Source organism: Capra hircus, chromosome 19, assembly GCF_001704415.2.
Source record: "Capra hircus breed San Clemente chromosome 19, ASM170441v1, whole genome shotgun sequence".
NCBI classification, from domain to species: domain Eukaryota; kingdom Metazoa; phylum Chordata; class Mammalia; order Artiodactyla; family Bovidae; genus Capra; species Capra hircus.
This window is the reverse complement of record NC_030826.1, coordinates 47,858,984-48,110,504: the sequence shown is the minus strand read 5'-3', so window position 1 is coordinate 48,110,504 and position 251,521 is coordinate 47,858,984. Positions and strand designations below refer to the sequence as shown.

The following is a 251,521-nucleotide window of genomic DNA, read 5'->3' as shown; positions in this document are numbered from 1 at the left end:
ACCATCTAAGCCACTTACTGGTAGCTAAAATAATTGTAATTAAATGGAAATATAATTAAATCATTGTAATAAGTGATTTAATCTTCCCTGTACAACAATCCAGTAAAGTAGATACTAACATTATCTTCTTCATCTCACAGGGGAAGAAACTGAAGCTTAGCAAGGTGAAAGGGCAGATGCAGGAGGAAGTCCACCTCCAGAGTCCTGCTCTTATCCATGAGGACATATGTGTCCCTTTTGGATGTTCTTGAAGCAATGCCACAGTCAGGAGGAAGTTTTCCAGACTCCTCAGGAAGAAGACAGAGACCGGCAATTCCGAAAGGAAGAGCATCTGAAGAGTCCCAGGTCCCCACACCTGCTGAGCTTTCGTCAGTTACAGATTCCCAGCCCTTCATCCCCCACAGACTGCCTGCATCAGAATTTCTGGGTGGACGCATGAAAATTCATTTAGTCAACACCTCCCCCCGAAGTGGTTCTGTTGCTGTTGATCCAGGTGCCGGGAACCCAGAAGCTCGGGTCTGCTCCTCCCACTTTACAGGAAGGGAACCGGGTTTGGTGGAGCTGGATGACTTTAACGAGGTCCTGCAGCTGGTTTCGCCCCTTACAAAACAGGGTTGACCCAGGGAGGATCTGAAGTGGGTGGAGCTATAACAAACTCAGGTGTGGCTCTTGGGTTCTCTCTCTCTGCTGATCTTCTGGTGGGCAGATGCTGGCTAGGTTTCTTCTGCACAGGCAGGAAGCCCTAGGGCAGGGGGTCTCCCCTCTGAAGGTTGGACACAGTGGAGACGAGTTTTCAGAATGGCTCATACAATAGTTCTGAGATGGGCGAGCTAGATTCATGGGGCGAGTATGATGAGTTCGTGAGTCATATGAAATCCTTGAGCCAGGTTTCTCACCTGAGGACAATCACACGATGTCCCCAAGCTGCCCCTGGCCCCATGATTCAGATAGAGCTTGGGTTGGAAGTCCCATGGCACAGGACCCAGCGTGACATTTCTGCTCGCTGTGGGGCGATACAATCATCTATTAATGCTTCATTGGATTTTTGTCTAAGAGTAGTTGCTTTGTTTGACCACAAGGGAGTGCTAATGGCCTTGGCGGCCACTGGTTGGGGCGTGGAAAACATTGAGGGCTTTAAAAGGGAAATCTCAAGATTGCTCCCTCCTTAATCCATCAAAACTTAATTTTTTTTTCTATTCTGCACTTAACAATTTTTCTGCAATGAACTTACTTTGCCTCTACAAAATAAGAATGATGGGAGATGAGGATCACCACTCTGATAAACTTGTTATTTTGGTATACTACCTTCGTATACTTTCTTAACATGGTTGTGGTTATATGGTGGGAAAATTGCTTACCGGCTTTTAAATTGGATACTGTAATAATTTTCTGTTACTACAAGTTCTTCAAAAACACGTTTATTGCTGCATATTATACAGTGATCATATATTGAGGGCTCACTTGGTACCAGGAAAACACTTTACTGAGTGTTTTATGTGTATTTTTACTTAGTCCTCATTCCATGAGGTAGATACTGTTATTACTCATATTTTATCTTTGAGCAAAGAGGATGCTTCAAGAAAACTTGATAATAAATGGTGGTGTGAAATGTATTATGTCTAACATCACTGTCTTTCTCTAATCACAATGCTTGTTCGTTGGGTATGACCCACACTCACTTAATCATTCACCTAGGGTGTCCATTGCACTTATTCCAACTTTCATTATTATAAATAAAGCTGCAGAAAACATCTTTTATGTATAAAGCTTTTTCTGGATTTAGGAAATTTTCTAGAAGTGAAGTTACCAAGTCTAAACATTTTAAGGCTCTTGACAAATACACGGCACCAAATATTTTTGTGTTTGTTTTTAAATTTCATCTGTTTCTTTTTGGCTGTGCTGGTCTTCGTTGTCCCGCGCGGGTTTTCTCCAGGTGTGGAGTGAGGGCTTCTCATCGCAGTGGCTTCTTGCTGCAAAGCAAGGGTTCTAGGGCACTCGGGCTCCAGTCCTTGCGGTGCGTGGGCTCAGTAGTTGCGGCCTGTGGGCCCCTGAGCCCTGGCTTCGGTAGCTGTGGTGCACGAGCTCAGTTGCCCCAAGGCATGAGGCGTCCTCCCAGATGAGGGGTCAAACCCATGCCCCCTGCATTACAAGGCAGATCCCTAACCACTGGACCATGAGGAAGGCCCCAGATATAAATTTTTTAATTTCAGGGAAACTTGAGCTCTGACCAGATGTTTTATTTTTTTAACTTTAAATTTTATATTGGCCTGTAGCCGGTTACCGATGTGACAGTTTCAGGTGGCCAGCAAAGGGGCTTAGCCGTGTATCCGCGTGTATTCATCCTCTCCCAAACTCCCCTCCCCAGTAGGCTGCTGGCTGGATATTTCACGGCACTAAGGAACTGTTGTTGCTATTTCTAGATGTGCTGATGGTACTGTGGTTATGTACTTTTAAAGAGCCTTTCCTGGTGATACGCAGTAAAGCATTTACAAATGAAACAATATTGTATAGAATGTAGTTTAAAATAAGTAAGGGAGGAGTGGGGATTGATTAAAAAAAAAAGATGAGGTGTGTGTTGATGGTTGATAAAGCTGGGTTATGAGTACGCAGGTGTCAGTGATGCTCTTCTCCCTACTTTGTGTTTGAAAATTCCTATGACAAAGAGTTTAAAACATAGCAATAAAAATATCTTGGAATCGACAAAGAGAAGACAGCCTTTTATCTCCTGTTGTACCCAATTAGTGAGAAAGGCAGAAAAAGGTGGCTTTCTACCAACAGAATAATTTTGCTCATATCCCTCTCTCCATCAAACAGAAGTTAAGTTCTCCCTAAAACCAAAACATATCAACTGATTTTGTTTTGCTAAGATTTTATTTTTAACAGGATTATAGAGCTGGAAAGAGTCTTAGAGATCTGGGCTTCATTTTTTTTAAAACTTCTGAGAATCGTCTTCTGAATTATAATCAATCCTCTTATGACAATTTCACACACTTCTTAGCCATCATTTGGTGCAGCCTTTGTTAAGTTTCTGGAATTGGCCAGCATTCCCTTTCATGGGGGAAAATTCACTCATTATTTTATTATTTTTGGCCACACTGTGTGGCATGACGGATCTCAGTTCCCCAATCAGGGGTAGAACCTATGCCCCCCTGCAGTGGAAGTACAGAGTCTTAACCAGTGGACCACCAGGGAAGTCCCTCACCCATCATTTTAAGTCTAAAAAGCCATATGTTTTGTTTTATGGACACAGGTGTTTTTGGAGACTGTCTTCTGGGGGAGGTCATGGCATCAAAAGGAAACAGTTATACTGCTTGGCACTTGGCATTCACACCCCACTGTGGTTTTATCCAAATCCCCTCCACCCTCCCGCCCTCCCTGCTCTTCCTCCTGTGGGTTGGCACCTTCTATCCACCCTCCTGTGTTCTTTCCGCAAGACACACAGGCCTCACCCAGACAATTCTGCCAGCAGTCAGGTCTGGGCTTGTCAACACAGCACTTACTCTGGGCAGCTGGTTCCCAGGGAGGTAAACTCGGAAGAGGATGTTGATGAAAGCCTGGGAACAGCATGGTGTCAAGACCAGAGGTCTTGGTTTTTTTCAGTCTTCAAGAGTCCTTAATATATGGAATCAAAAACAAACAAACAAAAAACAAACTCAAGAGGATACAGAGAAACTGGGGACTTCTCTGGTGGTCTAGTGGCTAAGAATCCACCTTCCAATGCTGGGGACATGGGTTCAATCCCTGGTTGGAGAACTAAGATCCCACATGCAGAGAGGCAACTAAGCCCATGTGTGTGTGAAAACACGTCTTCACATGTGTCTCAGTGAAGACTCAGCACAGGCAAAATAAATAAGAGATGCAGAGAACACACTTGTTGTTAAGTCATCACCAACTCTTTGCGACCCCATGTAGCACACCAGGCTCCTCTGTTTTCCACTATATCCCTGAGTTTGCTCAAATGCATGTCCATTGTGTTGGTGATGCTATCTAACCGTCTCATCCCCTGCTGCCCTCTTCTCCTTCTGTCGTCAATCTTTCCCAGCATCAGGGTCTTTTCCAATGAATTAGCTCTTTGCATCAGGTGGCCAAAGTATTCAGCTTCGGCATCTGTCCTTCCAATGAATATTCAGAGTCGATTTTCTTTAGGATTGACTGGTTTGAGCTCCTGGCAGTCCAAGGGACTCTCAAGAGACTTCTCCAGCACCACAGTTTGAACAGACTGGTGGTTGCCAAAGGCAAAATTGAGGGTGGGTGAAAGGGGTCAAAAGGTACAAACGTTCAGTTATAAAATACATAAGTCCTTAGGATACAATGTACAGCATTATGGTACTATACTGTGCTGGAGTTCATAATCCTGTAATGTACATTTGAAAGTTACTAAGAGAATGGATCTTAAAAGTTCTCATCACAAGAAGAAAAAAATTTGTAGTGATGTGTGGTGATGGATGTTACCTAGACTTGTGGGACTATTTTGCAATATATGCAAAACAAAAATATAGAATATAGAATCATTATGTTGTACACCTAAAACTAATATCATGCTATATGTCAATTATATCTCAACTTTAAATTGGGCAAGAAAGAATGAAATAGGTGCTTAGTAAATTTCAGGTGTCTTCAGCTTTTCCTATATGAGTAATTAGAAATGTAAATTTTATTATAAACCCTGGATATTCTTTCTTTAAGCCTTTAAGAAAAAGCAACTTAGCAACATTTAGCATGCCCTTTCCTGCTCTGTCCCTCCAACTTAACCACAGAAATGGGAATTTCTAGCTATTCTTATATATTGCATGTGATCTAGAAAATAAAGTATTTTAAGGCAGAGAGAGTCCACTCCCTTAAATACCACAACTGCAGAGTTTTTATTAAGTTCAGTGGATGTTAGATGTAGGCATTGGAGCCACCACCCTGCCCCACCATGGATAGGAAGGATTTTTGTACTTTCCCCCAGGCTTTGGAAACTCCATCCTAAGGATCAGACTAGAGGGTTTCTAACTCTCTCTTTTTCATCCTGGTGCTGTGCTATTATTTCTTCTTCTTCTCCTCTAACTCACTCTCTCTCTTTTTTTTTTTACTACTGGCGAGGGGATCTAAGTTCCCCAACCAGGGACTGAATCTGCACTCCCTGCAATGGAAGCGCAGAGTCTTAACCCCTGGACCACCAGGAAGTCCCTGCTCTCTCCCCACCCCCGATTTAAAATTTATTTGGCTGCGCCAGGTATAGTTGTGGCACGTGGGCTGTTAATTACGACATTCAGGGTCACGTTCCCAGACCGGGGATTGAACTTGTGTGCCACAACTGAGACCCAGCACAGTCAAATAAATAAAATATTAAAAAAAAATAAAAATATCCCAAGGCAGGAATAAAAGTTCCCAGGCAGGAATTTTCTTTCTTCTTTCCTTCTGGCAGACCAGGCTGGAGGCAGTTGAGATCTGTCCGAACTCTAGCTGGAAGCGTTTGTCTGTAAGAGCCAAGTGGAGAGGAGAGCTGAGATGTGCTTCCCCAGTCCAGGGAGGGCCCTTCACTGGCTCTTACTGGACATCACTCCTTCAGCCACGAGTGTTACTGAGGGCCTGTGATGGGCCTGGTCTTGCAGAAGGAGGGAGAGACAGATCTCATCCCAGCCCTCCTGGAACTCACCATCCAGGGGCAAAGATGCTAATAATTCTTGAATCACTCTTTGGATAAATGTCACAAAGGAAAGAGTCAAGACTAGAAAGATCTAGGCCAAGCCGATTTACAACCCCAGGCCAAAGGAAATGGGTTGCCAGGGTGACAGGGCTCAATTTAATCGTTAGAGAAGGAAGAGTCTGAGGAATTCCCTGGCAGTCCAGTGGTTAGGGTTCCACGCTTTCACTGTCAAGGACGCTGGTTAATCCCTGGTCAGGGAACTAAGATCCTGCGAGCTGGGTAGTGTGGTCAAAAAAAAAAGAAAAAGAAAGAAAGAAAAAGAAAAGCAAGAGTCTGATTGAAGAGGTTTGAAAAGAAGGTAGTAATGTTGATGAAAAAAGTTGCAATTTGATATGGATTAATCTCCAGAAAGGGGAAAAAAAGGCAAGGAATTTTCCAGGTTGTTCCCTGGGTGCTCTGTCAGCATAAACATGAACCAGAATTACAGCAGATATATGAAGGCTGCAGCCAAGCTCTTGAAAGGTCACTGAGATACCATCACAGCTGCAAGGGAGGTTTGAGCAGTGCCAGCCAGACCCCCAGCTGTCACTACATGGATTGCTGCCCACCGTTGGCACCTCCCCCCAGAACTCCATCCATGTATGAGAGCCAAATCTTCTTATCAGGCTTTTTATTTTTGGGCACCCAACTTTCCTCTATTGCGCAAACACCATTGTAACAGCAGTAATGGAAAGTGAGATAGGGGAAAAAAAAACACACAGCAAGGCTGTCACTTTCCTCTGCCAACATGTTAAGTTTTCCATTTCCAGCTCTGTGTAAGAGACAAAGAGAACAGGCTCGTGGGGATGTTGTTTGAGGACATCCCAGGGCCTGCCCTGACCAGCCTGGCCCCCAGGGACAGTTTGAGGTCCTGCCTGAAGACTGATCTGTTGGACCAGCAACAGACCCCTGGAAATGGCATGGAGGGAGTATGAGAGATGGACTAAGGGAATGAGGACTGGATGCGTACGGAGGTGGCCAGTAGATGTTGTGAAAGGATTAAGGGTCAGATAGGTCAAAGGAGTGATTCCTGGCTTGGCAGAGTGGAGGGCATCAATGATGTGACAAGAACAGTTTCTGGGGAGCAGCAGAGGTGGAAGCCGCTGGAGGAGCAGCTTTAAGAGGATGATGGGAGAGGAAGAGGGGAATTCTTTTGAGAACTTGTGCTATAAAGGACAGCAGGAGGGAGTCCTGGACAAAAAGGAGATTTTTCAGAAGAGAGATGCTAGAGCAAGTGTGTATATTGATGGACTGGATGTGAGCAGAAAAGGATGGAATCTCAGATAACTCATTGGTTTTTTTTTTTTTCAAAGCAGGCTTCCCTGGTGGCTTGGTGGTAAAGAATCTGCGTGCCAATGCAGGAGACTTGGGTTTGATCCCGGAGTTGGGAAGATCCCCTGGAGAAGAAAATGGCAACCCACTCCAGTATTCTGGCCTGGGAAATCCCATGGACAGAGGAGGCTAGCAGACTACAGTCCATGGGGTCGCAAAAGAGTCCGGCATGGCTTAGCAAGCAACATAGCTGATTAACAGATGCTAACAGATTAGCATCGGCCGTGCAGCAAAGTGAATCAGCTATATACATCCACTCTTTTTTAGATTCCTTTCCCCTATAGGTCAGGACAGAGTATTGAGTAGAGTTCCCTGAACCATAAACAGTACTATCACGTATAGCAGTGTGTATATGTCAATCCCAATCTCCCAGTTTATCCTTCCCCTCTGCCAACTCACTATTCTTGATGTTCTTGACTCCAGCAAGTTAGTGGGTGGGCAGTGGCGCTATTGACTACGATGGGGGTGGGCAGGGACCAAGGATTCCTTTTGAGGACTTTTAACATGAGATGATTATCAGACATCCAGGAGTGACCTAACAGGCAGTGAGGTAAGGATGGAGCATAGAGAGTGTTTTCTCCTGTGCTCTGAAAAGCATGAAAACTACAGCATGAGCTGGGCCTGGGATGAATGAACAGCATCATGGTTTCTCCCAGCCTCTGGAAACTGGGTGACCTTCTAAGGCTTGGGACAGATGCCTTCACAACTTAATGAGAGAAGTCTTCCTAATTATAACAATGATGACGATGACTAGGGGATGACTTATAGCCAGGAGAGACCAATTGCTCTTCTAAATGATCATTTAAGTGGGTCACACCGTGATTGCTCAGAGGGCCACGAGAGACCAAGGTAGGTGTAGGCGGGTAGGAAGGGTGATTAGCAAACCCATGCATGTGTCCTCAGTTGCTTGGTCGTGTCTGACTCTTTGTGACCTTTTGGACTGTAGCCTGCCAGGCTCATTTGTCCATGGAATTTTCCAGGCAAGAGTACTGAGGTGGGTTGCCATTTCCTCCTCCAGAGGATCTTCCTGAGCCAGGGTTCGAACCTGCATTTCCTGCGTCTCTTGCATTGGCAGGCAGGTTCTTTACCACTGCGCCACCTGGGAAGCCTGATGGGAAAATGGCAGGGAGGCAATTCCGATTCCACCAGTGAGCGGGGTTTGCTTTGAGCCTCAGGCTAACTACTCGATTTTTCCTTCCTTTTAATTTGTCTTTGGGTTTTTTATGGCTGTGATAATCTATCACCCCAAATGGTTGTAGGCACCACTAACAAAATTATAGAGCCTCTAGATAAAGCAAGAGTGTTCCAGAAAAACATCTATTTCTGCTTTATTGACTATGCCAAAGCCTTTGACTGTGTGGATCACAAAAAACTGTGGAAAATTCTGAAAGAGATGCCTGACCTGCCTCTTGAGAAATCTGTATGCAGGTCAGGAAGCAACAGGTAGAACTGGACATGGAACAACAGACTTTTTCCAATTTGGGGATTAGGGGATGACTTATAGCCAGAAGAGACCAACTGCTCTTCTGAATGATCATTTAAGTGGGTCACAATGTGATTGCTCAGAGGGCCACGAGAGACCAAGGTAGGTGTAGGCGGGTAGTCATCCCCTCAGTCATCCCCTCATCCCCAAATCGGAAAAGGAGTACGTCAAGGCTGTATATTGTCACCCTGCTTATTTAACTTATATGCAGAGTACATCATGAGAAACACTGGGCTGGATGAAGCACAAGCTGGAATCAAGATTGCCGGGAGAAATATCAATAACCTCAGATACGCAGATGACACCACCCTATGGCAGAAAGTGAAGAGGAGCTAAAAAGCCTCTTGATGAAAGTGAAAGAGGAGAGTGAAAAAGTTGGCTTAAAGCTCAACATTCAGAAAACGAAGATCATGGCATCTGGTCCCAGCATTTCATGGGACATAGATGGGGAAACAGTGGAAACAGTGTCAGACTTTATTTTGGGGGGCTCCAAAATCACTGCACATGGTGATTGCAGCCATGAAATTAAAAGATGCTTACTCCTTGGAAGAAAAGTTATGGCCAACCTAGATAGCATATTGAAAAGCAGAGACATTACTTTGCCAACAAATGTCCATCTAGTCAAGGCTATGGTTTTTCCTGTGGTCATGTATGGATGTGAGAGTTGGACTGTGAAGAAAGCTGAGCGCCGAAGAATTGGTGCTTTTGAACTGTGGTGTTGGAGAAGACTCTTGAGAGTCCCTTGGACTGCAAGGAGATCCAACCAGTCCATTCTGAAGGAGATCAGCCCTGGGATTTCTTTGGAAGGAATGATGCTAAGGCTGAAACTCCAGTACTTTGGCCACCTCATGCAAAGAGTTGACTCATTGGAAAAGACTCTGATGCTGGGAGGGATTGGGGGCAGGAGGAGAAGAGGACAACAGAGGATGAGATGGCTGGAATGGCATCACTGACTCGATGGACGTGAGTCTGAGTGAACTCCGGGAGAGGGTGATGGACAGGGAGGCCTGGTGTGCTGCGATTCATGGGGTCGCAAAGAGTCAGACACGACTGAGTGACTGAACTGAACTGAACTGATGGCTATCAAAGGCACCTAGTAAACCAGAAGTTGAGCACTAGTTCTCAGAAGCAGAGACTTGGTGTCCTCTCCAGGAGACTTAGCGGGGCCCTGGATACTGTGAAGGAGGCCAATCATTTTCTAGCCCAAAGATAATGCTAGGACTTAACTTTGAGGATGAGTGGGTAGGCAGTTCTGTCTGCATTTGCTCTATTCTTTGCCTGTACGCCCCAGGGACCTGATGAGAGTGTTTCCAGTTTCCTCTGGCTGAACTGAGCAGGCGCTCTCTGTAAGGGTGAAGGGCCTTCGCTAATCTCTTCTTGGCAGCTTACACATCCTCATGACTGAGATCACCAGGAGAGCATCGTAAGGGCCTGGGGTGTGTGTGTGTACCACAGAAAGAAGAAGGAGCTGGTGTGATGAGAGAAAGAGAGACTGAGGACACTGGAGTCTTCCTACAAGAGTAAAGGGAGGGCTTCCAGGTGGCTCTGTGCTGTGCTTAGTCGCTCAGTTGTGTCCAGCTCTTTGCAACCCCATGGACTGTAGCCCTCCAGGCTTCTCTGTCCTTGCAGATTCTCCAGGCAAGAATACTGGAGTGGGTTGCCATGTCCTCCTCCAGGGGATCTTCCCAACCTAGGGATTGAACCCAGGTGTCCCAAATTGCAGGTGGATTCTTTACCGTCTGAGCCACCAGGGAAACCCAGGTGGCTCAGTGGTAAATAATTCACCTGCCAATGCAAGAGAATGGGTTCAATCCCTGATATGAGCAGATCCCCCAAAGAAATAGATAAATAAACATTTTTTAAAAGAAGAGCTGTGTTTCCCACACTCCAGGGATTGGTAGAGCAAAAGAAACTGGAGGACTGATGATCCCCTTCCTAGTGGGATGTACACATAATGCTATTTTCTGATCCAAGGTCAAGGTGACTGCCCCTCAAACAGGCGTTTTTGTACTGGGGCAACACAAGAGAATAATTGATGCTTTCAAACTGTGGTGTTGGAGAAGACTTGAGAATCCCTTGGACAGCAAGGAGATCAAACTAGTCAGTCCTAAAGGAAATCAACCCGGAATATTCACTGGAAGGACTGATGCTGAAGCTCCAATACTTTGGCTATCTGATGTGAAGAGCTGACTTATTGGAAAGGACCCTGATGCTGGGAAAGATTCAGGGCAGGAGGAGAGATAGCATGGTTGGATAGCATCACCAACTCAACAGACGTGAGTTTGCCCAAACTCCGGGAGATGGTGAAGGACAGGGAAACCGGGCATGCTGCAGTCCATGGGGTCACACAGAGTTGGACACAACTGAACATCAACACAAGAGAACATTTGAAATTGAGCTTTCTTGGAAGCTCCAAGATAGTTAGCCACTGTAGATAAAAGCTGTTTGGTTATTTCATAGTATTAGACGTTTTTTCATTGCCTGCATCCATGTGATAGCTTCTTTCACTTCTATTTTTGAGGCTTAGGCATATCACCCCATTGTTTTCCTGTACATGATAAATTCCATGGCTGGGAATTTGCCCTAGAGTAAAAAGCAACAGCTTCCATTAATGGGGCACTTATTATGAAAAGATGCTACACTAAGGATTTATGCGTACTCTTAACCTTTAAAACAACATATGGTATGGATATCTCCAACTTATACATGAGGAAACAATTCAAGGAAGTTCAAGGAAGTTCAATATCTTTTCCAAAGTCACATGGCTCAGAAATGACAGATGCAAACCCTGAAACCAGTCCAAATGACCCCAAAGCCACCAGCCTAACGCTGCTTCCCTAAAGAGAATGTTATAATGACATTAAAAGACATTTGAAATCTTGTGTCCCTCCAGCCTAACTTCAGATGACAAGTTTTTTTGGAACAGTGGGATGTTCTTCTCTTTTTTAAAAAAATTGGTTTTGGCTGTGCTGGGTCTTCATGGCTATGCAGGCTTTTTTGTCTAGTTTTGGCGATCAGGGGCTACTCTCTAGCTTCAGTATGCAGGCTTCTCACTGAGGCAGTTTGTCTGGTTGCAGACTCTAGATCACACAGGGGCAACAGTTGTCCCATGGCATCTGGGATCTTCCTGGACCAGGAATGGAGCCTGTGTCTCCTCCACTGGAAGGTGGATTCTTTATCAGTGAGCCACAAGAGAAACCTTGTTTAAAAACTGGGCTTTGGATTGGAAACCTCTTATGTACCACTGGAGATCTTCCGCCACCACTCTAGTGGCCAGTTCTGTGTCTTCTCCTACAAGATTCCAGCAGGTACAATCTGAAAGTGTTTTGTCTCTGGATCACACCCAGAGCATCTCTGTTGATGCCCACCCACTCGATGCCAGGCCAGCACTCCCTGGAAGCAGGGCTCAGATCCCCGTGCATAGGTCTTTGCCAATGGGGACAGAAACCATTGGATAAATGCCTCCCCCGTCTCCCCTATCCTAGAAGGTGCATCCTAACATGTTTCTCTCAGGGCTTCTTAGTATATCCTAATCAAGCAGCCCGGACAGTGGCCACCCCAGTAATGCATGATCAAATGCCTCTGCCCCCATCCTTGCTTTGGTTCCTGAGCCCTGGGTATCTTCCCTGGGTTCGTGCTCCTGAGCAATGTGAGCTTTGTCTCAAGTTCTGCTTTTAGGGGAACCTTGTCCAAAACAGACTGAAACACTTCCTTTGCCTAAGCTCTTACCCAAATATAGACCACTCTTGTCTTCTGAATCACACAGATGCTGAGCAGAGCAGCCACATGGACATGGCAGAGGCTAGCAGTTTCCACCGCTTCTCATTTTGTTTAACCTGATTGGGAGTAGATATTTCTGACTGACTTCTAGCTACTCTATATCAGGGTATGTAAATCACGTTTTCAAAATGAAAACAACCTTCCCCTGTGTGTGGGTGGATGTGTACGTCATTAAGGGGTTCCCAGGGGGCGCTAGGGTAGGAACCCACCTTCAATGCAGGAAACATAAGAGACACCAGTTTGATCCCTGCATCGGGAAAGTCCCCTGGAGGAGGACATGGCAACCTACTCCAGTATTCTTGTCTGGAGAATCTGGATAGAGGAGCCTGGCGGGCTACAGTCCATAGGGTCGCAAAGAGTTGGACACGACGGAAGCGACTTAACACACACGCACATGTGTCATTAAAAGGCCAGCTGGGGGAGTTCACTGGGGGTCTAGTGGTTGGATTCTTGGCTTTCACTGCCATGGCCTGGGTCAGGGAACCGAGATCCCACAAACTACAAGCTGAGCATCCCCCACCCCACAAAAGCCAGCTGAGTCCTCCCACTTCTGCTACTTAAGGGGAAAAGAGATACAGAAGTGGAGGCCAGCACCTGTTGGCTGCAGGGCTGACCCTTCATTCTGGGAGTTAAAATTGTGCACCAGGGTGCTTCTGTACAAGCTAGAGATTGAATTTCCTGTGCTGGAGTGGAGTAGAAGATCCAGTCGTTGGAAGTCTTCGAGGATGGCGGGTTAGAGGGAAAGGGAGGGAGTAAATGCTGTGTGATGGATTTGTTCTCTGTGTGGAGCAGAGGGTGGGCAGAGAGTCAGCAGGGAAATGGAGGGAGGGGTCAGGATTTCTCCCTAGAAGTCCACTCTAGCTCCGTTCACAGCAATTAGAAGCCACCATTCCCCTACTGGTCCTCCCCTTAGAATGACAGAGCTTTGAGACATTTATATTTAATAACCTCGTGTCTCACATGCTAATTAGCAAATATATAATCAACATCAGCTGGCTGTTTGCCACTCCCTGATGACTGGGAATTATTCACAAGTACATCAACCCACCAGGTGAGGCACCTCTAAAGCCCCGGAAGACTTCCCACCAGCATCCCTTCCTGCAAATGCTCTTGTCTCCATGACGATGGTGGGAGTCCTTCTGTTCATTAACAGGTTTTTATTTTAGAAGGAAAAGCAGATGAGAGAGAAGGATGCTCTTCCACCTCCATCATCTCAGAGAGTGGTGCAGAGTGAACAGAAAGCACTGGAGGCCACACAGCCACAGATCATTCCCTTAAAGGAACCAGGGACAATCCAGGAGTCGAGTGCGTTTAGAAACTCCAACTCCGTGGCCAGACCTGACCTTGTCATCACTCAGAATTGCTCTTCTCTGAACATCTCACCTAATCCATCCCACTCCAAACTGACACCATGTCTGGTTCTTCCCATCTCTCTTGCCCCACATGTTTCTTCCAGTCCAGCCGCAGCCCCCCTACCTCCACCGCTGCAGATTTCCTTCTATCTCCATCCAACTTAGAACCCACGATCCATCACTGTGACCATCTGTTGTCTATACCTTGCACTGTTTGGAGTTTCTCCTGACCCTGTAAATTCTTCACTCTGGATTCTCCACACGAGACCCAGCCGCCGAGCCCCACGTAACCATCCCTGACATCTAACCCCTGTCATGGTGAAAGTCACTCAGTTGTGTCTGACTTTTTGCGCCCCCATGAACTCTACAGTCCATGGAATTTTCCAGGCCAGAACACTGGAGTGGGTAGCCTTTCCCTTCTGCAGGGGATCTTCCCAACCCAGGGATCAAACCTAAGTCTCCCGCATTGTGGGTGGATTCTTTACCAGCTGAGCCACAAGGGGAATGCCTCAAATGCATGGGCCCTGGGCTGTCAGGAATTTCCCCTCTCAATCTGGCAGCTCCCTCTTTCATTTCTCTTGGTGGCTTTTCCAGTTCTTCACTGTTTTCCTCAAGGCCCGGTTACCACCTCCCACCCACTCTCAAGAGAAGACTTCGTTTCTCACTTTAGAGTGAAAATAATAGAAACCAGCAGGCAGGAATTTCCTCAACTTCCTGCCCTCCATCTATGAATGAATCTGCACCCACACCCATTCTTATCTACATCCAGCTTAAGTGGAAGAACAGACCCTCTTCCTCCCCAAGGGCTTCTTCTCTGTCCCTGTGGGCTTCCTGGGACCCTGTCCCATCGGTCCTGTCCTGCCTGGCCTCTTCATTCTCTCTTCTTGGCTCTTCTTCTCAGTCTAGCTCTAGCGAGAGTCTGCATCTCTAGCCCCACCCACACGGCTTTTGTCAGTGGCCTCAGTAACCTTCTGAAGCAGTAGTTCCTGGGCTTGGGATGGTGGCACTTGTGGTAAAGAACCCAGCTGCCAGTGCAGGAGAATCAGGTTCGATCCCTGGGTCGGGAAGATCCCCTAGAGGAGGAAATGGGAACCCACTCCAGTATTCTTGCCTGGAGAATCCCATGGACAGAGGAGCCTGGAGGGCTACAGTCCATGGGGTCACAAACAGACGTGACTGAGCATCTGAGCACGGTCAGTAACCTTCTAATGTCCAAATCCCAAGGTATACGTTCAGATCTCTCCCCACTTGACCCCTGCAGACAACACTCTTCCTTAGGTTTTCATTACCTTTCTGGTTTCTCAATAGCCTTCATCTGGTCAACCTTAAAACATTGTCAAGGACTTCCCTGGTGGTCCACTGGTCAAGACTCTGCACTCTGAATGAAGAGGGTGCCGGTTCAATATCTGGTCGGGAAACAGATTCCACGTGTCCTGCAGCATGGCCACAAAAATAAATATATAAGCTAGCAACAATAGAAGTTTTTTTTAAAAAATGAAACATTATTGGGGTTCCCCAGGGGTTATAAATGTCCCTCCCATAGCTCTTGGGCTTAACTCTGTGGAGGCCAATAATGGTCTATCAATATATCAGTCTTTCTCTGCTAGATCTAGTGCTAAAAGCCCATCATTTTTGCACTTAAAACAAAAAGTACTGTCTTCACCCCCAGTGCTGAGCACACCAGTTGGTACTTACGGAGCTCTCAGTAACTGCTCATTAATGGTGCAGCTTGTGGCACAATGGGTCCCTAACCTTTTTTTTCCATGTATAAGTGGATCAACTTTTTTGTTTTTGTGTACTTCATAACCATTTCTCCTGCCAAGACAGAAGTGCAGTGTCAAAAAACTGCAGTAAAAATCTTGGAGCATTTTTTTTTTAAGTTTCATAAGAAAATCAGGATTGTCTTGAAATGTCACAATTGGGAATGATTCAAGTATACTGGAATCTGTAGGCTTAAACTGGAGCCTGGGTTGTAAGAGAGACTTGGGTGATGGTTGGGGGGCAGGGGTGAAGGGAGGCAGATGCCAGAGGGATAACTTAGATTTGAATTTCTGTGACTTCTATCTCTTCTGTAGGTAGAAAAAATTTAGTTCGCTTTGTACTAAACTGTTCCTATAGATACTTGGGGGACAAAGTAAGGAATCTTGTTTGGTATTTGAATTTAGCATCACAATCCCTGGCCTTTGTCATTGGTCACTTTACTGAGTCACAGATACCAAGGTCTAACATCACTCTTTTCATTTGTAAGCTCAAAGTACAAGTATATTCATATGTATTATTTACTGATTTGGTTTTCTTGCCAGTCCAAGCAGGCAGAATTTGTTATCATCATCCCCTTTTATAGATGAGCAGTCAGAGGCTCACAGGGATTTAATGGTATGTCTTGTTCAAGGTCAAACAGATGGTACATTAGAGCAATGGAACTGAAACTCCAAGGCAGTGCTGCTCTATTCAACACACTGTCTTTTGGAGAAGCGCAGTCATGTTTGCTTCTTTCGCCTTTTGAAGTTAGCTGTCCTGTTTCTGGCAAGAAGGAAGGGCACTTTGGCAGGCACTGGAGCAGGCAGTTAGGAGGCCATGAAGGCTGGCTCTTTCTCAAGCTAGTCTTGTGACCTTGGACACATTCCCAATCTTCTGTGAGCTTCTGTTTCTGCATCTGTAAAATGGAGAAAATAACAACCACACCTACCACACAGGGTTCTTACAAGGTTTCAAATGAATGAATGGGTACAAAGATCTTGACATAGTGTTGGCCCAGAGTAATCTTTTAAAGGTAGGAGAAAGTGTTAATATTATTACATTATTATACATTCGTTTATTTTTCAAAGCATCCAAATTCCTCACTTTTCAAAAGGAAGGGCTCCTTCTTCGTGTTCATGCTGGATCTTATGGGCCTCCAGCTTGAGGTCAGGTTGACACTATATAAATTAACCTAATATTTATGTAGGGTTTTGCCTGGGCAAGGAAGGTGGAGGCAGGCACTCTGAGATACACCATGCCAGCTTCCCTAGGACCCTTGCAGTGGTACAGCTCCAGGCCCCCTCACCTTCACTGCCCACTCCACCCTCACCAAATGGTGGAGGTTTTAAGGTGTGGCCAAGATGAACTTCGGGCTGTTTCTCTAGTACTAACTGCCTTTGTTGCACATTTCCAGATACCCAAGGCTGGAACCCTCTGTATTTAAAACAAGAATTCCTTTTCCTTTGCAAGGGCCAAGGGAAGCAAATAGTGTTCCCAGGCAGTGATGTCTGCAACCCAGAGACTTAATCTCCATGAGGCTGATGAATGTGTGTGTCGAGCTGTTCCTGGCAAACACAACACCCACGGAAATCACAGCAAAATCCAAAACAAACAACTAGCCAAAACACCATGACCACCACCACCACCTATATGGTTGTTCTTTAGAGGCAGTTTGCTTCTCTTAGAAGGGGTCTAGGCAGAAGAGGCTCACTTTCAGGCAGGGGCTTCTGGGTCAGATGGATGTCTGGGACACCGGGAGGAGAGGCATGTGTTTCGGAGAATGGGCAGGGCTGGATGGCGTTGGAACCCAGGCACCTTCCTGGGGTTATGACTGGGCCTGGTAATGGCAACAAGGAAGGGTGTGTTTTGCCATTTAAGTATTTAAGCATTGTCTAGAGAGTTAGAGAACAAGACTGCTTGTTGCTTCAGCCCAGCCCGGTGCCCTTCAGACTCAGTTCTTGGCATGACCCACTCAGGGAACTGTCCTGAGTTTCTCAGTAGGCGACCTCCACCCAAACTAGCAAATCTCCCAACCATATTACTGTTTTTGGGGATAAAGAATAGCTTATCTTTATTTATGGCAGTTGCACTTGAACTTCATTGCCACGAGGGACTTGAAATAATACGTGACTGCCTGTATGTGGCTCTTGTACCAACACTACCCACATCAGAATCACCTCGGGGGACGGGCGCTGAAAAATACATATTTTCCCCAGTCGCATTTCAGACACACGGAATGTGTGTTAAATGTTTTACAAAATTCTCCAGGGTGAAGCTGGATAATTTTTACGCCAATTTCTGGGACTGGACGGGAACACTTGTGTCGGACGGCCCTATGAAACTCAAATTCCAGTCATTGTGCCAAGCGAGGAGACCCTCAGGACCTCAGCTTCTCTTTCTGACAGAGGCAGGTTCTGTCCCCCACTTGTTGCTAGACTTCAGGAAGCGGAAATTAACAAATGCAAAGTGCTGGGAAGAGCGAAGCTGCCGGACTAGAGAGAGAACAGAAGGTCTCATCCCTTCCAACCCAGGCTCTCCTAGGTAACCCGGCTGCCGCCCCTCTCCCCAGCCCCGTGGGCGGCGGCTTCTTTAACAGACCCGACCAATCGCACACCCATTTCCGCGGCCGCTCTCGGCACGCTGGTAGGGGCTGGATTGGCCGGGCCTGGCGCGAGGCCGGCTCCGCCCCCGCCGCCCTCTGGTTGGCGGCGGCGGCCGCGGGCGCGGGGCGGGTCCGCCGGCGGGGCGGGGTGGCCGGTGCCCCGGGGGCGGGCGGGCGGCAGGACGGCGGCCCGAGCCCGAAACGGAGCGGGGTCTGCGGCGGCCGTGAAGCACGGGCGCCGGCGCAGTACAATGAGGCAGCCAGTGGATCCGGGGTGAGCGCTCCCGGGGCCGGGCGGAGCGGTGGAGGGAGCGCCCACCGAGAAGGCCGGGGCTGGGGGCGGCTCCGGCTCCTCAGGGTCCGGGGGCCGGCGGCCGTTGGCGCGGCTGGGCGCGGGGGTCCGGTCCCCCAGGGCCCCGCCCCGCTGTCACGGTCGCGGTTAAGTTGACATGGACGCCTACCAGCGAGGCCCCCGGGCGCACTCTTCTTTCCTCTGGGGGCGGTGTGGGGCGGTCTGGGCTTGACCCCGCCAGAGGTGCCCGCCGGCCAGCCCCCTAGCCTGCGGTCCACGAGCTCCGGGCTCGGCCCCGGTTGGGGAGCACCGTCCACACTCAAACTGAGGGAAAACAGCTTGTGATTTTATGAATGGGGCCCCGGGTTCTGGTCTCCCCCGGCGCTCACGTCGCGAAACGCCTGGAAGTCGAGAACCGCAGTTACTTTTAAGCGGATCTTTTAGAGGCTCTCAGCTCCTCGGGTTGTTTTTCGCCAGCTCTTGGAAATCGCGGGTGGCAGTGGGTGGTTCGCGTGCCTTAGGCTTGAGACGACGGCGTTCCGAACGCCGGGGGTTTTGGAAGGTTAACAAGTGACATTGGGCTGAGGCCTAACGCCAGGTGCCCTGCCCGGAGCGCGGGGTGTGACGGCGGAGGCTGTGCTGCTGGTGAGCGCAGGAACGAATCGGTGGGATCAGAGATGGGCTGAACAGCTCCCCAGAACGCTCGGCTGACGCGGGAGTCGGTGCAGGGGAGTTTTGCCCTCTTGAAAATGCCTTTTGGAAAACTTAGCCCCTCGGTGGGTTGATGGTTACTGAAACCATCGGTTGTTATGGTTGCAGGGCATCTAATGTAAGGGCAAAGCCTGTCTCCACCCTCGCTCTTCCTCCAAAGCCGTGAAGTACTTTGTCACTACCGTCTTTAAGAGACGCTGCCCATGGAGGGCATACTTTTTTATTTGGAGGAAAAGCTTGAGCTCCATGAAGGCAAGAGTGCTGCCATATTCATGTTTGAAGTTCTAGGTTGTGACACCTCGACTGCTCTGCGCAGACGTTGAAAAGAACCAGCCTTTCGCATTTTGATGGTTTTCATCAAAGGCTTTAAAGGAGTCCTTTCAGGAGCCTGATGTAAGCTGGGAGGAAAACAATGAGTAACTTTTATATGGAAGCCAATAAGGAAAAACGGAGACCCAAATGGTCCTTGAACTCTGGAATGGGGAGTGTTTGCAGAGTTTAGATTTTTTTTTTTTTTGACCACCCAGCTAATGAGATCTTAGTTCTGGGACCAGGGATCAAACCAGGGCCCTAGGCAGTGAGCACACAAAGTCTTTACCACTGGACTGCCAGGGAATTCCTGAAAGTATGGGTTTGTGGATTTAGAGCTAGGTGACACAGTGCAGCTGGTCTCCAGGGAGGTATTGAAAGAGCAAAAGTGCCATTTTTGTCAGCTCTGGTGGTGGTTGTTTAGTCACTAAGTCGGGTTCTACTCTTTGCGGCCCGGTGGACTGTAGCCTGCCAGGCTTCTCTGTCCATGGGGTTTCCCAGGCAAGAATACTGGAGTGGGTTGCTATTTCCTTCTCCAGGTGATCTTCCTGACTCAGGGATCAAACTGCCCGAGTCTCCTGAATTGGCAGGCAGATGCTTTACCATTGAGCCCCTAGGAAAGCCCTATTAGCTCTTACCCAACCCTTAAATCAATACAGCATTCTTTCAGATTCTTCTAAAAGTTGGTGATTGAGCTAAACTGTATGTAAAACAAACAGCCTCCTGAGATGATGAGGGTAGAGTGGGATTTTTGCCATATGGTTTCTTTTTTTCACATGGGCCTCAGGGTTGCGGGTGGTGGAGAGCTGTGGGTGAACTGGACTTGCCTGCTTTTATCCCCAGGAAAGGTGCTATGCCTGAGAGGAAGAAGATTAACAAACCGATTCAGATAATGGTGGTAATTGAGGCAACTGCCTAGTGGCCCAAGGGCTGGACAGAGGAAGGGGAAGAGAGAGTGCAGGGGTTTTGGTGGGACTAAGGGGACCAGGCCTTGTTGGAGGTTTGAAGAGCAAGTAGAAAGTCATCACGTGAGAGGATTGGAGAAACAGCATTACCGAGTGTATCGTTTGCATATTAGAGATTATGGTTTTGGGATGAGTCTGGAAAAGAAGCGGGAAAGACTGTTGTTAGTCTTTTAGGTCAGATAAATGTATAGGATGTTTGGGAGTTCTGGTCCCAGTGAAATGACATGTAGTCAAAAAATATTCACTCAACTAATTTTTGTTGAGAGTTGGCCGTGTGCCAGAAACTTTGAGGCATTCTGGGTACGATGGAGAGAAAAGGCAGGTCAGGAGTTTGTTTCTGCATCCATATGACTCACCTTCCCTCCCAAAGCTCATAACTTATGAGGATTTTCTGAAGCTCTTGAAGAAAGAAAGAGGTGAAATGCACAGAATATTACTTATCGTAAGAATGAATCAGGACAGTGGGGAAATCCCGCTGTAGGTCACTTTTGGTATCAAACTGGATCTTCCAAGACTGCTTTTCTGTGTCAGATTTGGTATCTCTTCATCCTCATATCTGTTGATCAGTGTCTTTTGATGGTGTTGCTGCTGCTGCTGCTAAGTTGATTCAGTCGTGTCCGACTCTGTGCGACCCCACAGACGGTAGCCCACCAGGCTCCCCCGTCCCTGGCATTCTCCAGGCAAGAACACTGGAGTGGGTTGCCACTTCCTTCTCCAATGTATGAAAGTGAAAAGTGAAAGTGAAGTCGCTCAGTCGTGTCTGACCCTTAGTGACCCCATGGACTGCAGCCTACCAGGCTTCTCCGTCCATGGGATTTTCCAGGCAAGAGTACTGGAGTGGGTTGCCATTGCCTTCTCTGTTTGATGGTGTTAAGTTCTTTTTAACCTTTTCCTCTGTCAGTGAGTTTACTCAGAAGTTTGGAAGTCAGGCAGCTGTCCCTGCCCTCCAGGTGCTTCCAGTTCATTTTCTTTGCCTGAATGGCCCTCAGGGTCAGCTTTCTTCTATCTGATCCTGATTCTCACCAGAGTGTCTCCCTGGGGAATTGCTGAGGTCACAAGAAATTGTTTGTTCTTTAATTCTGTCCCAAAGCGAAAGGTGGCTGGTATAGAAAGAGCATTTGCTGAATTTCAGCTCTGCCATTGCTGCTTTCTCTGTGTATATTGGGTTGGCCATAAATTTCATTTGGGTTTTCCCATAACATCTTATGGAGAAACTTGAACGCACATTTTGGCCAACCCAGTATATCGTTTTTTGTCCTTGAGCAGCCCTCTAAGGGAGACAGATGCTGGTAGCCTCAGTGTTGGACTTCCCAGGTGGTGCAGTGGTAAAGAATCCACCTGCCAACGCCAGAGAGATGAGAGATGCAGGTTCGACCCCTGATGGGAAGATCCCCTGGAGTAGAACGTGATAACCCGCTCTAGAATTACCTAGAAAATTCCATGGACAGAGGAGCGTGGCAGGACAGTACATGGGGTCGCAAACAGATACAACTGAGTGACTGAGCGGGCAGGCGTGTGCAGGCACACACACACACAGAGTCTCAATTTACAGGAGAGGAAAGTGAGAGCAGTTCAGTAGCTTGCCCAGGGCATAAGCTGCTTAGTTGGTGGAATAAGATCTTAGTTCTCTGACCAAGGATTGAACCTAGGCCCTTGGCAGTGAAAGCAGAGTCCTAACCACTGGGCAACCAGGGAATTCCCTGGAACAAGAACTTCAGTCTAGGACTTTGTGATTCCAGATGGATGTTTTCCATAGTATACCAGTTGCTTTCGCAGAAGAAGACAGGCAGGTTATCCTAGTCTAGCACAGTGCCTTCTTGGACGTGTGGATGGTCAGGTTCAGAGAATTGCCACAGTTGATGTGCTCATGGCGGGGCAGGTCTGAGAGCCCTGTGCCCTGCCTCTTTGTCAGGTATGTTTTTGGGTAATTCACATGACTCTTGGGAAATTTGAGTTTACTGCCATGAAAAGGTGGCCAGACTTACCAGGTCTATATCCCAGTACTTCTATTTACTAGCACTGTGACCTTGGGCAAACTTTCTCTGTGTACCTCAGTTTCTTTATCTGTAAAATGGAACAGTGTTTACATTTCCACAAACGTAAGACAATACACTTTGTCTCATCTTAACATTTCTGAAAAGAAAAGAGAGTGAAAGTGAAGTTGCTCAGTTGTGTCTGACTCTTTGTGACCCTGTGGACTGTAGCCTACCAGGCTCCTCCGTCCATGGGATTTTCCAGGCAAGAGTACTGGAGTGGGGTGCCATTTCTTTCTCCAAGGGATCTTCCTGACCCAGGGATCGAACCCCGGTCTCCTGCATTGTAGGCAGATGCTTTCACAGTCTGAGTCACCAGGGAAGCCAAAGTATCTTTTAAATCTTTGAGGTCTGACAGTTGCAGTTGGCAGGACTTCCTTTTTTCGTACATAAAATAACGGTGTCCTAGTGGGGTCCTAGGCCAGATGAACCACGCTAGTACATTCTCTGTTGGTGGTTGTGAGGATTACAACGTGAGCCAGGAACATGTACACGTGATGCTGTCGAATGACAGAACGTAAGGTTAACTGGTAGGTGGCTCTGGAAGAAAGCTAGGGAGCGTCTTGTAAGATTTGCCACTCGGAGCCCAGGCAGTAATCCACAATCTGTGGGCTGCAGGAACATTTTCCAGTTTGTGTGGAGCTCTGTCCTTTGGCTGACTCTTGTCCCCGTGAGAAGCATTAACTTCAGGAGCTAACCAGCCATGGACAGACAGCTCCCTGCCTATTCATTAAGTTCTTTGTCAACTTCAAATCCCAAGTTAAAAATAACTATCCTTATGAGAAGTTTGGAAACCTGGGCTGATGTGAATACTCTTATGTGTGAATTTGAAAGCACCTCAGGGTTTTGTGCAAGATTCCATGTTGCCTCTGGCCAGGCTCCTTGTGATGCTTAATTGCATCGTGTGATGTGTCTGTGCAGCCCCATTCATCAGAGGGGTGCACGGAGGCGAGTACGGAAACCCTGAATTTCTGAGTGAGGTGCATAGAGCACTGCAGTTGGTATTAAGAGGCCCACTGGCCGTCCTGGGGGTTCTCCAGCTATTATGTGTGTCTTGGGCACTTCATTCCCCTACTCTGGACCTTGAAGTTCTCTTCAAAGTGAGGACTTGATTTCTTAGTCTCCTCCTCCCGCTCCCTCCAATACAGTGTCATCGATTATGTGAGTTTATGAATTTCAGGATTTGTTTGAAGGGAAAGGACTCCTGAAGTCTCAGGTGGCTGTTTGTGCTAGTGCTTTTGTAATGAGAAACACGGGCAGGTGGTGAAACAATAAGAGTAACTGTCATGCATGGAGAACTGCTGTGTGCCAGGCACGGTCCCCACTCCTCAGCCTCACATCACCCTGTGAATGCTTATGCGCAGTCCTGTCTGACTCTTTGTGACCCTATGGACCGTGGCCCCCCAGGCTTCTCTGTCCATGGAATTTCCTAGGCAAGAATACTGGAATGAGTTGCCATTTCCCTACTGCAGGGGGTCTTCCTGACCCAGGGATCAAACCCCAGTCTCCACTGGCAGGCAGATTCTTTACCCCTGCACCATCTGGGAAGCCCTTACGAATAGTAGACCCTAGGCTCAATCTTTTTCTAAGATGAGAAAGCCGAAGTTCAGAGTTAAGTAACGTGTTCAGGATCATGCAGCGAGGACAAGGGCTTACGGCTGGGACTAGAGCTCAGGCTTATGTTGCTCCCCGTCGTGAGTTCTGTGGTTGTATCGGGTGGACCCTGCCTCATTTTGAAATCTTCTAAGCCATGTGCCCTGGAAGTTTTCTCAGTTCAAAAAGTGAGATTTCCATTTGCTTTGGGGTCATACATTCTCAGCCTCTTACTGTGTACTGACCCCAGTTTATATTGAGTTCTCCTTTAAAACATCTGCTGTGTGTTGGGAGAACTTTGTTAAATTTAAGGACGAACCCTATGGGAGCTGCAGAAGACTGAAGTCCTCTTTGGTTTTTCTTTGGTGAACAAAAGCCACAGGCCAGGCCCTGTGAGCATAGATAGGACTGTTGAGAGAAGAATCTGGCCTTTCTGTGAAGAAGCTGCTGGAGTGGCTGACGGGTGGGCTTTGAAACAACCTAGGGACCTTTGTTGGGTTAGCCCAGAAGATTGGTTCTAACGGCTTCCCCTAAAGAGATGATTGGACACACTGAGCCTCTCCCGGGCTTATCCTAACAGTTGAGACCAGGACAGGGCAAGAGGAGCCCGCTTCAACTTGTTTAGGTTTTGAGATTTAAACCCCCCCCGCCCCACCCCAATCCTTGCAGGATTATTCCTGCAAATAACCTTTGAGAATCCCAATATGCATTTCATAAGTTTCATTTCACATTTGTTATTTAAAGCTGACATAAGCTGGCCTGTTCTCTTTCTCAATTTTAAGTCCTTTCTTACACTTAACGTTGTCTTTTAAGCAGTGTTCCTCAAGATGTATGTATCATCTGGGGCTGGAAATACAAAATTAAAAAAATCTTACCACTGAAAGGACTGACTGAACAGCGATCATCATTCATTAAACAAGTATCTCTCTGAGTGTCTGCTGGAGCCAAGCATTGTGCTTAGCATTGGAAAGAAATCCAATGGGGAGTGAAACAGATGTGTTCCCTGCTGGCACACAGCACATTATGTAGTCTAGACAGTAAACAAGTCAACTGACGTGTGTGTGTCGTATACATTAAATTGTGAGAAGCTGGAAGTCTCCTTCCTCTGAGGGGGGAGAAAAACAGGCCCTGAGAAAGAATAAAGGGAGGGAGCCAGTGCTGGGAAGGCGCCTCAAGGGAGGGAGTGGCTTGTGGCCAGTGTGGCTGCGGTGAGGAGGGGCCGAGAACATTTCTTGCAAGCCCCTTATAGACTTGCCTATGAAAAGTAGGCACAAAATTAGATGGCCAAATAATCTGTGTATTTACTGAGAATATCAACTGCATTGAGCAATATATAAGATATATATGAAAGAAGCTTCCCAGGTGGTGCAGTGGTAAAGAATCTGCCTGCCAATGCAGGAGACACAAGAGACACGGGTTCAATCCCTGGGTCAGGAAGATCCCCTGAAGAAGGAATTGGCAACCCATTCCAGTATTCTTGTCTGGAAAATTCCATGGACAAAGGAGCCTGGGCAGGTTACAGCCCACGGGGGTAACAAAGAGTTGGACACAGCTGAGCGTGCGCGCTTGTGCACACACACAGAGTCACATACACACACGCACACATGAAAAGAATAAGACAGTCTTCACAGTGGCTTGTGAAATCTTGGTCCCTTTCTTCCTCACAAGGAATCACATGGTTATTTTCAACATCCCTGGCAAATAAAATATACACCAACCCCAAACTATGAGACTAACTAAAAAGCACTATTTTTTGGTGTATATTAAGTCCAGATTATAGCTGCTGCTGCTGCTAAGTTGATTCAGTCGTGTCCGACTCTGTGCGACCCCATAGACAGCAGCCCACCAGGCTCCCCCGTCCCTGGCATTCTCCAGGCAAGAACACTGGAGTGGGTTGCCATTTCCTTCTCCAATGCATGAAAGTGAAAAGTGAAAGTGAAGTCACTCAGTCGTGTCCGACTCTTAGTGACCCCATGGACTGCAGCCTACCAGGCTCCTCCGTCCATGGGATTTTCCAGGCAAGAGTACTGGAGTGGGGTGCCATCGCCTTCTCCAGATTGTGGCATTCACTTATAAAATCAAGGAGGACACAGCTATATATTGAAAGTCTCTGTCCGTTAAACTTTTGTGTGTGTTTTAAGGAGAGTTCAAACCTGCAGAGAACCTCGTAGCAGCACCTCTGTGGAACTCTTTCCGACAGACCCTTCTGCAGTGTTGAGAATGTGCTCCATCTGATATGGTGGCCTCTAGCTGCCTTAATTATCAAACACTTGTGAGGTGGCTAGTGCAACTGAGAAACCGATGTTTTAATCTTAATTTTCAGTTAAATAGCTCCATGTGGCCACCTTGATGGTGTCGTAAACCCTGGAGCTACACTGTTCAATCTCTGCGATAGGAAAAATCCTGCAGAAACTAATTTGAGAGAGAGCACAATACTTGTGTAGGTCCCGAACTCAGTATATTCTAGAGAAAAGGAGTTTGATTATGTAGAAGGAAGAATTGCCTCTTGGGGTTCATGGTCTTCCTCTGAGAGCACGGTTTTGGCAGCTCAGTAACCTGAGAGGTTAGATTTGATGCGGGATGTCTTCCAGGGCTCAGATCTTACGGGAGAAGGAGTGACTCTCTCCAGCGCAAAGCGCTTGTGCTGCTCTTGCATCACAGAAGCTTTCTAAGAGGTGGACGGGAATCTGTTGAGTGGCTCATGTGAAGGTTTCAGGTGGTCGAGTGACCTTACTCTTGGTAGCTGCATTCACTGCAGGGGGGTTTAGAGGTTCAGAGGAGACATGCCAAGGGCCTGGGCTCTCTTAGTCACCTTTTTCCTCCCCAGCACATAGTACATGCTCAATAAATATGTTTCAAAAACGGATGACAGCTTTTAAGAATGGATGTAAGAGCAAGTAAGGAGAAGAGCTTTAAATTTGTCTAGAAATTCTGAAAAATAGGTGCCAAAGGAAGTAAGTGTAATACCAGTGAGCTGGAGTGTGTACAGCCAATATTTGCTGCCGGAGGTAATTGACATTTCTCTTCACTACAAATGCAAGCTGGCTCTTATCTCGTCTGTTACCAGGTGCTGTTATTTTCATCTCTTAGATATCTCTTGAACGGTTCTCTTTCTCTTCAGCTTCACTGCCACCACTCTAGTCCACACAACTCTCTTGGTTCTGAAGGCGGCAGCAGCCATCCCCCCTGTTCTTCCTACAGCCACTTTCCCTCCGCTCTAATCTCTTCACCCCTCGGCAGCCGGAGTGGTCTCTTTCTCTTAAAAATTCCTTATATGATCACACCACATCCTTGTTCCCAATCCTAGGAAGGCTTCTTGTTGCTCCCAGGATAAGAGCCACACTCTGAACCTGGTCTGAAAGTCCTGTGTGATTCAGTGCCCCCTGCCCGCCTCTGCTGTGGCCTGGCCCCAGGCCTCCCGTCTCAGTTAATTACAGTCCGTGACCCTTCTGTTCCCAGCTGGAAGGGAGCTCAGCCTTTCAGGAACTGAACCACCGGGCATCTCCCTCTTCAGGAAGCAGCTCCGCCTCCTCACCTCGGTCCCTTTTTCTCTCTTGTTCTTTACACCACCTCTCGCTGTTGTTGTGACGTATTCTTTAGGAGACATCTGCTTTCCCACTTCTTCTGGGAGGGCAGGGACCTCATCCATTGTGCTCGCGATTATATACCAGTGCCTCGCTCAGCATCTGACCCACTGCATGAGCGTCTTAAATGTTTGCTGGGTGAGTGAATGAGTGAGTGAATGAATGTAAGCACATTAGGAACATGCGAGAATGCTCTCTAACACTTGGATTTATTGGAAGGATTGAATAGTTTTTAGAGCAGGATAACCTGAGAAGGGAGATGGCCAGGCTGGGGGCTGAGGTTGGAGGGATAGTCCATGGGAATCTGTGGTTGGAGCTGTCTGGTGGGTTTAGCGTTGCCTTACAGGAGAAACATGTCTTGACCCGTACTTGAAAAGCATTTGCCTGCCAAGTTAGGGGTGGCCCCCCTGTCTGACTTCCTATCCCTGCCCTCGGGAGGCATCACTCTCACTGAGTATATGCTTAGTTGCACTGGGCTCCGATTTAAGAACTGGTTGGAGTCTTCCGTACACAACCCGCAGACGGGGATGTGGTAATCCCCCTGTCTTTCTAGAGTCGGGATTCTGCCCTGTTATGTTTGTGTCTCTTTCCTCGCTTTCCACCATGGCTCTTACTCCCATCGGCACCCCTGGGCTGTGCCCCACAGGTGGTGGTGCTACTCCAAAGTCATGCCAGGTGGGTCCTCAAAAGAGTTCTTGGCAGTGTGGTCCTCAGTCACCTCTGACTCTGCGACCCCATGGACTGTATGTAGTCCGCCGGGCTCCTCTGTGAGATTTCCCAGGCAAGGATACTGGAGTGGGTTGGATGGGTTGCCATTTCCTCTTCCAGGGGGTCTTCCCGACCTGGGGATCGAACCCTCGTCTCCTGCATTGGCAGGCAGATTCTTTATCGCTGCGCCACCTGGGAAGCACTCTAGGCAGCAGTGGGAGGGGATTCTAGTTGTGCCTGGTCCGGAAGAGACTTGCAGCCGCTGGGAAGAACAGAGGCAGCTGCGTTCAGTCCTGCCCCTGCCGGTGAGGAGACGCCCCCTTCCTGGGCCACTTCTAGCTGAGGGGAGGAGCATCAGATGCTCTTGTCATGTTGGAGAGGCTCATAGGGGAAACCTGGATCTTCACCAGAAACTATGAATTTCTAGCTGGGAAATGGAAGGACTTGGCAGAGATGGTGGTTATATTTCTTCTATAACTTTTGTGATTCTGAAAGAGAACAGGGATGTTTTCTCAGTTTGATGGGATGTCACTAGCTGGTTTCCTAGGTAATGTGTGTTTTTGTTTTTATTTTTGGAAGGAAGGGACTGGTTCTCTGAACCAGAGCCTCCAATAACCAGAGAGGAGGTATTTCATGAAGACCAGAGTGATATGTCGTCCGGGAGTCTTGCAAGTCTGGTTAAGAAGGCTTTAAGCTGAATATTAAGGGGACAGAAAAGTGTCCAGGAAAATGGCAGAACCAGAGACTGTAGAGACCTGTGTGACTGGGTAGCAGTGTGGGTCCAGAAGTGGTGCCCAGGAACTCCCAAGTGGGAACTGGCATCAGCTGGTTGAGAACGCCATTGGTGGAGGGTGAACAGGTGATACCTCCATGCCCTGGAAGCCTGAATAGCTCAGCCGGGTAACTGTGATCTGGTGGGAGGGAGGATTAGAATAGAGCCAGGTAGTGTGGGTACACCTGGCTCTAAAAGGAAACCCTCTGCGAGCTTCACTGTGTGCCCTGATCATGGAAGGCTGGCGGGGAGCGTTTGAATGATGATAGAGCAGAGGCCAGGTTATGTCACTGTGGGACTCTGCCTGCCAGACTGAGGAGGCAATGATTTTTTTTTTTTTTTCCATAGACAGATTTTAAAACATGCCTCCTGACAGGTGTAGTGGACCAAGGAGATGTTTGTATAAGGTGAATTCCGTTCAGAGTGGGCCATGTGGTAGATTCTAACCCTATCTTGCTGATCATTTTACCTCTGAGAGCAGGTAAAGGGAAGTGTGTGTGTGTGGGTGTGTGTAGTCCTGCTGGGGCCTAACGGTGACAAATGCGGAAAAGCCGGTTGACAGCGAGGACAGGGGGAAGCCATGCAGACAGCAGGGGGGCCTGTGGCTGCAGCCAGCAGTAGGCAGAGAGCTCGGGGTAGGGGAGGCCGGCTCCACGGCGCCTGCTCTCCACCCTGCAGTCACTGGGCTGAGCATCTCCTACCTCATTTTGTTGCTTCCTTTGATCAAATTGAGGGACCTGCTCCTCACCTGAGCTGGAAGGGAGGCCATCCGTGTGTCCTCAGCATCCAGATGTCCATTAGAAATGACCTCTGGAACATTAGCCCAGGGCAGTGACTAGTCTGTGTGGCCTCTGGTCGGTTTCCCGTTCCCCCACCCAGGTTCAGGACAGAAATAGTGGGGTCTCCTAGTACCTGTGCTAGGAAGTCTGAAGGGAGCCGTCCTCAGGGAAGGTGGAGCTGCGGGCTTTGGCTAAGTTCACAGGCAAGATCGAAGTGGAAAATAAGTCAAGAGTAGTGGAAAGCCCAGGGGAAAGGAGTTGCTTTTGTTTTAATTTCCCAGGGTAGGCTAATGTCTGTGGGGAGGTGATGAGTGGTATTGGATCCTGATGGGGTAGGTTATAGTAAAGCAGGAACATTAATTTTTTTTTTTTTAAGGCTAAAACTCCCAACAGAAATGACTATTGATCATGCTCTGAGCCTGAAACCAAACTCATTTGGTCATTTGAGCTTTTGTCTTCAGGCTTGACTGTGATCGAGAGGGGTGTTGGCAGAGGCTTAATAGCCTGCAGTGAAATTTTGTTTCATGAGGTCTGATTTGTGGTACGAAAATCTCATAGAAGGAAAGAAGCACAATTTGAGTTTCTGAATTAGGTGATAAGAGTCACTTTTGGCAGCACAGGGAACAAGTACAGGGCCCAGGGTTTTCTGAGGCAGATGGTCAAGAGGTTCTTCCAACTATGTAAATTTATGATGCCAGAGTGTTAATCTCACAGATTAAAATGTAAGACATGTTTAAAGTATATACATTTTTGACCCACAGCTAAGAAGAAATCTTCCAGAAACTGCCAACTTAACTGTTTTCTGAAACCTCCCTCTACTGGGGCTTGATGAGAATTTTAATCTTTCTGTGTTATCTGTCAGAGTTGTTGACCTGTTATCTTCAGTTTCCCTTCCCAAAAACGCTGTCCTGCCTCCCCTGGGCTCCTCCCAAGTGTTGCAGTGGGGTCTCCTGGCCTCTCCCTCACCGCTGCGCTGAGTGAGCACAGAGCAGGTGAGCTCTGGTAATTGGTTAGTGTTGAGTGAGAGGGGTGCTCAAGCTCAGGAAGAAAGGAGTATTTTTTTGGCCACATTTTTCTGTTTTAGGAGTTCTTTTCTACAGGTGAGCAAATTGGTACTTCAGGCATGAATGAGAGGTTTTTGGTTTCTTGTTTTGGCAATAGTGCGACAGGGGCAGGTATGTGGTTCAGCCCTGCCGGCCCCTTTTCCTGCCTGTGGTTGTGGGCGTCACATCCGTATCTCTCAGTGGTGTGATGCTGTTGCTAAGGGAGTGGTCCGGCCAGACAAGTGGGAAGCCTGGAGACTGGCTTTAGAACCCCTCCTCCAACCACCGTGATGATTTCAGGCCAGATTCTCTGAGGCTTGAGAAAGGGCTTGTCAAATAGGTTATCCCCATATTGAGTCAGTGTGGGCTAACTCCAAGGATCCCTTGGGCATTCAGCAGATGACGCCGCTCAGAAGACAGAGGCTGTGCTTGGGGACTGTCACTGGGAGGCCTGGACTCTCTCAGTGAGTGTCAGTCTGCTGTGTATCTCCTAAAGGAAGTCCTTACCCACTTTGCCATTCTTTGTTTAAAGATGGCATTTCAAAAATCTTAAAGCCGGTATTTGAATAGCAGTTAAACCTGATAAATTCTTAATTATAAAGTGGTTGAAAGTGAAAGTCACTCAGTCCTGCCTGACTCTTTGTGACCCCATGGACTGTATAGTCCATGGAATTCTCCAGGCCAGAATACTGGAGTGGATAGCCTTTCCATTCTCCAGAGGATCCTCCCAACCCGGGGGTTGAACCCAGGTCTCCCGCATTGCAGGTGGAGCCTTTACCCGCTGAGCCACTGGTTAGATTCTTTTTTCCCAGGTTAGTAGTTTATAAGCCAACGTGCCAGTTTTTCTATTTCTCTTTTTTAACTAAAGTATGTTTTGGAATTTTCATTTGTTTTTCTATTTGTGGCCTATTTGTGGAGTGTCTAGAAAGTAAGTAACCAGCTGTTTTCCCAGTAAGGTCTTGGTTCCAGGAGTAAAAAGTCCTGGTGACGCTTTGGGAGGTGCTAGACCGGTGTTGTCTTCCTAGAGCAGAACCTCAGCCTTCTCGGACGGCCTACAGAGCATGCACCCACCAACCAGAGGGGTGTGGATCAAGACACTACCACCCCCCTTACTAAAAACAGTGCACTGAGTTGTTTGAGCCAAGTTCTTTTAACTTTGGGCTGGGGAAGGGAGAAGTCTTCGTCTTCTCACAAGTTGAATGTGAAATCTTGTGGGCATTTGTGCGTGTGCGTTTGGCTGCAGTGGCAGTGATGGTGGTGGTAGGCCTGGGTGGTGTTGTTTATCAGGTTAAGAAGAACTCCAGCTCTAAAGTTTCTTTATGTTTTGTCTAAAAAGCTCTGAAGCCAGGTTTTTAGAAAGGAGGGACCAATTCAGAGTAGAGGGAGAACCTGGAACAAAGGCTCCAGGGTCCCAGCGGGTGGGAGTCTGTGCGTGCAAGCCTGGCTTCTTCTCACCAGTCATGCCAGGCTAGCCTGGACCCCTGAGATTCTCTTTCCTTACTGCTGGCCTCTTTGCCCTCCTCAAATCCTTAAGATGTCCTTTGTGGGAGAGCACTGGATAAATTTGTCCTCTGAACCAGGTGTCTTATACCAAGATATCTTCTCCTTGGTTTTCCTTAGTCAGTGTCTTTTAATCAGTGCCCCAGTCTCTCCCCTCAACCCCCTAAATTCTCACGGGGCTTCTCTTTTCTTGGGTTCATCTCTTTTATACCACCTTTTCTTCCTTCTGTTTTTATCCTAATGCCTTCTAAGTTAATCTTTTCCCTCTCACGGGCTTTTCTGTTGGGTCTGGTGATTCTTGGTCTGCAGCCAGAAAGGGGGCCCTGAAGTAGAAAGAGCACTGAGACTCTGAGCCTTGCAGCCTTGTTCGACTCTGCCCCTTGGGTCTCAGCTTACCATTCCTAGCCTGAAGTCCAGCAATCTCCTCTTGCAGCCTCTAACTGGTCAGGAACCCCCACCTGCCCTCCCTGTCACCAGCTCCCTTCTTTCCTTGTGGACCTCCTGTGTGTCCTAGGATGTGAGCTCCGCTTCTGAAAGTATGATTCTGTTTTATATTCCTTATTCTAGTTTTGCTAGAGGCAGAAAAGACAGAAGAAATTGCTCTCAGAAGGACCGTTCTTGGGACTTGCTTGGTGGTCTAGCAGTTGAGACTCTGTGCTTCCACTGCCAAGGGCTTGGCTTGTGTTCGATCCTGGTTGGGGAACTAAGATTCCCCATGTCATGCGGTGCAGCCAAAAAATTAAAAAAAAACAAAAAACAAAAAAAAAAACCATCCTTGCAGGGGCGGACCAGTAGATGACAGCCCTGGTGACATGAGCGTTGTTACAGCAGAACCCTGTTACATTCACAGTCAGAGGTGATCATCAGCTACCTCTGGAAGGCTGAGTTTCTTCCCCTCTCTGAATTTCTCTCCCAGAGTTCTGGGGGGTCAGGGATCTGGCCTGGAAAGGGGTCTTGGAGGAAGGTCTTCTTCTCTTGCTGCTTCTGAGGATTCGGTAGCTCCCCGGCAGAACACACCTTCACGTGAAGGTGGGCATGTGATCCAGGAGCCTCTGCCTGGGAAACCGGATCTCTTAATTGATAGAACCAGCTCCTGGGCTAGTAATGCAAGCTGTTGGTAATTACAAAAAACCTACCGTGAAACTCATCTAAAATTAACGAAGAGTCAGCACTGTGGATTGTAAATACAGAGGAAGTTATGGCCCTGGCTCTGTTTCTCGAAGGTGAATTATTGCTCGCCAGCTCCTAAGTTTTCCTTCTCCCCATTGTACCTGGGACCCCGGTCAGTTTACCTCCCTCCGCCTCTGCCCCATTTTAATGGAAAGCTATCCAAAAAATGCAGTGCATTCCCAAGCCAGCTGTTTGGGATTCTCCGTTCCACCTTTCTATGAATGCAGAGAAGTGAAAGGTCTGTTTACTGTTTAAAGAAAACAGTCAAACACGTGGGAAACAAAAACTTGGGAGTGAAAACCACCTTGATGAACAGAACATGTCTGCTTTTCCTGACTTCGATTTTTTAAAAAGGAGGACTGTTCAATACTTCATTTCGTGTGTATGTCAGCATGTGAAGCTCTCTAGACCGCCGCTTACATATGCCATGGTAGATGGCTGAGGCATTTTGAGGTTAAAATCTTTACTCCTTTCGCAACATGTACTTTACAGGCATACCACCCCCCCCCCCTTGATTTAATAGGCAGGATCTCTGGTCTATATGACTTGAAAAGAAACTGACTAGTCCATTTAAATAGATTTCAGTTAGGATAATGGCTTTGAGACATCTCACAAAGGTACATTTTCTAGACTATTTAAGATAGAATTGTCAAATTATAGCAAATAGAATTAGAAATTATTTTACAATTTTCTCAGCAGATTGTAATTTCCCCTTTGGTGTATCTGAGTCATTCTGGAAATAATAGCATAAAGGTACCTTTTTCTAAAAACTTGATTATTTTCCAAATGCAGTGGTACCTTTTGGTTTAGAAGAAATGCTAGAGGGAGATGGTAGTCCAGGAGAACAAGCAGAAAACAGTAATTTTCAGCCTTTCATTTTACCTTTGGTCACATTTTTGGAATAAAGACCAAAAATTGCCATTTGTGTGAAAGAACATTGGTAACTGGGTACACGTGAAATTACGATGAGATTTTAGAGTAACAAAGTCACTTTGTTCCATGGCTTGTAGAAACAAAGGGTGTGTGATCAGCAGGTCCAGCATCTGGGATTGACGGAAGTGGAGAGTTTATGTAATCTGTAGTGTATTTAAATTTCCATGTTAGAAAAACCTCAGAGAGAGCAAGTTTATTAAAACAAAAATTAAAAAAAAATTTTTTTAATGGGAGGGCAAATGTACAAGTATTAATTCTTACAGAATGTTGAAAATTCTTTAATATCTAGGACACAGTATGTTGAGAGGGTCAGAGACCAGTGGAAACGATGACTTTAGGGTTACATTTTGATGTAGAAATGCTCAGTCGAAGATAAAACTTGCCTGGGAGGAAAGTTTCTATGGAGATGTGTCCTGTATCTTGAGTGATGTACTGAAGCATTGAAGATTCAACATTAATTTTGATATTGCTTAGGAAGGTGGATAAAATAATGTGTTTCTGAGTTAAAAAAAAAAAAAGAAGACACAAACCCCAGTAAGTTATTATGACGTGTCACCAGCTTGCAATGGAAAATGTCAACATCCAGGAGTCTAAAGCAAACTCAGGAATCAGCATCCTAAGTGCAGACCTCACTGACTCACCATCTTGATTTCAGGGGCTGTCATAGCTGTGAGGTCCGCTGGCCTGTCATTGGGATCCCCAGGAATGTGGGGGATCTGCACCACAAAAGTATGGTAGCTAGTACTGCCGATTCCTGGTATACTTCCTGGGAAAAAGTGTTTGACTCCAGGCAGGTCCTAACTTGTTAGAAACTGGCGGCGGCGTTAGAAACCGGCGGCGGCTCTGAGAAGCTTTGCATGCTTACTTAATTGTGTCTGACTCCTTGCAACCTCATGGACTGTAACCCAACAGGTTCCTCTGTCCATGGGATTTCCCAGGCAAGAATACTGGAGTGGGTTGCCATTTCCTTCTCCAGGGGATCTTCCCAGCCCAGGGATTGAACCTACATCTCTTGAGTCTCCTGCACTACAGGTAGATTCTATACAGCTGAGCCATCAGGGAAACTCATTCCCCAAAATAACCCAAAGGAAAAAGTTCTGCTGCCCTTTAAGTGGTACTTTAACTGTTTTTAGGCCATGCACTTTTGAGTCTCTGAACCCCATGAGATCTCTCTAGAAAACCACACATGTACACACAGATCAATTTTGCATGTAGACATAAAAACCCTTGATTTACAATAAGAGGCAAGTTTTTGGAGAGAATTTTAGAAGGGAGTTTGCTGCTGTTACACCGTTTTTCATTGGAGAGTTCAGGCTGTGGTTTGAAAATGTACCTTGTGGGTTGTTGGACAGTAAGTTTGAGCAGGGCTGGAAGCTGCAGCCAGGCCTCATTCTGAGAAAGCCATGTGACCCAAGAGTAGTGCTTCTGGAAGGTGCAGCTCCCCTACCCTGCAGAGCTGGGCCCAGTTCCCCATTAGGGACTTTGGGGAGAAGGTTCTTTTTGTCTAAGGGCAAATTATGTAGAAAAGCTGCACCGACTCTGCATTTATTTCCCTAGTTATCTATGTGTGTTTTCCCTTAGAGTGGAAAGACAGATACAGCCTTTGACCCAGTGGGTTTTTAATTTGCTAGGTAAATCGCTTGTTATATTAGTTTTAAAGGAGGCATTGCCTGTTTTATTATGGCATAACATGACTTCAGAGTTCTCCCATTTGAGAATATATGTGTTTAAGAAAGTACCTTGAGAAAACTGCATTTGTTGCATTTGTGTCCTGGCTTCAGATCATCTGTTGCGCATTCCATCCTGTATGAGGCAAGCTGGGGGTCAGGTGCTTCTGACCCAAGGGCAGACCCTGGAGCCTCAGGTCTGGAGTCCTGTTGTTAGCAGTACTTCTTTAATTTCCACTTCTGACCCTTCCTGCCACCTCAGTGGATGGTGACTTGCAGAGGAGCCTTTATTTATGCCATTGAGGTCTAAGAACTCAGCACCACTCAAGAATTTTCCCCCTTGTCCTGAAGGATCCTCAACTTTGACACAGCATCCAGGCCTGTATAGTCAACAGTATGGTTTTTCCAGTAGTTATGTACAGATGTGAGAGTTGGATCACAAAGAAGGCTGAGTGCCAAAGAATTGATGCTTTCAAACTGTGGTGCTAGAGAAAACTCTTGAGAGTCCCTTGGACGGCAAGGAGATCAAATCCGTCAATCCCAAAAGAAATCAGCCTTGAATATACATTGGAAGGACTGATGCTGAAGCTCCAATAGTTTGGCTACCTAATGCGAAGAGCTGAGTCATTGGAAAAGACCCTGACGCTGGGAAAGATTGAGGGCAGGGAGAAGGGGGCAGCAGAGGATGAGGTGGTTAGATAGTATCATCGACTCAATGGACATGAATTTGAGCAAACTCCAAGAGGTAGTGAGGGACAGAGGAGCTTGGCGTGCTGCAGTTCATGGGGTCATAAAGAGTTGGATCCAACTTAGTGGCTGAACAACCAGGTTTCCTAAAAGAAATGCATTTTCTGAGCAGAAACAATGTGCAGAGTGGTCCTGTGAGAGGGACCATGCCCACAGTCCTTAGTTAGGAAGGCTTGTGTTCCTGGGAAGGGTATCACTGAGTAAAGAGGATCTGGGTTTTCAGTTAGATCTCACTTGTTCATAACAACAGTTATGTTATATTCAGGAGCTAAAACCTGATGCCCAGTTTCTAAAAATATACTCAACTGTAAATGACAGGTTTGTCTTCTCTACGGTATGGAATTTTCTGAAAAGGACATAAACAAGTTACTTAGGTATTATATATAGTGTTCATGCGTTCATTCAACCAGTAAATATTTTAAGTGTCTGCTCTGCACAAAACTGGGGTCACAGCAGCAAAGAAACCACGTTTCTGCCTACATAGAGACGTATTCTGTGAGGGGAAGAAGTAAGTAGCTACATAGCATAGTGCTCTGAAAAATAAAGAGGATAAAGGGATGGGGAGACGTTCTTGGAGAGGCTAGTCAAGAAGGTCTTTCTGAGGAGGAAGCATTTGAGATGAGTCCTGCCATTATTTTTACTGCCACGAATTTGGGGGAGTAACAGTTGTCTTTGAGGCCGTGGAATTCAGTGAGGCTTCTCTGTAGAGACTGTGATTACTTTGAAGGACCTTTTGAAGAGTCAGGACTTTGGCGTCAGTGGCCTTTTGGAGGGAGTGATCTAGCCTTATCTGGGTTGGTGCCCTCTTTTCCTTACTGTCAGTTTTCTTGCGGCAGGAACAGGAGAGATGAAGTTGCTGCTGACGTCTTGGCCGAGGTTCAAAGCAGACTGAGCGTCTCCCTGCTTGCTGTCCAGTTGGCTTGGAGCTCTGCCCCTGTACCTGGCTTTCTGATGTTATCTGTGCCCAGCAGTCTTTAAAATGTGTGAACCCGTTTGTTAATTTTTGCTTTTGTTGCCGTTGTCTAAGGAGATGAATCTAAAAGAATAATATCAAAGAGTGTGTTGCCTGTGTTTTCTTCTAGAAGTTTTATGATTTTAGGTCTTACATTAAAGTCTTTAATCCATTTGAAGCATATTTTTATATTTGGTATAAGAAAATGGTCCAGTTTCATTCTTCTGCATGTAGCTGGCCAGATTTCCTAACATCGTTTGTTGAAGAGGTTATCTTTTTTCCCCATTGTGTATTCTTGCCTCCTTTGTTGTTCATTAATTGACCATGTAAGTGTTAGTTTCTTGCTGAGCTCTTGGTTCGGTTCCGTTGATTCGTGTGTGTGTGTGTTTGTGTCGGTGCCCTACCATTTTGGCTGTCACAGTTTGAAATCAGGGGATGCCGCACATCCCGCTTTGTTCTGCTTTCTCAAGATTGCTTCAATATTTGGGATCTTTTGTGTTTCCATATGAATTTTAGGATTTTTTTGTTCTAGTTCTGTGAAAAAATGTCATTGGTATTTTGATAGGGATTGCATGAAATCTATAGATTTTGCACAGTAAAGGAAACCATCAACAAAATGAAAAGGCAGCCTACTGAATGGGAGGACATATTTGTCATCGATACACACACACACACACACACACACACACACACACAGACACAGGAATATTACTCAACCATAAAAAAGAGTGAAACCTTGACATTTGCAACAGCATAAATGGATCTAGAGTGTTCTGTGCTGAGTGAGATGAGTCAGAGAAAGACGAATACCATATGATCTCACCTTTACGTGGAGTCTAACAAGTCAAACAAAACAAAACAAATAGATACAGAGAATAAACTAACTGGTGGTTGCCAGAGGAGAAAGGAGTATGTGATGGGCAAAACAGGAGACGAGGATTAAGTGGTACAGACTTTCAGTTAAAAAATAAATTAAGTCTTGGGGATGTAATACACAACATAAGGAATATAGTCAATAATATCATAATTATTTTTTATGGTGATAAAAGGTTACTAGACTTATCATGGCTGTCATCTCATAAAGTGCTTAAATGTCTAATCATTGCTATGTACCTGGAACTAACATAGTATTGTGTGTCAACTATGCTAAAAAAAAGAAAAATCAGGAAATTTTAAAAATAAATAAAGAGTAAAAATAAAATGTATGAGCTGACTTCTTCACCTGCCACTTCAGGAGGTCTGACCACCTGATTGCTTTCCTTAGGATGTTCACCACACCATATGACCTGAGCTGGCCCTTAGTCCCAGACACAGGGGGCTGGTTATAGGGTGAAATATGGCAGCTGTTGGCCTAAGGCTGTTTTCTCGTGATATCATTTTTAAGCATTGAATCACAAAATTATGAAACAATTTTTTAGGAAGCAGTGAACTATGGACGGAGGTTCATGACATTGTATGGGAGACAGGGATCAAGACCATCCCCATGGAAAAGAAATGCAAAAAAGCGAAATGGCTGTCTGGGGAGGACTTACAAATAACTGGGAAAAGAAGAGAGGTGAAAAGCAAAGGAGAAAAGGAAAGATATAAGCATCTGAATGCAGAGTTCCAAAGAATAGCAAGAAGAGATAAGAAAGCCTTCTTCAGTGATCAATGCAAAGAAATAGAGGAAAACAACAGAATAGGAAAGACTAGAGATCTCTTCAAGAAAATTAGAGCTACCAGGGGAATATTTCACGCAAAGATGGGCTCGATAAAGGACAGAAATGGTCTGGACCTAACAGAAGCAGAAGATATTAAGAAGAGGTGGCAAGAATACACAGAAGAACTGTACAAAAAAGATCTTCATGACCAAGATAATCACAATGGTGTAATCACTCACCTAGAGCCAGACATCCTGGAATGTGAAGTCAAGTGGGCCTTAGAAAGCATTACTACAAACAAAGCTAGTGGAGGTGATGGAATTCCAGTTTAGCTATTTCAAATCCTGAAAGATGATGCTATTAAAGTGCTGTACTCAATATGCCAGCAAATTTGGAAAACTCAGCAGTGGCCACCGGACTGGAAAAGGTCAGTTTTCATTCCAATCCCAAAGAAAGGCAATGCCAAAGAATGCTCAAACTACCGCATAATTGCACTCATCTCACGCGCTAGTAAAGTAATGCTCAAAATTCTCCAAGCCAGGCTTCAGCAATACGTGAACCATGAACTTCCAGATGTTCAAGCTGGTTTTAGAAAAGGCAGAGGAACCAGAGATCAAATTGCCAACATCTGCTGGATCATTGAAAAAGCAAGAGAGTTCCAGAAAAACATCTACTTCTGCTTTATTGACTATGCCAAAGCCTTTGGATGTGTGGATCACCACAAACTGTGGAAAATTCTGAAAGAGATGGGAATACTAGACCACCTGACCTGCCTCTTGAGAAATCTATATGCAGGTCAGGAAGCAACAGGTAGAACTGGACATGGAACAACAGACTGGTTCCAAATCGGAAAAGGAGTACGTCAAGGCTGTATATTGTCACCCTGCTTATTTAACTTCTATGCAGAGTACATCATGAGAAACACTGAGCTGGAAGAAGCACAAGCTGGAATCAAGATTGCCGGGAGAAATATCAATAACCTCAGATATGCAGATGACACCACCCTATGGCAGAAAGTGAAGAGGAACTAAAAAGCCTCTTGATGAAAGTGAAAGAGGAGAGTGAAAAAGTTGGCTTAAAGCTCAACATTCAGAAAATGAAGATCATGGCATCCGGTCCCATCACTCCACGGGAAATAGATGGGGAAACAGTGTCAGACTTTATTTTTTTGGGCTCCAAAATCACTGCACATGGTGATTGCAACCATGAAATTAAAAGACGCTTACTCCTTGGAAGGAAAGTTATGACCAACCTAGATAGCATATTTAAAAACAGAGATATTACTTTGCCAACAAAGATCCGTCTAGTCAAGGCTATGGTTTTTCCACTGGTCATGTATGGATGTGAGAGTTGGACTGTGAAGCAAGCTGAGCGCCGAAGAATTGATGCTTTTGAACTGTAGTGTTGGAGAAGACTCTTGAGAGTCCCTTGGACTGCAAGATCCAACCAGTCCATTCTGAAAGAGATCAGCCCTGGGAATTCCTTGGAAGGAATGACGCTAAAGCTGAAACTAATACTTTGGCCACCTCATGCGAAGAGTTGACTCATTGGAAAAGACTCTGATGCTGGGAGGGATTGGGGGCAGGAGGAGAAGGGGACGACAGAGGATGAGATGGCTGGATGGCATCACCGACTCGATGGACATGAGTTTGAGTGAACTCTGGGAGTTGGTGATGGACAGGGAGGCCTGGCGTGCTGCGATTCATGGGGTTGCACGGAGTCGGACACAACTGAGCGACTGAACTGAACTGATACTTCCACCAGGGCTTCCCAGGTGGCCCAGTGGAAAAGAATCTGCCTGCCAATGCAAGAGACGTGGGTTCAGTCCCTGGGTCGGGAGGATCACCTGGAGGAGGAAATGACAACCCCCTCCAGTGTGCTTGCCTGGAAAATGCCATGGACAGAGGAGCCTGGAAGGCTACATACAGTCATGGGGTCGAGAAAGAGTCGATCATGACTTAGCAGGTAAACAGCAACAACGCTTCTGCCAGTGATGCTGTGCTAAGATGCTTCAGTTGTGTCCGACTCTTTGTGACTGCATGGACTGTAGCCCGCCAGGATCATCTGTCTGTGAGGTTTTCCAGGGAAGAATAGTGGAGAGGGTTGCCATTTCCTACTCCAGGGGACCTTCCTGACCCAGAGATCGAACCTGTGTGTCTTATGTCTCCAGTATTGACAGGTGGGTTCTTTACCACTAGCACCATCTGGGAAGCCCCCCCAGTGATGCTGCCACCATTTGATACATTTTGTCTTATGTGACAGGTTAACGAAGCCCACAGTTGTTCCTGTTACCCCACATGCCCAGGGTACACTGACAACCAGTGTTTGTTTAGGGCCACCATGGACACAGATCCATTGCCAAAAGCTTTCCACTAGTCCTCAGACATCCTGTTGTTTCTGTCGTCCCTTGGCAGACAAGGAAACTGACTTTGGTTGGGAAGGAAGGGGTCTGGCCATGTGAAGAGAAGCCTGTACAGGAGCTAGTGTAGAACGCTTTTCTTCCCCACACAGATGCTCTGAGGTCGACTTTATTTTTCCCACTTCATAGATGAAAAACTGAAGCTCAGAACGATCGTGTACCCTGGCTGAGGTCATGTAGCTGATGAGGGGCCGAGCTAGGGTTTGCACACAGTCTGAACTGGAAACTCAGGTTCTTCCCACCCTACCCGGTGCCTGCCTCCCCTGCCAGAGGCCACCTGCCCCTTGCTCCCTTCTTCCCTTTGTAACTCCGCACCACCGTCCTCTTCTTCAGTATCGCCTCTGTCACTTTGCCCAGCATCTGAGCCAGTGGCCCAGCTGAGTCTATGCTGGGCTGGGTGTTGTGAGCTGGCCCGGGAGTGCCGCATTGAGAAGAGCTGCTGTTTCAGGTACCTGGAGGGTTAATAGACTTTAAAATATTTGTGACAAACTTTAAACACACAGTTACACACCCACATCTATGTACATATGTAATGTGTATGTATATGTATATGTGTGTGTGTGTATCTGTATTTTATCTCCATAGAAGAGAGTTAAACTCTATATCACTCTAGCATTTCAAATATACATTTTTTAAGCATTGCTTTTTCAGCGTGGGGCTTCCCTAGTGGCTCCAGCAGTAAAGAGTCTGCCTACAATGCAGGAGATCTGAGTTTGATCCCTGGGTAGGGAAGATCCCTCGGAGAAGGGAATGGCAACCCACTCCAGTATTCTTGCCTGAGAAACCCCATGGACAGAGGAGGCTGGCAGGCTACAGTCCCTGGGGTCACAAAGAGTCGGACATGACTGAGGCGACTGGCACACACACGGTGTCGTTACTAGTTTGCATCGCCCCCCTCATTTATCAGGATTCTATTTGCATATCGCCGCATGTCTCTATAGTCCTTACATGCTTGCCATTTGTAAGGACTGTGTTCCTGTTAGCACGCATAGAAGCCTTGGTTGCCCATGTGCGATAAGCTCTTGTGGCCTGCCTGGTTGTTTTCTGCTGTAAAGAGGTTTGTTATGCCATAGGAAAATCTGTCCACCCTGGAGCATATGTCCTTAATGAGTTAATTGTCATCCCAGACAGGCTTTGCGGAACCTAGAACAGTAGAATATTTTATAGCCCATTCTGTGCATTATTGCAGTGTTTTGTTTTTAAGCCCTTTTCAGCGCTTTCCTGAGTTGTCTTTAGACACAGCCTGGGGTGGATACTCCCTGGACAGATAGGGTGACGCTCTTGAGCTTGGTCTAGAGCCAGCGCTCAGTGAATATGGACCGGATGGAACTCTTTCTTGAAGCTCGGAGCACCTGTGGAAAGCTGCTGTTGACCCGGGATCAACTGGTCTCTGCAAAAAGCTGAGGGAGGCAGTATGGTACAGTGGTGAAGAACGTGGCCTTGGAGTCCTATCTCTGCTAATAAGTAGCTTTGTTATCTTGGAAACCACTTCTGGTCTTTTCCTTCACCTGTAAATCGTGGAAATAGTATCAGTACCTACCTCAGTGGGTCGTCAGACGTAAATGAGGTATTGTTGGTATGGTATTTAGAGCCATGTAAAAGGGAGCTGTTGGTATTGACTCAGGTTCGTGTCTCTCTTGGATCTCTGTAGCTCATGGCCCTCCTTTCCTCCCAGAAATAACTCTCCTGCTTTTTAGATGCCTGGGGCAAATACTGTTCTATGCATAAACGATACTCTTTATTATGGAAATGTAAATGACTGTCACAAAGCTTTTGGAGGGGAAAAAACCCTGAATTTTCTAGAGAGAAGAATAACCATGATACATCTTTAAGTAGAATATCAGCCAAACAGCTTATTTTGAGAACAAGTGGTGATATTACCTTGGTTGTATCCAGGGGGAGAGTGCAGTGTGGTTAATTAATTAATGTGCCCAAAGTTTGCAGTTTATGAAGGGCTAGCCTATTTATTCTTTCTCCCAACAATCTGAGGGGGAGGGTTTCTCCATCATGACCCTCATTTAATGGATCAGAAAACCCCGACCCAGTGAGGCTTCTCCTGAGTGGAGGTTCTTTCCAGGGAGCCTTAGCTGGCCCAGGCAGCGCACTTTTAGGTGTTGGGTTATCTGAGTGGGATTTGATGGGATCCTAGTCGCTCGAGGATGGCCAGAAAGTTCTGCTCCTGTTTTGGCATTTCTCTTTGGCCGAGAGGACTATCTGAGGACCCACATAAGCTAGAAGGAAAAACCCAACAACGAACTCAGCACTCATCATCTGGGAAAGGGCTGGACGCTGCTGTTAGGCAATTATTGGACCTGTGAAGAGGAAACTATCAAGATCACAACTTTACAGCGTTCAATTCTTTGAAACGTCAAATGGAGCCCCAGTACGGCCGTCAGGTTTAAAGTGCTCCAGAATTAGATTAGACTGTGATTCCATGTACTCATGTTTCTGGTTATGAAATGCTTCTTGCGCTTATTTTCCTTGATTGGCTGAGAAACAGCCTTGTTTCTCCTGTTACTTGGTGCATCCAAGTTTCTTTTTCATTCTGCTTGTCTTTTGTCTTCTGTCCTGTAGGCCTTTAGACAGCAACGACACAGATATTCAGGAATGCGCAGCTCCGGAGGCCCCGACTGTGGGGTCTGGGGTAGGGCTGGGGATGGGGGTTGGGGAGGTGGGGACCGGCCCCAGGAGATGTGGCCGCAACTCACGGGGCAAGCAGTGAAGGCAGGTGAGTTAAAGATCAGGAGCAGAACTCAGTCTGATCGTGTCCCGTGCCTGCGGAAGCGGTGGGCCCACCTGTGAGTCCTCATTGAAAATATCTGAAGTAATCTTGGTGGAGCTTGGCCTTTTTCTCTTTCATGTTGATACACAGCAGTAATCTCTTACAAAGCAACCTGCCCCTGTGGTGACGCGTTCTGTGTAGACTGGGTTAACAAGTTCCTGGTGCCCCGGAATAGCTGATACTGTGTCTCCCTCCAACTGTTTCTGGTGAATGTATGTACGTGTGTGTGTATTTAAGTATATGTAATGCATTCCTGATATTCTGAGTTGATTTAGACCAGTGAGTCTCAGTTCCATGGTAGATACTGGGATTGGGGCGGAGGCGCATGCATACTTAGGGGGATTTTTTCAAATTAAATGTCTTCCATTCCCTCCTCCATTGCGCTAGACCCCAAGATGGGGAGGAATGGCTGAGTCATCTGCGTGCTCATGTTTCTAGGATTCTCTGGCACAGCTCCCCTCTGCCCCACCCCAAGGTGCATCTGCCCTTTGAGAGCTGGGATTAAGAAGGTGGTTAGGGCTGGCTGGTTGGTTGTCCCACCACAGGCTGCTGCTCGGAGCTGGACTGACTGAGGCTGATGATTCCAGCCTGGATCTGCAAAGGAACCACAGGAGCCAGGGCACCATGTTCAGCATTTCAAAAGGCTTCACAGAATCTACACCTTTACCCAGGAAAAGGACACACAAACTACCCAAAACATCAAGTTTCCTTGCTGTTGTTGGGAATTGCAAGTCTGTATGGGTTCATGCCAATGCCAAGTTCTGATTGGCTGTGAATGACATAATAGGAATTTCTGAGACAGGATTGGTCTGACTTTAGACATTGTTACTAGAGCTGGCATCAGGCATCATTCCCCAAACTGAACATGCTCAATACCTTTAGAATGAGATTGACCTTGAATACGAGTGCCCTTACTATCCAAATTAAGCAACCGATTGTTTCTTGTTTACTTAGCTGTGCTTATCATTATCTCACCTGTAGCAATGATTTGATTTCATAATATTATTATGAACCCTTTGTAAATGTGGATTGTTGGGTAAAATTTGGATCCGTGTTGAAATGGAACAATAGTACATGGAATCGATCAATTACTGTTAAACATCATCTGTTAGAATCTTGTGGCCAGCCTGGGGAAGAGACAGAAAAAAAGGTTTATAAAACAGCAGGTCTCATTTAGTGCCCTCATTTTAAAAATGACCCTTTTAACCAGCTTTGCACTAAAAGCGAAGATAATTTACAGTGAAGCACTGACTATTAATACTTAGTCTCCGTAGCCTCCCGGGATCCTGTTGGTTGTATGTACTTTTTGCCTAGATGTGTTTGATGTATACACATCATACCAAATTCTGATTTTTCATTTTGCATTATGATGTATAGACCTTCCCAGTTTTCTGCTTTGCTCCTATGTTTGTCATTCTTAGTGGTCACAGCTGCCTGAAATAAAGCTGAGGTCAGACCAGACAGTCTAGCTCAAGTGATTGAGAAGTCTGTCTGTTTGATCTTTGGTACCATGGCTGGTGGGGTCAACTCCGGCCAAGTCTGTGTGGGTGAAAAAGATGTGCTCATGCTTGCTGGGATGCTGAGAATAATAACTTACATATGCTGAATGTTCTTTTCTTTTTGTGTATGTTTGTTTTTTTAATTTTTTAGTGGCACCTCATAAGGGATCTTAGTTCCCTGACCTGAAATCGAACCTACTCTGTGCATTGGAAGCACAGAGTCTTAACCACTGAATCACCAGGGAAGTCCCTTGAATGTTATTTCTTAATTTTCCCAGCAGCTCCTGTGAGGCAGGCACTATTATCACCATTTTATTTACATATGAGAAAAAAGAGGCTTTTTGCAGTGACTTGTCCACAGTCACATGCCGGCAGGAAGCAGTGGGCCAGAGATCCGAAGCTGGGTCTCTTCAGTGCCAGAGCTCTCAACTAGGTTTTCCTGTGCTCCACGGGGCTCATCCAGTTCTCAGCTCACTTCAGAAAACTAACCACCTTCCACCTTAATCCTCACAACAAATACTTCTGTTAATGTGTACTCGAGTCACAGAGGCTTGATATTAAAACAATACGAAGTGAACGCTGCCGGAAGCAGGAGCCCCGGAGATGCTCCCATCCATGTTGAGCATTTGCTTTCGGGGTGATTTTGGCTATAAATAGCTTTTTTCCCCCTGACCTTAAAACCTAGTCCCCCAGAGAGCGGCCACCAGATTCCTACACATGCTAAAATTAGACATTATCTGTGTGCCCTGCTCCAGTCTCCAGACACCATAACAAGTTTCCCACCTTCTCCCCGCTGCCGTTTCCTGTGGCAGTGCTTGGGAGTCCTTGCAGCGGTCCCTCCTGCCCGCAGCGGTCCCTCCTGCCCGCAGCGGTCCCTCCTGCCCGCAGCGGTCCCTCCTGCCTGCAGCGGTCCCTCCTGCCCGCAGCGGTCCCGGGAGGAGGCGTTCCTCTGTCACCTGGACTCCTGTGTGTCTGGGGCCCGCAGACCCAGTTCCTCTGTACTTTCCCAGGAGCTTGTTTCTGTTGAATGAGAAAACTTCACACATGAATTAAAGCACTCATGTCCTTGGGCGGGATTGGAAACTGGAGTTCAGACTCTAGAAGACTTCTTGGGGCAGAGAGGTGAAAAGTGTCTGGATTTACCCCCTGGGCCTTTGGCTTCCTAGTCTCTAAAATTGCCGTTTTCTGGAGCATGGCCCTCATTCTAGGGTCCTGACATTATCTGAGCTCAGAATGTGTTTTTCTTTTGTTCAGTTGCTAAGTCATATCTGACTCTTTGTGACCTCGTGAACTGCAGCACACCAGGCTCCTCTGTCCTCCACCACCTCCCAGAGCTTGCTCAAACTCATGTCCATTGAGTCGGTGATGCTATCTAACATCTCATTCTCTGCCACTCCCCTTCTCCTTTTGCCTTCAGCCTTTTAAGTGAATTATAAACAGTGGTTCTGCACAGTTTGGAAAACTTGTACCGTAGAGGTTGTATTGTGGACTGCATAAGTTTTGTGGGCCTATGAACCTGTTTCCCTTTTTTTTTCCTTCAGGATAAATGGATTTGGAATTTTAGACATTTGATTTACTGATGAACTTTTGGAACTCGGTCTCCTTTTGGTTGAGGATTCACTTTCTTTGGTTATTTTGGTGGTGTAAATGTTGTAGGAGGTCACCTGAGGGACTAGAGCTGTCCAGAAGGAAGTAGGGGTTCAGTTCAGGCGTCACTGCTTTCATGGACTATGCTAGGATTTGACAAGTCAGAGGGGAGAGGGGAAGGTGTGTCCAGTAAGGGGTGCTTCAGAAGTGGAGGTGGAAGGAGGATGGTTTGCATGTGAGCCAGTGCCTCCTACACCCAACCAGAGTACTGGGAACACTTTACAGTAACTGGAAATAAGGTTGAGTAGACAGAGGGCCGGAGAAGGCAATGGCACCCCACTCCAGTACTCCTGCCTGGAAAATCCCATGGATGGAGAAGCCTGGTGGGCTGCAGTCCATGGGGTCACTGAGGGTCGGACACAACTGAGCGACTTCACTTTCACTTTTCACTTTCATGCATTGGAGAAGGAAATGGCAATCCACTCCAGTGTTCTTGCCTGGAGAATCCCAGGGACGGTGGAGCCTGGTGGGCTGCCGTCTGTGGGGTCACACAGAGTCGGACACAACTGAAGTGACTTAGCAGCAGTAGCAGCAGCAGAGGGGCTGGGGCATATTGGGTCCTGAAAGCCAAGGAGATTAGATGAGACACAGAAACGTGATAGAATTTTGAGCAAAATGGTGACATGATGAGAGAGGTATTTTAAAGAAGACTAGTCTGGTAGCTGAATGCCATATAGGCTGGAGACTGCGGCAGGGGGTGAAGTCAGAAAGAAATGCTGAGGTGTGAGGTGGGACTCTTCAGGGCTTGGAGAACTGAAGAGAAGAGATTTGGAGGGTAAAGAAGAGAAGACTCTTGACTGGGGCCTCGGTTGGAAGAGCAGTGGTTCCTTGATGGATGGGAGGGACTTAGTGGGCGAGGGTGGGGTAGGCAGGAATGAGATGGGTCCCTTGGGTTTAGAATTAGACCTCTTTGGTCCCAGATAGAGTCTGTGTGTGGGTGGAGAAGAGATAAGAATGGGTAGAAGAAGAATCTCTCTCGAGGGAATGGGAATAGTGATTGGTGTGGATAGGTGGATATGGGAGACAAGATAGCAACTCATACTGCCTTCCTGGTGAGTTGGGGGCAAGGCCATGTGCCCAGACAGAGAAAGGAGGGAGACAAAATTGGAGGCCTGGATGGGAGACAAGGCCTGGAACGATAGCAGTGGGGGGTCTGACTAGGAAATCAGTGCGCTCATTCAGGAATTTCCTGGAAACAGCAAGGACACAGGGCAGGTCTGCATGCCACAGCCACCTCCTGGCTGGGGTCTGCAGCAGCCATGTCCGCACTGCCCCCAACCCTCCCAGCTCCATACCCTCCCTGGCTGGGGTTGAGATCTCTGGCAGCAGGAGCACCTCTGGCCCTGGTGTGGATGTCTCACAGGCAGAGAGAGCAGTGCTGATGATTTAAAGAGGGTGGTGCAGATGGTGGTTTGTTCTGAAAGTACAGATGGTAGTTTGGCCTTGAAAACGAGGCCAGCCCTTCTCTTACTTTGGTCTCCTCTCCATTGAGAAAAAAAGCCAGGCAGAATAGAAGGCGGATGGTGTTTTGTAAGAGAAGCAGGGAGTTGTGTCCCTGGGGGTCTCTGCAGGGCACTGTAGAAATGAGGACAGTGGGAACGTGGAGCTGGTGTGGGATGAATCCACAGGAGGGAGGAGCCAAGAGGTTGCGCTGGAAGGGATGTCTGTGCCAAGTAAGAACAGGAAGTGGTGGGGTAGAGAGCCTGATGGAAGTTGTCCTTAGCACAGCTGGCGCAGAGGCAGCCCTTTTGTGCAGTGTGGCATTGGGGATGCGGGGGTGGAGGGTGGGACGGATAAGGGATGCCTGAGGAAGCCAGACTGACACATGGCCTCTGTTGCCACAGCACACCCAAGTGCTGCTAATCTGCATCACATTCTTAGCGGACTCAGCCCACTCTCCACCTGTAACCAGAGATAAGGGATGTTTCTACAGCTGGGCTAAGCAAGACAAGTCCGGAAGGTCTAGAAGTGTTTGTTAATGTGAGATGAACTGTTGCAATATTATTAGAAAAGTATTTGGACTTAATTGCCTTGGGCACATTAGTCCAAGTGTACTTAGCTTGAGCACTGGCCAAGAATTTCTCTGGTGCCAAATGAAAAAGTAGGACTCTAAGGAGGTTCTTTTCCATGGAAATTGAATTATAGACTCATAGACTGATAAAATTTAGAGCTTTCTGGAAAATTCCTTAAACACAATGGAGGATACTCTCTCCCCTTGCCCCTGGTTCACAGCGAAAGAACCCAAGGTCCTAGGAGGTGAAGGGCGCGAGCCCTGTCACTGTCATTTGAAGGTTTTGGTCCTCCTCAGGGCTCCTAGCCTTACTGCCTCATGGCTTCCCTTGGTCTGCGTTTTCAGTGACTGATTCCACTACCAACTGAGCAGTTGTCAAAATCTCACACTGCGGGGTGGACTTCAGGGCCGGCTCGTATCACAGGGCTGCTGCTAAGTTGCTTCAGTCGTGTACGATTCTGTGTGACCCCATAGACGGCAGCCCACCAGGCTCCCCCGTCCCTGGGATTCCCCAGGTAGAGAACCCATCTGCCAACACAGGAGATGCAGGTTTGATCCCTGGGTAAGGAAGATCCCCTGGAGAAGGAAATGGCAACCCGCTGCAGTATTTTTGCCTGGAAAATTCCATGAGCAGAGAAGCCTGGCAGGCTACAGTCCATAGTGTAACAAAGAGTTGGGCATGTCTGAGCAAACACACACACAAGGAAATAATTGGAGAAGCTGTCAGAGGTAAGTATAGCATCATAATGTATTACAGCATGTATGTAATAGCAAAAAAAATTGTAGCCCGTGTTGAAATGGTTCCGTTATATTCATTTCATAAAACTTAAGTTGTGTGTGAAAGAATCTATTGCCTTGAGGAAATACTTACATACAAACAGTTAACATTTTAGAAATGCTTGCTCTGTACCAGGAACCATGTTCAGTACTTTATATAACTTGTTCTGTTTAATCTTCTGAATTGTCTTTTGTCATTCCCATTTTGCAAATGGAGAAATGGAGGCTTGGTTAGAGTAAATAAATTTGCTTGAGGGTCAGATTCCTACCAAGTTAGTAGAACTGAACACAAAGGTCTTGCAGATTCCCAGATTCTAGATTGCTTTCCAGATGCTAGGTTACTTCTTAAGTATAAAAACAGATTACATACATACATACGATGTGACTCATTTTATAAAAATGAGTCTTTCTGTGTCTTAGTTTTCTCATGGGTAAGGTGTAGGGGATGAGTGGCTAGTATTAATACAATTAGATATTCTGAAATTAATGTTTTATTATAAAAATTTACATACACTTAATACATGTAATCCCCCCCCCCGAGATTATGAAAGTATTTGGAATTACCTAATTAATAGGATTTGGAAATACCTAAAAAGTAGAAAATAAAAATTACTGATAAGCCTGTTACATGGAGAAAACTAGCATTAATCCCCCTCCAGTCCTTTTTTTGCCTGGTGTGTGTAGGTGTGAACATTATTGAGGTACTTAATAGTTACTGCAGAATTGGTTTCAGAGAACTTTTTGCTGATTATGTGCCAATATAATAGAGGGTTTGTCTCAACATGCCCTTGACATCATCCCATGTTATATTTTAATGATGAAATTTGGTGACCAAAATTGTTTCATTGATTTGTTTCTTGATTCTTTGTTGGCCTTTTGAACTTTCGGGTGAATTGGCTGTTCCTGTACTTGGGAAGTATCTATTGATGATGTCTTCCTAAAGTTGACCATTGAAGACCTTAAGCAAGACTATTAGAAAGTCCTTAAAAGCAGAAGTTTCACTCTGCCCATTGGAGTACGGTTTTCTTACAGGGATGAACTCGTGGTCTGTGGTTAAAACTTGACTTCCTGACCCTTTGAAATTTGCCTTTCAGGTTTGACCTGGTGGTCCAGTGGTTAAGACTCTGTGCTTCCGCTGCAGGGGGTGGAGGTTTGGTCCCTAGTGAGGAACCCAAGATCCTGCATGCCTCACGGCATGATCAAAAAATCACTTTAAAAAAAGTTTGATTTTAAAATATAAGGAATGATTGGTGAAATGTATACAGGACTTCTCTTATGCAGCTTCCTGAGAGTCTATAATTATTTCAAAATAAAGTTTTAAAAATTCAAAGAGTATTAAAACTTGGGCTCCCTCCTGTAACTGAGCTTGATAACTCTTATAGGAAGGGCCCATGGACAGAGGGAAGAAGCAATATATGACAACAGACCGAAAGCCAAACAGTAGTTAGGAAACTGCTTTTGTTGTTGTTTTTCATTTGGAAATAATCTCAGACTTTAAATGGTTGTGAGAGTTCCCTGGCAGTCCAGGGGTTAGAACTCTTGAACTTTCACTGCCGAGGGCCTGAGTTCAGTCCCTGGTCAGGGAACTAAGATCCCACAAGCCATACAGTGTGGCCATAAATAAATCAGTTCAGTTCAGTTCAGTCGCTCAGTTGTGTCTGACTCTTTGCGACCCCATGAATCACAGCACGCCAGGCCTCCCTGTCCATCACCAACTCCCGGAGTCCACCCAAACCCATGTCCGTTGAGTCGGTGATGCCATCCAGCCATCTCATCCTCTGTCGTCCCCTTCTCCTCCTGCCCCCAATCCCTCCCAGCATCAGGGTCTTTTCAGGTCAGTCAGCTCTTCGCATCAGGTGGCCAAAGTATTGGAGTTTCGGCTTCAACGTCAGTCCTTCCAGTGAACACCCGGGACTGATCTCCTTTAGGATGGACTGGTTGGATCTCCTGGTTGCACAGATGAAAACGGAATAAGGAACTCCATTTACTCTTTGTCAGATTCACCCCCTTAATAACCTTTGACCCGATGACCTCTTGAAAAATGTGCTCTTTTGTGACCACAGTCACTACCCTCTGCTCATCCTCCTGGATTTTCAGCACCACAGTCTTCCAGGTTCCACGCACTCACCTGAACAAAACTATTTACATCCAGGTTGCAGACTTCCCAAGAACCTACAGTGGATCTGTTTCCTAAGATTTAAATATAAATCCAAGCACTTAGGCTTCAGAGGCGTTGAGCAATTGATTCCCTGCCTCTGAAATCAAATATTAATCTTCCTGCCGTGCCTCTAGAACAGCCCTTCATCTGCAGCCGACCCAGTCGTTTAGCAACTGTCTCGTTCTATCTTGATTGACTTGTTTTCATCTCAGTGCCTTTCCATATGCTGCTGTTCCACATCCGGCAGATTATTTTGTTCACATCACTTCCTCCTAAGTCACATAACATGGTTTTTCTGCTGAAAAAAAATTCCCTCTTTATTCTATTTAGCACCATCTGATCTGGGCATATCTATCCTGAGTTTTCATTACTTCAGGGTGGTTTTGTTTTGAACTTTCATATAGATATAATCATATGACATCTGTTGTCTCCTTGCGATCTCCCCGCCCCCGCCCCCCATGGATGGCATCGGGATTATCTTTTATAAACCTCCGAAGGCCTCATGTAGTTGTGCCAAAGGTGTGACCTGGTTTTGAAAGAGTTGCTGCATTTGGATTTCATTACCAGAACCATCCAGCAATCTATAAAGCAAAATTCTCATCACATTGATGCTTCTGAACCCCTTTTTTCTTCAGGGATGTGGCCCCTCTTCCCAGGTGGGCCTTCCTCATAGTAGGTGTAAAAGTCTGTGCAGTGAGTGCAGAGGGTGAAGCTGTCGTGTGTTAATCGTATCAACCTTGGGCTGTCTTGTTCTACTAGGTTGGAAGAGACTTTGAGTCAGTCTGGGAACCTAATAACTGGTGGCATAGGAGTTCTGGGTTTCTCACAGTCAAGGTCTAAGTGCCTTGCGAGAATGCCTGTGCTGATAGTAGAGTACCATCTTTTCTCTTTCTTCTCTCTCTTTAAATGAAGCTAAGGCTAGCACTAGTTCATTATCTACAATGTCAATATTGATTTTTGTTTGTAAGGTGGAGTATTAACAGATTAGAATCTGCTGGCTGCTGGCAGTTCTCAGCTGCTTCATTGAATTCAAATGAATCAAGGGATGACTGTTAAGATGTACTTGAGATTTTTAGGCTAAATCAGACCTGCCTATACTTGTTGTTCTTGACCAGATTCACCACTTCCTCTGCAGCATCAAGGTGGGAAAAAATGAGTCCGGAGGCCCTTCTCTACTTTTCATAAAACCAAATCCTATTAAAAGCTTGCACAGATAAGAGATGTTAGGACATCCTCTGCAGTACAATGCAGCTTGACTCTCTTCCTCTGCCAAGAGATGCTTTGGAATTAAGACTGTGGACTGACACAACCCATGCTAGCAGATGGTGCCCATACATCATATGTCCAAGTGCAAGCTCATCCAGAGACAGCAAATGTCTTAATGGGCCAAATTTTACAAAATTTTCACAATGATCTTGAAGGATTAGGGATGCTCCTGAGAAACGAGGCATGTCCCAAACCAGGCTTGCCTCTCAAGATGCTGTGTAACTGTGCTCTCGACATCTGGAGACACGTTTAATTTTCAGTCACAGTTGCTCATTTCCCTCCTCCTTTTCCTTCCTCCAGCACTTCCTCTAACCTAGCATATGACTGAGAAATTAATAATAATGATGTGGATAATAATAATGGCTACACTACTGTTTGGCTGTTATAATGTGAGAGGACCGAGGAGATGAGTTGCTGATGAGTGGGTGGCCTGGAAGGAACTCTTCTCTTTTCATGGCTCTGTAAGATCCTGAGATTGAATTGTTTCAAATACAGCTAGAGGCAGGAAGGGCAGTTATTAATAGCAAACTAGTCCAGAAAACTCACAGAAAACAAACCTATCAGATTCAGAGAGGTTGTTATATCCAAGTTAATAAATGCCAACAGTGAGCCTTGAAAGAGTTCTTCATTTTTCATTGTACAATCTGATTTATTGTTGATTGGCTTTCCTGGACTAATTAATGATGATAAACTTTTTGAGTGACTAGAAATAATACAAATTTCATGGATGTTTGCTATTCTAACTGACTTCACTGAGGTTGATATCATGGAGCTCGTGAAATCCATGGGAGGGCATGTTTGGAGGGCAGTTGGCTACCAGCTTGTAGAGGCCTTTGTTTTTTCTGAATTCAGGTTAGATGGGAGCCACTGATTTGTTCCTTATTTTTAGACTGAATAGACTATGATCCTGCATCAGTGCTGGGGCGAGAAACCCTCATCAGAGGCTTTCTCAGTCTTAGAGCTATGAACATATTTACAAGGCATAATAACTTTACTGGAGACTTACAGTGAAGACTTTAATCAAGACCCATCCCCAGAATGGTTCAAGATACTCTGCTTCCTTGAAACAGACCTGACTAAGGTTCAGAGAGCATTTGGCTCTAAATAACTTCCCCACCCGCTGCAAGTATGAGAGCGTAAATGAATGCATCTGCATTTATTATCTTAGAAGATAACCACATGGCGGTATAAACACTAAAGAACAATGTGAGCTTTTTGAATTTTTTAGTCAGCATAAGTGGTTCAGAGTATTATATTATTTCACTCTAAAGTTGTGACTAGTGAAATTAAAGTTATTTTTTAATTATTGCTGTTCAGTTGCTCAGTGGAGTCTGACTCTGACCCCATGGACTGCAGCATGCCAGGCTTCCCTGTTCTTCACCATCTCCTGGAGTTTGCTCAAACTCATGTCCATTGAGTCAGTGATGCCATCCAACCATCTCGTCTTCTGTCATCCCCTTCTCTTCCTGCCTTCAACCTTTCCCAGCATCAGGGTCTTTTCTGATTAGTCAGCTCTTTGCATCAGGTGGCCAAAATATTGGAGCTTCAACTTGAGCGTCAGTCCTTCCAACGAATATTCAGGGTTGATTTCCTTTAGGATTGACTGGTTTGATCTCCTTGTAGTCTGAGGGACTCGAGTCTTACGGTAAAATAGGAATAACTTAAAATTTACCATCCTCTTTTTAAGTGTACAACTCAGTAGGGAAAGTACATTCGCATTGTTATGCAGCCGATCTATAGACTTCTTTCATCATACAAAGCTCTTTATCCATTACAAAACAACTCCCTGCTTCCTGCTCCCCCACCCCGGGTAACTGCCATCCTACTTTCTGTGTATTTGAATCTGAGTACTTCAGATAGCTCACAGAATGGAATCACACAGTATTCATCCTTCTGTGATTGGTTTCCTTCACTTAGCTTAATGGCCTCGGAGCTCTCAGATCTAAGTGAGGGCCATTTGCCTCTGGTTCACCTACTCCCAGGGAGATGTAGCCCTTTGACGTCCCAGCTCATTGGGGAACACTCTCCAGTTAGGGCTCCACCTCAGCCAGCCCCGGACTACGATTTCTGCTCAGAAGATGAATAAAATGAAGGTTCCAATTTGGCAGAATCATCCATTGTTTTGAGGGCAAGAGCAGCTTCTGTAGGCCTCATCTCTCTGAGGTTCTTTCTTCCTTCTGGCCTCGTGATTCCTTTACTCAGTTGTTGAAGCTTCAGTGCTTTTCAGTTTTTTTAAAAAAAATATTGATTTCACTGTTAGTTGTTTTCAGCAGAATGGTGGACCTGAAAAATAGAACCTGTTTTCCCAGACACCAGACCTCTGGCCTCTGGTGTTGATCAACATCACCTCACTCTTCCACCCCCATCCATTCTGGGGCTGGATGGGGTTCATATTTAGCATACTTTGCTCATGACCAAATCAGACTTTTGTTTAAACATACCTCTGGCAAGAAATCATCCTAATTGACAGTGGAAGCTTTAGGCCCTCCCCTCACAAGACTCAAAATCAGTGTTAAAACCCAAGGTCTTGTGCTGGTGGCTTTGGAAAAAGGAGACCTGGTGAGAGAGAAATGACCTTTATTGACATGTCAGTTCCTGAGAGCTTGAGAAAAGGTTGTCCTCATTTATTTATTTTGAGTCCGGTTATAATTGAGTTGAGATAGTAGAGGGCAGGAGGCTACTTTTTTACAATGCTAGATTATCAGATGGATAATGAATTCTTGTTTCCCAATCCTGCTGGTCACATGCTAGCTGTTGAGAACCATGCTCTCAGCTCCTGAGAGCACAGTTCATGCTGGTACATGGAGGGCCATACCAAGGCCAGGACAAGCAGGAATAACAGGCGTGCATGACATGCTTGAGGAGGCAGATCGCTGTGGTGGCAAATCAGGACATGAGTGTCAAAAGCCCAAGTCTGACCGGCTCCCCACCCACTCCTCGTTCAGTGCTGTGTCCTTGGCGCAGTCACGTAAAGTTCCGGACAGCAGTCAGGTGGTTTTTCCCTTGACCTTGGCTGTAGGAAGGTCAGTTTTACTGGCTCCAGCTGCTCACCGATGAAGGATGGAGGGGTGGGGGCGGGGCTTGGAGGACTCCCTAGGAGGAAGAGGGAGCAGCCACGTGGTGATCAGTTTTGTGTAGAACCCAATCCATGGCCTCTGGTTCCAGGACACAGAGTTATCCAGCAGTTTGGGTCCTTGAAGCAATCTTTGTTTATCTGACCTAGCCCCCTCATTTGCAGATGAGCAAAAAGGGCTGTAAGATTTTCTTATTTTTAAAAAGTTGTAGTGCTGCTTTAGCCTCATGTGGCTTGTTTTAGTAAAACCTAATTTGGGAGAGTTTATTCCAAACCTCTGAAGCCACTGCTTGAGCCTTAGAGAAAGACGTTAGCAGTGGTGAGCCACACTAGCACCTAGCCGTTGAGGAGGTGCTCAGGCCCATTTGGCTGACACAGGCCACTCAGGATGGCTGTTCTCTTGCTCTCCGTACATCCCCTGCTCTACCAGTGCCTGCTTCACATACGCCTACCCTCAGGACTGACCCACCTGCATATTTGCCCAGGCCCCAGCTAGTGACTATTCTTATCAAAATGGGCCGTAAGGGGCATGCCCCGCTGCTAGTTCCCCTGGTTACCAATGAGCAAACCTGATGTCAGTTCCGCCTATAACTAGCAATCTCCCCTTCCCTTTGGCAGCAAAGACTGCTGCCATGTCTTGCTCACCACCCACTGCACATGGTGGATATTGCTCCAGAACCTTGCTTCAGACATGTAAACTCCCCCATCCAGTAAACCATTGATGTTTCCGTCACTGAGTCTGGGCTGTTTCTTCTTCGGTCTTAAAGCTGAGCAAGTACAGCATTGTAGGCCTGCAGGGTGCAGCCCAACAAGTTTTTAAGACAGTCTAGTCAGAGATCAGCTGAGGTTCCTGTCAAGTCAGGAGGCCTGACTGTGTGTTGGAGGGTTGGGCAGATGGGCCCCTAATGGCCCTGTCTGGTTGCTGAGACCACAAGCTTCTGGAAGCACTATTGTTGGCCCTTCTGGACTGGGCCTCACTGGGCCTGTAGGGTGGCCCAAACCATCCTACCTCAGCTCCAGAAGAGCCTCTCCACTCTTGCTCCCCAGATGACTCCCTTACCCTGCTCAGCCCCCAGTCATGCTCTCTATTTGCACCTGTGCCCACTGTCACTTTCACTACCAGCCTTAGAGTAGCAGAGCCTTTCAGATCATCCTTTATGTTATTAAAGCTATTGAAATAGCTTATTTTTCAGCTTACTGAGAATTATCAAAAACCAAACTTTCTTTTTAAATTACCTCTATAATCTTATTTTAAAATTACCCTTGTAAAAGTGAAAGTGGCTCAGTCATGTCTTTGCCACGCCATGGACTGCAAGTCCATGGAGTTCTCCAGGCCAGAATACTGGAGTGGGTAGCCTTTCCCTTCTCCAGGGGATCTTCCCAACCCAGGTGTCAAACCCAGGTCTCCCGCATTGTGGGCGGATTCTTGACCAGCTGAGCCACAAAGGAAGCCCAAGGATACTGGAGTGGGTAGCCTATCCCTTCTCCAGCGGATCTTCCCGACCTAGGAATCGGACTGGGGTCTCCTGCACTGCTGGCGGATTCTTTACCAACTGAGCTATCAGGGAAGCCCCTATAAAAGTAGGTGACCGTTAAAATGAAAAATGTGTTTTGTACTTGGTATTTTTCTTCTTCCTAAACCAACAAACATGTTGGCTTTGAGATAACAGGGAAGGATTGTCCTGGACCTGAGGCTGTGTCTTTCTAGCTTACTGCCAGCTCCTGGATTTGACTGTTTTGTCTGATCAATAGAAATCATTATTTTTTCTTGGCTCCAGTGGAGACAGGAGAGCCTGAGGATCATGAAGGAGCTTGGACAAAACTCTGTTGAAAAAGTTTTTATGAAAGTAATTTCTCAATCAGTAGTTTGACATGTATCTTTGTTGTGACTGGGCTCTTGAACTGTAGTTCTTGTCATCACTGGATTATTTCCCGTTTCTAGGAAATAGTTTTTCCTGCCCTCCCTCTCCTCCCCAGCCTGATTTTTCTCCCCCATTACCTCCAAACAAACACAGGTTTACTTTTCCTCTTGTTTTATAGTCTTAGTTACTAGCATTTTGAACCTGAGTGTTTGGTAGAAGACTTAAATATAGGAGTGCTTCAGATTAAAGGAGCAGGCAGCATAATGTTGATTCTATGGCAGATTACCAGGGTAAGTATCAGATTGGGTTGTGTACTATCACCTGTAAACATAAACATAAGAGTTTGAGATTTGGAAAGTCTCAAAGTCATTGGTCGCTCATTTGACAGATGAAGATTCCGAGACCCAGAGAGGTCTTGGCTTGTTCAAGGTCCCACCAAGTCAGCTGGAGAAGGATCAGGTGTCAGAAGCCTTGTTTCCTGGCCGCTAGGCTGCCCTTTCCTCTCTTCCGTGATGCCGCGCTCATGCCGGCCCTCACCCCCAACACCCACCCTCCGCCCTGGACGTGGAGAATAGACCCCTGTGTGAGGACACACCATGCCCACGCTCATCTCCATGCCTTCGTCCCTTCTTTCTAATCAGGCCTGTCCTGCCACGGCCTGCCGCCAGTTTAAAGGAGCAGGCAGGTGTCCTGCCTCCCATGCTGCTCACCCTCCTCAGAAGGCCTGAGGTCACTCCTCAGGTGCATCGCAGCTACTCTGATAGTCATGCTTTCCAGATGGTGGCGTTCATTTCCTTCTGGTAGGACCTGTCATGATGCCTGGTTTCCTATAAGTGGGCCTCAAGTGAATGGGGAGTGGGGGGTGGTGCCATGCACTGGGTGTCACAGGTAGGCTTGGCTTCTTTTGCTTTGCTGCCCAGCTTTTTGGGTGTCTCTTATCTCTATAGCGACTAAGCAACGTCGCCTCCGTGTCTCTCACCCCAGCTCTTAGCAGAGTTCTCAGTTGGTGGTAGGTTTCAGCATTGAGACTTCATTTTCCTGCCCTTGGATTCAGCTGAAAATATAACTTTGCTTTATCTTGAAGTCTTAGAAATGGTCATGTCTTCATGGCTGCCTAAATACTCTGGCCTTAGGATACCTACCATTTGGGAAATAAGCCAGCCGGTCACAGCAGTGAGTTTTCAGATGTCCCTTGCCACCCTTGGTTACTCTGCTACTTATTTGCAGTGGCAGCCTATATGAGCATTGGTGGGAGACGCAAGCCAAATAATTGTTAGGATTGCTGTGAAAATTGCAGTGAAAGCCATAACCCTCCAGGATTCGCTTTTTATAGCCGGAAAGCCACTGGTGAAGTTTTTGTTCCGAGATCCTCAAAATCACCAGGATGCTGCATTTTATCCTGTGGGAGTTCTGAACTAATGCTGGTAACAACTGTCACGCAGGTCTTTCAAGCCTTGCAGTATAGAATTACTGATAGAAATGGGCCAGTTAACAGGGAGGAAACAATTACTTAGATGTTGTGAAGGAAGACAGGTTGTATGGCATTTATAACACGGGTGGGTAGTTTGCTTATAAAAGAGAATGCCTCGCTGGAATTTATCTGATGAAAATTAAACCATTAAACCTGCTCAAGTGAGAAAGGGTGGCCATCTGCCAGGTAAAAGCATAATCACCATTTAGAAGTGAGCCGTAGCTGCGCTCTGGTCCACACAGGACAGCGTCTCCCATGGAGAAAACACTTTCTGACTTCTGGTTTTTCTCGCTGTTTTCACAGAGCCTGAGCCCTTGTGAAGCCGGCAATGACAAGTCTGAATGGTCGCCATGCCGAGAAAACCCTTGACATGCCAAAACCATCAGCCCCCAGAGTGCACGTGCAGAGGTCCGTGTCCCGAGACACTATCGCCATCCACTTCTCGGTGTCTGGGGAGGAGGAGGAGGAAGAGGAGGAGGAGTTCCGGGAGCTCCTGGAGGAGGGGCTGGACGACCAGGGCGTTGTAACGGGGCTCGAAGCCAAGGAGGACCTCTACCTGGAACCCGGGGGTGGCCATGACCCCGCCGGCGCCCAGCTCATCCTGGCGGATGGCCTGTCGGTGTCCCCCGCCGTGGTGCCCGTCTCCGAGAACACCGTAAAGCTGCTGGAGCCCCCTGCTCCGGCCGCGCAAGTATTCGGTACAGTGCCACTGGCTCTGTCCCCGGGCTCGTCCTCGGCGGGGCCCTTAGCTAGCTCTCCCAGCGTGTCCTCCCTGTCCGAGCAGAAAACCAGTTCTTCCTCCCCGCTGTCCTCGCCTTCCCGGTCGCCCATCCTCTCATCCAGCGCCTCGTCCTCCACGCTTTCCAGCGCCAAACCCTTCCTGAGCCTCGTGAAGTCCCTGTCTACCGAGGTGGAGCCAAAAGAGTCCCCCCACCCGCCCCGGCACAGGCACTTGATGAAGACGTTAGTCAAGTCTCTGTCCACCGACACGTCCCGGCAGGAGTCCGACGCCGTGTCCTACAGGCCCCCCGACTCCAAGCTGAATTTACACCTGTTCAAGCAGTTCACGCAGCCGCGGAACACAGGTGGGGATTCCAAAACTGCACCCTCTTCCCCTCTGACGTCGCCTTCCGACACGCGCTCCTTTTTTAAAGTGCCCGAAATGGAGGCCAAGATCGAAGACACTAAGCGACGCCTCTCGGAAGTCATCTATGACCCTTTTCAGCTTTTCAGTAAAATTATAGGGGAAGAAAGTGGCAGCCACAGGCCCAAAGCCTTATCTTCAAGTGCTTCCGAGCTCTCCAATCTGTCCAGCCTGAACGGTCACTTGGAAAGTAATAACAACTACAGCATCAAGGAGGAGGAGTGTGACTCTGAGGGGGAGGGCGTGGGGAGCGACCCCGGCGTCCCCAGGGGCGACCACCCACAGTCCTCCGAGGAGCCTGCGAGAGAGGCTGAACTGAGGAGCTCCCAGGGGAGTGGGCTGAAGGAGGGAGGCCCGAAGACCGGCTCCCTGGTTCTTGAGAAATGCTCTCTGTCTGCCTTAGCGAGCAAAGAAGACGAAGAGTTTTGCGAACTGTACACCGAGGATTTTGACCTGGAACCGGAGGGGGAGAGTAAAGCTGAGAAGCTCCCAGAAGGTCCTCTCAAGCCAGAGGGGCTGGCAGACGATGGCCCAGCTCTGGAGAGTGACCACGAGGTGGACTCAGCTGCGCAGCAGCTGGAATTACCTGTCAAGACGCTGGGCTGCTTTGTCCTGTGCGTCTATGCGTACCTCATCCTCCCTCTCCCGCATTACGTGAGCGGACTCTTTCTGGGCATTGGCCTTGGATTCATGACTGCAGTCTGCCTGATTTGGTTTTTTACACCACCAAGTGCTCATAAACATCACAGATTACATAAACATCTACAACACTGGAACCCAAGGTCTCTGGATATCAAAGAACCTGAGATCCTAAAGGTAAGCCTCTCTGCAGCTGCTGGCTGGCAGCCAGCCTCATTGTAGATCTGACTGTATCCTTTCAGTTCACTGTCTCCGCAAGTGTTTGCTCAAGCAGTGTTTCTAAAACTTTGGAATCTCCAGGCACCCAAAAGACTTGTTTGGTAAACCTCATTCTAGCTCCCGCTTTGCCAGTTCACCAGGTAGCTTCTCAAGGATCTCGATGGCTCTGGAGCTTTTCTAGTAGCATTTCCATTCGTTTCTATTTCGATCTCTCTCTGAATTTGCCAGGCATTTGCTGCCTCCTGAGGATTCATGGTAGCTGAGTCTGTTAGGATTAAATATTCTTGAGGGTAGCGCTTCCCTGGTGGTCCAGCGGTTAAAACTATGCTCCCAATGCAGGGTGCTTGGGTTCGATTCCTGGTTGGGGAATTACATCTTGTATATTACAGTGAAGACTTGGCACAGCCAAATAAATAAATAAATAAATAAATAAATTTTTTTTGAGAACCTGGAGCAGGGTTAAAGACTCCCGAAATGCAAGAGAAGGGAAGGAGGAAGAGAAGACAGATTTTAATGTCAGGATTGGGCTGCTGCACGCTGCTCTGTGCACAGTGGGGCCTGGGCTTGAGAAGGAGGCATTACCTTTCTGTGCCTGTCAGATTTTAGGATTTGGACCTCCCAAGGGGTGCCTGAGGCAATTCATTGGAAAGAAAATATTAGAACTTCCATTTGTATTTATTTCCACGTATTTAAAAAGTTTCTGGTGCTTCTATATGTTTCATAATATACACAACTGAAACCATAGCTGTAGCTTATATAGGTCATAAGTTAAGCACATATACATTTTTTTTTGTATATATATTTTTTAATTTCAGTAAAATACACCTAACAAAATCTACCATCTTGACCATTTTTAAGTGTACAGGTCAGCAGTATTATGTTTAATATTCATTCACACTGTTGTACAACCATCATCACCATGCACCTCCATATCCTTTTCACCTTTTAAAACGGAAACTCTAAACCCATTAAACAGTAAAACCTCCTATTTTCCTGGCTATTGCCTAGCTCCTGGCAACCACCATTCTACTTCCTTGGTTGTTTTTTTTTTTTTTTAATATTCTAAATATGTCATATTAGTGGAATCACACAGTATTTGTCTTTTTGCGACTGGCTTGTTTCACTTAGAATAATGTCCACAAGGTTCTTCCATGTTGTAGCATATTGCAAAATTTTATTCTTTTTTAAGGCTGCTATTGTATGTATATGCTAACCACATTTTGCTTATTTCTTCATCTGTTGATGGGCACTTGGGTTGTTTCTACATTTTTGCTCTTGTGAGCAATGCTGCTATGAACGTAGGTGTACAAAGAGATGTTTGAGACCCTACTTTCGATTCCTTGGTTTATGTACCCAAAAGTGAAATCGCTGGATTGTATGGTAATTCTAGTTTTAATCTTTTGAGGAACTGCCGTACTATTTTCTACAGTGGCTGTACCATTTTACATTCTCACCAGTAGTCCTTGCTGACACTTGTTATTTTCTGATTTTTTGATAATTCAAAGCTTGTTTGGTTTCTCTCTTAACAGGTTTTTCCTCCTCTCTGTTTAAATGGGTGCTCCAAAAAAGAGCACCATGGTCTCTATTTACTGCAAAACAAAAACCCCGCAAAACAAGGGGAAGAACTCTCAGAGCGCAAAATACTGGTTGTTCTGCTGTATTTTTTAATTTAATAACCTTTTCCCCTTATTTAAAAAAATGCATGATCAATGTTTAAAGATACAAAGAAAACCCTAAGGAAAAAATTATTCTTTATCACAGTAGTGGGAGGGAATTATAGTTAATACAATATATAATATATACATATATTATGTGTACATATATATATTTTATACATATATATATACACATGTATATATATATATTTGGTATATATCCTTGTTTTTTTCTACATTTCTGCAAATATGAGTACATATATCACACACGAACTCTTTTGATTCAATGGGGTCATATACAGACATCTCACAGATATGGGTTCAGTTCTAGACCACCACAATAAAACAAAATATTGCAATAAAGGAGTCAGATGAATTTTCGGTTTTCCAGTGCATGTAAAAGTTCCATTTACACTATACTGTCGTCTGTAAAGTGTGCAATAGCATTCTGTCTAAAGAAACAGTGTATGCACCTTAATTTAAAAATACTTCAGGAGGCTTCCCTGGTGGTCCAGTGGCAAAGAAGACTCCCATGTTCCCAGTGCAGGAGGCCCAGGTTTGATCCCTGGTCAGGGAACTAGATCCTTCATGCTGCAACTAAGAGTTGGCACAACAACAAAAAAGATACTCGGTGCCGGAACTGAAGATCCCTCATGGTGCCACGAAGATTGAAGATCCCATGTGACTAAGACCCTGCGCAGCCAAATAAATAAAAATACGTCATTGCTCCCCACCTTTGTAAATCTACTGTACTTCCATAAAATATATATTTTTTTAAAAAGTTATTACTGAAAAAATGTCAGCCATCAGCTGACAGCGCATGGCTGCCACAAACCATCAATTTGTAAAACACACAACATCCGTGAAGCTCAGTTAAAGCAAAGCACGGTAAAATGAGGTATGCCTGTGTTCCGCAGTTCAACCTTTTTTTTCCCCCTTTCACATGGCAATATGTTATGAGAGTGTTTCTTTTTTAAGAGAAGCTGGTGCTCAGTCTTGAGGCTGTGACACACTGAAGTGTAGCATTCATGTAAGAAGTGGAGCAAAAGTGATCATTATGCTTGGTGGCTAAGCTTTTTCCATAAGGGTGGTGCCGCGTCTACCTGAATTACATGCCCTGTAAGTAAGTTAGTGCTAACTTTAGCAAAGAAAAATGCTGCTTACGTTGCTTCCAGTGCCTAATGACTGACTGCAGTATTCCGTTTAAACTGATTTGAGCTCTTAATTGTCTTGGGAAGATTTTAATTTTAATCCGTCGGTCTTTAGTGCTGAGACTACAATTTACCAAGTTTTCTACTAATTAGTCAAGAATTTACTAACTACACAGAAAATGCCAAAGTTATGGCACAGTGTGGTTGCTTTGATCTGATAATGAAACAGTAAAGGCAGCACTATGAAGCTGAGCACCGACAGGGGGCCTGGCTGAGTGTTGGGTATAGCATCTCATTTAATCCTCACCACAGCCCTCTTCAGTTAGGTAACGTGCTCATGAGGATGTGCACGCACAGAGAGGGTAAGTTACTCACCCAAAGTCACACAGGGGGCCCAGGCAGGACTGAATTTTTTTTTTTTTTTTTTTTTAAGGAAGGTGTTTTACCCTTGGTCCCTGTGATAAATATATTTGGATTTTCCTTTCAGAGAACAAATACTTCAGTGCTATCATGGATTGACACCTGTAATTCAAGAAAATTGTACGTTGTAGCTTGAGGTCTTTTGTTTGGTGCACAGGGCTGTTTTTAGACACCTGGCTAAATACATTCTCTATTTTTAAAGGGGCCACTACCAAGAATTGGAAGGGTAGGATGTATGTTGCAAGTTGAAGATTTCAAATGCAACTGCGCTTTGGGCTTGATTAGTTTTACTGAGTAGGAAATCACACTCTGGGGAAGCATTTTAAAAAGATGACGCTTTAGGGACATCCCTGGTGGTCCAGTGCTTAAGAATCCACCTTGCAAAGCAGAGGACAAGGGTTCAATCCCTGGTCTGAGAACTAAGGTCCCACATGCCAAGGAGGAACTAAACCTGCATGCCACAATGAAAGATCCTGCAGGAAGGAATTTCCTGTGTGTCACAACTGAGACCTGACGCAGCCAAATAGGAACAAAAGAGACACTTTAAAACATTCAGCCGTGTTGACATTAAATTTAGGGCACAATGTTGTGATAAGAAAAGGATAGTATAATAGAGCCTAACTTTGAGCAGCTGTCCTCTGTTCCATTTTCTCATTGGACATTGTGCTTTCTGTATGAGGTAGGATAACATTTGCTGTTGTAACAAATTAGAAGTCTGCTCCTTGCCTTCTTAACAGTCCAGTGTGGGTGTTCCTGGCAGTGAATGGGGGCCTATGTTGGTTAGGAGCCCAAGTTCCTTCCATCCTGTGGCTCGGCAAACTTCTTAAAGAGCTAAATAGTAGATATTTACCCCAACGCCAGGTGGCACAGTGGTTAAGAATCCACCTGCCAATCAAGTAGACCTGAGAGATCCTTGGGTTGGGAAGATCCACCAGAGGAGGAAATGGCAACCCACTCCAGTATTCTTGCCTGGAAAATCCCATTGACAGAGGAGCCTGGGAGGCCACGGTCCGTGGGGTTGCAAAGAGTTGGACGTGCCTGAGCACACACACAGAGTAAATATTTTAGACTTCTGGCTCTGTTTCTGTTGCAGCCCACTTAGCTCCTCACTGTAGCGGAAAAGGAGCTGTAGGCCATATGTAAGTGAATGAGTGTGGCTGTGTTCCAAGAAAACTTCTTAGAAACAGACCTTGGGCCCAGGTTGCGGACCCCCGCCCTAAGTTATTAGAGTTCCTTGCATCCAGCTGGCAGAAGGGGAAAGAGAAAGCAAAGAGAAGGTATACCTCCTTAAATGCCTGGACCCAGACATGACACACATCACTTCCATTCACGTTCCGCTGGGGCGAGCTAGTCCCACAGGCCCTCCACAATGCTAGAGGCCCTGGGAAATCTAGGACTCCATGGGGCAGCTGCCTCTCTGCAGTGGTTCTACACTATGGAAAGGGTGAAAGTGTTAGTCGCCGAGTCGTGTCCAGATCATTGTGACCCCGTGGACTACATGGACTGTAGCCCACCAAGCTTCTCTGTTCATGGAATTATCCAGGCAAGAATACTGGAGTTGGTTGCCATTTCTTTCTTCAGGGGATCTTCTCAACCGAGGAATGGAAACTGGGTCTCTTGTAGTACAGATTCTTTACATTCTGAGCCACCAGGGAAGCCCCTTCCCACTATGGAAAGAGATACCTAAATTTTGAAGTCACAGCTAGCCTTCTCTGCCTCACTTTCATAGAACTTATCAGAGCTATAGGTGTCTGTTTGCTGTCTGTCTTCCCTGGACAGCATAAGCTTCATGAACGCACAGGCCGTGGCCATCTTGTTCATCACTGTGTCCTCAGCCCCTGACATGTACTAGGCACATGTTAAGTAATTGTTGGGTGGATGGATGGATGGAAGGATGGATGGATGAATGAATGAGGTTTTAATCTGAAAATGTGGGCAGTAAGTTAATATTGACCCTGTCATCTCCCTAGGAAGTTGCTTTTTTAAAAATCCCTGACACTTGCATTTTTGGGGAAAAACGTTTAGTCAAGCTTTGAGGGGGCTGATTTATGTTGATATATGGCAGAAACCAGCACAATATTGTAAAGCAATTATCCTCCAATTAAAAATAAATTTAAAAGATTTGAGGGACTTACCTGATGGTCCAGTGGCTAAGAGTCCATGCTTCCAGTGCAGGGGACCCAGGTTTGATCCCTGGTCAGGGAGCTAGATCCTACATTCCCACATGTGGCAACTAAGACCTGGCATAGCCAAATACGTATTTTTTTTAAAGAGATTTGATAAGAGTGATCTTTCAAGAAGATAAAAAATAATTACAATAAAAAGTACAGCTTACGGAGAGTTTTTCTGTTTTTCCCCAGCAGTGGAAAAGCCAGGATGGTCCATCTTTGACAGGGCTTGAAACTTGATGTTTGCTGCTTAGAAATCGCCTGGCAGCAAGCCTGCTGTCCTCTTACCAGTGCTCATTCGGCGAGTGCAAGGGGAGTAAGGAATGAGGAATGCATGCCAAGTCGAGCGTTGGAGAGATGGGGATGGTGGCGTGCTCTCCGTTTCCACTCCGCCTCCAGATGTGTGGCTTTTAAAGTGGTGCAGAAGACGGGCCTTGGTTTCTTTATAAAGCAGTTCTGTGAACCTGTTTCTAGTGGGAGTTGAAAGAGTCACTTTTTGAAAAATGGCTAGTTTAGGGGATTCATCAGCGGGTTTGTTTCCTGTGCATCTGATGCTATTTAGTTAGTTTTTATAAAGGACATGATGCAGTTCTTAAGGGCAGGTATGGAACATTTTTTAAGCATTCGGTAAGACAGGAGACTATAAAACATCATTCTGTGATAGAATGTGCTAGTACAGAGGCCCAGCCCCTTGATCTGCAGACTGCCTGCTCTTCATCTGGAAGCCCCCAAACCCGTCAGGCAGGAAGCTTGGTGCTCGGGACTGTTTTAGGAACCAGTGTGGTTTTAAACCTCTGACCCACAGAAGTTCTCATCGATGGGCCCAGGAAGTCCTTGCAGCCTGGACTGAGAGCTTGGTTTCTCTATTGGCCTCATAAACAATTCAAGGAACACTGCAGTTTTTCTTTGATGTGCCATCACATGACAAGGAAAGGGAGGAGAAAAGTAAAGCTTTTCTGTACTTTATCCAGGTGGTTTTATTATTCCAGCCACACTGCAGGCATTTGTATTTAAAAACGACACTGCAGCAGTGATGAGTATGTGGGATGGTGAGCCAAAAAGACTGCTTTACAACCAAGCTGTAGCTGTTCTCAGAGACTGTTGTGGGGCTAGACCTCATGATGCTCTGCCACCACCCACCCCAAGCCCCGCCAGTCAGCAGCTTTGCTGTCTGGAACAGAAGCAGTGGCGAAAGAGCTGTCGCAATGTACACAGGATAATTCTCAGAACCTTCTCCAAGGCCTGCTTGTTCTTAATGATGGGAATTCATAGCTGATGCGAAGCAGAGAATAGGAAGAAAAAGTTGCTACCTGCATTCATAATAAAGCGACATGTGGGGGACCTCCCTGTTGGTCCAGTGGCTAGGAGTCCACGCTCCCAATGCAGGGGGCTTGGGTTCGATTCCTAGTCAGGTAACTAGGTCCCACATACCACAACTAAGAGTTCGCATGCTGCAGCTAAAAGATCTTGCATGCCGCAGCTAAAGATGCCACCTGCAACTAAGAGCCAGCACAGCCAAATAAAACAAAGTGACATGTGAGCACATGAAAGCCGGGGAAGACCCAAATGTTAGGAGAAGCTAATGGGACTTAAAAGCATGGAGGGCTGGGTAAGTTAGCTCCAGGTGGGGCCTTGTGCGTGCCACTGAGTCCAAGGGCATCATTGTGGGCGACACCCCTAGGCAGTAACCTTCCAGGAGTTTTACTTTGTGTGACTAGCTAGATACCCTGAACCAGGGGCCCTGGGAAAGAACGAGAGAATGAGGCATCTCATATTCGCACTTGGGATGTTTGCCTCGCTGAGCGTTCTTAAGCACGTTGGATGCTCTTTCTTCTCCAAGATTGTATGACCAACAGTGTAGAGTCAGACTCCATAGCCTCAGGTTCCCCATCTGCATACTCTACCAACTGTGGATCAAAACTATCTGAATACAATTCCAGAAAGTTTCAAAAAGCAAAGCTTGAATTTGCTGCATGCGGGCAACCCACATGCCAGCAACTATTTACACTGTATTTCCAACTATTGACGTAGCGTTAGCACTATTTTAGGTAAGATGATCCAGTGGCTAAGACTCCATGCTGCCAAGGCAGGGGGCCTGGGTTTGATCCCTGATCAGGGATCTAAATCCCACATACTGCAACTAAAAAAAAAAAAATCCTGCATGCTACAACTAAGACCCAGCTCAGCTAAATTAATTGATTAAGTTTTTAAAAAGTTTCTGAGGAGGATGTGCATACGTCACATGCAGATACGACACCATTTATATAAGGGGACTTGAGCATCTATGGATTTTGCTGTCCGCGGGGGTCTTAGAATCCTCGGTTGCTTAGGCACGATTATATTCAGTGACATTCTTGCACACAGAGTTTCCACATGTCCATAATGAGATGCTTCCTAAAGATTTTGAAAGGCTCTGGGTTTATGTCTGAGTGTATGACTCATGTAATTGTAAATTATATTCATGAGTAAAGTCTTTACCTCAGACTTATAAACCACCTGCAGAACCCAGCAATAGGGTGTTGCTTTCCATAGTGATGACCTGTTTTAGAAAGATATGGCCTATAGGTTGACTAATACTACATTTACACCATTGCCAAACTCACACATTAATTTTGGAGAACCTTTTTTCCTTGGGTCATGTCACATTTAGATATTGTCACATTTAGATATTTAATAAGAGGTATGTTGCTGTTCAGTCGTTAAGTTGTGTCTGACTCTTTGCAACTCTATGGATTGCACACACCAGGCATCCCTGTCTTTCACTGTCTCCCAGAGTCTGCTCAAACACATATCCGTTGAGTCAGTGATGCCATCCAACCATCTCATCCTCTGTTGTCCCCTTCTCCTTTTGCCTTCAATCTTTCCCAGTGTCAGGGTCTTTTCCAATGAGCTGCTGCTTCTCATCAGGTGGCCGAAGTGTTGGAGCTTCAGCATCAGTCCTTCCAGTGAATATGTAGGATTGATTTCTTTTAGGATTGACTGGTTTGATCTCCTTGCAGTCCAGGGGACTCTGCAGTCTTCTTCAATACCAGAGTTCAAAAGCTTCAATTCTATTAAGAGGGATAGGTTTTTATAATTGCGTTCCCTAAATACAGGCTGTGATTTTGACATAAAAAAGAATACTTTTGTAGGGAGAACATTATCAATTTTGAGAAGAAATTCTAACTTGTAACTTTAATCTCAATTTCATGCAATTCTTTCTTTTAAGAAATTAGAGTGAGCAAAGCTTACGGCAAAAACAACCTCATTACATTCAGCCGAAAGAGACTCACTCGTTGCATACAGCCAGAAAAGGTTGCTCTTGGTTGGTCTCTTCGAATTCTCAGTACAATGAGTATAAGAAATTAAAAAAAAAAATTTTTTTCCCACATTGTATCTAACTGAAAATACCCTGCCCCTGAAATATGTCACTTACATTTTTCTGTCTGGCTTTTATAATCACGGCTATTTCCCAGTGCCCTTGTTGCTAGGAGAGTTGGTCAGGTGAGGTCTCAGTGCAGACTGTCTCACTTACCCCGTGTTTTGAGTTGGTTGGAGAAGCTGTGTGGAAAATGCCTCTTGATTGCATAGGAACAGTGGCAAGGATGTCAGGCTACCCTGGAATGATTTTTTTTTTCATCTTCTTAATGTCTTATTGTAGGAAATTTCAAGTATACTCAAAAGTAGAGGGAAAAGTATAATGGATCCCCCTGAATCCAACACTCAGCGTCAATAATTATCAACATTCTGCCAGTTTTCCTTTTCACCTATTAACTTATGGCATGGCTAAACCATAATCCTGGTCCACCTACATGTAACTACAGTTTGTAGCATTACTTACTTGGGAAAATGCATCCTGAATTCCTGCTCGGTACTGGAGGACCAACCTTTATGGTTTTGTTCCAGGTGTCATCTAGGAATGAGCAGAGAGGCGTGGGCATTATGAGTCTGAGGTTTCTCAAATCATGCGTGTTTTTTTTTTTTTTTTTAAGAAGAGTAAGGTTGCAATGGTACCCCACTCCAGTACTCTTGCCTGGAGAATCCCATAGACGGAGGAGCCTGGTGGGCTACAGTCCATGGGGTCGCTAAGAGTCGGACACGACTGAGCGACTTCACTCTCACTTTTCACTTTCATGCATTGGAGAAGGAAATGGCACCCCACTCCAGTGTTCTTGCCTGGAGAATCCCAGGGACGGAGGAGCCTGGTGGGCTACAGTCCATGGGGTCGCTAAGAGGTGGACACAACTGAGCGAATTCACTTTCACCTTCATGCGTTGGAGAAGGAAATGGCAATCCACTCCAGTGTTCTTGCCTGGAGAATCCCAGGGACGGGGGAGCCTGGTGGGCTACAGTCCATGGGGTCGCTAAGAGGTGGACACGACTGACGCGGCTTAGCAACAGCAAAGATGTTAACCATGAAAAAATATCAATGCTAGACATATTTTCCTGTCCAAATTTTATGTGTCACGTAAAGGAAGATACAAAACCCATCGAAGATTGCTCTTACTGTGCAATAATTAGCCTTTAAGAACTAGCTTTTTGCCATTCCCCCAAAAGCAAGAGATTATAGGCAGGCTAGCCCCAGCATATGAGCATGCTGGCCTCTAGGTGCCCCAGTGGCCCCTGTGAACTCTGTTTCATTCTGTCTCTGCATTCAATAGTCTCCAAAATATGTTGCTGAAGACACAGTCCAAGAAGAAAATATTACAGTTTCTATTTGTGTATGTATTTTTATTCTTTATCTGTAATAAAGTAAATAAGCTTTCCTAATATTTAACATGCAAATGGCCATTTGTTGACCTTTGGTCAATATCCTTGGAAATTACCAAGAAGACTGTTTGAAATATGGATTTACATCCATTATCATTAACAGTGAGCCTCACCCTAAAGTGTATATATTGAGCCTTGATGTGTCAGCTGAAGATAGTACAAAGCTGTTAGAAAGTAATAATAACTAAGTTAGTAAAAAGGCTAATTATTAAATATTTCATTTTTTGCTCTTTATTGCTGTTTTTAATTTTTATAAAAGCTGTATTTTATAAAAGTTGTATTAGAACATGTATGTATTGATAGTTTACAAGTAAATGTATATACTGTGAGTATTCTCAAAAAAATTTAACTGATAGGATGTGTGAGCTAAAGCTGATTTACTAATTTATTTGCTTGCTAATCTGTTTTATAATTTCAACACTTGTTAATATGATTTAATGTTTATTGTGTATTGACATAAATCAGACCTTGATTATTTCATTGGTTCATCTGATATTCAGTGTTATTTTTCTAATGTACATGGTTGTTATCTCCTACCTGTATCCCTGTCTGCCAGTGCAGATACCTGAATTTGCAAGCTGCCCCAAAAGATAGGAAAAACTAGGGTGACAGCCATTCTCCCAGGCTGAGACTGTGGCTTTAACCCTGACTCCAGTGTGTCTGGTGACACTGCCTTGAAGGTGACCTTGAAGCCAGCAATCAGAGGATGCGGACAGTATTGATGCTGGTGCTTTCCTCCCTTAATGGACTTTTAATTTTTTTTAAGTTAGTGTCTTCAAGCAGCATTTATTTTGAATGTTTTTTTGCTTGAGCCTGTCATTCATAGTGTGAGTTCTGTGTCCATAGTAGGTCTATCCGTCTTTTGTGGGTAAAATCAGATTAGCATCTAAACTTTAGCAGACTGTTCCTGCCATATTCTCTAAGTCCGTGATCTATGATATTCCGTTTTAACTGATGACTCTGGTTCTAAACCATTAATACATCGAAAAGGGTTGGAGCCTGGCAAAGTGAAAATCCTGCTTATGTTTTAGTCTGGGGGACAAAAGAAAAATAGCCACATTTTTGTGTGCTTCAGAGATGATTTCAGCGGCAGGGGCCTCCGGTCCTGGCTCTGATCTTATGTTTAGGGTTTGCTCCTTCTCTGAAAGACAAGATGAAGGAATGACGCAGGGGCAGGCAGCCTTGCGGTCAGCACAGCTGTGTGAGAGCGGGATGTCGGCCCAGGCACTCCACACACTGAAGACAGAGATCCCCATTGCTTCTTCAGGCCAAAGCGCTGGTGCATTTCTCCAGTCAGCTCAACATCAAGCTGACGAAGAGAGCATTGGCCTTGACCTCCCGATTGGCGCTGTAACTGAAAGTAAGCACAGTAGTAGTTCTTCCAGAGTTTATTATTTTGCAAAAGGTTAATTGTAGCTTTTAATCTTCTCAAGTATTAAATGAGCCCCTTTATAGATTGTGGTTTGTACTTGCAGCCAGTCACAGCTTATGAATCCAGCAGAGAGTTGAAGAGAAACCCCTGACCTTTTACAGCTGGGATCACAGGACTAGTCTGTGGGCCATACAGTTGCAGACCAGCTGACTGCAGTCATTGTCCCCCCCAGCGGCCAGCCCTGTGTCTCCATGCTGACAGTGCCAGCGTCAGAAAAAAACAAGGCTTGTCTAAGACTCTCTAGTGTGGGTTGGGAGTGTCTCTGAGTTCTTTGCATGCATGCATGCTAAGTCGCTTCAGTCATGTCCGACTCCTTGTGACCCCACAGACAGCAGCCCACCAGGCTCTGCTGTCCACAGGATTCTCTAGGCAAGCATACTGGAGTGGGTTGCCATTTCCTTCTCCACTGAGAAGTTCTTTAGTTGAGCTGTTGAGATGGAATGAGTTACTAACTGTATCTGTTTCCCTTTATTCCCACCCCCATGTCCCATAACAAAACAAAGTTGGAGAAAGATCTTACTTGGTAAGCAGTTCAGGGTTCAGAACTTTAGAAGAGCTGAGCAGCAGACAGTTGGTCACTATATGGGGAACATGATAAAGGCCCTGGAATTGCTGTGCTGCTCACGAGATTGGATATTTGGCAGCTTTGGTCTGGAAAGTCTATGTATAGCTTTATCCAGGGAGTAGGTCAGGCCCCAGGAAAAAGTTAGCTGATTGCTGGCATCAGAAGGCAGTCTTGGGACTTCTGGTGGTGCAGTGGTTAAGACTCCATACGCCCATTACAGGGGATGCAGTTTCAATCCCTGGTCAGGGAACTAAGATCCCACATGCCACACGGTGAGGCCAAAAAAAATAAAAATTAAAAAAAAGAAAAAAATATCATATTTTGGGACTTTTCTGGTGGTCCAATGGTTAAGACTCTGAGCTTCCACTATAAGGGGGTGTAGGTTTAATCCCTGGTCAGGGAACTAAGATCCTATATGCCACACACACAAAAGCAGCAGTCGGAGTTTGTACTGGGTAACTGCTTTCTGCATGGGCAGCCTGGATTCAGGTTAGTAGGAGTGCGTTCAGGGGCAGAACGGGGAAGAGGAGAGTGATAGTGCCTGGCCACCAGTTGACCCAGGCCTCCCAACGGCCAGTCTGCATCCTGGATGCCTGACAGTGTGGATCAAGTAGCAGCTCATGTGATTCTCTTGGGGTTTCCTATCAAAGCTTGTGGTGTTCCAGAGAGCCCTCCATGGGAGTGGGGACATCTGGGCTCCAGTCACAGCACTGCTTTCTCTGATAAGTATTAGAAAGTGTTAGGTGCTCAGTCGTGTCCGACTCTTCGCAAGCCCATGGACTGTAGCCCTCCAGGCTCCTCTGTCTGTGGAATTCTCCACGCAAGAATGCTGGAGTGGGTTGCCATTCCCTTCTCCAGGGGATCTTCCCGACCCAGGGATCAAACCCGGGTCTCCTGTGTTGCAGGCAGAATCTTTACCATCTGAGCCACCAGGGAAGTGGCTAATTCAGTTTCCAGTCTGGAAAGCATTAACAGTGTTCACTCTTTGGTGTCTTTCTGAGTTGCTTCTTCTCTTATTCTGTGCTCTTTGATGCAATTACGGTTTGATTTTCCTCTTTGGGAACAGTGACCAAGTCTTCTACTTCAAAGTAAACCCTGCAGCCCCTGCGCTTAGTAGGATCTCAGCTCATTCCTTTGCTTCTCTCCACCTGAGCAGCCACAACTGTGCCTACAGGCTATGACGGGCACACCAACCTGTCCTGCTTGCTTGTGCTTTACAGATTTTATTCAGTGCTCATAGCCACCCTCTGAATTAGGCTGCATTTATGCAGTCAGTCGACAAACGTTTGTTAACAACTGTGATTGTCTTGTGGAGACTTTAGTTAAGTAAACCAGGCAGTAGTGAATGAAGGATAAAGGTAACAAAGAACAGCGTTTAGGGAATCTGGGAAGCTCTCTGGGAAAAGTGATATCTTTTCCATGACCCAGGGGTCGGGCAGATGTTAGCCAGGCTGAAGGTGGGGTTGTGCCGTGGAGATGGGTTAGGAGCCCAGACCTCAAAGGCAGACAGACTTGGTTTAAGTCCCAGATTTGCCGCTCCACAGACCGCTTTAAAAAAAAGAAAAGCCCACTGGCTAAGCAAATCACTTAACCTGCCTCACCACTTTCCTTACCTGCAAATTCTTAGGGAATTGGCAGAAGGAGATAATTCATGGGAAGGCCAGGATCATAATGTGAACTGAAATGCCAGCTTTTATAATGAATACTAATATTAGCCTTTTAAACATCATATGTGTATGATTTGTTCCTTTTCTACATGCAGACTGTACCTCAGTAAAGTACTGGTGGGACTTGGCTGGTGATCCATTGGCTCAAAGTCCAAGCTCCTAGTGCAGGGGGCCTGAGTTCCATTCCTGGTCGGGGAACTAGATCCCACATGCCCCAGCTCTAGATCTCGAATGCCATGACTAAGACCTGGCACAGCTAAATAAATAAATATTTTTAAAATGAATATATTTTTTTAAAAAATTAAGTACTGTTAGTGTGGAGAAAGTCATTCTGGCATGAGCCTAGTGGGAGGTGGGGACAAGGGAGGCATGAAGCCGGGAAGACATGCCAGACCCTTTTACAGGTGAGAAGCCGAGGGTCTGAGGCTAAGCATCCTCTAGCCAGGCGGTCAGTGATCAAGCCAGGATCAGAACCTAACTGTGTCACACTCTAGGTGGTTCTGCTGATGGATGTGCATTGGTTTCCATGCCTGTGTTTGGACCAGCAGCTTTCATAACATCAAGTAAAATCAAGGACCCAGACTCACTGAAGCTAACAAATGATCATTCACAGCAGACATGCAGTTCAAATCCTGATTTGTGGGTTGTATTTATTCGGTTTTGGCAGCTGTGGACCTTAACCTCCGATATATTTTTAACACAAAGAAGAGAATGGTAGTGCCGGAAGGAGGAAATATGAAGATAAAAGAGAAGGAGAAACCACAGGTGCCTTTGTACTTGGAGCACAGCCTCGGGTGATTGGGAAAGAATGGGGGTTGGGAGAAGGAGGGTCAGGCCCGCCCCAGTCCTAACTGGAAGAGGGAGTTGGCAGGCCCTCCGCTTTGGGTAAGCGTCTCCTGGACTCTCTCCCTGGGCCTCCCCCTGCCTCTCCCTGACATCCCTTCTAGTGGGGTGGACAGGGTCCTGTGGCTTTGGGGACTTGAAACTGCCCCACATTCCTCAGAATCAGGCTGTTCAGTGTTCCTGCAGCTTGGCGGGTGGCGGAGGGTGGTCTGTCCCTGTCAGAGCCATCAGCGAAGGACAACCACGTCTCTCCTCAGAGCTGTGGCCACATGGGCGGACACACCGTGGCCCAGGGGAACTCTGTAGAGGAGGGCTCAAGTGGAGGCTCAGGCGGCTGCATCGCAAGCCTGGCTTTGTGGCCAAAACCAGTCCCTGAAGCACCTGGAAACACAGTTGCTCTCATTAACCAAATAGAAGAAGAAGGAGCAGAGACTGAGCAGCTGTTTGTTAGGGTAGTGCAGAGTGGTGGCTCTTCGCCTGAGCAAGCCTGTGAGCATGGCTGTCTTATCTTTCCTACTAAAAGTCAGAGGAATAAGTTAAAAATGTTATGTAAGTTTCACAATGTTCACAAGTTGAGTATCTTTTAATGGTCTTATAGAACTTCATGAGCTTTTAAACACTTTAGCCTGTTAACTAGATTACTTTTGTTTTTATTACTGAGTTTTTAGTATTTGATGTTAGCTTTTTAAAGGGGTTTTGAATTTCTAAAATAGCTTGGTTCATCTGGAGATAACTTAAGAATATCTTCTCGTTTAATAATGTGAAGCACCTACTAACGTACAGCATAAACCTGCATGTATGGAAGTATCCATAAGAGGAAAGAGGAGGGTTTTGACCATTCTGGTTGAGCCCAGCGCCTAGGTTTAAAAAGCTGGAACCCCAGAATTGGGCCTGGGCTGTCTAATAGAGTAGCCACCAGCCATGTGTGGCCACTGAGCACTGAACTATAGCTATTCTGAACTGAGATGTTCTCGAAGTGTAAAATACACACTGGATTTTGAAGACTTAATACAAAACAAAGAATGTTTAGTGCAGTATTTACTACAGAGTTCTCTTAGTACAAACAAAAGCCTTTTAAAATAATTTTTAATATTTATTACATGTTGAAGTGATCATTTGGGGGCTTCCCTGATGATCCAGTGGCTAAGACTCCACACTCCCAATGCCAGGAGCCCCAGTTCGATCCCTGATCAGGGAGGGATCTCACGTGATGCAAGGAAGATACCATGTGACGAAACTGAGACCAAATAAATAAATATTTTAAAAAGAAATGATAATTGGTTATGTTGGGTTAATAAAATAGATTGTTAAAATTAATTTCACCTGCTTTTTTCTCTTTTGGTGTGCCTGCTAGCCACTTTAAAATTACATGTTTCCATGGTGCGCATTTATGGCTCACGTTGTATTTCCATTAGATGGTGCTTCCCTGGATAATTTTCTGACTTAGCAAAGAAGAAATGAAAGCAGTTGGAGAGAAAGTGAAAGTCGCTCAGTTGTGTCTGACCCTTTACAACACCATGGACTATATAGTCCGTGATATTCTCTAGGCCAGAATACTGGAATGGGTAGCCTTTCGCTTCTCCAGGGGATCTTCCCAACCCAGGGATCAAACCCAGGTCTCCTGCATTGCAGGCAGATTCTTTATCAGCTGAGCCACCAGGGAAGCCCAATTGGAGAAAAACAATCAAATCTTTTATTCTTAAATTTCTCTCACTCACAAATAGCCTGTCTAGACTTAAGAGTTTCAAAAAGGGAAAATTCTTTACACTCTTTCTCAGAGACTGTCCTATATTTGAGATAACTTCACAGTATAATGCTTGTCTTTTTTCCCTTCATACTTTTGGTCTGGTAACTAACTGGATGGTAACTATAAGGCTGGGGATTTTATTAAAAATTTCAGAACCATGTTCATGCTGTTGGCTTTTTATATGTGTAGTATAATCTTATATAACCAGAAACTAATAAAAAGTCTTTTATATGGAGATGGGTGTGTTAGTCACTCAGTTGTGTCTGAGTCTCTGTGACCCTATGGACTCTTCTGTCCACAGGATTCTCAAGGCAAGAATACTGGAGTGGGTTGCCATTTCCTTCTCTGTTTATATGGAGATATTATTGCAAAAATGTTTGTCATATCAAATTATGATGATCAGGGACTTCCCTGGCAGTCCAGTGGTTAAGACTCGCCTTCTAGTGCAGGGGGGTGCGGGTTTGATCCCTGGTCCGGGAGCTTAGATTCCTCATGCCTCATGGCCAAAAAAACCAAAACTTAAAACAGAAGCAATATTGTAATGAATTCAGTACTTAAGAAAAAGCAATCCCAGGTGAGGACCATGTGGCCAAATGGCTCATAAATGACACTGATAGCAAGTTGCCATTTTAGTTTCATAGTCCTTCCTTGACCATTAGACCTTCTTAAGCACCAGCCCATCCTTCCCTCCTTCCGTGGATTCTTCTTGGTTTTAGTAACATTACAAATAAACATAACCTGGCCTTGAGCATGGCTCTGAAGCAGCCCAGAAAAATCAGATCTGCTTCAACTTTTCTATTAATCTAGTTGCCTTTAGGAATTTAAGCGTAGTAAACCTGTTATATGTAAGAAAGTATTTTCTGCAACCAAATTGGATAAAAAAGAAAAGTATGGATCATATGTTAGGATATCTTTAGTGAAGAAGGTTTGTGTTTAAAAAGACAAATCAATACATTTATAGAAAACTCTACCCAACAATAGCAGAAAGCATATTTTTTATAGTGTCCATGAACCAGTCCCCAGATAGAAGATATTCTATCATAAAACAAACCATAAAACAAACCTTAACAAGTTTAAAAGAACTGAAATTACACAAAGCACATTCTCTGATTCTAATGGAAAAAAACTAGAAATCAATAATAGAAAAATATCTGAGAAATTCCCAGATATTTGGAAATTAACAACATACTTCTGATTAGCCATGAGTCCAAAGATAGTCACAAGGGAAAGGAGAAAATATTTTTAATTGAATGAAATTGAAAATATAGCAAATCAAGAATTAGAGCTGACAGTGCTTAGAGAGAAATTAATAGTATTAAATGATTATATTAGAAAGGAAGAAATATCTGTATCAGGACTGAAGGAGAGAGCATCACTTCAGACTCTATAGTAATTAAAAGAATAATAGAGAAATACTACAAATAACGTTATGCCCAGAAGCTGGATAACTTAATGAAGTAGACAAATTTCCTTATAAAGTATCAAAGCTCACTCAAGAAGAAATAGATAACCTGCATAGTCCAATAGTAACTAAAGAAATTGACTTCATATTTAAAACCTTTCTATAAAGAAAACTTGAGACCTACATGGCTTCCATAGCAAATTTACCAAACCTTTAAGGAAGAAATGTTATTTCTATACAAACTCTTCCAGAAAATAGAAGGAACACTTCTCAACTCATTTTATGAGGCTGCTGCTGCTGCTGCTAAGTCGCTTCAGTCGTGTCCAACTCTGTGCAACCCCATAGATGGCAGCCTACCAGGCCCCCCCATCCCCGGGATTCTCCAGGCAAGAACACTGGAGTGGGTTACCATTTCCTTCTCCAATGCATGAAAGTGAAAAGTGAAAGTGAAGTCGCTCAGTCGTGTCCGACTCTTAGCGACCCCATGGACTGCAGCCCACCAGGCTCCTCCATCCATAGGGTTTTCCAGGCAAGAGTACTGGAGTGGGGTGCCATTGCTAGATAATACCAAAAGATATTGCAAAAAAACCCCTTCCGTCATGCACTGGGACAAATGGACAAAAAAAACCCTTCCCTCATACACTGGGACAAATGGACCAGCAAACCGAATTCAACAGTGTTTGAACAGCATAGGAGTTGTGTTGTGCTGGTAAACTGGCTCCCCAGTTGGTGGGGGAAACCCTCTTTGTATGGATTTCCATGGTGTAAATCTCCCACCATGACCAGTTGGCAAGTTACCAGCATAAGGTCCCTGAACGTGGAGTTGGGAAAAGATGTGTGGAATCAGCTCTCATGAGCTGGTACAATCCAACTAAAGCACATCATGACCCATAGATAATTTTCCCAAGAATGCAGGCTGTTCAACATTCAAAAATCAGTGAATGGACTTCACCATAATAATAGACTGAAGAAAAAGACAAACTGTGAACCAAAAATTGCATCAAGTTCTGTCCTAAGCAAAATAAGCCCACCCAAGCTGATGCTCGGAGAGTCCACTGCACTTCAGACCTTCCAGTGCTGCTGTTTCGCCCTTTCTTTTCAAACACCTAGATTATACCCTCTTCCCACGGCCACTGCTTGCTTGCTCATCCAACATTTTCTAAATAGATGCAATGACTCATTGGGAGGATGGAGAAATAATCCTAGCTCATGCGAAAGATCTGAAGTGTATGAATCTATATAATTGGCTCTTAAATTTCATACACACACACCCAGTGACAAAGAAGTGTATCTGTCTGTTTTTATTTCCAATCATGTGCTCAGGATACTCTTTGTGAGGACTTCTTAAAATGGTTACTCTAGTGGGGTCGTGGAATGGTGAAATGACCGATTCTTCTCTCCTGTTTTGGGAGTACCTTTGTGTCGAGAATCCTGTTCTTTTAAAAAATCTGTGTATCAACTCCTGACACACTACTTGGCATGTAGGTTCAGTGAATATTTTGATGAATGGATGAAAGAATGAAACAGAATTTTGAGATTCCCTCACTTGCCAAGGATCTCAATTCAGGATTTTAGTGTGAGACTCAAATATTCACCATGGAAATGGCTATTCCTTGACTGACAACCCCAACTCCAGTGTAGTGATCTTCAGCATTTTTCTGTTTATTTCAAAGACATTTATGAAATGAGAGTGGGAACATAGTAATTAAAATTCCCTTAAGAACTTCATTTAAAGAGATCTGGGGCACCCATATCATCTGAAAAAGTACTGTGGGACTGGCAGTGTTAAGTGATGAATACTGACTACAGCTAAAACCAGCTTTAGCAGAATTTTATAACGGTGTAACGGTGTTGTGTATTGCCTGTACTGTTCAATATGTTTGCTCCTTTGGTCGTCCAGTGGTTAAGAATCTGCCCTCCATTGCAAGGGATGTGGGTTTGATCCCTGGTCAGGGAACTAAGATCCCACCTGCCCTGGGGCAGCTAAACCCTTGCACTGTGACTACTGAGCCCTTACTCTAGAGCCCATGCTGTGTAACACGAGAAACCCAAGCACCACAGTGAAGACCCAGCACAGCCTACACACACACACACACACACACACACACACACACACACACACACACACACACACACACACACACGTGTATACATGTGTTTGCTGTTTGTATTCATATGTGGATTTTTAAACTTATATTAATGGGTAGGGGAACCTGGAACACAACTTTAAAAGTTATTATATATCTTTAAACTTTGGTGTATTGTTGATCGTATCTGTGATTTATTTTCTGCCTCTTTCTTTTTTTGAAATAGCATATGCATAAGTGCAGTTTCTTTATTTGTACGCTCTATTTGTTTTGGTTGCGCCGTGTCTTCGTTGCTGCATGCGGGCTTTCTCTGACTGTGGCGAGTAGGGGCGTCTCTTGTTGCGGAGCACAGGCTCTAGAGTGAGAGCTTCAGTCGTTGTGGTGCACGGGCTTAGTTCTGCTAGGCATGTGGAATCTTCCCAGACCAGGAATCGAACCTGCATCCCCTATATTGGCAGGCAGATTCTTATCCACTGCGCCACCAGGAAAGTTCTATTTAATACCTAACTCTTGATCATCTGCTTTACTATGTGATTTCACTGAGATATAAATGGGGAGTGGTACTGTAACATGAGTTAATATGGTCTGTGAAATCTCAAAGATTGTTTTCAGGCGGGCTGAGAAATGGATGTGTTGGGTTAATTAAGAAGAACAGATTGTGTAGGATCACTGGTCCCCAGAGGAGGTCAGGGTGAGACACTTATATTTACATCAAAACAACTTTTAAGTTTCCTGATTTGCTTATCAGCTTCAAAAAGAGAAAGAAACCTTTAATTATTTAGGAAAATGGACATTATCTTTTCCCCACCTGAATCCAGGTTTTTAGTTATCAAAAACATATCAAATTACTCCTCAGCACTGATTATCCTTCAAGCTAAGCAACTTGTCTCAATAGTCTCTTGTTAAATAAGTTAGTACTTGCATCATTGTCAAGCTTGTGTCCTGAATACCAAAGTGGCCATCGTTTTCATACTGAGTCAGATGTCTGTTTATTCTCATTTTATTAATGGAAAATTTTCTCCATCAGGGATGGATGAATGAGATTTACAACTATGATCCAGAAACTTACCATGCGACTTTGACACATTCAGTCTTTGTTCGACTTGAGGGTGGGACCTTGAGACTTTCAAAGCCCAATAAAAATATATCCAGAAGGGCAAGCTACAATGAAACAAAACCAGAGGTCACCTACATCAGCCAGAAAATCTACGACCTCTCGGACAGCAAGGTGAGCCTGTCTAATTTTGGAAGCTTAGATGAATGAAAAGCATTTGGAATCTTGGATGCTTTACTGTATTTTTCTCCCTTAAAAAGGTTGTGCGTGTTTTTAAAGGATTAGTCTAATTTAGAGCAGTACCTGTCAGACGTTAATATGCATATGAATTACCCGAGTGTCTTTTAAATTGGAGAATCCGATTCAGCAATTATGAGGGGGCCCTGAGAGTCTGCAGTTTTGTGACTCCCAGGTCATATCCATGCTGCTAGTCCACGGACCACACTTTGAGAAGCAAAGGCATCATACACCCTTCTGACTTCGAGAGTTAATTTTTTTGGTCAAACAAAAAGTCACACATTACAGTGCTGGCTAATAACTAATGGAGGCCCTATAAATTGGAAATTATGGATATATATGCAAAATAGCCACATTTTGTTAAAAGTATTACATATTTCTGTTCTTGAGAAATGTAAATTATTTGTTATTCCAAAAAGCTGTAGGTTCTCTGTTCTTAAAACTCTCGTGCATGATCTTTGAGTTTCCCCAAAATTGCAGAAGTTAAAAAAATTTTTTTTTTGTTTATAAATTCTTTCTTAACTTGAGGTTGATTAACTTGAGCTTTTTGTCGAGATCTAGTTTGATAAATTCTTTTTTATCCCCTCCTCAGCTTAAGTTTGGCCTAGGGTCATTAAATTCAGTTCATATCCAGACTTAATTGATGATAATCCTCTAAATAGTTATTGTGCTACTGTTACCTGGAAATCATAGATATTTGTAACTGGCAGAAGTTCTTGAATATCTCCTTTCTGGACTTATTTTGAAGAAAAAGTCATTTCTATAAATTCTAGTTTCAAAGGTTCGCATGCCACAACTAAAGATCCCATGTGCTGTAACTAAGACCTGGCAGTCAAATAAATAATAAATAAATATTCTGAAAAGTTATAGTTTCTCTAGTCGTGTTATGGACAGATGGTAGCTCTTTTACGTTCATCACTGCAGTCAAAAGTGACGGTGACGTCTGCATCTGTGCCCTGCACAGTAGTAGTGTTCATCATAGCCAATTCTTAATTTAGCATGTAAATCATTTCCCTTTCTCTGTAGGTTTATCTTGTGCCGAAAAGTCTGGCTCGAAAAAGAATCTGGAATAAAAAGTACCCCATTTGTATTGAGCTTGGTCAACAAGATGACTTTATGTCTAAGGCCCAGACTGACAAAGAAACTTGTGAAGAGAAGCCACCAGCTGAGCGGGAGCTGGGAGGCGAGGACCCTAAGAAGCCACCCCACCCTCAGGAGGGAACACGATCTGGCCATCGAGATCAGATACTCTATCTCTTTGGGAGAACTGGCCGAGAAAAAGAGGAGTGGTTTAGGAGATTTATTCTGGCATCTAAGCTGAAGTCAGAAACCAAGAAGCCACCTGGTGTCTCTGGAAGTAGAGCAGGTAATGACATGTGTGCTGAGTGCTTATGTATTTTTAAAGGGCCTGTGAGCAGACTGAGAGTCCAGGTAGGAAGGAAGCCCACCCTGAACTGGTGACTGTGCCACCGAAGGTGTGTTCAGGGGTCCTTTCCCTTCTAGGCTGCTCACTGCAGTATTCTGAACCAAATTATTTAACCAGTGATAGAAACATTCATAGTTTTGTTTTGTTTTCTCTTTCCTGGTTCCTTAAGGACTATATTTATTTTTACATACTGAGGCTCCTCTGAGAGAAGCAGCAGCAGGAGAACCCTAGTTATAATAAGAAGGCCGGTGAGAAGGCGGCTCATGCTCTCAAGCTCCCGGCCTTCAGCATGGCCTCCATGCCCAAGACCACCATCCAAGTGCCAGAATCCTTGGGCTCCTGACTCGCTGCGTTTGCACCAGGCCCCTGTGCTCATTTCCTGTCCCTCTGTCCCATGTACTTTGCTTGGAACATCACTGACTCTCTCACTGTCCTCCAGACAGGGCCTGGAGGACACTGTCTTTGCTTTCTGCGCCATCTTTGCTTTTTGCATATGCAGTTCCCTCTACCTGGCATGCTCTTCCCCACCTGGGCCGGGAAAATTGCCAACTGTTTCTTCAAGGGGCAGTCCAGAGGTCACTGCCTGTGGAGGTCAGTGCTGCAGGAAGCGCCTCTCAGCTCTCTCGGGCAGAGGCACTCTCCCTCTGCTTCCCAGTCGTGCTTCAGTTACAGTGCTTATTACAGAAAACTGTGGTTTATTTGCCTGGGTGCCTGAGTTCAAGGGCAGTTATTGTGTATGTCTTAATCTTTTTCTTACTGTGAAACTGGCCCAGAGAAAGTGCTTGATTTAAACAATGTGTTGAATGAATGAATGAAAGATGGTGTATTTGTCCATCCACAGGCTTAAGGCAGTTCCAGTTAGCTTTCTGCCCCCTTTCCATGTGCCCCTGGGAGGTATATCAGTCCTGCATTTGACCCTAAGAGGTTACCAGGAAGAAAGAAAGGTACCTACCAGATATGTATCATGGCTCTCATTACTCCAAATCATCTTGAAGAAAAATGAAAACTCTTCTAAAAAAGTGATCTATCATTACGGTGGAAGGTGTCTTTCAGGGTGGGAAATAGTCTTATGTTTTTTGAACAGTGATTGATAGCATTTTAGCCACTTTTCAATTGAACCCAGTGGAGTACGCTTTGTGTTCCGTTTCCCTTGGTGTTACACTCTTCGTCTGTGTTAACAGCCATCTCTTCTTTGTCCCAGGGGTTTTGCCCTCACATAGCAGACACAGCAGCCCCTCGGGGCACCTGACCCACAGCCGCAGCAGCAGCAAAGGCAGCGTGGACGAGCTCGTGGCCCAGCCGAAGCAGAAGGAGCTGGTGGGCGGCGTGCGGCAAAAGATGCTTCTGGACTACAGTGTGTACATGGCTAGGTGTGTCCCCCAGGAAAACCGGAGCCCCCAGAGGAGCCCTGTGCAGAGCGCGGAGAGCAGCCCCACCGCGGGGAAAAAGGTAAAGCTGGCTGCCCTGGCCTGGCTGATCTACGTGTAAACTCAGGTCTTCGTACTTCAGCCCTTCGAGCAGCTCTTCTGTACCAGGCCCTGTTCCAGGCACTGGGGACACAGTGATGAACCAGACAGATGAGGGCCATGCTCTTAGGGAACTTGAACTCTAGTCTGAGAGACAGTGAGCAGTGAACATCAGGTGCTGATAAGGATTACAATAAAGCCAGACAAGGGAGAATGGAAAGTAGCCAGAATGGCTGCTTTAGATTGATCATCGCAGTGCTCTCAAGAGGAGGGCCTCTTTGAGGATGCGACACTTGGGCAGAGCCTTGGCCAGAGTGAGGAAGCAAGCCCTGTGGTCTGTGTCGGGGGAGTGTTCCAGGTGTGGGAACCAGAAGGTGCAGAGGCCCCAAAGCAGGGATGTGGCTGCAGTGTTCAGGGAACCGCCATGAGGTTGGCGTGGGTGACAGTGAGTGAGGGACAGAGGCACGGCCTCCTCAGGTCAGCTCCTTGGCAGTCAGATCGAGGCCCTGGGAGGGTTTTGAGCAGGACAAAATGTTGATCTGATTTGAATTTGAAAAAGATATGTGACTCTCATGGAGAAGAGGTGGAGGAGGAGGAGGGTGGATGGGAGGTGATGGTGGCAGCCAAGAGTGGGGCTGAGACTGAAGGGTCACAGCAGGGCTGAGACGCAGCTGCCTTTGGGAGACTCTTGGAGGGAGCTGGCTGGGTTTGCGGGTGAATTCCACGCATGATGGCGAGAACCAGAGCAGTCAGAGGTTACCCCTAGCATTTGATCTGAGCAGCTGGGTGACCAGTAGGGAAATTCACAAAATCATTAGCAACAGAAGTCTAATTCTTCAATAACCATTGTATTCTCAACTTCTCAGACTCCTCAGCTGTGTCCAGGGCTTTTGAAGGTTTACCATCAGCATTATTTGCACAGTATTTGTATAACAAGCTGGACATTGACTCGAGAGCATTTGTGATTAATATAAGCTGCCATCTGCCAGATTCTGCTAGATCCTTTAATAGAATTACTCTGATCCCTTGAACAGTCTTGCAAACCAGCTAGTACTGTTTCCATTTTGTAGGTGGAGAGACCCAACCTCACAGAAGTTAATTAGGTTAATTTTACAGTTGCTAAGTGATGGAGCACTCAAAACCTGATCTGAGATTCCAAGGCCCTTTGGCTGCCAGGACTGCCATCTTGGTGGGTCCTCTCAGACTGTGCTTTACCGCAGGCCTCCAGCCACTCAGGTTTAGAAGCACAGCATCCGCCTGTGGAGTAGGACGAAGCCATGTTCAGTTGCTAAAGTGTTTGACATCTGATCAGTTGACCGTGTTTCTGTTAACCGGAAGCATCTGGGGCCTTCCTCTTTGTGCCCTCAGCCTTTATTTCTTCTGTTGACCCTCTTCACTATGGAAGAGGCCCCAGAACCTACCCCCAGCCTACTCTGTCAGGGCCAGAAAAGACCATATGCCTTTGCTGGCCTCTGACCTACTGCCTGTACCTCTGACTTAATTTACCAGCTAGAGTGGGAAGTAAGCTTCCTGCTAAGCTAGGGTGGGATCATATACAACTGTTCTAGAAATGTCCTGTTTACCACTGACTCCTACTCCCCCCCCCCGGTTCCCTTTCTCCCTGGGCAGTCAGCTGTCTTGACCCTTTATCAGACTCTGGAGGAGAACTGTGTGATGTGAGAAAATGATCTGAGTAAATGCTTGCTTTTTAAAAAAGAGTTCTGAAAATTAACAGCTTTAGAGCATCATTCCCTCAGTATGTGTCTACATGTGCGTGTCTCGCCTCGTCTCTGGGGTCTGTGGGAGGCCCTGCTGGCACGCGGCCCAGCCCCCGGCCTAGCGCTGCTGTCGCCGACCTTTCTTCCAGGCACTTCAGCGCTACCCCTTTAGGCACCAGGATCTCTTTTCATCTTCTGCGCCTGATAAAAATCTCTAAAAACCACATGGCACTTCCTGGCCCCCTTAGGCAGAGCAGGCAGGGATGATTTCATCTTGCCTTGCTGATTTAAAGACTCAGTACAACACATGGAAATTCTGGCCTGTGGTCTGGCGAGGCCACTGAGTTCGGGCCTTTCATCCCGTCTGAGCCATCCCAGACCACAGACTCTGCAGCATTTTCTGTCAGTTGTCCGTTGGCTGGTGTTGCTGTGTGTCCTTCTAATTGCCCTCCCTTGAGTGCTTATCCTCATCTCCCACCCTTCTCCTTAATTTGCTGATTCTAATCTGCCCAAGCTAGGAAACCGCAGAGAACCAGAACTGTGTGAACAGACAGCTGTCTTTGGAAGAGGGGCTTTTGAAGAAAGTGCAAGAGCATTGGTGCTGGGTTTCCACATCTGCTTGGCCGGCCTGAAGCACATGTTGGCTACATGTTGGCTGCATCCTGGCTCTCGGGTGGTCTGAGAGTAGAGACGGTTGTGAATAAGGTATAGGCGTGTGTGTTGGTTATCTATTGCCATGTAACAAACAGCCTCAAATGGGGTAGCTTAAAACAATAGCAATGATTTATTTTGCTCACAAATTTATAATTTCACCAGGCCTAGCAGTAAAGCTTTCTTCCTGCTCCACATAGTGTCAGATGGGGAGGCTGGACCTGGGGCTGGAGGACCTGCTTCGAAGATGGTGCTCACACGGCTTGCATGTAGACACTGAGTGCTGGCTGGGAGTTCAGGCTGAGGGCCTTGGTTCTTCTCCTTGTGGCCTGGGCTTCCTTCATTGTGGTGGCTGGGTTCTAAGCACAAGCGTCCCTAGAGAAAAAGACAGGTAGACACTGTACTGCCTGTTACGACAGTAAAAGTATGGCTCATCTCGGAAGTAAAATAATGTCGCTTCCTTCCTGCGCTATTAGTCAAAGTGGTCAAAGAGCCCAGAGGGGCATAGATGCTACCTTTTGCTGAGGGAGCAGCAAATTCTTAGAAGAGCATTGCACCATTCTGGGGACATAAGATCTGCTACAGTGTTTATTCCTGTACACCTTCCGTTACTTTTCAGGCTTTTCTGTTCAGGGGAGATAGTTCTTTACTAGTTTTATTTCTCTTTAATTTTGCCATTTGAGCAAATGAGGACCCAACCCCGTCTTTGATTTTCCTTTCTATTCTTTGCCTGTGAAGTGTTAACATGGTTCCCCAACCAAAGCTGTAGAAAGCCATACTCAGAAAAGTGCCATCTCCCCCACCCTATTCATCCATGCCATCCTCCCCACCCCCACCCTCACCCCAAGAGTGAACCAGTGTCCTTAGTCTCTGGCTTATCCTCTCTGGTTTCATTTCCCTTCCTTTCTTACACAGAGGGTATCCATGCTAAGGACACTCTCCCGCGTGCTCTTTTCACTTACCAGTACACTCTGGAAATCACTCCACGTCAGTTCTTAGGTATCTTCCCTTCCTCTTGATTTTTTCTTAAAACAGCCGTGAAGACTGACTTCATCGTGTTAATGTTCTATAGTATATTCAGTCTCTTATAGGCATATAGATGGTTTATGATATTTTGCAGTTACAAATAACACTTCAGTGAACAACCTTGTGGATGTGTATTTTTGTCTTATTGGGGATATAGCTTCACGGTAAAATCTTAGCAGAATGTCAAAATGTAAACTCACATGTGGTTTTGTTACATATTGCCAAATTCCCCCCCATAAGGGTTGCACCAGTGTTCATTCCCACTGGCCACAAGAATGCCTATTTCCTCACAGTTTCATCAAGTGTGGACCTTTCGGATGTGGTCATCTGTGCACATCCTTCCTGCCCGAGATGGCCAGGGTATTTCTTTGGTTCATGTTGACTCTGCTGTCACGAGTCCAGGAGGGATTGAAGGGCCTCTGAGACTCAAGGGGACCTTGGACATCTCTTCAGGTCACACTGTCCCTCTGTCAGTGTGGGCCACCATCTGCACACTTACCTCAGGTCACATGTCCTTCCCCTTCTGTTCAGGGAGCTTGGGACACAGCTCCAACCTGTGCCCCACTCTGTCGCTTCCTCTGACAGGCCATGTTCAAAGCCTTCCTCACCCGGAGGGCTCCAGGTCTAATGGCAGTGTCCACACGCTTGGCCTCCTTTTTCACACGTTGCCCAGTGCTGAGCTGGGTCGGGAGGTGAGTGAGGCCGCAGGTGCCCAGGAGCCAAACCCATGTTAACAACAGCCAGTGATAATTAGTAAATATAGCCTGCTGCTGCTAAGTCGCTTCAGCTGTGTCCGACTCTGCGACCCCATAGATGGCAGCCCACCAGGCTCCCTGTAGACTTGGATTAAACAGTACTAAGCACTTTTGTTCATTATTCTCACTCAATAATTAAAAGCAACTTTGGGGGTTTCTGAAGGCACTTTGGAGCTCAAAACTTGAATTATAAAATACCACTGTTTTTGGAGGAAGGGCCTGGTTCTCCAGATGGTTAGCAGTTAGCCGTCAGTTGCTGAGCCCTGACTTGCCCTCATGATTCTGTGTTATCTCACAAGCACAGGCTGTGCCAGCCTCTGAAGTCTCCAAAGCCCTGTGATCTTGGTGCTTTTCTCTTTTCTCAGGCAGCTTACCCTCTAGAACAGTGAGACCACGAGGTTGACCCAGAGCTTGACCATCTTGTTGAGGTGGTCTCCTTGGTTTGAGGAGAAGATCTAAATTAAGAAAATGAGGAAGCTCTTAAGAAATGTCTAAAGGTGGGATAGTATTACCTGGAGTGGGGACCTCAGGAGGGGAGACCCACTGGCAGCCTGTGGATTTGCTGAGGGGTGCAAGGCCAGGGATGCCGCTAGTTCTGTGGGCCCCAGAGCGGCCTGCCTGGGGAGGGGGGACATCGGTGAGGCCGTGCTCTGTGAGTCCTCCAAGCATGCGGCTCTGGTGTTCAGATCGCATCACACACTGCCACACTGCTTTTTGCTGGAAGGTGTTAAAGTCTGCCCCAGGTCTGGAGAGTCCTGTCTTCATTATTACTAGTTCCGCTATCTTGTTAACCTAAAAACTGGATCATAACGGACTACCTCCTGTTTGGTGTTATCAGGAGATAAGAACTCTACAGAGCAAACAGGAATCAAACAGAAACCAGGAAGTCTTAACAGGCAGAGTGGCTTCCCAAGGCTTCCTCTTTGCCTCCTCAGAGTCTGCTTTTTAAATTTTTACAAGTGGAATTGTGAAGTGCTTATCATACAATAAGTAAAAAATATAAAGCCATATATCCAATTTAAAAATAAATTTTAGAAAGCCTCCAGATAAGAGTGTCATGACAACTCAGTGGGGGAAAGTATAGTTTTTTCAGCAAACAGTGCTACAGCAACTGGACATCCACATGCCAAAGAATGAGGTCAGACTTCTCCCTCACACTGTATACAAAGGTTAACTCAGAATGGATCCTAGAAGAACAGAAACTATGAAACTCTTAGAAGAAAACATAGGAGTAAATCTCTGTGATTTGGAGGTAGATTAAAACTTCTTAGATAAAATACCAAAAGTATGCACAACCAGAGGAAAAAAAAAGATACATTGGACTTCATCAACATTAAAACATTTATGCTGCAAACATACCATCAAGAAAGGGAAAAAACAACCCAGAGTTTGCAAATCATATGTCTAAGAGCCTTGTACCTAGAATATATAACGCAGGGGTCTGCAGCCTCCAGGATCTAATGCCTGATGATCCGAGGTGGAGTTGACATAATAATAATAGAAATACAGTGGGCAGTAGCGCTTGAACCATTCTGAAACCATCCCCCGCCACGAACCTGGTCCGTGGAAAAATTGTCTTCTATGAAACCAGTCCCTGGTGCCAAAAAGATTGGGGATCACTGGTACAAAGGACTCTTACAACTCAATAACAAAAACCTAATTAAGAAATAGGCAGAGGATCTGGACAGTTATTGCTCCAAAGAAGATATGCAAATGACCAGTAAGCATACAAAATATATTCAAAGTCATTAGTCATCAGAGAAATGCCATTCGAAACCGGAATGCAGTGCTACTTCTCATCCACTAGGATGGCTAGAGTGAAAAGACAGTCGCAGTTAGTGAGGGTGTGGAGAAACGGGAACCCTTGTACGGTGGGAATGTGCAGTGACGCAGCTGCTGCAGACAGCAGTTTAATGGTTCCTCAGAATGTCTTCTATAGAGAGTACATCATGTGACATGCCGGGCTGGATGAAGCACAAGCTGGAATCAAGACTGCCGGCAGAAATATCCATAACCTCAGATATGCAGATGACACCACCCTTATGGCAGAAAGCGAAGAGGAGGTTAAAGAGCCTCTTGATGAAGGTAAAAGAGGAGAGTGAAAAAGTTGGCTTAAAATTCAACATTCAAAAAACGAAGATCATGGCATATGGTCCCATCATTTCATGGCAAATAGATGGAGAAACAATGGAAACAATGACAGACTTTATTTTCTTGGGCTCCAAAATCACTGCAGATGGTGACTGCAGCCACAGAATTAAGACACTTGCTCCTTGGAAGAACAGCGGTGACAAACCTAGACAGCGTTTTTAAAAGCAGAGACATTACATTGCTGACATTACGTAAAGGTCCGTGTAGTCAAAGCTATGATTTTTCCAGTAGTCATGTATGTATGTGAGAGTTTGACCGTAAAGAAGGCTGAGTGGCAAAGAATTGATGCTTTTGAACTATGGTATTAGAGAAGATTCTTGAGAGTCCCTTGGACAGCAAGGAGATCAAACCAGTCAATCCTAAAGGAAATCAGTCTTGACTATTCATTGGAAGGACTGATGCTGAAGCTGAAGCTCCAACGCTTCGGCCACCTGATGCGAAGAGCTGACTCATTCGAAGGGACCCTGATACTGGGCAAGGCTGAAGGCAGGAGAAGGGACAACAGAGGACGAGATGGTTGGATGACATCACCGACTCAGTGGATATGAGTTTGAGCAAGCTCTGGGAGATGGTTAAAGGACAGGGAAGTCTGACATGCCACAGTCCCCGGGGTTGCAAAGACTGAGCAACTGAACAACAACAGAATGTTAAATAAACTTAAAAGTTACGGGATCCAGTTCCACTCCTGTGTATATATCTAAGAGAAATGAAACTGTGTCCACACAAAAACTTGTGAACAACTGTTCACAGCAGTGTTTTTCACAGTAGTGAGAAGTGGAACACAACTGAAGTAGCCATCAATTGAAGGATGAATGAGTGTGATGTATGCACATAATAGAGTATTATTCCACAATATGAAGAAATGATGGATGTACTGTTATGTGCTACATCATGGGTGATCTTGAAAACATTATGCTTAGTGCAAGAAGTAGTCACAAAAGAACACACATTGTGTGATTCCATTTTTATGAAATGTCCAGAATAGGCAAATTCACTGCCATGGATTAGTGATTGGTTGCCCCAGGCTGGTGGGGATGGAGTTGGGGGGAATGGGGAGTGACTGCTAGTGGATACAGGGTTTCTTTGGAGGTAATGAAGATATCCTAAAATTGACTGTGCTCATGGCTTCACGACCCTGACTATATCAAATACCGCTGATTATGTTCTTTAAATGGGTGAACTGTATGGTATGTGGATTGTGCTGTGTCCTTGGTCAATTCAGTCGTTTCTGACTCTATGCAACCCCATGGACTGTAGCCCGCCAGGCTCCTTTGTCCATGGGATTCTCCAGGCAAAAATACTGGAGGGGGTTGTCATACCCTTCTCCATGGGATCTTCCCAACCCAGGGATTGAACCTGAGTCTCTTGAGTCTCCTGCATTGGCAGGTGAGTTCTTTACCAGTAATGCCTCCTGGATTATATCTCTGTACATCTGTTTTTATAAAAGGATACAAAACCACGTTAGTTACATCTGTTTTTTTTTAAGCAACGTATTCTTAAAAGTATATGTACATTGAAAACAGACCAAAAGAAGATATAATTAAAATGTTTTAAATAATTAAATCTGGATAGTGGGATTATGGGTGTTTTCTATGGTACTTACGTTTGGTTTTGTAATTGGGGAAACAGCCCCTGTGGGAGGGTCTTCCACTGTTCCTTCTCCTGGACCATGCAGCCCTTTGTGAAACCCTCATGACACCAGACTGTGTGTGACCAAACCTTAGCAGCAAAGCCACTAAGCCCTTTTTGTCCCTAAAAAGCTGGGCTCACATTAAAAAGAATACATTTGAATCAGTTCTAATGAGATGGATGGAACTCGAGCCGATTATACAGAGTGAAGTAAGCCAGAAAGAAAAACACCAATACAGTATACTGACACATATATACGGAATTTAGAAAGATGGTAATGATGACCCTGTATGCGAGACAGAGAAAGACACACAGATGTATAGAACGGACTTTTGGACTCTGAGGGAGAGGGAGAGGGTGGGATAATTTGGGAGAATGGCATTGAAACATGTATACTATCATGTAAGAAACGAAGTGCCAGTCTATGTTTGATACAGGATACAGGATGCTTGGGGCTGGTGCATAGGGATGATCCAGAGAGATGATATGGGGTGGGAGGTGGGAGGGGGATTCAGGATTGGGAGCTTGTATACACCCATGGTGGATTCATGTCAATGTATGGCAAAACCAGTACAGTATTGTAAAGTAAAATAAAGTAAAAAATAAAATTAAAAAAAAATAAATAAAATAAAAATAAAAAGCTGGGCTCATCTGGCTATTTATAATAGGAGACAAGTAAACCGCACAAAGTAAATCTGTACTATTTTCTTTCTACGGGTTAGTTTTTAATAAAATATCTCCCGAGAGCTAATCAGACCGTTCTAAAGGCCTTACTTCAGCTCCCGGCCATTGAGCTCTCCAAACTTTATTTTGGGAGCCATTTTTAGAAACATACCCTTTCTAAATATACATCTTTAGTTGAAATGGTGGCATGAATATACTTCTCACATTCCTGCAGCCTGAGGAAATATATGCACATTTATTGTTTAAGGTGTTACATGTTTATGACTTCCATTGAAAATGCATTCTTTCTGGCAGCCTGTTGAACCCAGATTTTGTTCATAAAGCTGCTCTGATGCATTGTCAGTATTCTGCTGCTCCTGGATTTTTCTTTGTTCCCCTCAAGTCTGAGACGAAACCCTGCATTAGAAAAAGGAACAGTTGAAAAGAAAAACACAGCCTGCTTGTCAGTAATTTCGGAAATTTGTTTCCACATCATATGCCTTTGGCTTGGACAAAAGTTGTGAAATAGGCTTTGTTTCTTGCTATTTTGTGTTAAACCCCGTTTCCTGTGAATAACTCGGGTGTAAGGAGAGGTTAGTAAAGGGCCAGCCCTCCCACAGGAGAGGAGAAAGAGTGACCTCTTCTCTGTACAGCCTACAGATCTGAGCGTGACATGTGCTGTCCTGCGTGGGCAGCATCTTGGCTCTACCCGGCTCCCTGGGGGGAGGAGGGCATTGTCCTTGGGTGAGCGCTCACTCAGAAGTCTGCGTGGATAATCTAATGTGACTCAGAGACAGTGAGTAACCTCGGAAAAGCTAGACCGGAACCCCCTCGGGTGGGGTGCAGACGTTCGGGCAGAGAAAAAAAGCGATTCCAAAACCCACATACAACTTGAGGCATGACAGTGCTTCCTGGGCACAGACTCCTGCTCATCCATCCAGGACCTGGTGGCCGAGGTGCCCTGGTTGCTCTCGGAAGCCTGTGCAACACGAGAAGGGCACAGAGAGGGTGCCTCACAGCTGCTCACACGAGGCAGCTGGAGCTGTGTCTTCTGAAATGCAGGGACCGACGTGTTTATTTTTTAAACCAGAGTTTAATTTTTTTTTTCATGAAACTCACCAACATTCATAAGGGAGAACTTTGAAAACATCCCAATTTGAAGGACTCCTCGGACATAGAATATCCCTGCTTATATGCAGTAACGGGACTTCCCTGGTGGCTCAGACAGTAAAAGCTTCTGTCTACAATGTGGGAGACCTGGGTTCGATCCCTGGATCGGGAAGATCGGCTGGAGAAGGAAATGGCAATCTACTCCAGTTCTATTGCCTGGAAAATCCCACGACAGAGGAGCCTGGTAGGCTACAGTCTGTGGGGTCGCAAAGAGTCGGACACGACTGAGCGATTACATTAGGAAATGCAAGTGAACACCAAGTCCCCAAAGCGAGAGATGGCACACGCTCTGATGGGAGGAGAGGACAGGTGGGCGCTGGGTGGTCTGCCAAGCTCCACACACGCTCAGTGGCCAGTTCTACTGGGCCAGACTCTTAAGGCCTCTGGACTTCAGAGGAGTCACACATAGATACCTGCCATAGACCTTTAGGACACTCGCACGTCACCAGATCTCTGAAGTGTCAAATCCATGAGCACCAGGCCACGCACGCGTGTACTCTGCCACCAGCCTAGGACACAGCTGTGTGGGGCTGCCCAGGACAGACGTGACTGGCGTGAGCCAGCACGTGTGGCGCACAGAGGCGTCTGTGTGTAATGGCTGCAGGCAGCCGTGAGGAATCCAAATGCATTTGTATCAGCCGTAGAGGGAAGAGGAAGGGTGAACAGCCCGCAGACCCTGCATTTCTAGTCCTTTTGGCCTTTGCTTTCCAAGGCTAATTGATTCTGTGAAGCTGTCATCTCATTAGAGCCCTCGGCACAGGACACAGCTGTCACACGAGGGGCCAGTCAGTCCCTCTGACTCCCACAGGATAGAGCACTGGAGGACGGCTGGGTGGGGCTGTGAGTCAGGCTGCGCTGATGAATTAGGGGCCTCAGGCAGGGCACTGATCGGTGCTGAGTCTGTTTTTTCCTCCTAAAATAGAAGTGAAAGTTCTGTCTTCCTGGGGTATTGTGAGATGCCAGTGAGGGAGCCTGAGAAGGAGTCTTACCCCAGGGCCGGGTATAGGGTCAGTGGATGCCCCCAAGCGTCACTTGCACCATGACAGGGGCCGTGGGTGTCCTGGCCACTTCTCCCTCCTCTTGTCCCCCACCCTGGCCCTCTCCCACCAAGAGTCTAGAGCTCAATACTCTGCCTTGGAAATTAGAGGCTGACAGGGTTTGCTCTTTTCCCACCTCCCACATTGGGCTTCCCTGGTGGTTCAATCGGTAAAGAATCCACCTGCAATGCAGGAGACCTGGGTTCAATCCCTGGGTTGGGAAGATGCCCTGGAGAAGGGAATGGCAACGCACTCCAGTTATTCTTACCTGAAAAATTCCATGGACAGAGGAGCCTGGAGGGTTACAGCCCATGGGGCCGCAAGAGTCGGACACAACTTAGCAACTAAACCACCACCACCACCTCGCACGTTGGCCTGACAGGCGTTTCGGATGGATTGTATCCAGTAGAGGGTAGGCCTGGGCTGAGATGGAAGAGGACAGCTGTAGGAGTTTCACAGAATTCCTCTCTCTAATCCAGCGCTGTGGGTCTCAACCTCACCTGCTCATTGCATCCATGAGAGAGCTTCTAGAAAATCCTCTTACCCACTTATAGTAGCATCTCCAGATATAGCACCGAGACACCAGTATTTCTAAGCAACCCTTGCCCTTCACCCAAGAGAATCGTGACCTCACAGGAGTCAGGCTAAATGTGAGCGTCCTGGGGCTCCCTGGGGAGACCAGCTCAATAATTAGACATCGTGGGAATCTTAACTGGAAGAAGGATAGGCAAGCGTTTGATCAGATATATCACTGAGTCAGAATGTTGGTACCAAGCTGATTTGGGGGCAGGGGAGGGGGTTGCGGTAGGGTAATATGGCTGAGCTAATTGTATGAAATACTAGCTGGTTCACAGGAAGACTGGTAGCAAAAGAAAATAGACAAAGAGGAGTTTTCGTCGGTGATGGTGGCTTTCGTTTCTCTTTTTCTTGTTCACTGACATAATGTGGGACTTGTAATTTATCGGGAAGAAATACGACTCGTGGTTCCCCCATCTCAAGAGGGAGGAACTTTCAGTGACTTTATAGAAATAAGCACCTGTCTTGTTCTCCAGTTGCTTTCTAGCTAATTTTGGGCCCTTTCCTTTTGCCAGTTGCCAGAGGTGCCACCCTCCGAGGAGGAGGAACAGGAAGCCTGGGTGAATGCCTTGCTTGGAAGAATGTTTTGGGACTTCTTAGGAGAGAAGTACTGGTCTGATCTGGTGTCTAAGAAAATCCAAATGAAACTCAGCAAAATAAAGGTATGGTTTTCCACACAAGAACCTTCCAGTTCATCACATCTTAATTTCTGGAAATTTTATACGTTACGTCCTAAGTGAAAAATAATGGAGTTGAAAACACAGAACAAATGGAGAGCAGTGAGTTCTTACCAAATAACACATCTGGGCTGTGACCTTGACATCTGACTAACTGCATTGGGGATTTACTGACTGTTTCTGTTTACTTTTTTCCTTCCATGGCCCTCATTGTTATCCATGTTAGGACTGTCACATCCAGGATTCGATTTGGGACCACGTAAGCTTTTGTAGTTGTTTCTCTGTGTAGAATTCTGTTATCTTTAAGTTAGTAACGAACTTGAATTGTATGGCGGGAGAGCTCACCCAGTCACACAGTCTTGGCCACACAGCAAGTGCTATGAGGAAAATGCCAGACTACATAAGGCCTCTTTCCCAGCTCCTCTCAAAGCTGGGAAGGCCTCCGTCGCACTCTCAGTGTGTCTGCATTTGACCTTTACTTCTGGCCAGATGGTGTTTTTATTTTGGGCTCTCTGCTGAAGAAACAGCCCTGGTGCTGGTGTAGGCCCGCTTGGAAGTGAGTCTAAACTTGCATAAGTGATCCTCATGGTTGCCGCTTAGTGACTCATTCAGTACCACCTTTGCCAACCAAGAGACCCGAGTTAGGTGACTGAGACTTAAGGTTTTGATCCAGTGAACACCCCGCAAGGAAGAGTTGCTTTGGTCACCAGATCCTCAACGAGAGCTTGCCCAGTCAGGAGCTGAGGTCAGTGGGTCTTTTGGGTCATAGCCACCTTGGAGAAGCAGAAACATATGGATCTTTTCCCTAGAAAAATGTACCGTGACAGAATCCTGCCCATGATCTCAGAGAGTTCAGGGACTCCATGTTAGGAGACAGTGAATGAAGGTAAGATGGCATTAGAAGAAACTGTGGGCGTGGAGGAGCTTTGGTTTGGTTCCTTTAGATCATGAACAGAGCCCTTCCTGACCCAGGCAGGCTCTCCCTGCCACGCTGGTCATTGTCGTCCCTTCCCCAGGCCCTGAGGAGAAGGAAGAGGCGCCACCTCCGCCCGAGGAGCGGGTCTCGAGGCAGGGCTCAGGGCAGGGGTGTGGGAGGGCCCTGTGGACAAGGTCAGCCTGTTTGTGTTCTCCGGGCGAGTTGAGGGTTGCCTGCTCCGCTGGCCAGGTCCCCGGGGAAGCAGTTTGGAGTGGACAGGCCACCAGCCACCCTGGAGCTCACTCAGCCTCCTCCACTTTCTGGGGAACCATGGAGGGCCTGAGTTCTGGGTGGAGGTGAAGGGTGGGGCTGGTACCTCTCTTCTCCCAGAGACTGTTGTGGGTGCTTCCCTGAGCAGGAGGGCCACAGGTCATGATGATGAGGGACACCGCCCTCCCCTTACCGACGTTCCAGAACAGACTGGCGCAGGGTATCAGAGCGCTGTGTGCCAGGAATCCACCCCAGGTAGAGAACTGTGGGGTCCCCTAACCCAGAAGAGGTTGAGAGAAGTCTCTCATTTTCATCTTCCCCCTTTGCTGGCTGGCCATGTGGGCTATTTTGCAGGACACGAACTTAAACCTCCTCCTGTTTTTTGAGGCCAGAGTGCTGGGAGGTTAGGGAGGAGAAAGTGGCCCCAGTCCAGCAGCGCCAGAAGTTCAGAGGCAGGGGCTGTCCTCCCCATACTGCCAGCCTCAGCAGCTCCTCCCCCCTCCACCCCCACCTGAGGGCAGCAGGGTGTCACCCCACTTCTGAACCTGCCACCACCCCTGCCAAGAGAACTCCTACTATCAGCAAATAGCCAAGCCTCCCTAGGCAGGGCAGTTCCGTAAATCCAGTGGTGAGTGTTGGTGAATGACCAGTCAGGAGCCAGAATGGCTGGAGGGTCCTCAGCTGCCCCTGGGACAGAGATCTCCCCTGTCTCCTGGTCTCCTCGAGGGCCTGACACATGGACAGCGCTTGGCTGGCTGCAGTCTCAGCTTGTCACCTTTACCCGTGATTATGACTTACGTCATGAAAGAGCAGCCCTGTGTGTGTAGCTGGTGCCCATTGATGGGTTTAAAACAAGCTGAGTTTCTGTCCCGACAGCAGGTACACCCTGGGCTTGGCTAGCTGCTCCGGCACCACCTTCGAGCCCTCGGTAGTAATGGCCTCTGTGCCCAGGTCCGCAGATGCTGCTCAGATATTGCAGTGGTTTCCGGCTTGCCCCCCAGAAACCTGGAGAGTGCCCGGTCCCCAGCTGGGTTTACGAAAAGAGCACACAGTGGGTTCCCTTGGGTGGGAAGAGGAGAGTCTCTGTTGGGGGAGTGACCTTTCCTTGCCCGCAACCCCCCTGCAGCACAGGAAGGAAGCTGCTCTTGGGCCTGGTCCTGAGAGTTTGGATTCAGATCATAGATCTGAGCAAGGCAGGGCTGGGGCGTTGGTTAGAAATGTTGTAGAATCTTGGAGTTGGGCACTCAGGTGAGTAGGTAGGAGAGACGCCCGGCTGATCTCCACCCCCCTCCTGCGTACTGGAAATTGGCACCCACCACTGCACCAAGCCTTTCTCAGTCTCCTTCAATTCCCGCTTTCGTCTCAGGCCCTTCCTCTGCCCTCTGGGGGCTCCAGGGAACCAGGATGGGGGTGGGTGGGAGGCTGGACGGGGCACAGGGAGGGACACCGTGTTCTCTATCTGCAGTTCACTCCCTGTCTCAGTGTCGACTCCTGTTCCCATAGAAACCTGACCTGCTCCAGAAACACTGGGTGTGAGGATGACAATAATAGACACAAAGGACTGGGGCAGGGGTGCCAGATTTTGGCTACATTCTTGGCTGAGTAGCATTTCTGTAGGCTGATTGGGAGGCCAAGAACCATATAACATTGATGCTTTGGAAAAAGGGTTTTCCAAATAAAGCAACCACCAATTCAGAACACACATTTGAATACTGTCTCTAGTCACGTTTTGTCCATCTCAGACATCATAACCTATTTAACACCTCCATCCCCACAAAAAATCAGAGATGACATTCTCTGACTGGCGAATCCTGAAAATGTCTTGAGTTTCTCTGCAGAGAGACAGCTAAAGAGGTCCAGCCCAAATAGGCACGAAATTCATGCTTGGCTCAGTGCTTCTCATTTTATGGGAAATGTTCAGCATATGTTCAATATTTTTTTTAACTCTTAATTATATTCTAAATTTTACAAAATTATTCTAATGTTTAACTGGAGCAGTACTTATAAGACTAAGAAAATTCTGGGGAAAAGAAAAGAAAGGGACTTGCCAGATTTAAATATGTATTTTAAAGCTACAGTAATAAAAGCACTTTGGTACTGGTAGGAAACTGCTCAGTACAGACTCCAGTGAGGTGGGAATCTCATATTGAAAGGTGGCTTTGCAGGTCAGTAGGGAAAGATTTAGAAGTAGGTTAAGACGCCTGAGTAGCCATTGGGGAAACAAATTAAGGTAGATTCCTAATTTATGTCTTACACTAAAATTAGGAATGGACTACCTAAACTCTATTGTTTAAAATATACATACACATATATAAATCCAGGTGGAGGAAGCATAGAATTAAATTTTGTGCTCCTGAGGTGAAGTAGAAATTTCGAAGCGTGATACCAGCACTCTTATGTTAGTTCATTTAGAGTAAATTCTTAATGACAGCTGTGTTAGTTAGGGTCCCAGTGGGAAACACATGACACCTTCAGATGGAATAAGCCGCGGGGGAGAGTTTAATAAAGGGAGGATTTAGGAAGGTGTGGACTGATGCAGAGAAACCAAAAGTCCTAGTGCGTACTCCAGAGCGGGCAGGGAGCGGTTACCTAGACTCAGGCAGGGTGGCTGTGCGAAGGTGCTGCCTGTCTGGCAGGACCTGTGGCCTCGAGCAAAGGGAGGGGACAAGTGCCCGACAGGACTTCTCTCCTGGTACCTCCCAGCCCCCTGCCCACTCTGTGTCCCACTGGCCAAGCTCAACCAGAAGTCAGAGGGCAAGAGAGGTCACCCGTGCGGTTCCTGCAGACCAGCCTCCTGGGCTGTAGAGAGGAACTCAGATCCCTGGAGGCAAAGGGAAAAGGTCTAGCACAGGGGTCAAAGGATGTGATTTTTTTTTTTTTAAAGGATTTTAATATATGTTGTGAGTTGGCCTACAGGAAATGTTCTAGTGACTTCCTGTCTTCCCCGCTAGTCCTCTCAGAGGTCCATTTTCCCAGACTTCAGCCAATGCTGGACATTATTAACCTGACCAGCATGACTGATTCCTTCTCCACAGTCTGGCCTCTCGCCACTCAGCACCCTCAGAGAAGCCTTCGCTGACCGTATCCAGAACTCCGCGCCTCCCTCCTCCCCATCGCCCACCTTGCTTTCTCTGTAGCCCAATCAACCTCTGAGTTAGGCTGTCCAGCCTCCCTCCTCCATCGCCCACCTTGCTTTCTCTGTAGCCCAATCAACCTCTGAGTTAGTCTGTCCAGCATCCCTCCTCCCCATCGCCCACCTTGCTTTCTCTGTAGCCCAATCAGCCTCTGAGTCAGGCTGGATACTTTTCTGTCTCTCCCCCTTCAACCTAAACCCCATGAGAGCAAGGACCTTGCCTGATTTGTCCACAGCTCTGTCTGTAACAGGATGCCTCGTATGTGGTGTGTGCTTAATAAATTTTGGCTAAATAAATGTGTTCTCCCCACCCCATCGTTCCCTCTGAGAGACTTGATTTCTAACATTAACCAGGCTACTGACGTGTCTCCTTCGTTTTCCCTTCTCTCCTCCAGCTCCCGTACTTCATGAATGAGCTAACTCTGACGGAACTTGACATGGGGGTAGCTGTGCCAAAAATCCTTCAGGCCTTCAAGCCTTACGTTGACCACCAAGGTAACTCTTAACTGGCTCTAGAGAGGAACCGAGCGATTATATGAATGTTAAAATACAGCCACCACTGCAGATTGAAAACCAAGGCTTTGTGTTTGGTGAGAGTTGGAGGCTTCCCTGTTTTTGTGTTTGGACTTCCCTGGTGCAGAATCTGCCCGCAATGGGTTTGATCCCTGGCTCAAGAAGATCCCTTGAAGAAGGGAATGGCAGCCAACTCCAGTATTCTTGCTTGGAGAGTTCCATGGACAGAGGAACCTGGCGGGTATAGTCCGTGGAGTCTCAAAGAGTCAGACACAGCTGAGCTACTTTCACTTTAGCGGAGGCGTTTTTAACCGTATTTCATGCTGTGTGTCTTCTGTTCTTAATGGTCACAGCCTTAAAATGATGGGGAGTATATCTGGACTTCTCCTCCTCAAAGATCCTCCTCCAGCCCAGAGATGCCCACATGCCAGTTCCTGGGACCTGAGCTTTTGTGTGGCCAGGCTCTGCATGGCCATTGCCCTTGGCAGGGTGCGAGGCGCTGGCTGCGCTTCAGGCCCGCTCCCCTCGCACACTGTTGTGGCATCTCTTATTGCGGAGTGCGGGCCCTAAGGCGCACAGGCCTCAGTAGTTGTGGCACGCCAGCTGAGTTGCCCCGAAGCACATGGGATCTTCCTGGATCAGGGGCGGAACCTGTGTCCCCTGCATTGGCAGGTGGCCTCTTAACCACTAGACCACCAGGGAAGCCCAGAGCCTCTTTGCACTTAAACTAGATTTACAGTGCTCCTCAAAACACTCGGGAACAAAGTAAGAGAGGAAATGACTACAACTTCTCAAGAGAATGTTTGTTTTGAAGTAAATGTTTTGTAAAATTTATAAACTCTAGCATCTACTTTTATCTCTGTAAGGCTCCATCAGATGGCTCCTGAACATATTTAGTGAAATCAAGTTCTGTGTTGTATACATTTAATGTAAATACAAAGAGTTGGTTTTTTTTTTCCAGCTCTACAGTTAGCAGCTCTAACAAATGTTTCATCTGACAGTGAAGCTCATATTTCCTGCTCCTGCTAAGTCGCTTCAGTCGTGTCCGACTCTGTGCGACCCCATAGACGGCAGCCCACCAGGCTCCCCCGTCCCTGGGATTCTCCAGGCAAGAACATTGGAGTGGGTTGCCATTTTCTTCTCCAGTGCATGAAAGTGAAAAGTGAAAGTTAAGTCACTCAGTCCTGTCCAACTCTTAGCGATCCCATGGACTGCAGCCTACCAGGCTTCTCCATCCATGGGATTTTCCAGTTCTTAGCATCTCATCTGGAGAAGACAATGGCACCCCACTCCAATACTTCAACCGCAAGTGAAGTTTTAAAAGCTGCATTATCTACATGTCAGGTGCGGAGCCCGGATCTCGGCCCCGTCGGCATTCCAGGGCGGCCTGCCTTCCTCTGGCTCTAGCAGGCTCTGGGTTGCCCTTTGCCTCATTAGGAATTGGCTGGTAATGAGCTGGTAAATGATCAGCTAACATAAACCTCCTGAGAGTTGGGCTTAAAGAAAGTAAATATAATAATACGTGTGCATGCTCTGTTTTCTAATGCATTTGCAGTCTCTTATCTCAGGACTGTCCTTTGTTGAATTAGTAGAAATTTCCAAAGAGGGGGCAGGGCCAGAGCGAGGCTTTGAAGCATTTAAGAAGCGTCCCGGTGGCTGTGAACTCTGCAGCCTCTCAGGGCAGCTTTGTAAGGCTTTGGGTGAAATACACTAAAGTCTCTTTCCTGTTCCTCTGGAGCCAGAGCTGCAGCCAGACATTTTATTATACAGATCAAAGCTTTGCCAGTTTTTAATCCATCTGAGGCTTACTTAACTCCTTTCAGGGCAAATTGTAGAGATCTCCCTGCTTACATAACAAGGGAGGAAATGTTACTAAAGAAAGGAATGATAAAGACATAAAGCCTGTAGGTTTTAAAAGTTTGATCAAATTAGGTTTTTCTAATTCTGCAAAGGATGCATGTGATGGTAAAACAGAAATGAACATGAAGGGACGGTGTGGCTTGGGTTCCATTGTTCTAAGAGAAACCTTCGCTTTGGGGGAAATTAAAATCAGGAGTGACTTGTTAAAACTGACTCTAGGGACTTACCTTGAGTCATCTGCCACCACTGACCTATCCCGGCTCCAGAACACACAGCCGGGTTCTCGTGCAGCAAATAAGAGAAGAGGACCCTTACTTCCTGGGGCACTTTCACTTCCCACCAGTAGCAGGTGGCCAGAAGGTGGAGAGAGGCCATCCCTTAGAAATTGGCTGTGGGCCTTTCTCTGATCCCTGCCTGCCCCCCACACACCTCATATGGGGCAGGGACTGGTCTCCTTCCTTCCCCGCAGGCCACACAGCCTCCTCCTCCCACCCCTCGTCCCCACCGGCTGCTCTCCCCTGGGCCTGACCTTGGAGGGCCACCAGGCCAAGCTCTTTCTGGTTGTTTTATTAACTCTGTTAGGGTAATGTTTACACCTTCATTCATCCAATGAATACCCAAAGTATGGAAAGCTTGAATATTTAGAAAAGTAAAAAGGAAAATATAACCCTTTATCCCACCACTCAGAGATAACCGGGTGACTGTTTCTGCTACATTTGGTACATTCTCGGTCCATTCTCTCCTGAGCTTTTTTTCTTATGGATAAAAATTAATTTAAAATGATGGATAACCAACAAGGACCTACTGTATAGCACAGGGAACTTTGCTCGATGTTATGTGGCAGCCTGGTTGGGAGGGGCGTTTGGAGCAGAATGGGTACCTGTTTATGTATGACTGAGTCCGTTTGCAGCTGTTCACCTGAAACTATCACAACATTGTTAATTGGCTGTACCCCAAAAGAAAGTAAAAAGTTTAAAAAAATTCGTAGGAAAGGTATAGCTCCTTTTTCCAACCCTTAAAGAAGTGGTTAGATTGACTGTTTAGACTTGAGAAGGCAATCGGAGGTTCCCTAGCAGGACCCTGTGCTGTTTAGATGAACAAGCCAAAGCGCAGAGAGGGGGTGACACGCCAGAGGCCACTCAGCAGCCTCGCCTTCATCCTGCTCCACAGCTTCCAGGCCAGAGGTTCGTGTGCGCGCCAGCTCTGGGCCGGGCCACCTGCCTTCAGGCCCTGCTCCTTTGCGACCCCACAGCGGGGCCTCAGGAGGTTACTGAGCACCCAGCACCTCGGTCTCCCCATCCACAGAGTGCTGGGGGCAGGAGCGTCTCCTTTGTTGGCCGTGGTGGAGATGAAGCGCTTTGCATCACCCTCAGGGAGCACAGGGACACACAGGAAGCTGCTGGTGTTTGCTGCTGCGAAGCCTGATCAGTAAGATCCTCCCCAAGGGGTGCAGCGGGGACCCTCGGCTGTCGGCCAGGCTTTTATCTTCCACACCTGGAGCCAGAGGTCTCAGAGCAGTGCCTGTGGGGGCATCAGCAGTGTCAGGATGAACCAGGGACGTGGACTATGGCCCCCTCAGGTTCAGATTAATTCATTTAATCTTCAGGATGTTTGCGACGTGGAGTCAAGTCTGCAGATGGTCACTGAGTGGATAAAGAGAGCCGTGTGGTACCGGTTTTCCCTGTTTCAAGATAACCCAGCCAGCAACCCAGGTTTCCACTAAAGAGCTCGGATTCTCTGGAAAGATGACTGTGTCCCACAGGAGTGGGAAGCTGGTCTGTCTCCAGAGATGCCCATAGTCGTGACTGGCAGGTCCACCATCTACACTGTCTTCTTGACCTTGATTTATGGTGCCTGGTGCCTTTATTCAGTGCTGTGAGCTGAGTGCAACCAGAGTCAGTGAGCTTCCCGTTCCGTCGGCTACACCCTCATCAAGAGAGCAGCTGCCCAGGGCTGACCACAGTGACGAGGCCAGACTGTGGGGCTCAGCACAAGAATGGCACACACACTGTCTGGCCAGCTGGTGTTACAGAAAGAAAAAACATACTTTCTGCGGAAAGGAGAAAAATGTACCCATTTGCAGGTCTTGGGTGAGATGGGGAGGAGAGACTCTGATTTGGGACTGTGTCGACCTTGAAAGGTGGAGCCATTCTGAGAACAGTTACAGGTCGAAAGAACCAAAGATGACATCTGTCCTAAAGGACACACCCAAGTACGATGAATAATACTAGTTTCCTGCGGTATCCCAGGGAGCAACATGGCACCGGTCTGTTTGCCAGGAACAGAACAGTCACCGTTGTGCTTGTCTAAGAGCTGAATAACTCAAACATCCGTTCTTGATAACAAATGACTACATCTTCCATTTTGAGAGCTTTTGTTCTTCGGATGCCAGGTGTTAGCTTTCAGAGAGAAAATCAGCCATCAGTTACAGGTAGAGGGAAATGGAGCAGGTAACATGAGCTGGGCTCAGTGAGCAAGGCTTGTAGAACCTCTTACCTCCTGGGCGGCCCCTGCCCCTTAACCTGTTCCAGTGAGACTGAGGCCACTTAGTTATTTTAATAGTAAACACAGCGGTGAATTGCTGAGTGAAAGTACTAGACTTTTACCAGCATGGTAAGACTGCTTCTTAGTCCTAATGCTTTTGTGCTCAGTCACTTTAGTGTGTCCTACTCTTTGCAACTCCGTGGACTGTAGCCCGCCAGGTCCCTCTGTCCATGGGATTCTCCAGGCAAGAATATTGCAGTGGGTTGTCATGCGCTCCTCCAGGGGATCTTCTGACCCAGGGATTGGGCCTATCTCCTGCCTAACAGACAGATTGTTTACCACTGAGCCACCAGGGAAGCCTTAGTTCAGTTCAGTTCAGTCACTCAGTCGTGTCCGACTCTTTGCGACCCCATTAAATCAACTACCAGGGAGAAGGCGGAAGAAGCTCTGTTCTACTTGTCTCGGGTGACATGCACCAAGGTACATGTTTTACCTGTGGTGGCATCTCAGTCTGCTCTGCTCCCCACGGCCCAGGGTGTTGTTATTCTTGAGGCATCAACTTCCTGAGGATAGGGGTTTAGCTCAAAGTCTTAAGGTCTGATAGCTTGTGTCAAGAACTCAATAAACAGGACTTTCCTGGTGGTCCAGTGATTAAGAATCCACCTTGCAATGCAGGGGATGTGGGTTTGATCCCTGATCGGGGAAGTAAGATCCTACATGCTGTGGAACAGCTAAGCCTGCGCCCCGCAACTGCTGAGCCCTAGGGTCACAACTAGAGAGCCCGTGCACCGCAACAAGAAAGATCCCGCCTGACGTGATAAAGATCCCAAGTGCCACAGCTAAGACCCAGTGCAGCCAGGAGGAAAAAAAAAAGACAGAAGCTATGTTAAAAGAAAAAACAGAACTCAATAGACATTTTGGGGTGGAGTTACACTACTGCTCACTTTTGCCACAGTAAAAGTGAAGTGAGTAGTTACTTTTGCCGCAGTCTCCCTCTGGATAGCAGTGGTGGTGGAAGCTGATCCTTCCTTACGAAGTTGAAGAGAAACAGAAAAACAGCCTTCTGAGCTCCTCAGGCCCTTGTGTGAAGCCTGACTGAAGCTTGTCACATTCATTGTCAGTTGTGTTTCCCCTGTTGCCAGTGAAAGGCCGATAGGGACTTGTTGGCAACCAGGTGCCCCCCTTCACCACGGGACAGCCTCGCAGCATGAAGACCCCTCGTGTGGTGGAGACCTCATGGACTGAGTGTTTGGGCCCCTCCCAGATCCAGCCGTTGAGGCCCTGCCTGCAATGAGATGGCAGAGACAGGGCCTTTGGGGTGATTGGGCTTAGACGACGTCACGATGGGATTAGTGCCCCCATGAGAAGAGACCAGAGAGCTAACTCGCTGTCGGCCACAGGAGGACACGGGTGAAGGTGGTTGTCTGCAAGCCAGGAAGAGAGCCCTCACGAGGACTGGATCGGCCGGCACCTTGATCTTGGGCTTCCAGCCTCCAAAACGGTGCCAAATAAGTATCTGTTTTTTCAGCCACGCTGTTTGTGGTATTTTTTTGCACAGCCTGAGAGACTAAGACAAGACCCTTTGCATTCACGTCCTTTCCAGGGAGCCTCTCGGGATGTCTGTCCTGTGCTGTGCTCAGTCGTGTCTGGTCCTGTGCCACCTCACAGACTGCAGCCCGCCAGGCTCCTCTGTCCATGGGATTCTCCAGGCAAGAATACTGGAGTTGGTTGCCATGCCCCTCCTCCAGGGCATCTTCCCCACCCAGGGATCGAACCCACCTCTCCTGTGTCTCCTGCACTGCAGCAGATTCTTTACTGCTGAGCCAAGGGGAAGCCCACCTTACTCCTGTTTAAAGACTTAAAAAATGGTCCTGCTCCTTAACTTCTGGCTTTTGTCCTTGAGCGCTACCAAGGCCAGGTGGTTATAGGAAGCAGAATTTTAAAAATTATTTATTTATTGTTGTTATTTTATTTGCTTTTTTTGGCTGCGCTGGGTCTTCATTGCTGCACATGGGTTTTCTCTCTAGTTGCGGCAAACGGGAGCTACTCGAGTCTCGGTGTGCAGGCTTCTCTCGTTGGGAAGCACAGGCTCTGGGGAGTGTGGGCTCAGTACTTGCAGTTCCCCGGCTCCGAGGCACAGGCCGATTGCTCTGCGGCATATGGTAATCTCCCAGATCAGGGATCAAACCTGTGTCCCCTGCATTGGCAGAGGGATTCTAATCCACAGATCCACCAAGGGAGTCTGGAAGCCACATTTTAAATGAAATGCCTCACAAGGAAGTCTTAATCTTTGTCAAGAGCCCAGAAGAAACCGTTCTCGCGCTCACCCAGGTGAGGAGTGTGCAGCCCGTTAGGGTCAGGGTGCCACTCAGGACAGCGTGTGTCCCCACTTCACAGTGTTGCTACATTTGTCCCTTTTTGGTAACTGTCGATTTCATCCTTCAGTTCTGCAGGGTGGGAACTCCTGACTCACTCTTTATGTAACCAGGTGGTCTTGGCTCCAGGTGTGTGTGCTCCAAGGTTTTCAGGGCGATTTTTGCTGCTGAATGATTGTCACAGAAACATGTTTTTTCTTTGCATCTAATGTTCAAATAGTCATCTCATCCTCACCTGAATGCAAGCACGCCATATTAGGATAACTTGAGTGTTTGTACTTTATATCTGTGTTTAAAGAGTCTCAAACCATTCTTGACTGTACATCTTCACTGAGAACGAGGACTGAGCAGGGCCCCATGGGTGGGTCTCATGGGACATACTTTGTTCAGTCGCTTATTCGTGTCCAGCTCTTTTGAGCCATGGACTACAGCACACCAGGCCTCCCTATCCCTCACTGTTTCCTGGAGTTTGCCCAAGTTCGTGTCCATTGTTGAATTGGTGATGCCATCCAACCATCATGGGACATATATAGTGATACAAAAACAGGCTCTATCACCTATGCAGAAGCTTGGTCAGATGTCCATGTACCACCCTCCACTTCCCAGCCAGACAGGGCTGTCTGGCTGCCCGGTATAGCCTCTTCCCTCTGGCCCCTTGGCCTCCTCTGGTCTGGTTCCCAAGAGCCATGGCAACAACAGCAAGCTAGGCTGCAGCCCAGAGTTGTGGAAGGAAGTGGGCTGGTGATGGCACAGAAAGGGAAGAGCCCTGCCAGGATGCACCAGGCGCTGGCTGTGTAAGCAGCATCATCTCCCTGGTACAGAGGAGGAGGCTGGTGCCCAGAGGTCGAGAAGTTTCCAGGGGAACCCAAGCCCTGGTCCATGTGACTGGGCTCCATGTATTCTTCTTTCCAGCCTCAGCTCAGAGGGGCCAGATCACAGGTGACTTGGTGGAGTGTCCTGATGACTGGGGTGTGCACCAGCTGTTTACCAAACCTTTATCCATATCCCCTTATTTGAAAAACAGACGAACGCTTCCACTTTATAACAAATAAAATTCTGGTTCTTTTTAATATGAAGCCTTAGCTGACTCATGTTGTTGTACAGCAGAAACTAACACACCATTGTTAAGCAGTTGTATTCCAGTTAAATAAATTGATTTAAAAAAAAATAAAGAGGGAAGCTAGGGATAAGTACAAATGGAAAGTTATGTATGACTCTGGAATTTTAAAACTTGTTAGCACTAAAAAAAAGAATGTGTGTGTGTGTATATGTATATAAATATGACAACCTTCAAAAGGAATCTGAACTAGTAATATTTATTGGAAACCTGAGTAGGGTTTTCAAAGGACATGATCGTATATGAATACAGACAGCAAGCAGGTAGTTTGAGTCTATTGATTCTCAAGTTAAATAAAGCTGGAGATACACAAAAACAAATAACTTTTTTTTTTAAAGAAATATCTTCTTTATTGATGTTCTATTTATATTGAGCTTAAAAATCTATTAATATCAAGCCTTTTACCCTAATCCCTTTTCTTTTGTGAGTGATTAATGACTAAATATCTTTATTAGATCAGGTGTGCCCTTATTTCCAGTAATAGTGCCTTTGGAAACCAAGCTAATTAATGATTTTTAAGTGTTTAACATAAGCAAGAAATAGAGCAGTTTTGTGAGTTGCTGCAAAGACATTCACAGCTGATCTGCATATCAATTAGACCAGGTCATTCATGGAAAATAATTACCTTCAATTATGATAAAAAGGAGTTTGGTGAAAGCAAAATGGAATTATTCTGCCTTTAGTGAGGAGTTGTACCATTAATGCTTGGTGGCCAAACAGGGAATAGGTTATTTACTGTAGTTACTTGAAAATGCAGCTGTGTGTGAACATGATTTTCAATTAATTTCCTGCTTCCTTTCAGATATTTATCTTATAAGTTTATTAACATCTAAACACCCACTTGAAGGACCACATTTTGACGGGAAGTCCATGAGGTGCTGTGGCGCTTGGAGTGTCAAAATCACAGTGTGGTCTATCCTGCCTGCTGAATTCTAGGACCTTGGGTAGAAGGTCATGAGATGACCTCTGCATTTTAGACATCTGGTCAGTGGCCACTTCTGATGGGCCTTCCCAGTGAAATTCCACAAAGCCAAAAGCCTCTAAGATATGTTGTCATCAACATGAGTGATTTCTAAGGAACAGGTTTTAAAGCAAAGGTGTACAAAGTGGTTACCCAGCTTTATCTGGATAATCCTGGGGCTGGAACATAAATACTTTTGCTCCCATTACTACACAATTTCCAGAAAGAAAAGGGTTGTAAAAGGTCTTGTCATCATCCTTATCACACCAACCTAAACCTGAACCATTTTCTGTGCCCCTCCCCACCCCCACTCCCCAAGAGGGGAGAATTTTAAGAAAGACAGTGGTTCTCACTTGTGTCTTTAAAGAGCACAACCTGCTGTGAAGTCTCTGCACCTCTCCTCTGCCTCTAACCCACTGAGAATCCGCCTTTGTCCTGAGACAAGCCGTCTCCTCCTGGGGGTTGTGTTTCTTACTAGGTGTTAGAAGAACTCAGAGGACTGGACTCTTCCATCTCTAACAATGTGTGCTGAGGTCACTGTGATCATTGTAATGGGTGTTGAAATGCTGGCAGTTTTCCAGGTGCTTGAACTATTTCTAGAAGCTTCTCATTTCACAGTCTCCTCTCACATGCCTTGGTAGTACAGGCAGTATATATAGGCTTGCAATATGATACCTACTGAGATACTTTAAAATATAGCTTTTAATATTGTATTCGTAGTTATGTTTTTCTAGGGGAAAGAAACCTTTTTTTTTTTTAAATCCTTTCTCCAGGACTCTGGATCGATTTGGAAATGTCCTACAATGGGTCCTTTCTGATGACTCTCGAGACCAAAATGAATTTGACCAAACTAGGTAAAGAGCCTCTTGTTGAAGCCCTGAAGGTTGGAGAAATTGGCAAAGAAGGGTAAGGGGCTATATGAATTTACTAACCCAACCCCGGGGAACCTCCTTCTCCCTCCAGCCCTTGAGAAGTACCTTTGTTGTGTAGTAGACCCAAGGTTGAGTGAGCGTCCATGAACGTGTTTCCTGGCCACAGAGGATTTCAGGGAATGTTTCCTGGTTTCATCCCCTGCAGACCATGAATCTCCACTTCTGCTCAGTGCCGTTGGCCACCAGCCTCGGGGCTGCGCAGTATTGATTACCCAGGAAGCATCCCTGATTCGGATCAGCAGGGCAGGCTGCACAGTATTGATTACCCAGGAAGCATCCCTGATTCGGATCAGCAGGGCAGGCTGCACAGTAAAATGCTCTGTGATAAGAATCACCATCCAGAAAGTTCTTTCTCCAACTTACAGCCACAAATAGCAATATATGGGCCAGGCTGAGGTCCTTCGGGGGTCTATCTGCTTTAAGCACAGTGTCAGGATTATTTATAATTAGATGATTGATTTTGCAGCCAAGAGGGTGCTTCTAAAGTGTTTTGAAATGTATTTTCCCTAAATAATACACCATTTTCTTAGTAAATGCCTCTCTTTGTAAAAGATACTGCATCTGCCGCGGGGTTGTCTGATTTTGTAAATATTCCTAATTTTTGAGCCAATTGATGAGGTTGATTTTTTTTTCCCTTAGATGCCTAGACTTAATAAGTTGGGACCTTTTACATTCCCACACACCTTAAAAATGACTGCTTCAGATGACAAATTTAAATTATATTATTGTTATCAGACTGAAAATTGCTGATTAGAGTCTGCATCTCACATCTTTAACCTGTTTGCATGGAATGAGTAGTAAAATGATAAGAAATGCCACCAGGAGCCACCCTCCCAGCACCTCAATATAGACATAAGACACAGGCTCCTCTTAGGTGTTTGCTTTGTTATGATGCTGCCCTAATGCTTGTAATTCACACTTGTGGTAGACACACAATAGATGGGGGGAGTTGGATCATACATTGCAGAACATTCTTTCACTGAGATGATTCTAATGTGTCCAAGAGATTTAATGAAAATGTTTATATTTGAATTACTGGAGAATCTCACCTGCTATATGCAATCTAACCTGTATCTGTGCTGTTTTCCTTTCACCTTTCTACTGTTTGTTAAAATGTGTTTGGATTCGGCAATCTGTGGATTGTGTTTTCCGGTGAGTGCTATTGATCGGCCCTCCATGTAGCATTTCATCCCCCCATCAGTGCTAAGTCTCGTGTGGACCCATGTGACACCACAAGGAAGCTTGTCCTTTCACCACATCCCCTGACATAAAGGCCCCGTTTGTAGACCTGAGAGGATTGAGATCAGGAGCACTTAAGAGGCTTTCCTTGATTGGGATCGCCGGGGTTCTGATCCAGCCCTCGAGTCAAACCCAGCTTCTGTCCCCGGCTACCCCTCCCCAGCGCCATGCCCCGCTGAGCGCCATCAGGCCAGCCTCAGCATAGCGGAACTGCAAAGACAGCTGCCAATAAAACCAAGCACCGCAGGCAGAAGCGGTCTTGAAAGTGAGCTCTAACTAACCAGGGGCGAGACAGAGCAGACAAGTCAGGAGCATTTGTGCAGGGAGCCCTTTCGGGAAACAGCCCCGTGCTGCCCAAAGCTGCTGGGGCTCCACTAGAAAGAAGGGGGTCTTGTGGGCAGGTGCGGTCCCATCATGGCCCGGTCCCTGAGATCCCTGCCATGAGGCGTCCCATGTTCACTGTTACTCGTGCGGCTCTCCTGGAGCAATTTCAAGTTCATAAAACTCGGCTGATCAGAGGATGGACGTTTCTGAGCAAGCAGTGCTTCTCTAGACTGCATGAAAAATATCCTCTGATTTAAGACTATAATGATATTATATTTAATGTTTAATATATATCTAAAGTACCATTTTTTTTCCCAGTAGAGTCTGGTATGTTTTGCCTTCCTGTGAGGGTATTAACTTTTATATTGATGTGTAATTGGCTGACATTTAATTTTAAAAGCAAAGACAATATAATTCCAAAGCACTTGATCTTGGGAGAAAAAGGCCTGGAAAAATGAACCCTTAACCTTCTCTTTTTTTTTTGGCAAAAAGGACCCAATTGGGAATCTGAGAGTTCTGGATCCTTGCCCCAGAAAGATGCCTACACACACACCACTTGGCTCACAATATCTGGGAGCTTCGAGAGCCTCTGGAAAGCTCACCCGTACCTAAGAGCCTAATCCCAGCTGAGGCTGAGTACCAGAGGAGAGGCGGAGTCCCTGCACCTGTGGCTGGCACATGATCCTTGGTTTCCTTCAGGAAGCCCCTCCTAGAGCCGCGAGTGTGAAGAGTGGGGCCAGCAGCAGCCCTCTCCTCCCCTTATCTCGTGGCCGCCAGTCCAAGGCTCACTTCCAGCCGGGGGCTTGTCCCCTGTCGTCCTGCTCTGGCAGGGCCTCTGCTTGGTCTCACTGCTTTTGTCCGACCCCCTTGAAGCACGCAAATGACTGTGCCCTGGGAAGTCCCCAAGGAGATGCTGCTCGGCCCTCTGGAAGTCTACCTATCGTAGAAAGTCTGTTTCCATCCTCACGTCATCACCCCAAGGCTGGTGGTGAGAAGTCTGTGTTTCTTCACTCTAGTGAAGGCCTGTCCCTTTGAAATGTGGGTTCACTTTGTACTTGCAGACTTTTTCCTTTAGTCTTTTCATTTCCCCAATAGTCTGGTTGTGTATGGTAGTTATGGTAACTTTGGGCCGTAAGACGCTCAAAATGGAATGAATTCAGGTGGTGAGCTGGGCGGTTGGAACTTTAGGAATTGCCTGAAGGGTACCTAAGTGAGTCAGGAAGGGGGAATGTTCTGCACGCTGGCTGTTCTTTAAATGCACATCGGGGCCGGCATTTCCTGTAAGGCACAGGGCCTGTCCCTGTTCTACCACGGCAGCCTGGGTTGGTGTGCGAGTCCTATGGGGGGCCCCCCCGACCTCCATATTAGGCTGCTCAGTGTACCCGAGTCCACTGCCCCGCCCCGAGGCCCTGATGTCCTGGGAACCGCGTCATTGTCATCCACGCTGTGACTCAGTCTAACTGGGTGTACATGCACGTGTATCTGTAGCAGTATGGGCCTGATTTCTGTTAAAGAAAACGAACACTCTCAAGAGTGTGGTTCCCTCCAACCAGTCGCCTCACTGGGCTGTTTAATTGTGCACCCTTCACTTGAAGCATTCTTTGGAGCTCCTTTGTAGAGCTGCCTCTAGTGTCTGTGACCTTCTTTTAAGTACTCTGACAGCAAATCAGCCTACGTTTTCTAGATGAATCAGATATTTGAGTAATTGCCAGGCATCACTCAGAGGTGCCAGTGATTATGGGGCTAAGAAATGTTTGGCTCAAGACAGACTATCAGTGATAAAATAATTCGCTTTTGCTATGTGTCCGACTTCAAGCACATTTCCTAAAAGATTTTTAGCAGAGGCAGTGAAACTGGAATCAGCCCTTTAAGGTGACTCTTAGAAAGGATATGACTCTCATCTGGAATCCCAAGGTGTGTTTTAAAAAATAGGCTTATCATGTACTAGCACACCTTATATATAAGAATGTGCAGGGTGTCTCTCTTAAATTCATCATAAGTCTGAGATCACAAAATGCATATTCAGTTATAAACTTGAATCAGCCAGACATTTAGCCCCACTTTTAATTAGTGTTGGTGCTGCATAATACCGCTCCCCAGGCAGAGAGGAGAGGTACCATTTAGCCACAATCAGAATTTCATGTCATCTGATCTATTTTAACTGATAAGGCATTGTCTAAATTATTAACTTCAAGCCACAAAATTTGTCCTGTTCTCTGTCCTGCGGAGGGTTAATTCAGGAACCCGAGAGCTCGCTGCAGTGCTCAGCCTTTGGCATCTTCTGCCTCAGGTCAGGAGGCTGCCAGATGACAAATACCAGTGGGGACAGGAGGGGCCAGTGGCCTTGCAGGTTTCACTGCGGTCCAAGATACTGAGGCAGCCTTTGGTGCTGTGTAGATTCCTTACCTGGCAGCATGTGGTCTGAACCAGGGGGCACTGTCATGTTCCTAAGAAGTAAGCTAGGTTTCTGAGAAAGGTCATTATTATCTTTGGGGATTTACTTCCCTGACTTTCTTCATCCCAAGTCCCCGTGTAAGCTTTCTTAGGAATCCTACGTTGCCTTTTATATAAAAGAAGAGCTCTGTGAGGGCCGCCCAACCCTTGAAAGGGCTGAGATGGTTTTGTGACCAGCAGGGACATTTCCTGGACTGGCCAGGCCTCTGATGGAAGGAGGAAGAGTCAGGTGCTGTCCCCGAGGCTGGGGACAAGAGGCCTTTGTGTCTGCAGAGGGAGTTTCTTCTCAACGCCACACTCAAGCCTGTTGGCTAGAGCGCGGGCTCTAATGTTTCAGAACAGGGTTGAGGAGGATCCGGGTGTCCTGCCAGGGAGGTCCTCTTACAGCCAGGCTCCTGTTTCAGGGCGGAGATTTCAGAGCCCTCCTCCCCCATGCTGGGACCTCAGCTGGGCCTTCAAGGCCACACTGGCAGGTGTGCTCTGCCCTTGGGTGCCCTTGGCCCTTGTTGGCCAAAAGATGAGCACCCGTATGGGCTTCTGGTGGCCAAGGACAGCATCTGAGGAAAACCCCAGAGGGCTTCGAATGCAGGAGACAGGACCAAAGCTGGGATGCCTTCCCCTGTCCTGGTGATTTTGTCCTCAAAATTACAAGACCGACCCTCTGCTTAGTGGCCATTGATAGCGTAACAATGTTCAGAGATAGTTCTGTCCCTTGTTCATTTTGTCCCCATCAAGTCTCTGAGCCTGAGATGGGCCCTGCCTTCTGTCTCTCTGCCTCTTGGAAGTAAAGCCTCCCTTCAGGGAGGAAGCTGCCTTTTGTGGGGCCAGAGCTCAGCTGGGAGCCCTCCAGTGCCCTCAGTGGGGAGCCTTGATCGCTTGCCACTCTGGTGATCCAGACCCTCCAGGCCTCTGGAAACTGAGAACCTACCCTGGAAAGATTCATGAGGAACATTGCTCTCTGGTGAAGCTTTTTATTACTTTATTTAAAAAAAGTTTTAAACTAGTACTTTTCCTGAAAGGTTCCTGGCTTCCCATGTCAGTTGCCTCCTGGAATCCCTTGAGATTTGTACCTCTGGTTGGCTTTTTCTGTGACCTTCAGGAGCTGGGGCAGGAGAGGGGGTATGTAGTTTCACAAGGAAGCAGTCTCCAGCCAAAACTCACTTGGAGATGACTAAGCCAGAAAGCACAATTTTTTTTGAACTCAGCCAGTGTCAGAGGACTTGCCTGAACATCCCCGTCATCCATGAGGTGGTCACATCACTAACATGAGCTGTCCCGTCACCCATGCAATCTTCATTCGTTCCACTCACCGCCCACTGGCTGCTCTGCACTGTTGACGAGATCACTGCATTTTGTGTGGATGAGATCACTGCATTTTGTGTGGACTGCATCACACTCTGACCGCCTGTCTTTCTGACGCATGCGCAGAATCCAACCCTCACGGCGCAAGTCCTCGGCCGTTCTGCCCGGGACTGGGCGCTGAAGGGTGTCCTAGGGGACCAGGCCCACCCGAGGATTCTGGGTTAGGCCTCCTCTGGGTGAGGGGGAGCGGGGAGTGCTGCCACCATGGTGGCGGTGGAGCGCGTGCTCTTCCTAAGCAGAGCCTGCGCTGGGCGGGCAGCCTGGTGACTCTGCCCTGATCAGTTGCAGGCCCAGGGCCTTCTGTCTGGCCGACAGCGACGAGGAGTCCTCCAGTGCTGGCTCCTCCGACGAAGACGATGCACCAGAGCCCAGCGCCGGAGACAAACCGCTCCTCCCAGGGGCTGAGGGGTGAGTGGACCCAGCTTCTGGGGTCTCCCGGGGTGGGGGGGTGGTCAGGGCCGCAATTTGGGCGTGAGCTTTGCATCGCCTCTTCCTTCTCTGATCTTCCTTCCTCCTTTACTTCGAGTGAATGGGTTTTGCATTAATAATTAAAAGCCAGTGGCTTAAAATTCAAGACCCCAAATCAAAGACACCCAAATAGTTTCCCCTTTTTCAGAGTCCAGACCAAAATGGTTTTCTCAGACCTTTGGAGTAAAGACTACCAGAATGGAAAGGATGTTTTAACACAAGGACCATAAATTGCACAGCACCTCCCCCTGGTGTCGGTGGGAAGCATTACGTCCCTTCTTACGGGTCACGTGCCTCCAGTGATCCGTTAATAGTTCCTGCAGTTGAGACATTTTAATGATTTCCTTGGTGAATTTTGGAAACGTGGATCACTTAGATGACCTTTTGGATCATGAACTTCATTTGGAGGGTTCCTTTTGCCTGTTACTTGGACTGTGGAATGATCCAAGTGCTTAGGCCGCCTCTCTGTAAGGATCTTTTAATTATTTACAGTGAGCAAAGAAACTGAAATGACAAAGAAACCAAGGGATTCAGAAGCCTTTTTAAGAAAACATCAACCTGTTCACTTTTGAAATCCTACAGAAGATAAAAGGAATCTAGATGTCTGAGGAGTTGGCAGTAGAGTTTGTGTGCACGATTGAACTCCCCACCTGACCTTGAGTGATGGCTTTTTCCTACACACATGCATATACTACTCCTGAACTCCAGATCTGCAGAGGATTTTACGAAACAAATATCCTCTCTTCTTAGGGCAGTTGTAGGTCCATGTGGCCTGATAGAGGAGCTTACTTTGCTGGCCAGCCAGCCGATCATCTTGATGTAGCTATTCTCTTTAGATGCTCCTAAAACTCTTTGACAAGTAATTGCTGCTCAGAGTCAGTGTGACACTGTCTGAAAGGCAGATGTTCTACTGCCCTGTTAATGCAGCCTGATGTCTTATTTGCTGTATAGAGACGATGAGTTTTTTTCTAAGAGGGCACGAGATTTGTATTCAGTATTTGAAGGTTATTAAGGAGAGCAGGTGAGATGCATTCCCTGCCTGCACTGTGGAACTTGGCCTGACTCTCCATCATCAAGACTAGGCTCCATCTGATGTCTACACCTTATCTGAACTAGTAGTTCTCACCTAGGGGTTATTCTGTTCCCTCTAGGGAACATTCAGAAAATGAAGATCATGGCATCTGGTCCCATCACTTCATGGGACGTAGATGGGGAAACAGTGGAAACAGTGTCAGACTTCATTTTGGGGGGCTCCAAAATCACTGCAGACGGTGACTGCAGCCATGAAATTAAAAGACGTTTACTCCTTGGAAGAAAAATTATGACCAACCTAGATAGCATATTGAAAAGCAGAGACATTACTTTGCTAACAAAGGTCCGTCTAGTCAAGGCTATGGTTTTCCAGTGGTCATGTATGGATGTGAGAGTTGGACTGTGAATAAAGCTGAGCGCCGGAGAATTGATGCTTTTGAACTGTGGTGTTGGAGAAGACTCCTGAGAGTCCCTTGGACTGCAAGGAGATCCAACCAGTCCATTCTAAAGGAGATCAATCCTGGGTGTTCTTTGGAAGGAGTGATGCTAAAGCTGAAAGTCCAGTACTTTGGCCACCTCATGCAAAGAGTTGACTCATTGGAAAAGACCCTGATGCTGGGAGGGATTGGGGGCAGGAGGAGAAGGGGACGACAGAGGATGAGATGGCTAGATGGCATCACCGACTTGATGAACATGAATCTGAGTGAACTCCGGGAGTTGGTGATGGACAGGGAGGCCTGGTGTGCTGCAATTCATGGGGTCACAAAGAGTCGGACACAACTGAGCACCTGAGAACTGAGGGGACATTTATCAATATCCAGAGACACTTTATTGTCTTAACTGCTGGGAGATGATGTGCTGTTGACATCAAGGCGGCCAAGGTCAAGGATGCCACTAAACATTTCGTACAGAGGCACGTCCACAGCAAAGAATTGCCCAGTCCACAGTGTCAGTGGTTCTGCTGTTGAGAAACTCTGGTCTAAAATCAGGTGAACAGAGAGCCAAGTTTCTGTTTATGAAGGAACAAAGTCGACACTAACACTTGCCTGTCTCTCTCATTTAAAGGTATGTTGGAGGTCATCGAACAAGCAAGATCATGAGGTTTGTTGATAAAATTACCAAGTCAAAATATTTCCAAAAAGCAACAGAGACAGAATTCATTAAAAAGAAGATTGAAGAAGTCTCCAATACACCCCTACTGCTAACTGTAGAAGTACAGGAATGTAGAGGAACCTTGGCAGTCAACATTCCACCTCCTGCGACTGATCGAATATGGTGCGTATGTAGAAGGCCCCTTGGGGTCAGCCGGTAATTCCCTTTGAGCATGATCATAATAGTCATAGTCTGCTGACCCTTGACATTATGGAAAGTACCTTCTTCCTGGGAAGAAGTACTTTCAAATGTTTTTTCTTGGGACCTTAAAGTTAGTTGTAAATCTGATTCCACTTTTCTTCTGTGAGTGGTTAATTCAAATATAAAGATACACCTCAGGGCTTCACAGGCGGTACAGTGTAAAGGATCTGCCTGCCACTGTAGGAGACACAGGAGACGGGTGTTCCATCCCTGGGTCGGGAACGTCCCCTGGAGGAGGAAAGGCAACCCACTCCAGTATTGCCTGGAGACTTCCATGGACAGAGGAGCCTGGAGGGCTACACCCATGGGGTCACAAAGAGTCAGACACGACTGAGCAACTGAAGCACGCGCGTGTGGTATTATGCCATGAAATGATAATTCAGATGTTTTTTAAATGGTGAGAAATACTCATCTTTGAAATGTCCCTTGTGGTCCAGTAGTTAAGACTCGGGGCTCCCACTGCAGGGGGCATGGATTCAGTCCCTGTTTGGAGAACTGAGATCCCATAGGCTGTGAGTTGCAACCAAAAATTAAACAAAAAAATACTTATCTTCACACTTAGGAAAAGTTAAGGTCAACCGGTGAAGTTTGTGGGATGAGCTGTTTCTAGGTCTTCCTCCTCTCTCAAGTCAACCCTTTCCACCAGGAAGAAGAGCTGTGATTTGTAGAACCCTTATTCCCTGCCGGGCCAGTCCTCCCAGCGTCCTGTGGAGACAGGGCTACCTTTATGCCCCACTTTACAGATGGGGATCACACAGCCAGCAGAGTCCTTGGCGGTGAGGGAAGACTTCCCCAGGTCAGACCTGCACATTGAGGAGGCAGGATGTGTGCTTGGTAACTCTGGTAGATTGTGAAAGTCCCTCAGTTGTGTCTGACTCTTTGCAACCCTGGAATTCTCCAGGCCAGAATAGTGGAGTGGGTAGCCTTTCCTTTCTCCTGGGGATCTTCCCAACCCAGGGATCAAACCCAGGTCTCCTGTGTTGCGGGTGGATTCTTTACCAGCTGAGCCACCAGGGAAGCCCAAGAATACTGGAGTGGGTAGCCCATCCCTTCTCCAGCAGATCTTCCGGACCCAGAAATCGAACCATGGTCTCCTGCATTGTAGGTAGATTCTCTGCCAGCTGAGCTACTGAGAAGGGTGACCCAAAGAGTTGTCATTTGAAAGAACCAGTGGGTTTTAACCCTGCCTGCATGCCGCAGTCACCTGGGGACTTGTTAAAGCTGTGCCAAGCCCGGCCCCCCATGATTCTGGGGTTGGGAGACTAAGCTAGGACTGAGAATCACTAAAATAAAATTATTCATGGTCCCAGCAAAAGAAAATCACTATTTCTAAATCTCAGTTTTAAGTTGGCAAGTAAGACCTATAAATGTGCATAAGGGTATATCGTGATTACATAAAAGACCGCATTGTACCATAAGCTACACTCATATGAAAAAGCTTGTTGTTGTTGTTTAGTTGTTAAGTCATGTCTGACTCTTTTGCAAGCCCATGGACTGCAGCCCACCAGGCTCCTCTGTCCATGGGATTTCCCAGACAAAAGTACTGGAGTGGATTGCCGTTTCCTTCTCCAGGGGATCTTCCCAGCCCAGGGACTGAACCTGAGTCTCCTGCATTGGCAGGCAGATTGTTTAACACTGCCACCAGGGCAGCCCCTATGAAAAAGACGCATCTGTTCTCTCATCACATGAAACCAGAATGCTGCTGCACATCCTTGGTGTTCAGGAGGACTCGTAAAAATGATTACAAAAGGGTTGTTTAATTGGCTCATCATTTAATGATGATATTGGTGTTTTCCTATTAAAAACTTTAAAATACTATTTAGGATTTTATTTTTAAAAAGTAGTATTTTCGCTGGAAGAACATGAAAACAACAACAAAAACTAAGAACCTGTAACTTTATCATCCAAAAATAACCAGATAATACTTTACTGTGCAGCTTAATTAAAAAAAATTTTTTTTTAACAGTAAGAGTTGACTTAGGAGTTACAAGCACCACTGCTCAATGGTAATTAAAATTAGAGGCCTGTAGCCTAGTAACTCCGGAGAAGGCAATGGCACCCCACTCCAGTACTCTTGCCTGGAAAATCCCATGGACAGAGGAGCCTGGTGGGCTGCGGTCCATGGGGTCGCTGAGGGTCGGACACGACTGAGCGACTTCACTTTCACTTTTCACTTTCATGCATTGGAGAAGGAAATGGCAACCCACTCCAGTATTCTTGCCTGGAGAATCCCAGGGACAGGGGAGCCTGGTGGGCTGCCATCTGTGGGGTTGCACAGAGTTGGACACGACTGAAGCGACTTTGCAGGAGCAGCCTAGTAACTCAGCAGTAAAGAATCTGCCTGCAGTGCAGGAGATGTACAAGATGCCAGTTCGAACCCTGGGTCATGAAGATTCCCTGGAGGAGGAAATGGCAACCCACTCCAGTATTCTTGCCTGGAAAATCCCATGGACACAGGAGCCTGGTGGGCGATAGTCCATGGGGTCACAAAGACCTGGACATGACCGAAGCGGCTTAGCACACACAGCCTAGTGCTACTCAGCGCATGCGTGAGTGCCGGACTATTTGTTACTAATCCACAAAGATAACTATACGCATTCAGAGTGTTTAGTTTATAGCAACTTGCCATTCTTATCGTATGGGCAGACCTTGTCTAACTATGCTTTGCTTTCTTGTACTTGCCCATACTGCACTTTCTATAAAAGTTTGTGGCAACCCCGTGTTGTCAGATGATAATTATCATTTTTTTTAAAGCAATGAAGTATTTTTTGATTGAGGTATATACCTTGTTTTGCACACCTAGTCTACACCTAGACTACAACATAATGTAAATATAATTTTTATATGCACTGGGAAACCAAAAATTCACGTGACTCTCTATTGCAATGTTAGCTTTGGTGCGGCAATCTGGAGCTGAGCCCACATATCTCCAAGGTGTACCTGGATGTTTTAAAACGTTGGTCTATAAGGGATCAAAGTTTTTAGTTTGAGAGTACACAGTCTCTTGACTGGACACCTTACCAACAGTCCTGAGTGCCAGTTGGCTCCTCTGAGAAGCTGTAATAATCATAGTGTGGAGTACGGAGTGAAAAGGCAGGTTACAGAAGGTTCTGTGTTTACGTATGCATGTTAGGAGTGTGGGGGAAGTTGATCCTGTTTCTCTCAGTGGCCCTATCTTGGTTATGAGATCCAGAGATAGACAGTGTTATTTCCTTTATACACATTTATATTTGGGGTTTTGTAACAGACGTATCGTACTCTCATAAAAATAGAAACAAAAAATATCCTCACCATTTTAGGAGAAACAATGCCCAGGTCATGGACTTCTCCAGTGGTGTTTCCTGGCTGTCTTGGTTTGTCAGAACGGTTCCCCAGTCATCACAGCCCTGGGTCCAGGGACACAGGGAATTCACAATTCATACCTGCTGCAGTGAAGTGTTTGTTTTTTAGAAGGGATTTTCAGAAGAAGAAAACATTTTCAAGTACTGATAAAGCCTTGTGTAAAGGAGGAATGTTTACTCTGGGTACCATCCGCTTCTTTTCTTTGCTTCTAAATGTGGTTATTTGTCTTCTTTTAAAAGGTATGGTTTCCGGAAGCCACCATATATTGAGCTGAAAGCTCGGCCAAAACTTGGAGAGAGAGAAGTGACTTTAGTTCATGTGACAGACTGGATAGAGAAGAAACTGGAACAAGAGTTCCAGGTACACCTGCTAGGTCATCTAGCATTTCATGCTGAGTCTGAAAGCGCGGGGCAGAACAGAGCTTCTGAACTGGATGGGGTTCAGTATCCTCCTTGGAAAATCTGATGAAAGCTATGGACCCTCATCTGGGGAAAGTACACGTGTGATCAAAGAGGCATAAAATTTCAGGTTTAGTTTTGGAAACCCTGAAACTCATCCACGCCCTGTTACATAGTCTTCAGAGGAAACTCAAAATGTGGGGGTCAAAGAGCAAAATGACTGTCATGTCCCAGTAGGCCTGGCGAGGGTTAAGTTGTCCATCTGCTGGGACCATCTTTGGACTTTTTCTCTAGGTGGGGCCTGGAATTGGCCAGTGAGTAGCACCTGGGCCATGGTCAGGGAAGTCATTCCTGCCCTTGTATGGTACCCACCTTGCTCAGTTTGTGTGCTTCTACAAACATTGTATGTGCAGTTTCCACCTGCCTTGGGAGTTCAAAGATGAATCCGGCCTGTCCCTACCCTGTGAACCTTCGAGGGTAGTCCTGGAGCTGACTCAACCAGAGCTCATTCTCCAAGCCTGTCTCTGCATTCTTCTACCACAGGAAATAGCAGTGTAGCCAAGGCCTTGCAAAGAGCTATTTCTATTAAATTTTTATCAGGTTTTTGAGGCATAGTTGACTTTCAAGGTTTTATGGATTAACAGACTATTTTATAATGAATTTCACTTTCTGAAGAAGACCCATATTATGTTTGCAGTAGTACCTTCTGAGTCATTGCCTTTAAAATTATACTTTTTATTATCTAAAAACTATATTATTTAAAGGCTGTAGCTGTAAATATAACAACCAATTTATGGAAAGCTTTATTTTATCTCCAAAAGAAAAAGCACTTTGAACCTAGTTAGGGGAAAAACCACCTCCTGCCTTTGGTTCTTTTCCTCTTTCCTACATGAGGAATTTGGGTGGGTCATCTCTTTTAAGAGTGTTGGGGTAGAATGGTCACCCCTTCTAGGGGGCAGACTTTGGTGCATGGTATTCTCGAGGCAAGTTGGAAAGTCGAAGGGTAACTATTTGCATTCTCCCAAGGCCACATGTTTTTGTTTTTGCTTTTGGAAGCATTGCTGAAGTTGAATACATTGCCAGAATTCACTTACATAAAATTAGTTTATAAATAGGCAAAGCACCATTACTGTCAATCACTGTTTATCCTTTGGGTGTTCATGATAGTAGGATTTCTTTTCTGTGCAGCTTTAACTGGTTCTGGTTTGGGGAAAAAAAAATAGCTTAGTTTTTTGTTGCTAGGATTTTGAGTGCTAGGATAAAATTTACTTAGAACATGTGTTCTGGATATAGTAATTTGGAATCCTGTGAGCAGCTTACGCCCATTCTCTTAACGTTATTTATCAGCTCATGAGTAATTTTATTATATATAAGTGAACTCAAAGGCTGCTTCTGCCTCACAGCCTATTGGGTTCTCATGTTCACGCACTGGTGTTGATCCCTCAAGGCCTTCTGAATATCATAGAGGAATTAGTTTGGAATGTGTAAGAAAAGTTGTTTCATATGTATTTAAAAAACTTGTCTAAAGCCTAAAATTCTTATCAGAACACAATAGGGCAACTCCCAGAGAACAGAGCCTTGTTTCATGTCTGTTTCTTCTTTCTGCAGAAAGTTTTTGTCATGCCAAACATGGATGATGTTTATATCCCCATCATGCACTCGGCCATGGATCCTCGCTCCACTTCCAGCCTCCTGAAAGACGCACCTGTGGAGGCTGCTGATCAGCTGTGACGGGTGCAGTCCTGGTGTTCCCAGTAGCAGGCGATAAGCTCAGTGTGGGGCTCTCGGCTGCCGTCTGGGCCGCAGCGCCCCGCCCTCTGCCTGCTGGTGCTGGTCCCACCCTGAGGTGTCCCGGGACTGGGGTCCAGATTGCCTGCTGCGAAGCTTTGCCTCAGCGAAGGGAAACTGGAAGGATCATCCCGGTGGGTCCAGAGATTACTGGTGACCCCCACCCTGGCTTTTCTAAGTCTACCAGGTTTTGTTGTCGCAAAAGAGCACATTAAGAGCAAAGCTGCACAGCTGGAAGGCTTCCCTTTGCCTCCTCGATGCCTCCAAGGTTTTTGCTCAGTCAGCCAGCGCAGTGGAACATTTTCTCACTTCTCCAGTTTGTGTGAGGCAGCCCCAGAGAACATCAGTGTAGTTCCATGTGTGGAGGGTGGGGAGTGGAATTTTGTGAGCTGTGTCTTTGGTGATAAAGAGATATGCATAGCAACTTACTCTTATTGTGTTTTGGAAGCAACTAGCCATAGAACATACAACTCTTAACACACTACCAGCTGGGGCGAGAATGGTGGGATTTATGTGTACATTAGGCAAAGCCATGAGATCAAACCATCCCATGCCTTCTACCAACAAGGTACAATCACCTGGTTTCTAACTGATCCCATTTTCCTGAGACCTGAGCATATGTGAAAATGTCAAACACTGCACAAGACTGGATTGGAATGCGGCCTGGAAGCCAGAGCCACCGTCCAGCCACCTGGCACTTCCTTTGTGCTCTGGGAAGCTTTAAATAGGCGTCTTAAATGCCTTGTTAACCTAATTGGCTAGGGATGTTTTGTGGGCAGTTCCCTTTTCTGATGGCCAAAACAGGACTGCTCTCTTATCATCTTGAGTCAAGACCAAAAGTTCGCTCAACATCACACACTACAGATCTCAAAACTAACGTGACATTTAACATTGCCAACTTTATTTTGTGCACTTGCGTCAGAATGTTTAGTTTACAAGTTTCAGGGCTCTCAACTGTATAATTTGCTTTGAGAAGTACACTCAAAATACAAATTTTTAATGGTTTAAAGCTGCATTCAACATCAGACTCACCTTGGGTGACTTTTGACAACTACATCTGTGGACAAAGCTAATAGTGTTTTTTTAAACAGCAGCAGCACCTTGCCTGAACATGACTTTAAAGAAATTAATATATTGAAAAAATATATTTGAACCCTTATTTGATTACTTTAACTGCACCATTAAAACATTTGACTTAAATTATTGGACCATTCCAGTTGGTGTACTGTTCTCATTGTGTAGGCCAATTTGCCTGTCAGTCCGCATGTCTTCTTCACTGGTCTTATAAGTTTTGTGCAATAATTTAAGGCAAAGGACTAGATGCACTATTGTGTAAAGAGATTACACATGACTGTACCTTATTGCACTTAATCAAATAGTATGTGGGGGATTTACAATCGCTTGCATTGTTTCACAAATAAATATCTCATGTCAAATACTAGCTAAGCATCCAAGTTATTTCTACTTAATCCTGTTTAGAATAAACTGGCACAGAATCTGAGCAGTCAGCTGCCAATGGCAGCTTGTTTCTTGAGTGATCACTGGACTTATTCTGTTGAGGATCCAACATAGACCACACCTTGGAATGGGCTGTCCTTCGGTCGTGTCCAGCTCTGCAACTCTATGGACTGCAGCCTGCCAGGCTCCTCTGTCCATGGAATTCTCCAGGGTAGAATACTGGAGTGGGTTGCCATGCCTTCCTCCAAGGGATCTTGCTGATGCAGGGATTGAAACTGCATCTGAGATCTCCTTCACTGGCAGGTGGACTCTTCACTAGCACTACCTGCAAAGCCCTCCTAGGCTGAGTTCGCACCAACTGCCTACTAACTTGGAGCCACCTCCCATTATTAAGCAACAAAGCCGTTGAGATATGGCACTGGTGTGTTCTTGCCTTTCAACACCTGCCGCCTTATCCTTGGAACTGATGCACATTTCAGCTAAGCTTCAGAGCCTGTTGTCATCTGTTTTAACTACAAATTGGCACTTGCCATGTACCCTTCAAGGATTAAATCCTGTGTTGCTGCAGCTGGTGACCTTCAACACCCCACCCCCTACAAGTGGAGAGCAGTAATAAAGCACTCTGCGCTACAGGCAGGGACTGGCAGAGAGATCTTCAGATACATTTTCAGGAGCTGAGTTCAACTTTCTCCCTTCGTTGTCTACAGAAACACTGAAAACCTCCTGACAACTGTCCCTGTGACTGGCAAAAGCAGAAAACTAGAAAAACTAGTGCTCAGCTGCATGCATTCCCTCACCAAAATCTCTTTTGTACTGACTTGCTTCTTTGGAGCAGTGCTCAGAGCTATGTTTCCTGGGCTGCAGCTTATTTTGCCTCTAATACAACTTCAGTCGCTCAGTCATCTCTTTGCCATCTGTGGACTGCAGCACGCCAGGCTTTCCTGTCCATCACCAACTCCAAGCTTGCTCAAACTCATGTCCATCCAGTGGATGGTAAAACTCAACTCTCCCTTTTCACACGTTTTTAAAACACCCAGAATGTGGATTACACCTGCAAGTAGGTGCCTATGTTGTGCCCTGTGGCAAAATACCTTGGTACTGTGAGCTGTTCACACTGTCTGGGGCATACCCTGTAAGTCAAAGAAAGTGAAGTCGCTCAGACGGGTTCAACTCTGCAACCCCATGAACCGTAGCTACCAGGCTCCTTCCTCTATGGGATTTTCCAGGCAAGAGTACTGGAGTAGGCTGCCATTTTCTTCTCCAGGGGAATCTTCCCAACCCAGGGATCAAACCTGGATTCCCTGTATTGCAGACAGACGCTTTACCGTCTGAGCCACCAGGGAAGCCTATTTTGAAGTAGTCCGCGAATACCCCTTATAAAGTTAATAAGCTCATGAAGCCCAAGATCTGGAGGCCAATTCCAGTGGAGTACACCACGGCACTTGAACTGTTAAGGCCACAGCCTATTTCTCATCTCTTCTCCCTGCAAATGGCCATCCACACGGCGGTTAAATGAAGCTGCGCATCTCACAGGTCCCCATGAAAGTGACACTCGGACTCAGTGAAGTCACAAGAAATAAGAGACTACAGGACCCCCGACGTCTTCCCCAGACCCCTGTATACCCCGCCCCGGCAGCCCAGGGCGACCGTGTCGCTCGCGGTTAAAAGGGCCGCAGCCGCGGGGGCAGACGACCCCAGTTATGCGCGAGCATGTGCTCTGGCGCTGCAGCCTGACCCCCGGCGCCACGCGCAGGCGCGGCGGGGGCTCAAAGGCAGCGCGTCGCGACAAACAACATCGGACACCACCACTGGGATCAAACCATTTTATTGAGGGGCTTCGGAGGAAGATCTTAAAGCTGGGAGGACAATGACATCCGACGTCCTTCTCGAGCCATCTGCAAGAACAAGAGCTGTGCGTGAGGAGTGCGATGTGCCCGCAAGCCCGTCTCTTCCCAGCCGCCGAGGCAGCCCGACTCAGACTCCAGTTCGCATCACCCGCGTCAGCAGTCTAACACGTGCTTTATTTGGGATGTCATCACCGCAGGCCGCCCGCCCTCCGCCCGACTCCCAGGCCCTCGAGACCTGGTACAGACCTGCCCCAGAACAAAGCAGACACCACCTCACCTACCCAGCTCCGCAGCTGCTGAAAGGAAAGGAAACTGGCCTGGTTTCTACTTAAAGAAGCAGATCGGATGTAGTTGGGCGGGCCTTACCGCTATTGACCAATTGCAAGTTAAAACTTCCTGCCACGTGACCTTAAAGTAACTCACTGATTGGCTGGACTCGCTGAATCCTCCAGAGTATAGAGTGGTTACATGCCAACCATAGAGATGGGTGTTAAGCAAAGGCTGTGTCATGCAGTGTCCTAAGTTCTGATTTCTTTCCTCACCTAGGTCACCGGCTTGTGAGTGATGTATCTCTCTATAGTACACAAAACGGAACCGAACAGACAGTAGGGCGCAAGAAATGCCTAACCTGTTAGGTATTCAGTTCCACGAGCTAAGCTAGGAGCTGAGGTGACAATAGTCTTGCCCCTGAATTTAAAGTAACCTGTTCTGGCAGAAAAAGCTTGCATTTGAAAGCAGGTCGATGTGCTACCAAATCCTGCCTTTGTGATGAATTCGCTTCTTGACCTTGATCACTCAGCCTTTCTGAACTTCGATTTCTGAAAAACAGAGAAATCCAAAAGAACAGTGGTGTACAAGGATTACATTAATGTCAATCAACTGATACATTCTAAGTGGTAAACAAATACGTGTGTTTGAAGTACTGGTGTGATGCGGAAGGCTCATGTGATTATATTACTTTAATAAATGCTGAAATAGAAGTAGCTTACTTCGGAGGCCGAAAGGAGAGACGGTCTAACTTTGGGAAAGCTGAAAGTCCTTCTAAGCACTGAGATCAAACTGTGAGTCAGGCACATTATTCACAAGTGGACAATAAGAATATGTCCTTGCTATCTGGGTTTGATTTGGGCTTCCAAAGTAGCTCACCAGGTAAAGCATAAGAATGCTGGTTAGATCCCTGGATAGGGAAGATGCCCTGGAGGAGGAAATAGCAACCCACTCCAATATTCCTGCCTGGAGAATTCAATGGACAGGAGCCTGGCAGGCTACAGTCCATGGGGTTACAAAGAGTTGGACACAACAGAGCACTTACACACTCTGGGTTTGATATACTGGGAGGGGAACAGAAAACACACAGGCACAATAATCCGTTTATCATTACTTCCTTAATATGTTTTCCTTGGGAATTAATTTCCTTTTTTCTCCCAACTTAATAACTAAAGTTTATTGTTTTCTGTAATAATGAAAGCATTTCAGCCTGTGTTTGTAGTTTAATAGGACTCTTACTTTCCTTATTTTCTACATACTCTTTAGTTAAATTTCTAAATTCTTCTTTGGTCCAAAACAATCATTGTTTTGGCAAGTGTATTGTAACCTGTAGATGATGTGGACTTTAAGAAAAACCCACAGTGTAAGACGTGTGAGCTGAGTTTATTCAGTGTCTTACTGGGGATTTTAGGCCAGGAGACAGAGAGCTATGAGAAACTGTTCCCAAGAAGCAAGGGAGGAGCCAAGAAATACATGAATTTTTTGCTGAAAAAACAAAACAAAACAAATATAGTTAAACATCAAAGATTACTGCCTTTCACAAAGAACAGCCATCTCAAGTTAATGATTTTAGTGCTTTTCTATGTATGGGAAAAGGCAAGAATCTGGGGATTGTAGACATTTTTCCTTAGATGCGTATCTTAACTATCTAGGGGCCAGTATCCAAAGCTAAGAATGCTTCCTATTTTTCTCACTCCTGATTCCCCTCAGGTCCCCTGTCAGTGGTGGGCAACTGCAGCAGCTAATGGCTTGATCCTTGTAGAACTGGAATGGCAGGCAACATTTTTTTTCTTTACAATGATTATTTTCATTGCTGTTTAATAAACTTGTTTTTAATTTCAACATTTATTACTCTGTAGTACAGTTTCTACGTTGGGAAATTAATTAGTTTTCTTTGTGACCTAAAACATGACCTATTTTTATAAATATTCCACGGATTCTTGAAATGGAGATATTTTCACTATCAGGTATGGATACTGACATGCAGCCTGCCAGGCTCCTCTGACCATGGGATTTCCCAGGCAAGAATACTGGACTGGATTGCCATTCTCTTCTCCAGGGGATCTTCCTGACCTAGGGATAGAACCCGGGTCTCCTGCATTACAGGCAAATTTTTTACCGTTTGAGTCACCAGGGAAGCTCTAATATGTTTTCCAATATGGTAAATGTAAAAATGATACCTTTAATGTCAGTCATGGGCCAGATAAAGGCCCATGAAGTCAAATGGTTCTATGAAGACCTATAAGACCTGCTAGAACTAATACCCGAAAACAAGGTCCTTTTTGTTATAGGGGACTGGAATGCAAAAGTAGGAAGTCAAGAGATACCTGGAGTAACAGGCAAATTTGGCCTTGGAGTACAGAATGAAGCAGGGCAAAGGCTAACAGAGTTTTGCCAAGAGAACACACTGGTCATAGCAAACACCCTCTTCCAACAACACAAGAGAAGACCCTATACATGGACATCACCAGATGGTCAATATTGAAATCAGATTGATTATATTCTTTGCAGCAAAAAATGGAGAAGCTCTATAGAGTCAGAGAAAACAAGGCTGGGAGCTGACTGTGGCTCAGATCATGAACTCCTTACTGCCAAATTCAGACTTAAGTTGAAGAAAGTAGCGAAAAACACTATACCATTCAGTTCAGTTCAGTTCAGTTGCTCAGTCATCTCCAACTCTTTGTGACCCCATGGACTGCAGCATGCCAGGCCTCCCTGTCCATCACCGACTCTCGGAATTTCCTCAAACTCATGTCCATTGAGTCGGTGATGCCATCCAACCATCTTATCCTCTGTCGTCCCCTTCTCCTCAGGCCTTCAATCTTTCACAGCATCAGAGTCTTTTCAAATGAGTCAGTTCTTCGCATCAGGTGGCCAAAGGATTGGAGTTTCAACTTCAACATCAGTCCTTCCAATGAATATTCAAGACTTATTTCCTTTAGAATGGACTGATTGGATCTCCTTGCAGTCCAAGGGACTCTCAAGAGTCTTCTCCAACACCACAGTTCAAAAGCATCAGCTTTCTTTATAGTCCAATTCTTCATCCATACATGACTACTGGAAAAACCATTGTCTTAACTAGATAGACTTGTTGGCAAAGTAATGTCTCTGCTTTTTAGTATGCTGTCTAAGTTGGTCATAACTTTTCTTCCAAGGAGTAAGCGTCATAATTTCATGGCTGCAGTCGCTATGTGCAGTGATTTTAGAGCCCCCAAAATATAAAGTCTGCCACTGTTTCCACTCTTTCTCCATCTATTTGCCATGAAGTGATGGGACTGGATGCCATGATCTTTGTTTTCTGAATGTTGAGTTTTAAGCCAATTTTTTCACTCTCCTCTTTCACTTTCATCAAGAAGCTCTTTAGTTCTTCTTCACTTTCTGCCATAAGGGTGGTGTCATCTGCATATCTGAGGTTATTGATATTTCTCTCAGCAATCTTGATTCCAGCTTGTGCTTCATCCAGCCCAGCATTTCTCATGATGTACTCTGCATATAAGTTAAATAAGCAGGGTGACAATATACAGCCTTGACGTACTCCTTTTCCGATTTGGAACCAGTCTGTTATTCCATTTCCAGTTCTAACTGTTGCTTCTTGACCTGCATACAGATTTCTCAGGAGGCAGGTCAGGTGGTCTGGTATTCCCATCTCTTTCAGAATTTTCCAGAGTTTATTGTGATCTACACAGTCAAAAGCTTTGGCATAGTCAATAAAGCAGAAATAGGTGTTTCTAGACCATGCAGATATGACCTAAATCAAATCCCTTATGATTACACAGTGAAAGTGACAAATAGATTCAAGGGATTAGATCTGATAGACAGAGTGCCTGAAGAACTATGGACGGAGGTTCATGACATTGTACAGGAAGCAGGGATCAAGACCATCCGCAAGAAAAAGAAATGTAAAAAGGCAAAATGGTTGTCTGAGGAGGCCTTGCAAATAGCTGAAAAAAGAAGAGAAGCTAAAGGCAGAGAAGAAAAGGAAAGATATACCCATTTGAATGTAGAGTTCCAAAGAGCAGCAAGGAGAGATAAGATAGCCTTCCTCAGTGATCAGTGCAAAGAAATAGAGGAAAACAATACAATCTACAGATCTCTTCAAGAAAATTAGAGATAACAAGGGAACATTTCATGCAAAGATGGGCTCAATAAAGGACAGAGATGGTATGGACCTAACAGAAGCAGAAGATATTAAGAAGAGGTGGCAAGAATACACAGAAGAACTATACAGAAAAGATCTTCATGACCCAGATAACTACGATGGTGTGATCACTCACCTAGAGCCAGACATCCTGGAATGCGAAGTCAAGTGGGCCTTAGGAAGCATCACTACAAACAAAGTTAGTAGAGGTGATGGAATTCCAGTGGAGCTATTTCAAATCCTAAAAGATGATGCTTTAAAGTGCTACACTCAATATGCTGGCAAATTTGGAAAACTCAACAGTGGCCACAGGACTGGAAAAGGTCAGTTTTCATTCCAATCCCAAAGAAAGGCAATGCCAAACAATGCTCAAACTACTGCACAATTGCACTTATCTCACACGCTGGCAAAGTAATGCGCAAAATTCTCCAAGTCAGGCTTCAACAGTAAGTTAACAGTGAACATCAGATGTTCAAGCTGGATTTAGAAAAGGCAGAGGAATCAGAGATCAAATTGCCAACATTTGCTGGATCATCGAAAAAGCAAGAGAGTTCCAGAAAAACATCTGCTTTATTGACTATGCTAAAGCCTTTGACCGTGTGGATCACAATAAACTCTGGAATATTTTTCAAGAGATGGGAATACCAGATCACCTGACCTGCCTCCTGAGAAATCTGTATGCAGGTCAGGAAGCAACAGTTAGAACTGGACATGGAACAACAGACTGGTTCCAAATCGGAAAAGGAGTACGTCAAGGCTGTATATTGTCACCCTGCTTGTTTAACTTATATGCAGAATACATCATGAGAAATGCTGGGCTGGATGAAGCACAAGCTGGAATCAAGATTGCTGAGAGAAATATCAATAACCTCAGATATGCAGATGACACCACCCTTATGGCAGAAAGCAAAGAACTAAAGAGCCTCTTGATGAAAGTGAAAGACGAGAGTGAAAAAGTTGGCTTACAACTCAACATGCAGAAAACTAAGATCCAGTCCCATCACTTCATGGCAAATAGATGGAGAAAGAGTGGAAACAGTGGCAGACTTTATATTTTTGGGCTCCAAAATCACTGCACATAGTGACTGCAGCCATGAAATTAAAAGATGCTTACTTCTTGGAAGAAAAGTTATGACCAACCTAGACAGCATACTAAAAAGCAGAGATGTTACTTTGCCAACAAAGGTCTGTCTAGTCGATGAAAGGAGAAAGGGATGACAGAAGATGAGATGGTTGGATGGCATCACCAACTTGATGGAATTGAGCTTGAGTAAGCTCTGGGAATTGATGATGGACAGGGAAGCCTGGCATGCTGCTTTCCATGGGGTCACAAAGGGTTGACCACAACTGAGTGACTGAACTGAACTGATGGGCCAGGTATGGTGTCATGTATATTGTTGATTTAGTCCTCTTAGAAATGCTGAGCTAGCATTTAAATCAGGGTTTAGTGGTTGTAAGTGATGGCAACCCAACTCAAACTAGCTGGTCTAAATAGGGTAGCATGTCTGACTCTTTGTAAGCCCATGGACTGTAGCCTACCAGGCTCCTCTATCCATGAGGCTTCCTAGGCAAGAATACTGGAGTGGGTTGCCATTTCCTACTCCAAGGGATCTCCCCAGCCGAGGGATTGAAACTGCATCTCGCATCTCCTGCATTGGCAGATGGATTCTTTACCACTGGTGCCACCTGGGAAAGCCCCTAAATAGGGGAAAGTTTAGTTAAACAGGGGAAGACAAGCTGTGCAGGCTGATCTCAAGGCAACTAGAGGCAGAACTTAAGTTTGTCCTGGACTCCTTTACCACATCTGTGCTTCTCTTTGTCAGGTATTTTTTTTTTTCTTTTGAAATGGCTTTCATTACAGAGGGAGGCAGCTCCTGGGCCTCACACTCCTGGCTTTGCCAGTAGAAAGGAAATGAGTCCTTTTTGTGGCTCTAGTTGGGGCCAGATAGGATACAAGCATACCCATGGGTCAAATAAAGGTGTCAGATGGGTAGCTGTTTTGGTCAACTATTACTGCATAACAACAACTCCAAAATTTAGTGGTATTACACAACAGTCCTTTTATTATCTCTTGCAATTCTGTGGGTTAACTAGCCTTGTTAACTGAAAACAGTTTGCCTCTTTTATCTTTTGCCTCAAGCCCAAAGACATAGCCAAGCCAAAGATTGGGAGAAGGAAGAATTTATTACTTGCAGGAAGTAAGGAGAATGCCTTTTCATACTGTTCATGGGGTTCTCAAGGCAAGAATACTGAAGTGGTTTGCCATTCCCTTCTCCAGTGAGATGTGAGAGTTGGACTATAAAGAAAGCTGAGCACCGAAGAATTGATGCTTTTGAACTGTGGTGTTGGAGAAGACTCTTGAGAGTCCCTTGGACTGCAAGGAGATCAAAGCAGTCAATCCTAAAGGAAATCAGTCCAGAATATTCATTGGAAGGACTGATGCTGAAGCTGATATTCCGATACTTTGGCCACCTGATTCGAAGAACTGACTCATTGGAAAAGACCCTCATGCTGGGAAAGATTGAAGGCAGGAGAAGGGGATGACAGAGGATGAGATGGTTGTATGACATCACTGACTCTGATGGACATGAGTTTGAGCAAGCTCTGGGAATTGGTGACGGACGGGAAAACCTGGCATGCTGCAGTCCATGGGGTCTCAAAGAGTCAGACACAAGTGAGCAACTGAACTGATCTGAACTGAAGGAGAATGCCAGGGATATTTCACAAAGCAGTGTCTCCCCAAACAGCAAAATTAGGGAAGTTTTAAGCTAAGGGAATATTCATGTTCACGAATGGGCTGGGGCTGTGTGTATTCATGAAGGGGTCTGAGTAAAGGAGAATTCAGCAGAGAATTGGGGCAGTGTTTGACAGGGTCCAAACTTTAGTTGCTTGAAGTCACAGAGGTCAGAAAAATATCAACATCATTCTTTAGGTTCAGACAAGTCTGGGGTCTTAGCCATCCTCCACCTAGGAGGGGGCTTAGTTCCTGTAGAACAACTCTAAGACCATACCAGTTTATTATGTATATCCCTTAAGGAGGAACTTGGACTCTGTTACTGCCGAACTATTAAATATATATATATATATATATATATATCCTGTGCTGGCTCCTGGATATATATATATATATAAGTATAGTTGACTTACAATATTTCAGGTGCAGAGCAAGATGATTCAGTTGTGGAAACACATATATATTATTTTTGAAATTATTTTCCATTTTAGGCTTTTACTCACTGAACTGTTTTTTCTTGATGTTGTCCTTTGTTCCTGCGTTCCCTCACTTTCCTTGTGTGTGTGCTTAGCTGCTCAGTCGTGCCCAAGTCTTCACAACCCTATGGACTGTAGCCCACCAGGGTCCATGGGATTCTCCAGGCAAGAATACTGGAGTGAGTTGCCATTTCCTCCTCCAGGGGATCTTTCCAACCCAAGGATCGAACCCAGGCCTCTTGCAGTGCAGGCAGACGCTTTACCATCTGAGTCACCAGGGAAGTGCCTTATTTGACATGCTGTAAATAAGTGTTGTACTTTGCCTGCCTCACAACCTAGTGTCAGTAAATTGGCTCTGCTTCGAGGTGGGCGAGCGGACCTGAGTTCAGTTCGATAATACAGTCCCTTGAACGTGGTAAACGTTTGATAATTGCTATTGAATTCCTTGTTCTGAATCTTCTTGTTTGTGTAACTGCATCAGCAAGACGCTTTCCATCCTGCTTTGGCGAGGTCTCTTGTGGGAGCCCTGGTCTCCCCTTTTCTTGTTCTAGTAAAGACCCAAATAACCCTTGCTATGGACTTGCTATGGGTCAGATGGTGAAGAATCTGCCTGCAATGCAGGAGACTCGGGTTCGATCCCTGGTTTGGGAGGATCCCCGGGAGAAGGGAATAGCAACCCGCTCCAGTTTTCTTGCCTGGAGAATTCCAGGGACAGAGAAGCCTGGTGGGCTACAGTCCATGGGGTTGCAAAGTCGGACACAACTGAGCGATTAACATACACACACACAACCCTTGTTCACTGTCTTCTAATGTCTCTCAAATGCCTGTCTTTTGCTTTAACTCTCTTCCTGAAGCATCTCACTCTGCCGCCTGGTAAGAAAGCCCAGCCTGACTCTAATGCCCATCCTGCCTGCCCTGCTTACCTCCCACAGTTCCTCCAGGTAGAGGTCAGCACGAGCTCACTGATAAGTCAGCTAGGGCTTCCAGGAAGCCGCACATGCTTTTCCTTTCTCCAGGCTTTTGTTCAGATCCTTCTTTCCCCCCAGACTATCCTTCCCCTTGTCAAATCTGACAAATGGTCCAGCCCAGATACCCCTTCTTCCACGAAACCCTCTTTGTTCTATCTATCCCATTCCTTTCCTTCCACCAGACCCATCTTTCTCATGAACACCATCAGTTCAGTTCAGTTCAGTCACTCAGTCGTGTCCGACTGTTTGTGACCCTATGAATTGCAGCACGCCAGGCCTCCCTGTCCATCACCAACTCCCGGAGTTCACTCAGACTCATGTCCATCGAGTCGGTGATGCCATCCAGCCATCTCATCCTCTGTCGTCCTCTTCTCCTCCTGCCCCCAGTCCCTCCCAGCATCAGAGTCTTTTCCAATGAGTCAACCGCATGAGGCGGCCAAAGTACTGGAGTTTCAGCTTTAGCATCACTCCTTCCAAAGAACACCCAGGACTGATCTCCTTCACAATGAACTAGTTGGATCTCCTTGCTGTCCAAGTGACTCCCAAGAGTCTTCTCTAACACCGCAGTTCAAAAGCATCAATTCTTTGACGCTCAGCTTTCTTCACAGTCCAACTCTCACATCCATACATGACCACTGGAAAAACCATAGCCTTGACTAGACAGACCTTTGTTGGCAAAGTAACATCTCTGCTTTTCAATATGCTATCTAGGTTGGTCATAACTTTCCTTCTAAGGAGTAAGCGTCTTTTAATTTCATGGCTGCAGTCACCGTCTGCAGTGATTTTGGAGCCCCCCAAAATAAAGTCTGACACTGTTTCCACTGTTTCCCCATCTATTTCCCATGAGCACCATAGTTCTCTTTTAAAGTTTATTCCTGCCTTCTTGCGGTTTTCACAGTTGCCCTTATACTTTGATGTTCTCTGTGCACATCCCATCACCTTTGGTGCTGTATAGTCAGTAAGTTGTGCCCGACTCTTTTGCGACACCATGGACTGTAGCCCACCAAGCTCCTCTGTCCATGGAATTTCCCAGGCAAGAATAATGGAGTGAGTTGCCATTTCCCTCCCCAGGGGATCTTTCCAATCCAGAGATTGAACCGTGGTCTCCTGCATAGCAGGCAGATTCTTTACTATCTGAGGCACCAGGGGATGCCCTCGATGATATTTGTTAAAAGAATGCACAAATAATGAGTGGTAACCAGGCAAGGTCAGAGATGACGTCACCTGCAAAATGAAGAGGATGAAATTATAGCTGAAGTTTTTCTGCTCTAAAATTTGGTTCTATCTGTGAGTGAGCTCTCTTACAAAGAAAGGAGAGAGAGAGAGAATAGGTAAGGTTTATATCTTGAGCCTTAAGAAACACAGTCTGGAAGGAGGAAAAAGAGTAGATAGACAACAGGAAAACTAGAAAATAGTACTCTCCAAGGAGGAAAAGCTCAAGAAAAAAGGACTGTTAACATACCTGGGCAAATTCCGTAGCAGCCTAGTGGTTAGTCTTACTGCTGAGGGCCCCTGGTTCAATCCCTGGTCGGGGAACTAAGATCCTACAAGCCTCATGGCCCGGCCAAAAACAAACAAAAAACAAGAGAGGGCCAGAGTGAAAAAGATGAAGCAAGCCTGCTAGGATTATACCAGAGGAAGAATGTTTATGAGCTGCCTGAGAGTACTTTCCAGAGAGTTCTGTGAAAATCAGCCAGACTCCAGGGGATTAGGAGGTATTGGAGGCACTATGAGAGGATGGCCGTTTCCATGTTGGCACTGAAGCAGCCCTTTGAGAATATTAATATACTCTTTGACCATCTGATGCGAAAAGCCAACTCACTGGGAAAGACCCTGATGCTGGGAAAGATTAAAGGCAGGAGGAGAAGGGGACGACATAGGATGAGACGGTTGGATGGCATCTGCGACTCAGTGGACATGAGTTTGAGCAAGCTCCAGATGGTGAAGGACAGGGAGGCCTGGCGTGCTGCAGCAAGTGTGCTCTCAAAGAGTGGGAGACGGCTGAGCGACTGAACTCCCACACTGGTACCGCTATGGATGCTTCACCATCGTGGCATATAGACTCAGCACAAATGGGTGGTTCATATAATGCAACCTCTCAGAGGCAAGTGAACGAATAATCAGACAGGACTGGGCTGAGCTCCCTCCCGGGGCAGAAACCCCACGGGAAAGTCCACTCTTCTCTCCCATGTGGCTGCTCGGTGACTTTTGTGGGTCGTGCTTTTGCACAACCAACCCCCAGTTGAGAGACTCACATGTTATTGGAGGCAATGCCCTTTATCATCACATATTTGTACAAACTTCTGGTTGTTAATAGTATTCCAGGGATGTGGCAGTCTGGGCTGCTGCTTAACCACCTTTACGGGCCACACAATGGGGACTTTGTCACAACACTGGGGGACGGGCAAGAATAACGCCGGTGAAGGGGGAACACTGCAGCAGCTATGGCTTCTTCGAAGTTATGTTGATAGCTGAGTTCTTTTCTTTCTTCCTTTTTTAAAAATATGCTTTTTTGTTGTTGTTGTGCTGGGACTTACCTGGGGGTCCAGTGGCTAAGAATCCGTCTTCCAATATAGGGAACTTGGGTTTGATCCTTGGTTTGAAACTAAGATCTCACATGCTTTACAGTGCAGCCAAGAAAAAAAAAAAAAATCTGAGTTGTGCCTCTTACTAGCTGTGTGTTACCCACCTGGCTGTTAATCTTTTAAAATTCCAATGCATCATCTGTAAAATGGGGCCAAAAACGCTACCTCGTAGAACTGCCGATAACATGAGCTGGTCCTATAATGCATGCGTTTTTTGCACATTTTAAAATAATAGCCAACAGCCAGCAAATATTGACTGTGGATAAGAAAGAATTATTTTTGTGATACAAGAAAAGTGCACAGTAGATTGGACTCTGTGGTAAAAAGAGGTTCTTTTAGAGTGAGCGTCACAGTCATTTCAAATCCCAGAACAGGAAGAACCAAACTTCTATTTACCTTACTGCCAAACTGCTCAGTGACAGCAGCTTTGAAAAAGTTTCCCATTTAGCTTGCTACCAGAGAGTCTTGCTTCATCATTTTATTTATCTCTTAACTACCCCCCTACCAACGTCTGCTGTAAGTGCAAGTATGTTTGGGAGCAGTAGCAGCATGAAAATCATTAAGAAAAAAAGAAAAGTGAGTCTATTCTGATAAAGACATTGTTCCTTTGATATGGTACTGGAGCTTTCAACCATGACCTCCATTTCTGGTTTTACCAGATTTTCCTTTCAAGTCTTCTTCAAAAGGAACTAATCTCTCACTAAAGAGCTGTCTGCAAACTAACCTCACAATCATGTTTAAATGAAATTTTGGAGGGTTTCAAATAGAATGGAAACTTTGTTTCAGCACAAACTTTTGCAGGCTGGGTGGTAATTTCTTCCACTAGAGGGCGAAATTTGCTAAAATAAATAAAAGGAATTACTGGCCAGAGGGATTAACACCGGACATTAGGAGTGAGCTGGATTCCAGGATCTTGGCTGCCCTTCTCAACTGTAGAAACTGGAAAACACACACTCTCCACCCCATAGGGCTCCACCCCAGAAGATTCTGAATCAGTGCGGGGAAGAAGGCATAAAAAGGTGTTGGAAATCTATTTTTGAAAACCTCTCCAAGTTTGGGAACCGCTGATTTAGAGAGAAGTGAAGATTTTAACTCAGTTTCTCCCACCACTAGCTCTCCCCTGCTGATAAATTCAGGTCCTGCTTGCTCCAATTTTTGTTGAAAATATATTTATTAACTTATTTGGCTGAAAAAGGCCTTCACTGTGGCATGTAGGATCTTCAGTGCATCATGAGCCTTGCAGCATGTGGACTGACTAGTTGTAGCACACCGGCTTAGTTGCTCTGCAACATGTGGGATCTTAGTTCCCAGATCAGGGATTGAACCCATGTTCCCTGTACTGCAAGGCGGCTTCTTTAACCACTGGACCACCAGGGAAGTCACATGTTGAACATACATTTTAACCTTGGTGGAAAAAGAGGGCTTATTTTTACCCTGAAAACATGACCTTTGCTTTGGGTAGAGGATGCTATTTAATACAACTTCCAGAAAGGTCATTTACTGACCATTTTCTGGTCTTTTCTATGGTCAGGTCCACTTCAAAGGCACCCTATAGAAGTATTTCCATCTCTGTCTATTTATCAGCGATGCCAGCTTTTGCTTTATCACAAGCAAAAAACTCTCTGAAACAATACTTGACTGTTGAACAAGACTGTGGGCAATGCTGCCATAAATAAAACCAGAACTTATCAGTATGAGTTGCCAATCAAGTGGAGACATGCACAAGACAGATGGACTGATTAAGCATACGAAAAATCAAACTGGTGCATAAGAAATTCGGATTACCTAAAACAGTGCAATTATGGCCTGGAGATTTGGTTCAAACAAGTACAAGATAAATATACCTACCTGGACCCGTCTCCTTGGAATGGATTTTTTTCTTTATTAAATCTTTAAAATTGATTTATGAGTCAGATTGAGGTAAGCATTCCCCTTTGTGTTTTATCTACTGTGCTTACAGGGTCACAGTGACATTTTCAATTGTCAAAGGGCTTCCAGAGTTCCAGCACAGAAAGTTCCCCTCCTGGATTTACTCTATTAGAGGAAAAAAGCACCAGAGAAGGGATGTGAAAGCAGCATTATCCAGTCAAGCTTCTCTTTTAACTCAACCCTGTGGTCTTACATCGGAAGCCCAGGGTGGTAAGCCAGGTGTGGTCTTACACATCCTGTGGTCCTCTTGCAAGCTGGACAGATAATCATTAGAGCTCCTCCCACTTTCCATGGGCTCCTCCCACTTCCTGTGGGCTCCTCCCTGGCCACTTGGACACCCTGTCTCCAGGAATGATGGAGCTTCTGTTACTGCACATCTCTTCCCAATCCCAAACCTCCCCATCTGCATTTTGACATGCAGATAACACTTTTCAAAAATGTGTCTACTCTGTGTTCTAGTGTGTCTAGTAACAGACACACTAAAATGTGTCTAGTTACCAAGATTGGTCCTCCGTTAAACTGATGTGTTGGATTCTCCCACATGAGTAGCGTTTAGTCCCTCGACTGTGACAGGCATATCAGGTTGGGGATGGGGAATCAGTTCAGTTCAGCAGCTCAGTCGTTTCTGACTCTTTGTGACCCCATGAATCACAGCACGCCCTTATGGCAGAAAGTGAAGAGGAATGGGGAATATTGTTGGGGAATTTTGTTGATGGGATTTTAGTTTACTGAGAGCATTTCCTTTTTTTTTCCCCCCCAATATTTATTTATTTGGCTGCGCCAGGTCTTGGTTGCAGATCTTTGATCTTCGATCTTTGTTGTAGCATGCGGGATCTTTAGTTGCTACATGCAAATTCTTAGTTGCAGAACGTGGGATCTGGTTCCCTGACCAAGGATCGAACCCAAGCCCCATGCATCGGGAGCATAGGGTCTTAGCCCCTGGACCACCAAGGAAGTCCCGCTATGAGCATTTCTGTTTGCTGAAATGAGATACGATTGGCTCATATATATCCAGACCAGACATCTGGTCAGTCCTCCACTACTTTTTTTTTTTTTAAACTGAAGTACACTCTGGGAGATAGTGAAGGCCAGGGAAGCCTGGTGTGCTGCAGTCCATGGGTCACAAAGAGCTGGACATGACTGGGTGACTAAACAACAATAATTTAAGTACAGTTGATTTACAGTGTTGTGTTAGTTTTAGGTATACAGCAAAGTGATTCATATGTGTGTGTGTGTACTTCAGATTCTTTTCCATTATAGGTTATTACAAGATATTGAACACAATCCCAACTACTTCTTTATTTTCCCTAGCATTGCTTACTTGTTTCCCCTAAACCCTGAAAAATCTTGGACTGTCATATGAACAAGTCAAGAAAAATTAGAGAAGTCACTATCCTTGTTTTCTTCTTCTCCTAGAATATAGAAATATGTTTCCAACCTCTCTCTTGTTACAATGTCCTCTCTCCCAGTTTTCACCTATATAAGTGGAGGGCAGCATGGGACCCAGTGACCAAACAGCTTCCAGGCTCTTTAAATGAGGCTAAGAGCCCATAGCCTTCAAATGGACCTTGTACTAGTCCTCAACAAACCCACTTTCTCCAAGCTTGACACATGTCAAGCTTCACAAGGTCACATCTACAAATGCCACATAAACACACATGACACCAGCAGCCAAAAATGGTTTCTTTGTTTGTAATTTTTGGCCAATGACTTGGCCATGGTTATACCAAAGGGAATTGGTGGCTGTTGGATATGATTTGAAGGGGAATTCCTGAGGGCAAAGAAAGGGAAGAAAAGGACCTTTGGGTTAACTGAGGCGCAAGTGGAGGGCACCAGGGATGCGAACTCAGCAATAGCCACGCGCAGAGCAGAAACGTCGGGTTTGCAGGAATCCCCTGCCAGCTGCCTGCCTTCGCTCAGGAGACCACCGACGATCCCACTACGGCGGGGCTCTAGACTCAAGGCACCGCCTGTCTCCTGGCCTTTCCTGATCCAGCCTGACGCAGAGGGTCCCTAGACGGAGGTCAGTGGGACCGCCTGGGGCAGGGAATGGGCCCACTTGGCCGGGTTACCGGCCTCCACTTGCCTCAGACAAGTTCTTTGCCTCGTTCACTCAGCTCCCCTAGATGCCCAACACAGAGGCCTGCTCCTCTTCTCCCGCCGCCGCGGCCAAGGGACCCAGGGCCAGCTGGAGGCCTTTGGCACCGCCTATAACCCCGCCCCCCGCGACAACCCCGCCCAGACCAGCCCAATCCCCGCCCCGAACCAGGGCCCCGCCCAATCCCAGGCCCGCCTCTAGGTCGGCCCCGCCTCCGGCCCCGCCCCGACCGGAAGAAGCGCCGGCGCCCGGCACTTATAGGGCCGGGAATGGGGGTGCTGCCACCGCCTAGTCAGCGCTGCGTCCCCTGAGTCCCGGCCGCCGCCGCTCTGTCGTCGCGACGCCCCCGCCCCGTCCTCTGCCCGCCTGCCCGCACCGCCCCCCTGGAGCCGGCCGGCCGGCCAGGAGCCAGGCCGAGTCCTCGCCATGCTTGTTCGATTGCTGCTGCTGGCATTGCTGTTACCCGGCCCCGGGGTGAGTGACCGGGAAGCTTGGGGTGGGGGACAGCGCGGCACGGGCTGGGGTCCGAGCCGGGAACGCGGCGGCTTGCGGCGGCGGCGGCCCCAGGCTCCGTGCGCCCGCCGGGGCGGAGGCGACGCTGGGCGTGGAGAGGCGGCCTCCTGACCGGCTCGAGTGGCGGCCACGGCCGGCCCCGCCAAGGCGTCCGCCACCCATGGGCCTCGCTGGCCGGCGCGGCTGTCACGAGCAGCGCCTCCCGGGCCGCGTGCTCTCCGACGCAACTTTGTGTCGCCCTGGCGGCACCTCAGGGTGTCCAGAAGGCCCGGGGCCCTTGGGAGGCCGTCCCACCTGTCGGACCCTTTCCACAGGTGGGAGCCGGCTTGGCCTGGCGGTGGCCGCGGAGGGAGGGCAGGAAGGGCCCTGTGGCCAAGGGGAAGGGAATGTCTTGCGTTTATAATCCTCACTTGAACTTTCCAAAATGCGAAAACTTTGGAAAACAAATGCCACTGAAAGTGGCTAAGCATTCTTTCCCCAAGAGTTTGATTCTGCTTACCTGCCTTGCAGGTTTCTTGGTATTGGAGGCAGCGGGCTTCCTTTGGGGGCAGCAAGACTTCCTTAAAGCAGGTTAAGCGGTGGGAATGGGACTCGTTTTTAAAAACCCCATATGGGACAGCGGTGAGGCTGCTCCTAAACTTTAAACGACAGACTGTCTCCTCGTGGGAGAACACCGCGGGGCTGTCCGAAACGTCTTTTCATCTTTTTTTTTTTTTTTCTTTTTTCTCTGTAGAGAAGAGCCTGGTTTACATTTATTTAACGATTTCAGGCCTTCTGTCAGGCTGTGGACTCGGACACCTTGGCTGGGAGGACATTTTGTGGACAAACTCGGCTTTTTTTTTCCCCCTTCTGGTTAGAAGAACCTAATTTAGGTGTTTTTTTTTTTTTTTAATGTATTGTTCAGGATGTGGGCATGGCACACTGGAGCAGGTTCTATTTAATGACCTCTACTTTGTACTCTTTAATATGGTGTATCAGGTACTAGGTGTTCAGGTGAAGAATGGACGTGTGTGTCCCTGAGTGCCATAGCGTGAACTCTTTGGAGGTTATGTATTTTAGGTAAATACTAGTCTGTGCTCTTGGGGTAGGTAACAAGAATTTGGAAATAGCTGAAGAAGTAGGAGGCCATTTTTTTTCAAATTAAAGTTCTTTTTTTTGTTTTTGTACACACTCGGCAAAAGTCATGGAAGTTAAGTTTTCCTTCTGGTTGAGGAAAAAAATCCACTTTCTCAACAGGAGTCAGGTTTTGAACTTGAACATTTCATCTTGGATTGGATAATTGGTGCCTGGCATCCGTTCACAAAAAAGAGGGTAAAGAGAATGACCAAAGTGTATGACATGGAAACCAATCATTCCATATCATCACTGTGTATCTGGTTTTCTCTGCCACCTCTTTTCATTTACTGTTCTGTCACTGGATTCTAGTGTTTCAGTTATTGAAAAACTTTGGCTAAAGAACCAAAAATAACTGTAGCCTTTAACTGGGACTATAGTTTCAGTTCATGTAAATATTTCCAACTTGTATTGAGAATCCAAAATTCCCAGAGTTCTTGGTAAAAGAGTTCAGACCCTTTATCAAAAAGTTATGCTTGAGTGTAACAGCTCTTTAGGGAAAAGGTCAGAATTTCACTCCCAGAATCACCTACCCGTAAAAATTTCGATCCCCAAACATAGTGGGAATTGTTATTTTTTTTTAATCTTTTTTTTCCTTTAGTTAACTTTTGGCTGTGCTGGGTCTTCGTTGCTGTGCTCGAGCGTCTCGTTGCAGTGGCTTCTCTTGTTGCGGAGCACTGGCTCAGTAGTGGTGGTACACGGGCTTAGCTGCTCTGTGGCACGTGGGATCTTCTCAGACCAGGATTGAACCCGTGTTCCCTGCATCGGCAGGTGGACTCTTATCCACTGCACCAGCAGAGAATCCAGGAATTATTATTTTGAAGTTCTAAATGCAGAGTTTACAGTTAAACTAGGCTGCAGTGATGTTCCGTGCAGAATGTAGAGCTGTAAAATCAGACAAACCTGAGTGCTTTCCCGTCCCTTGGTAGCTGTGTCCTCAGAGTCTTTGAGACTCTGTTTCCTGACCTGTGAAATGGGGACAGCTGACACACTCACATGTGTGATGAGACCTGGCAGATCACATTAGATAATAATGTAAATTCTCCTTGCCATCCCATCCCCCAGAAGGTGTTTTTTACTCGTAAGTCATCATTTTAAAATATTATACAGTGCCTGGGCAGGGGATATTTTTTTGATGCTGTTTCTTTTTGACTGATGAAGTAACTAGTGCAGTGGAGGCAATATTGTGGTTCCCCTTCAGTGTGTGTCTTAGCCAGACGTCGACAAGCCGAGACTCTAGGCTACTGGACCTAAAATGCAGCTACGTCGGTGTTTCTAAGCACCCAAGCCTGTCTTGTTAATCCAGAAGGTGCTTTATTCAGTGAGTTTCCTCCTCCTTCCTGGACCTGGATCTTGTGCCTAATGTTGGTTTGTGGTGCATCGTTGCTATCACATCACTGCTGCCCTGTGGTCCTCATTGTGCCACGTCTGGGTGTCACTTCTCTCAGTACCAAAGAGATCTGTGGAATGCGAGGCAGGGCACCTTCTTCAGGGTACTTTAGGATATGCGATCTCTTTTATTGAGCTGATGTTTGGGTTTTAGAGGGGACTAAACAAGGTCCCGGAGAAGTGTCCACAAAAACACACTGAGACGTTAAGTCTTACTAGAAATGGCCTTGCTTCTTTATTCTGATACTTATTACCTGCATGAATTATCCTCATAGGAGGTCTCAAGTATTTATACGGTGGAGGAGAGTGTTTCCTGAAGCTCACGTTCAAGACTGCTGATCGTGAAATTAGACTGTAATGTGCATTTGTCTGTTTTGTTTCTGTAACTTGCATGCCCACGTGGCTCTCCACAGTGATACAACTTCTAAAATCACAGGAGAAAATGTGTATGAGAGTGATCCTTGAGAAAGTTTGATGGTAAACCATATTCCTGAATATAAAAACCAGTGAGCCACATAAAGGTTTCCTCCTGTCTGAGCCGAATAGTAGCACCTGCATGGGCCTCTTGGGAATATAGTTTTTTGCCTACCTTTGATGGCAACTCTGTTTTCCAGGTTGAATACTCAGGATAACTATTTCATTTTCATTGGAAACCTCTTTGTTTTGGGGAATCCACAGTAATATTTAGGTTTAATACTGTGTGTGTTTTATCATGATCAAATGTTTTCCCGAAAGAGATGATATGGGGAGAAAAGCCTAATGTATCATTTTGATGGATTCCGTTTTTATTATGCACGCATAACTCAGGGCCCGTAACCTAGCAATATGATTAGAATGTGATGCTGGCTTAAAAAACAGGGACAGTGAATCATAGTCTGTGAATAATAAACATGCTGGTTGGCTGTATTTCTCAGGGGCTGGGGATTTTTTTCCCCCCCTTATTTTATCTTTACCTATATTCCATGTTTGGTTTCAGAGTTTGCTGCCTCAGAGCAACAAGTGCTTAGAGATATTTAAGTGAGTGAGTGCACCAGAACACACGTGGACTGGGAAAAGTAGAGCTTGAGACCCGCCCTCCCCTCAAACACCAAAGTCCCAAGGTCCTTGCATACATGACTTTAACAATTTTTCACTTTTACACAGGCTCTGCATCACTTCTGATTATCTTATGATCTCTGTTCACGTACAAACACACAGCAAATCGAACAGTATAAGAGGGTTTGGTATTTTTGTTCAGTTTTTTTTTTTCCCACCAGACGTCTCCTGTGACCTGTTAGGAAGTATTCTGAGTGCACCACTGTGTCTGTGACTTTCAGTAGCACCTTAGTAAACTATCATCCACGCAAAAAGCATTTGAGCCATCTGTGTCAGCCTCAGGATAGGGACGGGGGTCAAAACTGACCAGGGCTAATGTGGTAACAAGCCATGCTTTGCCTAGTGATCACCCTACTGGGGTCATATGGGTTGCTTTCCAGTTATTCCACTATTGTAAGAAAGGTATATTTCCTTTTCTTCCAATCTTTTGTGTTTGGTGCTTTCTGTATAATAACATGGGAAGATTTGGGAAAACCTCTCAAGTAATCATATTTATGGTAAAAAGAAGAGTTAGAAATGTAGATAGTCTAAATTTAAAAAATAAACACAATAAACCTATAATTATATTACGCAAACATTATTTCTGTTAACATTTTAACAGCTTTCAGTTCAGCTCAGCAGTGTCTGACTCTTTGTGACCCCATGGACTGCAGCACTCCAGGCTTCCCTATCCATCACCAACTCCTGGAGCTTGCTCAAACTCAGGTCCATCGAGTCAGTGATGCCATCCAGCCATCTCTGTCATTCCTTTGAGCTGTAATTCACATGTCATAAAATTCACTCGTTTAAAATATACAGTTCATATTTTTAGTGTATTCACAGAAATGTGCAGCCATCACCACAGTTTTATGTTATTTTCGTCATTCCTGAAAGGAACTCCGTACCTGTTAACCCCATATCCCCCAAGCCTCCCAGCCCCCAGTAACCACTGATCTCCATTTGTCTCTATAGATTTGCCTATTCTGGACATTCCGTATTAATAGAATCATTCCACATGTGGTCTTTCATGTCTGGCTTCTTTCACTTTGCGTAACATTTTCAGGGTTCATCCGTCTTCTGGCCTGTATCAGTGCTTTTCCCCATTTTATTGATGAATGATATTCCGTGAGGACTTGCCTAGTGGCTCAGTGGTAAGGAATCCACCTGCAATGCCCAGATGTGTTTGATCCCTTGGTGGGGAAGATCCCCTGGAGAAGGAAATGGCAGCTCACTCCAGCCGGGCTACAGTCCACGGGGTGGAAAAGAGTCAGACAGGACTTGGTGACTAAACAACAATATTTCATTATGTGGATATCCCCCATTTTGTACATCCATTCTTCATTTGATGGACATGGGTTGTTTCCCCTTTTTGGCTATTATGAATAATGCTGCCGTGAGTGTTTAGGTACAAATTTTTGAATGGCTGTGTATTTTTTATTTTTCTTGGGTATATACTAAAGAGTGGGATTTCTAGATCATGTTGTAACTTTCTGTCTAACCTTTTGAGGAACTGGCAAACCATTTGCCAAAGCAACTGCACTAGTTTACATTGCCACCTGCAGTTTAGGAGGGCTTCAGTTTCTCACCAACACTTAATATCTGTCTTTTTTTTTTTTTAAATTATAGTTGTTCTAGTGGGTGTGAAGTCATAACTCCTTATGGTTTTGGTTTGCATTTCTCTGATGACTAGTCTATTAATATCTTGATATATGTCCTTCTGGACATTTTTATGTGCTCACTTTGCATAAGTTATGCTTTTCTTCCCCAAACTGAAATATATCATAGATCTTACTGGGTCAGTAAATTTAATTCTACAACATTATTCTCACTGGCTGCTTCCCTGTATACAGCTCACTGTAATACTTCTCTGAATGGGTATACCGTAATTTGACCACTCAACCATTTTAGATATTCAGGCTGCTTTTAATTTTCATTACTATGAACAGTTGTGATGAACCTTACTGCTAAACACCAGAGCCCATCGTAACTGCTTAATTATTACCTTGGGATAAATTCCTAGGGCTGGAATTTGCTGGTCATATGTATTCTTTAAGAGCTCCCTCCTCCAGCCCTCAAGCAATAGTAGATGTTTTAAAAAGCACAAACCAACCTTAAATTGGTTTCATGATAGCCATTTTAGAGTAAGCTTTAAAGTGTTTCCTTTTAGCAGGGTGGATTTAAAGTCTGAAAACGGAATGTGTAGGTTTTATTTTGCTTATATTTCGAAGACCTGAATAATCACAGCAGTTCCTTCATGATGCCCTGTGTACCTACAAACCTATCGAAAAATGTTAATTAATATAGGTCCTTTGGTCTGCCGTGGTTTCAGATCAGCTTTCTAGCAGATGTGGCTTCAGAAATACCTCGGCATTATTCTTTGAGTTTAATTTTATGGGTAGCCCACTCTCTAGAGAAAAGATTGTTTGTTTGTTTGTTTGTTTTTTCCTTGGCTGTGCCACAAGGCTTGAGGATCTTAGTTCCCTGACCAGGGATTAAACCCTGGCCACGGCAGTGGAGGCACGGAGTCCTTCACTAGACTGCCAGGGAATTCCCACAATTCTTTTGATAGTTGATTATGAGGCCCTTTAAAATTTCGACTCAAAACAGCTTATAAATCAAAAATTGATGCATTGTTTGTCTCTTTTGGAGGTCACAGTTCTTAAAACATTAGCTTGTCCATACAGCTGTTTTTCCTAGGAAAATTAATGTACCGCTTGACAATAGAGTGAAACATTTGTTTTGTTTTTTCCACAAACGTACCTGAACTTTTTCATCCAAGAGAATGTTGTGTCTTTCAAAATCATCACCCCTTCAGGGTCAATGTTCATGTCAAATCAGTCTTTTTTTAAACTTTTTTTTTTTAGTGTCATTTAATAATTCAACTTTAAAATGAAAAAAGGAGCCCTGAAAAAGCAAGTATTTATTTTTTTAATTCTTAAGCTGTTTATTCTTACACAACTTAAAACATTTCCCAATTTTTTCCAGTCTCTGCTTGAATATAGCTTTGACATGGCCCATGCTGAAGTTTTGATCAAAACTGTTATTACTTAGCTTGATTGCATGATTTATAAAGGGCACTTGGATTTTTGGTTGTTTCTAAAAACTAATGAGAGACTTTCTACCTCTTAGAGAATTCAAAAGTATATTCTTTGAAGAAAATTTCCAGAAAGTTCCAGATGTATTGTGAGCAGTGAGAGCATGTATGGATAAAGGCATAACTTCCCATCAGAGTACGTTTGGCTTCCCAAGTGGCTCAGTGGTGAAATAATCCACCTGCAATGCAGAAGACGTGGGTTCGATCCCTGGGTTGGGAAGGTTCCTGGAGAAGGAACTGGCAAGCCGCTCCAGTATTCTTGCCTGGAGAATCCCATGGACAGAGGAACCTGGTGGGCTACAGTCCATGGGTTCCCAAAAAGTTAGACACCACTTAGTCACTAAACAGCAACAACAAAAAGAGTATGTGAGATTCCTAGAAAAGATCTTGCTGGTTTAGACCAGTAAATCTTTTTAAAAATTATTTGTTTATTTAGTTAGTTATTTGGCTATGCCATGTCTTAGTTGCAGCATGTGGGATCTAGTTCCCTGACCAGGGATTGAACCTGGGCTCCCTACACTGGGAGTGTGGACCACCAGGGAAGTCCCACCAAGTCTTAATATTTTCCCCACCCTGCCCCCACCTGAGGAGTGAGATGCATGGCCATCAGTGACAGTGGTGGGAGCAGGTTAGAACCTTCGAGGGTGGTATTTTGGGGCAGGTACTACCCTCACCCAGGCATCACCACTGCCCTCTCCAGGTGAACAGTCACTGCTTTGCTGTGTTCCCATGGCAGATAGACGAGGAAGCTGAGGCCAGACAGAGCCGGTGACCTGTCTGTGGTCATGGGCCAGGGAGGGAACCGAACCTTGAATCTGATCCTCCTGCTTCCCTTTGAAGAGCAGCCCCTGCAGTGCTTACGTTCTGGTGCGTTTGTTAGAACAAACCTGAGGACCGACCAAGCCGTGTTGCAGTGAGAGATGGGATCCAGAGAAGGAGCGGAAAGAGGCTTTGCTCTAGGCTTGGGGAGATGCTCCAATGGTCTCCATCCTCCCAGGACAGTCGCAGCCTCTCACCCTTCGTTTCAACCTGAGAAAGATGCAGCTTTGGGGTGGAAACGCTGCCTTCTAAGCACCTCCATCAGGAACATTGACTGCATCCATCGATCATGGGGACAGTGCAGGTGAAGAGGCTCTTACACCAAACCTGCCATTTAAGCTCGATTCTTTGCTTGAGGTCTAATAATATCCAAGCAGGTGCATGTTTTTCTGTAAGGTCTTGCCCCAAAATGTTTCTGAAATAGCAAAACCGAAAGTTCACGTCTTAGAAGCCTTTAACCAGAGTTGCTCCTCCCTATTGTAGTCAGAGCTTTGGGCAAGGGGTCCCGAAAAGACAGAACTCTCTAATGGTCAGGCTGGGTCTGGGGTGCAGGTTGACTTTGCAGAGCGCCGCACCTCCCACCAGATTCTGGCACCAGGATGTGGGTGTTTGATGACATGAGAGGGAGTAGGCTTGGCCCTTGGGCCACCGTGGAGGATGGGTCTCAGGAGAGGGTGGTGACAGAGAGAGGAGGGGGCAGGAAGGTCCCCCTGTGTGGGGTGGCCCACTTCTCCTGCTGGTTTGTCCTTGAGGCCAGGAGCTGTCTTGCCCATCTTTGCACCCTCTATGGTGTTTAGCATGGTGAGTCAGCCATACCCTCTGTAGCAGGCACTCAGCGAATATTGATTAGATTTCTCTTGGAGGCTCTTGAAGACCAATAAGACAAGGAGCTCTTTTATCATTGGGTAAATGGGCTGTGGATTTGGGGCAGGGAATAAGGAAAATGTTGCTCTAGCTGTAATTTGCATTCTTTAATGGGATCTTATCAACTGTGTTTCCTTCCACACAATGAGAGGGGTTCCAAGATACTTGCTTGGGTGGACATGACCCCCAGTGTGTAGTGCTCTCTTGATCGGCCCCTCATATCAGTCATGAGATTAATTTTCCCACTGCCAAACCCCAGGAGATAAATGGCTTGTGATTATTCCAAGTCAGTTTCATTTTTCACTCAGCATGATGTTTCACTATTAAAAAAATGAACCTTGATTCAGAGTAGTCCTCTTATGTATGAAACATGATTTCCCTAGTTAATAGACTAATTTATAATTATAATTCAAAACCACCCCTTCCTTGAAGAGATTATCTTCCCCTCTGTATTTCAGAGTGGGGGGAATCATTGTCCTGGCTACAGGAGAGTTTGTCATGGAAACCGGATTTTTTTTCTTTTTTCATACATTTTCTGAACAAACAGTGCCATCAGAAACCTTGACCCTGACATTGTCGTCGATCTCCAGTTGGGTCAGGGGAGTTTGTTGACCAAAACTAACTCGGATCTCCCTCCTCTTGAAGCAAATGACCCGTGATTCCTGAGGAGCCTCTAGGAGTGAGAGAAACACCTGTTTCAGCTGCAATGGGAAGGTGTTAACTTGAGTCAGTGCTTCCCCACCCTGCTGACTGAGTCACCTGGGACCTTTTAAAATAACCTTATGCCAAGGCCCCACTTCAGATGAATGAAATCGGAATTTCTGAGAGAGGAGGTTGGCATGCTTTCTTTAAAAAAAAAAATTTTTTTTTTTTTAATAAACTCCAGGTGACTGTAATGTGCAGCCAGGTTGAGGCCATCAGGGAAGCCCTGCTCCTTAATCCTGGACTCAGCCAGAGTGTCCATCTGTGCCCTGTGATGTCACAGAACCCTGGACCAGGCCAGAGCCACTGGCTTTCAGCGTGTGTTATATGGAGGTTAGGATTGATACGTCCTGCTAGTTAGTGGCAGAACTAGAAATAGATGGACTTACCTGGCCATCCAGTGGTTAAGACTCTGCACTTCCAATTCAGGGAATGCGGGTTCGACCCCTGGTTTCGTGACTTAAGATCCCACGTGCAGTGCGGCCAAAAAAAAAAAAAAAAAGAACAGAACCTAGCATTATCTGTTTTCTTTATATATATATAAATAAAATCTATGTACTTATTTGTTTTTGGCCATGCTGGCTCCTGTTGCTGTGCAGGCGTTTCTCTGCTCGTGGCTGGTGGGGCTGCTGTGCAGGCGTTTCTCTGCTCGTGGCTGGTGTGTCTGCTCTCTCATCGCGGTGCGTGGGCTTTTCACTGTGATGCTTTCTCTTGTTGCAGAGTGCAGGCTCTAGGGCACAGGCTCAGTAGCTGTGACACACAGGTTTAGTTGCTCCTTGACATGTGGAATCTTCCTGAACCAGGGATTGAACCCTTGTCTCCTGCACTGGCAGGCGAATTCTTTACCACTAAGCCACCTGGGAAACATATTATGGGTTTTCTAGTACACTGTATCCACCTTTTGCTGCTGCTAAGTCGCTTCAGTCGTGTCCAACTCTGTGCGACCCCATAGACGGCAGCCCACCAGGCTCCCCCGTCCCTGGGATTCTCCAGGCAAGAATACTGGAGTGGGTTGCCATTTCCTTCTCCAATGCATGAAAGTGAAACTATCCACCTTTTAAAGCACAAGTAATTCCAGACAGATGGATATTTGTTGTTGTTGTTATTTGAGTACTAACTACTGAATTTGCTTTTTAAAAAATCAGCTTTAACCGATAACTGGCCTTACATTCAAATATACCTCATTATTGAATTATAAGATGTTTAGAATTGCAGTTCCACTTAAGCTGATGTATTATTTTTGCCTTCTTCATACATTAAGAGGCCTGAAGGAATCCAAACAACACCGTTTTCCAGGTTCCTTCACATCCCCTGGTGGGTAATAAAATCTTTCTTCAAGTTTGTAGCCAGAGTGAAGTAGCCAAGGCAAGCGGGTATGGGAGAAATTTGTGGAAGGAGTGAGTTGAACTGTTAAAGTATAAGAATGAAGCATACAAAGCCAAAAGGGACTTTCTTAGCAGGGTGAGAATGTGCACGTTGGAAATGAGTTGCCAGAGGGCCCAGTTGGTGATGTTCTCCTTCCCTTTCTGTGATCTGGAGTGTTGTGAGCATCTGGGTGATTATCATAGCCTGAAGGTTTTTTTCTGCAGCAGGTGCACCTTTGAAAGGCCACACCGCAGAAGGCCCCGCAGGAGATGGCCAGTCCCTGTCTTAGCCACTGCCCCTCAGCTGTTACCCAGAGAATCCTAAGAGCTGATTTAGAAACAAGAGGAAACTCACTTCTGAAACGCACATGGACTGGTCCAGACCACATCTAAACTCTGCCGGAACCATGCTGACAGAAGTCAGTAGAAGTGGGAGGTCACTCTGTAAAGTCGGCCTCTCTTTTTTGGCTGCCCTGTGTGGCTTGAGGGATCTTAGTTCCCTGACCAGGGTTTGAACCTGGGTCCCCTTCAGTGGAAGCACAGAGTCCTAACCACTGGACCACCAGGGAAGTCCCTGAAGACGGCCTCTGAACGGGGCTCAGCATCTAACCTAGCACCTGGGTGAGCTCCAGGCTCAGAGCTGGGTTTCCCGACTGAACTTAATCCTAGGGAAGTCCCAAGTGAGTCTGTGTTCATTAAGCAGGTGGACTAGTGTAGTCGGTCGTTTTAGCTGTTTTGAAATGTCGTTTACAGGCACAGTCTTCTGTTTTCATGCATCGGGATTTTTTGGTTTGTTTTTGGCCGTGGGATCCTAGTTCCTGTGGTGGAAGTGCCGAGTCCTAACTCACCTGGAGCTGCCGGGAAAATTCCTTTGCACACACCTTTGACCTACGTGATAAAAATGGCTTCTTTCTATGAGAGGGACCTGGGAGGTGAGGGGCTGGTGCTGGGAGACTCCGGCAAATGAGTCATTTCCCCTGTATTTCCTTATCTGTAAAACAGGGCCATGGAACTAGAAACCTCTTCGTGGGCCTCTTTCTAAACGTCTTCCGATTAGGCACTGTTGAGGTTAAAGGGACAAGTCCCCCAGCCCTGCTGTTCCACCTCCGCTCTTAGCTGGCTGGGGGAAGGTGGGGGCTCCTCTGCCTCGAGCCTCCAAGCCCCCCAGCTCCTGAACATAGTGGATCCCACCGGTTCATCTGCCAGCTTTATTGTATATGCCAGCACTGTCTGAGGGGCTTGGGACACGTTAATGAACAATAGAAAGTCTCCTGCCCTCGAGAAGCTTCCACCTACTTGGTGAAGACAGACAAGACACAGCAAGCAGCACGGTCAATACAGAGTACACAGGCTGTGTGGAGGTGATGGAATCCTGTGACGGTCAATACAGAGTACACAGGCCGTGTGGAGGTGATGGGATCCTGTGACGGTCAATACAAGATACCCAGGCTGTGCGGAGGTGATGGGATCCTGTGACGGTCAATACAGAGTACACAGGCCGTGCGGAGGTGATGGGATCCTGTGACGGTCAATACAGAGTACACAGGCCGTGCGGAGGTGATGGGATCCTGTGACGGTCAATACAAGATACCCAGGCTGTGCGGAGGTGATGGAATCCTGTGACGATCAATACAAGATACCCAGGCTGTGTGGAGGTGATGGAATCCTGTGGAAAGAAAGGAAAGAAAGAGCAGAGCAAGGGAGACGGGGCCTGGAGTCGCCACGGGGCTGTGCTTTTGCCAGCCATGGCTCGGTGGTCCTGTAGGGTCCCGCGGAAGCCTGGCGCCTTCCTGACCGCTGTGCCCTCCCCGCATTCTACGTAGCATCACATCTCTTAGGGTTGGAGCCCCTACGCCAGCTCATCTTCCAGTTGATTTCTCGTCTCATCTTCAGGAGTGCTGGTGTGTTTCCCATTGTCTTGTCTTGTTCTGTGTAGCTTTTGGCCATGCCCCTTGGCATATGGCCTCCTTTGGCAGCACGGATTCTTAACCACTAGACCACCAGGGAAGTCCCCAGGAGGACTGGTATTGACCACTCACGTATGTTTGCAAATCCTGAGAAAAAATGAGGTATTGAGTATAACTGTTGTCAATTTTTAACAGTAACATAAGAGGTTTAAAAATCTGTCAAGGAAACCTCAGACGCCTCTGTGACTCAGGGGACAGAGGCAGTGGTTCTTTGATTTTTATGATGTTTCTGTTCTCAAATACACATGTGGTGTGTATATATGTATGTGTGAGTGTGTGTGTATTTACAAACAGAATTAAATAGTTTTTACCTGTTGTGGATGTATTTATAAAATCTCCAGATAAACTCAAATACCACAAGAACAGTATAAAGCCAAGTTTAGGGAATCTGACGTCAAAGTCACCACCTCCTCTAAACAATCCAGTGACCTCACCCAGTCCTTCGGTTCGGGTTCATTTTCCACTTGCCAGGGTCTGGTTTTGCAAAGAAGAAAATGGTTTTCTTTACACAGAGAGATTAAGAACATGCTTATCTGTAGTTTGGGTACTGGAACTGGGAAACCAAACCACAGTTGCTTCTGACACCAATCCTGCATCATCTTTATCTGACGGTTCAGTACTTGGAAGTCTCTGGGGCTTTTGGCACTGGGGTGAAGTTCAGTCACTTATCAGATTTGTGGTTTGGAGAAGAATAGAGATCGCCCTTTCAGATTAGGAGATGGTTGGTTCAAGAGTCTATGGCAAGGACGTGTACTTGAGAGTCACCTATCTCCTCCCACATAATATGAGTCCATTTATGTGATGTTTCTTTTCCCCACCCTGAACCTTAAAGTGAATCAGATTATTACTATTATAATTTTCAATGTTGCAATAGTTCAAGATAAGTGGAGAGACTGGGGTGTTGAAAGACCAGGACTGTGTTCAAAGGCATCAAGACTTCTGAACACTCTCCTTCTTACTTGGGTTTGGGTCATGTTTTGATTGATTGGAGACCAAAAGGATCCACAGTAAACCATGAGGAGAGGCGAGAGCCTACTAAACCCTGGATTGTCCTACTTCTGAGCTAAAGGGCACACCCAACCCAGTCTTCTTTAGAGAATCGGAAGCTGACACACAGAGAAACTGAATGATTTGTTCAGAGCACGAACCAGGACATACATCCCTGTGCCCCGGCTCATCTTTCAGCTTCCCTTCTCCAAATAACATCTGTTGAGCGTGTGACAGGCTCATGGAGACACCTTGGGGGTTTTTAACTTAGAGTTCCGTGTATTTTTTATTTTTGACTGCACTGCATGACATGTGGGATCTTAGTTCCCTAACCAGGAATCAAACCCATTCCCCCTGCAGTGTAAGCACAGAGTCCTAACCACCAGACCTCCAGGGAAGTCCCTTCACTTGGAGTTTTAAGGATTAACTGGCTTTGGAGTTGCACGAACCCAGGATGGGCCAAAGAGTGAGCAGCAGGCCTGAGCAGGGACATGTGGGCTCAGAATCTTAGGGAGCTGCCCTGGGCAGGGCCCAGGCATGCTGCCAGCTCAGCTTCCAGGGGGCACAGTCGTGGGACCTGCCATCTTTTCCCCTGTACGGCACTGTTTCTCTGCAAGATGGTAAAACCCTTGAAGGCAGGAGTCCTACAGACCTCGAGGCTCCAGCGCCTCATGGAAAACAGGACCCTTCTTTCTGTGTTACCTGTAGGAGAGAGGAGTCCAGCGTGGGGGTGGGGGTTGAAATAAGCGAACCAGTAAGAAAGTTGGACATAAAGGAGTCAGCCAACAGGAAGAAGCATAAACCAGGGAGTGCCTGGAAGAGATTGATAAATACTGCCTGTCCTTGCCAACCCTCCTGAGTAACGTGAGCCTGTGATCCAGGACTCAGCCACGACCTGGAAGGTTAGTGCCCCCAACTCCCCCACCTCCCTGCCCTGGATTTCTGCCTCTTGCAGAGAAAATAGCCCTGGAAGTGACTGCAGTTATTGCAGAGGGAGCCCCTCCCCACCCCCCACCGGAGAGGGTGCCTGTCACTCCTTGGCCTCCTAAGGGGAGCCTTGTGATCCAGTGCCTGGGGTCTGGCTGGAGAAGTGCCTCAGATGACGGGTCTCAAAAGCAGGAGAACTTGCCGTGAGGTTGCTCTGTGGGCCATATTTCACCACAAAAACTGTCTCATTTATGAAACTCTCCCATAAGGTTTTGGTGTGTGACGCTCCTATTCAGCTATAAACCAACTAAGCAACACCAGTCCGACGTTAGTCTAAATGACAACACCAGGAAGCCTCACCTGGGCTGTGAACAGACTGTTAGCCGAATCTAACGCTTCCCCTTTAAGGAGTGTTTTTCTCCCCCAGGTCTGCTTTGCATCCGTAGGAACAGCATGCCCTCCTGCTTATTCTGTGAGCTACGCAGGAAACCAAGAAAACGTGGATTTTGTGACCCACTCCGTACAAGTACACACTCAGCCTGTTTTGTTTTTTTTTTTTTTTTGCCACATCGTGAGGCTTGTGGGTTCTTACTTCCCTGCCCAGGGATCAAACCCATGTCCCCTGCCGTGGAAGCTTGGAGTCCTAACCACTGGACTGCCAGGGAAGTCCCCACACCCTTGGGCCTTCTGTCTGCGTCCCCAGCCCCTCCTTGTCCCAGTAACCCCTCTGCTTTCTCTCTCCAGCAGCACTGGCCTGATAGGTCCTCAAATCCAGCAAATTATTTTTAGTCTCCAGGCCTTTGCACAGGCTGTTTCCTCTGCCCAGGAGATTTTTCTCTTCTTTCCTCCCACCTCCCAGTTCCTGCAGATCTTCATTCCGTTGTTAGGCCTTGTGAAAAACATTTGACACTATGATCCATGCCCCCTGCAACACCAGACCAGATTGGCTTCTGATACACTCTCGTGGCTCCTGGGATGCCCTTTGTATAGCACTCACTGCAATTTGCCATTCTGTTTGTGCAATATTTTTTTTTTACTCCTGTGGTCCCTTATTAGACTGTAAGCTCCACAAGGGCAGGGATCAGATCATTGTTGTGATTAGATCCTAGGGTATTCAGTTCAGTTCAGTCGCTCAGTCAACCCCATGGACTGCAGCACGCCAGGCTTCCTTGTCTATCACCAATTCCCAGAGCGTGCTCAAACTCATGTCCATCAAGTTGGTGATGCCATCCAGCCATCTCATCCTCTGTCATCCCAAAAAATTCCTAGCGTCTTACACAGCCTGAATTAATCATCGTCATAAGAGCTGACACTTACGTGATGCTGACTGTACACTAAGAGTTTTATACATTTTAACCCATTATATATTAACTCACCAATGCTTTGAAATCAGCGTTATTGTTGCCCCTATTTTGCAGGTGAGAAAACCAAGGCACAGAGAAGTCAGTGACTGCTCTTCTTGCAGACACATTATACTGTTCGGGCACAAAACATGAAACATAGCAAACATACGTTGAGCTGTTCAGCGTCGTCAGAAAATGGGGGCTATTGCATAAATGAGTTTCCAGGTAATCCAAATACAGCCCTAGAACTGTGGGGTGGACACCTTTTCAGCAGTCATATTATTCTTCCCTCTTAAATACCACAAACCAAGCATTTCAAGCGCTTCTTGATTATTCTAGATTGTCAGTACCAGCTCTTACATTATTGCTGCCTTGTCACCACCAGCTCTTACGTTGTATTGTCTGCCCACAAGAGCAAAAGGTGGGGAGCACCTGAGGTTTGGGACGGAGTGGATAATCAGGTTTTGCGTTTTGTTTACTCTCTGTTGGTATCTTTGGCCAGCACCAGTTTTCTTTAATAAGATGGCCTTCCCTAATATTTGCGCAGCTCTTGTCCTTGACATCCTTCAGATTTATTTTGCTGAGCATTCAATGGGATACTGCTATTGCTCAGTTTTCAAACGGAAAAACAGAGTAGGAAGCTTAGCCACCTTGCCCCACAGGTCACTTGCCCATGGAAGCCTTTCTTCTGGCCCCGAGAAGTTGGCGGTGAGGTTGGATGACCTCCAGAGAAAGCAGAAGGCCGACTGGGATGCAGCCTGTTGGCGGCAGAACATGTCCTATTAGGAACCTGTGCCCTCTCCCCTCCCGGCCCTGGACGGCATTTTTCCTTTCTCCGGAGGGCGTTCAGTCCTCCTTTGTGTCTGGAAGGGCTTCTTCCTCGAACCCGAAGGCGTGGTGTCCTCCTGGGGTGATTCTTTCCTGCTCCCGTTTCCTGCCCACCCTAGATACGCCGGGGGAGGCAGCGGTCCTTCCATCTCGGCCAGTTTCTCGGGCGGCAGTTTTCACACCACGACTCCGTAGGTCTGCCTGTGCCAACAGTCTTCCAAGCGGTTTCTTCACTTCCTATCTCTGTCCAAATGTGTGGGAATTGCACTGGGATGTTTATATTTGCCTCTCAGAAGAGCCTAGAAAATAGAAACCTATGCTGCGAGTATGGAAATCCTGTGACATACGATTTTATTTTTTATTAAAAATTTTTTTGTTGTTGAAGGATAGTTGATTTACAATGTTGTGTTGGTTTCTAATCAAGCCAGCAGAGCGATTTGGTTATACATAGATTCATATATACACACACGTTCTTCTTCATATTCTTTTCCAATATGGTTTATCACAGGATATTGAATACAGTTCCCTGTGCTATGCAGTAGGATCTTATTGTTTATACGATTTTCTTTGCTGTGAAAAAGTCGATATTTTTGGACGCATCTTATTCCTGCAAAGTGAAGCTGTCACGGCTTGCTACGTGAGGCTCATGGGTGTACGTATGTTATTAAAGTGGTCCTCCATGTGCAAAAGGAGTCGTCCAGTGCTAATCAGTAATGTGCGTTTCCTTGGCGCTGGCATTAAAAGAATGACTCACTTCATCAAAGGAATGGGCAGTGGCCCCTGTATCATCACCATCATCATCAAAGAGCACTTTTTTAAAGAACCATCAGAACGGGGCTGGATAGATGGATTCCAGGAATATTTTTTATAGTGGCTAAGGCCATGATCTCTGACTTCCTGTGATGTTGTCCGCGCCCACTTAGATCTACAGTGGGATCTCAGGAATTTTTATCCAGAACATTTATTTTTAACGCCCCACCCTGTATAATTTGCAGTGCCTTTTGGTCTATTGGGTGGCTATGTACCTATGTATTACAAATTTGGTGTCTCATCTGAAAGGTCCCAACCCCTTCCCCATCAGAACAGTGTTGATCTCCAGCAAGACTCAAAGGACTCCGGGCCTCAAGTAATTGAAGCCTGTGTTTCTCAGAAAACCGTGATTTAAAGCAGGGAAATTATAGTGTGGTACAGTGCGCAGAGGACCAGGAGGCGAGGCAGAGAGACATTGGTTCCAGTCCGGTTAGCAGTCTGTGGGGCCTTGAGCTAGTCACTTCACCCTCTGGGCCTTGACTCCTCTCCTGTGAGCTGAGAGGCTGCGATAAGGTGACCTTCTCCAGTTCTTTTCGTTGCTGGAGTTACATATCCCAGAAGCCGTGAACAGCCCCTGCTTGTTTGATCTGTATTGTCTGGAACCATGTGGATTTCCGGGACCATCAGCTAACTAGAGAGGGGAAGGTGGCATGGTGGATGGGGCCAGCCAGGCAGTGGGTAATCCTCAGACGTACTTCAGACAATGGGGACTCTTGTCTAGGGGAAAGTCGATCTGGCCAAGGAGCTCAACTTCAGGCAGATTTCATAGTGTTTGACTTCCATTATAAAGCTTGGCAACATCTGGCAGGCCTAGGTGGCAATTATGTCATAAATACATAAATACAGTTGTTTATGGATGTTTATTCAACTAGAGCATTTATCCAGTTTCTACTCGACCCCTTCCGTCCGTCTCTGGCAGAAAGGAATCTCTTACCAAGTTTAAAGAGCAAAATTGACAGTTTCAGATTAACTGCTGTTATTAAGACTGAAAAATTTGGTATCTAATTGAGTTTTTTTCCCTTGGGGTTTTCATAGGAAGACTTCCTAATAATAGGTTTAACTGCAGATGAATGTGCTACTCAGATAGATAAAATCTTTTTTTTGTAAAGCTGGTAGTCCCCTTATGAATTTATGGTCTAATCAGACTTTTATTGGTTTTGTTTGTTTACCATGCTGCTTCATGAAGGTGAGTGAGCCTAATAGGATTCTTAGTTTTTTACAAGGCCTACATTGCTGCTGTTTCCCTTCAGTGAAGAAGACTGAATAATAATGGTGGTGATACGTGCATTCTAAATCTCAACCACTAAATGATGGTGAAACCTTGGGTTTTAGTTTTAATATTAATAAAACGCTTAACAACTTTAGAGATTCGATATCACCCTAAGAACAGGGCTTGGTACCTTGACCACAGTATGGTAAAGGGTTTCCTGTAGCTCCTTTCACGCCCAAAGATATTTGCTCCTCCCCTGGGGTCAATATAAGTTGATGACAGAGGGACCGCGAAGACAAAGGGAACGGCCAGCTGCTTGAACTTAGACGCTTAGCCTGGGGCCCCAGAACCAGTTGGGGAAAGTGTCTTCACCTGTTGTGAAATGAGCACACCTTTACTGTCAGAAATCATGTGGCCTTACAAGGAACCTTTTATCAGATCCATTAAGGGAGCAGCTTAGACCACCAAAGAATTGGGTGGTGGTTAATTACACCACACGCAAGAATTGCTGCAAATGCTAGTTTAACTGTCTCAGTGGCTGAGTTTGGAAACTTCACAGCACTGCTCAGCTAAACCTTGCCCTTTTTCTGCATCCCAGTTAGACACCCGACTCCCATCCAAAGCAAATGTCACGGTTACCTTTATTGACCCGATGTCAAGAAACAGCAGCCGATGGGCTGATTAGCAGGAAATATATACAATTGACGGATTAGTGCTGATATAAGCACGGGTAAACAAAATGTGTCAGAGTTTGGCATGGTTTTTATCCTAGACTGAAACCATTAAAACATAGACACAATTAAATGTCTCTTTAATATCACCGGTGTTTTAATTCCATTCTTCATCCTTAGTCTACTGGATTGGGATAAACCCAATGAGGTTTCTGTGTCGCTGTGTACAGATGACTGTATAAAAGTCTCCACATTTGAGCTGAGTGAGTGAAAGTCGCCCAGACGTGTCCGACTCTTTGCGACCCCACAGACTATACAGTCCATGGAATTCTCCAGGCCAGAATACTGGAGTGGGTAGCCTCTCCCTTCTCCAGCAGATCTTCCAAACCCAGGGATCAAACCCAGGTCTCCTGCATTATGGGCAGATTCTTTACCAGCTGGGCCGCAAGGGAAACCCATACTGAGTACTTGACTCTTAATTCAGGTATGTCAGTGAGACAGGGGATGGGGAGCAGTTTGATTAGAATAGGGAATCAGAGCTTCTAATTGTTAACCTTAGCAATAACGTTTGGAGTTGAGAAGGGCATTGGGTGCCGGGGGATGTGCCAAGGCGCCGTAAAGAGGAGAGAAAATAAGACTTGCATGTGTGCGTATGTGGGTGTGATGGTGGAAATGGTTCCTATGGATAAGAAAGCAGAAGATAACAGAAGATGCCAGACTCTGTTACACTTTGTTGGATCTGTCTCATCAGACCTTTACCTAAGATACCCTCAAAGGAAGGGCTTTGTGAGCTGCTGTTCTAGCCTGCTCCACTGATCATGATGGGGGCTTCATTTTTCAACAGGAGACTGTTACGTAATGGGTGTGTGCCGGCATTTACTGGGCACTGATTTCAGTCGCATGCTGCTTTGGAGAATTCTTGGTGGTTTTTTGGCCATCTCTGGGCACAGTCTTCTACCATGTGGCCAAATATGACAGTACCCCACTTAGTAGTTTTGTGAAGCCACCAGAATTGCAAAGAGCCAGACTCTGCTGGAGTCTGTAGCCAGAAGTATATAATGTGGCTGCAAATAGAATTGTAGACAAAGATGTCTTTTTATTTTGTTTTCAATCGTTTAGGGCCTGCCAAGGGACTATGTTACATAATACTATTTTGAGGAACTTCCTGCTTAATTGCACAGGTTTCCCCTTTGTGGGAAGCCCTATAGGACTGGGATCTGGTATGACGAGCCAGAAAATGTCTTACCCATAGCTCTCAAAATACGCTCACCCATCCTGTGGCTTTCAGCTGGGTATAGCCCACAGGAGGATCCAGTCTACTTGTGATTTTTCCATGCCTCTGCTTTCTTATCCACAGGAACCATCTCCCCCATCACACCCACACACGCAGATGTGCAAGTCTTATTTTCTTTCCTCTTTACGGCGCCTTGGCACTGGCACTTCCCTCAGCACCCAATGCCCTTCTCACCTCCAAGCGTTATTGCTAAGGTTAGTAATTAGAAGCTCTGATTCCCTAGCACATTCTAAGTCCATTTGCAATTTATTATTCTACATTTGGTGATATGCAATCTTAATTGTTCTCAAGATTCCCCCGGTCCTAAGTAGTAAAAGCAAAACAGCTTGGAAATCTTTCCTGTGGAATCCTTCCTTCACTTGCATGCCTGTCTTAAGTCTTAATAGTACTGTAATGGATCTTCATCAACCAACCAAAAGTCACTTTACCTTCCTTTTACCGTTATGGCCTGCTGTGCAGTGGGTTGGAGCCCAGGCAGGGAGCCTTGCACTGCACAAGGCAGAATGGTTGTTGGTGGCCGGTTATAGGTTCCAGGTGGCAGGTTATAGGTGCAAAAGCACAAGCTGGAATCAGGATTGCCGGGAGAAATGTCAATAACCTCAGATATGCAGATGACACCACCCTATGGCAGAAAGTGAAGAGGAGCTAAAGAGCCTCTTGATGAAAGTGAAAGAGGAGAGTGAAAAGTTTGGCTTAAAGCTCAACATTCAGAAAACTAAGATCATGGCATCTGGTCCCATCACTTCATGGAAAGTAGATGGGGAAACAGTGGAAGCAATGTCAGACTTTATTTTTTGGGGCTCCAGAATCACTGCAGATGGTGATTGCAGCCATGAAATTAAGAGATGCTTATTTCTTGGAAGGAAAGTTATGACCAATCTAGATAGCATATTCAAAAGCAGAGACATTACTTTGCCAACAAATGTTCGTCTAGTCAAGGCTATGGTTTTTCCAGTGGTCAAGTATGGATGTGAGAGTTGGACTATAGAGAAAGCTGAGCACCGAAGAATTGACGCTTTTGAACTGTGGTGTTGGAGAAGACTCTTGAGAGTCCCTTGGACTGCAAGGAGATCCAACCAGTCCATCCTAAAGGAGATCAGTCCTGGGTGCTCATTGGAAGGACTGATGCTAAAGCTGAAACTCTAATACTTTGGCCACCTCATGCGAAGAGCTGACTCTTTGGAAAAGACTCTGATGCTGGGAGGGATTGAGGGCAGGAGGAGAATGGGACGACAGAGGATGAGATGGCTGGATGGCATCACCGACTTGATGGACATGAGTTTGAGTAAACTCCGGGAGTTGGTGATGGACAGGGAGGCCTGGCGTGCTGCGATTCATGGGGTCACAAATAGTCAGACACGACTGAGCGACTGAACTGAGCTGATGTTGTATAAGGATTTTCTGTTGGACACATGCCAATATCTTTGCTAGACTAATACAAGTGTTGTATTTTCAGTTTGGTGGAAGGGTTTTCTTAACCTTGGTGGTGGTGGTTTAGTCACTCAGTTGTGTTCAACTCTGCGATCCTATGTACTAGAGCCCACCAAGCTCCTTTGTCCAGGGGGTTTCCCAGGCAAGAACACTGGAGTGGGTAGCCATTTCCTTCTCCAGGAGAATCTTCCCCAAGCAGGGATCAAACCTGTGTCTACTGCATTGCAGGCAGATTCTTTATGCCAGGGAGAGTATGTATGTTCAAAGACACAATCATTAGACTCTTTCTATATGGGGCTTGGGCTTGAAAACTAGTAAAATTATTCCGCAAGAATAACTTAGAACGTTTGGAATCACCCTTTAACCTCTGCTTATACTTCAAGCATACTTAAGCGATATTTCCATGTCTTTATTTAAAAGTTTTATGGATTTATTGTGCCTTAAAATATACACTACCAAGGTAGTGAACTGTCACATTTTAAACTATTTTCCAAATTAAAATTCTGCTTTTTATGGACTTGGCCTTTGTGTCTTTCAGATAGAAATTAAGTAAGTAAAACTAAAAGTGAGGATTATGTAATGTAGCAGTAATCCAATAACCATGCAGGAAAAAATTAGTTAAAACAAAAAACACCAACAAGCAAAAAACCCCACCTCTCAGCAAATCCTGGAAATCAATGTGGTACTCCTGAAAGAAAAATAATACCATTTTGTAATTAGCTAGATTATTGTATTCTATTTATTATAAATGGTTTGGTCCGTTGGGGTGGAGGTAAGAATGGGGAAAGTTTCACAGGAAAGGGCCTGTAAATTGAGCTTTTGGAGGTGGGCGTTTGGGTTAGACCTGATCAGTTTGCACACCACATGAGAAGTGTGTGGCTCTCTTGTTCACAGTGTGCGGATCCTCTTTTTTTTTTTTTTTTTTTGTGGTCTCCCCTGGTGGCTCAACTGTAAAGAACCTGCCTGCATTACAGGAGACACAGCAGGAGCCGTGGGCTTGATTCCTGGGTTCCTGAGAATCCCCTGGAGAAGGAAATGGCAACCCACTCGAGTATTCTTGCCTGGAAAATCCCATGGACAGCCCATGGGTTCAGAAAGGAGTCTGACACGACTTAACAACTAAACAACAAGGACACTCTAGTTTGGGGAGAGGACCAATACTACAGTATCATGTATAGATCACTTTGGAAATCGGGGTGTCAGACATGTGTGTGCATGGCCCCACTTCTTCCCTCTGACTTCGAGATGAAAGGTCTGTGCCAACTTCATTGATCTTGTTTCTGACCATTGTTATTAGGTAGTCTGTTAAACCGTGAGCTGGTGCTTGAAATAAGTGTCTGAAATTTAAGAATTGTGTTTCTTTGGAAAACGCAGCCTCTTGGAAAACCCTAATGGGGAAGCAGGGGGCTGCCCTGTGTTCTGAATCTTAGAGCAGCACGAGGTGTGCTTCCTGCTTCATCCTCAGGGGCCAGAGGGCGCGTGCAGGGGAGCAGCCTTGTCAGTGGTAGCCGGGCAACTGCAACCAGACCCCAGCTTTGTGGGCTCCTCTCCAGCCACCGGGGAGCTGCCTCTGGCCTGACCCGTCCCAAGTTCTAGTTTAGAAACTGGTAGGTTTGGGACTTCCCTGGTGTTCCACACTTGGCCTGCCAGTGCTGGGGGATGAGGGTGTGATCCTTGGTTGGGAAGCTAAGACCCCCCACATGCCTAGTGATCAAAAAACCAAAACATGAAACAGAAGCAATATTGTAACAAGTTCAGTAAAGAAGTTAGAAATGGTGCACATCAAAAAAATCTTAAAGGGACTTGCCTGGTGGTCCAGTGGCTAAGAATCCACATATCCAATGCAGGAGGCCATGGTTCGAACCCTCCTCAGCTAGATCCCACATGTCTCGACTGCAACCAGACCCGATGCAGCCAAATAAATAAATATATATATCTATTTTTTTAATCTTAAAAAAAGAGATGTGTTAGAGGCCGTTTGTGAGTGTTTGTACAGACAGTCCCTTTTGTCTGTACTAAACAAAGTTATTCCAGAGCTTGTTTTAGGAAAGACTTTTTTTTTCTTGCCTGAAATATAATCATTTGAGTTCATTAATGCAGGAGCAACTGACAATTAGCTGAGTTTAGAATATTAGAAAATGAGATTGTTGGAGACTTAACTACCTTTTAATCATCTCTGTATGAGCAGTTGGTAGCTGCGTTCATGTCTTTTGTGGGAAATGCAAAGCAAGTGGTGCATTTTAATCTTGCTTTATAATAAGAAAATTGAACATGAGGATCCAGCCTGGGAATTATGTTTTCACAGGAGGCAGCCCTGGCTGAGCCGAGCAGCAGTGAGGGCTGGCTTTTAACAACGGAATCAACCTAAGTGAAATAAGCTGTTTTTACAGGCACACGTTTCCCCAGCATCATCTGGCCCAAATTGCCCAGCTCTCTGGTCCTCAGACGGGGCATTTCCCGAGTTGCTATGTCAGGGTCACCTCATGTGTGAGGGCCAGACTTCCAGGAGGACCAATTAGCTAATGGATGTCTCATTTTAGACTAGACTACCCGCCACGGCCTCTGCCATGTCACTGCAATTACTCTTTTAGAAGTCACCAATGAAGCCAGGAGTATATAACCCACTAGTTTGAAAAACAAGGCAGATTCCAGGCTGATTGGCAGGATCAGACCTTTTCTTTCTGCTCTCAGGCTCTCTGGAAACTAGTGTGTGTAGCTTTGGGGCCTGAAGCCCTTTTATCCATTGCAGGGAAAATGGAACACCAACAGGGTGCAGGTGATGTGCCAGATCGTCATCATGAAGCGGTGTTTTTAAATGGTTCACATACACATCATTCTGAGCTGTGCTCAGTATCACACACAGAATTTAGTTGCTTATGGCATTCACGTGAGTTATAGCAACTTATCACTTTGCCAACAAAAGTCCATGTGGTCAAAGCTATGGTTTTTCCAGTAGGCATGTATGGATGTGAGAGTTGGATCATAAAGAAAGCTGAGCACCGAAGAATTGATGCATTCGAACTGTGGTGCTGGAGAAGACTCTTGGGAGCCCCTTGGACAGCGAGGAAATCAAACCAGTCAATCCTAAAGAAAATCAACCCTGAATATTCATTGGAAGGACTGATGCTGAAGTTGAAGCTCCAGTACTTTGGCCACCCAATGCGAAGAGCCGACTCCCTGGAAAAGACCTGGATGCTGGGAAAGATTGAGGGCAGGAAGAGAAGGTAGGGACAGAAGAGGAGATGGTTGGATGGCATCACCGACTCAATGGACACGAATTTGCAGAAACTCTGAGAGATAGTGAAGGGCAGAGGTGCCTGGTGTGTTGCAGTCCATGGGGTCGCAGAGTCGACACGACTTAGTGACTGAACTACAGCAACAACAAATAGCAGCTGTAGCTGAGGGCAAGCATTTTAATGCTTTAAAAAATGCCAGAAGAAAAAGGCGGAGATTTTGTGATATTAAGTTGCCTCATGAGAGACTAATGCTGCTCAGAGTGTCTCTCTCTAATTTGAGACTGTCAAGAGCTTCAGAGAAGAGAAAAATCTGTCTGGTGAGATGGGGTTTGTGACGTCACTGTGGACATTGTGATTAATTCAGTATTCTCAGTTGCTAAATTCGACTTCCGGCCAAACCTGGTCTTTCTGAGATTTTTAGAAGACCATGTTAGTTATGTGATGAGTGTTTTATTTCAAGACACCAACCAACCATGGACAATTGCTCTTCCTGTGGTTTCCAAGATGCTCAGGCAAAGCAGCTAATTTTCGTTTCCATGCCAATAGTGGAGCAGCACTGATATGTTTTAGTAAATATTGGCCCCTTTAAGTATTAAGACTGTGATGAGATGTATTTGGGGGCATTTAGTTAATTATAGTTGTACTGTAGGCTTCAATTACAGTGAAACTCTTCTGTTCTCTGGATGTACACTCTCTGACCGGGAGACCTTTGTGTTTCTAAACTTCTGTCCCTTATTTGGTGGATTTCAATGATCAAAGGTGATTGGGTTACCTAATAACCCTGAGGTGGAAAGGGCTTCTGGAATTTAGGGGCTTGCTGAAGGTCCTTTAAATCCCAGCTTCTCTTCTACCTGCTAACTTATCCATCTCTTTTTTATGATCATATTATAGAAAATTTAGAAAATAAAGGCGAAAAAACTAGGGCTATAATTTTACATTTTTTTTCCTATAGATATATTGAAAATACTTGTGTGTGTGTGCGCGCGCGCGCGCGTGTGTCTATGTGTGTGTGTATTTAGGACTGTTTCAGTTTCGAGGGACAGAAACTTAGCTCTAACAAGCTTAAGCAAACAGGGGAGTTGACTGCACGGGCTGGGTGTCCCTGGGCCCAAGGACAGGGCTTGGCCAGGCCTGAGAAGTGTTGGAGGCCAGGGTCTTTCTCCTAGCTTTCCTGCCCTGTTTCTTCTCAACCTTCTTTCTGTCTTTATCTTTCTCGCTCTCATCCAGCTTTCTCCACATGGAGGAAAACATATCCACGGAAACGTCCCGAGTTTAATTCCCTTTTATTTTTTCTGAGTTTAATTTCTTAGTACTTCAGCCACCCAGATTGTTCAACCTGCTTCTGACGTGATTCCCAAGACCTAAGAATGGTTATTCCCAGGGTGACTGTGTGACAGAGGGAGGGGGTTTCCACCTGTTGGCCCCCAGATATGCATACATGTTCCCATTTCATTTGGTCGACCTTCACACTACCCTCACCTAACTTAATCCCACCACCCCACATCCAGTCGAGGACCCATTCATTCCCCTTTGTTAATGGAGGTAGCCCCTCCCCCAGGGTCCCGAGTAGCTCCAGCCTCAGTGGTCACCACAGGGCTCTGTTCTCCAGGCCAGGTGCTCCAGGTGATATGTGTTCAGGTGTGAGCAGGTCTAGAAGAGGCTAGTCACCATCCATACCCCATGGTCCAAAATAATTTTAGACAATTGGTGTACAAGACTTTGGATTCCGCCCAGGGCAGCCACCACGTTGGGGCTTCTGTTTTCCTAGCCAGGTTGTACTGAGACTGATCTCCTACTTGCAGAAGTGAAGTTAAAAACAGGTTCTTCTTCTCAGCCTTAAGGCTTAACCTGGAGAGTAGATTCAGCAGGAACTGAAAGGCTTGCAGTTATTTCACTCATCCCAGGTAAGGGGCCCTCGCCCTGGGCAAAGTGGAGGGTAGGGCTTCTCCCCTGCAGGCCACACACAGGCAAGAGGTAGAGGAGGTTCTGGCAGCTGCGTGGCCCCTTCGCCTGGGGGTCTTCACATTGGAAAAGGCATGCAGGCGCTGGAGTGTTTATCCCACCAGCTCAGGCTGCCCTGGAGAGAGCCATCTGTTTTAGGAGATTAATTAGTGTCATCCTGGCTTTTACCAAGAGTGACCAGGTATTTTGGGGGTCAGGCTCCCATGCAGTCTTTATGTTTCGTGCTAAAAGCCAGCCATACTGCTGTATTTTTAAAAAAAGCATTTGTACCAAAACTTAAACTGTTGCAGTGTAAGCAAGTTGCATTGGCCTGTTTTTAATTCAAGACTTGCAGGAACCAGCTGATTGGTGTGACAGCGGTGACAAAGAAGAGAAAATCTCATTACAGGTGGCATTGCTGAGTGGACCCAGACTTCAGAAGGGAGTTATCCTAGGAAACCATACCAGCTATTGCCTGCTTGCGCATGTGCCTGAGCGCGCGCACACACACACGCACACATTCACTCCCATGGAAACCATGTGGATGAGTGTACAGTTCCTAGCAAACCCAGAGGACAGGCAAGCAAAAAAAACCTGTCAGCTAATTATAACCACAGCGAACATTACATTTTGGATTCTATAGTTTTCCTGTGACAACACATACAAGTTTTTCTCTATATTGTAGATTCTTCCATGGGCCATTTTAATGATTACATGATATTCCATTGACTGTTTGTGTCCTAATTTGTTTCAGCCATGTAGAAGTGTTCAGGTCTTTCCTGTTTTTTTATAAATGGGTTTTGATGAGTATCATTGTGCAATGAGCTTTTCCCATAGCTGGACTTAACTTCTTTAGGATGTAAAAGAGGAACTATAGAGTCAAAAGCATGAATACTTTTATGCTTGCCAGAAAGATTGCACTAACATAATTTTCATTGCCAATCAATAGTGGATGAGAAAGTAAATTTCACTACCTTTGGTTATTTTCTGTAGAATCTTTTAAAAATTCATTAAAGATGAAAGGCACGTTTTAATTTAAATTGTATTTTATTATGTGAAGAATAATTTGGGTTATGATGGCGAAGTTTTTAAGATTTTATTTTTAATTGGAGGATAATTGCTTTACAATATTGTGTTGCTTTTTGCCATACATCAGCATGAATCAATCATAAGTATACATGCGTCCCCTCCCTCTTGAACCTCCCTCCCACCTCCCACCCCATCTCATTCCTCTAGGTTGTCACAGAGCACCAAGTTGAACTCCCTGAGTCATACATTTTCTTTTATGATATGTCTCTCTCAAAATCTTGGTGTTTACTATTATATAAACTCTTTCTATAATGAGAGCTGTTTTTCCTATTTTGCTTTAAATATTTCCCCCAAATTCCTTGTTATTGTTTGTTGTTGAGTCGCTAAGTTATGTCTGACTCTTTTGCAACCCCATGAACTGTAGCCCACCAGGGGATTTCCCAGGCAAGAATACTGGAGCAGGTTGCCATTCCCTTCTCCAGGGGATCTTCCTGACCCAGGGATCGAACCCAAGTCTCCCGTGTTGTAGGCGGATTCTTTGCCACTGAGCCAGATTGCTTGCCTTTTAAAGTTTCGTAAGTGCGTGTCGGTGTGTTGGCATTCTGCTTTAGTATGGAGTCTTGCAAGATAACCAGGTTTCAGAAAGTAAAATATAACCAAGAGAAGGAACTCAAAGCTGAGCATACATACTCTCCCCGTCTGTTTCAGTGGAGGCTGGCCTTGGACTATTCAGAGTCCCCCGTCCCTGACATGTTAGGTCATCAGCCCTTGTGTGGGAAGCACTGTTACTCAGATGGAACAAGGCAGTCTGGTTCTCGTCCTAAACCAGCTGCTGTCCAGACACATGCCCTTGATGGGAACTTCATCTCGTCAACCTCGGTTTCTTTATCTGTGACGTGGTGGATCTTAGAAGGATAACTTTTCAGGTAAGGGAGGAGCTGGTCTGTGGTTGTACACACCCAAGAAGAAGAATCATATTGACCACATCGATTCTTCTACCTCTCACTGCAGGTTTTTGGGAGTCCCAGCACTGTGACACTTCCTGAAACCTTGCTGTTTGTGTCAACACTGGATGGAAGTCTGCATGCCGTCAGCAAGAGGACAGGCTCCATCAAATGGACTTTAAAAGAAGGTAATTGGGATTTGGTCCTGGGGTGACATGGACGTTTGCTCATCTGCTTCTGAGGAAACATTCCAGAAAAAGAGAGAAACAGTTATACGTGATTTTAATAAACTAAAAAAAGATAACAGAGTCAAAGAGAAGAGATGACGTGTACACAAAGGGTATGTTTACAACTCAAATTGTGATTATCCACTCAGGGCATCAGTTGAGACAAGCTTTATCTTTATTATTATTATTTTTTTTACAGTTATCTAGATTTCATGTATAAATGGCTCTAGGCTTTTCTATGAATAGTTCTGGCTGGTTGGTCTTTACGAAGTCATGCTACATTAATTTTTTTTTAAGTTCTAATGATTAGAATCTTGTAATCATAATTATAAGAAGCTATCTTCTCTAACCTCAAATTACTCATTTTGTTTTTATAGAGGCTGGAATAACTGAGGGCTGTAAGATTTGACATTCATCCAAGTCAGTCACTTTATTAGCTCTGTACATTGAGGGAAGTGGAAGGCAGAGGCTGTTTCTCATTTACTCTACCAAGCTTCCATTTTATGATCTTGTGTTCCTGGTGATGGTGGGCAGCATGGACTCCCTACAGCTGGGAAATCATATTCAGTTCCCAAAGTAATCTTCCTGGATAAAAGCCAGGCAAATCCCAGGATTGGGGGCTTTCAGAGTCATCTTTTATTCCATGCTATCATAATTCTCCTTTGGCCGTAGATTCAGGTCTGGCTGGTATGTTCTCTTTCATCCCTAATCCATGACTCATTATTCTCTTGAACACAGCAAATGTTTTCCCTTCATTAATAAAATGTTCCAAAACAGTGTTTTTAGTTGGAAAAATATTAGCATATATCAGAAGGTCATACATCATCTGGTCCATTCAGCAGCAAACCTGGTTGCCATCCACAGATGCTGGCAGCTAGGTAACCACAGACTGCCCTGCCTCACCTGTCCGGGCCAGCTTGGATCAGCAAGGACTTTAAATGATGGAAAGGACCAGGTCCTTCAGGAGCGAGAGCCCACAACAAGATGGGAGAGCCCAGTTTTGGCAGTACCTTACAGGCTCTCCGAATATTATCTGTGCTCTCATGTGTAAGCAGAGTTCTTTATATTTCAGAATGTCTGACTTTGTCCAGAGATGAAAATCAACAAGTCAGAAAAGGATTGAGATAAACATTTTTGCTTTAAATATGAGGGCTGTTCCCTCAGTTCTAGTATTCCCAGGCACAACATTTTTGTCCCCAAGCCACTTCATTCTTCTGCTTTGCTTTTCCCCTGCGTGTATTGTTTTAGAACAATCTCCAAGTCTTAATTTCTGCAAGTAGCCTTGCCTATAGCCAGCAAAACTGTGTCCTGCTTTATTTGTTACTTAGCCAAACATAAGAAACAATCTGTTCTCTCCCGTAATTTAGAGCTGAAAGAAACTGCCTCCTTTTATTTGTTTGTTTAATTTTTAAAGATACTTTAAAAATAATTGTTTAGCTGCATCGGCTCTTAGCTGTGGCCCGTGGGATCTTTTACGGTGGTGCACGGGCTTAGTTGCCCCGTGGCACGTGCGAGCTAGGTTTCCAGGGATGGAACCTGTGTCCCCTGCATTGGCAGGCGGATTCTCAACCACTGGACCACCAGGGAAGTCCCTTGTCTCCTTTTAAGTTTAACGCAAGTTTAGAGAACTCTAAACTCTATCTGTGAAAGATACTGTATGGGGCACAAAGAGGAAAAAGACAGCCCCTACCCTCAAGGAGCCCACAGTCGGGAGGGAGACATGACAAGCAAACACAAGTTCAACAGGGAAGCAGCCTTGTAACCACCGCAGAGAGGTGCTAGGAAACTTCCAGCTGGGCCAGGAAAGGCTCCATGTGTGGAGCTGAGCCTTGGTGGATGCATCGTGCTGCAGTCGGGTGGAAGCCTGGCGGGGAACAAAGGCATCAGTCTGGGGTGTGGGGACAGGTCTGGTTTGGGAAGGGCTTAGTGATGGAGGTGGAGGGAGGCAGACAGGGGATGCTGAGGCCTGTGGCAGCTCTGAGGCATTTGTACTTGAGGGAACAGGAAGTTGGGAGCCATTCACACGCCTGAGCAGGTGAGTGACTCAACAGGTGCTACTGCTTCCAAATTAATCCAGCAGCAAGTGTGTGCGACTAGAGACGGGAGGCTGACCTGAGGAAGGGGGGCAGGGAAAAGGGAAGAGGTGGGAAGGATGAGAGGCCTGCCAGAAATAGAATCGGGGAGCCCAGCAACTGGTTAGGTAGGCAGAGCAGGCAGAGTTAAAAGACACTTGTGGGCAGAATTAGAGAAAGTTGATTAAGTCCTAGGAATTTCAATTAATGAAATTCGGTTCAATTTAATTCAGTGAAATTTCAGTATGTTCTAAGTCTCGTCGTTTTTCTGAGAATAAATTGGCTCATTTTAGCTAAATTCGGCCCTGGCTAGTAGTGGTAGGCCCCCCCCACCCCCCGCCGCCTTTTTTTTTGGCGGTATAGCTTGTGGGATCTTAGGTCCCCAGTCAAGGAGTGAACCCATTCCCTCTGCAGAGGAAGCATGGAGTCTTAACCACTGGACCTCTGTATATTTTTATACAAAGATTAAAGATGGTAACATATAGAGACCCTGAACTTTTAATTTAATTTTAATCTTGCAATTATAACTAAAGATTTCAAAACCATTAATATGTAAGTGAAAGGAGAATGGAAAAATTTTAAAAAAACCTTAAGATCATGGCATCTGGTCCCACCTCTTCATGGCAAATAGAAGGGGAAAACATGGAAGCTGACAGATTTTCTTTTCTTGGGCTCTAAAATCACTGCAGATGGTGACTGTAGCCATGAAATTAAAAGGTGCTTGCTCCTTGGAAAGAAAGCTATGACAAACCTAGACAGAGTATTAAAAAGCAAGTGACATCACTTTGCTGACAAAATTCCATGTAGTCAAAGCTATGGTTTTTCCAGTAGCCATGTATGGATGTGAGAGTTGGGCCATAAAGAAGGCTGAGCACTGAAGAATTGATGCTTTCGAATTGTGGTGTTGGAGAAGATGCTTGAGAGTCCCTTGGACAGCAAGGAGATCAAGCCAGTCACTTCTAAAGGAAATCAGCCCTGAATATTCACTGAAAGGACTGAAGCTGAAGCTCTAGTACATTGGCCACCTGATGCTAAGAGCCAACTGTTTGGTTTTCCAACCCTGATACTGGGAAAGATGGAAGGCAAAAGGAGAAGGGAGCAGCAGAGGATGAGAGGGTTAGATAGCTTTACTGACTCAATGGATGTGATCTTGAGCAAGCTCTGGGAGACAGTGGAAAACAACAGCAACGTTACATAAGTAGATGTATAAATGTATCCAGCTGCTCTTCTAGACCCTGAAAATACAGCAGAATCCTTGCCTGCATGGAGCTTTCATTCTATGGGGCAATCAGATAAGGAGATAAGGTACATAGTGGCGATAAGCGCTGTGCAGGCTACTGCACCAGTCCAGGCAGGGGAGGGTGCGGGCGTGGGCCTGAGTGGCCGTGGCGAGTCAGATTGAAATGGAAAAACTTGCTGATGCAGACAGACACCTCCAAGTCATCAAGCTGGGGTTCTGCAGAGCACTGACCTATGATTCCATTTTGTGGTTTCCTAACTGTTTACTTTTTTCAGGGACTGAGAAACTGGGCGTGGTTTTTTTTTTTTTTAATTTCTATCCACAGAATGGTTTTGGCAGGTGCTTTTGTTCTTCAACCAAACATGTGTTGCTGTTCCCAGAAATGGAGATTTCTCACATCACAGCAGCAAACTCCACTTAGTACAGAAAACAAGTTCTGTTTGTTTTCGGAAACAGACTTGAGTCCTGGCGTTTCCCCATAGGTGTGATCCCAGTAAGCTGTGATTTTGTAACTGCAGCAGCACTGCTGTCTGTCCCTGAAATTTCACCGCTGGTCATGACTGAGTGTGTTTCATTTCTGCACTCCCATCCCAGACATAAACTGAGAATGTCGCTGTCATGTTCTGGGTTAGATTCGTTTCACTAAAGCTTGCCTTGGCCTGGTGGGATTAAAAGACTATCTTTGTTATTGCCTTGACTGGTGAGTCTGATACTCAGATCTTCATCAAACTGCAGAAGGTTCTGTAGCAACCCCCACTCCCATTCCCTTCCATCTCCTTTCCTGCAATAATAGGTCCAGAGGACTAGGTCTAATTTAGAACCATATCTTAAAAAAAAAAAAATTACTTATTTGGCTGCTCGGGGTCTTAGTTGTGGCACACAGCATCTTTTAGTTTCAGCATTAGAACTCTTAGTTCCGGCGTGTGGGATCTGGTCCCCTGACCAGGGATCGAACCCAGGCCCCCTACACTGGGAGTGTGGAGTCTTAGCCACGGGACCACCAGGGAAGTCCTTAGAACCATTCTTTACTAACTATAGAAATATGCTACCCTTGTAGCCAGAGAGGTCCAAACTCCTGAGATGCTCCCTAAATGGTTAATATTGGAGATTTCTTATGAGGGAAGGATTAAAAACAAAATTAGTTATTTGAGTCCTGAAGAACATCTTCTCCTGTGAATTTCCAGCCCTGTGCCTCTGTTCATAGTCCCTACCGGTGCTGACAGTTATGGGCCACCCAGGCTAGAAAAGAGCGGTGCTCTGCCCCTTGGTCACCCAGTCCCGCCACGTGGACTCACGAAGGGTCTCCCAAACCTGAGCCCTCCTCCTGGTCCCCCTTGCCAGTGTCTTAGCCCAGCTCTCAACATGCACTTCCTGGATCCATGCAGCAGCTTGCTGACCACCATCCCCGCTGCTCACCTCACCCTCCCCATCACCCAGCACACGGCCGGCCTCTGAAACGACTGCACAGACCACGCTGCACCCCTGCTGAGAGGCGTTCTCCATCACGGTGCTACTCGAGCGTGGTCTGCCCACCCATGTTCCTCGCCCATGAGGAGAGAAGTACAAAAGGGAGCGGAAGCCTCATTCCTGGGGGGTTGGACTTTTCAACAGTTGGCCCTTCCCCACAGTCAGCTGGAGAAGCACTGGGCCCCAGGGTGAGGTCTAGCCCCTGATCACACCTGTCACCCACCTCTCCAGCCTCAGCTGCTCGTTGCCATCAGCTCTCGGAGACACGGGGCCTTTGCTTACGGCCTCTCCCCACCAGCAGCCTGCAGTGTTGCCCAAGCCCCCTTCCATCCATTAAGACCCCTTCAGAGCTCACCTCCTGGGCTCCTGCTGCAGGGTGTGCCCTTCCCTCATCAGGCTCCAGAGGCAGCTCGCTGGAGCCTCTGTACCGGCACCTCCTGCTTCCTGGGGACTTTTGGCTCTGTTTGTCCATCCAGTGGATTTCTAACTCCTTGAAGGAGGGGGTCTCAGTAAACTTCTAAGACACCTAGTGCCAGCTCGAGCCCCAGGGAGAAGTGGGCGAGGTGGGCTTTGCCTCCCCAGGATCCGTCATCATGGAAGTTTCCAGTTCCAGTTTCTGATCTTGAGCTGCACGTGGCTTTTCATGACTTTCTGCAGTTGGTTTTCTCTCCTGTTCTTCAGACAGGGTTCGTGTTCCCCTGGAGTGTCAGCGAGCCACCCACAGAGGCTTGAGAGAAAACTCTGTGTGACACTCAAGAGAAGGGAGGTCGGGAAAGGGGGTGATGTTTCGTTAGTAGTTCTAATCTATTTTCTCTTAAGGAATTTTCTAGGCTTAAGCTACGCCATCACTGTCTTTCCCTAATTGCCGAAGCACAGAAAAGTGTTTATTTGTTCTCCATTGTTCTGAAGGACTAAAAACTAAGTTTCTGAGAGGGGCTGTGAGAGAGGCCTTTCTGCTTTTGAGTTTCTGCTTTTGAGTCTCTTGAAAAAGTATTTTCTTTTTTTGAGTGTTTTGCTTTTTATCAAGAGAGTCTAAACATACACAGACAAAGAGATGATGATCTAATGAACACTCTTGTACCCATCACTCAGCTTCAGTGAGCACCAGCTGGTACACAGCCTCGTGTATCTGTGCCTGCACTCACGTCCCTCCCACATGCCTGGGGTTTGCCTCGGAGCAATATGTCTCATGTCATGGAAGGGCTCTTGGAAATAGTGGTCATGGGATGTCCCTGGTGGTCCAGTGGTTAAGACTCAGTGTTTCCATTGCAGGGGACTCAGATTCAATCCTTGGTTGAGAAACTAAGATCCCACATGCTATGCAGCATGGCCAAAAAAAAAAAAAAAGCGATCATCACACACAGTAGCATAGATTTCAGCTCCAGCAGGCATTCTGTGCAGCGTTGCTTGCTGTGTTTCGGAATACAGTTGTGAATATTGAAGCTCAGGATAAAAGGCCAGTTTTGACTGTGACTTAGTTACCATCCTCTTACTTACCTTTGGGTGAACACTCTGATTGCTCCAGAATTGAACTCTGTGAAGTTAATGACATCCTGAGAGGCACTGGGGCAGAGTCCCCAAGCATTAAATTGTCTTGTCCTCCTTCACAATTGATTATAGCTTGAATTCCTTCATGGTTGGTTGTAGCATGCAGGGTGTGTTTTTCGGCCTGAGTTACTTGTGCCAAGGCAAGGATGAGTGAGACCTTAGCATTCGACAGCCTTTGGTACCATGGCTGGTTTTTCAGATTATATTGGTATTTCTACAGGATTCTCTTCATCAAACTTGACATTTGGTGACTTGCAGAGATTGTCATTGTTTGGTTGCTAAGTCATATCTGACTCTTTTGTGACCCTGTGGACTGTAGCCCGCCAGGCTCCTCTGTCCATGGGATTCTGCAGACAAGAATATGGGGGAGGGCTGCCATTCCCTTCTCCAGGGAATCTTCCTGACCCAGGGTCCGAACCTGCTCTGGCAGGTGGGTTCTTTACTGCTGAGCCACCAGGGGAGCCCCTTGTAGAGATCACCCTGGAAGAAAGCTTATGACATCCTCCCCCTAGCTCTGATAAACTTTGGAATTTCACTGTGGATTTTAAGAGTTTCTGAGCAGAGATCTATTTTAAAACGTTCTTGTCATGAAAGCTGAACTTTGAGGAAACTTTGAGACTTGCTGCCCTACAACTTGGACCTGACAACTTTCATGGGCGTTTAGGGCATAGATTACCCAAGTTCCTTCCCTCTGGAGGAAGGAAATGAGCCGCCGTTGGGGAGAAGGAGTCCCTAATTGGTTCCCACTTGAGTGCATGGACCATATTGAGGAGACTTAAGTTTTGAGTTAAGGTGGGGGAGTGGTGAATGACCTTGTTTCTACCAATAATTTTTATTTAAAAAAAAAAAAAAGGGTATTAGACCCTTAAGCATTTTCTTGAGGAAATGGCAGCTTTTTGCATGCAGACTAACCAAGCTAGCTTCATTGTCAGTTGGGATTAAAATCTCCATGTCCTCTTAAACTCATTCCATTTCTTCACTTCATTTTTCTGATTGGGATTAAGTACTGTTGATGTTTCTTTTCCATCCTGCTCGGTTCTGACCACCCCTCTCTTTCCCCACCCCACCCCCAAACTGTCTCAGACTGTCTTACTGGGGTAATGGCATTGCCTTCCTCACTACCCGTTGGTTTTTTCTTTGTTTTCTTCTTGCTGTTGCACCACGTGACATATGAAATCTTAGTTCCCCAATCAGGGATCGAAGCCTCTCACCTCTGCACTGGAAATGCAGAGCCCTAACTACTGGACCACCAGGGACATCCCCCTCGCTACCCTCCCTTTGTGCTTCCTCCTTCTCTCTCATATCCCCTTTTGTCCCCTGGTGCCTGCCTGTCTTCACCTGCCTTCAGAGTCTTGTACCACGTTTCTCTTCTCAAAAGCCTCCGGCTGCTTCCTCCTTCGTGCCCACCGCACCACATCCCAAGGTTTTCACCCCTTTCTTCTCCACAGTCTCTCCACCTACCGTCCACCCTTTCTCATTTTGCTCCCAGAAGGAAGGAGGCTCTCAAAGACTGGGTATACGGGGAGGCTTATGGGGAGGCTTACAGGGAGCATAGAGCAGCTGGGACTTCACCTGTGGTCTTTCAGTCCTTAAATCCCTTTCAAGAGGGCCAACCCAGGACATTTCTGGTCACTGCTAGAGGTGCACTGAGAAGGGTCTGGTTTGCAGAGTTTCTAGCCAACAACACGTCTTACTTGCACCTGGAGAGGTCTTCCAGTCAGAGAGGAGGCTGGCTTGTGTCTTTTAATATTCATTTATTTATTTGACTGCATCAGGCCTTAGTTGCAGCATGGGGGACCACTCTTGCATCAGATGTGGGATATCTGCTGCTGCTGCTATAGTACACAGACTCTAGTTGCAGCATGCAGGCCCTCTAGTTGTGGCTCGAGGGCTTAGTTGCCTTGCAGCATGTGGGATCTTAGTTCCTTGACCAGGGATCAAGCCCACGTCCATGGCATTGCAAGGCGGACTCTTAACCAATGGACCACCAGGGAGGTCCTGAGGCTGTTTTTCGTCTTTGATATTTATTCGGCTGCATCTGGTCTTAGTTGCTGCATGCGGGATCTCAGTTGGGTCACATGGGATCCTTCCTTTCGGCGCCTGGACTCTCTAGCTGTGACTCTCGGGCTCCAGAGCGTGTGGGCTCGTAGTTGCTCTGAGTTGTGCGGGAACCTTAGTCCCAACCTGGAACCAAATCCGAGTCCCCTGCATTGCAAGGCAGATTCTTAACCACTGGACCACTGGGGAAGCCCTGGGGCTGGTTTTAAATGCGGGCTGTGTCAGGGGCAGCGGGGAGGTAGTGCTTTGGAAAGATGAGTGAGGAGGAGCAGGGCAGTAAACCCTGCACCCACCTACATTCCACTGGAGAAGCAATGTGTTCCAGAAATATCGGCACTCATTTAGGGACGGGGAAGGATCCCACAGAGCTCCTCGAGCTCCAGTCAGATGGGCAGCCTGTTCTTGCAGCCTCTGTAATCAAAGCGATCTGATTTCTTCCCACGTGAGTGAGTTGGCCCAGAGTCACCTGCAGAGAGAGGCCATCTGCCCCACACTCTGGTCTGAAGCAATTAACTCAAATGGTGACCGACTTCATCGGAGAGATTTTTCTGTGTTGAGGGAAGCCTGAAATGGTGCTGACAGGGTCCTTCATGCTCCTCCCCTGGGCTTCTCTTCTCTCCTCCAGCCCTGGGACATTATAGGATCAGGCTGTCAAGATTCACGCTACAGCTGAGGGTGGGCAGGAAGAACAGGTGTTTCTTTGCAGACCCTCCCCGCCACATCCTACCTCACGCCCTTCATCCTTCCAGAAAGGTATTCCTTAGATAGCTCTTTTTTTTTTTTTTTTAGCTTCTCTTCTTAAATTTTTTTTTCACTTTAGAGAAACTTCAACATATGCAAAAGTAAAGAGAATAGTATGAAAGCCTCAGATATCCAGCTTCAGTGACAACTCACACATGACAGTCTTCTTCCCCATCTCCATCATTGGGAAGCAAACACCGTATCATTTTTTTCCCGTAAATTTAAATAATTTTTAAGTGTGAGTGAACAAACACAGCTACACCTGGGCAGCTCTTTTTTGCTTTTATCAAATAGGTTTCTGTGTGGAAAAGCCCTTCTCATTAATATAAACTTATCTGAGTGACTGCATTCCATGTGCAATATTGGATATCTTAAATTATCGACTTTTCCTTACATTCTACAGACAGCTTTACCTGCTGAGTAGGAGGCGAGCAAAGACTCGGGCAGCAGTTACACTGGAGTGTACGTTGTGATTATTCCTTGAACTGTCATAAGCCCCAGGCACTTTCCCATGTGTATTTCTCAAGAAACATAATAGATGGTCCCTGCCCTACAAAGTGCTTAAAATTCAATCCAGCCCCCAGATCTTTGAGAACCAGAGAGGCCACATGCAATTAAGAACCTGTTGCCTGAGAAGTGTGCTAAGGGCCAAGTGCAGTGGGCGCTCCGTTTCTGATTTCCTGGAGAAAGGGGCATTTGAAGGCCGGGCAGAGGTAGACAGAGTTGGGGCAAGTGATGGTGACCTCAGAGACAGACAGGAAAGCAAGGGCTGAGTTCTGGGAAGAGTTGTGATGGAGAAGAATTAGGCCCAGGTTTTTCAGAGCCTTGAATGCTTAAGGCCTGTGGTTCCCCCATGTGCTGAGTGGCCCTGGGCACACAGTCAGCTCTCAGGGCATGGTAGCTAAAGTTTAAGACTTTTAAGAGAAACACAGCAGCCCTCCACAAGTGTTGAGCCCTAGTAGCTTCAGCGTTAGACTGCACTGCTTTCCTTTGCCCAGCTGAGTTGGGGGCCTTTGCTGTGATGCATTTCAATTGCCACTTGAGGGAATTCCCTGGCAGTCCAGTGTTAGGGCTCTGAGATCTCACTGCCAAGGGCATGGGTTCAATCCCTGATCTGGGAACTAAATCCCACAAGCTGTGTGGTATAGCCAAATAACACAACCAAAAAGACTCAAATGGACGCATTTAGGAAAGGTGCAAAGAAGATTTTGGCATGCTTACAGGCTGAGGAAGGAGTTATCCAGAAGGACTTGAAGACCCCTGGGAGACAAAATACTGGGGGTTCTAGATGTGTGAGTATGAAGTATCTGTGAATGTGAAGGTGAAAGCGTGTCCTTTTATAGAAACATGCAGGGTGGCGTGGGGTTGGCAAGCCTGGAGGACGAGGGGTAGGAAGTCTCTGAGTTCCCCCGGGCCACAGAGGGGAGTCCTGTGCGGAGAGGAAGGGGCCTAGAGACAAGGCGTGGAAGTCTGAAACACCAGCTGTGAAGAACAGAACAGGAAGTAGATAAACATATCTCCAGTGACTCGGGGCCCAGCTGGCCACGGTTACATTCTGCGATCTCCACGAGTGATTATGGTGTTCTCTTCAGCAGTGCTCAGAGGACTGAGGAGGAGGAGAGGGGATTGCCCAGTGGATTCTGGGTGGAGGGTTGATGGAGCGTAGCTGCTGGATTATAGAATGGTCAGCGATGGATATCCAGGCAGGGCAAGAGTACAAGTAGGAAGGAAACTAGTATTTGTTGGTTGTTTCAGTCCGTAAATATATTGAACACCTCTCATGCGCCAGGCACTATTTTTTTGGGGGGGGTGGCTGTGCTGGGTGTTTGTTGCGGCTCATGGGCTCTTCACTGTGGTTCTTGGGCTTAGCTGCTCCATGGCGTATGGGATCTTAGTTCCCCAGTGCAGGGATCAAGCCTGTGTACCAGTGGTTAAGATCGAACCACTGTACCAGTGGTTAAGAAGTACCCAGGGAAGTATTTGGAAAGTACCCAGGACGTCGGGAGTATGTTGTTGTTCAGTCGCTAAGTTGTGTCCCACTCTTTGTGGCCACATGGACTGCAGTACGCCAGGCTTCCCTGTCCTTCACCATCTCCTGGAGTTTGCTCAAACTCATGTCCATTGAGTCAGTAATGCCATCCAACCATCTCATCCTCTGTCATCCCCTTCTCCTCTTGCCCCCAACCTTTCCGAGCATCAGAGTCTTTTCCAGTGAGTCGGCTCTTTGCATCAGGTGGCCAAAGTATTGGAGCTTCAGCATCAGTCCTTCCAGTGAGTATTCAGGGATGATTTCCTTTAGGATTGACTGGTCAGATCTCCTTGCTGTCACCAGCACCAGTTTGAAAGCATCAATTCTTCAGTGCTCAACCTTCCTTATGGTCTGACTCTCACATCTATACATGACTACTGGAAAAACCATAGCTTTGACTATATGGACCTTTGTTGGCAAACTGCAGAAGATAAATCCCAGCCCCCACGGATCTTACAGTGACCAGAGTCAGACATTTAAAAAGTAAAATACGTAGCACTTCAGAGGCGGTCAGTGTCATGAAGAAAAATCCAGCAGGGAAGAGAGTAGGGGATCCTGGGGGCAGGGCTAGGAAGTGGTCATGGAAGGCCTCTCTGAGATGGTGATGTTTGATCAAAGACCTTGGCACAGGGAACAGCATACGCAAAGGCCCCAAGGCAGGTTTAGACTTGGCAGTAGTCCAGGAGTAGCCTGTATTCCAGCATGGCTGGAACAGAGTAAGGAAGAAATCATGGCAGACTGCCAGCGTGGGTGTGGGGTTGCGTGGATTCACAGATGTTCACTGGGTGAACATTGGCCTCTACTGGGCAACAGAATACCCGTCAGTGGATTGTGAGTGGCAGAGAGGCATTATCTGATTTATGTCTTCGAAGCATCACTCTTCTATGTCAAGGCACTGACTTACAATCTTAAGATATATTTAACCTTATTTAATCGACGTTATTATCTCTATCTCTTTATTTTTGTCTTTACTGAGAAGGAAACTGAGGCTCAGAGAGGTTAAGTAACTTTGCCAAGGTCACTCAGCTGGTGAGTGGCAGAGCTTGGATTTAATCCTAGGTTTTTCTGATCCCAAAGGGCACACAGCTAGGAGAAAAGGGAACTCTTAAAAGACAAGTTCCAGTGATGCTGAAAAGTTGCTGAAAGTAGGAAAAAGAGTGATGAAATAGACCAGAGAGTCTGACGTCCGATGGCAGGTTCTGCAGGGGAAATGAGCGTCAGCAGTGTGGTCTGAGGGAGAAGGCAATGGCACCCCACTCCAGTACTCTTGCCTGGAAAATCCCATGGACGGAGGAGCCTGGTAGGCTGCAGTCCATGGGGTCGCTAAGAGTTGGACACGACTGAGTGACTTCACTTTCACTTTTCACTTTCATGCACTGGAGAAGGAAATGGCAACCCACTCCAGAGTTCTTTCCTGGAGAATCCCAGGGACGGGGGAGCCTGACGGGCTGCTGTCTGTGGGGTTGCACAGAGTCGGACATGACTGAAGTGACTTAGCAGTGTGGTCTGAGGACTCCCTATCTCCTAGGAGAACAGGGTAGCCAAGCCAGTCTGGAGAGAACGATGGAGGGTGTGATTTGGGCAAGTGGTGGTTGAGGTGCTGGCAGGAGATGATGGAAAGGTTCAGTGGGTCCAGAAAGAAGAGTTTGAGAGATGGGGACCTAGAATTTCCCCGTTGTGATTATGGCTGAAGCTACAGAGATCGATGTGCTTTCAGAGAAAACTGAGAGGAGAGCCAGGAAAAGTTCTTCCCTGTTGGAGTAAGAAGAGGGAGGGAGAGGGGAAGGGAGTAGGCGGAAGAGAGAGGGAGAGAGAGAGATGAGTGAAAATCTGGCAGTACTGCAGGCCCGCAGAGACCAGGAAGTGGAGAGGCTGGGGGAGGGGAGGGTCGAACCGGAGGCGGGGGCAGCAGCAGGCACGTGGGATCACCCGCAGGGTGGTGAACCAGCTGCAAGAGTAGAGCTGTGGGTGCTGATGGACAGAGACCTCGAGGCCCGGGGCTCAAGAAGGGAGCAGAGTCCAGTGTGCAGTCAGGGCCCGGTGCAGAGAAGGTAGGAGGTTCCAGAGAGGATGGTGAAAAAGGTATTCTTGGAAAGATGAAAACTCACTTCGTTTGGAAATAAACATGTTTACGTCTGTCTTGGGTCATTTCTGCCTCGGGTTGAAAAGGAGGATTCCACCAGCACAGAACAGGAGCCACACATCTCCCGGAGTAAATCAGGCCTGAAATGGACCCGCCAGGGGAGCCGAGTCCAGTGGCTGCTCCCAGGGGGGAGGTGGGCAGATCTGTTTCTGTCTTGATCTTGGAGACCAAACACTGATTTCAGCTCCCCACCCCCACCCCCCACCCCCCCCCACTGCTTCTGGTATCTTTACCTTTCTGTTGAATAACACCCATTTTTATACTGGTAAAGTAACTTTTTTTTTCCTGCCCTTTCTGAAAGTAAAACAGCTTGGTGAGATGGCTTTCGTCCTTATCGGTTTCCATATAGATAGAGAGGCTTATTTTGTAGCAGCATTTGTTTATAGCCTTAGGGTTAGGCCACTGTTTCCTTTCACATGAAGGTGACTTTGTTTTTTGGTTTTGTTTTTTTTTTGAGAGCAAGAATCTTGCCTAAGTCCAGTTCTCATGATTAAATCCAAAACAATTCCTTTTCATGTTGCGCTTCCATGGCACATTTTCAGCTGATGCTTTTTCCTTTTATTTTGCTGGCTTTTCAAATATTTTTATCCTTTAACCTTTTCTAATATGGAAAATTTCAAGCAGAGGTAGAGAGAACAGTAAATGACAGGCCAGTGTTGTCAATTCTATCTTTAAACATTTATCAACAGGCTGCCATTTTTTTGTCTTATGTTTCCTTCCCTTGTGTTGTTTTTATATCATTATTAATTTATTTATTTTGGCCACATCACGTGGCTTGTGTGATCTTAGTTCCCTGACCAGGGATCGAACCTGTGCCCCCTGGCATTGGGAATGCAGAGTCTTAACCACTGGACCACCAGGGAAGTGGTTCAGGATGGAGGGGACCCATGTATACCTATGGCTGATTCATGTTGATGTATGGCAAAAAACCACAATATTGGAATTATCCTCCAGTTTCCTGTAGTATTTGAAAGGAAACCTTAGATTCAAATGATTCTTTAAGAAGAAAAATACGCAGAACGGGTCATTGTTCCACATCTGCTTGCTGTGACATGCATGCAGCTCTGCAGGTGTGTATTCCAGGGGCCCTATTTTACGAGTGAATGAGGAGGTGCCCCTCTTGGAGGTCATGTCCCCTTAAGCCTAGGAGAAAGCGTGGCTCCTCAACCCTGCTGTAGGTGTCCACCCGCCCTTCCCTGGCTCCTGCCAGCAGCCTGTGTCTTAACTGGAACCTCTCTGGTGCAGGACACACTTTGGGACCTGAGGCCTCCGTGTCAGATAAGCTGAATAAGCTCTAGAGAACCAGGAAAACCCACAGTGAAGGAGGAGACCCTGAGAGTAAGCAAACACTGACCAGCAAAGATCAGCTCAGGAACAGGCATCGAAACCCCCTCAGTGTCCACGTCTTGTTTTTGGTGAACAGCTAGGATTTGGTAGCGTCCTCTTCATCTCTGTTGATCTGCGGCACCTTTAAGTGGCCGGAGCAAATCGAAAGGACGCCTTCCTCCTACTGTGTTTTCTTGGAAACATGCCTTCTCGCTCTCCCTGGCGCACTCAGCTTCTGGGCTGCATTGGAGGCGCTGGGTTATAATTGCTGCTGGTCTGTTTCAGGAGGGTGAGGGCTAGGCACCCTCATTTCCTGTCTCTTGCATCAGTCTGTTTGTGAGAGTGTACTGAGAGGTGATTAATGGGGATGATCGCCATGTGCTTACCAACTGAAAGTTCCTCCTGTTTCCTGAAATGCTCTTGGTTTTAATGAATTGTTTGTTTGCTGCCCACAGACCACATGTGGTGTGTACGCCTCTGTTGTTGTGAACACCGGTCCACCTTCATGTGGGAGCTGGGCCTGCAAAGCAAAGTCAACACACGATAAGGCTTGAAAGGGTTTCCTTTATCTGAGAATCCCAGCTGACCTGGGGAATTAGACAGCTGTCTGCCACCATAAGCAGGGCCTGTATCCAGAGTCACATCACAGCATTTGCCGTCCTCAACCCTAGCTTTGAAGTTTTGTGGGCAGCATGGCTGATAGCCTGTGGGCTCCCAATGGCTGGAAACACCTCATTGCTGTGTAGTCTCATGCCTAGGATTTCAGCTCTGTTACAGTACTGCTGGGTCAGTGGCCTCCAGCCACCCTGTGGACTCTGGATTGTCCTTGTGATCTGTGCCCAGGAGAAATTCTGTCATTCAGATGACAGCAAATATTGGCTTGGCCAGACAGTTCGTTTGGGTTTTTCTGTACCATCAAGTGGACAAATCTGAACAATCTTTTCAGCCAACCCAATATTAAAACGACTTGAAGGAAAAACTGTGTTTCCTATTTCAAAGGTAATGCCTACTTTTGTAGAAATTTGGGAAAATGTGGAAAAGGTGGGGAAGTCGTTTATATTTTCAACAAAGATAACTTACAATTTAGCACTTTTTTTGACCTTTCCATCTTTTTTTTTTTTTTTAACACAGGTGTTTTTTTTTCCTTCTCAGCTGCATTAATACTCTAGGTACAATGTTATTTTTTTCTCCTGAACATATATAGTTATAAGCCCTTATAACTTTATAAGCCCTTTTAGAAGCTTTAAGAATCTCCCTGCAATTCAGGAGACCTGGGTTCAATTGCTGGATTGGGAAGATCCCCTGGAGAAGGGAATGACTACCCTCTCCAGTGTTCTTGTCGAGAATTCTATGGACAGGGGAGCCTGGCGGGCTACAGTCCATGGGATTGCAAAGAGGTGGACCTGACTGAGCGACTTTAGAAGTCTTAATTTTCTGCCAAGTGGACATTCCATAATTTAACCACATCCCTGAACAGTTAGGTCATCTGTGATGCTACCGTGAAGATCTTTGTACAGAAAGCATTTTATATACTTTGTGTTGTTTTTAAACCAGACTTTATAGACATGGAATTAATGGATCAAAGGGGATCAAGAAGAATGAACATTCAAAGGCTCTAAAGTCATCATATTGCTGCCCCAAAGGGATGTGTCCATTTACCATCCAGTCAAATTCTCATCAACAGCAAAACTGCTTCTTAAGCCACAGTTTTGCTTTCCCAATGGAAATATCTAGCACCACGCCAGGTATCTGACCCAGAGATGGTTTGGGTTTAGAAGTCCTTAATGTGTCAGATAGTGACACTGTGACCCCTTGTCCACTGTGGGTTGTCGCTGTGCTTCCTTATATGTCCAGCCTCCAAGTCACAGGCGTGTTTCCTGAGAGCAGTTCCATCCTGCCCTCAGCCCCCTCTCCAGTCTCAGCAACGGACCTAAGAGCTTGCATGAGTGATGCGTGCGTGCGTGCGTGCGTGTGTACTTAGTCATTAAGTCATGTCCAACTCTTGTGTAACCCCAAGGACTGTAGCTCACCAGGCTCCTCTGTCCATGGGATTATCCCAGCAATAATACTCAAGTGGGTTGCCATGCTCTCCTCCAGGGAGTCTTCCCGACCCAGGAGTTGAGCCTGCATCTCCTGAATTGCAGGTGGATTCTTTACTGCTGAGCCACCAGGGAAGCCCCCGTCCCCCCGCCCCCACCAGCCCCGCTCCCAAGAGCCTACATTAGTGTTTTTGTGTGAGTTTTCTAAAGTGCCTTCACCTACGTTTTCTCGTGTAGATAAATTTATTGGTCCATCTTGTGAGCTGGTCCTAGGAACTCTAGAAATCTTGACATTTTACAGTCTGTCTGACAATGCCTTTGTTGTTCTTTTGCACAGATCCAGTCCTGCAGGTTCCAACACACGTGGAAGAGTAAGTGTTCTGATTTGCTGCACACTTCCCTTTGATTCATTTTCTGTTTTACTCTGTTTATGAAGCTAGTTGCTGGGAGCACATGTATACATCGATATTAATATTAAATAGAATGAGAACAAATGACTCATGGGTACTTTGAAAGAAGCCTGTGTTGGGAAAAGGGTGGTCAGTTCCTTGATGGGTGAGGTGGGGAGGCAAGGGTGTTAAAAAGGCTTCTTTGACATGTAATTTAAGGTGAGTTTTGAGCTTAAGCTTCCAGAGTTCTCAAAAGGGCCCAGGCGTCTTTGGATCTCTGCCCCATTCTCTGTGCAAAACTGTGGAGAGGAAACAAGAAAATGACTTGTTATTAGAGTGTGTGTGTTGGAGTAAAAGTTCGGATGGCATCTCTAAGAGCCTCAAATGATGCTGTAAACTGGGGAGAGAAAAGATTCAGCCAGGGGTTTCTGCGTGACTAGTCATCATTCAGTGGTTAGCAGGTTAGCGTCACAGAAGAGCACCTTGAACCTGCTTCCTGAGAAGCAGCTGATGAGAACCTAACCCATCCCCTTGGCAGCTTCTTTCTCATGTCAAGCTTTTATTGCCTCCTAAAAATAAATGTTTGTGGAACACCAAAGACACATTTGTTCTCCCTGTTTAGGTGCCATGCCATGCTATTAAACATTAATTGTTGCGGTCCTGTATGCAGCTGACTTGGAAACTGAAAAGCAGGCTTGCTGGGTCCTTTTCCCCTATTGTACCTTTAGCCAGCATGCTTTGACCAAATGATGATTTACTCCTCTGTGGTTTTGGACTAGTTTTCCACTGCAGGTTGTTTTGTTTTGTTTTTTTTTTTTCCCCACGCCAAGTATAGTATAGACCAGGGGTCCCCAGCCTCTGAGACCTAATGCCTGATGATCTGAGGTGGAGCTGATGTAATAATAATAGAAATAAAGAGCACGATAAATGGAATACACTTGAATCATCCTGAACCACACCCTCCCCCCTCCCCACCACCCCACCATCCATGGAAAAATTGTCACCTGCAGAACTGGTCCCTGGTACCAAAAAAACGTTGGGGACCATTGGAGATTACCAGAAGGATATTTTATTATCTGTGGCTAAGATGAAAAAGAAGTGGATGGAATTGTTTTATACATACACACACACACACACCCCCCTTGCTACCAATCGTGGTTTTGCCTGGCTTTGGTATTTTATTCTGTGCCCTGGGCGGTAATCTGTCACTAATACTCACTGCTTGATCTGCAGGCCTGCCTTCCTCCCAGATCCCAATGACGGCAGCCTGTACACGCTTGGGGGCAAGAACAATGAAGGCCTGACGGTGAGTGTATTTAGCTTCTTGGTGCTCTGGAGGTTCTAGACCTCTGTTTTCAACCGCAGCTGTACATTAGGATCATCTGAGAACTTACAAAAGATTCTGGGATACTGAATCAGGGGGTCCAGACCGGGGCCTGGGCAAAAGTGTCTTTCTCACAGCTCCCTCGATGAACTTTTAAATGTATAGCCCAGAGTTCAAAAACACTGATCTCTCCTAGCAGTTTCTCAGGGCTCAGCCAGCACACTGGAAGGATGTGAAATTCCTTCAGGAACAGGACTCACTTTATCTAGTGATTATTATTATTATCATTAAAAAAAATTTTTTTGGCCACCTGGCATGCAAGATCTTAGTTCTCCGACCAGGGACTGAACCCATGCCCGCTGCAGTGGAAGCGCAGTCTCAACCTCTGGGCCACCAGGGAAGTCCCTAACGTGAGTGATTCTTAACTGGGGGGAGGAGTGTAGTTTGCAACACTGTGCACTCCCTCAGTAGACATCCCCTTGGTGGGGGTGGGGGGGTTATATTCCATTGCTACCTCCACTTGAGAACAGACCTTAAGGTTCACAACCTTAGCTGCACATTGTAATAACCTGGCGATCTCTAAAAAATACTGTCTAGGTCCCAATCCCAAAGTCCCCATTTGATTGACCTAGGTCATCAGGACTTTTTTAAAAAGCTCCCGAGAAAGGGAGTGGGCCCACACATATGGTCATCTCCACAGCAGAGGTGTGGAAACTCTGCCCAGAGAGGTGAAGGAAGGTGCCCAAGGCCAAAGCACCAGGTGGAGGGGGTGCTCCATGAACCCCCACCTTCCAGAGGCTGCTCTTGCCACCACCCGCAAACCGCTTGGTGTCGTTTAGCAGCTCCAAGAACGTGGTTTCCAGCCTGGGCCTCGAATCGGAAGGCCGAGGTGGCCGCACTCAGCCTGACCCTGGAGACTGCCAAACAGTCCAGACTGAAAACCTTGCAACAACATCCTAATACTGAGAAACATCTGGAAGAAGCCCGGTTAGGACAGCCTCTCCAGGGCGTGTTTTTTCTGCTAACGCTTAGGTTAAACACTGGGATGACAGGAAAATCTGCATTATTGGTTCCTGAAAATTCTGTTGACTTTGCTTTCTTGGCAAGAAAGGTGACAGTTGTCATGAGGCAGGTATCCAGGGGATGGTTTCAAGAACACAGAATGTTCCAAAAATAAAGTGTTCTGAAACAAACTCGAACCCAAAGAGCTTGTCAGATGTCAGCTGTCAACTCTGAAGGATCGGTTTTTATGATGAAATGCAGTTGAAACATGCGGACTGCTCTGAGTTTCTTTTCCTAGCACCTACCATAACTTCCTTTTAATACCAAAAAGCCCAGTCTTCTTCTCTTTTTCAGTAGGAGAATTCATTGCTAGAGAAAACACCAAAACTTCTCTTCCTTCCCCAAACTCTCCTGTGTTGCCCGCAGAGCGACGGCTGCTCCTCTCCCTCGAGGCTGCCCTTCAGGGTAGTCTCCTGGTTGACTCCCACTCTGAGGAGTGTTTTCTGCTCCCGTCTAAGCAGCTCTGGGATAATTTTCCAAGACAGGGCAACTCTCCCTCCTCCCCCCAACCCCCAACCCTTAGGATTTCAAAGATTGTGTCGTTCTGTCCTTATTTGTGTGTCTTTTCAGAAAAGGTCAAAGAGCCCCAGAAGGGCTCTGGACTAGAGACTTGCAGGGGGCATGTCACGTAAAAGAACCAGTGTGTCCGGCACCGAGGACCTGGAAGCCTAGGCTCCCTGCACACCTGCCCACAGTGTGCAGGGAGCCTAGGGTGCCTCCTTCTCCTTGGTTTCCAGTTAGGAAAACCCCCACGTACCACCTCTTTTTAGCAGAATTGGGTAACAGAAACAGACTGCAGTGAAATTGTAATCATTGCACAAGACCTTGTTAACTTTTTTTTTGCTTTGCCTTTTTTTTTTTTTTCCTTTGTTTTGTTTTAAAGAAACTTCCCTTTACGATCCCTGAGTTGGTGCAGGCATCTCCGTGCCGAAGTTCAGATGGCATTCTCTACATGGGTAAGAGTTCCTGTTGCTGATCCCTTTTGGAAGCGAATGCCTCAATCTGGGAAGGTGGCAGGTCTGAGAGAGAGGAGATGTGTGTACAGACACTCCTCTACCCACCCTTCTGGGGAAGGCCTTTCTTGCCTCTGTTGGGCTGGTTCAGGCCAGGATTAGCTGACCAATTAAGAAAGGGTTACCCCTGCCACCACACTTGGGAGCAGACCTAACACCATTAATATGGTTACTCATTTAACAAGCTTTTAGCTGCTGTGTTGACCTACCCCTGCGATTTACAGATTGCAACATACCCAGAAGCAACTGGATGAAATTTAAAGTGAATTACAATAGTCTGAGCCAAGAAAGGGAAGCCAGGCTCTGCCTATTAATTATAGGGCTTTCTTAGTATTTCCTGCTATCAGAATATTGGATAAAAACAGCATTTAACTGCTTGCTTAGATAAGCCTCCTTCATACCTACAGGGGTCATGTCTTTCAAAGCATCAGATCAGCTGCTTTTCTTTGACCAGGTTGCTGCCAAAATGTCAATAAAAATGCATTTGTGACACAAAGGGGAGCTGTATTTATCTTGAAAGCATAGTAGTAATAATATCCTGTATTTATAAAGCAGCTTTCTTTCTGAGGAACTGAAAGTGCTTACGGCCTATTCATGCCTTGGGAGCTTTTTATGTGTGTTTCTGGGTCTCAAGCACAGGCCCTGGCTGGATTTTAAGTCTTTGTCTAAGGAAACTGGGGCTCTTCTTTCCACACCTTCAGAATGAGGAAGCCCCTGGCCAGGGATTCAGGGGAAGTGATCAACACAGGCTTTCTCTGTGCTCTGAGCTGTGCTCGGGCCCCTCTAAACATCATCTCACCATCTGTAGTCACTGTTGTCTGGCTGATCTTCCAGCTCTGACCAACAATTCGTCACAGGGTGCATCTAAGTTGTGGCAGTTGCCCTGACCCATCCATTAAAGTGGTAGCTGGGTCACGCAGACTGTCACGGTCCTTATAGTAACCAGAAGGGCGCCCGGGCCATTCAGAAAGGGATCCTGGCCATAGCTGTCGGGTGTGATGTTTTGTCTCCATCTTCAGATCTTTTTCATATTAAGATTTGTCACTGGGAGCAGGAAGTTAGGATCGTGGACGAGTTTCCGACAAGCAGACTGGCACGTATGCTCCCTCTGTTAGAATTAGGCGTAGCTTTAGCAGCTTCACGTGCCCTGTGAGCTTGCTGGCATCTCGGTACTTGGCTTCCAAAAGTCCCTTGAAATGGGAAGCATGGCCGATGAGGCAGGAAGAGACGAGTGAGCAGAGAGAAGGCTTGTCTTTGGGAGACAGGCCTTATGAAACAGAAGCGTGCACATCACAGTGAAGGTGTTGGCCTTCAGACAGGAGCTGTGTTTATCTTGAAAGCATAGTGGAAATAATACCCTGTATCGGGCTTCCCTGGTGGCTCAGTGGTAAAGAATCCACCTGCTAACACAGGAGACACAGGTTCCCTCCCTGATCCGGGAAGATCCCACCTGCCTCGGAGCCACTAATCCTGAGCACCACAACTATTGAGCCTGTGCTCTAGAGCCCAGGAGCTGCAACTGCTGAAGCCCGTGTGCTCCAGAGCCCATGCTCTGCCCCAAGAGAAGCCCCTGCAGTGAGAAGCCTGTGCACTGCAACTAGAGAAAGCCTGCACGCAGCAATGAAGGCCCAGCACAACCAAAAATAGACAAACAGATAATAAAATTATTAAAACAGTACGGAGTATTTATAAAACAGCTTTCTTAGGAGCTTGCCATCACCAGGATGCCCTGGTGTGTGTCACCATAGGTTTGAGTTTTCCTAATTGTGTTGTTTAGCTACACTGTCCACCAGTTCATACCTTTTAATCAGCTGACCGAGAGGAGGGGTGTAGCGTGTGGCTGGGGAGTCACTTGCTGGTCGAGGCCGAGATCACTTTGTCCTCATTAGCACATGGCTGCCACCAGCTCTAGTGCCCAGTCACTAATTAGATTATAAACCAGTGTCTGTAGGTCCTCTTTACATGAGGGTTCATGAGTAGGGATATTGAGATGTGTGAATGATGGTTACCAGGGAGATAAGCCCCTGGGTGCACTTCTGGATTTATATAGATCCTAGTCTATGGAAAAAGGTTTATCTTAACAGGCCAGATTTTTCATATTTAAGGCTACTCATCAGAGCAATAAAATCTGTGAGTTGTTATGTTATTAGGCGTGGAGAAATTTTTATACCATGACTAGGTTATTAAGTTGTTATAGGACCCAGTGGCCCAAGAAGCTTTATTATCTGCACATTACCATTAACCTGGTCACCGACAGACCATCATAGAAGTGTCTTCAACATCATGAGACTCTCAGGCCTGTTTCTCAGCTCAGAGAGCATCTTGGGCTGCTGGTTTGGCGGGGATATTTTTTTCCATGTTGGGTGAGTGTTAACCACCACGTGTCCTTGTGACCTTGCAGGTAAAAAGCAGGACATTTGGTACGTTATCGACCTCCTGACTGGGGAGAAGCAGCAGACCCTGTCGTCAGCCTTTGCAGACAGCCTCTGCCCATCAACCTCTCTTCTGTATCTGGGGCGAACAGGTAAGAAGGAACCATTGATTGTGTACAGCCTGCCTGATTTCGAACAATGACCTGAAATAGCCTTCCCTTGGGGTCTCTGCCTCCAGGCTTCATTCTCTAGAACGCACCCAGAGCGGCCTGGTCCACACACAGGTTTCCATGTTGTTCCCCTTTATGATACCCCCTAGAAGCTCCCCATTGCCCGAGGATTATGAAGCTCCTGTGATATAGCCCCCACCTCTGTGGCTGCCTGCTCTCAGCCTCAGCTGTTCGCACCACCCAGCTGTTCACACGGCCCATCGCTGGCCCTTTCCAGACATCAGCAGCCTCCCTACCACACCATCTCCCACCTCCTCTCTCTTCAGCCTCCTCCTCCTCCTCAACTCTTGTTGCCAAGCGTTTCTAAATCGTATTTGCCCCCTCAGCTAGACCTCTGGATTCCTGAGGGCAGGGCTTGGTCTTGTCTGCCTGCTGAGTCTCCACACCTGGCATGAGGCTGACACGTGGCCGGGGCTCAGAGGCTGCAGCGAATGAGTGGGTGGGCGGGCGGCCCTTTCCTCCAGGGACCCGCCTTCCAAATGTCACAGGTGCAGCCCTGACCCCCACCGCTGCTCCATAAGAATAACGGACAGCTCAAATAGAGCGACAAGGGGAAGCAGGTCTATGGAGGATCACCTTGAATCTTTCTGAGGCCTCAGAGGAGGGTCTTACAGCCTCATCTTTGATCTGACCTTAACCCTGAAGCCATTTTTTACTGGAAGCACCTGAACCTGAACTTCACCCTAAGGCCTTTTTTTTTTAGTTGATTTATTTATTTCGGCTGTGCTGGATCTTTGCTGCAGTGTGTGGGCTTTCTCTAGTTGCAGCAGATGGGGGCTACCCTTCATTACAGTGAGGGGCTTCTCGAAGTGCTGGTTTCTTTTGTTGTGGAGCACAGGCTCTAGGGTGCATCGGCTTCAGTAGTTGTGGCGCACAGGCTTAGTTGCCCTGCAGCATGTGTGATATTAGTTCCCAGACCAGGGATCGAACCCATGTCCCCTGCATTAGCAGGCAGATTCTTAACCACTGGACCACCTGCGAAGTACCTCCCCAAGGCCATTTTTTTATGCTGAGAGTCTTTTCCAGCTGGAGCATCAGTCCTGGACCTTCTGTATTTCCTCTACATTCAACTTGAAAACAGAGTGGTTTCCTCTTTAGCTTATCGGCCTTGTGTCCTACCACGCACAGTTAAGAGAAACCGTTTGGCGTGTTCTGCATTCTGCCTGGAAATCTCCTTAGTCAGAGCCACAAGTTCATTACTTGCTTAAATCTTTCTATTTTTCAAGTTATGGCAAGAAGTGGTCTTAACTAGTAACTGTGTCACCACCAGCTAACCTGGGTCATCGTTTTCAGCTTCCGTCAGCTGTTCCCTTACTGCTCTTCCAGCTTCCATCTGCCTCCCAGTCCCAAAGTCAGTGCCGTGCGTTTTAGGGTTCTGTTCTGGCACCATCCCACACCTAGGTACTGATTTCTAGTGTCCACTCTCTATTGCTGTATAGTAAACTACCCAAAAACTTAAGTGGCTTAGAACAGCACCAGGACATTGCTCATGATTCGGGAGCCTTGAGTTCAAGGACACAGCATAGGCGGCCTGTCTCTGCTGCACAGGCTGTGGGCCAGGTTCGCTCGTGCATTTGGGACTCCAGTCCTCCTCCCCGTGGCCTCTCTCTCCCTACATGGACGGCCCCTCCGGTAACAGGCTGCTGTGTGCTCCCCACTCAGAGTACACCATTACCATGTACGACACCAAGACCCGCGAGCTGCGCTGGAACGCCACCTACTTCGACTACGCGGCTGCGCTGCCTGAGGACGATGGGGACTACAGTAAGTAGCCCCCCCCCGCCTCCCTGGCATGGAGAGGTCAGACGGGTACTTAGGACCTGTGGGGAAACGAGGGTTCCAGAAAACCGAATTTCCTTTTAAGACCTTCTTGGTCACCAGCTTTTGGACTTTCCATGGACTTGTAGTAGATACTTGAACAGTCAATGGGGTTTTTGTTTGTTTTTGTTTTTCTTTTTTTTTTTTTTGGCTGTACCACGTGGCTTGCAGGATCTTAGTTCCCTGCTGCTGCTAAGTCGCTTCAGTCGTGTCCGACTCTGTGCAACCCCATAGATGGCAGCCCTCCAGGCTCCCTGTCCCTGGGATTCTCCAGGCAAGAACACTGGAGTGGGTTGCCATTTCCTTCTCCCATGCATGAAAGTGAAAAGGGAAAGTGAAGTCGCTCAGTGGTGTCAGACTCTTCGAGACCCCATGGACTGCAGCCTAGTTCCCTGACCAAGGATCAAACCCAGGCCCCCTGCAGTGAAAGTGTGGAATTCTAGCTACTGGACGGCCAGGGAATTCCCTTTTATTTATCTATTTTTTAACAGCCAGTATTGAAAGCAGGGGCCTGGGCGAGAAGTATGGAGGGAACCCAGGTAAAACAGTGGTAAGTTTACCCCGAGAGGAGGCAGGACACCCTTCCTGGAGTCCCTCTATGTTGCAGGAATTGACTACAAGCCCATGGGAAGCAGAATTAAATGTCAGTTTGATATGAACAACTGCCTCCGTAACTGTGGCTCATTCCCAAGTTATTTCTCTAGGAAACATCCCCCCAGCTCAAATGAAAACTAAAAGCCAATTTTGCCATCTTAACACCGGTACCTGAAAGTCTGACAGATGTCCTCTGGGGCCTCGTGCGGGCAGTGTCAGTGGTCAGCCCTGACTCTCCAGCTTGATTGGTAGCTTTGAAAGGATGGCTGTAAAACGCCAGGTTCACAGGCTCTCCTCTGGTTCCCTTCCCTGCACTGTTTACTCCCACTAATTGTGTGTGTGTCAGTCACTCAGTCGTGTCCAACCCTTGCAGCCCCATGGACTGTCAGGCTCCTCTGTCCGTGGAATTCTCCAGGCAAGGATACTGGAGTGGGTTGCCATTCCCTTCTCCAGTGGATTTTTCCGACCCAGGAGATTCTTTACCATCTGAGCCACCAGCGAAACCCACTAATTGACTTGAATTACCAAGTGAAAAAAGAACACCGCCAAGTGAGAGGGTGACCCTGTCTCCAGTTTATAAACCAGGCAGCTCTCGCTGTCGTAGAGCCTGAGCAGATTCACTGAAAGCCAGCAGAGTTGTTGGGAGGCATTCTGAGAACACTCCAGAAGGCCTGTTTCCTCTGGTCAGGTGACTGCAGCTTGGCAAGAGCACGGAGGATGTGGCTGCAAGCTGAGGTGAGACTTGACATGCCGTGTTTATCTGATCCGTACAGAGATGTCCCACTTTGTGTCCAATGGCGATGGGCTGGTGGTGACGGTGGACAGCGAGTCTGGGGACGTCCTATGGATCCAAAACTACGCTTCCCCCGTGGTGGCCTTTTACATCTGGCAGCGCGAGGGTCTGCGGAAGGTGATGCACATCAACGTCGCCGTGGAGACCCTGCGCTACCTGACCTTCATGTCGGGGGAGGTGGGGCGCATTACCAAGTGGAAGTATCCCTTCCCCAAGGAGACGGAGGCCAAGAGCAAGCTGACGTGAGTCCAGGACTTGGGGCGGAACGGCAGGGGCCACGTCCCCGGCGTTCTGGGCCTGCAGCAGTGTGCTGTACCAGGCACTGGGCGCCAGGGTTTGGGGCAGACATCCCTGAAGCCATGAGAAATATAAACAGCCAAGAACAGCTCGTTCAGAAACCTCAGAAGAAGTGGGCACCCCTGGATGCTTCAGATTCCTGAGCATTAAATAAATTGAAACTATGGGTGCTAGGGTGCTTAGTCACTCAGTCCCATCCAACTCTTTGTGACCCCATGGCCTGTAGCCCACCAGCTTCCTCTGTCCATGGGATTTCCCGGGCAGGAATACTGGAGCGGGTTGCCATTTCCTTCTCCGGGGGTCTTCCCAACCCAGGGATCGAACCCACATCTCCTGTATCTCCTGCACTGCAAGCAGATTTTTCACCCGCTGAGCCACTGGGGAAGTCAAAATTATGGAAGGACACAGGAAAGACACTGCCAGTGCAGCTGCAGCGCCATCAAACCTCTCTCTGGTGGTGGGAGCACGGGGAAGGCTAGTTAGTTTTTAGCTTTCTGCATTTTCCAAAAATTTTTTGTCAGTTGTATTTGCTTTAAAAATCAGGAAAAAAAGTGTTAGGGTATGTGTGTGTCTAAGACTCAGGCCTGTTTCTCCACCCCCGCCTGTGAACAGCCTGTAACCCCGTCACTTAGCCTTGCTGAGCCTCTGTTTCCCATTTTCCTGAGCCGTGGAGATGATCAAGTGAGCATGAAATGTTCTCTGAGTTCATAGCACTGTTCAGATAAGATGTTTGTTGAGAGAGGTTTAGAGAATTTAGTGGGTGACCCACCCCCAAGACTGGCTGTTGATAGTAACCCGAGTTAGCAGGGTCTGGACGTGCAGCCTCGTGTTTTCACACTCGTGACGACCGCAGACAAAAGCCAGGTCCCCTCGCCTCCTCAGTGCCCCCGACAGGGACAGGCCACCCACCAGAAGCCTCACCCAGTTGGAATTTCCTGTGCAGCCCCTTTGCTTCAAGCATTCAGATAAGACTTTTCTCCAGGCTTCTGTAGAACCTCTAGAATCTTTAGGCGTCCACAAGCCATCATGGTGGGGATTCTGGTGGCCTGTCAGTCATCAAAGTATGCTGGCTGGGCCGACTTAGAGGCTGTGGGGTGGCTGCATGCCTTCCAGCCTCAGTCTCTCCCGGGTGATCATTGCTCAGGGTCCCTTCTGAGGGCAGAAGCAGGGATGGGCCGGTGCAGGCCCGCCACCTGCAATTGAGGAAACCCGGGCTGCAGGCAGGTGGCCCGGCAAAGGCATCAGTGACATCAGGGCTCGTGGTCCCGCTCTCCTCGGGCCCAGGGCAGTTCCCTTGCCTCCCACCCTCTCCACGCTCAGAGCTTGGGGCTTCGTGTGCCTCTTCCTGGGGGTGGTAGTCAGGGCTGTGACTCTCTCCTGAAAGCCCCCTTTGGTGGGTCCAGAGATCAAATGACAGTGGCCTGCACGTGTCTGTTTGTCTCCTAGGCCCACCCTGTATGTGGGGAAATACTCCACCAGCCTCTATGCCTCCCCCTCGATGGTACACGAGGGCGTCGCCGTTGTGGTAAGTCCACTCTGGGGGCTGGGGGGTGGGGCTCACGGAGGCAACCTCAACGCACTCCTGTTCCATTTCAGCAAAGAACAGCTGAATGATACGCCAACATCCTGTTAAGGACACAAGACACGCATCCTAAATCCTCAGAGATAATTTGTGCACGTGCCGCGTTCTGCCTCATGAGCAGAGTCTTGTGACTGAGGCAGCCGCCTGGGCCTGGGAAGCCCCGGTTGCTCCCCTTGGCGTTTGGATTCCAGTCTAGACTCCCCAGCTGGGGTTCAGGCCCCCCGCAGGCCCACCCCGCAGTGCCCGTCCACCCCACAGCTGGTGTCACGGTGGGGGCTGCACTGCCCCTCTCCTCCCTGAGTTCCGAGAGTTTCCAGTCCATCTTTCTCAGCCCTTCTTCGGGCTGCGCCTCACACTTGGATTGTACTCCTGTCTTCCCTTTTCCTCCTTAAATCCTGGGCGTCCTTTGGTGACTGGTCCAGCCTCCTCCAGCCTTGCCAGGTCGCCTCAAGCGCCCTGTCTCTGAGAGTCTGAGGCATCACCGTCCGGGCTGCTGTTTTGGTCCTTACGGTGTTTGAGCTGTTTGGTTGGTGTCTCCTGTCTTCCCAGCGAGTCTGTCAGCTGCTCAGGGCAGGGCCTGCCAGGGTCCAGTGGTGCCCGAGCCAGCACTGGGCTCGCAGCTGGAACATTCGCACCCCGGTCACTTGTACCATGTGTGAATTCCATCAGTTATATCTGCTTCTCACAGTACCCTCGTGGAATTCCACACACACCCTTCCTGTTTCCCTGTTCCCAGATTTAGAGAGATGTCCGCATTTCAAAAGACGTCCAAGGAACTTCCCTGGAGTCCCAGTGGTTACGACTCCATACTTCCCCTGCAGGGGAACAGGTTCGATCCCTGGCCCAGGAACTAAGATCCCACATGCCGCACAGTGTGGCATAAATAAGTAAATAAATAAATAGAAAGACAGCCAAATTTTAAAAGACATCAGGGCAGCGTTGTCACACCCTGGGGGAAGGGCTGCTCCTGCCCCATCTTGGGGCCTTTGAGTCCTGCTCCGCCTTCCCAGAGTTGGTGATGGACAGGGAAGCCTGGCGTGCTGCAGTCCATGGGGTCAGAAAGAGTTGGATACAACTGAGCGGCTGAACTGAACTGCCTTCCCAACCAGCCTTGCACGGGAATACTGCTGTCCTACCGGCCACCCCTAGCCCCACTCCGGTCTGTCTTCACAGCCCCGGGGCAGCACCCTTCCTTTGCTGGAAGGCCCCCAGACCGACGGTGTCACCATCGGGGACAAAGGGGAGTGTGTGATCACGCCCAGCACGGACCTGAAGTTCGACCCCAGGCTCAAAGGAAAGAGCAAGCTCAACTACCTGCGGAACTACTGGCTGCTCATTGGTAAGTCAGCTCCTCGGGGCGCCGACGATGACCTGCTGCCTCCTTGTGGCCAAGAGACAACATTACCAGTCACAGCCCTCAGCTCTGTGCTCCGAGCCTGTCCACGTTGGTTTTTCAGACCGTGGACTATTTTAACCCCAAGGAAAACAAAACAGTCTAGCTGTATTACCAAGTCAGTTCTCAGAAATCATTTGACTAATGTTCCAAAATCCCAGTACTAAATATTACAAGCTCTGTGCAGTGATCTGACGCATGTTGGATGTCTGTGCCAGGCACTTTCGAGTATTTCCTTATTTCCCACAAATGACCCCTTTGCAAGGTCAGCACCCTTGTTATATCCAGTTAAGAGTCAAGGAAGCAGGCATCCTTTGTGGAAGAATTCACTTGGGAGTTGGTGTGGGCGACCAGGGGGGAGTGGGAGAGGAATGAGTGAGTTGAAGACCCAGGAGGGACTGAGGCTGGAAGAGAGTCAGAGGCTGGACTGAGGTCCAGGAGCCGCAGCAGGCAGAAGTCCCGGGGGTGTGGGATGGCCCCTTTCCCCTTCTCTTCTATTTCTGCTGCCATCCCTGCTGGTCCCCAGGCTGGAGGCCCCTGTGAGGACGGCAGAGGTGACAGGAGCTGTTGGCGAGCATCCCAAGTAACTAGAGCAAGACGGAGTTTTCTTAATCGGATTTGCCCTTCCTGTGTGGCATCTACTCCCCGATCCTGCCATCTCCAAGCCCTAGAGGGAGTGCAGTACAGAGGCTGATGAGCTTTCTCCCCACCGTTCTCCCCTAGCGCTCGTGCGGGCTGGGGCCAGAGCAGAGAGAGGTTAGGCCTGGGGTGCCGGGAACGGGAGGTGGAGCCGCCGAGGAGCCTGCACACCCGAGAGGCAGCCAGGCAGTGGCATCTGGGTGGGGGTTACGCTAGTTACTTGGGACGCCCGCCAGAGACGCAGCTTCTGTCACCTCTGCCTTCTTTGGTCACACTCGCTGCCTTCGGGTGTCATCTCTCCCTTTACACACCAAAGGGGCGTAACTGGGCATCACAGAGAGGGAGCGAGATGTCCTAGAGCCCCCATGGGTCCCTTTGCCGTCGTCCAGGCCTTGCTGTTCTTTGTTCATCCTGACTCCTTGTTCCATTCTTCTTCTGGTTATTATTTTTACCAAATAATGAGCATAGGAGATAACAAAATAATTCTACCCTTTTTCCTGAACAGATGTAGTTTGGAAAGCATGTTGTGAATGGGCCCAAAGCAGAGGAAAAAAAGAACTGATGGGCAGAGGCCGTTAAAATCACAGGGCCACTTGGTTTTATGTAGCAGTTACGGGTTGCATTGACTGTCTACCAGTGGTTAAGAATGAAAAAATTATTGGAAACTGGGCTTCCCTGTGGGTCCAGTGGTTGAGAATCTGCCTGCTAATGCAGGGGACACGGGTTTGACCCCTGCCCCAGAAAGACCCCACGTACGTCGGGGCCGCTAAACCCACGAGCCACAGCTGCTAGGGCCCTGCGCTTAGGGCCTGTACTCTGCAGCAGGAGAACCCATCCCGGGAGAAGCCCACACACTGCCTCTGGTCCCACAGCTAGAGAAAGCCCAAGTGTAGCAGCAAAGACCCAGCCCAGCCAGAGGTGAAATTAAGAAAAGCGACTGGAAACTGAGGAAATATGTATATGAGACCATGAAAGATCCAGAAAAAAAGGCTTCATGGCTCTTTTGGAAAAACAGAAGACCAGGTCTTGTTTGCGCAGAAGTGTTTCAGGATCTCACAGTCACGGTTGTAGCACAACGGGTTCAGAGTGCCCTCCATGATGCTGCTAAAGGCTCCGCTAGGGGAAGGCCTGTTTATAAGGCCTGTGGGCAGAAGAGGGGATTTGGGCTCACCAGTGTGTTGGGAGGTGCCCGGCCAAGGGGCAGGGCTTGGAACCAGGAGAGCAGCAGGCAGAGCGCCATAGCACAGGGTGGCATGTGTGGAGGGGCAGCCTCACTCCTCTTAGCTTGAGGGTCTCCTGTTCCCGAGCCTCAGAGGTACCTGGAGACACTCCCGGGTCAGATCCCTGGGCCCCACTGGCAAGTGTGAGTCAGAGGTCTGAAGCAGGCAGCCCGTTCAGGAAATCCTGCATCTCGGTGTTCCTTGAAAGATGAGGGGAACTTGATGTCTCAAAACAAACCTAGGCTTCCCTTAATAAGCAGTGTTGACGGTGTAGATAGAGAACTGACCTAGAGGGAGAGTTCAAGGGGATTTCTCCAAATGAGAAGTATACATAGCTCAGACTAGTCCTTGGGGGTTTCCCTGGGGCTCAGATGGTAAAGAACCCACCTGCAATGCAGGAGACCCGAGTTCAATCCTTGAGTCAGGAAGATCCCCTGGAGAAGGGAATGGCAATCCAAGAATCCAGGTATTCTTGCCTGGAGAATCCCATGGACAGAGGAACCTGGCGGGCTGTAGTCCATGGGATTATAAAGAGTTGGACATAACTGAGCACACACTCGCGCGCGTGCACACACTTGTGCCTTGCTCTGAGTGTGTCCTGGACATCGCAGTCCTTCTCATGACAGGGCCACATCTTTGCTCCTTATTGTGAGATTCAGAATACTGCATTCATGGCCTTCGAAGGTAAAAGCTCTGTCTTGGTGGAGTTCCTCCAGTCCCTAGCTCTCACCTTCTCTGCCTTTACACACGTGAGCACTTGCATCACAGGCCCCTCTCTGGGTGGCAACTGATGTCTCAGTTGAGTGTCAAGTGCGACCACCACGTGGGGAAACCATTCTCATTAGAGGCCATGCTTCCTCTTGCAGGACACCACGAAACCCCACTGTCGGCGTCCACCAAAATGCTGGAGCGCTTCCCCAACAACCTGCCCAAACACCGGGAGAACGTGATTCCTGCCGACTCGGAGAAGAAGAGCTTTGAGAAGGTGAGTGGGGACGTGGACAGTTGGTCACCGGGCCCCGAGTCAGAGGCTGGGCAATAAGGCATTTGTCCTGCCTTTAGGGCCTGCAGTCCACTCAGGAGGGGCAGGGGTACAGGAGAATCCACAGCAAAGTGCTGAGGGCCGACAGTGGGAGGGGGCCTGTGGGAGAGGCGGTGGGCGCGCTGGAGGGACGCAGGTGGAGGTGCAGGCCCGGAGCAGGCCCGGAGCAGGGTTAACCCTGTGCGTCCGTCTCTGGGGCTGAGGAGACAGCCTGATGGGATTGTAGGATGCCCGGCAGGCAGCCGTGGGAGACATGGTCAGGTGACTGCACAGGAGCCGTGCTCTAGGCCGGGCAGTGAGGGGAGAGCTGGCCAAGAGAGCAGGTGGGAGACTGAGGTGCTCTCTGGCCAGGCCTGGCCTGCTCTGGCCTCTCGGTCTGGCAGGTACCCAGGGCGCCTGCTGAGTGGGTGTGGGCACTCGGGAAGCCCGCCCGACTCGGCCCAGGTCGCCCTCCTGAGCCCGGGGAAATGAAGCCTGCTTTCAGGGTCTCAGCCAGAAGCAGACGACCACCCAAACTAGGATGACTCCAGGGGGATTTCCTTCACTCCATGGGCAGTTCTGGGGTGCTCAGGGCATACTTGAGCCTGAAGCCAGTGGGGAGGGAGTGGAGCCTGGAGCTCCAGCAAAGACACTGGGCAGCCCCACAGAACTCCAGCCCCATCTCATCTGCTGGTGGAAGCCAGGGAGCGGGGAGACCATCGCCTCACCCATGTGCATAGCCTCTGGGGCACAGAGCAGGTGTGGAGGCTGCAGGAGGGTGGGAGCTGGGGGTCGGGGTCCAGAGGCCATTCGGGCTTGGTGGATACTGCAGCCCTGCCGGTGGGGGTCCTATGACTGAGAAGGGCCTGTGGGCAGGGCCAGAGAAAGAGGGGAGTAACTGGCTGATGTGGGGGGAGGGCTGTGATCATATCAAATTCACGTTAGAGATTTAGATTTTTATCCAGAGGGAAACGGAAAGAAAATCACGTGGACGTTTAAGATTCTGGAACGTGCTGAGTTGTCCCTCGTCTCTGGAGGCAGCCAGGTTGGAGGGGGATCAGGGCCCTAAAATCTGGATCTGATTTTGATCTGAGTAAAGCCTAGCATATTTGTTATTAAACACCTAGAAAACAAAAGTTTAAAAAGAAAATTAAACAATACCCTTAATCTAACACTCAGAGATGGCTGTCATGGAGATTTTCCTATATAATCGTTCCATCTTGAGCAAAGAGTCCTCTGAAACTCCATTAAAATACTCTGGCAGGCATTTGTCTGGTATTAAGACTGAAAGAGACAGGAACACCAGACCCCCTGACCTGCCTCTTGAGAAACCTGTATGCAGGTCAGGAAGCAACAGTTAGAACTGGACATGGAGCAATAGACTGGTTCCAAATAGGAAAAGGAGTACGTCAAGGCTGTATATTGTCACCCTGCTTATTTAACTTATATGCAGAGTACATCATGAGAAACGCTGGACTGGAAGAAACACAAGCTGGAATCAAGATTGCCAGGAGAAATATCAATAACCTCAGATATGCAGATGACACCACCCTTATGGCAGAAAGTGAAGAGGAACTAAAAAGCCTCTTGATGAAAGTGAAAAAGGAGAGTGAAAATGTTAGCTTAAAGCTCAACATTCAGAAAACGAAGATCATGGCATCCGGTCCCATCACGTCATGGGAAGTAGATGGGGAAACAGTGGAAACAGTGTCAGACTTTATTTTGGGGGGCTCCAAAATCACTGCAGATGGTGACTGCAGCCATGAAATTAAAAGACGCTTATTCCTTGGAAGAAAAGTTATAGCCAACCTAGATAGCATATTGAAAAGCAGAGACATTACTTTGCCGACTAAGGTCCATCTAGTCAAGGCTATGGTTTTTCCTGTGGTCATGCATGGATGTGAGAGTTGGACTATAGAGAAAGCTGAGCGCCAAAGAATTGATGCTTTTGAACTGTGGTGTTGGAGAAGACTCTTGAGAGTCTCTTGGACTGCAAGGAGATCCAACCAGTCCATTCTAAAGGAGATCAGCCCTGGGTGTTCTTTGGAAGGAATGATGCTAAAGCTGAAACTCCAGTACTTTGGCCACCTCATGCGAAGAGTTGACTCATTGGTAAAGACCCTGATGCTGGGAAGGGATTGGGGGCAGGAGGAGAAGGGGACGACAGAGGATGAGATGGCTGGATGGCATCACTGACTCGATGGATGTGAGTTTGAGTGAACTCCAGGAGTTGGTGATGGACAGGGAGGCCTGGTGTGTTGCGATTCATGGGGTTGCAAAGAGTCAGACACAACTGAGCGACTGAACTGAAGAGTAACTTTGTAAAACAAACACACTTGAGCAAATATAACCAAATGAGTGGTGTGTCTCTGGTCACATGGTCAGCAAACATTCCTCAGCTGCCACTAGCCAGGCCACCCGCACACCCCCACAGGCGGCGGTGGGCCCGAGGGAGGCGGAGGGAGGCGTGAGTGCATGGGGGTGCCAAGGAGGCTGTGTGTCCATCTCATCCAGCAAATAATTGAAGCACGCCTGGACAAGTAGATGTCCCAGAACAAATCAATGCATTTTTCTAGAAGTCCTAGAGTTTCTGAAGAGTTTGAGAAAAACTCCACTTTATCTGAGTTAATTTGGGGCTTAACAAAGGACCCTAAAGCTTTTAAAAACTTTGAAATATAGTGGACTGTTTGAATAAATGGTTTTGTGCGTGCAGTCGCACTGAAAGTTTACAAGCAACGTTGGAAAGCTGCTTTATTACTTCCTAGATTGTGTGATTGTGTGTTTTCCTTTTTAATGTGAAATGCTGTTATCAAGTGGACCACCAGCTTTCTACCAGACTTGTTACCGATGATTTCAGAGTTTCCCCAAACAGCAAATCTACTGTCCAAGGAGGGTTTTGCCTTTAATAAGGATTTTCGAAAGAATATTGCATGTGAAGGCACTTTCAAAAGTATTTCTCTAGAAACCGTTTTTTTGAGTAATGATTCCATCACTGCAATAGCACATGGCCTCTCAAGGCAGTTGCTTTGAAAAGGGCAACAGTTATCTGGCTTTGTGGTCTTGGGTGGGCCTTAAAAACAATCCAACATATTTCACAGCATAGTCATTCCTCATAAATAATCATGGCTTCTCTTTTTTTTTTTTAACTTTTTATTTTGTATTGGAGTATAGCCGATTAACAATGTTGTGATAGTTTCAGGTGGACAGCAAAGGGACTCAGCCATACACATACCTGTATCCATTCTCTCCTAAACCCCACTCCCATCTGAGCTGAGTCACGGCTTCTCCTGATTGTTTGGCTCTTTTATATCTGGCTGGAAATGGAGCAGTGATGTCGCCACTCTCTCCCACATAAGGTCATCGACCTGGTTGACCAGACTTCAGAAAACGCACCTACCACGGTTTCTCCGGCCGTGGAAGAGAAGTTCGACCGTGCCCCTGCCAAGCCCGAGGCCCCCGTGGACTCCGTGCTCAAGGACATGGCCACCATCATCCTAAGCACCTTCCTGCTCATCGGCTGGGTGGCTTTCATCATCACCTACCCCCTGGTAAGGCTCTGCTCCTCCCCCCCACCCCGCCCACACGTTTCTGAACCTTTGCCTGTCAGTGAGGTCCAGACAAAGGCAACAAGCAAGCAAATACGCTTCTTTTCCCACTGAAGAGTCAATATTGGCTTACCTTCAAATACATTGTAATCAAAGAGATGCTCACTTCTCAGGAAATTACAGTTTTGTACTTATAACTTACAGTTTGACTGTAAAAATTGATTTGGAAACCTTGCTTGCCGATCATTTTAAATACTTAACTGTGTTTTCTTTTTTAAGACTACACATGGGAATTCCCTGGCAGTCCAGTGGTTAAGCCTCTGCTCTCTTACTGCCCAGAGCCTGGGTTCCATCCCTGGTCAGGAAACTAAGATCCCACAAGCCAAGGGGCAGGGTCTGTCCATGGGATTTCCCAGACAAGAATATTGGAGTGGGCTGCCATTTCCTTTTCCAGGGGATCTTCCCAGCCCAGAGATCAATCATGTGTCTCTCCGGTCTTCTGCATTGCCAGGTGGATTCTTTACCATTAGCACCACCAGGGAAACCCTATTTATCCCCTAACCACAAAGAAAGAAACTATACTCTGGGAAGTTCAGTAACTCTCCCAAGGTAACCCAGCTACTAGATGGAATTTCCAGAATTGCAACCCAAGTTGAAAAAGAGAGAGCGAGCTCTCCAGAAAACTCCCAGGAGAGTGTTGGCTACACACCCATCTTTACAGTCACCTTCCCACGCATGGGGACAATTAATAATCACAGTCGCTGCCACTTCAAACTAGGATGGAATGCCTTGTTCAGACTAAATGAGAGGAGTGTGGGTGTGGGGAAGGCAGCGGGATAAACTGGGAGCCCAACCTCGGCCAGGCTGCCCACATCTCAGCCCCAGCGTCCTCACCTCTGCACTGCTGCCGATCTTTGCACAAACCTCCACCAAGTGCATGGCCGTGGTAGACAGCACGGCCAGGTCTTCTCCGTGCCTGCTGTGCTCTCAGACACCTAGTACCCATTCTTCCTGTTTGGTTTCACTCTTGCAACAATCCTCAGGCTTTCATGATTTTAATTTTTTTGGCTACACTCCCAGGTGGCACTAATGGTAAAAAAAAAAAAAAAACCACCTGCTCATGCAGGAGACGTAAGAGACAAGACACAGGTTCAATCCCTGGGTTGGAAAGATCCCCTGGAGGAGGGCACAGCAACCCACTCCAGTATTCTTGCCTAGAGAGTCCCGGGGACAGCAGGCTACAGTCCATGGGGTCGCAGAGAGTCCGACATGACTGAAGCAACTTAGCACGCACCCTAACCAGGGACTGAACCCGCGCCCTCGGCAGTGAAAGCTCAGAGTCCTAACCTCCGGACTGCCAGAGAATTCCCAGGCTTTCATAAAAGCCCCAGAACTGTAGAATTGAACGGAACCCCCTCCACCTGGCCGAGTCCTCCACTTACATCAGAATCCCTCCTCCGCTGCCGCTGCCGCCCCCTCCAGTCGGGAGAATGGGCTGTCCTAGGAAGTCTGACAGGCAGGAAGACCTCCATCCAGTCCTTTACCGATCCTGCCCTCTGCTGCCTTCTTACCGGTCGCGTCCCACCCCCGGGGTCACGTCCAGTGTCGCCCGCCCCTCTGCCATAGGCAGCCTGCCCTCCCACGCCCGCCTGTCCGCCGGGGGAGCGGCTGCACTGCCCCGGGCATGTGCTTCTCTTCCTAGAGCATCCACCAGCAGCGGCAGCTCCAGCACCAGCAGTTCCAGAAGGAACTAGAGAAGATCCAGCTCCTGCAGCAGCAGCAGCTGCCCTTCCACCCGCCCGGGGATGCAGCACAGGACGCCGAGCTCCAGGACTCGTCTGGCCAGTACTCAGAGAGCTCGGCCACCAGCAGCCCCAACACGTCCCCCCGAGCCTCCAACCACTCGCTCCACTCCACCGGCTCCACCTCCAAGGCTGTCACCAGCCCCTTCCCGGAGCAGGACGACGAGGGTAAAGGGAGTTGCCGTCTTCTCTTTCGTGGAAACACAGCCTGAGGACCACAGAGCCCCCCGCGCCTCCTGGGGGTCTCCATGGGTTTATGATGTTCCCAAGGGTCTGCTGAGGTCTCACCCCCTCCTACCATCCCCCGACTCAGGGGCTGGGCTTCTGCGCCATCGCTCAGCCTCTCCCCCTCAAAGGGCTTCTTTCCCAGGGGCCACCGTGGCACCCCTCCCTCTGTCTCTCTCTGCTGGGGCTGGGAGTTGCTGCTGATTGAGCTACCCTGGCGCCTGGGTCGAGAGCATCCCCAAGGCTGGCCAGTTACCAGGCTGGCCAGTTACCACGCATACATGTGCAGCTGTGGAGTCGCTTCCCTTGGGGAGGTGGGCTCAGGCCGGCTGTTGGGGCTGATGTTCTGGGGGGGTGGACGCAGGACCAGGGCAGGAGACCTCAGAGTCCCGGGTCTCAGGCTGGAGACTCTGCTACTGGTCTCTCCACTTCACATGCCTCCCGCCCCCATCATTACCTGAGTGTTTCAGGTACAGACCTTTAGGCCTACCTGTAAAGAAGCCCTGTCTTCAAGCTCCCATCCTCACAGTAATTAATGTAAAGCAGGAACAGAGGGTGGAGACCGAGGGAGGAGGCGGCCCTGGGCAAGCGTGGGGAGCGGACCCAGGGGCTCCTGCTCACCAGGGCCCCAGGGGTGTAAACCCTCTAAATTTTCGTCCCTCTATCTGAGCTCAGGGAGCTCGCAGCCACTCTGGCCTCAAGGTTCTTTAGGTCACATCTGTTCTTTTCTCTGTTTTAACCCAGATGAGGAGACCAGCATGGTGATGGTTGGGAAAATCTCCTTCTGTCCAAAGGATGTCCTGGGCCACGGAGCTGAGGGCACGATTGTGTACCGGTGAGTGGCCTGGAGAGCCACGGACCCCCATGGTCTCATGTGGGAGCTCCCGTTGGCTCCTGGGGCACTGGGGGTCATCATGGCGACCAGACAGAAGAGCTCCCCGCGGGAGGGTAGTGATGGCCACGGGGCCTCCGGGTGGTGGGTCGGGACACCGTGGGCCACGAGGCTGCAGAGGCAGCCGCTGCGTCGTTGGAAGGAGCCCCGCAGGCCAGTGCTCGCCAGGCATTTCCTTAGCCCGCCTTCCCCTCGTCGTCTGGCAGGGGCATGTTTGACAACCGCGACGTGGCCGTCAAGAGGATCCTCCCCGAGTGCTTCAGTTTCGCGGACCGTGAGGTCCAGCTGCTGAGAGAGTCGGACGAGCACCCAAACGTGATCCGCTACTTCTGCACCGAGAGGGACCGGCAGTTCCAGTACATCGCCATCGAGCTGTGCGCGGCCACGCTGCAGGAGGTGAGCGCCCCGTGCCTCCCCCGCAGCGCTGGCGCGCTTAGGGACTGCCTGCTTTTTTTGTTGTTGTTCACTTACTTTTATCAGCTTGATTAAGGTTACGTTAACATATGTTAGTTTTAAATGTACCATTTGGTGCATGTTGACAAGGGTATGTACACGCTTAGCCACAAGCAATGGAATATAGTGCATTTTCATCTCCCCAGGTTTTTCAGTGTAGTTACTTGGCTGTACCAGTTCTTAGTTGCTGTACGTGTAAAAGTTTAGTTACAGCATATGGGATCTAGTTCCCTGACCAGGGATCCAACCTGGGCCCCCTGCACTAGGAGCTTGGAGTCTTAGCCACTGGACACCCAGGGAAGTCCCCACCCAAACTTTAATTGTGTGGTCCCCTCGGCTGCCTGGAAAGTCTTTGGTTGCAGGTGGCATCTCTCTCCCTCTTGGCTTCCAGGAAACATGGTTAGTCCTTCCTCTTGTCCCTGGTCAGGGCTGGTGTGGGCTAGGAGGATGCAAGTTGATGACTGGAGTCATTAAGATCATCCATCAAATCCCTTTTGCTCAGTTTCAAGGCTGTAAAACTGTTTGAGTATCATTTGGCCTCATTGTAGAGCTTACTATAGAAGGCAATGAACTTGGGCTTCTTACCCTTTCATCATCTCATTATAAACTAGTAAACTGGAGCCTTGTTTGCTTGTTTAAGTTAGCCTATAACTTCAGGAGAAAGTCTGCTGGAAAAGATGGAAGTAGAAAACATTGTCAGTAAAAATTCTCATTTCTTTCCTAAAATATGATAAGAGAAAACAAACTGACCCAATACCAGATGTTAATTAAAGCAAAAGCCCTTAGGCAGAGTGTTTCTAAATAAAATTGAATCACTTTTAAAAAGAGAATGAGAGAAGTGTGCTGAGGAGCTGAGCCCCAGGGGCCCTGTGCGGTGACCCCGCCTTTGTGCCTCTTGCAGTACGTGGAGCAGAAGGATTTCGCCCACCTCGGCCTGGAGCCCATCACTCTGCTGCAGCAGACCACCTCGGGCCTGGCCCACCTGCACTCCCTCAACATCGGTGAGAAGCCCCCCTGCCGGGCGGGGAGATGACTTGCCCAGGTAGCCTCGCCTCTGCTGAAGCGCTTTGCTGCATGGCCGGGGTCCCAGTTGTCTGCATACCCGAGGACTTTCACATTTGAAGACTAGAAGCTTTGAGGCAGCAGCGGGTCTCTCAGGAATCTGAGGAGGGTGCGTCCCCATGGTGGAAGAAGTGGACTAACCTGGGCTGTTCTGTTAGTTCACAGAGACCTGAAGCCCCACAACATCCTCCTCTCCATGCCCAATGCACACGGCAGGATCAAGGCCATGATCTCCGACTTCGGCCTCTGCAAGAAGCTGGCCGTGGGCAGGCACAGCTTCAGCCGCCGCTCGGGGGTGCCAGGCACCGAAGGTTGGATCGCCCCGGAGATGCTGAGCGAAGACTGCAAGGAGAACCCCGTGAGTAATGGGCCTGACTCTGTGAAAAGCGCAGAGCCAGCCTCTTGTACCTTCGGGAGTCAGAAGCTCCAGTTGCCGACGGGCTGCGTTGCTCACTGCTGGAGAGCGATGTTTCTCTAGCAAAGAGCTACTCTCCCAGCAGTGCGTGCTGCCACTTTGACGTTGCCTCCTGGGCCGTGGTCTGTGTTTCTCCCCTCCTACTCTTCCAGTCACTTTCCCCTGTTTTGCGGAACTGGGAAATCAGGGCTAGCATAAGGTGAGCGGACTTCCAGTTTTCATTCTTTTTAAAATTTTTGGTGTTCCAACTTTCTGTTTTGAGAATACAGAGAATTGAGAGCAGTGAGTGCCCCTGTACCTCTACCTCAGTTCAGCATCTGTCAGTATTTTTCACTTTCTCTCTGTCCCTGAAACTACTTGCACAAAAGTGGCAGGCCTCCCAGCCCTTTACCCTTTAATGCTTAAGCACTTGTCTCCCAAAGACAAGTACATTCTACCTCCTAACCACTTCACCATGGTTACACCTCAACCATTACTACTGTTTCCGGGATGCCTAGTATTCAATCCATAGTCAAGTTTCCCTAGTTGTTCCCCAGAGGTCTCTTGTAGAGCTGGATTTTGTCAACCAGGACCAACCACGTGTTTGTTGCATGGCATTTGAACAGTTCCTCAACCAGGGGTCAGACCCAGGCCCCCTACGTTGGGAGTGTGGAGTCTTAACCACTGGGCCACCAGGGAAGTCCCTGATTTTCTCTCCTTTAATTAACACGGTTCTCTCACCTTTTCTGCCCCATGACAGTGGCTCTCTGAGGAGTCCAGATGCTTCTCTGTAGAACGCCCCACTCAGGATTCACTCACCCGTTTCCTCTTGGTGATGTTGAATTTGCCCATCTATTCCTTATATTTCTTGTGAGCTAGCAGTAGGTCTAAAGGTTCAGTTGGATTCAAATCAAGTGTTTTGGACAAGAACAGCCACACTCAGGTTGTACCATTACTATTACCGTACCCCTACTGGTGATGCCGAGTTGGCCCACCTGGCACAGGTGTTTAACAGTGGCATATCCCCTTTGCCAGGACTGTGTGGGGCAGCACCCTGGCAGAGTGTCAGTATCCTGATACCAACAGTCACTCAGGTAATGATTCAGCATTCGTTGGCATCCCTTGCCTGAATCACTCCATTCAGTTGAAATTCTACATTTATTAGCTGACATTTTTCTATGCCCTTTCAATTTTTTTTTAAGTCACTATGGACTCATGGATTTAAAAAATATATGTATAACTCGGTGTAGTCTTATTTGTTTTTGTTCCTATCCCCCCCTTTTTTTTACAATCTTATAATTTCTGCTTTAATAGCAATCAAGTTTTTTAAAAATGTACAGTTCAATTTATCCATACTATTTCTTTATACAAAGCAGATTTCAGGTAAGCATCTAAATGCTTAATGTAGAGGCCAATATTTTCTGGCAGTCCTTGGTTCCTGAAAGTTGAGCTTCATCAGATGTTTCTTAAACGTCTGTGAAAATAGCTCCCATCCCTTTTGATACTCAAATTGTTCCAGATTTGCCCAACCAGAGCCTCTTTGAGCTGGGTTCTTCGTTCTTCTGCTAAGAGCCCAGCCATGTCTGAGCACCTTGCTTTCTAGCTCACCAAGACCCTGGAGGATTATCTGACACTTCCTGAGCAAACTTGGATGGGATCAGCCATCCTAAAATAGATAAGATGCACCAGAGCCATCTTATCTAATTCACTGGGGACCAGCAGTTGGTCTGTTAATCAAAAAAGTCAGTTACGATAGAGAATCATAAGAAAATACACACTGTAAACATTTAATTTTAAATTTAAGTCACATGGCTCTCTAAATAAGAGAAATGTTGGCTGTAAAACAAGGTGTTTTTTTGACTTTGGGTCCAACTGAGTGGAGTTGCTGATTTCCTCTCTTGCATAAAGCACGCTCACAATGCCTTCGGTGACTTCTGCACTGAGACTCAGACACTTTAAACACCCCCTGAGTGATTTGAGAGCGGAATCCTAGCCTCAAGCTATTTATGTCCCGTCTAGCTCACAGTTGAGTCTCCCACATCTAATCCCACAGCAATTTTTGTAGCAACTTTCTCATATCAAGTCTTACTAAAGACTCAACTTACCTCAGACTTGGCAGCATGTGTGTTTTATCAGCTTATGGAGGATTTAAACTACAAGGACCAGAGGCAGAAGTGAGTTTGGGAAAGAGCATAACTGAGCCTAGAGGTGAGCTCTAGAGTTTGGAGGCAGAGGGGCCAGCATGTAGGACAGGAGCCCCTGGGGCGGCATCAGGGAGGGGATGCTGGGGACACCAGCATCACAGGCTGTGGAGAACAGGGAGCGTCGGCCGTTCCCCGTGGAGGTGGGAAGCGGCCGTTAGGTGGGAACGTCAGCGCTGGTGGACTTGCTCTCTGTACTGAATCTGTCGGCCACCTCAGGAACGCTCTGACAACAGAGTAATTTATGGGACTTGGCAACAAGACCTGCGTCTTGCCCTGGCTCGTCACTCCCCAGCAGTGACCCTGGGCTTGTCATCGAACCGCTCTGTGTCTTCGTCTGGGAATGGTGACGTTTGCTCTGCTCACCTCACGAGGCTCTTGTGAAGGGTGTGTTTTCTCCGGTGAGGAAGGTGACCAGCTCCTGACTTTCTCTCACCAGAGCCTCACGTCATCTAGTGGAAAATCCAAGTGGTGGGGCCTGGCGTGAGGGACCCACGCCGTGCTTGGGTTGCACCCCAGCGTTACACCCCACGTAGACCAAGCTAGAAGTCACACACACTGGTTTCATCTCTAGACACGGAATGGTTTCATGGGATAAGTGAGACATGTTGATAGATACTATCAAAGTGAACGCACTGGAAACTTGTCAAATAATCACTTTCTGGAGCTGTTTTTGAATGAAACACTCCTTTTTTTTTTGGCCTAACCACACAGCACACAGGATCTTAGTTCCCTGACCAGGAATCGAACTCATGCCTTTAGCAGTGAGACGCAGAGTCCTAATCTGGACTGCCAGGGAATTCCCACCAAACGCTGTATTTCATTTATTAACAGAGGTTAAGACCTGTTGCATGCGCGTACCTGGGGTACCACAGGGATGCAAGGGCAGCCCTCGAGCAGTGACGAGCTGGTTGGGTAAAGAATGACCAGCAGGGAGGATTCAGCCAGTCTTCACAGCAGCCCCGTGGGCTCATCCTCACTTCATGGTTGTAAATGCGGAGGTGCAGAGTGGCTAGGGGGCTTCCGGGGGCCAGTGGTGGAGCCAGCGTCCCACACCTTGGCTCCAGAGCCCAGTTCTCCATGCCCAGCTCTGCTCCGAGCAGCTGCACTTCTGCTGCTAGGTGAGAATGAGAACTCCCCCACCCTCCAGAGCATCTGACGCCCCTCGTTTCTTTTCAGACCTACACGGTGGACATCTTCTCCGCGGGCTGCGTCTTCTACTACGTGATATCTGAGGGCAGCCACCCCTTTGGCAAGTCCCTGCAACGCCAGGCCAACATCCTCCTGGGTGCCTACAGCCTAGACTGCCTACACCCTGAGAAGCATGGTGAGTGGGGGCTGGGGGGAGGCAGGGCTCGACTGCCTGTACCCCAAGAAGTACAGTGAGCAGGTGGCAGAGTCGGGGGCTCGGGAGCAGCCCCTGCGGGTGGGGGGGTGCTGGCTCTGAGGCCCCAGAGGGCCTTCATCCCAGCTGCTCGCCCAGTGGGCCTCAGTGAACCAAGGACTCGATCCAGAGCTGGTGGAGGGCTGGGTGGGGTGTCCTGAAGCCAAGTAACTCCTAGGTTCCTGAGGTCGTATGACGACCTTTGTGACCTGGGCAAGGCCCCTTTGGGGACCTCTGTTTTCCAGTTTGTGACTCCTGAGGGTTAAACAATTCACGGTACCTTCCTGTCCCGATGTTTGGGGAGACAGAAGGGCCATGCCCCATAAACTGGGCTCTTGTGTGTGGGCTGGCAGTCAGGGGGTCACCCTGGTCTAGGGACAGATGATCTGGGTACTCACTCTCCAGGCGTGAGGACAAGCCTTTCTGCCTGGCTGAAGGGCTTCCCACATTGTAATCGGCCTGTGACACCTGCTCCTGCCTTTTAAAAAGATTTAAACTATCTTACAATTTTGCTCATGGATTAATTTTCCTTATTCCCTGGAGACGAAACAGATTAGCATAAAGGCTCATAGATCCATTACACAGTGATGAATGACTGCTGTCAATACCTTTGTACACATTATTCTGATCATCTCTCTAGACACATATTTGTATTTTTATAAAAAGTGGAGTTAAATACTACATAGTATTTTGCAGCATGCTCTTTTCTTATTATTGACTTATTTTTGGCTGCACTGGGTGGTCTTTGTTGCACACGGGCTTTCTCTAGTTGTGATGTACAGGCTTCTCATCGCAGTGGCTTCTCGTCGTGGAGCACAGACTCTAGGGCACAGTGACGCACAGATTTAGTTACCTTGTGGCATGTAGAATCTTAGTTCCCAAACCAGGGATCAAACCCATGTCCCCTGCGTTGGCAGGTGGATTCTCAACCACTGGACCACCAGGGAAAGCACGCTCGTTTTTAACCTTCATCTTGATTCTCTACCCACGTCCATCCACATTCAGCCAGTATGTCATCCTGGTGGCCCACAGTCCAGCATATGGAGGCAGGACAGTGTCACTCAAGACTCTGATAGCGAGTATTTCGGATCACTCCTTTTAATTATCTGTGTGATGAGGTCTCTCCTTCTTAGCCGAAGTCTTATGTTACTGGAATGGGTTTCTGTCAGTAGCTATCAAGGCTTCCCTGATAGCTCGGTTGGTAAAGAATCTGCCTGCAATGCAAGAGACCCTGGTTTGATTCCTGGGTTGGGGAGATCTGCTAGGGAATAGATAGGCTACCCTCTCCAGCATCCTTGGGCTTCCCTTGTGGCTCAGCTTGTAAAGAATCTGCCTGCAATGTGGGAGACCTGGGTTCTATCCCTGGGTTGGGAAGATCCGCTGGAAAAGGGAGAGGCTACCCACTCCAGTATTCTGGCCTGAAGAATTCCACGGACTCTATAGTCCGTGCGGTTGCAAAGAGTTGGACACGACTGAGCGACTTTCACTTGTCAGTAGAACCTTGAGTCGCAGGGATGCAGACTGTTAAGGTTTTGGGTATTTATTTGCTTGCAGCTTGAGGCTGGTCGTAACGAGCTGTGTGTCTGTTTTCCTCCTCTGCAGAGGACGTCATTGCCCGGGAGTTAATAGAGAAGATGATCGCCATGGACCCCCAGAAGCGCCCATCAGCGAAGCACGTGCTGAAACACCCTTTCTTCTGGAGCCTGGAAAAGCAGCTCCAGTTCTTCCAGGTGGAGATGTTTGTTTTCTTCATCAAAGATATTCCTTTAACCTTGCCCGTTTCTTTCCATAAACTATAGGAAAGAACAAAGAATGAAACAAATGACCCATAATCCCACAACCGAAAGAGAACCACAGTTGGCATCTCAGTATATTTTCTTCATACAGGCAGACCTAGGAGATACTGCAGGCTCGGCTCCAGACCCTGGTGATAAGCCAGATATTGCAGTAGAGCGAGCCACACATACTTTTTGGTTTCGCAGTGCGCATAAGTGTTAATGTCTGCATCACACTGTAGTCTAAGAATGCAGTAACGTTATGTCTGAGGGCAGACGTCTTCAAGGGACCTCCAGATCAGCCAGGTCACTTGGCTGATGATAAGATGTAGAGCAGGAATAAAGCCCATGCAAAGGGAACTTTACCACACCCCGGGTTGAGATGTAAGTTCTTAGTGTCTCCAGTCACATGTCTTGTGAACATACAGGCTTCCGTCCATATCACAAGCTGTGCCAGCTCTGTGGTTCAGCTCCAAGTGCCCCCATGTACCCAAGTGCGTGCTTAGTTGCTTTGGTCATGTCCGACTCCTTGCGACCCTATGGACCATAGCCCACCACGCTCCTCTCGCCATGGGATTCTTTATGCAAGAATGCTAGAGTGGGTTGCCATGCCCCGCTCCAGGGGATCTTCCCGACCCAGGGATCAAACCCCTGTTTCCTGCGTCTCCTGCATTACAGTGGAGTATTTACCACTGAGCCACCAGGAAAGCCCCCCTTGTACCCAAGTCGGCCATCAGTTCCCCACAGGGCTTTCCTTTTGCAAGTTAGACAGTCAGCTGGTCTGATTTTATCTTCATCAAAGATGAAGGCTGTGCTCCCCACAAAGCTGCTCAGCGGATCTGTCTCACTGATGGGGACTCCGAGAGGCCCGTGGTCAGGTCCACCCCCTCAAACACAGAGCGAGATTTGGATCCACCGCCGGGGCCTTTGGACCCGATACTCTTGTCACTGGCTTTCCTCCTCTGAAAGAAGTCTTGGCTTCCTGTTGTTTTCTAATTGTTTGATTGAAGAATGGTAAACCTCCCCCCATCAGACATGGCTTTGTGTGTGTGGGCACACAGAAGTCACAGCGTGTCAATCCAGGTGAACCTTTTTCTTGGTTTATCGGTGAATACAGATTGCACACGTGGCCCCGTGTGGCACGTAGTGTGGGTGACAGGCGGGCAAGGTGCTGCAGGCCTGTGGACGGCGCGCGTCTAGTGGAGCCGGGAGGTCTCTCCTCAGCGAGCGGCAGGCGGGGCCGCTCCCGGGGAGCAGGCAGGACCCTCGCTGCCCGGCTCAGGCAGGGGTGGCCGGGCCGTCCTCAGCCCTCGGCACCTCCGCACTGACCGTCCCCCATTGCCCTGTCTCCCTCCCAGGACGTGAGTGACCGGATAGAGAAGGAGGCCCTGGACGGCCCGATAGTGAAGCAGCTGGAGCGCGGCGGGCGGGCCGTGGTGAAGATGGACTGGCGGGAGAACATCACCGTCCCCCTGCAGACAGGTGACCGCGAGGCGCCCGGGCGCCTGTGGGCGGAAGCGGTTCCCCTGAGCGCTTCTGAGAAGCAGGCGTGGGAGCGACAACTCCAGGCCGCGTGGGGCTCCAAATGCCGCTTCTGGGGCCGAGGCTTCCTGGGGTCTGGGTGGCCGGTCACCCCGCTGCTCTCGGGCGCGTCCTCCTTCGTCTCTCAGAGTGTCAGGCTTGTGCCAGGCACGGCGCTCTCAGCGGCCATCTCTGACCGCGGGCGTGACTGGGAGGCGGAATTCAGGCTCATGCCCCTGGCCCTGCACCAGTTCAGATTGGGAGAATCTGCGATGAGGATGGAGTTAGGTCCTGTTTCTGTCCTAAGACTGCTTTATCTCCAGGAGCCACAGAAACTGTTTTCTTTTGGAATCTAGTGGGTTTATTACATTGCCTCCCCTTTTTTTTTTTTTTCCTAGATCTGCGGAAATTCAGAACTTATAAAGGCAGTTCAGTCCGAGATCTCCTCCGAGCCATGAGGAATAAGGTGAGGGCCGAGGGCGCACGGCGGGGCCGGGCAGGGCCGCTGCACAGCCCCCTCCTCGTATCCCTTCCCCATGGGTGCTCCGGCCACCCTGGAGTGAGGAGCTCGCAGAGGCCGGGCGGCCGTGGCTGCCCTGGACACATTAGCGGCTGTTCCTTCCCCTGGATGAGCCTCCTCTTCAGGGATGCTGGGGCGGGGAGCCGTGCTCTGGGAAGCGGGTTCAGTCGCCATATGCTTGCACGGTGCCCTCTCCCTGCCTGGACAGCACTCGATGAAGTCCCTCTATGGGGGCCCTTTCTGCACGTGACTGCCCCTCCCTCCTCTCCTGCACCAGCCTCAAAGGCCTCCCCCAAAGAAGGGGAAGAGGCCAGGGAGTGGACGGGTGGTCCCTTTAGCCAGCCTCACAGTCTGTGTTCCTCAAGCGGGTCTGGTCTAGGTCCCACGGGCTCCTCTCCGCCGACCATGTGTCTGTGTCCTCCCATCTGCAGAAGCACCACTACCGGGAGCTGCCCAAGGAGGTGCAGGAGACGCTGGGCGCCCTCCCCGACGACTTCGTGCGCTACTTCACCTCCCGCTTCCCCCACCTGCTCTCACACACCTACCGCGCCATGGAGCTGTGCCGCCACGAGAGGCCCTTCCAGCCCTACTACCACGAGCCCCCCGAGCCCCAGCCCCCCGTGACTGCAGACGCCCTTTGAGCCGGGCGGCCTCCACGCTGGTGGCCTCGCTGGGACTGAGAGCCTGGTCTCTACGAGCTGCAGCCCGGTGCCTCCCGGCCGAGCAGGGAGACCAGGCCCTGAAGCCAAGTGCCTTGAGCTGCCCGCTCTGCAGCCAGCAGGGGAAGATGCCAACCCCAGGCAGGGCGAGAGGTGATTCCTCCCCACCCCCCCAACCTGCGGAGGAGCTGGGAAGACACTGGTCATGAAAGCTGGACCATCGGGGGATGTTTGCAAAGGAGGACCAGTCCCAGAGGCAGAGAGGAGCACCGTCCGTCTTCTCCTGGATATACTCGCTTCAGACTTGCATTTCTTTTAAAACTCCCTGTCTGATGCTGGCCTGTAGGCCTTTAAGGAAGAGAGATTAGGGACCCCTCTGTGTTGCCTGCATGCTGGGTCCAGGAGCACCCTCTCTTGGACCAGCTAGGCTGAGCTGTACCAAGTATGGCCCCTGCTAGGAGCAGGGCCCTGGAGGAGAGGGTCCCTGGGAGGGGGAGGGCCCTCAGAGGGTGTCATCCCTGGGGATCAGAGACACTGTGCACCCACAGGCTCCCAGGTCACTGTGACCAGCATTTCCTCTGGGGCAGCAAGAACCTTGAGCATAGGGGTGCGGTGAGGGGACAGGCCAGCCCGGCACTCTGAAAGGCGAGGCTGTGTCTGCAGGTCTCACAGACACTGAGAGGATGCCGTGGCCCCGGGCACTGGTGGCCTGAACGGTGGCCCTTGGTGGGTCCGTGCCTTGGGCACTTGGGGTTATTTAGGAGCATCTGGCGGCAAGAGGGGACAAGTCCCCTGGCCATGAGGGGTAGAAGCTCAGACCCGGGCAGGGACAGGCCAGAGGGGCCGGAGGGGACATTCAGGGCCCACCAGGGCGTCCTGGCCAGCGGGCAGGCAGTGAGGCCACTCTGTCCCTGGGGCCAGGGGGTTGAGAGCCGAGGCCAGAGTCACCACACACTTTGTGCAGGCTTTTATGTTTCTCCTGGCAGATTTTAATAACTTTTTATTTTGATCATACCATAGAATGCTATGTTAGTGTGAGCTAAACTGAACTTGAAGCTTACTCATGAAGAAGCAATGCAAGAAACAGAATAATACATCTTCTATTTTGTGGGGCACGGAAAGCCCCATCCTCTGGTTCTCTAACGCTAAAGAGTGAAACAGTGTGGCCACACTATGTATGTGTGTGACACAACTTCAAAATCCCACTCTCCAAATCATGTCAATACCATGGGGTTTTTCCCCCCCAAATTGATACAATGTTTAACCTTAGTTTTAGTCAAAAATTTCTCTGTCTTTTCTCTGCCGAAAGCCCTTAGAGGTTTACTACAGTCAGGATACAGGTGAGGAAGCATTTTCTGAGGACCTTCTCTAGCCAGGTGGACGGATCGCTGCAGTTCGGTCCTGGTGAACTCAGAGACTCCGCTCGAAAGAAAGAATGTTACTATCAATTTTCTCTTTAACTGACAGAGAGAAATCACTGTTTCTTCTCCTCGCAAGATGTTTTCTGGTAGTGGATTTGAGCAAGAGCCAGTCGCCAACATACTCCTTCTGCCTTCAGTGAATTCAACTCCCTTCCTTTCCGTCTGCCTAAAGTCATCTTCTCTCTCTCTCTTTTAAAATTGTCTTGCATCTTTAAACCTCATCCATTGCCTCACTTAGACCTGGGAACCCAGCATCCTCGGTCGGCATCATGCCTCGTGCCATGCTGTCCGTTCTTCAGGAACACGGGAGACCAACGTCTTTCTTCTCCCAGCTCTGATGCTCCCGGGCCAGCCCCTCCCCAGCTGCTCTCATACGGCTCTGCAGGTTGCTTTGCCGCCAGGGCAGATGATGAGACTGGTCGAGGTGGAGAAGGAGAAAGTACCACGAGTGATTTAAAGGACTGTCTCTCTGTTTTGGCCCCTCTTGCCTCCAGGACAGCTTTTTTTTTTTAACTGCCTTTTCTGCTTGTGGTACTGGTTTTTAACCCTCCAACTGTCTCAAACTCGCTTATTCACTGTATTTTATTTGAGCACTTCTGTATGTGCTGGACAGGATATTGGGTGCCAGAGACACAGGTGAACAAAACAGGCCAAACCTCGGCTTTCGCACGAGCCAGTGGTAGAGAGCGGACAGGGAGTAAATACCAGCACTGCGAAGAAAACGCGGAGGTGAGGAAGGGCGTGCGTCTGGGGTTGGCACCCAGCAGATCGCCTTCTGTTCATCTTCTCTCCGTCACCCTTGGGAACCCAGGCACCCGTCAGTCCTCCCAAGTGGCCTGTAGAGGGCTTGTGTGGGTGCCCATCATGATGACACCTCGGGCACCATCTGGTTTATCTTGTCCTGGTCTCTAGAGTTCTGGTTTCCTGTTGTTTGGGGCAGGGTTCTGCAGTCGGCCACGTCCTGTCACAGCTGAGCTGTTGGTCTGATCTTCTGTACGATTCCTGGAAGGCTGAATTTTCACAAGTACACCATCTTTATCTTCTTTTTTTTTTTGTAATTTATTTATGGCTGTGCTGGGTCTTCGCTGCTGCACACAGGCTTTCTCTACTTGTGGCAAGCAGGGGCTGCTCTCGCTGAGGTCACCAGCTTCTCACTGAGGTGGCTTTTCTTCTTGCAGATTACAGGCTGTAGGGTGCACAGGCTTCAGTAAGCACTTCAGTTAGTTGCCCCGAGGCATATGGAAACTTCCCCAGACCAGGAGTCGAGCCCGTGTCCCCTGCATTGGCAGACAGGTTCTTATCCACTGGACTACCAGGGAAGTCCTGTCTCATCTTTAAGACAATTTAGTCACATCTGTTAGGAATCCCAAGGACACCATCGTCTCTTTAAATCTCGTATTGAACCTTGTATTGAATCTGTCCTTGGCACACCTGCCAGAATCCTCTTGCTGCTTCTTGAGTCCTTTTAACTTCAGTTTTTGAAGAGCTCCACCGGTCACGGGCTCCAGAGCGTCTGCAATCACAGTGTTAGGTGAGGCCACTAAAGCACCTGCTGTCTCATGCATGCCACCCTGGCACCAAGTTCCTCTCCCGTCTCCCCCTTTCTCAGTGCAGTAGTCCTTGTCGGCTCTCCCCAGGGAGACATCATTCCCACCCCTTACACATCTTTCAGTGGGAGGTCCAGCGGTTAGCAGGCCCAGTTAAGTGCTTCCTTCCTACCAACTTGAGAAGAAAGCTCCTTATCAGAGCTCACCCTGATCCTTTGAGTGAGGTTCTGTGTGGATGCCATTCATTTATCACCGCAGTGAAAGAGAAGAACTGGAGTCTGGCCTGACATCGAAGATGGGAGGGGGGCCTTTGGGCTGTAGAGTTTTCTCCTCTTGGACGCTCTCTTCTGCAAAGCTGAACCACGGCCAGGCTTGGCTTTCCCGGGACTGTTCTCATTGTGTGTCTCTGTTCATCGGATCCTCAGCCTTGAGGTCATCCGGAACGTGGGCTGGTTCCGTTTTCACAGCCTTCTGTGGAAGGGCTGGGGGACAGAGCACAGCACACCTGGAGGGAGCCTCTCTCTCTCCTCTTGAGCTTTCTCTCCGATCGTTCAGCTTCTGAAATCCCTCTTCTTCATATTTCCCAGTGTTTCTCTTCCTTGGCCACCCTTCACCATCCTGGAGTAGTTTCTTCAGTTGACTGATCCTTTGGGTGAGGTTCTGTGTGAATGCCATTCATTTATCACCCCAGTGAGAAAGATGAACTGATGGCTGGTCTGACGTCACAGATGAGAGGGGGGTCCTTTGGGTTGCAGGGCTTTCTCCTCTTGGACACTTCTTTCTCCGAAGTTGGCCCGGGGCCAGGCGTGGGCTTCCCGGGGCTGTTCTCATTTGTGTATCGCTGCGCACGTCGAGCTTGCCTGGAAGTAAGTCTCCAGGTGTCCTGTCCAGATGAGCCGGAATTCCACCTTCCAGGGCTGGACCGTCATCGTTCTTTGGGGTTGGTTTTTTTTTTTTTTTTGGACCATCACCTTTTAAACCAAAGAGTCTACATTTTGTATATTTGGTTTGCTCTGTGAATCAGTGATTTCCCATGAGTAACTGGTTCCAATTCTTGTATCAGGACTTAAATCCTCTCTGTATTCTTGGAAAACCACAAAGACAGCATCCAAAATGAGCCTCCCCACTGGAGCAGCCTTAACCAACACTTCCAGCCAAAGTCCCCACCCCGCTCACCTCACCCCCGGTTCTCGAGTGTCCAGTATTCCTTTTCAGTGTCCCAGAAGCTGTGACGGGGGCGTCCCCACTGACCTAGAAAGCATTACCAGTCGATTCTGCCACATTCTCAGATGCTCACTTTATGTCGTATTCTTTTTGCAACGACCTATTTATTGAACCTATTTATATTTATTTAATTTTTACTCTGAAGTGTATCCCGTGACAGTTGCACTTGCTTAAAGCACAGCAGATTTGCTTTGGATAAACACCCCTGACCACTTTAAAACTGGAAAAGTTATACTGTATCCTTCCATGGGATGGATGCCTTACAGTAGTTTTGTCATTAAAGGGTGAATAATTTGGTCAGGGTAAAAATGTTCATTTTAAAGTGATTTTTTTAAAAAATTCTGTGCCATTGTGTCTTCTCTGTGGATGGTTAATTGTTTCATGGGTATGTGTTAATCGTGTGATACAATCCTCTTTGTGGAACCTAAAAATCCTCTTTTTAGCATTATATTTTATAAACTGCCAGATTGTACTATTTTTATGTGTATTTTTAAAGGTCGATGATGTGAGGGTAATTATCTACGTTAAACAGCCTATTTTTGTACCTCCTGTACAGTTTTATAACTCTGCTGATCAATGATGGCACCTTACGCTGAGCCAACCACAAATAAAGGCAGTTTTAGATTTGGAAGTCAGCTCCATTTTCTTCAAGACTTGACCACCGCTCTCAGACCAGGGGGTCGTTCTGAGCTGTCTTCCTGGGTAGTTGTCTGGATGGTGAGGGAGCAGTGGGCTCAGTGGGTGGGAAGACAGGCAGGAGGGGTGTGTTTACCTGATGGTGTTCATGGCAGGGTCCCAGGGCTGGAGAGTCCCCCTTAGTTTCTTTACATTTTTTAAAGATTTTTTTTTTTTAATATGGACCATTTTAAAAGAAAATCTTGTATTGAATTTGCTACAGTATCGCTTCTGTTTTATGTTTTGGTTTTTTGGCTGCAAGGCATGTGAATCCTAGGACCTCCCCATCCAGGGATCAAACCCACACCCCCTGCATTGGAAAGTCCTAACCACTGGGATCGGTCCTGGGTGTACTTTGGAAGGAACAATGCTAAAGCTGAGATTCCAGTACTTTGGCCACCTCATGTGAAGAGCTGACTCATTGGAAAAGACTCTGATGCTGGGAGGGGTTGGGGGCAGGAGGAGAAGGGGACGACAGAGGATGAGATGGCTGGATGGCATCACGGACTCAATGGACCTGAGGTTGAGTGAACTCCAGGAATTGGTGATGGACAGGGAGTCCTGGCGTGCTGCAATTCATGGGGTCACAAAGAGTCGGACATGACTGAGCGACTAAACTGAACTGAACCACTGGGCCACCAGGGATATCCCCTCCTTAGTTTCTGTGGGCAGAGCTTCCTTGAAACACTGCAGAAAATTTCCCCGAAAGTACTGGCTCAGGCTGAATTCCAGAAAGGTGGCCAGGTTAGGACCCACACGCCTTGTGAGGCAGGGGTTGGGGCAGGTGTAAACAGGTTGTTGGTCCAGGAAATCCACAGGGGAGAGACGCCAGGGAGGTAACTCAGCCAACACAGCAGTGGGAAAGATACAACCTGCGTGTGTCTGAAGCACATAGGATGTCTGCCCACATGCCAAGGCATGAGCTCAGTGGCCAGCCTGGTTGGATTTTAGGATCCTGCTAACATGCTTTCACCCCTCAGGCCGCATCCCCTCTGGTGACATCCGAGGATGCTCTGCTTTCTCTTGCACCACCAGGAAGGGGTCATTCACCAGAGGACCCCAAGGGCCCGCCAGCCCCTGGACAGCTTAGCAAGGGCTCTGCCTGGAGACTGGCTCCTTCCACTCAGCCAACCAGCATCCCATCTTCCCACTTCTCACCTCACCCAGTGGACACAGGGGGCATCCCTGAGAGCCATGGACACGCCCTCTCTCTGAAGCATGGATCCTTGGATGCAGCCAAGTCTAAGGGAGCAGGGGGAGCTGCAGGGCAGGAGGGGATGGGGGTGACAGAGGATGAGATGTTTAGATGGCATCACTTGGCACCTGCTTGCTGCCTTCTGTCACTTGATGCGGCTCTCAGATTCCCCATGAAGCTATTGAGCCCAGGCTGGGGTCATGTCTTGGACTGGTCCAGGCCAGGGAGGGAGGTGGCTGGTAGCACACTCACCCGCCTCTGAGAACAGGGAGAGGCCAACATGTGGTCAGGCCAGGGCCATGGACTTTTTCCCCCCAAAAGTTATTAGCTGTATGTGCAGATATACCCAATTGTATTCTATCAGTGAACACACTTGTTTGTACCATCTTGTTGTATTTGGCCCATCTGTCCTGTGTGCTAGACACATGCCTTAGCTTCAGGTTTGGTTCAGTCGCTCAGCTGCGTCCGACTGTGTGACCCCATAGACTGCAGCACACCAGACTTCCCTGCCCATCATCAACTCCCAGAGCTTGCTCAAACTCATGTCCATTGAGTCGGTGATGCCACCCAACCATCTCATCCTCGGTCATCCCCTTCTCCTCCTGCCCTCAATGTTTCCCAGCATCAGGATCTTTTCCAATGAGTCAGCTGGAGTATTGGAGTTTCAGCTTCAGCATCAGCCCTTCCAATGAATATGTTGGACTGACTTCTTTTAGGATGGACTGGTTGGATCTCCTTGCAGTCCAAGGGACTCTCAAGAGTCTTCTCCAACATCAGTACAAACGCATCAGTTCTTCAGTGCTCAGCTTTCTTTATAGTCCAACTCTCACATCCATACATGACTACTGGAAAAACCATAGCTTTGACTAGGCAGACCTTTGTCGGCAAAGTAATGTCTCTGTTTTTTAATATGCTGTCTAGGTTGGTCATAGGAGTAAGCATCTTTTAATTTCATGGCTGCAGTCACCATCTGCAGTGATTTTGGAGCCCAAGAAAATAAAGTCTGTCACTGTTCTATAGCTTCAGGAGATGATGACAAAAAAACATCACAGTTAACCCCGCCTGTTTGTCTGTCTCCCGGGGCCAGGCAGGCACTGAGCTGGGATGTCTGTGCCCTGGTGGCTGGCTGGCTGGCCTCAGTCCTCTCCCCCTGCAGACCAGCATCTCCTCAAGATCAAGAGCACTTAACAGGATTTGCCTGGTGATCCAGTAAACAAGACTCTATGCTCCCAGCACAGGGGACCCAGGTTTGATCCCTGGTCAGGGAATTAGATCCCATGTGCTGCAACAAAGCCCAAAGATACTGTATGCCACAACTCAGACCAGGAGCAGCCAAATAAATAAATATTAAAAGAAAGAACACTTAACATCCTTTCTTTGGTGAGAAACAAACCAGACCCTTTGCCAAGGCAGAAAATCACGTCATGACCCTGTGTCTGGGCCAGTGAACCATGAGCAGACGAACAGGGCTGGCGAGAACATGAGAGCCCCTGGGAGACTGTACTGGAAAACGCCAGGGGTTCCTGGGGGCTGTTTCCAGACACGGAAAGGGCAAGGCCGGCAAGACAGCAACTGAATATATAAACTTGGCCCCTGAGCAGGTTGGCAGGTAAGCCCAGTAAGTACCCTTCCCGCCCCCTCCTCCCTGAACCTCCAAATCCACCTTCCCCTCCCCAGCCCGGCTCAGTGATTTGGATGAAGCTGCAGAAATACAGGCTCATGGGTCTGTCTGCCTCTGCCATGCTAAGTCACTCCAGTCATGTCCAACTCTTTGCGACCCCAGGGACTGCAGCCCACTGGGCTCCTCTGTCCATGGGATTCTGCAGGCAAGAATACTGGAGTGGGTTGCCATGCCCTTCTCCAGGGGATCTTCCTGACCCAGGGGTCAAACTCAGGTCTCCCACATTGCAAGAGGATTCTTTACCATCTGAGCCACCAGGGATGTTTATCTGCAGGCATTGCAGAGCTGGAAAGAGTGACCAATCACCAAGATGATTCTTGACCCAATCAAGATTCCAGAAGTTACCAGAAACTGGAAAGCTGAGCCCAGCAGAGATGATGACATTAATGACAGGGCCAGGGGTGGAGGGCAGGACCGTGAGGGGCTGGAAACTCACTGACGTTTGAAGACACAGGAGTTTGGCCTGGAGAGACGTGGGAGGAGCTGGTGGGGGCACAGACGTCTGTCACGTGATGAGGAATGAGGGTCTAAGCTGGAAGCGGGGGTGCAGGGTCCCCGACAGCAGATCCTGGCTCCGGGAGGGAGAAGGGCTGCTAACAGCTTGAACCGCCCAGCCGGGCCAGAGGAGGGTTGCCAGGGAGCCGGTGCGGTCTCGGGAGGAAACCAACAGAAGGGAAGGGCCTCACCCTGAGCAGACTAAGGGGAAGTCTCCTTTGGGTCAGAGGTTGGGCTCGGGTCCCTTCCGAATCAAGCCTGAGGGCCACGCCTTCCTGTGATGTTCCTAGAAAAGGGGTGTGACTGACACAGGAAGCAGGGTGGGGAGGCACCAGGAAGAAGGGCTCACGGGTTCACCGTGGGGTCGGGGTGGAGTGGCCGTTCATTCCCCAGGGCTCCCGAGTCACCTCTTCCCCAGACGCCATGGACTGACAGGCAGCTGGTACAGATAAGAGCCAAGAACCAAGAGCCACAGGACCGTTTCCCAAAGTCCACGCCTCAGAATATGAGTTCCAAGGGAGGTGAAACTCAGAAAAACAGGCTCAGTGTCCATATACGTTCAGGAAATGCTGAATCAAATAAAGATTCCCCCTTTACTGCCATGCCATTTGGAGGCCTTTCATATACTCACAGGAGATTCTCCCAGCGAGGATGTGCCCTTATCTCCAACTGTAGCCTTTCATTAACAGGAATAAAGAAGGAATGGTGTTTGTGGTGGTGGAGATGTTATCTTTTCATCAGATTTTGTTTCCCTCTTTCTGGAAACCCAGGAAGACAGCAGTCCCATCCTCTCTTAAAGTTCAGTTCAGTTCAGTCGCTCAGTCGTGTCCGACTCTTTGCAACCCCATGAATCGCAGCACGCCAGGCCTCCCTGTCCATTACCAACTCCCGGAGTTCACTCAGAGTCACGTCCATCGAGTCAGTGATGCCATCCAGCCATCTCATCCTCTGTCATCCCCTTCTCCTCCTGCCCCCAACCCCTCCCAGCATCAGAGTCTTTTCCAATGAGTCAACTCTTTGCATGAGGTGGCCAAAATACTGGAGTTTCAGCTTTAGCATCATTCCTTCCAAAGAAATCCCAGGGCTGATCTCCTTCAGAATGGACTGGTTGGATCTCCTCGCAGTCCAAGGGACTCTCAAGAGTCTTCTCCAGCACCACAGTTCAAAAGCATCAATTCTTTGGCGCTCAGCCTTCTTCACAGTTCAACTCCCACATCCATACATGACCACTGGAAAAACCATAGCCTTGACTAGACGGACCTTAGTCAGCAAAGTAATGTCTCTGCTTTTGAATACACTATCTAGGTTGGTCATAACTTTTCTTCCAAGGAGTAAGCGTCTTTTAATTTCATGGCTTCAGTCACCAACTGCAGTGATTTTGGAGCCCAAAAAATGAAGTCTGACACTGTTTCCATTGTTTCCCCATCTATTTCCCATGAAGTGATGGGACCAGACGCCATGATCTTCATTTTCTGAATGTTGAGCTTTAGGCCAACTTTTTCACTCTCCTCTTTCACTTTCATCAAGAGGCTTTTTAGTTCCTCTTCACTTTCTGCCATAGGGTGGTGTCATCTGCATATCTGAGGTTATTGATATTTCTCCCGGCAATCTTGATTCCAGCTTGTGTTTCTTCCAGTCCAGTGTTTCTCATGATGTACTCTGCATAGAAGTTAAATAAGCAGGGTGACAATATACAGTCTTGACGTACTCCTTTTCCTATTTGGAACCAGTCTGTTGTTCCATGTCCAGTTCTAACTGTTGCTTCCTGACCTGCATACAGATTTCTCAAGAGGCAGGTCAGGTGGTCTGGTATTCCCATCTCTTTCAGAATTTTCCATAGTTTCTTGTGATCCACACAGTCAAAGGCTTTGGGCATAGTCAATAAAGCAGAAATAGATGTTTTTCTGGAACTCTCTTGCTTTTTCCATGATCCAGTGGATGTTGGCAATTTGATCTCTGGTTCCTCTGCCTTTTCTAAAACCAGCTTGAACATCAGGAAGTTCACGGTTCATGTATTGCTGAAGCCTGGCTTGGAGAATTTTGAGCATTACTTTACTAGCATCTGAGATGAGTGCAGTTGTGCGGTAGTTTGAGCATTCTTTGGCATTGCCTTTCTTTGGAAAGACGGGCGGGTCATGGTGGAAAGGTCTGACAGAATGTGGTCCACTGGAGAAGGGAATGGCAAACCACTTCAGTATTCTTGCCTTGAGAACCCCATGAACAGTATGAAAAGGCACAATGATAGAATACTGAAAGAGGAACTCCCCAGGTCTGTAGGTGCCCAATATGCTACTGGAGATCAGTGGAGAAATAACTCCAGAAAGAATGAAGGGATGGAGCCAAAGCAAAAACAATACCCAGTTGTGGATGTGACTGGTGATAGAAGCAAGATCTGATGCTGTAAAGAGCAATATTGCATAGGAACCTGGAATGTCAGGTCCATGAATCAAGGCAAACTGGAAGTGGTCAAACAAGAGATGGCAAGGGTGAACGTCGACATTCTAGGAATCAGCGAACTGAAATGGACTGGAATGGGTGAATTTAACTCAGATGACCATTATATCTACTACTGTAGGCAGGAATCCCTCAGAGGAAATGGAGTAGCTATCATGGTCAACAAGAGTCCGAAATGCAGTACTTGGATGCAATCTCAAAAACGACCGGATGATCTCTGTTCATTTCCAAGGCAAACCATTCAATATCACAGTTATCCAAGCCTATGCCCCAACCAGTAACGCTGAAGAAGCTGAAATTGAACAGTTCTATGAAGACCTACAAGACCTTTTAGAACTAACACCCCAAAAAGATGTCCTTTTCATTATAGGGGACTGGAATGCAAAAGTAGGAAGTCAAGAAACACCTGGGGTAACAGGCAAATTTGGCCTTGGAATGCAGAATAAAGCAGGGCAAAACTAATAGAGTTTTGCCAAGAAAATGCACTGGTCATAGCAAACACCCTCTTACAACAACACAGGAGAAGACTCTACACATGGACATCACCAGATGGTCGACACCGAAATCAGATTGATTATATTCTTTGCAGCCAAAGGTGGAGAAGCTCTATACAGTCAACAAAAACAAGACTGGGAGCTGACTGTGGCTCAGATCATGAACTCCTTATTGCCAAACTCAGACTCAAATTGAAGAAAGTAGGGAAAACCGCCAGACCATTCAGGTATGACCTAAATCAAATCCCTTAAGATTAAACAGTGGAAGTGAGAAATAGATTTAAGGGACTAGATCTGATAGATAGAGTGCCTGATGAACTATGGAATGAGGTTTGTGACATTCTACAGGAGACAAGGATCAAGACCATCCCCATGGAAAAGAAATGCAAAAAAGCAAAATGGCTGTCTGGGGAAGACTTACAAATGGCTGTGAAAAGAAGAGAGGCAAAAAGCAAAGGAGAAAAGGAAAGATATAATAAGCATCTGAATGCAGAGTTCCAGAAAATAGCAAGAAGAAATAAGAAAGCCTTCTTCAGCGATCAGTGCAAAGAAATAGAGGGAAAGAACAGAATGAGAAAGACTAGCGATCTCTTCAAGAAAATTAGAGATAGCAAGGGAACATTTCATGCAAAGATGGGCTCGATAAAGGACAGAAATGGTAGGGACCTAACAGAAGCAGAAGATATTAAGAAGAGGCGGCAAGAATACACAGAAGAACTGTACAAAAAAGATCTTCACGACCCAGATAATCATGATGGTGTGATCTCTAATCTAGAGCCAGACATCCTGGAATGTGACGTCAAGTGGGCCTTAGAAAGCATCACTACGAACAAAGCTAGTGGAGGTGATGGAATTCCAGTTGAGCTGTTTCAAATCCTGAAAGATGATGCTGTGAAAGTGCTGCACTCAATATGCCAGCAAATTTGGAAAACTCAGCAGTGGCCACAGGACTGGAAAAGGTCAGTTTTCATTCCAATTCCAAAGAAAGGCAATGCCAAAGAATGCTCAAATTGCCCTCATCTCTTAAAGTTAGGTTAGGGCATGTCAGTGGCCCTTTATCCACTGACAAACAAACTGAGGCGGTTCTCTGCTGTTGTGACACATTTCTGATTGTGGCCGGGTGGCATCATTACAGCTACAAAGGTTGCATAGAAGTTGGAGAAAGGGCGGTCAGGGTCAAGCCCCAGAACTCACCTGACAAGGTCCCATCGCTGCCCCTGGACCCAGACTCTGTGACTGTCACCTCTGACCCTGGACACATACTCTAATAGTTAAAGAACCATAAACACCTGGTAGTATCTACTGACTTTTTAAAATTTTTCTAAAAATTTTAAGTATAGTGAATTTATATAATACGGTGTTAGTTTCAGGTGTACAGTACATTGAATTATATATATATATATTCACACACACATAAAGAATCCACCTGCAATGCAGGAGACCTGGGTTCATTTCAATTCCTGGGTTGGGAAGATCCCCTGGAGTAGGAAGTGGCACCCCACTCCAGTATTCTTGCCTGGAAAACCCCATGGACAGAGAAGCCTGGCAGGCTGCAGTTCATTGGCTTGCAGAATCGGACATGACTGAAGTGACTTAGCATGTACACACGTGTCTCATAAAACCTAGCCAATAGCTTAAATCTAGTTAACATTTATTGAACCTGCTCTTGGTGGTTCAAAGGGGAAGGCACAGGAAGCTTAGCAGAGAAGAGAAGGAAATAAACAGACCCAAAAAGCGATTTGCTCAGAAGTCACAAAATGGGTTGAGAAGGAGAGGGGGAGGGGAGGAGGGGAAAAGGTCAATGACACCGGCACCCTGATTCGTGTTTAAAACTCCAAAATCCCGTGGGCCCCTCGAAGCCTTGGATCCTGATGCCCCCACCCCAACATTCGACCAGCATTGTGAGAGGAAGGTTTCAAAAGAACTTCTATGAAGAAATCGAGGCACAAATGTACCAGGAGAGATCACTTCAAAGCCAGCAGAACTTCAGCAACTGTGGCCTCAACTGTCGGTCTCTTGCACGCATGCATGCATGCTCACGCGTGTCTGACTCTTTACAACCCCATGGACTGGAGCCCGCCAGGCTCCTCTGTCCAGGCGGTTCTCCAGCCAAGAATACTGGAGTGGGTTGCCATTCCCTCCTCTGGGGGTCTTCCTGCCCCGTGATGGAACCCCAGCCTCCTGCATCTCCTGCTTTGGCAGGTGGACTCTCTACCACTCGGCCACCAGGAAAGCCCTGTCTTGGTCCCAGACGCATACTCATTTGTGTCTTTCCTAAGCCAGGACTTTCAGTGGCAGGCGCTGAGGGGCAGGCCTGTGAGAGCAAAACCTCTGTGGGTGAGCCCAGCTGGCTGCCTAGCACCCAGCTCTGAAACTTTGTCTGTTGGTACAAAGCTACTCTGCCAGGGGAGGTTTTTTTTAATTGCTAGGTGAAGCGGCAGATGTGAAAAGATCTGAGAACACAATCATTCTCAGGTGTAAGTAGTTTCGAGTAGTGAAAGTGAAGTCACTCAGTCGTGTCTGACTCTTTGCGACCCGGGGACTATAGCCCACCAAGCTCCTCTGTCCATGGGATTCTCCAGGCAAACATACTGGAGTGGGGTGCCATTTCCTTCTCCAAGTTTTGAGTAGTAGGGCGTGTCAAATACACAGAAGACCCTACTCCCTGATGTTGACAAGCCTCCTGCAGGGCTTCTCTGGGCAGCTCATCCAGGATCTGTTTCATTCATCCAAGGCGCCAGAGGCACAGAAAACACAAATCAAAAGAAATAGTGGAGAGGGAATTCCCTGGTGGTCCAGTGGTTAATACTCAGCACTTCCATCGCCATGACCTGGGATTAATTCCTGGTTGGGAAACTCATATTTTGCAGGCCCCAAGGCATGGCCAAAATAAAAATAATTTAAAAAAAAAACCATGGAACTACCATAGGCCACAGCAATTCCACTTCTGGGCATTTGCCTCAAACAGTTGAAAGCAGGAACCTGGAGACTTGTCTGTACCCCCATGACCACAGAAGTGTTATTCACAAGAGCCACAGGAGGAATCGTCCCAAGTGTCCACTGACCAACGAGTAGATAAGCCTCATGGGGTGTATGCATCCAAGGGGATGCTACTCAGCCTTCAAAAGCAAGGAAATTCTAACTAATGTGCTATGGCATGAATGAGCCTTGAGGACATCAAGCTAGGTGAAATAAGCCAGTCGCAAAAGGACAAATGATGTCTGATTCCACTCACAGGAGGGCCCAGTCACAGGTCGTCGAACTCAGAAACCAAAAGGAGAACAGTGGTTGCCCAGGGCTGCGGGGAGGGGGATAGAAAGCCAGTGTTTCAAGGAGAGGGGCTGTGTTCACTTTGGGATGAGGATGAGGGATGCTGGTTCTAGCGAGGAATGGTGGTGGATGTTACACAAGATGTGAATGTGTTTAATGCCACAGAACCCTACACTAAAAGCGGTCAGAAGGGTCAGTTTTACAGAGTGTATATGTTGTTGTTGCTGTTGTTTAGTCACTGAGTCATGTCCAACTCTTTTGCAACCCAAGCTCCTCTGTCCATGGGATTTCCCAGGCAAGAATACTGGACTGGGGTGCCATTTCCTTCTCCAGGGGATCTTCCCGACTCGGGGATTGGCTCCCACATGGGCAGGTGGATTCTTCACCTATAAGCCACCTGGGAAGCCCCAGTATATATTTACTGGGGTTTAAAATGAGAGATAATAAACAGAAAGTCATAGTCGGATATCAGAGCTGGGACAGGAAGCACGTGACGTCTGAGAAGGGAATTCAGTCAAAAACCAGGCAACACTTGTTGAACCAGCAGCAGCCCAGGGAACAATGTCTGCTGGAAGTGGACCCCGGCCACCCTCTTTCCCCATCACGGCAGTACCCGTTAGCTGATACAGGTAAGGTGGTGCTCCCTGCTTCCCTCTTGGCAGAGTCGAAAGGGCTTGGGATAGATTGTCAATCAACACTTGAGTTCTTGTTCTTTTTCTCCCTGTCTCCCCATAAGCCCAGGGGCTGGAGTTGCTATAGAATTTCCTCCGGCTCCTTGGTCGTTGCATGAGGCGCTCACGTCAGCCATCTCTCTGAGTCCAGCAGCCTATTGCTTGGTGGTTATTTCCTGTTTTTGTCCTTTCTCTTCCTCTCCTGCTCTGTCAACCACACCACCCTCTTAGAAGCGTGGGCTGCCTTCCTGCCACGGCCCACATGAGTCTAGGTCATCTGGACTGAGCTCAGAGCTGATGCTTAGGGGACAAGTATAGTCCCCCCAGCCTCTTGGGGTCACACCCAAAGTTCCTGATGAATCCCATTCAATGAAGTCCTACCTGGTTAGAAGGGATTTTCCTATCCTGTGGCTCATACTTCCAAGAGCCTACTTTCTAGATAGGTAGGAATTTCTCTTTTCCCTTTGTATTCTTTTTGTAAAATGTAATATGTGACACATACTGAACACATCTATGTAACACACATGTGCATTGCACAGTGAGATAACCTAACGATCAGCCCAGAACCCAGCACTAAAGGATGAACTACCACCAAACCTTCCATCTACCTACTGTGCCACTCACCTCCCACCCAGACATAAACAACCTCCCTCCCAAAGTCTGTTGTTATTGTTCTCTTGATTCTTTTAATTTAGTGCTGTATCACATCCATTTATTTTCATTTTATGAAATAGTTGTAGAACCTATTCTGTGTGCCAGCTACTGTTTTGAATACTTTTCAATATTGTCATTTAATTCGTTTAATCCACACACCCTTCCCATAAGGAATGTGCTATGGTTAATCCCATTTTACAGAAGAGAAAACTGAGGCACACAGAGATAAAGTGACTTAGGGTCACACAGAAACCAGGTCTTCTGGTTCTTAGTACAAAAATTTCTCTAGGGCATATATCAAAGGGTGGAATTGTGGGTTATAGGATATAACACTATTCAGCATTAGAAGATAATGCCTCAGTATTTCTCACAGAACCAAAATACACTCTCACCAGCAACATACGAGTTCCTATTGACCCATGGCCTCTCCAACAGTTGGTCGTGTCGACTTTCTTAACTTCTGCCAATCCAGTAGATATAAAGTGGTTCCTCATTGTGGTTTTAACTTCCCCGGCTCTTACTGAGTTAAAGCATCTTTTCATTAGCTGAGACATTTTGTTTTCCTTGAAATGTTCATGATGTCTTTAATATACTCACAATTATCAGTTGTTTATTCTAGCAGTAGTGACCTTGAGGTCTTGCTCTGGAAATCTTTCCTTGCCCCAAGGACATAAACATACTCTCCTGTATTTTCTCACGAGCTCCCCCAGTGGCCCAGCAGTAAAGAATCTGCCCATGATGCAAGAGCCGCTGCAGGAGCCCAGGGTTTGAACCCCTGGATCAGAAAAGTCTCCTGAAGTAGGAAATGGCAACCCACTCCAGTATCCTTGCCTGGGAAATCGTATGGACAGAGGAGCCTGGTGGTCTACAGTCCATGGTGTCACAGAGTTGGACACGACTTAGCAACTAAACATATTTTCTTATAAAAGTTTTTAAAGTGTTCTTTTACATACGAATCTTTAAATTAGATAGAATTGATTTCTTCGTTCCATGTGAAGTAGAGACAAGTATAGTCCCCAGCCTGTCGGGGTCACACCCAAGTTTCCTGATGAATCCCATTCGATGAAGTCCTATCTGGTTAGAAGGGGGATTCCGTCAAAACCCACCTCTTTTCTCCGTATAGTTAACCACTTGATCTAGCATCATTCATTTATATCTCCTTCTTCCACCCCGTGATCTACAATGCCAGTTTTGCAGCGTTTCATGCAAGTCTATTTCTAGGCACTTTATGCTGTTCCATTGGTTAATCTGTCTACATCTATACCAATATCATATTTTATAGTAAGTCTTAATACTAGTAGCAAATTCCCTCATTTTATTTTTCTTTAGGAGTGTCTTGGTCCTTTTGTTCTTTCCATAATAAGTTTTAGAATCATCTTTTGTGTACCATGAAACCCTTATTAGGATCCATTGGAATTTCATTATTTCCATGGGAAGAGGATTGTCCTCATTATAGTATTGAATCTCTTAGTCATGAACATGGGCTGGTTCTACATTTATTTAAATTGTACTTAATGTTTTTCAATAGTGTTTTATAACTTTCTTACTATAGGTCTTTGTACATTTTGCTATCTTATTGCTTCTGTATATATATATATATACTTTCTATCTTTTTGCTACTATACATAGTATGCTTTTTAAATTACTTTTTTCCCCTGGATACTCCATGCAGCATGCAGAACTTCCCTGACCAAGGATCAAACCTGCGGCCGCTGCAGTAGAAGTGCAGAGTCTTAACCATTGGACCATCAGGAAAGTCCTAAATTACAGTTTTGTATATTACTGTTATACACAAAAGCAATTGCTTTTTGGATATTGGTCTCACAGCTAACTGTCTTGCAAAAATCTCTTATTTTGAATCATTCACCCAATCGATCATTCATTCGGATTTTCTACCTAGGCAACCATATCATATGAAAATACTGATGGTTTTACTCTTTTCCCACGCCTAGGCCTTTAATTACTTTTTCTTGTCTTGTCTAGGACCTGTGGGAAAATGTTACATAGAAGCAGAGATAGTTGTCATCATTGTATGGTTCTGGATTTTAAAGGAAATGTCCTAAAATTTCCTCATCAAAGAAAATAATACATATGTAAAATAAATAATAGTACATATGAAAACTTTCTCTAATTTTCCTTTATCACATTAAGGACATTTCCATCTAGCTTGCTGAGAGCTTTTGTCATGAAAGAATGTTGAATGTCATCATTTTTTTTTTCCTAGATCTATTAAGATGATCATATGTATTTTTCTTCTTAAAACCATAATGTAAGGTTTTAGTCTGGGCTCCTTCAAAAGTAGAGCTTGCAACAAGGACTACAGTTCAGGTAGATTATTTCAGGTAGATTATTTAATTATTGAAGCCAGGAGGCAGGAAATAAGGAACAGGAAGACTGGGGCAGGGAAGGAGTGAAAGCCAATAGAGGACGCATAACTGATGTTGCAGGTGTAAGCAAAGCAAGCTCAAGTCTGTCGGGACCTCTGATAGGTCTACAGGATGCTGGCCAGCATCGCCTCTCCAAAAGGACGAGGCTGGAGCTGTATCTGCCAGTTCTTGGCCTCTTGTTGGTTGAGGGTTTCACGTTAGGGAACTTGACACTCCTAGGCTTCTGGGAAACGCTAGCAGGTAGCTAAGTGACTCCTAAAGCCTTGAAGAAGATTGAGAAAAAAAAGCAAAAAGAAACATGGTGTAAAACTGAGGTCGGACCTTGGAGCATAAGATGAATCTAAGGTTACAGGGAGTTATCCACTGTAAATGCAGCTGATTTTAGAGAAGGGCATAAGCAATGTGACATAGAGCACCACAATTTACTATCACCAACAATAATAAATGACATTCATAGCTTTCTCTTCTATCACTCGACCAACTTTTCATAGCTAAGCCTAACTTGGATATGATGTCTAATATTTTCAATACATTGCTAGGTATTTTTCTTATTTTTCATGTATATTCATGAGTGAATATAAAATATAATATAAACAAAATGTATAATATAAATATAATATATAAAATATATTCATAATATAAATTAAAATATAATATAAAATATAATATAAAGTATAATTTAATTAAAATTTTTCTGTTTCATCTAATTTGTCTCATTTTGGTATTAAGGTTACACTGGCCTCATAGAAAGAGAGCATGTCCTACTATTTTCATTCTCAGAAAGGGCTTTTGTAAAATTAGAATTATCCCTACTTAAACCTCTGTAACACTGTCTAGATTTGATGTTTTCTTTGTGGGAAGATTTCAAATTATGGATGTAATTTTTTTAATAGCTGTAGAACTATTCAGGCTTTTCTTTCTTCAATCAAGTTAGGTAAGTTCTACTTTTTCTAAGATTTGGTCTACTTGGTTTCATATTTCTTGGCATAAATGATTTATAGTCTTTTAATTTTTAACTTCATTGAAGTGTAATTGATTTACAACATTGTATTAATTAAATGTTCGATTATGGTAAAATACGCATAACAAATTTCACCACTTAACCATTTTTAAATGTCTATTTGGTTGTCTTACATTCACATTGTTTCACAGTGGATCTTAAACCTTTTTTAGTTTGTGGAACTGAAACTCTACACCCATTAAACAAACAGCTCAGCATTCCCTCCTGCCCCCAGGCCCTGGCATCCACTGTTCTACTTTCTGTTTCTATGAATCTGTATGGTCTTCCTCCTGAATTACTAGATATATTATTTTAAGTTTCTGGACTGGCCTATAATGTACAATATCATGTAGGCTTCAGATATTCTACACAGTGGTTTGGTATTTGCATACATTTTGAAGTTATCACCACAATAAGTCTAGTATCCACCTCTCTCCATACAGAGTTATCAAAATATTTGACCATATTCCTTACGCTGTTTTACATACCCGTGGCTTATTTTTTAATTGGTGCTTTGTACCTCTTAATCCCGTTCATCTAGTTTGGAGCCCCTTAGTCTCCAGCAACCACCCATTCGTTCTCTGTACTTAGGAGCCTGGTTTTGGTTTTGTTTGTTTTGTTTTTCAGAATCCACATACAAGTGAGATCATATTTGGTAACTGTCTTTGTCTGATTCACTGCGCTTAGCATAACAGCCTCTAGGTCCATCTGTGTTGTTGAAAATGGCAAGACTTCATTATTTATGGCTGAATAATATTCTGCACATCTTTATCACTCAATTTGCTTCCACATGTTGGCTATTGGAAATGATTCCACAGCGAACATTTATGTGCATATATGTCTTCGAATTAGTGCTTTTGTTTTCTTCAGAAGAATACCCAGAAGTAAAATTGCTGGATCATATGGCAGTTCTATTTTTAATTTTCTGAGGCACCTCCATACTTTTTTCCACAGCAGTTGTACCAATTTACAATCCCACCAACAGTACAAAAGCGTTTCCTTTTCTCCGCACCCTTGCCAATGCTTTTTGTTTGTTCTCTTTTTGATGATAACCATTCTGACAGTGGTGGGTGATATCTCAATGTGGTTTTGATTTGCCATTTCCCTGATGGTTAATGATGTTGATCATTTTTCACATTTGCTTCATTATTCATAATAGAGAGATGTTGTATTAAAATTTCTTGCTATGATGATGGTTTTATCTCTTTGTTTTTCCTTCAAACTAAGCGCTTACAAGTTTAGAACTCGTATAATTTCCAGATGAACTGATCCTTTAATCTAGGTACTCCCTCTGTCCCTAATAAATATTTTTGTCTTAAAATTCCCTTTTGCTTGATATGAACAGACCTTTCCTGGTTTTATTTTGGTTAGCTTTTGCCTGGCGTATCTTTTATCATTCTTCGACTTTCAACCATTTCACACTGTTATTCATTCGACGTGCCTCATAAACAATGTAGATCTAAGTTTTCTGTTTAAATATTTTTAAAATGTAATCTGAGATGAGAATTTAGGAATGATTGAACAAATGACTCCCTATAAACCCGGCTAAAAACTCAGTTTAAAAGCCTGCATTTTCTTTTTTTTTGGCCATGCAATGCACATATGAAATGTTAATTCCTAGGAGATCAAGGACTAGGGCTCCAAGGCTCACCCTCTGCGTGGAAGCCAAGAGTCTTAACGACTGGATACCAGGGAAACCCAAAAAGGAAAATCCTAAAAGCCTGCATGTTCAACAACAATCCATAGTTGGCAAGAATCCTAACCAAGAAGATTGTCTTTCAAGGTGGTGTGTTTGAGCTATTTTTTTGTTCTTGTTCAGTCTCTAAGTTGTGTTGACTCTTTTTAGACCCATGGACTATAACATACCGGGCTCCTCTGTCCTCCACTGTCTCCATTTAAAAAAAAAGCAGTTTTAGGTTTACAGCAAAACTTAGGGGAAGAGGAGGCTTGCCACATACCTCCTGTCCCCACACATGCACAGCCTCTCCTGTTACCAGCATCCCCCAGCAGAGGGTCCATTCCTTATGACTGATGAACCTGCACTGACACGTCGTTATCACCCAAAGACCACCGTCGACTCTACGGTTCAGTCTTGGTGTCTACATTCTGTGGGTTTGGGCAAGTGTGTACTGACACGTATGCACCATTGTCGTAGCAAACAGAGCAGCTTCTCCGTCCTAAAGTCCTCTCTGCTCTTTCAGTCCGTGTCTCCCTCCCTTTAATCCCTGGCAACCACCAATTCTCCAACCAAACGCTCCTCATTCCTAAATTCTCACCGCAGTTCCATCACCTAATATCGTTGTGATTTAGGCAAGTTATTAACTTACCTGAGCCCTGAACTTCCTCAGATGCGCAATCAACATTGGTAGATTTGGTGTGATGATGAGACAATGTATTAAAACATTGACTTAGTCCCTAACAGAGAGTTGAGTTCAGTTCAGTTCAGTTGCTCAGTCGTGTCCGACTCCTTGCGACCCCATGAATCGCAGCACGACGGGCCTCCCTGTCTATCACCAATTCCCGGAGTTCACTCAGACTCACGTCCATCGAGTCTGTGATGCCATCCAGCCATCTCACCCTGGGTTGTCCCCTTCTCCTCCTGCCCCCAATCCCTCCCAGCATCAGAGTCTTTTCCAATGAGTCAATTCTTCACACGAGGTGGCCAAAGTACTGAAGTTTCAGCTTTAGCATCATTCCTTCCAAAGAAATCCCAGGGTTGATCTCCTTCAGAATGGACTGGTTGGATCTCCTTGCAGCCCAAGGGACTCTCAAGAGTCTTCTCCAACACCACAGTTCAAAAGCATCAGTTCTTCAGCACTCAGCCTTCTTCACAGTCCAACTCTCACATCCATACATGACCACAGAAAAACCATAGCCTTGACTAGATGGACCTTAGTCGGCAAAGTAATGTCTCTGCTTTTGAATATGCTATCTAGGTTGGTCATAACTTAACAGAGAGTAGGTATAAGGAAATGCTAGTTTTCTTTTCCTTTCTCCTTGTCTTAGTTGACGTGAAATCACGTTTAGCTAAGAAAAGAGACAGGAAAGTGCCTGGGGACCCTGTATATCACCAGAAATCTAAGAGGGAGGGGGCCAGAGGAAGGAGGAGAATGTCCAGCTATCACCTCCCAAACCCTCTTTTCAACTTGGAAAGTCCCTTCTAGGTTGACCCCAATAATGAGTCCTGTGGGATTCGGGGCTCCCCAGATTTGGGGCTTGTAGCGGTGACTGTCCTGCGTCCACACACGCATGAGTCCCGGGTGCTCGCCCCACCCCTGATGGCAGCATGCCAGGAGAACTAGGCTATGTCCTGGCTTCCTCTGCCCAGTTTCTTATAGACCTGTGGCCCTGGGAGCTGGCCTTCCACGTGGCCTGCCCAAGACCACTCAGATAATGAGAGGAAATACGGTCATCAGCTTACAGAAGGCTGGGGGTTCCGGACTGCAGACACAAGTCCTCCCCTGCCGCCTGCCTGACCGGAGCCCTTCACCTCTCTGCAGGCAGTCCTCAGCTGTTCCCTGTGAGCCTGTGGACGCCACCGGAGATATCCCCTTTTGGTGGCTGTGGAACGCTCGCAGCCTTTCTCACCCTGCTCTGCTGCAGGGTGAGCCTGGGGGTCCAGACTGGGTGCCTGCCAGCCAGAGGGTAGGTCACCTGTACCCCTGGTATCATGCGGAGAAGTGGGTCCTGGTCCTGAAGTCGCTGAGGCTTTGAGCACAGCGGCCACCTGCTACGGGTGTGGGGTGCTGTGTGAGCCTGGCTTCCCCATGACCGCATGACCCCGGGGCAGCAGGTTGGGGTCTTGGCCTCCACACACTGGGTTGAACGGGCCCCATAGCTTCAGGGTGTGTGGATGTGGCAGGTCGTGGAGACTGATGAGGAAATGAAGGGAGGCTGAGGCTCAAGGGAAGGTGAGGGCATGTCCCAGCTGGTCTTCAGAGGTGACCCAGTGGACAGCAGAGGTCAGTGGAAAGTGAAAACGAAGCCCCTTCCGGGGAGTCCAGGGGACGGTGAAGGAGAATGCCTCCATGCGCTCAGTGCTCTGTTTTGGAAATCCTGCCAGGTGCTTTCATGGCAACCATGCAGGAAAGGGATTACTAACCCATTTGACAGATGGACAAACTGAGGCTCAGAAAGAGAAAGCACTTTGCCCAAGGCCACAGAGCTGGCAAACTCGGGATTCAAATGCAGCTCTCTCTCTCCCTGCAGAGCCTCCCTCTAGCCCCAGCTGACAGCTGGGGGGTGGCGGGGGGGAGTGCGGGTGTGGCAGGGACACAGGGCACAGCCCTGGACCAGCTGGCCGAGACCACTTCAGATTCCTCACCTTCTTCCTCCCTGGGCTCCGGCCACCCTGGCCTCCTCTCTGCCCAGGGTCAGTGCTGGTGGTTTTCTGCCCTCAGCAGACACCTGCCAGCCAAGCTCCCCCAATCTCCTTCATCTTTAGCTCAAATGTCACCGTTTCCATGAAACCTGTGCTGAGCACAGTATTAACATGGCAGCTGCACCCCACTCCCTATTTCCTTTCCCAGGTACTTCCCATCAATGGACAGACAGGTTAGTTTGCTTGTTGGTTACTCTGTGTCCCTCGCAGCAGTGTGAGCTCCACAGGGGAAGTCTTGGTCTTCTACCATTTCTGAGGGCTCCACAGAGCCTAGAACGGTGCCTGCCACGCAGCCAGTGTTCTATAAGGATTTGCATAAGAGAGGGAAGGAGTGGGGAGGAGCCGAACTCATGGACACGGGGCCTGAGAGGACACGATCCACCTCCAGTTCAGGGAGGCCTTCACAGAGGAGGGGTCATTTGGGCTGGGGGGCGAGTTTGAATATAATCATCTTGGGGATAGGAGATGTGCACGACAAAGTCTCACCTGGAGGTGAGAAGCTGGAAGAAGAGCAGGCAGGGGCAGGGAGACAGCTAGGGGGCAGCCCCGTTGGTCTAGACCACAGGCAATAATGTCTGCACAAGAAGAGAGGAGCAGAAGTGCCCTAATCAGAGTGCCCATCACAGGCAGCTCTTCCAGGCATGGCGGCGGAGCTGTCTGCTGAGCAGTGTTTTCTGGTCTTCCAGGGTCTGGTGAGGAGGAGTTCGAGGTACCCAAAGAGCCAAAGCACCGGATGGTGGGGTCTGGAGAGTTTCAGGTGATTAATTGTACTGCCAGTTGTACGGACCCCGAGAAACTTGTTCTGGAGACAGCCCTACACAACACTCTCCTGGAGGGCCAGGCTCAGTGGAAGTTGTTCAAGGTCGTCAACATCTCCGAGAACGTGGAGCTCATGTGCAGTTTCACCTGCGGTGGCAGGCAGGAGACGAAAGTTTTCATCGTCACCGTGTTCTGTGAGTGTCGCCCATGGGCCCTGCTCCCCGAGGCCGGAGCCTGGGTCTGCAAACCCACACAGAGCAGCTCTGCCACTGCTCCTGGGCACTGTCCTATGGTCCCCACCTCCCCGGGCTCCTGGATCCAGGCCACGGGCTCAGAATCTGCTCACACACTCCCCTGGCCTCCTCAAACCCTGCCAGCAACCAGGATTTTGAGATTTACTCAGAGGCAGACAATCCAAGCAAGGTTTAGACAAATCTAAAAGTCATTTCCACAGTCCCCTCCCAGCTGGGGAGCACCCCCATCACCAGAACACCCCAGATCCCATGACAAGCAACAGGGACCCCATCAGGAGGGCTGGCACAACCACCACTAACCCATTCACCTCCTGGAGAGAAGGTTGAGGTTTTATATCCCCCTGAGGGCCCTTTGCAAATGTGTGACCATCACACACACACACACCTGCCCACTGGCCACAGAGACCATGGAGAGACCAGGGTTCTCCCAGAAGCTCGGCACCCAGGGTATCACTCAGAACAGTCATCAGTGGATCAAATGAGTATAAAGATGTCCAAAATCTACATATTACCCTGGGGTAATGGGGGCTAGGTATTCTAGTTCAAAAATGAATGCAGACAGATGTCCTGGTGGTCCAGTGGCTGAGACTCAGCACTCCCAATGCAGGGGACCTGGGTTTGATCCCATGGTCAGGGAACTAAGACCTGGCACAACCAAAGAAATCAATCTTGAGTTAAAAAAAAAAAAAAAAACAGGAACTCAGGGAACTGTGGAGTTTAATAGTAAGGGATAGTGGTAGTTTTAAACCTGATCCTGAAAACCAAGGGAGGTCTGACTCTTGCCCCCACCTCTGAAGAATCTCACAATTCATGGCCCCGTTCCAGTGAGTACTCCCTTCTAAGTTTCTCTCAAAAAAACTATCCAACTGTTTAATTTTTGAAATTTCTATTGAATTTATGGAGAGGAAAGAGATACAGCTAAAACTTTAATCTTTCTAGTTGACTGAACTGATTCTGAACCTTTTCTTTGTAGACACCAGGGCACCTCCTTTCTTGTCCATTCCAGAAGTCATCAGGTCCCTGAAACTACCACCCAGACATCCTTCACCCTGAACTGCTTCCTCCTTCCCGCACCAGCCCACTTCCTGAGAACACCGTGGTCCCAGGGGATGGTCTGGGCCGGGCGGGGCCTGCCGGAGCAGCATCCCCATCCTGAGCAGACCTCCCTTCCGCTTTCCTGCAGACCCTCCAAAGCAAGTGCTCCTGACACTGTGGCCCACCTCAGTGGCCATAGGGACACTGTTCACCATCGAGTGCAGGGTCCCCACCGTGGAGCCCCTCGAAGGCCTCACTGTCACCCTGCTCCGTGGTACTGAGATCTTGTACAATCACACCTTTGTGGGGACAGCACCTTCCCCCCAAGATGCCTTGGTCAGCCATAACATCACAGCTCACAGCAAAGACGGCCACCATAACTTCTCATGCGAGGCCCAAATGGACCTGCGCTCTCGCGGCGGTGGCCTCGTCCACAGAGTCTTAGATCCCCAGAGGCTTGAAGTCAAAGGTGAGGGGGAGCCCACAGATCGGGGTGGGGGGACATTCACTCTCAGCCCTCAGGGGAAGAAAACGCCTTTGCCCCGCTCTCTGCCAGCCTAGGGGAGGCACTCGGGGAAACGACATTTGGTCCCTGCGGTTCCCTGGAGCTCCTGGCGAGTTCCTGGCTTGGACCCTGACTAGTTGCTTGGTCATGAGTGAGCTGGGTGACCTTAACCAAGTCAAGCTCCTCTCTCTGGCCTTGACCCCTCTCTCCAGTGATAAATTTGACCTGACTGACCCCGAAGGTCCCCTGGAGTCCCGCTTCTGTGACCCTAGATGGTCAAGATCCTCTTTGTCTTCAGAGAGTTTGGCCAAAGCTCCCTCATCTCTGCCCAGGGAGGGGTTTGGTCTGGACCTCGCCACAGAGCAGACCATGAGGTTTGGCAGCACATGGCAAGGGCACCCTCTGAGTCCATCTGCCCTCATGGTCTCACAGAGGCCGGCTGGTGGCCCGGACCCCGGTCCTCCTTCCCTCCAGTGATAACACCGTTTGCCACTCATCTCTGCAATGCAGAGTGTCAGCAGGCTGCCCAGGGGTGGGTGGCTGGGTGACGGGTAGACAGCTGGCCCTCTGGAGCCTGGCACCTGGGACCAGAGGACTTCTGTGACCTCTAGCCCTTCCCTCCCCAGAGCCCGAGCCCAACAACCAGATGGTGATCATCATCGCGGTCGTGATAGTGCTGCTGCTCGTGTTTGTGACATTCGTCTTCCTGTGCTTTGTCTTCAGCCAGAAGTGGCACCGGGGGCGGACAGGTCATTACCCTGTGCATAACCGTTGGAGGAGGTGGATAGGAAGCCACTGGGCACAGCCCCCGTGAGCGGCGCGGACAGTGTCATGGCGGCCACTGAACTCAGTGTGGCTTCTTAGGCTGGTCCAGGCCTGGGGAGGGACCATGTGAAGCAGCCTCAATACAAACACGTGGACTAACCCTGTGCCTTCATGTCTCCTCCTGGGAATGGCCAGGAAGGGGAGCCACCAGGCCTGGCTGAACTTCTGTCTCCAAATGTCTCCTCAGCCTCCCTCCCCCCTCTCCTTCAGAGGCCTTCCTGAGCCCCAGCAAACCCAGACCCTGGTGTGCCCCCAGGCCTAGCCGCCCGGGCACCAGACTCCCAGCCTGAAAGGACCCTGAGTGACTCCTTCCTCCTGAGGGAGGGTGGGGAGACCCGCCCTGGCCCAAAGGGGCAGAGAGACACTCTGTTCCCACGTGGCCCTCCAGGACATGGCTCTGACTGCTCTCTTCTGCCAACAGAGCCAGCATCCAGGGGTGAGTGTGGGGGCCCAATGGCTTGGCTCTGGGAACCTCCCCGCCAGGCCTCCCCTGCCACTCAGGGCCTTCCGAGAGCCATGGAAACGAAAGCCGTCCTCACCTCCTACCTCCAGCTCTGTTACTGGGCCAAATGGGGACCCCGCAGCCCTGGTCATCCAGAAAGAGGGGAAGGGGAGGAGGGCGAGGGAGGGCTCCTTCTCCCAGGCCTCTGCCAGCCGGGAAGGAATCAATGGGACAGGATTGGCCGTTCATGTGGCTTCTGGGGCC

At 47.1% G+C, this 251,521-nt stretch overlaps 3 protein-coding genes, 1 long non-coding RNA gene and 1 other non-coding gene across 7 annotated transcripts; 3 read left to right on the top strand and 2 right to left on the bottom strand.

Moving 5' to 3' along the window:
* TEX2 (testis expressed 2) lies at positions 18,112-128,209 on the top strand. Of its 2 annotated transcripts, none has more exons than XM_018065357.1 (12): positions 18,112-18,234; positions 60,627-62,283; positions 83,239-83,439; positions 84,529-84,868; positions 86,130-86,377; positions 98,286-98,432; positions 103,162-103,261; positions 112,850-112,982; positions 118,676-118,795; positions 120,953-121,162; positions 124,822-124,942; positions 126,589-128,209. In XM_018065357.1, exons 2-12 carry the CDS (start codon positions 60,652-60,654, stop codon positions 126,709-126,711), a joined length of 3,375 nt encoding a protein of 1,124 aa, XP_017920846.1. In that variant the 5' UTR covers positions 18,112-18,234; positions 60,627-60,651; the 3' UTR covers positions 126,712-128,209. The 2 variants fall into 2 exon arrangements, with proteins under 2 accessions (XP_017920846.1, XP_017920845.1); XM_018065356.1 differs by having other exon boundaries at positions 18,120-18,234; positions 118,670-118,795.
* Positions 130,036-130,459, bottom strand: LOC102178854. Of its 2 annotated transcripts, none has more exons than XR_310816.3 (2): positions 130,320-130,459; positions 130,036-130,121 (listed from the first exon to the last, which is right to left on the bottom strand). It is a non-coding gene; the product is annotated as an uncharacterized LOC102178854 (long non-coding RNA). The 2 variants fall into 2 exon arrangements; XR_001296850.2 differs by having other exon boundaries at positions 130,355-130,459.
* Positions 145,522-228,711, top strand: ERN1 (endoplasmic reticulum to nucleus signaling 1). The gene is made up of 22 exons (XM_018065355.1): positions 145,522-145,742; positions 174,886-175,006; positions 192,046-192,079; positions 193,331-193,403; positions 195,367-195,439; positions 197,898-198,020; positions 199,761-199,862; positions 201,284-201,545; positions 203,047-203,125; positions 204,356-204,521; positions 207,301-207,419; positions 210,812-211,003; positions 212,703-212,970; positions 213,772-213,862; positions 214,126-214,315; positions 215,274-215,373; positions 215,593-215,792; positions 219,209-219,356; positions 221,016-221,143; positions 222,547-222,670; positions 223,108-223,175; positions 223,661-228,711. Exons 1-22 carry the CDS (start codon positions 145,695-145,697, stop codon positions 223,868-223,870), a joined length of 2,919 nt encoding a protein of 972 aa, XP_017920844.1. The 5' UTR covers positions 145,522-145,694; the 3' UTR covers positions 223,871-228,711.
* On the bottom strand, positions 156,697-156,769 carry TRNAG-UCC. Its single transcript has one exon. It is a non-coding gene; the product is annotated as a tRNA-Gly (tRNA).
* On the top strand, positions 246,976-251,274 carry LOC108633333 (intercellular adhesion molecule 2-like). The gene is made up of 4 exons (XM_018064018.1): positions 246,976-247,018; positions 248,124-248,390; positions 249,634-249,954; positions 250,617-251,274. The coding sequence occupies exons 1-4, from the start codon at positions 246,976-246,978 to the stop codon at positions 250,802-250,804; spliced, it is 819 nt and encodes a 272-aa protein (XP_017919507.1). The 3' UTR covers positions 250,805-251,274.

Excerpts from the sequence above, each read along its gene's own strand:
- TEX2 (XM_018065356.1), top strand. The coding sequence starts at position 60,652 with ATGACAAGTCTGAATGGTCGCCATGCCGAGAAAACCCTTGACATGCCA. Across the intron at positions 118,796-120,952 it reads CTCCTCCCAGGGGCTGAGGG|GTATGTTGGAGGTCATCGAA; the intron begins GTGAGTGGACCC and ends TCTCATTTAAAG. Across the intron at positions 124,943-126,588 it reads AACTGGAACAAGAGTTCCAG|AAAGTTTTTGTCATGCCAAA; the intron begins GTACACCTGCTA and ends TTCTTTCTGCAG.
- ERN1 (XM_018065355.1), top strand. The coding sequence starts at position 145,695 with ATGCTTGTTCGATTGCTGCTGCTGGCATTGCTGTTACCCGGCCCCGGG. Across the intron at positions 203,126-204,355 it reads ACGAGGGCGTCGCCGTTGTG|CCCCGGGGCAGCACCCTTCC; the intron begins GTAAGTCCACTC and ends CTGTCTTCACAG. Across the intron at positions 221,144-222,546 it reads AGCAGCTCCAGTTCTTCCAG|GACGTGAGTGACCGGATAGA; the intron begins GTGGAGATGTTT and ends TCTCCCTCCCAG.
- LOC108633333 (XM_018064018.1), top strand. The coding sequence starts at position 246,976 with ATGTCCCAGCTGGTCTTCAGAGGTGACCCAGTGGACAGCAGAG. Across the intron at positions 247,019-248,123 it reads TGACCCAGTGGACAGCAGAG|GGTCTGGTGAGGAGGAGTTC; the intron begins GTCAGTGGAAAG and ends CTGGTCTTCCAG. Across the intron at positions 249,955-250,616 it reads CCAGAGGCTTGAAGTCAAAG|AGCCCGAGCCCAACAACCAG; the intron begins GTGAGGGGGAGC and ends TTCCCTCCCCAG.